At 41.4% G+C, this 236353-nt stretch overlaps 4 protein-coding genes and 1 pseudogene across 10 annotated transcripts; 2 read left to right on the top strand and 3 right to left on the bottom strand.

The window, feature by feature from the left end:
- Positions 1-11979: 11979 nt before the first annotated feature.
- LOC135321745 (probable protein BRICK1) lies at positions 11980-13051 on the bottom strand (annotated as a pseudogene).
- Positions 13052-29824: 16773 nt separating this feature from the next.
- PLEKHA8 (pleckstrin homology domain containing A8) lies at positions 29825-86939 on the bottom strand. 3 transcript variants are annotated; one of them, XM_031455120.2, is made up of 14 exons: positions 86804-86939; positions 65053-65169; positions 63857-64012; positions 62297-62421; positions 59377-59535; positions 58304-58344; positions 56669-56826; positions 54619-54778; positions 54126-54211; positions 50900-50958; positions 50375-50505; positions 49670-49740; positions 40960-41021; positions 29825-35694 (listed from the first exon to the last, which is right to left on the bottom strand). In XM_031455120.2, the coding sequence occupies exons 2-14, from the start codon at positions 65072-65074 to the stop codon at positions 35497-35499; spliced, it is 1428 nt and encodes a 475-aa protein (XP_031310980.1). In that variant the 5' UTR covers positions 65075-65169; positions 86804-86939; the 3' UTR covers positions 29825-35496. The 3 variants fall into 3 exon arrangements, with proteins under 3 accessions (XP_031310980.1, XP_010986337.1, XP_031310982.1); XM_010988035.3 differs by lacking the exon at positions 86804-86939 and adding an exon at positions 84922-85185; XM_031455122.2 differs by lacking the exon at positions 86804-86939 and adding an exon at positions 84922-85096 and having other exon boundaries at positions 35552-35690.
- A 123-nt stretch (positions 86940-87062) lies between these two features.
- FKBP14 (FKBP prolyl isomerase 14) lies at positions 87063-97510 on the top strand. Its single transcript, XM_010988034.3, has 4 exons — positions 87063-87500; positions 90260-90411; positions 92397-92524; positions 94448-97510. Exons 1-4 carry the CDS (start codon positions 87304-87306, stop codon positions 94604-94606), a joined length of 636 nt encoding a protein of 211 aa, XP_010986336.1. The 5' UTR covers positions 87063-87303; the 3' UTR covers positions 94607-97510.
- An 8783-nt stretch (positions 97511-106293) lies between these two features.
- On the top strand, positions 106294-159949 carry SCRN1 (secernin 1). 2 transcript variants are annotated; one of them, XM_031455118.2, is made up of 8 exons: positions 106294-106475; positions 127316-127475; positions 139671-139852; positions 143489-143691; positions 144587-144781; positions 146965-147130; positions 155183-155363; positions 157583-159949. In XM_031455118.2, exons 2-8 carry the CDS (start codon positions 127317-127319, stop codon positions 157739-157741), a joined length of 1245 nt encoding a protein of 414 aa, XP_031310978.1. In that variant the 5' UTR covers positions 106294-106475; position 127316; the 3' UTR covers positions 157742-159949. The 2 variants fall into 2 exon arrangements, with proteins under 2 accessions (XP_031310978.1, XP_031310979.1); XM_031455119.2 differs by lacking the exon at positions 106294-106475 and adding an exon at positions 106998-107016.
- A 2001-nt stretch (positions 159950-161950) lies between these two features.
- Positions 161951-232854, bottom strand: WIPF3 (WAS/WASL interacting protein family member 3). Of its 4 annotated transcripts, XR_010381637.1 has the most exons (11): positions 232635-232854; positions 212362-212511; positions 185165-185297; positions 182967-183098; positions 181207-181980; positions 178171-178320; positions 177061-177162; positions 176225-176283; positions 167096-167172; positions 165041-166738; positions 161951-164838 (listed from the first exon to the last, which is right to left on the bottom strand). XR_010381637.1 is itself a non-coding variant. In XM_064487481.1 (10 exons), exons 2-10 carry the CDS (start codon positions 212452-212454, stop codon positions 166687-166689), a joined length of 1572 nt encoding a protein of 523 aa, XP_064343551.1. In that variant the 5' UTR covers positions 212455-212511; positions 232635-232854; the 3' UTR covers positions 161951-166686. The 4 variants fall into 4 exon arrangements, 3 of the variants coding, with proteins under 3 accessions (XP_064343551.1, XP_031310977.2, XP_064343552.1); XM_064487481.1 differs by having other exon boundaries at positions 161951-166738; XM_031455117.2 differs by lacking the exon at positions 176225-176283 and having other exon boundaries at positions 161951-166738.
- Between the last annotated feature and the right edge of the window lie 3499 nt (positions 232855-236353).

Raw genomic sequence — 236353 nt, forward strand, 5'->3', positions numbered from 1 at the left:
GATTCTAGGATCACTTTCAAGATTCCTGTTGCTTTTATTCTAGTGTGAGTAAGGCTGACTTTAATATACAATTTTACCATTATTTACTCCCACATTGTAAGTCCATTCAGTTAGCCCTACCTTCTGGTAAATCTGCTTCATCCACACAGCCTTGTGTTCATGTGGTATAAGGAATTAGGCAGAAAGGGAAGTGTGGCTGGTTCCACATATACCCTTTGAGCCCACGGTAGCTGCACTGTATTCAGAGGCACTGCAGATTCCAAGTTTCAGGAGGTAATAATCAGTAGAGAAGTGTATAATTTGTCACAGCAGTGATAGGAGAGGCAAAAGGACCCCAGAATCTGGAGGAAAAAATACCCAAGAGGGTCAACATAAGAATGATGAGAGCCATCCCGTCTCCTTCCCATGAAACTCAGGAGAGGAAACACCTGGGCAGTGGGGTGGGGGGGATACATAGAGGGCAGTCCTGGGAATTAAGCCTATGCCAAAGTCTATGTTTCACTACAACTGGAGTTTGAAAAAAAATTAAATTGGGATAAAGAAGTTGTGGTATATTTATTTACACAATGGAATACTACTCAGCCATAAAAAAGAATAAAATAATGCCATTTGCAGCAACCTAGATGGATCTAAAGATTGTCATTCTAAGTGAAGTAGGCCCGAAAGAGAAATAAAAATACTATATGATATCACTCGTATGTGAAATCTAAAAAAAACAAAAAAAGAGGACACAATAAACTCATCTACAAAACAGAAACACTCGCAGACATAGTAAACAATCTTATGGTTACTGGGGAAAGGGGGTGGGAAGGGACAAATTTGGGAGTTTGAGATTTGCAAATGTTAGCCACTGTATATAAAAATAGACAAAAAACCAAATTTCTTCTGTATAGCACAGGGAACTATATTCAGTGTCTTGTAGTAACTTTTAGTGAAAAGGAGTGTGATGGTGAATATGTGTATGTATATGCTTCACTGGGACATTGTGCTGTACACTAGAAACTGACACATTGTAACTGACTGTACTGCAATAAAAAATATTAAATTGGATGATCAGCAAAAATTAAAAATCTACCTAAGTGGGTCATTGTGACCCAAATACTCCATAAAGCTCAGGAGAAGGATTTACTTCAGCATTCCTGCCCTCTGGCCAGAAAAATTCATTCTGGATTTTGTTTCTGAATCTATTCATCTTAGTTTCTACAAAATCATTTCTTTTTTGTTATCTCTCTAAAAGCTTTGCAGCTAGAATCTAGCTCTGGGTTACATAATTTGGCTACATTTGTCTTTAAATTATGTCTATCTGATCAAATTCACCTGGTAAACATTTTCCTTTTATATATGTCAAAGAAACAAATTATTTTATTTTATTTTAATTTCTTTTTTATTCATTTAAATACTTCAGTGTGTGTATATATATATATATACATATATATACACACACACAATGTATAAAAAGTCATAAAAAGGATGAAATTACGCCATTTGCAGCAACATGGGTGAACCTGGAGATTGTCATACTAAGTGACACAAGCCAGAAAGAGAAGGACAAATACCATATGATATCACTTATATGTGGAATCTAAAAAGAAATGACACAAATGAACTTATTTACAAAACAGAAACAGACTCACAGACATGGAAAACAAACTTATGGTTACCGGGGGGAAGAGGTGGGGAGGGATGAATTGGGAATCTGGGATTTGTAGACACTAACTACTACATATAAAATAGATAAACAACAAGGTCCTACAGTATAGCACAGGGAACTATGTTCAATACCTGGTAATGGCCTATAATGAAAAAGAATATGAAAAATTATACATATATATATATATATAAAACTATGCTGTACACCAGAAATTAACACAACATTGTAAATTGACTAGACTATACTTCAGTTAAAAACAAAATAAAACACCAACAAAAACTTCCTTTTCAGCAATATCTCTTTGCTGGTGCTGAAAGAGAAACAGACTTTATGGTGGCAAAATGGTTGTTTTAACACTTTTCTTTTCCCTTTCTGATCATGATTATAGTTCTGCCTTTATTTTATTTGTCTTCTGAGGCTCATTAAGATCAGAGTTATATTAGCTCATTCTCTTGCGAGGTGTCTCGAGCTTTACTCCAGAACTCCTACAAGGATGTAGATTTCCTCCTGGGAAAAGGCATGTATCCGAATTATCTGCTAAACCAGAAGCTGCTGTCCTTAAATTAGCCGACTGATCTCTTACTATATGTCCATTTAAAGTAGAATAGAAGATAGAGGATAGAATGAGCTGGATGAACTCTTGCCATCAGATTTCACCTGCAGTGTCTATAAATTTGGGTGAACTTCTTTCTTCTTAAAATCCTCCACATTTCTTAAGGTTTCTGATCTGCCAGGAAGTAACCTTCCTCTTTCCTGTAAGGCTGGGATCCCATAAGCAGACATCAGACAATTTTCCTAGGAGAGCTTTGTAAGCATTGACTCCATAAGCAAAGTCAACCTTAGCTCCCTATAAGTGGTTGGTCCTATCTAATGAAATAAGCATCATTCTCACCTATGACACTCCAGGTAGGATCCTGGTTGTACCATAAATTCATCCAATTGTATCCTACTAAGGAGAACAGATTCTTGCCAAACCTTTGCCAATAATAATATTGCCATGAAAAGTATGGAGACTCAATCAGAGTTTCTGAATTCTGTGAGGTCAGTGGGGATCAAATATAATTTTTAAATGTTCTGTTTCAGTTTAAGAAAGCAGAACCTGCTAAATTTTATAGGTTACAAATAGCTTAAGAAGAAAGAAAAGGGTTTATTTATACAACCAGAATATAGAACACTAAAATCAGCATGCCAAAAAAATAATCACAGTGAAATTTCCCTCATCAGTTCACTCAGTCTTATGTAATTAATTCTCGTTCCCTGGGCCTTGGGTTAGCAGTCCTCCTGACTAAAAACAGTCCTGAAGGTCTTGATTTAGTCCGCCAGTATGGTGTGAAAGTTATCAAAGAGATGCCAGCTCAGAAGCCTGTGTGCTAGAGGCCAAGTTATAAAGCACTGAGAGTTTGAAGTACCTGGTATAGTCCTTTTCTGTACTGAGAAAAGCCTCTGAGACCATCTTTCTTGGTTGAAGACAAAATTAGCCTATAGCTTATAGCAGAGCCTTCAGGCAGGCATCAGAGTAAAACAAAAACTGTCTGTAGATGGCAGAGACTTAAAATAGCTGTTTAACTTATAACTAGAAACCCTCACATGCGAAAGGTTGGATGAGAGGTGCCTAATAACGATGCAACCAACAAGGAAATTTGGTTGTTTGCAAAGCATGCTAAAAAAAGATAATAAAGTCACCTCCCCCAAAAAAGAAAAGTTGTCCCTAAGGATAATGATTAAGCTTATATCCAAAATAATATGATTTATTAAAATTGAGAAACATAATTTCATAGAGGAAAAATTTTGGGATATAAAATAATATACCAAGAATATACTAAGCCTAGCAAGTAAAGAGATTCAGGAGTCGGGCCAGACATCTGTATTTTTATAAAACTTCACAGGTAAGTTTGATGTGCATCCTCATTTGACAACCACTAGCCTACTAGACACCAGATTTAAATTAAAGAGACAAGACTCTGCCCAGGCCAAGGGAACATACTAAATAATTACTGAAATTATGATTGCGAACGCTAACTATACTGTTCGTCATCCAACATCATGAGGCAAAGTGTTGCCAGGCCTCTGATAAATACAGGAAAACACAACACAACTATTTCATAAGAGTTTTGATCAGTATTTTCCGTGAGGGTAAAAACAGATCTTGGACAGACAGGGCATTGACAAATCTCTAGGGACTTTCAAGAAAGCACACCATTTCTGAAATACTTACACCAACAATAGTTTATCTATACAAACTTAACCTAGGGACAGCCAGGCTTCTCTCCTGATTTGACAACTGTTCTCATGCAACTCCTACGATAGAAATACATTTTAAAAAACTTAGCACCGCTCCTTTTGTAAGGTGAAAGAACAGGCTTTGTGATTTCCGGGAGCCCTCTAGGGAATCTCAAGATTGTTTTAGGCATAAAAGATACCTTGGTTTTCTGTACACTTAAAAATGGCTGGTAAACTTTATGTTAAAGTGGTAAACTTTATGTTACATATATTTTACCACATTATAAAGATAAATTTTTTTTCTAAAATTATGATTAAAGAATGCTCCCCCTTCCTGATTTTATTTTACCTTTTCTAAATTTAAGATCTAATTTTTGGTAAGATGAAAATAAAAAACTTGTCAGAAGATATTTGGACACTTAAGATGGGATCATGGATGCCTTAGAAGCAATAACTGATTACCTATTTAATTGGAGTCACAATAAACCATTTAAAATAAACATAGAAGCTAACAGGATTTTAAAAAAACTTTTGCTGGCTGACCAGTGAAGAACCTTTGTTCTTTTTCTTCCTTAAATAATCAAGGATAAAGTCAACATAAAGCACAGGAAATTATTCTCATAAAACCCAGAATCTTTGCTATCCAGGGAGGTGTATCCAGGGAGCATGTAATGATAACCTTTTACGTTGTAGGCTAAGGCACTACTCAGTAAATCAAGGCAATAAGCTGACCAAAATTGGGCTAAGATTTTAACACATTACAGAGCTACTTTTCAGACTCAAGTATTATAAACTAAGTCAAATAAAATTCACTTTCCAAGTTTTGTCCTTCATTATCCTTTTTCCAATTCTGAAACAAACTGACATTTTACTTTAGAACAGACCTTAGGAGGTTTGCAAGGTCAAAACTAATTTTATAATAACACTAAGATGCTATTTATGTTAACATGCAATGCATTAATCATTGCTATTGTCAAATGAGTCAATATGCATTTTTAAAAGTTCTCAGTTTCCACTTTTAATACAGTAAATATTGACAGTTGTAACCCACATAAATAGAAGTCCTTTGGGGCCCTCAGTAAATCATGAGTGTAAAAGGGGTCCAGAAACTAGCAAACAAAGAAGTTGAAGAACTACTGCTCGAGGATAAATTTACTTATTTTCCCTGAAAAACAAAAGCACATACACAGTTGTATATCCATTTATGATAAAAACTCTCCAGAAAGTGAGTGTAAAGGGAACATACCTCGCACAATAAAGGCCATATACGATAAGCCCACAGCTAACATCATATTCAATGCTGAAAAGCTGAAAGTATTTCCTGTAAGATCAGGAAGCAGACAAAGATACCACTTCTGCCACTTTTATTCAACATAGTGTTGGAAGTCCTAGCCACAGCAATCAGACAAGAAAGAAATGAAAGAAATCCAAATTGGAAAGGAAGAAATAAAACTGCCACTGTTTGCGGATGACATGATAATGGAAAATCCTAAAGATGCCACCAAAAGAAACTATTAGAGCTCATCAATGACTTCAGTAAAGTTGCAGGATACAAATTAATATACAGAAATCTGTTGCATTTCTATACACTAACAACAAACTATCAGAAAGAGAAATTAAGGAAACAATCCATTTACAATTGCATCAAAAAGAATAAACCAACCTAAGAGGCTAAAAGACCTGTACTTGGAAAACTATAAGACTCTGGTGAAAGAAACTGAAGACAACACAAACAGATGGAAAGATATACCATACTACTTGGCCATAAAAATGAATGAAATTTTGCCATTTGTAGCATCATAAATGGACTAGGAGGGCATTATGCTTAGTGAAGTAAGTCAGACAGAGAAAGACAAATAATGAATGATATCACTTATATGTAGAATCTAAAAAGTAAAGCAAACTAGTGAATATAACAAAAAAAGAAACAGACTCACAGATATAGAGAGCAAATTAGTGGTTACCAGTGGGGACAGAGGAGCAGGGAGGGGCAAGATAAGGGGTAGGGGATTTAGAAGCACAAACTACTATATATGAAATAAATTAGCCACAAGGATGTGTTGCACAGCACAGGGAATGTAGCCAATATTTTATAATAACTATAAATGGAGTGTAACCTTTAAAAATTGCAAATCACTGCGTGGTACACCTGAAACTTACATAGTATTAGAAATCTACTATACCTCAAATTTTTAAAAAGCACACAGACAGTTGTATTTCTTTGTCACTACTCTTTCTAGTATAGCCTCAATAACTCATATTAATTAAATTTTAAACCACAATAATGAACTTCCATTAATGTCCCAAAGATGTATCCTCTCTGTAACATGTGAAAATAAGAAGCAAAGTAAATAAAATGAAGTCATGGTTAGTCGTCAACATTTTGGTATTCTAACTTACCTGGCTGTATGTACTAGAAAACAAAACTAGTTTAAGTAAAAAGGAAATACACCGGGTCAGGTAACTGAGAAGCTCAGGAGTTGAGTAACTTTGGCCTGGTTGACTCCAGCTGCTCAAATAGTCTCTGGGCACCTGTCTCACTCCATCTCTTGGTTCTGTTTTCCTCTGAGCTGCCTTTGTTCTTCAGCAGTCTGTCTCCTTGTGCTGAAAAGACAGCCCCTAGCAGCATTCAGCTCACATGATCCTTAGTGTCCCAGAGCTCAGAAAATGGAGATTTTTGTCTCCCTTTTTCTAAGTATCTGATTAGTCTCCCTAAAAAGTCCCTAAGTAGCTCTGCTTGCAGCAGAAGCCCATCTCTGAGTCAATAGCTGACCCCAGAGGTCTGGGGTACTCCAGACCTGCTCACTTCTGTGTTTGAGCTGGGGCCCCCTGATCATTTAGAATAGGGAGCAGGTGTTCTCTGCACCAAGCATGATGCTAATTGTTTTCATAAAAAGGCAGCCTTGTTTAGCAGAAAGAATACCAGTCTGACACTCAAAAGACCTCAGTTTTGGTTTTAGCTCTGCCATCTCCTAACTGTGTGACCTTGGGCAGGTGATTTTGCTTCCTTGGACACCAGTGTCTCAGCTATAAAATGAATGGATTGGATTAGATGATTGCAGATCAAAATGTCTATAACTGTGTTTTATTAATTCAGAAAGACTCAAGGTCTGTTTGGGGGCTGAAAACAAGACGGAGAAGTAGGTTCTAGCAGACCTAGTCAATGGTCTTCTGTTCATCACTAACAGAAGCTCATTCAAGTTAGTGTAGGCAAAAGAAACAAGTCAGGAGAACTCTGTATAAAAAGTCCAGAGTATCTCACAGAACCCAAGGACAGAAATGAACCTCATGAGGACTGAGAACCAGGAACTGGAAAACTACCAGGAACCGCTATCTTCCCTCTCTCTGTCTCTGTCTGTCTCTCTCTCTAATCCTCCCTTCCTGCCTCTCTGTCACTCTCTCTCTCTAGCCAGATCACTTTTTCCCTTTGTCCTTTATTTTGCGTATCAGTTCCATTCTTCTCTTTAAATGTCTACTTTCTCTGTTTCTCCTGATAAGTGGAAGAGGATGGTTTTACATGATGGCAGCTCTGCTCTTCAGTTTCCATAACACTCACTCCAGCTAAAAATCAGAGTCCATCATCCCTGAATCCCATGTCCAATCTAATTGCCTCATCTCAGGTCAGGTGTCCCTTTGTGGCCAGCAGAGCAGGTCATCATGTCATAAAAATGGCTGCCTCATGGAGAAGGAGATGTTCTCAATTAAAGGGAGGTATTGAACTGGGAAGACACTCCCAAAGTATTTATTTCAACAGTTAGGGTAATCTTCCTATACAGATACGTGCAAGCTACTATTATTAAGAAAGAAGAACTCAACAAGAAAAAACAAGTGTCAGAGAGGATGTGGAGAAAAAGGAACCTTTGTGCGTTGCCAGTAAGAATGTAAACTGGTGCGACCACTGTGGAAAACAGTATGGAATTTCCTTTAAATTTAAAAATAGAACTACCATATGATCCAGCAATTCCATTTCTGGTATTTATCTGAAAGAAATGAAAACACTAACTTGAAAAGGTGTATGAACCCCCATGTTCATAGTAGCATTATTTATGATAGCTAAGACATGGAAACAGTCAGTGTCCATTGATGGATGAATAGCAAAGCAAGTCACACACACACACACAGACACACACACACACACACACACACACAGAGTATTATTCAGCCATGAAAAAGAAGGAAATCTTGCCATTTGTGGCAACACGGATGGACCTTGAGGACATTATGCTAGCTGAAATAAGTCAGACAGAGAAAGACAAATTCCATATGATTTCACTTATATGCAGAATTAAAAAAAAAAACAAAAAACCTCTAGATAATAAAAACCACCTGAGGACAGATTGGTGGTTGCCAGACGTGGGTGGGGGATTGGGGAGTGGGTGAAATGGGTAAAAGTGTGATCAAAAGTACAAACTTCCAGGGATAAATTGGGAGTTCGAGATTTGCAGACACTAACTACCATATATAAAATAGATAAACAAGTTTATACTGTATAGCACAGGGAACTATATTCAATATCTTGTAGTAACTTATGGTGAAAAAGAATGTGAAAATGAATATATGTATGTATATGTGTAACTGAACTATCATGCTGTACACCAGAAGCTGACACAACATTGTAAACTGAATATACTTCAATTAAAAAACAGTAGTTGATGGCATTCAAAAAAATAAACAAATAAATAAATCACACACACACACACACACACACACACACACACACACACACAGTACAAACTTCCAGTTATAAAATAAATAAGTCCTGGGGATGTACAGCATGGTGGCTATGGTTAATAATACTATATTGTATATTTGAAAGTTACTGAGAGAATAGAACTTAAAAGTTCTCATTACACACAAAAAATCTGCAACTGTGTGTGAGGAAGGATGATAACTAGATTCGTGGTGGTCATTTTACAATGCTTGTATATACAAAAATCAAATAATTAGGTTGTATACTGAAAACTAATATAATGAATATGTCAACTATATCTCAATTTCTTAAAAAGGTAAAAAAATTTACAACTATAAGCTTTTAGATGGATGAACATAATTTTAAAAAACTTCTTGGAAGGGGATAGATTCATCACGTATAGAAAGCTGAATGAGAGTCATAATAACACCATTTAAAGAACACAATGGGAAAAAATCCACAGTGGGAAGTGTAACCAAACTGTAACACATAGTTTTAGGGTCCTGTATGATGTACATATATTTGGCAATGAGGATACTGATATATCAATATCTGGTGATAATGTCTTTTCTGAACGCAATTAGAAAACCAGATGGACAAATTTCCAACAACAGCTTCCAGGCTAGGATGGCCTGATTCCATCTCCTAGAAGAAGGGACATCTGATAGAATGCCCAGGCAGAATCACCAGGCATTTCGTTTTCATATTCTCATCTCTGATCATAGCTCCTACAGTTATTTGTATATAAATATATACATTACATATATAGAGAAATAAAGCTGGACAATTCATAGAAATGGAATCATACAATATGTGGTCTTTTGTGTCTGGCTCCTTTCACTTAGTACAACATTTCATCAGAACTTCATTACTTTTTATGACAATAATATTCCATTGTAGACAGACCACATTTTGTTTATCCATTCATCAGGCTGATGGACGTTTGAATTGTTTCCACTTTTTGGCTATCGTGAATAGTGCTGCTGTGAATATCTGTGTATGAGCTCTTGTTTGAACACCTGTTTTCAGTTCTTTTGGGTGTACACCCAGGAATGCAATTGCTGGGTCATATGATAATTCTATGTTTAACTTACTAAGAAACTGCCAAGCTCTTTTCCGCAGTGGCAGCCCCATTTTACATTCTCACCAGCAATGTATAAGGTTTCCAATTTCTCCACATCCTTGCCAACATTTATTTTCCAGTTTTTGACTAGAGATAACCTAGCAAGTATGAAGAGGGGTCTCAATGGGGTTTGGAGTTGCATTTCCCTAGTAACTAAGTTCTTAGGTTTTTGATTGCACAGAAAAGATTGTTTATTCTCAGAGGCATGGATTGTATCTTAGAGGTTTAATATTCTTATACAGTAGGTGATTAATCATTGCCTGCTGACAAATCTTTCATTCGGCAAACATTTACGAACAGATTTTGAGCTTTGTGTGAGCTCAGCACCAATGAAAAAGAGTTATATTTAGCTTCAGGAGGGCAGAAGATCAAAACACAGAGATACAATCAAAGACTCTATGACAACAGGCCCCTAAGCTGGCAAATTCACACCTCTACGTGGAGCAGCAATGGAAGATTTAGAGGCTCTCTGATCCACTGCACCAAGTGGTGGCTGAAGGTCAGTGGCAGTTAAAATTGGTATCAGCTGCCGTTTTCATCTCCCTTTTCATTTTTAATAAAACGTGTCTTGGCAGAACCCTCTTAAGGCAGATGGGTGCCCACTTCCCAGAGGTGTTTGGCGGATACATGTGAGCCAGATACTTCGCGATGAGAAGACTTCTGCTGTAATTGAAGAGTTAGGTGCTCTTATTAATGAGACTTTTAATTCTGAGCATTGACTCCATGTCAGATACTGTCCCAGGCAATTTATTAATAGCTGAGAATGTAATGCACAGCTTTCAGACATTATCTCAATCTTAATAAATAGCTCTTTCCTCTGCTGCAGCATTGGGTCTGTCTGGGTTCAGATCTGAGCTCTGCCCCTTACTAGCTATGAGATTTAACCTCTGTGAATATCAATTTTCTTATCTGTAAAGATGGAAATTAAAATGCCCACCTCTTAGGGCTGTTTTCAGGGTGAGCTAAAATAATCCGGCTAACTTGCTACAGTGTCTGGTACATGAAGGGGAGTTAATAATGTTGTTCTCTTTGCTTTCACTTACAAATGGGGATATCACAAATATTGTCCCTCCTACTCTGTGATGGGAGAAGTGAGGCACGAGCCTCACAGGGAATGAGTCATTATCTTGTCTTCCCGGCTCACGGCCACTTCTAGCTCCCTGAGAGCTGCTAGAGCCCTGAACTGGGATGATGGGCCCACAACAGCCATGTTTGTACCACAGGCCATGGCCTTTCAGGTCAGCACTGATTGAACTGAGGGAGGCAAACATGGGACTCAAGTGGGCCAATCAGATTCTTGTATAAGAATTTGGAATTGAGACCAAGAGACAGAAAGTTTGAATCTGTATGTGACTAGAACTGTGTCACATAATTTAGGATCTAAATACCACTATATTCTGGCATAGGGATGGGCAAAGTATAGAAAGCTGGTCCTCAGAGAGCGAAGAGGGAAGTAGACATGCAGAAAGCAGCAGCCATTTGAGCTGAGAAGAGATCTCAGTGGTTTTCCAGTTCTTGGGTCTCGTCTTTTCTGAGCCCAGCTCACATGTTTTTCCTTGGAGTCCATGAGACACTCACCTACAGGCTTAGAATCAATTCCTTTATATTGCTTCTCAAAGTTTGGTGGGCAAGATTTTCATAGGTCACCAAACTTCAATGGGCAAATGACTGAACTTCATTTCCGTGTAACAAAATTAAATTCGAGCTCTCATTCCACCTGATGGCAGAAAAGCAATCAAGTGAAGCTCCAGGTAAACTCAGTCATTTCAGTTTTTTTAGGCATTTCACTCAATTCAGGATATTCTCACACATTTCCTTCCCTCCATAGTGTCATATCCAGACTTCTTGGGCATCCTTCTTGCTGTCAGAGGAGGCATTTGGTCCATGCTCAGCCCTGGAGAGAGATGTAACTGAGGTGCGATGCATCAGCCATCTGATCCCGGGTCATCATGTCCTTGCAGCCCCTCTGCAGCCACCTGATTCTGCACAACAGCTCTCCACAGCTCTTCGGTCACTATCAGATAGCTTTGTGTCCCTTTTAGGAACTCACTAGCATCTAAATTTTTTATACTTTTTTTTTTTTAGAATAAAAAGGGATTTGACAAAATCTGGGCAACCCTAATCTGCAGGAAGTAGAGACGTCTAGTTATTCTTCTGATTTCTTTCTAATGTCTTATTTACAACATAAACTTTGTGCACTGATCTTTTTAGGGGAGAGCCTTTTGAAACCTGAAATTCCTTTGACTGTTGTAAATCAAAAGTGCTGCATTTTTTTTTTCAACACTGTATCTTTTATTGGAACATAACATGCCTACGTAGTAAGTACTTACTTAATGCCTGCTGAATGACCAGATGATTCCCAGGATGAATCAGTCAGCTCCAAGTCCAAACGCAGGGGCTCCAGCTGATACGCCACCTGGGCTTTGATCAAACAGCTACCTCTGAAAGTTTTCTGTTAGGATAAGAATCTCACACGTCAGATTTCAGTGGAATAGGTGAGCCCCAATCTCTGCTCCTCCCCCCACCACAATCACAGCAGTCAGATAAAGTTGAGGAATTTATTACGGAAATAAGAGAGGCAAAGACACCCCAAATGACAGAAAGAAAACTCTGAAAACATCCCTTTTCAAGCCAAAGTGGGGCCTGGACTTGACCTCCCCCACAGGACAAGAAACTGGTGTGTTAGCAATAACATTCTCTGGCAGCCGCCTTGCCGGGGTGTGAGGGTCTCAGCCAGGACTGCTCCCCACCCCCAGCCAAAGGTGGGGAGGAGACAAAGACTGTAGAATCAATGCAGAGGCAACAGAGAGCTGCAAGGAAAGGCTGAGAGAGGGAGAGAGAGGTGGAGAGGACCGTGACAGAGTCTCAGGCTTTTGGCTCCTAGCGCCTCAAATACGTTAACAAGTAGTTCTGCAAAATGCTTCTGAAAAGGTAGAAACGCCTAACGCTGTTGCCGAGAGTCCCCCTGGCCCCCTCCCAACATGCCACCTCACGCTCCTGGGTGTACAGGGCAGAGCCCAAAGGCCACATTTTTGAAAAAAAGAAAAACAAGAAGAAGACCTGTTGTTCTGTAAGGAGAGAGGAAGGAGCTGAAGGCTGCTGGGGCCTTTCCCATGTGGGCCATGTGTTCTGCAGAAGCAACTTCCCAGCAGCAGTGTGGCACGATTCGAGGGGAGGGCCTCACCTTTTGTCACCCAGGCTTCAACGTACTCCATTCTCCACTCAAGAGCTGTCAATTTCTCGTTTAGTGTTGCGGGTCTTGAATGGCAAGACATATCTCAATGCACTCCCGGTTCGCCCAGTCCTGGTGAATCTCCCGCTGCACCGGGTCCTCTTGTCCCGCCATGGCTGCTGCCTAAGGAAGAGCGACTGCCAAAAGTGCTGGATTTTAAAACTATTGTTTCTACTATAAATTTCAAGAGCCTAACTTGGAACTTACTTGAGTTTCAAGAACCTGATTTGGAGCTCAAATCCATTTGGCTGACACACTGCATAGAGGTGGCTTAACCAGCAAGGGCCAAAGCGTAACTTATAGGAAATGTACATTTCATCAGGCTGCATGAGTTTGAGCTGATTCCTTGATTACTGTAAGCAGAAAAAGGAAGTCTCCCAAGACTGCTTTCTGTCCTTCGATCCAGCCTGCCTCTTAGAATTTCCAGGATGATCTCCTCTGTAACATTCCATCTGCCTTCCATAATCCTTGTGTCAACTGTGGCGCGGATGCTTGTGGGCAGATGGAAAGGCTGTGCCAAAGTTAGGCCTGCATATGCAAGACCAAGTGAAACACAACACCCATTCTCTTAAAACCAGACTGCTTTTAGAAGGAGAGAAGGAGAATGCCATTCCATCATGCATGCCTGTCATTCCTCAACTTTGGTATCAAACCATCTTTATACCCTGGCCCATGGAGAAACTTGCTATTAAATTCTGTTCTCTCACAGTCCTTATGTAGCAACTGTGTTGGGGGAACCACTTCAGACATTCGAAGCTTCACTAAGTAAGCCATTCACAACAAGAAAGCTAGAATAGGGGAGCATCTCAGATAGTTTCAGCAAATTGGAGACCAGACAATATAATCAATGTGTTCAGAATCATCAATGAAATCAGCTCTATGGGAGAGAGTCAACATTTTTCCTGCCATAAACGTAAGGCATCCATTAGTTGCACAAAGTTAGGATTGTAGGGCTCTTAGAGCAGGTAGTCCCTTTGTTAATTCTAGGTCACAGGGTACAGAAAAGTAAATTTAATGAATTTTAATGACATGATAAAAATATAATATATCAAGTGAAAAAAGCAGTAAACAGATGTACACATATAGATCCAGTTTTACATACACACACACACACGCACATGTCTAGACATATATAAGAATAAAAGATGGAAACAATAAACAGTGATCACTTCTAGGCAGTGCTTACATTTTCCTTCTAACACTTTAATACGTGTCCCAAACTTTCTTATTATTCTTGTCAAGAGAAAATTAACAACATGCTTTTTTAAAGGGCGGAATGAGACCTCCAATTCTCAAACGATAAAATAAGGGGAAAAGATCATCTGAAAGCTCTCTTGCCACATTGCCTAGAAATGCTTTATAAAATATAGCAAAAATATTTTAAACCCCTGAGTGAACTGGTAAGAGAGGAGGGAAAGTCCAAAAGTGTCAGGAAGAAATAGGAAAGTGAATGGCAAGGATGTTGGGGGTGGGTCCTGTATTCCTAACGCAGTTTTTAAAGGACTGTAGTCTCACTGACAGAGCAGATGAGGAAAAACATCAATCCACTGAGGGACAAAAAGGTATTTATATGCTTCTGCCTAGGTGAGAAAAATGTCCATCTGAGAAACAAAATCTCCAGGTTTGTTTCTCCCTCAAATTTGGAGGTTTAAATTTACAGATAATCCAGGAACTGTGATGCTAAATGACCTCCAGGGTAATAAAATGACCAAAAAGTTGGTCCAGGTGTGGTGATCTCTCTATGGCAAAAGCAGAGCAGTTCTTGAGGGACACACTCCTAAGTCAGGCCACAGGGGATTCTCACAGAAAAACAGGCTTCTCCAAAGATGAGCTCACAAACAAGAATGATGAAATGCTGAAGAATAAAATCCACCATAAGAGTCAGCAGACACCATAAATAGCACCAAAAGATTCCCTAAAACTTTACATAACAGAATGACAATTTGAAAGAGAATGTAAAATAATCATGTCTGGAAGTATTAAAGGTCCAAAAGATGTACTTAAAACACCAAGAAAAGAGTAAGTCCAATGAAAGGCACTTTGCATGGTAGTTATGAGCACAGACTATGGAGATAAATTTCTGGGTTCAAATCCCAGCCCCATCACCTATTAGCTGGATGATACCACCCACTCGCTCGATTGCTTGATTACTATGAGGTGAAAACCCTGGTCTCCCAAGAATGCCTTCCATCCTTCAACCCCGTTTGCCCTCTTAGAATTTCCAGGATTATCTCCTCTATAACATTTCATCTGCCTTCACAATCCTTTTGTCAACTGGGGTGAATCACTTAATATTTCTGTGCCTCAGCTGCTTCCTCTGTAGAGTGGGAGTATTAATGGTACTTACATCAATGGAGTGTTGTGAGGATTAAACGTGTTAATATATACAAAGTGCTTAGAAGACTGCCTATCAAATTGTATCACTATATATGTGGGTAGAAATAGATACATAATTACATATTGTATCAATATATATCTATAATATATATTCCAAATGTGTATGTATATAGATGTACTAAATCCATGAATTGAAAAATAGGCTCAGATATGAGACACAAAAACTCAGCCATATGCTGGTTCACAATAGGTACACTTAAAATCTAATGATGCAGAAAAACTATAATGGAACAGCAAAAAAATTATACCAGGTAAATACATATTTTTAAAGAACTGACAGCACATTACTCAGTAGCCACAACAGAGACCAAAAGACAATAATTATGTTGCTATTAGACAAAAAAAAAAAAGACTTCAAAATTGGTTAACTTTTTAGATACTGGAAAAGGTCATTGCAAACTGAAAACATGAACAGTTCATCAGGAATATTCAACAGTTTGGATGTGCTATGCACCAAATAAAGATAGCACAACTGACAGAATGACGTGGTAAACTGGACAAATTCACGTTCAGGATGTGCCAGACAAAAACAGAATTTGAAAGATTTAAACAACACAATTTGCATGACTCAGTATGTACCAAAAAAGTCAAGGTTTTCTGACTACAATGTACTACAATTTGAAATTAGTTAACAACAAGCTACCCCTTCAAAAAACATGAAAAACACACTTCTAAATAGTTTATGTGTCAAGAGAGAAGCTTTAAGGGAAATAAGTACATATTTAGCACTAAAGGACAATGACAACAACACATAATAAAACATGTGGGATGCAGCTAAAGTAGAACTTGAGTCATTTATGGCCTTAATTACAAACACTAGAAAAGACGAAAGCCTGAAAGCAATAAAAGAAATGACAGCCCCCTAAAAGTAGAAGCTGGGAAATAACAAAAATCAAAACAGAAATGAATGAAACAGAGAAACAAAGAAACAGAGAAAAACCACAAAACCAAAAGTTATTTTTCAAAAGTTAAAATAAGATGACATGGAATAGCCAAAACTATCTTGAAAAATAATGAAGTTGGAGGACTTACTCTTTCCAATTTCAAAATTTACTCTGGAACTCAAGATAGCGTGGCATTAATAAACTGCTGTATTAATGGTCAGTAGATTTTTGACAAACATACCAAGAAAATTCAGTGGGGAAAGAATATTTTTTTTCCACAAATGTTGCTGAGACAGCTAGATACCCACAAGCAAAAGAATGAAATTGGACCCCTACCTTATATTATATATATATATATAAAAAAAAAAACAAACTCAAAATGAACCATAGATCTAAAAACATAAAATTCTTAGAAGAAAGCATAGGAGTAAATCTTCACGATCTTAGACAATGTCTTCTTAGATATAATACCAAAAGTACAAGAAACAAAATAAAAAATTGTAAAATCAGACTTCATCAAAACGACAGAATTCTGAGCTTCAAATGATGACACCAGAAAAGTGAAAAGACAACTCAGAGACTGCAAGAAAATATTTGAAAGTCATGTATCTGAAAAGGGACTTGTACCAAGAATATGTAAAGAATTCTTACAACTCAATAATATGATTAAAAATTGAGCAAAGGATTTGAATACACATTTCCCTAGTGAAGATACACAAATGGCCAATAAGTGCATGAAAAGATGCTCAACATCATTAGTCATTAGGGAAAGGCAAATCAAAATGGTGAGATACGACTTCATATCCACTAAGACAGCCACAGTAATAAAAATAATAATAAGTGTTGGTGAAGATATGGAGAGATTGGAACCCTCATACATAGCTGGTAGATTATAAAATATTGCAACCACTTTAGAAAACAGTTCAGCAGTTCCTCCAAATATTAAATGTGGAATTACCAGTATGACTGAGCAGTTCTGCTCCTAGATATATATCCAACAGAAATGAAAACATATGTTGTCCACACAAATACTGGCATGCAAATAGTCATAGTAGCATTATTCATAACAGTCAAAAAATGGAAACAACCCAAAATGCCCATCAGCTGGTGAATGGATAAACAAAATGTGGTGAATGGATAAACATCCATACAATAGAATACTTTTCAGCAATAAAGCAGAATGAAGTACTGGTATATGCTACAATATAGAAGAATCTCAGACATGCTAAGGAAAAGAAGCCAGTCATAAAAGACCACATATTGTACGATTCCATTTTTATGAAAGGTCCAGAATAGGAAATCCATAGAGACAGAAAGCAGATTACTCATTGCCCAGGGCTGCAGAAGGGAGGAATGGGGAACAACTGCTTATTGGACACAAGGTTCTTTTTAGGGTGATGAAAATATTTTAAAATTAGATTATGGTGAGAACTGCATAACTCTGTAAATATGATTTTAAAAAAACATTTAATTGTGCACCTTAAATGGGTGAATTTTATACTATGTAAATTTTACTCAATACAATTGTGTTTTGAAAAATTAAGTAAGATGAGATTAAATGCCATGTGGTATCCTGGATTGGATCCTGGAAAAGAAAAGGAACATAGTGAAAACACTGGTAAGATCTGAATGATCTTTGTACTAACATTAGGGATGATGGGTGATGACAATATAGGAATTCTGTATTATCTTCACAATGTTTCTATAAATCTGAAATCATCCCAAAACAAAAGTAAAAATTAACCATGGTGAACCTTTAGTGCACTTGATCTAGAGAGATGGGGTGGGGGGCACAAATAATTAGGAGCAACACATGGATTATAAACTATAAATAGCAGAGATATAATCATAATACTAAGAACAATTGTGTACCAGTGCTGTGAGGTAGGTTCCTTCATGCCACCACATGACATGTCTCTGGGCTCAGGGTAGATTCCACAGTGTGATGCAGTTTGAGATAACGAACATGTTCTTTTAGGGGAAACCTACAACACAAGGGTCAGCAAGAAGAGATAAGAAATGTGGTTCACTGTCCTCCCATCACTGCATGGAGAGTCACATCCCAACCTTGGTGATGAGCTTGTCAGTGGGAGGCAAACAGACTGCTTGGCAGAGTAATCTGGGTTCAAGCGCTTGATGTTTATAGCGGTTGCTGAGAAAGCCAGCTGCCCAGCACCTGGAGATCTGTGGTGGGGCTGGGAAGGCTGATTTAGGGTGCTCTTGGATCAGGTGGGGACAGGCCTCGCTGGCTTCCTGTCCAGTCTACCCAGAATAAGCTCTCAGGGTTACTTTTGCACAATTGTACTTGACATTCACAACCAGTAAATTGAAAATATACACAAAATCCATAGTTCCTTAGAAAAATATAACTTAATGAAACTACTCAAGAAGAAATATATTTTTGGTTAGATTTATAACTTGAACTAGAAGTTTTAAAATCCACTTTCCTCCCTTAAAAAAAAAAAAAAAAGGAAGAAGAAACAAAAAATAAAACAGCCCATTAAACCCAGGAGGCTTTACCAGTCAGACCCAAACTTCAAAGAACAGATCATTGTTTTCTTAACAAACTGTTCCAATGAGTATAAAATGAGGGAACACTGCCCACCTCATTCTATGAAGTAAAATAATTCTGATGGCAAAATCAGATAAGGATGGTATGAGAAAGTATTAATTAAAGGCTAATCTTATTTCTAAATATAGATGCAAAAATCCTAACTGAAATGTTAGTTACCCAAACCCAGAAATGCTTATTAAAAATATATCATTATCAGGGGGAGGATACAGCTCAAGTGGTAGAGCACATGCTTAGCAGACAAAAGGTCTTGGGTTCAATCCCCAGTACCTCCTCTAAAAGTAAACAAAGAAGTAAACCTAACTACCTCCCCCCAAAAAACAAACACACAAAATATACCAAGTTGGATTCAAAATTATAAAGTCTAGTAATGAGATTTATCATATTAACTGGCTAAAGGAGAAAACCACATGATCATCTCAATAAATGTAGAAAAACTTTTGATAATATTCAACCTTGTTTCATAACTAATATCTATAGCAAAGAGTAGAAAGCAACTTCCTTAGCCTGGTGAATGGTAGCTACCAAAATTATAGCAATTTTCAAAATCATATAGCAAAAGATATATACAATTGTAAAATGCTGAAAGTATTCCCTTTCAGACCAGGAACACAATAACAATTTGTTCTATTAACACTTCTATTCAACATTATTTACTTAAATTTTTCACTAATGTGATAACACAAGAAAAAGAAATACAAATTATAAAGATTGAAAAGGAAAAAATAAGAAATACAGAAGAATCTATGAACTACTAGAAATAAGGGTTTATCAAGGTTGTTGAAGACAAAACAAGTATGTAAAATCAGTAACAATGCTGTTCACCAGCAACAGAAATTATAAACTGTAATTTAAAAAAAACATACTTTCAATGGCAATGCTAAAATCTAAGGTACCTAGGAATAAATATAATGAAAGATGCACAGGACTTTTATCAATAAAATTATAAAACTCTATTGAAACATATAGTAGAATACCTAAATAGATGGAAATAAAAACCATGCTTACTGATGGGAAGATGCACTTTTGTAGCAACAGCAGTTTTTCCCCAAAGCAGTCTAATAAATTCAGTACAACTGTAATAAAAATTCCAACAAGATATTTTTCAGAACTTGGCAAGATGATCCTTAAATTCATACAGAAGATTAAAGGATGAAGAAGAGCCAGAACTCTTCTAAGAGGACACACGAGATGTGTGTGTGTGTTTGGGGGTGGAGGGGGGACCGATTCCAACAGATACCATCACTTTCTTTAAATAACAGTGTGGTATTGGTCTAGAGAGAGAAAATTAGGCAAATGGAACAGAACAGAGTCTAGTATTAAACTCACTTATCTATGACAGTGGTGGCATTTAAATTATGGGAAAAGGATAGCTCCAGAGATGCTGAGACAAGTGGCTATCCATAAGGAAAAGAAAACATTAACCCAGACCACATTCCATACACAAATAATTTCCAGATGGTTTAAAGACCAAAAGGTGAAAAATTATAAAATTATTGGGAAAAATATCAATGATGTTCTAGTACTATTTGAATATGGAATTATTTTCTAAACCATGCCCAATAAACACTAGTCGTAAAGGAAAAATGATACATTTGATTACATTAAAATAAAAAACTTATTTTATAACAAAAGGCACGAGATACAAACTGAAAAGACAAGCCATCAATCAAGAGAAGATATTTGCTCTTTATATAACCAATATAACTAGAACTGAAGGATAAACGACCCAAGAGAAAAGTGGTAACAGGTACAAATAAGCAAAACCCAGAGGAGGAATCTTTAATGAATGTTCAGTAAACATATGAAGCCATGCTCAACAACCTCATCTCTTTTTTTTTTTAGCCATTTGTATTTATTTCTTCATTTGTGAATTACCTACTCATGTCCTTTGTGACTGTTTCTGTTGTATTTTGTGTATTTTCTAACTGATTTGAGGTAATTCTTCATGTTTTGAACTTGCTGTTTTGACCTGGTTAATCTGATCTTGCTGTTTTAAATCTGTTGTTCCTGAGAACGTGTCTTCTGCATAACTTAAAAAATTTAAATATGATTTACATACACTTGTAATCTTATCTACTAGAGATGCACAGAGATAGTGTCCTATGTTTGTTCATAGAAACTTTCTTTCAACTTTTCACTTTTACATTCAGTTATATATGATCTATCTTGAATTCTTTTTGTGTGGTGTCAGGTATGGAATGAGGTTCATTTTCCTCCATATAGATAGGCAGTGGTCCCAGCACTTTTTGTTGAAAAGATCTTCCATTCACCATTGAACTTCTTTGACACTTAGATCAAAAATTAATTGACTATATAAGTGTCGGTTTATTTCTGAACTCTCTTGTTCCTTGAATCTTTATACCATACCATCTTGATTACTACAGTTTTATAGAAAGTCTTATAATTAGCTAATACAAGTCCTCCAACATTGTTAATTTTCAAGACTGTGCTAGGTCCTATACGTTTCCACATAAATTTTAGAATCAATTTCTACAAAAATTCTACTGGTTTATTTTTAACAGTTTTATCAAGATACAACTCATATACCATACAACTTGCCTATTTAAAGTGTACCAATCAAGAATAAAATTCAAGTATGCAATTCAAAGTGTACAATTCATATAATGATTTTTGGTATATTACTTCACTAATTTTAAAAAATCATAAGTACATGCAGCATAAATTTTGCCGTTGCAATAATTTTTCAGTAAGCATTAAGTGCATTCACAATTTAGTAGAAATATCACTAATATCTAGTTCTGGAGCACTTCATCATCCCGAACAGAAATTCTATAACCAGTGTTCAATAACCCCCCACTCCACCTCCTCCCACCCCCCTTGCTCATCTCTAATCTACCTTCTGTCTCTATGAATTTGCTTACTCTAGATATTTCACATGAGTGTAATTGTACAATATTTGTCCTTTTGTATTTGGCTTATTTCATTTTGTTTAATGTTTTCAAGATTCATCCATGTTATAAATGTATCAGAACATCATTCTTTTTTTTATGGCTGAATAATCCATTGTTTGTATAGACCACATTTTGTTTATCAATTCATATGCAGATAGACATTTGGGTTATTTCCACCTTTGGACTATTGTGAATAATGCTGCAATGAATACTGGCATACAAATATCTGTTCAAGTCTCTGCCTTTAATTCCTTTGGGTCTATGCCTAGGAGTGGAATTGCTGGGTCTTATGGTAATTCTATATTTAGCTTTTTTGAGAAACTGCCAAATTGTAAAATGCACCTGCACCATTTCACAATCCCACTAGCAATGTACAATTGTTTCCGTTTCTCCATATTCTTGCCAACACTTGTTATTTTCTATTTTTTGTTTTGTTTTTCATTATAGCCATTCTAGTAGGTATGGAGTGATAGCTCACTGATGCTTTTATTTGCATTTCTCTAATGACTAATGATGTTGGGCATCTTTTCATGTGCTCATTGGCCATTTATATATCTTCTTTGGAAAAATGTATTTTTCTCTTTTGCCCATTTTTTAACCAAGTTGTCTGTCTTTTTGTTATTGAGTTATGTGTTCTTTTTATATTCTGCACACAAGTCCCTTATCAGGTATATGATTTGCAAATATTTTCTTCCATTCTGTTTCTTGACAATGTCTTTGATGCACAAAAGTTTTTAATTTTGATGAAGTTCAATTTATCTATTTGTTACTGGTGTTGCTGCTCATGCTTTTGGTATCATATCTACATGCTCGCATTGTTATTGGAATTCTGTTGAATGTTTAGATCAATTTTGGAAGAAATAAACATTGTGATACTGTGATATATATAATAAGAAATATATTGCATTTCTTCTTTCTAGCTGTTTCCTGAGTTATATCCTTTTATAATAACTAAACTGGTACATGTAAGTGAGACAGTTCTCTAAGTTCTGTGAATTACTTTAGCAAATTAATTGAATGCAGGAAGAGGGTTGTTTTCAGTGAGAGGCACAGGTAACAACCTGGACTTGTGATGGGCATCTGAAGTGGAGGGACTGAGCCTTTAACCTTGAAATCTGAAGTTTCCTGTACATAGATAGTGTCAGAACTGAATTGAATTGAAGGACACCTAGCTGGTGACAATATCAGATCTTCTAACCCATAAATACGGTATAACTTTTAAAATTTATTTTAGGTCTCCTATATGTTGTTTCAGACACATTTTACAGTTTTCTATATAGAGGTTTTGTACATATTTTATGAAATTTATACCTGATTATTTTATTCTATTTTAAATGGCACTGTTTTTCAATTTTCATTTTCTAATTGTTTCTTGCTAGTGTGCAGAAGTACAACTTATTTCTCTATCTTGAGAAATTGCTCTTGTATGCTGCAAACATCTATATTCAGCTATTAGCTCTAGTTGTCTTTGTAGAGTTCTTAAGATTTTCTACATACATCATCTGCAAATAAAAAGTTTCCTTTCTTTCTTTTCAATCTGTATAACTTTTATTTCTTTTCTTGCCTTATTTCACTGGCTAGGCCCTCAACTTCAATAACAAATGGAAGTGGTGTGTTGAGAGCAAACATCCTTACCTTGTTCCTGATCTTTGCTGGGGGGGAAACATTCATTATCATATTGTTAGGTATAATGCCACCTAGTGTTATATGTTGAATTGTGTACTTCCAAAAGATATGTTTAAATCCTAATTTCTGGCAGCTGTGAATTTGACCTTATTTCGAAACAAGGTCTTTGTAGATATAATCAAGTTAAGATGAAGTTATACAGAATATACAGTGGGCCCTAAACCCAGTGACTGGTATTTTTATAAGGAGAGAGAGATTTGAAGACACAGGGAGAAGACAACCAAGTAAAGATGAAGGCAGATACTGGAGTTATGCTGCCACAAGTCAAGAAACACCAAGGACTGCTGGCAACCACCAGAAGCTAGGAAGAAGTAAAGAATGATTCTTCCCTAGAGGCTTCAGAGGGAGCACAGCCCTGCCAACACCTTGATTTTGGACTTGTAGCCTCCAGAACTGACAGAATAAATTTCTGTTGTTTTAAGCCAACTAGTTTGTGTTAAGTTGCTATTGCCCTAACAAACATACCTAGCTTTGTAGTAAAATATGTTCATGAATTTTTGGTTTTGCTATCTTGTTCTGTCTGCTTTTATGTGGAAATTCAGAGACTGAAAAATCTAACTGTTGCCATTTCCATCTTCCCAGAATCTTTCTTCACATCAATGGCTTTAAACTTGTTTTATGGTCCAGCACATGGTTTAACTTGGTGAAGGTTCCATGTGTGCCCGAAATGTCAAAGAGTTTGAGTTGGTGGATAGTGTTTGTCAGGACTTCGGTCATTTGCAACCAAAAGAGTGCGAACTGGCACAACGTTCTTTATGCCCCAGCTTCATTGCCACTCCCTCTAGGGAGCCTTTGAGCTACGCCCTCAACTAAAAGGACACACTCTCCCCACTGGGTTCCCAAAGCATTTTGTTTATACTTCTTGTAGAGCGTGTATTACATTCTGTTTTGTAACACAGTTACTCAGGAATATGTCTTATCTCTATGTCTAGTTTGAAGTTTCCTGAAGAGCGGGAATTCATTTCTGTGTCTGCAAGGCATCTACCATGGTGCCTTGCACATCATAGGTACTCATTTGTTTGCAGTGTTTTGTTTCTTGCCTGGTTGTGAAGACACTTCTGCCAACAGAACTCAGCCTTACCACTCAGGGACAATAAGGGACTACATTAGATAGATCTTGGTTTGGGTGTGTGATTAAACATCTTATTTTCTAAAACATAAGATATTTTAAATAATTCTCTTTTTAATAGGAATGTCCTCTCCTAACAGTCCTGAATATTTCACAGATTAAATTAAATAATTTCTAAAAAGAACTTAAAAGGAAAAGCCCTAAGTGTACTCTAAGTAATGACATTTATGGACAGTTTACGAGGTTCTTCCTAATAATGTAATTTCATTTGTGTCTACGGGCGGTTGGAGTGAGCTGAGAAGGAAGTAACTACCTGTCAGGAACAAGCACCTCTCTAACCATTCCACCAGCACAGCATAATTAGTACTCGCCATGTGCCAGGCACAGTGCTATCTGCTGTAAAGGTGTTCATTTCAGTCTTCATGACAACACCATCTCCGTCTTACACACAAGGAAATACAGACTCAAGGGGTTAAATGATTTGCCCAAGGTGATCCAGAGTGTAAATTTCAAGGGCAGAACCAGAATCCTGATCTGTCCATTCTAGTCCCACGCAGTTTCCACCCTCACACCCAGGAAGAGAAGGGTTCAGAAGATCTGCACAAAATGTGAGCACCCACTATGTGTTTAGGAGATTCGAACATGGGCCATGATGAAAATACTTGGAAGCTGGTGCCTGTCTAGATGATAAGGCAACATGCCAGGGGGTTTTCATATGCTGCCTCATTTAATTCCTGCAAGGATCTCGAGAGCAGGGAGCGTCATCTTTTGGTTTACAGAGGAGAAAGTGAAGCTCAGAGAAGTGAATCAGCTTGCACAGAGCCTTGGAGCCCCGCAGGCAGGGCGAGGCAGAGCTGGGATTTGACCCCAGGTGTCTGCGCTCTCCTACTTCACACACAGTGATGAGGATGTGGGCTCTGCAGTCCGCCTGTCTGGGCTCCCAGCTCAGTTCCACCTCTCACACTCAAGCTCCTCCATTTCTAAGCCTCAGTTTCCTCATACATAAATAACTTTCTCGGTTATTCTGAGGGTTAAATGAGACACTCTGTACGAAGTTCTTCACACAGTTCTGGGTAATACATAAAAGTTCATTATTAATATTGTAATTTAGGAAGGAGGTAAAGGCTAACAGGAAGCGAAGACGCAGCCTAGTGTCCTGTGCTGCTGCAGCACAATAGTGATGACCTAACTGGACCCTCGTTTCGGCACGTTGCTCATTTTTCTTCTATTAACCACAAAAGATCACGTCCACAGATTAGTGGAGGCGGAAGGCATGAGAGATAATCTGGCCAAAGGCAAATGTCTTGGACTCATCTGAAAATGTCTCAGGCTTCTTTTGGTTACAAGTTACAGAAACCTCATTCCAATGAGCTCTAAATAAAGGGGGAGGTATTGGTTTGCATGACTAGGAGAGCTGGGTGTGCACGGGCCCCAGACTTACGGGATCTAGCACTCCACTGCGTTTATCCAGTCTCCCCACCCACTGTCCTGTGTGTGGCCGTTTCTCACTTCTCTGCTGCCCTCTTCCCGCTGGTGCAGACCTCCACGCAGCGGAAGGAGGCGGGCTCCCGATGAGTCATTCTTCAGTCACCCCAGGCTGGTAACTTGAGAGAAAAGGGATTGTATTAGTCAGCTGGGGCTGCTGTTCCAAAGTACCGTAGTTTGGGTGGCTTAAATTTAACAGTCGTTTATTTCCCCTAGTTCTGGAGGTTGGAAGTCTGAGATCAGGCTTGTCTGGTTTCTTGGTCGGGGTCCTCTTCCTGGTTCTGTCATCCTCACAGGGGCTTTCTTGGTCACGCAGAGATTCCTGGTCTTCTTTTTATAACAGCATTGATATTATCATGCAGGCCCCACCCTGGTGACCTAATCTAACTCTAATCGCCTCCAAAAGACCCCATCTCCTAATACTATCCCACTGGGGGTTAGGGTTTCAACATATGAATTTTTTTTTGGGGGGGGGGGACACAAACATGCAGTTCACAACAGGGATACACGCTCTCCCAGTGTCCAGACAGTTGTCCTGGAGAAGTCCCAGGATGGGCCTAGACCAGATCACATGGATCACATGCCCACTGCTGTGGCCAGAGGGCTGGGCACTGTGATCAGCAGCCCAATCAGAACTCAAGAGTAGTGAAGGGGCTGTCACTCAAAGAAATGAGAATGTCCAGAACAAGGGGATAGGATATTAGGGCAGAAAAATGTATTGGATATCCTCTGGAGTGAGCAGGGTAGTGTTCTATAGAAAGTGTCAGGTCAAATGTGCTGTTAGCACTTCCTCTGGAATCTTCCAAATAGGATACAGCTCTGAAGCATCCCTCGAGAGCGCAGGCAAGGAAGAGGAAATGCTGCCGTCTCCGTGGAAACAGGATTAGGTGAAGGTCTCCTTTTTGAAGGAGGCAGGGAGGGGCCTGCCGGAGGGACAGCACTGAATCCTCTATGAGGTCAGGGACAAGCAGCCCCAATAATAAAAGGCTTATTCAGCCAGGAAAGCTCAAGGTATGATGGCCTTTAAAGTTTTACTTCCCCTTCAAACAGTAATAATAACAACTATAATCATTACCACCATCATTTTTGAAACTCTCATCTTGAGCTAGACACTGTGCTATACACGTTATTCACAATTTCTAACTGTAGCCTGATAACAGCCTTTGGGATAGTGATTATGACCACGGCAGGATACGGCGTCTCTCAGTTCTGCAATCTGGTGATCATCTTTTTTATACTAATCACATCAAGGATTTGGGATTTGATCAAACTGTGTCACAGAGAGAGGGTCCGGGGTTGCTCTCACACATGCCACAAGAGAATATAGGGCTTCCACGGGTTTCCACCAACCCCATGTTGAACGGTCCTTAAAACAAATGTTTACTGAAGACAGGTGACTACTGCATTCCCGCATCTGCCATGCCTGGCAGCTGAGTTTGATCAGCATAAGCTAATACTGAGCTACAGCTCTACGGCCCAGCAATTTCACTTGGGCAGAGAAAGGACTGACATTTCACTTCCAAGCTCACAGAAGCACAAAGAAAGAAACCTTTCAGCTCCTCTGATGGACTGCAGCCAATTTATGTGCAAAATTCCCAAGTTACTGAGTCTTTTTGGCTTCCTCTTGTAAGATGACTGTCAGCCACTCCAAATGGCTTCTTTTTCTGTTTTTTTCATGTTTCAGATGCACTGGGCAAGTCAGTAGGCATCATACTAGCATTCTGTTTTTCCCCCTTAGACCCAAAGAATATGACACTAATGAGTTGTAGAAGCTGGGATATTTAGGTGATTAATATGTGAGGAAAGGTATAGCGGCTTATGAGCGAAAAATCACCAGTGAGAAGAAAGGGAGTGTGGCGAGATTAAGTTAAAAATTTAAAGTACCTTGCTAGGATGTATAAAGCAAATATCACTATAAGGAACAGCATATACCAGAGGTCTAACCACACTATACAATGCTTTTTAACCTGTTTTTTTGGAGTAGGCTCCCTGCCTCCCAATTTTAAAATAAAAAGATAGCATAGTTATCAAACAGAAGTCAAGCAGTATAATAAAGTACAAAGAAAAAAGTAAAACTAAATCAATACCCACTTAAATTAACCATCATTAACTTCAGCTAAATATCATTTCTGACTTATTTTTACACAGAGAGAGATAAAAATAGAGGGGATTTTTATAAACATAGACGCCTATTTATTTTTATTTATCATATTTATTTCTGATCACATTAATTTTTTAAAAAAAGCATTCAGGCAGTTTGCTTGTATTTAAGATAAGAAACTAGAGTAAACTGAAGCAATTACTAAACTTTAATTATTTCTTTATCTCAACAGATATTTCTTTAAAAATTCATTCAAACTTATTTTTAAAAATTACCAAAAAACTTGGTTAGTCATTTTATATATATATATATATATATATATATATATGATTTTTTATTTTAGACAGTATCAACTCTTTGCTACGATAATAAGAGGAGACTGGCACTCTTACACCTCCCTTTCTCCACCCCCAACTTATCAGTTATATTCCTAAGGTTTACAGTATTTGCAATCTGTATCTGTAATTCCCAGTTTGATCTTGGTTCTTTATATAAATTCAGTGCTCACCACCAGTCCTTTCACTTGATGCATCTCTTCTATCAAATGGTTTCCTTAAGAAGGGCTCATGGGGGTTGTATTCCCTGAGTTCTTGCATGCTGAAGAATATTTGACATATTTGACAACTCGGCTGGCAATAATATACTTGTTACTATTTTTGCCACTCAGAACTTTGGAAACATTCCTCCACTGCCTCCTGGCGGTAAAGAAGTTTGAGACCCTTTGGTGACCTGCTTTTTCTTCCTCATCAGTGAAGAATTCTTTCATCATTCTTGAAGTTCATTCACTTCATCAGGGTATGTTTTGGTGTCAACTGCTTTCCGTAAGATTCCCTAGAACACAGTGTACTTTTTCAATCTGAAGTTTCATTCCTTCATTTCAGGAAAATGTTTCTGTATTCTATCTTTCAGCACTTTTTTAGTTCCTTTTTTTTTTTTTTTTGGTCACCAGTTATGCCTTTGTTAGAGTATCTTTGTCTTCCTACAGTTGTCCTCTCAAGAATTAAACTTTTTTTAATTCTTCATTCACTTGCAGTCATCTCAAGCCTTTTCTTCTATCATCAGTTCAGTTTTCAACCATGTTTCTTGCTCTTTCTGACTCATTTATTTGTTCTTAATAGTGTTATTCTGGCCAAGTTGTTTCCTTTAGCTCTGCAATCTGCCTTTTTTATTTTATTTTGTTTGGTTGTTTAATCAGCTTATATGTGAGCTCTTATTTTATTGAATTCATGTTCTTTGAAAACACAACATACCTGTAGGAACTTTTGTTTCTTAGGTTAGCTTTTCTTCCCTATTGGTTTCGTCTGTTCCCCACTTTGCTCCCTTTACTGGCTGTAGCATATTTATGTGGTTACCAGGTCATTTTATTTAAATTTGCTCATGCTTAAAGTGGGCAGCTCTGTTCAGACCATTTTATTTGCTTTGATATAGTATTGGTGTATTATCCTTGGCATATTTCTTATCTTATTTGACAACTATTTCTGTTTCTCTATGAACTTGTGTTCTATATACTTTCCTGATTGGATGACATTAAAAATATTTAATAATCAGCATGATACATCAGCTGTGGAATCATAGACAAGGGGCTTCCCCAATTCCCTTGTGCCTCAGTTTTCTCATCTGTAACTTAAGGACAGTAATAGTACTGGCCCTGTAGAGTGATTAGGAGGATTAAATGTGTCAATAGTTGTAAACAGCTTGGAATGATGCCCAGAAAATAGTATATGTTCCATAAATGATACTTACTATTGGCATATTCAATTAAACAGAAACCCAAACAAAAGTCTTTGAAAAACACTTGATAAAATTCTTTAAAAATAAGTTTATTATAACTAACGAATATAAAATCTGACAGATGTCTTCAAACATTTTTGCAAAAAAAGTAAATCCCTCCCTTATTTCCCCCTCCCCACAAGATACAGAGTAATAACTTGGACAGAGTTTTACATGAAACCTAAACATGAAATTTTCATTCATCAGTTGCTCCTCCAGGCGCCAACACATTATATTCTAAGTAAAAGTCCATCAGAATTAAGAAAGCAACAAACCACTTGCTTTCTGCTGTCATTATAAAGCTCATTCGTAATGTTGAAGGACAAAAACCATAACAGAAGACGGCACATGACAGATATTCAAAGTGCATGGATCTATGAAACCACAAACATTCAAGATAAGAATACTGGGGGTGGAATTAAATGTTGACTTAAAGAAGTAATCCAAGGAAATCTATGTACATTGTAGCCTTTGGCATCTGGTCTAACGTGTTTCTTCTTTAGAGACATCATTCTGTCCATCTATTAACCAGATTAAATCAACCATAACACATGTCTCATCTGACACAGATTGTCTACAGCCAATTTCACATGAGGTAGTTGGGCTGTTTACTGACATTCTAGTGAAACTGTCATGACACAGGGGACACATCAAACATGCCATGAGACTGGCTCATTAGCCTTCTGGGAAGCAACAGAATTACTCCTAGATCACCCTTCTTGTCACCACTGACTCCTTACATACCTATAACTAGACACACATGCACAGGAGTCTGTGTGGCTCTCTGTGCAGCTTTGCAGGGGATACCAACCATCCCAGGGTAGTTTCTGTTTATAAAGCACAGGGAGGAAATACTGACCACACTTTAAAATATATAAAATAGAAAGGATGGCGCTTAAAACAAGCAAGATCTCTTTCTTGTGTTCTCACATAACTTAGCTGGAAATGTGCTTCCTCTGAAAGAGAAGTGATTTAAAGAGTAACCAAAGAATCTTCAAACTTTTGCATTGCAGAGTAGTGGTTATGTTTTTTCCTTTTAATGAAAGGCTATGTAAAACAGTGGAGAAGAAAGATCGATGCATGCATCAACCGTACTGCCAACGACAGCTTCATCGTGCCCCGAGTGCCGCGATGCAGCAGTGCAACGAGAAATCATGCAGATGGCCTCTGTACACAGGCTACTGCCTATGCCGGATTGGGACTGAGGACATTTCTAGGAGGTCTAGAGGACCGGATGCTCGTGGAATTGCTGAAGGACCCTAACACCCTTGTAATAGATAAGCAGTCTTAAAATACTATTAGACAGCGGGTATTTTTATGTCATTATTATGAACCCCTGAGTAAGCAACTGCAGACCACAAAGGGCTGTGCCGAAGCAGGGTGTGTTTCTACTCTGTGCACGTCACAGGGACACAGGCTGCCTTACACCCTGAAGCCTGTGCACAGACTCCACCACATCACAAAGAGCGTTGAGTCAGGCCCTCCAAGACCAAGCACATTAGCTCAGTTAATAGATCGATGGCTTAAAATCTATTGTATTTATAAATTCTAAATTTAAAAGTTTTTCAAAGGTTGATAGTTCACCCTCAAAAGAGAAATGAAACATGAGGGCAGGGAAGATGAAGAGTTGTAAAACCTATGACTAAAATCAGAAGCAACTGATTTTAATTGATGATTCAGAAATGCACCATTATGTAACCAACTTCTTGAAGACATGGTCGTTTAGAAAAAAAGAACATACAAATTTTCTGTCAGAAACTTTCCAAAATCACATCATTTTGTATTGGTCATGACCCTCTGACTCTCCCTACTGACTTAAATGGTATTTCTTCATACAAATTGTTTTCACAATCAGATTAAGTTTCCTTAATACGCTACCTCTTGCTCCAGCTTTTACTTATTTTAAATTTAATAAAGAAAACTATATTTATTGGTCCCTAACATGTATTTTTCTTAATTAAAAAGTTTTTTGAATACAAAATTGAGAGCATTAACTTTTTGGATATATACATAAACGCAATTAATAATCAGAAAGAGAAGACTGCAAAACTTTCCAGCAGAACTCATCTAATAACAGATCACCTTTACTAGATGCCACACACCACGGCGGTCACCTGTTTTACAGCTGCAAATGCGAATAGGGGTTCTTTAAGAAGCTCCTGCAGCCTGGGAGGGGAACAGAACGCCCATAGACAGGGCACCTGACCCTGGCTAGGCCTGTACCAATGCTCCGTATATGTGCCCCAGGTGCTGCTGAGGAACGGAGCATAACAGCTAGAGGAGGGATGCTCTGGCACTCTGCTGGGCCACTGCTGGCCATCGAGAGGAGCAGAGGAGAGGAGAGAAAAGCAGCAGGGCTGAACTGTGGAGTTCAGATAGCCCTCTCCGTGGACTATGACATTTGGGGAGGATTTATGTGCAGAATGACATGCAAATAATGACGACAATGTGCCTTGCGCTACTACATACCCATTCTAATCAACACTATCTTTCAAAGTCAACTTCCTGGGGACTGATATGCTCAACATTCCGAGAGCCCCACTTCTAGAACTCCCTGTGGAGCGGGATCAAGAGGTGATGAGAAAAATCGCCTTTACCTCGTAGTCACAGGTTGGTTTCGTCCCCAAAAGGTATCCCTCTAACTTTTTTGCCAAGATTAGCTATAATGAATTACATTTACTTTCAAAAGACAAAAAATTGCCATCACTGAAAGGATTTTGTTTGGTGTGACAAATACCCACTGATCCCTTCTAAGTGTAAGGCCTTGGCTTCTGCAGTGGGGAGAAGTGCAGATATGATGAAATTCTGTGGACAGAAACACCTTGAAAGGGGTCGTCCAAATGTTACGTAGCTTGTACTGATATCTAGAAGACATGCTGCCTTTCCTTGACGAGCTCTCAAAAGGTTGCTATAGAAAAGGAATCCTAAAAATGTCTGAGCAATGAGAGCAAGGTGATTACTCTGCCAACAAATGTACTAGCGTTTTCCCACCTCCTCTCACTGTCAGGGGGAAAGAAAGCTTAGACGGCCCAGGAATCTTGGAGGATTATAGAGAGAAAGCCTTAACTATCCTTTCTCTTTGTCCTCTTCTTAGATAGTAACTACAAATTAGCACAGATGATGACTTTAACTAAGATGGAGAAGCAAATACTGTAGGTCCAGGAGGAAGCTCTGACTGTGCTGGGCTTCAGGTCAAGTTGTATTTATCATCTACTGTGAGGTTCAGTTTCCAGAGCTTTACACATCTTAGGCAAACTTAATATGCTCCAGTGAGGAAAATACCTACCAAAAATACTGCCCCCTTTCTGTAGGGCTGGAAACGTACTGAGTAGAAAGCGTAACTTATTCAAGTTATTCAAGCTACTCTGATCTGGGTTCCCAATGATCCCAGATAATCTGAAACCCTTCTTTCCCAGAAAACTGGGTCATGCACACCAAGACAGTACCTATGTAAACGTGAAACGGCCACGCTGAGCAGCTTGCTTTCAGTGTGTATTCAGAATCTCGGTGGGAAATCTGAGGTATTTTCAGTGTGCTCAGCCCTTCCCAAGAGACCACACAGGTGCACCGGAGGTGACGGAGAGCATGAGCATCTGCTCAGAACAGTCACACTTCACAACACTGACAACTCTCCTGGCGGCATCCCACCCACTGGCACAATGCCTAATGCGTCTTCATTTAAGGCAAAACAAAGGATGGCAGCCTTTTCTTCTTCCCTTTTAGGAGGCTGTGTCAGGGCAGGAGGTCTAAAGTACTCTCTAGTCCCGCCATCACACTCACACCAGCCAGAGGAGGAGAGCCGCACTCATTACTCATGCGAGTAGGGGAAGGCAGCACACACACCTCCGTAGCTGCCAACAGCCAGCGCTGAGACACAAAAGAATCAGCATCACTTTAGCACCCCTTTCTCCCCAGCCTTAAAACGTCTGAGGTTGCTTTTCTAAATGTAAGCATTTCCAGAAATCCTTATGGAGCAGAGTACCTACTTCGTTAATCTGAGCTACAGAAATGTCCATTTGTTTAAAGACAGACAAAAGACAAAGTCAACACCCCTCCCTACATTAACCTCTCATCTGAGGAGAGGGTTCTCTTTGCCCTTGGAACACCATCACGGTGCCCCTCAAAGGGACTCACCTTCTCCCCTGGTAACCCCTTCATGCTGGAACTTCCCTTTCCGCTGCTATAAGCCAGGACCCTCTGATGGGGAGGGCATCCCTGGCAGCTTGGCCTACTGAGAGGCTAGGGCCACAGGCCTGGCATCACACTCTTTAGGAGAACCCTACACAGGTTGTTTTACAAGGCTTAAATCCTACCTTTAAACCCTGACATGGTCCCAAAGCTTTTGAGACTGATAAGCAGCTGCACTTAGCTCGCTCTGCACTCACTGCTGGTGACTGAGCCGAGACTGATCGGGGAGCACGTTCAGAACGTGGTCCCTGAAGGCAACACCGAGGCTTGCGGGCTGGACACCGAGGCTGGTTCAATTAAGAAAGATGCTGAGTAAGCTTGCTCCACTTCTCACTCTCCCTTTGACTACTTTACATCAACTATTGCTTCTTCCTCTTTGAAAAAAAGAGCGTATCATTTAGTTCATGCCGAAGACTGGGAATTCTGTAAACTAGAATTCAGTCTTGTGGTTCTTCAACCCTGTGTACACAAGAATCACGTGGGAAGTTTACTCAAATTCAGGATTTATTATCCAGAGTCCCATTCCCACAATTCTAGTCCTTCAGGTTAAGATAAGACCTTGGAATTTGCTTTCTGAACAAGCGCTCCATGTGATTTTGATGCAGAGGTGGTCCAGATCACACGTGGAAGTCATCTGGTTCTTTTATTTAGCAGCTGTGTGACTGTGAGTAAGTTCCTCAATCTCTAAACCTTACTTTCGAAATTGGGTAATAATCCTTGAATGTCATGGTTTTGCTGTGATGTCCAACTGAGAGGATACAGGAGAAAGCATGCTGGCAAAAGGTGTGCACTAGATAGGGGTCACCTCAGATGATCAGTCCCACCCCTCCCGTACTGTCCTCCAGCAGGAGGACACCACTCATCTCTTCGGAGCAATGGTCTCCTGGCCCATAAACAGGGCACTGCTGTTTATGTCGTCCACCTCCCACATGGGCATGGTCACACCAATGCCCTGGACGTCCTGACGACACAGGCTCTACTGGCCCACAGAGCCACAGAGAAGAGGTTCTTTAAAGAATGTCTGCGAATAGCAAACTCTGCATTTCAACAGCTGTAACAAAGGGGCTTAGCTCCCTCTAAATTTTTAGGCTAGCTGTAAACTGACTGAAACACTGGCTATGAGTTACAGTCCTTGATAAAGAATTTGCTCATTTTCAACTCGGGTTTGGGTGGCCCATTAAAACCAAGAGCTAAAAACAAAACAAAACACAATACTAACAAATTCATTTGTCAAATCTGCTTGTACAACTTGCTGTTCGAGTCTATGAAACAGCTATGATTTGGTTTCCACGAGGCCCTTTGAACTAAAATAGATAGCACCTTGATTTTTAAACACATAAAACACATATGCACTTAAAAATTATATATAAAAGCACTAGGCTTTGCCTCCTCTCCATCCCCTCAAATCAGGGATTGGAGAGGGTGGAAGCTGCTGCTGGAAATTAAGTAGGGCAACAAAACACTTTAGCAAACTTTATTCCCTGAAGTTAGAGGCGGCGCTGTCCTCCAGACGTCATACCACCTCGTCAGACTCCAGTCCGTGGACCTCATATAAAGTGTCCAGTATTGCCAGCTGCTTTTCCATGGCAGGGAGGTAAAGGCTGAGGTCCCTCTGCATCCCAACACTGAAAGCTGCTTTCTGGTGGTCACCTTCCTTTATGGTTAACGCAGCCACAAAATCTTCATAGGATGGAGCTGCTCTCAGAGCTAACTGCAAAAGAATTGCCCGTGAGAATCTGCACCACATCTCTTGCAGACTTTACTCATGCACAAGAGCATGCGTGCACACACGCTCACACACATGCACAGAGCTGAGGAGAGCAAGAGAGAGAAAATAGGAGTATATCCTTTCAATTCGTGGACTCTAAAATTATGTTTCAAGCACCAAATCAAATAATATCAAGGCTAGAAGAAGCGAGTGTGTACCTGGGCCATCTTGAGGATGAATAATGCCATCACATCAGGGAATGCTGAGAAGAAGAGTTAGAGAAAAGCCCTCTTCTCATTCACAGTGATCTAGACTCCTCCCCTGAAGTGCTCAGAATTACCTGTATGCATGGTGCGACCATTGCCTTTGTTCGTACATGGCCGGCCTTGCAGGGCGCCTCACCCTATTTGTGTCTCATCTCCATATACTTTCTTTGCATATCTCCTATTTCCCCCCACATGGGTAATATTTCCTTTTTGTATTCTTGAATATTTTCTAAAAAGGAAGGGGACTAACATTTGTTGTTTGCTTGTGCACTGATGCTTTAACATATTTTATCCCAGTTAATCTCTGTAAGAACCCTGTATAATTTACATTCCTATTTTTCAGGTGGGTATCACACAGCTAATGAGTGCCAGGGCCAGGATCTGAACTTAGGATCATCTCGATGCTTTTTCAACCATACCACCAACCACTCTACTTTCCTGATAGAAGATTTCCTAAGCTCCTTAAGCTCCCCTCCCTTTGCAGGCCAACTGTTCTGTAAGCTTGCTAAAATCTGCCATCTGGCATCTCTTGGGTTGGATCTGCTGAGATCTGTGGAGACTTTTTGGAATCTTGAATTATCATTCTGCAGTTGCTTTCTTGAGCTTCCTTATATTGAAAGTCTTTGAGAATCAACCCTCCCCCTTTTTGCAATTGGAGAGTGGCATTACCATGCAGTGGTTAAAGCACAGGTGTGGGTGAGGAGACCTGGACTTGAATCTCAAATCTTTTGCATATTAGCTTGAAGAATTTAAGCAAGGTATTTAAAATCCTACAACCTCAGTTTCCTCGTCTGTAGAAGAGGACCGGTACCACTTTCCTTACTTGAGGGATTAATGGGACATGTGGGATATGTTTATTCTACTGGCACATAATAAATACTCAAATCGCAGTAGGGGTACAAGGGGGCAAGCAGAGAATGAAGGGAAAGCTACTGTCCAAAAATACAATGTGAGAACATCTCCCAGAACTGAAGGACATGAGTCTCCAGATTTAAAGACCTACCCAAGTGCTCAGCAGAATGAATCATAAAGACCGAAAGGAAAACATGGTGAAATTTTAGAATGTGGGATAAAGAACAGATCCTAAAAGCATCTAGAAGGAAGTGAGGAATAGTTTATACCACAGTGGAACAGGAAGTAGCATGACATTAGATTTTAAGTAACGCTGGGAGCTGGAGGACAACAGAGGAATGCCTTCAAAGTTCTGAGAGAAAATTACTATCTACCTAGAATTCTACACCAGCCAAAACAACACTCTAGGAAAAAAAGGGCAGAATAAAGGCATTTTCAGGCATGCAGGAACTCAAAAATTTAGCTCCCTTGCACCCTTCTTAGGAAGCTACTCATGTAAGGATACCATCAAAAAGAGGGGTTAGATCAAGAAACAGGAAGTCACAGGACCTGGGAAATGAAGACAGGATGAGGTGGGGGTTCAGTATAGGAAAACTTGTCAAGAAACATCCTAGGGTAATAGCAGTACAACAATTCAGACTGGAATAAGAGTTTAGGAAGCTCTGGAATGGAAGACTCCAAGAAAAAAATAACAAAACCTGATAACATTTGTGAGCTCAGAATGACGGTTATTTGAGAGATCTGATGGTGTGGGGAAAACCAGAAAACTCACATAAGAAAGAACAAAAAGTCACAGAATTTTGGGTCATTACCATAATGTTAACTTGTGATATAAAGGGAGTGTGGAGGCAGAAGAGCTGAGGTTGTGAGGTCTAAGAGAGCTAAATTCTGATCCATAACAGAAAGTCAACATTAATTAAATTTGATAAACTAATTAAAATTAGGAAGTCCACAAATAATAGTAAACAGTTTTAGAAGTACAGAGGTACTGGAATAGTCAAAGCAGTTTTAAGTAGCAGCCTTTTTCAGAGAGTCTGGGAAGTACAGAACAGAAGGTAGGGACTGCTATTTTTATTATAACCTTTTTGGACTTTGTGATTAAAAACAAAACAAAGCAAAACTCTATGTACATTTGTTTAAGTAAAATAAAATTTTTTTAAAGTTTCTCCAGAGTGGAGCCCAGGACTGTGTATTTTTCAAAGGTTCCTAGGGGACTGTGATGCAGTCGAGCCTATTTGGGAAACAATGACAGAACTCAATTGAAGAGGAAGCCCCAAAGAGGAAGAGCCTGGACTGGGCATCAGTTCCATAGATCATAACTGTTTGAAGATGAAAGTTCACACTACTTGGCTGGTAAATAAGTCAAATTCCTTGAGTGTAAAAGATGTTCCCCTGAGCAACCAAGATCAGTTAAATGAATTTGGCCCTGCTTATTGTAATTAGCACATTAGAAAACTCAGTAAGCTTTCCAAAGTAGGGATGACTTGGAGAACAATAGGAGAGAGGCTGAGAGGGTCTGTCTAGTTCCTCTACTGATAAGGCTGTTGCCAAATGCTGAACATAATCTATTTTCTTAAAAACTAGCAACTTTAAAAATTACTGACAATATCAAGAATCTTCAACTTGTTCTTACTCTATAACTTCGGGTGTGTTACTTCACCTCTTTGTGTTTCAGGTTTGTCTTTAAACAGGGAAAGTAAGAGAATGTGCCTCAGAGTTACGAGATTAATAACTTCACGTAAGTAAAGCACTTAAAACATCTAGTGACTGGTAAGTGCTCCAATTCTAAGTTGTGGTTGTAGTTCTTGGTATTAGACACAGCAATTCTACTTCTAGGAACCTATTTTGAGGAAATAAGAGTTTTAGTCAAAAATGCATACAAACAGATGTTGTTTTATCTGTAAAAACAAACTTAAAGCAGCTTAAACTTCCAACATAGAGGACTGGGCAAATAAATTATGGTACCTCGACACTAGGGAAATATTATGCAGTCCCTAAAAACAAGTGGGAAAGACTACAGCTAACAATGCTGTTGGACATATAGCAAAATTGTTGAGAGAGTAAGTTCTAAGAGTTTACTTCACAAGGAAAAATTTTTTTCCTTTTCTTTCTTTCTTTCTTTCTTTCTTTCTTTCTTTCTTTTCTTTTCTTTTCATTGTATCTATATGAGAAGATGGATGTTAGGCTAACCTATTGTAATCACTTCTCAGTATGTGTAAATCAAACTATCAATGATACTACCAGCTAAATGTCAAAAAATTTATATGCATAGACAGTAAATATACAAAATAAAAATAATTATACACATAATTTAAACATGTAGATATAAAAATAGACATCTATAAGTAGATATATATTTATATAAAAATATAAAATGAAATAGAACAATATTGAAAGGAATATATAAAAATATTTGAAAATAAGAGCTAGGAAGGTAAAACACAAAAATGTTAAAAAATGATTATCATAGAGTGGTGAAAATATGGACAATTTAAACTTCTCCCCTTCCTATTCTTATATGATTTCTAAAAGTTTTTTACAATGAATCTAAATTACTGTATATTGGGGAAAATGCTATAAGTTAAAAAGTTTTTTGATACTCATGTTTGTGACAAATTTTGTTATAGCTGCATCCTTGTTGGCAACATCTCTTGGATCATCACTATTTTAGGATCAAACTCAGCCTTCTAAACTGAAAAAAAAAAAAAAAACCCCAAACTACATTTACGTTTCTTATAAAGCGTACAACTCAATGATTTTATGCTGTGTCATCTAACCAAGGGAACTTGGGTGTCAGGCACCTGCAAGCAATCACAGTATTTACTCAGGGAGATCAATGAATGTAGCACATTCCTCTACTTAATTTCTCCCTGGCAGCTTCTCAGTTATTCTGTCTTCACTGTAGAGAGCTGTGATGTGGGCGATAAGCACCAGCCTTGGAGACAGCAACCTGGGCTCTGCCACTGCCTCACTCTGGGACTGGAACTAACAGTTCTGAACTTGTAAAATAGTGGGACTTAATCCTGAGGATTGCCAAAGATAATGAACACAGAATTACCTGGCACAGTGCCTGATACACAGTAAGTGTCCAACAGCCACATGGTAGCTATTACTGTTATTAAACATGCATTGAAGGTAAGCGTGAGCCGTTTGTGGCTGCAACTGGCCTGGCTCCTATTCCAGTGAACAGTAGGATGGAGCTAGTCATCTCTATGCTTTCAGAGGTTTCACTTTCACTAAAATTTGATTTCTTCCATGGTAAATTCTTCCCACTTCCTTTATCTGCCTCCTAATAAATCATGACCTAAACAGTTCTTACGTTAGGCAAATGATGTCTCCCATGCTTTAAATTAGTAAACGACATCATTCTGGAGGCTGTTTTGAATCCCTGACCTTCCCCAAAACACTCTCATTCTATGGCATTTCCTATTGTACCACTACATAAGACTCCGTCTTTTCATGGCTGCATCTAAGGCTGACCCCTCCCCAGACAGGAGGATCACAGAGTATTACTGCGGACATAAAGGGGACATCTATTCCTGCTACTTTACAAAGCAGGCTAAGTGATCTGTCTAGGGGGCTAGGATTCCCAAGTGTGTGTTCATCCTAGGTCACGCAGGGAAGGAAGCAGTGGTAGGTAACAGGGGCTAAAACATATGAATACAAACACCTCCACAAAGAAAATAACAGGGTGAGAAGAGATTCCCTAGCCCTAGCCACTGGCAACCCAGGTCAGTTAATATTTGAGAAAAAAATTCAATTTAGGAAAAAAATATCTACTAAAATCTGAGAATTAACAGGACTGACTACAGGCAGCAGAGGGAGCTATGGGCTTGAAACTGCCACCAGGTTCCCTTCAAAGGGTGAGCATCTGGCAGCTTCCTGCACTGACACTCTTCACTGCCCTATCAGACAGGCACCCACTTTCGAGACAAGTCTCCACAGGAACTGGGTAAGGTGACGCACACTCTGTCTCGCCTCACCTTTCAATGCCAACATTTCCACCCAACAAAAGACCTACAGACTTAAATGAAATAAGCAACTGTTTGTTCTTATTCTCAAAAACAAAGCAAACAGAAGCACCACACAATACAAAGCAAAACAACTAGCCATGACCATGAGAACATTAGGAGGCAGAAAGCTTACTTACCGCAAAAACCCCTCGAACTACCCAGCCATGGTGTTGCCGTAACGTTTTACCATATGCATTATCTTGAAGAGAAGAAAAACTCCATGAGGAACAATTTCATTAGAATTTGACATGCTATTTTTATCATGTCCTTTCTAATGTATGTAGTAGCACATTCCTCCTGGTATTAGAAACTGATGAAAAAACTTGAATTACAAGATCATGTATCCCACAGGTCCTGAGTAGGAAAATAGTCTGCACAGATTTTTAGAAGAAAAATTGGTATTTCCATTCTTACTCTGAGTCAGAATATCCAAACTTCAGCTTATTACCATAGTTGGAAAATTCAGTATAAATATGCCAAGTAAAGAGGGAAGAAAGGATATTAGAGAATAGAGACTAAATACAATTTAAAAAATACACCATAAAAATATAAAAACACAGTTCCTTGAAATGTTGTGTGACCCAGAGCCAGTCCCTTCGCCAGCCTCTTTAACCATCTGTTCCTGCTTTGTAAAATGATCTCTAAGGTTCTCTTCGAATCTAACATTCTATTGTGGGATGTCAAATGTTTGTCCCAGATGTCCCTATGACCCTGATATACAGTATTAAAGCTAGAAACCTTTAAAATCATTATGGAAAGAGTGGCTTGAAATTATTAAGCTAGTTATAAATTAACTGATGAGGCCGATTAATAAAAATCATTCATATCCTTGTCTTTAAAGATAAAAAACTATTACCTTTGCCCGAATGTGTTTTAAGAGATTTAAAAACTGCTATATAATTTTAATTACAAAAAAAAATCTCAAGAATAAGATGTCTGCATTTTATGCAAGGGATGTGTTCCCGAAGGCTTTGAATAATTCAATATATGCAAAATTCAAAACTGATTTTTCTATAGGAGTAAAGGCACTCTCAGGAGGCACAGCTCTACATCACCTCTACATCACAGCGCATTTTTATTTCAATCCTCCATTTTATTTTCTCAGCGTCATCTCCAGTGGTCTACAGAGTGCTCACATTCTTCAATTACAGCACAGAGTGTCATGGGGTTGTTTGACCTTCGTCATGTTTTACCACATCTAAATTTTATTCCAAGCTTATTTATTTTCATGTGCTAGCTTCAGCACTAGTATAAGCACCACCACCATTTAATCAATGACTGGGAGACACTATAGTAGAATATAAAAACATTTTAAATTATAACAAGATCAGATGTTAAAATAACAAAAAAGCAGGCACCGAAACCACAACCACAAGTTCCTATGTAGTAAAAAAAAAAAAAAAAAAAATGTAGTTCACAGAACACTGCCAAAGGACATCAGGTATCTGCATTTTACTGGGCAAAATGGTGCTGCCATGTGGTTTACAGTTCATACAAGCCCTCTAGCTATGAAATGATGAAATTCTTGTCCACTTCTATTTTTAAAATTTGGGTGAGGTTTTATTGATACTTTAGCATACCATACTATCAATTTTACATAATTTAAGTTTGCATAAAGTACAATTGTATTTTATATAAAAGAAGACTGTACATTTGAAATATAACAGATTTCCCTGGCTATCTAAAGTTTTAGAAACAGGTTGAAATGCCAGCATCCAGTGTGGTAAAGCTAAAGCAGAAATGATAAAAATCAGTAAATTCAAGTGGAGAAAGGACTCTTACAAACAGTCTAAAGGAGAACTCAAGATTAAATTTAACCTTTTTCTTAGGAGAACAGTCTGAATAGACTACGGCATTGTCAAAGATACAAGTCTTCAACGTAAGCCACACTTAAAACCTATCCAATTCTCTGAGGGGACAGATGGTATCAGGGACACTTCAGATGGTATAGAAGACCTCAGTGAAGAAACGGTTGCTAGCACACAGTGTATAGTGTAGACGGGCAGAAATACCAGGCACCGTGTCTGAGGTAAATCAGCAAGACAGTCAACCTTCCAGCCATCTAAGAAGCCATGTGAGCTGGCAAGATAGTGTACAGATCCACGGAAAGCATCCTGAGGTGACTTACAGAGGTGAGATAGTGGGAACACTTTCTTGTGATCCTAATCCAGGCAAGGTATTAAATGCTATTAAAAGTAAACAGATGAAATTCAGTGCCATTAAAACCTGCTGGTGGACATCCATGATGGAACAGCTGCTCCATTCACCCAGAATTTAGTGAGAGTCTACCACACACTCCATACTACGCAAGGCAGCAGGGATCTTTGGGTGATTTGAACTCAGTCCCCTGCCCTCAGGAAGTTCACTGGCTTATAAGAGAGCCAGCCTTTGACAAATCACTATTATGCAAATTGTCAACTGCTATAATAGAGATCTGTACCCAGTGCTACAGGAATGGAAAGAGAGAGATGAATCCAGCTTCGGAGTACAGGGAACAAAGATAATTCTCCAAAGGGGTCTCAAAGGCTGGGTAGGGCAGAGGAAAGGGTGGGGGCCAGGGCTTCAGACAGAGGAAGCTACATGGAGTTGTGAGAGATGGTGGCATGAAGGGGAAACAGGGCTGAAGATCACTGGGCCTGGAGCCAAATTGTGAGCACCTTTTGATGCCATGTCAAGGATCTGAACTTCCTACCTGAGGCACAGTGGTCATTTAAAAAAAAAAAATACTTACTGCTTTTTTTTTTTTTCCTTTCTGATTTCACAAATACTGCATGCTCATTGTTAAAAATATGGAAAATACAAAAAGGGAGGAACTAAAGAAACCTGTAATCATGCCTCCAGAGATAACCACAATGGAAATTCTGGAGGCATATTTCCTTAAGTCTTTTTTCCTATACAAACAGTATTATTTTCTTCTACTAACAGTCATGATCACCCTGATCTGGAACTGTGGTAAGGAAATAAAAAGAGAGACACATTTCTTTACGGTACGCAGCAAACATCGCTGACTGCTGTCCTGGTCTCTGAGCCTTCAGCTCAAGCTCACGTGGCAGACAAAGTACCTGTTATATACGGGCTCTGGATCAGGTGTGACTCCAACCTTACAGACTTTCTACTTTTCTTACACTTTGCCAGTGAAGTCAACCATTCAAAAAGGCCCAGAAACCTTCCTGCACGTCTCCTTCTATGGGACAGCAGAAAAACAAGGATGCTATGAGTCCAAATAGCATGGGCAGCCTGGTCTAAGGAAGAGTGTTTGTGCAGCAGCACAATCCAGGCCCTTCTAGGCGGCGGCTGTCTGTGCTGTGCCTGCACCTAGCCAAAGACGAGTCCCACCAGGCAAACGCGGGCCGAGCAGTCTAATGAGAGAAGAGGGAGTCCGAGAATTTAGTCTGGGTCCTGACCCAGACCTAGGAAGGCCACTGCTGCAATTTAAAACCAACAAATAAAATAAAACTCGTTAAAAAAAAACAAGAAAAGAAAAAGACCTGACAAAAGTCCTTAGCTAACTTCTAGGGCTGCAAATATCTCTGCCACGTGATGCTGCATTAAAATAAAATGAAGTCTAAGCCTGACCTATTTTGGTTACCTAGAGAAGATTAGATAATGAAATACATTAATCTTCACTGAAATACCCACTCATTATCATAATGCATGTTCTATAATCTGGAAGTATTTTTGGCCTCTGAAAGACATAAATGATACCCTTCTCCCAGTTCTTTGAGATGTGTCAGTTCCTTAGAAACAGAGTCAAAATTTCTGAGTAGGAAGTATTAATAGGCACCTTGCCTAATTCTCTTCCTTTTACAAATGAAAAAATAGAAAACCCAAAGAGATCATTACTTGCCCAGGTCACAAAGCTAAAAAAAATGAGAACTTGGGGCATTCTTGTCACATTAAACCATTCTGACAAAAACTAATGTTTATTCTTTGTGACAATATAAAATAATGAAAAATTTTAAATGTGCCTTTTTCTAGCCATTTTTTGAAAAAATTGGAATCTTATTCTATTTATGGAAACAACACACTGATTTCTTTACTAGTTACTTGGAAACTTTCTCAGGTATTTAGAGATTATGCCTAAACCTGTTACAGCATCTGAGCGAGAACACTTTCCATTACTATTAGTGGATAACTATTCTGTCCAGGAACAGAACATACAACAGTGTCTCTCTATTGTAAATCTAGAATCAGTAAGGATTTGTAAAGTTCCTTTGGGCTGTAAGACAGGACAAAGGAGAAACACAAATCGAAGTTTTAGGAGAGAGCTTGGGAAGTAGATAAGCAAAGCCAGAAAAGGTGGAATCAATCATTCACTGAGCCCAGGAAACCATGATCATCTCAGCTTTGCAAATGAACTAAACTAGGCAGTCCTTAGGCAAGAATCAGGAACCAAGGAAGGTCTGAAAATGACTAAGCAGTGAATAAATCTGAAAATACTCGGTGAAAAAGGAAGAATGTGTATAGTATGACACCATGTACGTGAGTTTAAAATATGCAATACAATATTAGGTACTGTTTATGGATATATATATATAGTAAAAGTATAAAAACACTCATTATATGATGATAAACTACATATTCAGGATGAAGATCTCAGGAAATAATGTGGTCACAAGGTGGTAGATGGTATTGTATTTGTATATTTGGTCAAATGGTAGATATCCGACATAATTTTAAAAACACTACTAGTAGGAAACTACCCTCAAATTCCTTATAGTGACTAAGCTTCAGGCAAAATGAATTGTATGGCAAAAGCCAACTCAATAACCAGTTGACAGAGACAAACAAGTACCCAGAAATATCCTTTGTTACCTTCAGGCACCATGGAGATGAAAACTTGTATTGTAAACCAATTCTGCCATTAGAGGCATATGCTGTGAATAGTCCTGGAGACGGCATGACTCGATTCATATTCCTCAGTATGTTCAGAATAATTAGTAAAGTTATGACTTGGTGTCAAATATCTGATTAAGAGTTCTGACTTTCTCTCTTACAGCTCTCCTTGACTGTGAAAGCCTTTCATATTAAATACGTAACTAAGTATCCTTTAAATTTTCTTCTATTCTGTGCTAGAGATCTTGGTTAGGTTAATGTGACCTGACATTTAAGGAATCTTTCTGAGGCGAGGGATGCGGCAATATGCTATCCCGCTGAGGGAATAGTGCAGAGCCCGTAACATTTAGGACAATGGTGCATGAAATGGCAGAGCAACTTTTCTTCCTTTTACTTACAAGGATGCTTTCTAAAGGCTCTTTTTGATGTGGCATCTGGGAATGGAGGGGTTCAGCTACAGGGTGGACCATTAAACATATTTGCCTTGTGTGCCCAACTCTTCCCTTAGAATGGTCTCTAGAGAATGTCAGAGGACTCTTGAGTTCACAGCAGCTTGTGGCATGAGACCACCCAAAATATTCCATTTTGACCATCATTATGGGGAATCCAAGTGATGACTCAAATCAAAAAGAGGCAGCATAAAGGCCAAGCCCAGATGCTGAAAACTCATTCTAGGTCACAGAACTGCAGCAATACCATGACTATTCATGCATCTTCCAGAGAGTTAATAGATGTCAGGGCTTCCATTGTGTCATTTAGGACTTTTCAGTATCATCTCCCATTTCCAAAGCCATTAAGATTATACAAGTTTTATGAGCATTTACATCAAAATCTTTCTTAAGCAGCATTTTCAAATTCAGGGGTGCCATCCAAGATTTATCCTTAATTTATTCCTACTAACTGTTTCGATGTTCTGAGATTAGAAAAATTTCCAGTCATTGGAGAACCAGCTAATGATCATGAAAAGGAGGCAAAATTAACTGATGCTATGGCTAACTAATTCCAGCCTTCAAATGCAGTCAAAATTCCCAGATAACGAAAATGTAGCCTAGTGACAGGTGAGTGTCAACATCTCAGCCCTAGATGAACGGGTCTCAAACGTTACATGGATTAAAGTCACTTGAATGATATGTGAACACATGTATCGCTGAGCCCCACCTTGGAGTTTCTGAGTCAGTAGATGTCAGGTGGGACTTGGTAGTCTGTATTTCTGTAAGTTTCCAGGTGATGAAGATGCTGGGTTCTTGGACCACTTTGAGAACCACTGACCTAGATTTGAGACCCTAAGGAAGATACTTACTCTCTCTAAACCTCAGTTTACTTGCTGTAAAAGGGGCTTATTCAGAAGATTAAGTGAAATGTTTATGGAGAACCTAGTGTCACCCCAACACTGGGTGCTCTATAAATGGTAGCTGTTATTACAATAACTCAAAATCAATTTTAGAATTTAAAAAATGTAAGCTAATTTGCCTATCTATGGCATATAAATTGCACATACCTTCTCTTTTACCTGTATACCCAAACTCCCTCATTTTAGACAAGATACCAGTCTTATAATGGCTGTGATTTCAAAATGAGAAAAAAGAAGCCATTTATCCAGAAGAAATATGCATCAAGGAGTCTGTGAGTTCTGAATAGTTAATGTGTAAACATTTCTCATAAAGCTCTCTTTGTCTGCACGGAGTTTACTGTGCCTATGTCTAGAGGGGAAGAGGGTGGTTAGGGGAACTTTCTCCACATTGAACAGCAGCAGGAAACTAGGGATCCCTACAAGCAAAGATGATCTAAATCATGAAATCCTCAGAAATAATCCTGAGCATCAGGATGACAATCTAAAATTTATAGTCCTCTTTTCCTTTCCACTGAAAGTAGTCCATAGGGGAAGACAGAGAAGGAAAAGCTGAAATTGGCTGTAATTATTTCAGTTTTGAAGCAGCATTTACCCTTCAAGTCTCCTCTCTCTTCACAAAGTCAACATCTCCAGGCCCAGTCTCCAAATCAAGTAAAAGGTAGGGGAGGAAAAGGGACAGCAGTAGGGATGGGGGCAAGGCAGAAAGGGAATATCCTTAACTTCCTCTCCACCTCCAAGGGCAAAGCTTTTCTTTTCACTTGCTTGTGTCCCTTCTACTCCACCCCAGCTCCAGCAGAGGGGTGATGAGATTAGCATTCCCCACTTCCCCTAACACAGATAGCCACAACAAAGCAGTAGCATCCTGTGACATGTGGAGTCTGCACACAGTGCTGAATTCCATATTTTCTGTGTTTCCTCCAGGTGGTGAAGTCTTCCTCCCAGTGTGAAATTTCCATACTAAGAAGTTAGTCTAGAGAGAAATTTCGGGCTTGGCAACTGAGTTTTGTAAACCTTCCATTTGTAGTTTGGGACAAATAAACCCCATTTTCTGGCAGGTTATCAACTTTGTATATCATGATGAAAATATAAACAATAATAGAAGCTAACCTCTATGAAGAGCTTATTATGTACCAATTTTCTAATCTTCTCACATGAATTAAACCTATTTAATCTTTACAACAATCTTACTAGGGAAATCAAATCATCATTCCCATTTTATAGATGAGGAAACTTAGGCACAGAAAGGTTAAGTAAATTGCCTAAGGGCACAACACAACAGTGTATTAAGTGGTGGAATCCAGAGAGCCCATGATCTTAATCACTCCATAGAGTAATAAAGTTTGATAGATACCCAAGAATCATGTTTCAGTACTGAAATCAGGACAGAGAGGGGAGAATATAACTGAGACTGTCCCAGAAATTCAGGGATGTATGAGAAATGCAGATAGCTCAGGGATATTGTGAGAGAAATGAGGACCTTTGAGGCAAGGACCCCAAAGTGACCCTGCTTCAGGTCCTTGGTGGTCTTAACATGTCTTTCAATCTTTCAGAATTTCTATTACCTAACCAATAGAAACAGGTTAATGTGAGGATTAAGTTTTCTAAATTTTTTATACGGTGTTACAGAAATATCAGCTTTTACTGTTTCTTGGCACATCAGTAAGTTTCTAGACAGGGAGACCTGGGAATATCACGAGGGGGCAAGATCTGTCAGGACTCATGATCCACAGGGAGGACTAATAAAAGGGAAAAGAACTTACCCCAACATGGACAAAATGCTGCAATGAATACTGGCTCCTTTTCCCCAACGAAGCATCTAATTCATTCATTTCAGTATTTGTAATCATGGCTGCTTAAAGCTTGACCCTGTGCTTCTCTACATCCTAATAAAGTTAATATGGAATTTCATTCCCATTGCCCACCCTGCCAAAGCCTCAATACCCATCCGGAAATGACTTCCTAGAGGCCAAGACTGAGAGTTCAGCCACTCTGTTAGGAGCACTGTGGAGATGCTTCCAAGTCGTCAATGTTTTCCAAAAGTGGTCTGATACATGCACTGATCCACCCACCTATCTACCCACCCATCCAATGTTTATTAAGCACCTATAATGCTCCAGTCACTGCATTAAGATGCTGAAGATATAGGACAATCTCCTTTGACCAAGGCCTTCATCCCAGTCTCAACTAGCACTACAAAAATGGGGCACTCAGGGCACTTGAAGAGTACAAGATGGTGACCAACCCTTCATCTCACTCCAGAGCAAATTCCCAGGGTTCCCCACACCCTCTCTTTTATGGTCTCCAAAACTAGCTTCTCTTTGGAAATTGATTATAGAAAACTACATAGTATCTCAAGATTATTTTAGGAAAAACTAGCTTCTTAAAATTATTAGGTTTTCCTATTAAGATTAAGAGATGGCTCTCTATTAATTTAGTTCTTCTTTAAGATACACTAATTTTTAATACATTAGATCTAGATTACCAGGTCACTACCTCACGGGTTATTTTTTAACAAAGCATGTAAGAAACAACTAATAAATAATAATGAAATTGAAAAGAAACAAAATCAAATCTTGAAAAACACACCCTATCTCCTCCTCCAGGGGTCTCCATTTCACATCTTATTCAATTAATCAATCAAAATGTGAAAAAACACTTACTCAGAGCTGTCTGGATGTCCTTTTCTCCATTTTTCACTTCTGTCAAAAATCCCTTCAAAAATTTGAGACCTCTAAAACAAAAAAGAGGAAGAAATATTCTTTTCAAAGTTCACTTATGTTGAATGGGTATAGAGAAATGGCAGGCGTCAGCTTCTTTTTCAGTAGTACCTTGGGCACAGCAATAAACAAGTGACATGGTAGTCCTTTCTGAGTTTCTCCCGTCATTCCCTTTAGCTTGCTCTAGACCCATCTAATGTGAAATACCTCAACAGTGGTTTTCAAAATGTGGTCCCAGGACAAGCCGCTTCATCATCACCTGGGAACTTGTTAGAAATGCAAATTCTGGGGCCCACTCCAGACTTACTGAATCAGAAACTCTGGGTTTGGGGTGGAGCAATGTGTGTTTTTTTAATAAGCCCTCCAGATAATTCTGATGCCACTAAAGTTTGTGATATACTGACTTAAAGACAAACCAATCAACTCTGTTGTCCTTTAAGAGTCCTATCTTACATTTCCTATTAACAATATTTATCACCATGAAGGGGAGGAGAAGCTGGTGTTCTATTTATCAGGCCTTTTAGAAAAGGCTGTACAGTTAGGTTATAGCCTTAACTCAGAAGTAGTCTCCTTTGCATAACAATTTTTTTGCCGGCAACATTTCAACTAAGCTGGATTTTGGCTGCTGCCCCAACTCTGCTGCCTTACCTCTTCAGCCACAAGAGGGCTTCTGTAGCTGAGTTCCTAACCTGGGCCACATCGGCCTCCACTTCATGCAGCACTATCTTCTGGAGGGTAGTAAACTCTTCCTTGTTGGTTATATACTTCTGATTTACCTTCTGCAGGAAAAGCAGGGAAACAATCTATGTTAAAAATGCTAAAGCAATCAAGCAAGGCAGTTTACTATGGAGACATAAGTGTGTCAAGCAGGCCTCTATTAGCTTCTTCCTTGTGTTTTCAAAGTAATGGGTGTTTAAAAATTATTTTTAATAATGTGTTTCTTTTATTTGAGAATTCTTATGAGGCTTATGCTAGAATTAAATAGTTAGTCTCAGGGTTTTAAACTACTGTTTTTAAAGTTTTTTTTAAAGTTTTTTCGTGAGAAACGTTCTCACAGCTGGCCTATACTTTTCATCCTGAGTATAAACTCAGCAATCATTTGTTTCTGAATGAAATTTCATGCAACTACTCCCTCCAAATACACAGTCTCTAGAGACAAGCTCAAATATTCACCTTAATATTTCCAACAAGATCCATTTTAACAGGAGCAAACACCGTAGGGCCAAGTTTGTCTAGAAGAAAAGATTGAAAATATCTTTGAGAAGGTAATTTTTTCAAGTGGAAAATATTCTTTATACTAACGACGGATTTAACAGATCCCCCTCCCCTCAACTTCCACTTTTTGCTTTTAAATCATTGTCTGAACATAACCTTCAAAGGCCTCTAGGACACTATCAACGACTTTTCCTATTGCACTGCTCTGAGGTGAGTAAGTATAATAAGGTCCGAAGGGCAGGGGAGGATAATCTTCTAAGTTTAGAACGCATGGTGTAATCCTTGGGCTGCACTGTCCAAAACGGTAGCCACTAGATGTGTGGCTATTGAGCAATCGCAATATACCTATTTCACACTGCAATTTACTGTAAGTGTAAATATATACCAGATTTCAATGACTTAGTACCCAAAAAAGAATGCAAAATATCTCATTAATGATTCTTTTATATTGATTCCATGTTGAGATGATATTTTGGATATATTAAGTTAGAGAAAATACATTATTAAAATTAGTTTTCTCTGTTTTGCTTTGCTATTGTAATGTGCCTGTTAGAAATTCTGAAATTATATATGTGGTTTGAATATTTTTGTTGGATAAGAGCAACTAAAAAAATTACACAAAGGGGTATAGCTAAAAAGTCGGAAAAGAAAATATAGTAAAATTCTAAAAAATACCTGACTTTTCCAAAAGAAAGGCAGAAACAAACGTAGGTAACTAAAAAGCTAAAAGAGGAAATAAAATAGAATACTGAAAAAAAAATTGTTTAATTGGCTAGAAATCAAGAAAGGAGTAAAAAGGAACAAAGAACAGATGAGACAAATAGGAAATAAATAGCAAGATGGTACAAGCACAGAGCCAGACAGCAGGCTTAAATTCATCTAAACACTATAATTTACTACATTAATACAGTACAGAAAAAAACATGATAATTTCAATAAACATGGAAGATACATTTTGTAAAATTAACTCATTCATGATAATAAAAAACAACTCAACATACAAAAGTCAACTGCTATTAATGAACAATTGGAAAATGAAATACTTTTTATGATAGCACAAAAAAAATCTAAAATTTATTCCTACCAAAAGATGTGTAAAACTGCTACACTAAAAACTATACAGAACAATGTTGTGAAGAAAAGAAGACCTAAGTAAATGGAGAGATAAAGCACATTTGCAGATTGTAAGACTCAATGTAGTTTAATATGTCAATTCCTTACTAATTGGTTTACATATTCAATGTAATCCTAATCAAAATCCCAACAGGCTTTTTAATAGAAATTGAAAAGCTAAAATTTATATGGACATGCAAAAGACCTAGAAATGCCAAAATATCTTGTAAAAAAAGAACAAAACTGAAAGACTTAACATATCTGATTTCCAGTCTTACTATAAAGGCACAGTAATTAAGATACTGTAGTACAAGCATAAGGAAAAAGAAACAAATCATTGGAACAGAAGAGAGTCCAGCAGACCCACATTTATACAGTCAATTGGTTTTCAAAAAGCTGCAGAAGTAATGCAAAAGGGAAAAGATATTTTTTCAGCAAATGGTTCCTGAACAACCAGACATAAGAAGAAGAAGAAAAAGGAGTCTCAACCCTTACCTGACATCACATACAAAAACTAATTCCAAGATGGATCATAAATGTAAGCATAAAATCAAAATTAAAGAGTGTAGACAATACAGTACACTATCTTTATGACCTTGGAGATAAACAAAGATTTCTTAGGACACTGAAAGCACTAACTGTAAAAGAAATAAAATTGATAAATTGGATTTCATGAAAATTAAAAACTCTGCTCTTCAAAAGAAATAAGCAAGCAATAGTCTGAGGGAAAACATTCATAATGAGTATCTACAAAGAAATGTTATCCAGAACATACAAAGAACTCTTACAGCTCAATAATAAAAAGAAAATTAACCAACTTTTAAAAATGGATTAAAGATTTGAACAGACTTCACAATGGAAGAGATAGCACTGGCCAATAATGAGATGAAAAAGTGCTCAATGTCATCAGTCATCAGGGAAATGCAAATTAAAGCCATAACAAGATAACACTAAACACTCACAAGAATGGCCAAAATCAAAAATACTGATACCACCAAGTGCTCGTGAAGATGTGAAGCAACAAGAATACTCATACACGGCTGCTGGAAGTGTACAATGGTGCAACCACTCCCTACAAAATTAAATATATAAACCCTATGAATCAGCAGTTTCACTCCCAGTTATTTACTCAAGAAAAATAACATACGTCCACAGTCACCAAAACGTTCAGAGCAATTCCACTTATAATAGCCCCAAACAAGAAACTACCCAAATGTTAATCTGTAGGAGAATGAATAAACAAACTGTGGTATACTCACTTAGCAGAATACTATTCACCAATAAAAAGGAATCAGCTACTGATACACGTAACAACAAAGATGAAAGCATTATACCGAGAGAAAAAGCCAGATGCAAAAGAGTACGTAACATGATTTTATTTAAATGAAATTTTAGAACAGGCAAAACTAATCTATGGTGACAGAAATCAGAATGGTTGCCTTGGGCTGGGTGATGGGTTGGGGACTGACCGGAACAGGGAACATTCTGGGGTGATGAAAATATTCTCTGTCTTGATAAAGGTGTGGATTACATAGGTATATGTATTTCTCAAAAGTACCTGAATCTTAACAGTTAAGTTCTATATAAATTATACCTTGTTTTAAAAAAAAGATACATAATTAAATGGATTATACAGCAAATTTCAACACATTAGCAATTCTTAGTACTATAAAAGTAAATGCAATTTAAACTTAAATAAATTTATAATTTTTTTAAATCAGAAAAGTTTTAGCTGGTAAAATTTTTTCATAGTACCAATGGATTTGAAGGTCTATTCCTCAACTACTTCTGACTTCCGCTTTTTAACTACTATTTCTAGAAAACAGAATTCCCTTTTTTAATTACACAACTCTGAGATTGATATTTAGTCATAATTAGAAATGAAATGAGAATATGCAGTAATACTTAAGGCCACACAGTTTTAACTGTATGTGGCTGGTGATATAAAGAGGTAGGTAAGAAGAATGGTCACCGCACTGTATATGTATTTCAGGATATTTCTATTACAAAATAACTGCAATGAAATAGATTCTAGAGGCTAATGAATTTAAGGCAGATCCAGCAATCTTACCTAATACTGGAACCACAGCATAACACGATGCTAAGAATGCTTCCGTGGGAATGCCACTGTCTTCTAGAAGTTCAATGTCACTAAAGCTAAACAATTTGGTGATACAGAAGAGGAAAGATCGAAAATGCAACATTAGAACACTCTGCAGTTCAGAGAGTCATGAAAACAGCTGCCCCTCTGTAGGTCAAATCATTTAACCTGATTTCGCAAATATGCCCCAGTGATTATTTTTCTATTATAATACGATCTAATAAAAATCATTTTCCAAAGATAATCCACCAAAGCAAGCTAAAATTTGTTGACAGAGTGTGCTTGCACAATCCAATTCCTTCTTATCCACTGCTTCAGACAAGGTCAACAGTGAAGCAAATACTTGGTATATCATATTCTCTGTTCTGTTAGAATACGCTGTCACCTGAAAGGAACACCAGGACGGATTTCCCAGAAGAAAATCTGTATCCAGCTGTCAGTAATTTCAGAGAGTATAGAATACCTGGTGTTCATGGTACTAAAGAAAGTTGGGATAACTTCTTGGCCTTCTTCCCAGTGGGATTCTGGACAGCTGCCTGAGGAGTTTGGTTCTGGCTCTGCCACGTCGCTGTCATGATTTCCCAGGTTCACCTCTCCATCTTCCTTTGTTATTTCCCCTTGGACTGCAAAGTACAAGATACCTATTACTAACGTTTTATTTTATTATAAAAAGTAATATATATATACATACATATATATGTGTGTGTATGTATATTGCTGAACATTTCTAACCCAGAAAAGTATACAGAAAGAAAACTTAGGGAAATACTATACACGTACATATACACATATAAACAAAATTGGGTTTAAATATATGCAGATTTTTATCCTGCTTGCTTTCACCGAACAGTACATCAGGAATATTTTCATTATCATTCAGTACTCTTCAAAACATGATTTAGAAAAAACCATGTAGGACTGTATCATGCTTATATGAAGGGCATTTGGTGGTTTCTAAAATTTTAGTATTATAAATACAGTTGCTCCTCATTATTAGTGTGTTCTGCATCTGTGGATTTGTCTTCTTGTAAAGTTTACTCATAATACTAAAATCAATGCTTGTGGAAATTTGTAGTCATTTGTGGACATGTGCAGAGTGCTGAAAAAAATCTGAGTTACCTGCCATGCACGTTCCCAGGTGAGGTCAAACAACGTGAGACTCTGCCTTCTTGTTTCAGCTCCCATGTACACAAATATGTTTGTTTAGTGCCATGTCTTTTGCATTTTTGTGCATTTTATAGTTGATTTTGCTGTCTAAAAGGACCCCCAAGTGTAGTGCCATCTGACATTCTCAAGCACAAGGCTGTGATATGCCTTATGAAGAAAATACATGTGTTATGTCAGCTTATATAAGATAAGCTTCATTCAGGCATGAGTTATAGTGCTGTTGGCCATGGATTCAAAGTTAATGAATCAATAATATATATTAAACAAGGTGTCTTTAAACAGAAACACACATAAAACAACATGATGTACTGATCAGTTGATGAAAATGTGAAGAAAGGCTTGCAGGAACCTAACTGTGTATTTCCCCTAGGAGCCATGATTCAGTCTTCGCTAATTCAGTATCTGCAGTGACTCTACAGAGCATAACTGCCATGAATAATGAAAATTAACTGTAATGTCATAAAGAACATCCCTTCCACAGACATTTGTCCTTAAATATCATTATTCCCTGAGGACAAATTCCTAGAATAAAATTACTGGGTCAAGTAATAGTATTGTTTTAATAGAAATTCTCCTGTCTTTATTATTTACTCACAGGATGACACTTTAGCGATGCATAGATTGCTTGCTGCAAATTAACAGCTATGAAAATACCTCTTCTTCCCCAACTCATCAGAGATGAGGAAACTTTTTAAAAAAATTTGTTTCCAAAATACTTATTACACACTTACAACACAATTAAAAGCTCTAATACAGTTGTCTTGGACTGATTTGAAGTTGGTTTTAGTGCTTAGAGCCAATGGAATTAGTAAATTCAAAAGGGCAGGATTTTCAACTACAGGCTATTACCTGAAATTTGGGGATCTGGCCTGATGAACACAGAGAAAGCCAGGTGAAAACCTAATGGTGGCTGGTGAATTATGACATCCTCAGGCCTCACCAGAAACCAAGAGGATGGAAAACTGAACTGCTATAACTTTACACACTCTTTAGTCTCACATCATAGTCTAAGTTCAAGGGACTTTGAGATTCAGAGTGGAAGGCCAGTGAAATACTCATACTGTCTACAAAGTCAGCACAGACAGCTACAACTCACTGAAGCCCATGAATATTACAGCTAAGAACAGTGGGAAAATTCCTCTTCATTCTGTCTTTTCAACACAGGGGTCAGATGGGATGACAGAATGTTGTCAAGTGACCTGTTTACCTAACCAACATCTGCCTCAGAAGCTACCTTGGTATTCCTGTCTTGAGGTCAATCCCACAAGTGTCACATCATGGACAATGAATCAAACCCCCTCAACCCTTTTATTCAACGGTTTGCTTCAGACTTTTTTAGCTTTTACCTGTTATATTATCATCTGTATTTTCTTCACTTGATATGCTGCAATCTGTCTCTGCAGGTTTCAAACATAAGGAGCTCTTGTTTTTCATTAGGATTTCTTCATCATCATTTATTTCCATATTTAAAGATCCATTTTCAAAACTGTTTAACTCCATTTGCCTAAAATTTTTCAGAAGTTTGAAAAAAGCCCAGAAGTCCAATTAATTGGTAATAAACAGACTGCATAGATAGATCTTATTCTGAGGGATGGGGGAAGGGCTCACAATAACCAACTTCTTCTAACATTGATAAAAAAGTAGAATTATAAATCAAGTCAAGTCTCTCAGCCCCTGCCTGTGCTGGGAGCAGGCCTGTCTCCAGGCTGAAGTTCAGAAACCAAAGAGCCATTCTGGCTCTTCGTCACCTTCAGCTGATACAAACTTCCTGCTCCCCACCAGCAACAGGAAACAGTCATTGACAGCTCTTTGGTTTTCAATCGGTTTTTCTATAGTTACCACATTTAACACTTTCCTCACATTCCCCAGCTTCTTCCTGGGAGGTTTTCTGTCCCCAGCTCTCTAATCACTGGCCACTTTCATTTGTTTGCCTAGCATTTAACTGTCTAGAAGCCACAAGCTGCGGTCAGGAGAGAGTACTCCCTGCAACCTATGTCTGACAGAAAAAACCCAGAGGACACAATACATGCTGAGCATCTGTTGCTCTTCAGGGTAACAGAAAAGGCTACTTAATACACAACTAGAATAGCTGATTCTGTTAAAGGAACAGTCATAACATCTTATTGTAAGTAACCAGACCCAGTCAAGTTAGAACAAAACCATTTTCTGCTAATAAGAATAAAGGAAAAAGGTCCAGGCTACATAGTGACTCTAGGAAAAGCATTTGTTTTCTAAAGAAATACTGTATTTCAACTTAGCAATTAAAAACGTAGGAGTATATTGATGAAATACCTCAAAAGAAAAAATAAATCTACAAAGGTGTTCCTAGTAGAAATATTTAGAACAGGAGAAAATTATTAACCAAATTGGGGAACAATTCTTGTACTAAAGAAGCAAACAACAGTACATCAGAAGATGAAATACTAAATAATAATTTGGAAGGACAAATACAGACTATGTCAAAATTCGGGAATGCTTATATGAAATAATAACTGAATAAAGACCCCAAATAATAGGAACACGACTGTGTAAATGTATTCTTTAAAAAATAGTTCAGATTTTGATATTAAGTTCTTTTTTTAACCTGTAAAGCTACCTAAAATATTTAATTTTTAAACAAAACAAAATAGCACTGTCTTTTCTGGATAAAAGCACACTTAAATTAATGCTCAGCTCCTCTGTTAGACAGGAGGTTCCAACACTCAGTACATCAGAGATTAAAAGTTACTAGATGTGATGTGTGAGATCCATATCCTGGGGAAATGCAAACATTTTCCCTAGTAGTCAGTGCAAAGGAAAGGTCTGCAATGCTTCAGGCTCACTCAAATGAGGAAAATCAGATACTGTTTCCTTTTGTTATCACCTCAAATCATGAGAAAAACCACCATATAATAAAAATATTCTTAAAAAAAACAAGAAATACCAATATCCTTAGTTTTATATTTTTAAAAAGATGGAAAAACAAACAATTGTTACTGTACCTTTCCAATGAATTATGAATTGGCACAATAGGATGTTTCATCTTTAAAAGAAGCAAAGAAATGAAAGTTCACATGTTAAACTTCCAACAGAGCATATTTAGAGTTTTATTATATATGAAAGTGGTAAATATGACCATAATATACTGTCCCACTCAACAGGAACAATTTTAGGTCCTCCCCAAAGAGGGAATCATTAATCCCAACCAGTCTGTCATAGTTTTTCAAAGAAGGCTACCCAAATTTCTAGGAAAAAGGAAGATGGTCTTTCAAAGGGCCTAATTATGATAGTCAAATCCTTGGTGGTTAGCTTTCTTGTAATTACAGTTACGCTTATTAAACATTAATAAATGCCAAACTATGACACAGCATTGTATCAAACACTGGAAATATAAAGGAAAACAGTATGGGGTTCCTGCCCCTAAGGTAATTTCAATATAGAGTAAAGCTAAAACAGGAGACTGCACGGAGTAGGAGCTCTTGGCCCCATTAAGGGATTCAGGGAAGGAGATTAAATTTTGAAGGATGAATAAGAGCTAACCACAGAAAGACAGGTGAGAAGGGCATTCTTGGCATTGGGAAATGGCACAAAGAAGTAGGGGGCTACAAGCATAACACGTTCAAGGCAGGTTATGACAGAGAGAGAAGTTGGTGATGTGGGAAGGGACTCAGAAGTTTCACTTTAACCTGTAGGCAATGAGGGAGCCACTGAAAGGTTTCAGAAAAGTGGTTCAATTTACACTGCATGAATAGATATGCAGTAGGCTGCCTGGAAGGGTCGGTCAGGCTGAAGGTGACTAGTGAGAAGGCCACCATCCACCTCAGCAAGACTCACTGGACACGAAGGCTGGAGAAGAGGCTAGCTACATCACAGACAAGTTGAGGTGGTAAAACTGCCAACAGTGACTGACTGCATATGAGGGACTGAGGGCAGATATAAAAGTGGACATAAAGGAAAGTCCACTACAAAAATGTTTTTATCAGTGGCCAAAGGGTGATGGAGAACACAGCTCAGTATATCACTTTCTTAACTCTTCATTATGCCCTGCTGCAGGCAAGCTGAGCTGGACTGTTACCTTGTTGGACTTGAGCATGGCCAGCTGAGGTGATCCTGGGGGAGTGCGATAGAGCAGCTCAGAAGTGAAGGCTGCATTTGCGATCTGCATGCATTCTTCCAAAGTCTTCAGAAAAGTATTGCAGGTTGATTTCAGCAGTGTTCCCACATCAATTCCCTCCTACGAAACAACCAGAGTGGAAGATTCTTTTACTGTACCCAAAAGGAAAAAAAGCACAATTGGAGAATGCCCTTAGAGATTTTTAATCCACCAGATAATAGTAATAATGTTCCCATTTATTTTGCTGGACAAATAATGTGTATCAGTTACAAAAGAAAAAGACTGAGCAAGTCCAACTTATCTATTAACCATACACAAGCCTTACCCCCAAGCTGCCCTTTATGCTCACCCACCACTCCAACTGAAGACAACAACTTCTTTCAACTCAACAATATTGTATGTCAGTACTACGTTAGGTGCTGACTGCAGCGCCCTTATGGAGTTTCCAGTTTATAAGGGGTGGCAGACAAGAAACAGAATCACACAGACTGAAGACCGTGGCGTCAATGGAAAAATGTCTCCCATTGCCTGAGTAAAAACGAGGTTCTAGAACAGAAGCATTAGAAACAACAAATCATATGTGGTTTGCTTTCAAAACCGGTTTTTTCACTTTCATTACAGATGAGTCTAAGTGGAACTGGAATTCTTTTGAATATCTAATCATTTTTTTTACCTCCAAACTACTATTTCACTTGTTCAGGGTGATTTTCCTCTGGATATACATATTAGTAAGTCATTCAGGAAACTGAGGCCGCCCCTGACAGAAGAATACGGAAAGCACATCTTAGTGGTATTAAAGTAACCAGATTGGGCCCAAGATGGAGTCACTCATGCTAGGCCTCATATCAGCAAACAGAAAATTTAGCTAAGTTTCCATCCTGGGTTCTCCCAGAAAAGGCAGGCCTAGGTCAACCAATCAGTGCTAGACTGCTCAGCACAAGTTACCTGACCCGGCTCCAAGACTTCCCTTTGCTCCACATAAGAAAAGTAACCCTGTTTACCCAAACAGCAAATGCACAGTATAATGTCCTTGTTCCTGTTCACTCTGGGCTATAAAAATGTCTAGCCTTGTAAAGCTCTTCACAGCTCCTTTCTATCTGCTAGATGGGATGCTGCCCAATTCATGAATTGCTGAATAAAGCCAATACGATCTTCAAATTTTACTCAGTTGCATTTTGTTCCTTAACAGTGGCCTCTATATTTTCCTCAATTTTTTATTTCTAACAAGCTAGGTGTTACTGGTCATGAACCACTATGATTCAGACACTATTTACAATGTGTTGTTTTTTCCTAAACCACCAAGAAATTCTCACACACTAGTTGGGTATCCCACAATTCTGACACAATCTACTCAGAAATAGCGTCAGTTCTTGCAGGTTAAGTGCTCAGTCCTACAAGACTGCTCCCCATCCCCACTTCAGTCACCAATGGCAAGTCCAGGTTGTCACTTATGCTACTGACTGACCTGCCATAGACTGAAGATTCCAACAACCCCCTCCTTGTGTACGGTCCAATAGTCACCTCATTAACATAACAAAAGACACTATTATCACTCTTATCACAGGAAATTCCATGAGTTTTTTTTTTTTTAGGATCTCTGTGCCAAAAACTAGATGAAGACCAAACATATATTTCTTATTATAAATCACAATATCACAAGCACAGTTTCATTAGCAAGTTCCCAAGGCACTTACTATAAACACTTCTTTGAATTAAAAATTGCTGTGTTCACTTTTTCCTTTCCCTGTAGACCAGGGCTTCTCTACCTTGGCACAACTGGCACTGGGGCTGGCTAATGATTGGAGCAGGAGATGCAGGGGGAGTGGCTCTCCTGTACATTGCAGGTATTAAGCAGCATCTAGTCTCTATACCCATTAGATACCAAGAGCACATCCTCAGTAGTGACAACCAAAAATGTCTCCTTCACTGCCAAATGTCTCCTGAGGGGCAGAACTGCTCTGGGTTGAGAATCACTGCTTGAGACTATAACATCCCAAGAGCAGGACTGAAATGCTCTTTAGTACTCCTCCCCCTCCCTCCCCCAGCACAGTGTCTTGTATACAACAGGCAGGTGCTGAGTGAATAAGCAAGCCTCCCAAAAAGTGAATGAAAATGAGTTAAACCACGTTTATTAAAAAACCTGAGGACGCATACCCTACTATGTAGCATAGTCCTATAGTACTTAAGAAAAGTAATTTAAAACCATTAATTATAGTCTGCAGGTTCTTCACTTTGCAGGCACTGTTTTTCAGATAACTTCCTTCCAAGCAGAGCAGATACCCCTCTTTGGTTAATGTCAGCCATTCAATACATAGCTTAACACCAGATAGATCTTTTAACAAATGTTTTAGAGTGAGTGAATAGCAACTTCAGTAATAAATAATAAAAAATTGCAATTCTTGCTGATGACAGAGATAAATAAAGTTGCATCCCTACCTTTACCTTTGAAAGCACTACTCTACACTAAAGCAGAATGATCATTATGAAATAAAACCCTGTTACAGTCTCATCAAAGGGGACAGATACGCATCACTGACAGATATGATGTTGGCATCTTGGGAGCCACATCAGTAGTATAGAAATGACTCTGTTAGACAGCTAAGATTTCTAAAAGTATCTTAAAAAGTGACACAAACTGGGGAGAAACACATCTTAATACATCAATACTAAAGTTAAAAGTTCCAAATGTTATCAATTAATCCTGAATTCTTCCCAGGAAGGAAGACTTCCATAGGCTGAAATGCCCGCATTTCTCCTCTGTTGAATCTTGTTACCTTTTTTCTTTGAAAAACAGTAAATTCCAAGGTAGGGATTGTGTAAGCATCACCTGTAAGCAACATCTGGGCTACTTTCCACGTGGCTAAGATGAATGGTATTTTACCTCAGAACTGGACACACCGGTTGTGGTCACTTCTTTTGTTTTATCCACTTGCTGAACAAGGAGATCACAGTACAGTCTTAGTTCCGACATTTTGGTTTTCAAGTTTTCAGTGTTTTCAGCAAACTCTAAATAACAAAATGATGAAGATGTCATGATCAGAATGAATAACTGACTTACTAGTCAGTATACTACACAGATAAGTGAAATGTAATTTATACCTAAAGTCAGATGCTTATAGCATGAGTTGCAGATATAAGTAAAGTTCTGGGAGCAAGAAAAAGGAGATTCAGGTCTTTTGACATAATCTACATTATTTCTTGAGTCAACATACTTAATGATCATCAGTACAGGAAAAAGGAGGCAATATACTTCTGATCCACTTCTATCAGAACTGGGAACAGAGTCAGGAGTTTACAGTCTGGGTCCCAGTTCTGCCTCACAATTTTCCTATCTGTAAAATGTGGTCACAGCTATATACTTATTAACACAGTGCTCAAAACTAGAACACTGTTTTGTAACAAGCAATTACCAGTAATAAGACAGCTTGTTATTTCAGAGGACTGGTCCAGCGTGCAGCCTGCAAAGCTAATGGCACCCTCTGCACATCTGCTGCTCCTTCATTAGCGCGGCATCCAGCCACCATGGCGCTGAGGGCTCAGCTACAATCATTACTGCCTCTGCTTTCTTTCTCCATGAAAAAGCTGCACATTATCACTGATCTGAGTCAAAGCTAGCAGTGTCTAGAATTTGCTCCTGATTTAGCATTTAAAAACAACCAATAAAGAAGCCATTTTACTGTGTCTACTTGAAGAATTAAGCACATCTGCCATACATGTCATGCGAAAGGTCCCCTGAAACACTTTTTTCCCACAGGCCTCTCTCTCCAACCAACCTCTTCAAATATACACCCGGGGGGAGATGGGAAGGCAGCACCCAGAGCTCAGGCAGTAGCCCTGACTTGTGACTCAGTCCAAATAGAAAGTTACGCCGTCGTTCTCAGGAGACTTACTGATGTGGAGTTAAAGAGCATTAAGCAGCAGCAACCTGACAATTAAGTATCCACCCCAACTCAGGAAAAGGAATGGGAAAGCGAGGTGTTACTGCAGAAAGTACCCGGATCCAAGGCTTCTCTGGCTCATCTACTCTTCACCAAAGGTCAACTTTGTGCCAGATGAGGTAATGGGCAGTTTCATATCATCAGTGATCCTCATGGTAATCCTTCTAAGATAGGTAATTACCTCTTTTTAAAATATAAGGAAACTGAAGATTAGAAAGGTTAAATGATCTATGCCAACGTCACAAAGCCAGTACCCTACAAAACGATGATTTGAACCCAATTGTACCTGGCTCCAAAGCCTGCACTCTTTCTACTAACACATGCTAAAAAAAGAAGAGTTAGGTACAGATTGTTTAAATTCCACTGAGACATATATAGCATTTGTGTGATACAAAAAGCTGGCTATGGCTAGGTGGTCAGAAACAAGATAGCAAATATGGGAACCCAGAGGTGCCGCTGGGTGATCCCCAAGGTTCCCACACCAGAAGACAATCAATACTTGCCTTTTTCTTTCTGGGTCCTACTGTCTGTCAGGCAAGCCTTGGCTGACCCCAGGGCTACCAGCCACCGCTGTCTCTCAGCCACACTCCTGGCCTTCAGGTAGAAATACTGTTCCCCAGGGATTATCAGGTCCATGCGTGTGTTATCTACAGAATGAACTGGGAGCAAGGCAGCCGGAGGTCAGAAACATAGAAGAGCCCTATCTGGGTAGCCTCCACTCCACCCAGATTCTTGAGTTGAACTAGGGCCAGTTGCTGAGGACTTCTTCCAAGAAAGAATGTCAGCCCTTACTACATCTCCTAGTTTATTTATCTCTTCCCAGAGGCCTCTGCTGATGAAGAGGGAAAACTCTGCAACTGGCTCCAAGGTCTCACCAAGACTGCCCTAAAAAAGAATCACCCAAATCTTAGGATCTTTTATTAAGAGAGAAAATCTCTCTTTTGGTGCGTGCGTGCGTGCGTGCGTGCGTGCGTGTGTGTGTGTGTGTGTGTGGTGTGTGTGGTGTGTGTAAAGCATGCTGCTCTGTGGCCCAAAAGGCTTGATGCAAACAAGTAAGGGTGCACTCTTTACCTCCCTGGGTTATTGGAAAGCAATCAAGAACACAGTATTTTTCCTTTTCTACTTTCCTTCACTAATCCTATTAAAAATGTGAGAATTCCCTCAGAGCCCTTCTGGAGAAGAAACAAGCAAGCCACACTCTCCTTCACCCCCAAACCCCATGCCCCATATTCTCTTCCAGTCACTTTCTGAGCCACATCTTCTCACTTTGTCTCAAGATTCCCAAAACCAAGAAATAAAGGCTATTTGTAGGTCTGGTAGGTGTTTGCCTGTTTTATTTTGAGTATGGTGGTGCTGGTGAGGTGTGTGTCCTGATTTAAACACAGAAGTGTTTCATGCCGCAATGAAAGGACAAGCTTTGCAAACAGCTCCTGGCCTCAGGTGAGCAGGCGCCTAAGGGATGAGCACTAAGTGTGTAGTTAAGCACACTTCTCTCATTTATTTTGACTATCTCTTAAACAACCTCCTTGTAAAAACTGGCTGCAGTTTTAGGTCTTACTGCAAGGCTTTCTTCTGGGACATAATATTGTACATCTTTGTACTAGGGGAGCAGCAGAGTAGGCAAGCAGAAGCCAGAACTTTTTTATTTCGGGGGAGAGACAAAAGAAAAATAAAACCTGCAACTCTCTCAGTTTCTCACCTTGAATTTCACAGACTGCCATCTGTATACTCCCTTTGCAACCTTTCCAGGCATCTTCAGGAGAATCATAGTAAGATAATATCCCCCCACAGAGAAGGAACCATCGAGGCTGCCAACCTGAAAACAGAAGCAAGAGCATGGTCTCAATGACAGCCCCCAGGACATAGAAACAGGACCTAACAAAGGATGCTGGACCCCAGCTCCAAGGAACCTACATTCCGCGAGAAATTCTAAGGGAAAGAAGTCAGTTAGAAAAGATCTGTATGTCTGATACCATTTTTGTTTAAAAGAAGTCTGGAAGGATCAGCAATAAATAGTGATAGGATTACCGATGAGTTTGTCAAGTCTCCTCAGCCAGATTTTTTTTTTTTTCTTTCTCTGAAATGCCATAGCCCTTTAAGGATACATTTCTCTCACTGGACTCTTCTTGGCGGAGACAGAGAAGGCAGAGCCCCAAGGGCTGCTCAGATACATACCTGATGGGCCCTTGGGAACTGATTCACAAAAACCAGATGCATAAGTCACCAACTGATGTCAAAATAGTACCAATTTATTACTTTATAATAGGAGATTAGTACACTTCCTGGAGCACTCACAGCCTAAGATCACAGCACAGGGAGACTACATTTGTAATCAGGAGGCTGAACGGTCAGCACTAAATGTAAGCTCAGGCACAGGAGTCAGGTGGCAGGCAAGATGTTTCCCTCATCATTTACTTCGTCAGTCTGCTTTTCTAGGAACCAAAATACTCAGGCCTGCCAAGTATCATGTCTCTCAATTCCTTAAGTAAAACTGGATAAACACTAATTCTCAATATTTATCCTCTAATAATTCATACTTGTCACTGAAGTATCCTGCCCTAAAAGCCTTCTCACCAAAGATCAGCAATGTTTTCTAAAACTACGGCTTATGTTCCTCTTGTTACATCTTATATTGGGTACTTCTTCCCAGGGAAGCACCTAGATCCTTTAATGGATGTCAAGAGCCCCACAGCCTTATCTCAACACCCATACAAGTCAATTGTTGGCTGGAAAACCTCTTAGGATGAACTTGTAAATTTTATTTCAGAAGGCAATGCTTCCTTACTTTGGCTTCAAATTCTATGGAAATACAAACCTGAAGGCCACTGTTCTTGGCACAAACATTACAATCCAGGAAACCACACTGAGCATCAGACTATGTCTTGCTGAGCAGACAATCAGCATTCCTGGAATTAGATATTATTGCTGATATTTTAGCCTTTGCATTATTTATAACTTAGGCCACCTCCCCTCACTGAAACAGAAGAATCAATTCTTAAAAACCTGAGAAATGGAAGAAGCCTTTGAAATCACCTAGTCCAACCAGGTCCTTTTACAGAAAACGAAACCAGTCCCTGATAGATTAAGTGACCTACCTAAGGTCACACAGGAAGTACACAGCAGAACAGGGAAGTAAACTATGTCCTTCTACACTATCCCTCCCAGCATAACAACCCCCAAACGCTGACTCTCCATTGTTAGAAGGCTCTGGTATAGAACAGTAGCATGTCTCACTTACAGCTCAACTCCTATGACTATGTTTGGTGCGAACACTCTCCAAATCCACCATGACTTTTGAGTAGAGGGACTTCCACTTGCCCTTAATTACCACATTTTATCAAATTTAGGATCCCATCTGTATTAGTCTGGGTTCTTCAGAGAAGCAGAACCAACACTATGTATGTATGTCTATATATAATCAGCTTATGCATTTATGGAGGCTGAGAAATTCTGAAGATCTGTAATCAGCAAGCTAGAGACTCAGGAAAACAAATTTGTAATTCCAGTCCAAAAGTCAGCAGGCGTGAGACCCAAGAAGAGCCGATGTTTCAGTCAGAGTCAGAAAGCAGGAAGAGACCAATGTCCTAGCTCAACAGGCAGGTAGGAGGCGTGCCCTCTTAGCCTTTTTGTTGTATTTAGGGCTTTGACTGATTGGATGAGACCCACTCACATTAAGGAAAGCAATCTACTTCACTCAGTCTACCAATTCAAATGTTAATCTCATCCAGAAACACCCAGACACACCCAGAATAATGTCTGGTCAAAAGGTCTGAGCACCTCATGGCCCAGGCAAATTGACATAGAAAATTAACCATCACACACCATCAATTTTAAGACAGACTATTATTTTATACAACACAAGAAAGAAAGAAAAAAACCTGCCCATAAAGCAATGACATGGCACTGATTCTAAGATACTTCCTGATTTCAGAGCTGTTGAAATGTCGGGGGAGAAAAAACAAACAGCCTAAAACTTGAAAAAAATGTCGTACTAAACTAGGCTTACCTTACAGGAATCTGAAAAATGTCAAACAACCCAAACACACACACCCAGCACAGCTGCAGCACACTTTAAAAGTAGCAGGTAAACTATAATAGTAACTGAAACACTTTTTCTGTGAGAGGTTCTGTATTCATCTAGGAGAAGTTATAATTACACTAGAAGAAGTTCAATTATTTTATTCTGCAGTTTGTAACTACAAAAATTACCACCAAGAAAAACTTTTCTTTAACACACACAGTTCCTAGAATTTCAGAAAGCAGGTTAAGAGCCTGCAAAAGTCTCATTCCCATTATCCAAGAATTAATGGCACAGCAGTGGGGAGTCCAGAGTAACATCAAGACACACTGCTCTTTTATGATGTTCAGTTCTGGGAAGCTCAGATGCAGCTCAGGAATGATGGATGAATTGCATGAGAAAAAAGGCATGGATAACAAAGAGGCCATTAATTTACTTCCTGTTTTAAATTAACCTGCTATTACCTTGGTTGGCGTGATGGTTAATTTTACCTATCAACTAGACTGGCCTAAGGGATGGCCAGATAGCTAGTAAGACATTATTTCTGGTGTGTCTGTGAAGGTGTTCCTGAGACATATTAGCATTTGGATCAGTAGACAGAGTAAAGACTGCCCTCACCAATGCAGATGGACATCATCCAATCCAACGAGGGCCTGAATAGAGCAGAAAGGCAGAGGAAGGGTGAATTTGCTCTCTGCTTGAGCTGACACATCCATCTTCTCCTACCTTGGGACACTGGCACTCCTCATTCTTGGGCTTTTGGATGCAGACCAGGACTCGCACCATCCACCACCCCTGATTCTCAGGCCTCTGAACTCAGACTGAATTGCATTATCAGCTCTCCTGGTTCCCTAGCTTGCAGAAAGCAGATTGTGGTACAGTCTCCATAACTGCATGAGCCAATCCTATCATAAATGTCCTTGTGTGTGTGTGTGTGTGTGTGTTCTTCTGGAGAACACTGACTAATACACTTGGAAATGATAAAATATTCAAGGTAACGAGAGCAGATGAAAACTATGGATCTGTTCCAGTCCCTGACCTGTGAGATTACCCCTAGACTACCTGCCTGTCCAACACCACTCCCTTTTTTTTGCCATACTCTACTAGAGATGGAATGTGGTGTCAGTCAAACTCCCTGCTTGGAAGATTAGACAAGAAACTTCAATGGGTAGGAAAAAGTTTTAGCTCATATAAGCTACTGCTGCCAGGGGTGGGGTAGGGGTGAACAGGATTTAAATGTCAATTTCACACACTTTGTATTATCCTGGATTATTTCACTACATAAGGTATAGTTGACATTTATTTTTGGCAACCCAGCATCCACTTCCCACATTTCCATTACTGAAAATCCCCTTTTCCAACTCCGTTCATGTAGTTTGGGTGGGGCTGACCAGCTCCAGGGTGGGCATGTGATTCAGGCGTAAAAGAAGCTTCACATCCCCTGCCCTCAATGATGTGTTCCAAGACAGACAAGTGACGCAACCAGAAATAATGCTGGGACTTTTGCTGGGACTGGGGAAGGGTGAAGAAATGCACACTGTCTCTCTCTTTATTTTGGCCTCAAAGATGTTTGCCTGGTGCCTCTGGCAGTCATTTTGCCATCACATGGATCTAAACATGATTCACAGGTAACAGGAAAGGGGGTAGGGAATGGCAGCAGATCTAGATGACAGTTTTTGAATACCTCAGTCAGACCATGTCGTAACTATAGATAAGATACCCTCTGGACTTTTTCTACTTCAAACCTGAGTTGGATTTTTCTGTAAATAAAAGACTTCTAAAATATCACATGATTAGCACTCTAAATGTAGAAAAAGTACTTGACAAAATCTAACACCCTTTCATAACAAAAACTCTTAAACTAGGAACAGAAGGGAACATCTTCAGCCTGATAAAGGCACCTATAAAACACCGATGGTTAACATCATACTTAATGACAAAAAACTGGATGTGTTTCCCCTGAGATCAGAAATGCTTGTTCTTACCACTCCTATTCAGCACTGTATTGGAGGTTCTAGCCAGGGCAATTAGGGTACAAAACGACCTAACAGGCATCCAGATTGGAAAGGAAGAAGCAAAACTACCTCTATTCACAGACATGCTCTTGTATATTTAAAAAAAAAAAAAAAAAAAGGAACCCACTAAAAAAACTATTAGACTAAATGAGTTTAGCAAAGCAGCAAGATAAAAGACCAATACACAAATATCAATTGTATTTCCACACAGTTGCAATGAACAATCTAAAAGTGAAATTTAAAAAACAATTTCATTTACAATATTAAAAAGAATAAAATAGGAAAAAACTTAACAAAAGAAGTATAAAAGTTATACTGTGAAAACTAGAAAACATTTCTCAAAGAAATTAAAGATCTGAAGATCATTTTTCTAAAACTGTTACCAGCTTAATTTTTTCTCACGTAGCGCAAATGTCTTTTTATACTTGACCAACTGTTTGCAAAATTCTCTTTTCAGTTCAAGTAATATTGAACAATATATATTTTTTCAATAAGCACAATTTTCTCAAAAAAAAATGCACCTATATTTGGGTCTGAAATGGCATAGCGCATGCTAATTTTGCACTATATTTTCTTCCTTTTCTACTTCACAACAGCCACCATTTTAAAATAAAAATTTCTAGAGATGCTCTTATTCTTTAAAAGATCCAAACCAAAAAAGTGACTACTTGTGAGTCATATCCATGTCTGACTAAAAATACTGTAGCTTCCCTTATTTTTCTCTTAGAATTCTCGTGACAAGAAGCTCATCCAAACACATCACTTAAAAAAAAAAAAAGTACTCCATTAAAAAGAAACGTAAGTTTTTTAATATTTTGAAATATTTTAAATATTTTTAAAAATTTACACATAGTGTAATTTCTTCTTTGGTTAACAGTTCTGTGTTTTGACAAATGCACAGTCTTTTAACAATGACCATAATAACCAAGATACAGAAAAACTGTATTATCCTGCCCCCAAAATTCTCTCAGGCTACCTCTTGGTAGTCATGCCCTCCCTCGCTGGCCAACCACTGTTATGTTTTCAGTTTAAGTTGAAAATATTTTCTAATTTTTGGGGGGACTTCTTTGACCCATGGATTATTCAGAAGTGTACTGTTTAATTTCCTAATGTGCATGTATTTTCTACATCTTTCTGTCATTGCTTTCTAGTTTACTTCTGGTAAAGATATAGAACATTCTTTTAAATTTGGCAGGGTTTCTACTATGCCCCAGAATATGGCCAATTTTACTGAATGTTTCATGTGCATTTGAAAAAAAAAGGTATTCTCCTGCTGTTTGGGGGTTCTTCCATAAATGTCAGTTAGGTCAAGTTGGTTGATAGTGTTCAGATCTTCTATATCTTTGGGTGATTTACTGTCTACTTGTTCTATAGATTACTCAGAGAAGGATGTTAAAGTTTCCAAGTATAATTGTGGATCCATTTCTCCTTTCAGTTCTATCAGTTTTTGCTTCGTACACTTTTGACAATTTGTTTTTAGTTCTATACACATTTAGGATTCCTATGTCTTTTTGATGAATTGACCCTTTTATAATTACACAATGTCTTCTTTATCCCTCGCAATTCTCTCTGTTCTGAAGTCTATTTTGCCTAATATTAATATAATCAATTCAGCTTTCTTTTGATTAGTGTTTGCATAGTATATCTTTTCCTATCTTTTTTGTTTTTTAACTTTTTAAAAAGACTTAAAATTTTTAGAGCAGTTTTAGGTTTAAAACAAAACTGAGAGGGAGGTAGAGATTTCCCATGTGCACCCTGCCTCCACATGTGCATAGCGTTCCCCATTATCAACATCACTCCCTAGAATGGTACATTTTTTACCATTTATATTGACATACAATAATTCACCTTAGTCCACAGTTTATTTTAGTGTTCACTCTTGGTGTTGTAAATTCTATGGGTCTGGACAAATGTATAATGATATATACCCATCTTATTCACTTCCCCAACAATCACTCTCCACTCCGCCCCAAGCAACCACTTATCTTATTATAGTCTCCATAATCTTGCCTTTTCCAGAATGTCATGTAATTGGAATCATTCAGTATGTAGCCTTTTCAGACTGACTTAGTAATATGCACTTAAGCTTCATCCAGGTCGTCTCATGGCTCAACAGCTCGTCTTCTAGGCTTTGAATAATATTCCATTTTCTGGATGTACCACAGTTTGTTTATTCATTTACCTTCTAAAAGACATCTTGGATTCCACGTTTCAACAATTATGAATAAAGCTGCTATACAGATTCCTGTGCAGGTTTTTGTATGTATATGTTTTTGTGTAGAACTAACTTTCTGATTCCTTTGGAATAAACACTAAGGAATATGGCTGCTGAATCTTTTGGTAGGTGTATGTTTAGTTTTGTAAGAAATCACCAAATTGTTTTCTAAAGCACTATTACCACTTTGCATTCCTATCAACAATGTACGAGAGTTCCCATTGCGCCACATCCCTGTCAACATTTGGTGTTGTCAGTGTTCTGGATTTTGTCCATTCTAATAGGTACATAGTGGTATCTCATTGTTGCTTTAATTTGCATTTCCCTTGTGACACATGATGTGGAGCAACTTTTCATATGCTTATTTGCCATCTGTACATCTTCTGTGGTGAGGTGTCTGTAAGGTCTTTCACCCATTTTTAGATTGGATTCTTTGTTTCCTTATTGCTGAGCTTTAAGAGTTTGGGGTATATTTTAGATAACAGTCCTTTTATCAGATCTGTCTTTTAAAATCATTTTCTCTCAGTCTGTGATTTGTCTTCTAATTCTCTTGATTTTGTTTTTGACATAGTAGAAGTCTTTAACTTTAATGAAGTTCAGCTTATCAATTATTTATTCCATGGACTGTGTCTTTGAGGTTGCATCTAAAAAGGCATCAAAATAACCAAGGTCATCTAGATTTTCTCCAACGCTATCTTCTAGTTTTATAGTTTCGCATTTTACATTTAGGTCTGTAATTCATTTTGAGTTAATTTTGGTGAAGGGTGTAAGGTCTGTGCCTACTTTTTTTTTTTTTTTTTTGCATATGGAAGTCCAATTGTTCCAGCACCATTTGTTGAAGACACTATCTTTGCTCCATCATACTGCTTTTGCTCCTTTGTCAAAGACCAGTTGACTGCATTCATGTGGGTCTACTTCTGGGCTCTGTATTCTGTTCCACTGATCTATTTATCTATTATTTTACCAATACCACACAATATTGACTACTTCATAGTAGTAAGCTTTATAGTTTAAGTCTTGAACCCAGGTAGCATCAGTCCTCCAACTTTGTTCTTCTCCTGCAATATTATGTTCGCTATTTTGGGTATTTTACTCCTCCAAATAAACTTTACAATCAGTTTGTTGACATTCACAAAATAAATTGCTGAGATTTTTGACTGACATTGCATTGAACTCATAGATCAAGTTGGGAAGAACTGACATCTTGACAGTACTGAGTCTTCCTATCCATGATTATGGAATTGCTCTCCACTTATTTAAAGCTTCTTTAATTTCATTCACCAGTTTTGTAGTTTTCAATCATATAGATCTTGTCCATCCTTTGTTAGATTTATACCTAAGTATTTCATTTTGGGGTGCTAATGGTATTGTGTTTTAAATTTCAAATTCCACTTGTTCATTCCACAGGAAAGCAACTGACTTTTGCACATTAATCTTGTATCCTGCAACCTTGCTACAATCACTTATTAGTACCAGTTTTTTTGTCAATTCTTACAGATCTTCTACATAGGCAATCATGTCATCTGTGAACAAAGACAGATGTCTTCCTTCCAAATCTGTATACTTTTAATTTCCTTTTCTTGCCTTATTGTATTAGAAAGGACTTCCACTATCAGGTTAAAAATGAGTGGTGAGAGGGGACATCCTTGCTCTGTACCTGATCTTAGTGGGGAAGTTTCCAGTTTCTCACCATTAAGTATGTTAGGTTTTTTGTAGACAGTCTTTACCAAGTTGAGAAAGTTCTCCTTTATTCCCAGTTTACTGAGTTTTTAATCATAAATAATTTGCCAAATGCCTTTTCTGCATTTATTGATACAATTGTGTGTTTTTTTCTTTTTTAGTCTGTTGATGTGATGAATTATATTAATTAATTTTTAAATGTTGAAACAGCTTCGTCCATCTAGGATAAATTCTAATTGATCATGGTGTATAATTTTAAAATATTTTTTGGATTCAATTTGCTAATATTTTGTTGAGAATTTTTACATCGATGTTCATATATCCTTTTAATCTTTCTTTATCTCTGTATTTAAAGTAGTCTTCACATAGACAGCATATAGTTTGGTCTTGTTTTATCATGACAATCTGTGTCTTTTAATTCACCTGTTTAGACCACTAACATTTAATAGATTATTGATATGGTTGGAATTAGGGCCAGTGTTTTATTTTTGATTGTTTCCTGTTTTATTTTCTTTTTCAGGGTGTGGGGAGTTACTTTGTTCCTCCCCTTCTGCCATCTTTTGGATTATATGATTCCATTTTAATTCATCTATTGGAGTTTTTGTTCTACCTGTCTGTATTTTTTAATTAGTTGCTCTAGGGCTTATGAAATATATATCTAACTTTCAGCCTATTTAGAATTAATACTTTACCATTTCAAGTAAAACATACAAGCCTAAAACCATAAGTCCTTTTAGTCTTCCCACTGTTATAGTTATCATATGCACTACATAAGCATATGAACAACCCCATTGACAATGTTACGGTTTTTGCTTCCAAAAGTCATACACATTTTAAAGAATTAAGAGGAGAAAAATGATCTGTTATGTTTACCCAGATATTTATCATCTCTGTTGCTTTTCCTTTAATCCTGATGTGCTAACTTTCCCCTGGTACCATTTCCCCTCAGCTTAAAGAACTGCCTTTAGCACTTACTATAATTTTCCTTCATCTAAGGATGCTTTTATTTTACTTAACCCTTGAAGACTATTTCATTGGATATAGAACTTTGTGTTGACAATTCCTTTCTTTCAGCACTCTGATGATGGTATTCCACTGTCTTCTAGTCCTGTGTTTTCTGAAAAGAAATCCTAGATATATTTAAATTGTTGTTTCCCTATACGTATTGTGTCTTTCTACTCTTGCTGCTTTTGAGGGGTTTTTTTTTAGTTTTCAGCAGTTTCATTATGATATGTGTGGATATACCTTTCTTTGAGTTTATACTGCTTAGTTTGCTGAGCTTCTTGGATCTGTAAACTTGTAGCTTTTACCTAATTTGGGAAATTTTTAGTTACTATTTCTTCAAACTCCTTTTCTTCACCAACTTCTTTCTTCTTTCCCCTTTTCCTTTCTCCAATGCCAGAATATTAGTCCTTTTGCTATTGTCCCACATGTCCTTGAGGGTTTATTCATTTTTTTCTGTTATTCAGACTAGATAATTTCCATTGATATATATTCAATTTCACTGATTGTTTCCAGTGTCATCTGCATTCTACTGAGCCCATATACTGAATGATTTTTTAAACTTTCAGATATTGTACTTTTTAGTTCTAAAATGTCCTTTTAGTCCTTTTTAATAGTTTATATTTCTCTGCCAAGAATCTCTACCTTTCTGCTTGTTTCAAGAGTGCTGATCTTTATCATGTTGATCACTCAAGTTCTGTCTTCTCTCTCCAGTCTGCCTATTATACTTCCCAGAGTCCTCAGGTAGTTCCTTTAGTACTCTGTTCTGAGTTATCAGTTGTAATCAGTAGGAGAGAGGCTACAGTGGGCTTATTCTATCTTGGCCCAATAACACTCTTAAACAGAACAACTAGTGGGATGCCTACTAAGTGAAATGTCAGCCTCAAGTTAGGCTGTATCACTCTGCCTATAAGCCTATCAGAGCTTCTTTAGAAATGTTGCCAATTAGGTGTTCTGGGAAACCAGAAGTTTACAATCTTACTGTTTAACAGAGAAAACACAGATAAAAATAAAACATCAATACTTTGTGAATTTTTAAAAATTCATAATGAAATGCTGTTTAGAAATGCATAAAACCTTAGAAGGAACTATAACTACTTAAATCCACTATAGAAAATTAAGTCAGAGTAAAGAAAAAAGTGAAAGAAAGGTGCTTTTTCATCAACCATAACAGGAAAAAACTAGTTACTATAATTAAGCAGGTATAGAACAGGAGAAGCAAAAGGGCTGAATAAGTTACTGCTTTTGGATTTAGTTTCCTTTTCTACAGAATTATAGCACATGTTTCATAGTCTTTAGCAATCTCCTTCAGCTTTCAAAACCTGTAAACCGAAAAAAAAAAAAAACAACCTGTAAACCTCTAACTTAATTCAAAGTAACAGGAAAACATTCTTTCTTAGAATCAAGACAAAGTAACTAATGTCAAGAAAACAAAGCAAGATTAAATTTCTTGATAGGATTGACAATCTTTCTGAAGTGGTGAGTAAAGACAATTTATCCACCATAAATTATTGTTGCTGTGTTCATAACCCACATAATCATATGATGATTATAACATATTATATTATGACTGGTATATAGATATGTTAATAGTGAAAAAAATCTAGCATTTTAAAATTGAAACAAAGTGGTTACTGACCCCTGACTTCCATGGCCTTAGTGTTGTCACTGTCCAGCCCTGGGTATTCAGCCATTCTTCACCTCATGAGAGCCCTACCCCATAACTAAGCTTCCCCTGGGAAGCTCCAGACAGGACAGCGAATAACAAAGCCTTGGATTTCTCTGCCAGGTTTGTCAGTAAGAATTCTGCTGCAGCTGGGGAGGCAGGAAGAAGAGGCACCTCTAATAATAACAGATAATAACCAAGCATTAGCTAAATTATAGGCTTCTTAATTTACCATTAATTAATTCACAAAGCATTTTTGAGCACTTCCAGTTTGCCAGGCTTAGTGATTTAGAGAAAAGAAGATCCCAGCCCTCAAAGAGTAACCATTACCGGGGAGTCAGGCATGCAGATGGTGAGGAGATTAACTGTAATTACAATATATGATATCAAATTCTCTTTAAAACCTTCTGTTAGTCACCTCTTCTGTGTGCTCTGGGCTACCAAACTAGTTATTTATTATATTTATTTGTTCTAAGGCAATGACCTCTTATATGTCCCACCATCACCTTACTCAAAAAAATAGTCAGGAAACTTTGGTTCAAGTTCATACTCCTAACATTCAGATGTGTTACCTTGGGCACATCACTTAAGTTCTTTGGGCATTATTTTCCAAATTACAAACAAAGAGAGATGGACTAAACTGAGTATCCAAGGTTTAATATGTCACCTTCCTTCAGACTGTACTGCCCCTCTTAATAAACCCAGCATACTTTTATCATCCTAGCGCCAACCCTGAGAGTCACTTCTGCCCCATTCCTCCAGGTCAATCCTATCCAATCACCTGCATTTCTACTTTTGGCCTCAATGTTTCATTGTGGCCACACTGGGGCATGAAGTCATGGAAAGGACACAAGAGTCAGGCAGACTTGGCTCAAGACTTATTTGCCATTTTATTCTAAGTTAATTATTTATCATATGAGCTCTGGTTTATTCATCTATGAAATGTGGAACAATGTGTCCCCTCCTCCCCTTCCCACATCATCTTGACCCTGTATTTCAGTTTCCCTCCTTCCCTTATCATGTTTCAGATGGCTGAAATCTTCCTCAAGTACTATTTCTACTGTCCTTTCCTCCTATTTATAAATCCCTAGGGACTCCCTACTATACCAATTCTAAATTCTCAGGCTTGGCTGGGTTTAATAACCTAATCCCACCCCAACAATACTGCAGCATATCCTTCTGCTCCCAAAAAAGAACTCTCCTCTTTAGCCCTGCTGGTTTCTTCCCTGAGGGTCCCTTCTGTTCCTTCCCCTTCCTCCTTCTGTCCACACCAATCCCACTCACCCTTTGGTCCCTCCCCCATTAAGTTTTCCCTGACCACTCCTGAAAAAGGATTCTCTGTATTTTTCTTGATAAGGGTATGCCTGCTCCTCAAGTTTTACACCTTCCTCACTTTCTTAGTTTCTTCTCTCTTAATTTCTGGCTGTGTTTACTGGTCTCAGAAGTTTAAAGGTTGGTCTCCATTCAAGTTGTATATATTGGCCAGCAGAGACAGAAAAGCAATAGGACATCTGTGATATGAACCTGGATGACCAAAGATTAACACTACAGCTGGCCAGGGGGACCCCAAATTTACCTTTAAAATTCCAGTAAAGACACCAGAGGGTGATAGGTAACATTTAACTTTACCTAGGGACCAGCTATATGCAATGTGGTCCCTCTAAGCCCTGTCAAGCCACAGCCTCAGAACAATCACATAAAAGCTTAAAGGTCAAAATCACAAATTCAGCTGGAAGGACATTTTCACAGTTGAGAAAGATTTCCACTAGATTATGATCTCCCTGAGAATAAGGGTCATCCTACCTAAAACAGTATGCCCAACACCCACACAGGGTCTGGTAACAAGTTCATACTCAGTGTTTCTTATCATTTATTCTTAGTGAATGAAAGATTGACTGATTGGGGACTATTAGACCCTGTTAAAAGTAGATTGTTGATAGATAGACAACAAGTTTATACTGTATAGCACAGGGAACTACAGTCAATGCCTTATAGTAACCTATAATGAAAAAGAATATGAAAACCAATATATGTACTTATATGTAGGACCGAACTATTATGTTCTACACCAGAAAGTGACACATTGTAAATTGACTATACTTCAATTTTAAAAAGTCAATTAAAAAAAAGTAGACTGTTGAAACCATTTCTCTGGTATCTAAAAATCAAAACAGCCATCCTTGTCTTGGACAATATAAGAACAATTCTATTTGAAGGACATGGAATAGATTCTCAAGTAAGTGACATTTTGCTTCCTTTGATGTGACAGGAATACTGAGTAACATCAGCCCTCTCTGGCTAACCTGTTAAGTGTTATCCATTTCCCCCTCTCTCCTGGTGCTCTCACACCCTCCAAGGCCAACTTCAAAATGGATCCAGGGAGAAAAATGCCCAAGCACCATGGTATTTTTTGGACTTACCTTCCCTATTGTCTCATTCATCTGTCTTCTGTCCAAAAACAGCTCCACTGCCAGTTTTTTTGGTCTGTCTCAAACCTATTCCTAATGGAATTTAACCAGCTTTTGTGCCTAATTCTAAGTAAGATGAAAGTAAAGCTAACAGGAAGTGGTAAGGATTAAACACTGAGAGTACTGTCCAAGAACAATGATCCTCAGGCTTCTTCAGTCCCCAGACCACTTCAATCGCATAAGACTCCACAAATCACTCCTAGTATCTCGAACGGTATCAAGTATCAGAATCAAGGGAAAAACTGGTACTGCTTTTGATGGAGTGCCAATGAGGCAATGGTTTCACTTCTTTTCTGTTCCTTAACAAATTATTAATTAATTTTTGCTGGAAGCAAAAATGCAGATCAGTGGTATACAGAATTACATGATCTGTAATCAGTCATCCAAAAAGATGACTGTCATATGACTGCAGAATCAATTCCAAAATTGTGATGGTTTATTTGAATCTTTTCCTTTATAATTTATACCCCTCCAACTTCCAAAAGGAAGATGTAAGGAATTCAGGATACATATACTCTCAGAAAACCATGAGGAACCACAATTTGCACATAGGTGATACAAACTGAATTTTTCTGGCATCATTAATCAAAACAGCTATCCAATTAACCTATGCTTAAGTGAATTATGTACCAGGCAGGTTCAAATATATTTCATCTTTATCACAAACCTATTATGGCTATTATTCTTGCTGTCACCTTAAAACTGAGGCTCAGGGAGATTAAATCAGAGCTAAAACTATAAAAAGTTTTAGGAAAAAAACACAGGAGTGAATCTTCATGGCCTGGGGTTAAACAATCGTTTAAGATATGACAGTAAAAGCACTAGCAATAAAAGAAAAAAAATTCATAAACTAGACATCAAAATTAAAAACTTCTGTGTTACAAATGATATTATCAAGAAAGTGAAAGGCAATCTACAGAATCAGAAAAATATTTGCAAATAATGTATCTGATAAGGAACTTGTATCTAGAATAAAGAACCCTAACAATTCCAGAATGAAAAAATAAATAACTCAAATAACAAATGGGCAAATGATGTGAAGACACATTTCTCCAAAGAAGATGTACAAATGGTTAAATAAGCACATGCAAAAGTTGATCAACATCATTAGTTATTAGGGAAATATAAATCAAACCACACTGAGATGCCACTTCACACTCACTAGGATGGATATAATAAAAGAGACAGACAACAACTAGTGTTGGTGAGGATGTGAAGAAATAGGAACATTCTTTCATCATTAACATGAATATAAAATGGTGTAGCCACTTTGGAAAAGATTGGCAGTTCCCCAAACTGTTAAAAGTTACCATATAACCCTGCAATTCCACTCCTTGGTTTATATTCAAGAGAAATGAAAACATGTCCACACAAAACTTGACACAAATGTTCAAAGCATCATTACTCATAAAGACCAAAAAATGAAGCAATCCAAATGTCCATCAATTGATGGACAGATAAACAAAATGATATATCCATACAATATTATTTGTTAATAAAAAATAATGAAGTACTAATACGTGCTACAACATTGATGAATCCAAAAAGCATGCTAGGTAAAAGAAGCCTGTCACAAAAGATCACATAATGTATGATTCCATTTATATGAAACCTCTGGAATAGGCAAATTTATATGGACAGAAGATTAGTGGATGCCAAAAGCAAGAGGGGATGGGGTGGAAATGGTGCTAATGGATACTGGGTTTCTTTCTGGAACAATGTGAATTTTTTTTAATTGAAGTATAGTCAGTTTACAATGTTGCATCAATTTCTGGTGTAGAGCGTAACGTTTCAGTCATACATATACATACATATATTTGTTTTCATATTCTTTTTCATTATAGGTTACCACAAGATACTGAATATAGTTCCTTGTGCTATATGTTAAAAACCTGTTGTTAATCTAGGATAATGCAAATATTTTAAAATTGGTGATGGTTGTACTCTGTAAATATATTAAAAACCACTGACAAGTCAACTTTAAATGGATGAAATTCATGATAGGTTAACTGATATCTCAAAAAAGATGTTAAAAGAACAATAACAAAAAAAGTTGACTAGTGGTTGTGAGACCATGGGATCCTATTCTGGATCACTCACACTCCAGATGTCCTCTTGCACTGTTTACACAGTACAAACATACACGGACAAGCGTCACCTTCTTTCACCTGGGGGTAAGCAAAATTATAGCATCTCCTCAGACAACCATCTGGTGAGCATGATGCAAGCTTCTGTTATTTTTGGAATGCAGTGCTGCAATGTGCTTATGCTCTAACCCACTGGTGGGGCCCAAGAAGCCTGCAGCTGGCCAGAGATCATGGCAGCAGCCCTCCTGTCTGCTGAGTGGGCAGGAAAGGGACCTAAAACTGCAAACTAGAAAGCTCACAATATAGCTCAGAAAACTTCCTCGTGACAAAACATATGCACAACACTGGGCAAAGTCTTACTCACTCCTGAACTTCTCCCCACCTCCCACTGCCAAATAAAGTCTGTTATTCTAGGTCAACATACTTTAAATATAGGTGCATTATGAATCAGCTAGATTTATATAATGATCAAGCAGGAAGGACCTTTACAAGTATTATGTAATGGAGTACTGGCACTGGAGGAGCCACTAACTAACTGTGCAACCTTGGGCCATTTCCTTCCTCCACCTTTTCTGTGTCTCAATGTTTTCATTTGGAAAATGAGAATAATAAAGGTTCCTAACATTGCTGCAAAGATTAAATGAGTTAATCCACAATATCTAAAATATCTAGAATAGTACCTGGAAAATTATAAATGTAAAGTGTTTTACTATTCTTAAAATTACTAACTGGTAAATCGCATCACTTTTATGGAGGAAGACACTGAAGCTCAGAATGATAGAGTGACTCTGTAGCTGGCAGTGACAGAGCTGCCACCAGACTTCAGGTCTCTTTGATTCCTCATCTAGTGTTCTACTGTAGAGTGTTAGCACATAACCAGGCAGATTTAATATCTTTTGACCAACTTTTAGGGCTTGAAAGATACAGATAATAAATTTTCAATGCCTAGTGTTTTGTCTCACACAGTACAGGTATTTATGAAATGTTTAATCCATTCTGGGTTTAATATTCTAATGTGAAGAGAGAGTGGGACACTAAATCCCAGAATAGCAAATGTTTTGCGGCTCAAAAGACAGGATGGCTCAGACTGTTGAAGAAAATACACAGAAGTTCTTTTTTATTTTTTCATCTGATGGAGCACAGGGTACCTGAGTGTGCCCAGTATATTAGGGAATACTAGGGAAGAGAGACTTTTCTTCCCTTTTTCTTTCTGTATTTTAGTAGTATTTTTGTACTACTAAAACAATTTAGATGCTGCTATTTTCAGTAACTGATGATGTTTCCAACTTTCAGTAATTGATACCTAACAGCTTAATTCAAGAGACAAGAGAAGCTCACAAAATAAATGTATCACTTGGCAAAATACAATAAATGTAGCCAAAGTGAGCTTTTAAACAATCACATCAATTCTCTTTCACTCACACACACACACATACACTCACTCAATCACTCCAGTGTTTAAACCAGCCTATGAGACCCTGCAATCTCAGGCCACCCCCACCCCTCCTGCAGTCTCATTGGAGCCTCATTCTTCTCGGCTCTCCTGCCATTTGTGTCTTCTTTCTTTTCCTTAAACTCTCCAGTCTTTATTCTGCTTTAGGGCCTTCATACTGATAATCCCTATGCCTAAAAAGTTCTTCCTTATAGCCTCCAAATGCCCTCTGCCTTGGCCTCACCACCTACCCAGCTTCTATTTATCCTTCAGGCTCTGTTTAAAACTTTTCCTCAAAGAAATCTTCTCCAATGACCATGACTAGCCTCTCCCTTCCTCTCCAGCCAAATCACACACACTTGAAACCTACTTCTAATCACTTACTCAATTAATGTCTGTCTCCCCTCACCAGACTGTAAGTTCAAGGAAGGCAGGAGTAGCGTCTGTCTTGTTTAACACTGCCTGCCCTGTGTCTAGCACAGTGCCCAGCACACAGTACGTGGTGAATGAAACTAACAGCCTCCAAGGAATCAAAGGATCAACTGATAAACTGATTTCCTAACTTCTTCACTTGAATTTGGACACAAGACATCCCATATCAAGCTGTGGACAAGACAGACATAAATAGGTTATGTACTCCCTTTGGAGAAGAATTCAGAGCGAACAAAAACTTGGACTGGGATGATATGTATTTTTAAATTACTATGTGCAAAACAATAAAAAAATGTTACTTTTAGAAACAAGTTTCAGAAGAAGAAGTAGTGATGTCTTCATCAGAGCTTGTCATTAACCCTTACACTATGCTCTTTGGGGGAGACTAACTTGCATAGGAGGGTGAAAGAAACAAGAATGCATTTGTTCCTCCTAGGCTATTACTGTTCCTTTCCAAAGTAAATTTATCTCCTAATGAAAGGGAATATGCTAGGGGGAAGAGTATAGCTCAGTGGTAGAGCGCATGCTTAGCATGCACAAGGTCCTGGGTTCAATCCCTAGTACCTCTGTTAAAAATAATAATAATAATAAAATAAATTCTAATATTGTTAAAAAAAATAATAATAATAAAATAAATTCTAATATTTTTAAAAATAAAATAAAATAAAGAAGCAGAATGTGCTGAACCATAATTCTAAGTATATCCAGTGGTATGATGGGCTTCTACGTACAGTGTTCCCATTAGGAGGCGGCTCATGGGCCAAGGGAACAATCAGCATGATGTAAGGGCAGTCATCTCTGGCAATGGCTCCAGTACCCCTTTTCTTTAGGGCTTCCATCCTGGCACCACTCACAGAATTAAACTCTCCTACCTGGGGCAGAAAAAAGTAGACTCTTTTCCAATAGAACAGATGGTACAGGCATCACATGACAAAGACTCCAAAGGATCCTTCTAGAGAAATTTTGCTTTATTGAAGGATACATTAAAAAGTCAGGGGGGAAAAAAGGTATTTCAAGACGGAGAAGTAGGTACAGTACCAAGAGACTGAACTTTATACATAAGGGAGGAGGAGAAGAGGGAAAAAAAGTAGAGGCAAACGAACAACGACAGAGAGGGAGAGAGATGTAGAAAAAGAAGGAAGAATGTTGAGGATGGAGAAAAAAAGTTAAAAAGCCTGTTTAATGGAAAGGGATGAAAGACCAAGACCAACGACCAAATTTCACTCAAGGGCACAAGGTCATACACCCCAGAACTTAGAGATATCTCAAAAGCAAACTGATCAAGCACCCTCCCTTTAGGTCAGCAGAGTGTTAGCCTCTGACGTTCACGGAAGTCCAGCCATGAGTTATCCACATCTAATACAACCTCTTGACATCAAAATGAAGGTCCTCAAAGCAAAGGCCAGGTCTTCTAAAACACCTCTCCTCACTCAGTTTCTACTAAGGATCACAAGAAAAAGAAACAGAACTCACTTCTAACCCACTATGCATAGGGAAGAGATTCTGGGTACACCCAACAGGTGCACTTTTAGCTGTGCAGCGTAACTTCATCAAAGCCAACTGATCCTCCCAGATACAAACGTCCTTAAAACACCCCAGAGAATCACACTACAATCTAGGGTCTCTAGGGTGGGAAAATATATCTCCGCCACTCTAAGAGATACTGGGAATATTTCAAGTACATTGCTATTAAAATTGTAAGTGCCTACCACATTTCCCATAATAAAAAGTTTCATTCCAAAAAAGTGCCTAGCACAGTTTCCAGCACACAGAAGGCTTTTATTTATATACTCATTTATGAAAATTTTCGTTCTGAATCATATTCACAGCTGAATAGTTATGACCTTCTCAAGATATGAAAAAACTACTTCCACAAATTGGAAAGGGGGCGGGGTACTATTTAAAGCCATTCTGCCCAGCAGAGCAAGAAAAGAGTTGCGAATACTTGCGTGCATTTTACAGTAATTTCTGAGTCTGTAAAACAAAAAGAAACGCTCAGTGAGAAAACCAAAAACCTTGTGAAATACTAAATACTTTAGAGCTTTGAAACTGCTGAGACGGAACTCTGATAACCTTGGTCTGCACACAAATGATTCTGCCGGTGACAAAGGGAAAGTGTTTGCACCGGAGCATTTGTCTGAAAATGGACCTTTCACCTCAGGAATTCCAGGTCATTGCTGGCATTCATTTGAAACCTTCCGAGACACGCTCTTTTGCCAGAATTCGAGAGATTCCCAAAGGCCCCCACTGCAGGAACCAGCGCCTCCCTCCCGCTGACACCGAGGGCATCGTACCTTTCAACTCACCCTAAACCTCAGGATTTCATAGCATCCCTCGAGGTGAAAGGGCAGCTACCGCCCCCACCCAGCACCAGCAGGGGGCTGCGTCTGTACAGCACGGGAGACACAGTACTGCAGTGGGGAAATATTCCAGGTCCGCGCAGGCCTCTGGTCTCAGGAGGGACCCTGACCCCGACCCTCAGGAGGCGCGTCCCGACGCCGCCCTCCCGCCGCTCAGACAAAGGACTGGAACGCTGGTGCGCCCCTCACTCACCACTCAGATAGTTGGTCCACTTGTACAGCACCCCCTCCATGGCGCCTGCGGTACCCTTGCCCCCGCCGCGCCGGGGCCGCTTCCCCTCGCCCGCCGGCCTCCTCACTGCCCCAGGCCCCAGGAGACGAGGAGCACCGGCAGCAGGGCCATCGCCCAGCGCTACCGAGCCGGCCACTCCCGGCGCCCGGGCCGGGTGCGGGGACGCGCCGCGGGCCTCACATCCTCGGCCCGGGGGCGGGGTCACTGCGGCGGCCTCCGCACGTGAGGACGCAGCCGGCCGGTGGCCCCGCTCGGTGGGGCCAGCACGCTGTCCTCAAGGAGGCCGAGGCACTGGGTGGGTCCGCGGGGCTGCTGAAGCCACTGAAGTGCTGCGAGTGAGGCAGCTGGTCGCTGGCGGCGCCACCACGCGTTACCTGAGTCCTGGAATCACCGGGCCCGGGGCCCCATCGCGCATGCCCAGTGCACCGCTTGCGCGCACGTTCCCAAAATCCACTCCGGAGTTTAGCTGCGACCGCGGCGGCGGCGGCGGCGGCGGCCGCGGGACTGACGTAGCGGGAGAGGCCTGCTGAGAAAATTAGCCCCGGGAGGCAGGCTTGGATCTAGGCAAAGGGTGGGAAGGGAGGAGGGAGGCCTCTGGGACAACAGTGGAACACAGTCGTGACTTAATGGAGCCGTAAATGGGTAATCTCCTCCCGATATTTGGGATTTACCCTAGCGCCTTGGGGTGCCCCATGGATTCTAGTCTTAAGGGTCCAATTCTTATTTCAAGGCTAATTGATCCCACACACTACAAGGCTATTGACGTACCAGCAATAGGGCGTACGGGGATGATGGGAATTTCTCGATAGAATACAGTGTGGGGCCCGCTTAAACAGACGTCTAAACTCAAAGGCCTCGGTGCAGGAAGCGTATTGTGTTGACACCACCTGGGAGCTTGTCGGAATTGCAAAATCTCGCCCCGAGCCCAGAAACTCCAGAATCGAAATCTGCATTTTAACAAGATCCCCCAAGGGATTCTATGCATATTAAAGTGTTAGAAAGTACTGTGCGAAGGATATTTGACTAGGGAAGACGTTAACTATAGATTAAGTGGTAAAAGCAGGTTACGAAACACAGTATACAATAGGATCCTGATTATTTGTGCATGTCACAAAAGCGTGCACCAAAATGTTAAGACGATTATGTGTGAATGGTGGCGTTATAGGCGATCTTTTTTCTTTCTTTGGTGTAAGGTTGCCAGATATAGCAAATAAAAATACAAGAACAATTAATTCGTTGCTTATCCGAAATTCAAATTTAATTCGGCTCTTGTATTTTAACTGGAAACTCTACTGCTTTCCAGGTTCTTCCAAATCAACGATGAACATGTATTGCTTTTGAAATTAGGCGAAAAAATGTTAAACCTAAAAATCTTAAACTAAGATGAGCCTGTGTAACTCATAACTATGATTACTATTTCTTCTTTAAAACGGAGTTCTGCAAGTCGTTATCCTTGACAGAGGCTATTATTGACCCCCGAAAGTATGGTCATCTAAGCGATAAATTATTAGCAGCCATAATATTATGCGGTGTTGTAGAATGCATCAGAAGACCTGTTTTGAAGGCAGAGATCAAATGCTTTGGGGGCCGGAACAACCTTAAACAGGACACTTAACGTCTCCTAGCCTAAATATACTTATCTTTTAAATGGGATAAAAGAACCTACCTTACCGGCAGTGTAGTGAGGTTCACACACTGGAAAGCACTTTGTGAAACCCAAAGAGCTGTTAAAGTCTTTACCGTTCATACCGTAAGCTAACTGCTAATAAGCAATTACTATTGGGAGGGCCTCTCACCCACGGTGAGAATAAACGAGTCTTTCTTGAAACCTCTGCTGTTTTACCTGGCCCCACGACCTCTCACCCAGGCAGGATTCTTTACAGCTGCGAACCTGTCGGAGAAGTTTCCGGTTAGCTCCGCGCCCCACCTTCTCCCAAAGTCCGAGATTGTGGAATTCTGTGAACCACCGGGCTCCAGAACCACTCCAGGTGGTTTGCCTCTGGGGTAACGCCCCTCTGGGCCGGAGATAAATTAACATTGTTGCAGCGTCATTGGCTGAAGAGGCGCCTGAGAGACAGCACCACAAGCCAATAGGAACCCGTCCTTTTCAGGCGGCCTAGCTGTAAGAGCCACTCAGGCCCGGGTTTGGGTTTAACTCTTTAGAGGTGAGTTCATAGTGCGTGGGACAGTTGTTGGTAGTGACTGTGCCACGTCTGCTAGGAAGTTGGGAGTCATGAAGTTGCCAGAGGCTGTTGTCCTTAAGTCTTCAACTACATTCTTAACTCTATGAGGTCCGGAGCTCTTTCTCTGTTTTTGTAGGAACTTCTTCCCTGCTCTGGCAACATGAGGTTTTTCTTTTGGAACGCAATCCTGACGCTGTTAGTCACTTCTTTGAGTGGGGCTCTGATTCCTGAACCAGAAGTGAAGATTGAAGTCCTCCAGAAACCGTTCATCTGCCATCGCAAGACCAAAGGAGGGGACTTGATGTTGGTCCATTATGAAGGCTACTTAGAAAAGGACGGCTCCTTATTTCACTCCACGTAAGTAATTATACCCTGCAGGTGAAATAGTAAAGAATGCACACACCTAGGCCAGCTCTTGGGCGAGAATAGCAGAATGTACCAGGTGTTACCTCTCCTTTAAAAAACTGAAATATCTAATTTCTTTCTTTGGGGAAAGGAAATTACTTAAAGCCAATCTTATACAACAAGGCCTTTGAAGGTCTTAATGGAAACATGTAGTCAGGATAAAGCAGTATTTTTTTATTTTTGTAAAAATTAGAACTAAAATCTTTGAACTACTGTGAAATATCTAGGTGTATAGTTAGGCAATAAGTAGAAGAGGCTTAACGGAATTCTCACTTCTCAAACTTTGTTCCTGAGAGAAAATAACTCGATTCCATTTTTACTTGGTGACATTTACTTAAACTTTTCATAGCAACTTCATGAACAGGACATACAAGCACTTCTTTGCTTGTTGTCGGATATGTTAATGCTATTCCTTTGATCTAACTTAACTTTTGTTCTGACAGATGACATTTTGATCAAGGCACAGGACCATGATTTGTTTCATTATTTGTTTCTTTCTGGAAACTCAAAGACTACATTGATGGGTATGGGTGTGGTCATGGAAGATTAATCCAATACCTACAGTGAAGGATTTTCAGGTGGTTACACTATCATTATTTCTGTTATATAAAGAAGGAAACTGCAACATGGAAATGTTTTCCAAGTGTAACGGTTTCCAGTTAGGCATTGGTTCTCTGATTCCATTCCAAAAGTATCTGTTGAACATTTCTTTATGTTAGGCCCTGTGCTTGATTCTAGCGAGATTTAAAAAAATCTGGCTTCTTTCCATCCACATCCATTCATTCATCTATCTATCAAATCCTTACTAAGTGGCCCTGGGGATGCAAAGGTAACTAAGAGAGGGTTCATGTGCTCCAGCAGGACACTGTCTACAGCAGGGAGGAAGACAAATAACTCAGGATGCAGAGTACAAAATGTTCAAAGTGCTCACAAAGCATAATGGACTCTGGAATTAATCAGGCTCTGAGAGATGGGGAAAGAGAACGCCTTCCCAGAGATCATAATTGAGGTGGGCCTTGAAAGATGGGTGGAGGTTCCCCAGTGGAGAATGAGGAATGGAGGACATCCTTGAAGCAGCAAAGCTTCATGGCCCATCCTAGACCTCGTTTTCTGACAGACTGCCTCTACTAGGCATTCAGATCTGGTCTGTCATGAGGTTCTGAAGTCAATGACACTCTTCTCTGAACTCGGCTAGCCCTTGCAAAAAGTTCCAAGATGATGGCTTGCCATAGAATTCTTAATAGCCCTATCTTTTTCTATCTTTTTATCAACAAGGTCCATGCCACTGTGGACATTAAACAGTACTATGATTTGCATTTGAAATTTTCAATTACATTTTTATTTTTAGTTTGATCTCTTTTAGACCCAGCCTGATCTCTTTCATGTCTCAGAACCAAAAGCCTATGTGGACTTCGGTGGTAACCATGGGACATGATTTAGCACTTTGCTACTAGTGGTTTAGTACCTGAAGAGGGGAATCTTGTCTTGCAGCCTCCATGTAAATGGCCAGGACCTGCTAACTCTGAGTATTGTAAAGAAGTATGATCAGTTTATAAAGCATGTTCATTGTTTTGAGAACCATATCCTATGTGGTAAATAGCCTAAACCCTTTAGCCATGACAAGAAATGTGCCCAAACTGTAGGCAGGGTGAGGTGGTAGATTATTTCTTCTTTATTTTTTTTCTAGCCTTCCCCTGTTTTCTCCAGTTGCCATTTTGCTACTTTGATCATGGGGGGTGGAAATTAAGGAAAAGAATTAACAGCCTTTACCTAGATTTAGTAACCATAGTACCTGTGAAGCCTGGTAGAGTGACTGCTAGTTCTCACGTATAAGATATCCTTGAATAGGATCCTTAGTACATTAAGAGGGCGCTAATGGGGGCTCAGACACTGCTCAGCCCTGAAGCCCCTCCAGGAACTCGGCAGGCTTGTTTTCCCAGGTTGGCCTCTCTTCAGCTCATGAGCCAGGATATCCTGACCATTCCCTTCTTCTCTAGTCCTTGAGGGGCCACTCCTCCAGGCTTCCCTGGGAGAGAACTGGACCAGGATCTGAGTGGGGATTTGGGGTTGAAAAGTAGCCTATTCCACCTATCAGAGCCATCAGCAGGCTGTACATCAGGGAAGGTTGTAGGCAGGACATAAGACACCACGTTCTTGACTCTCCCATTGTCCATATGGGTATGGACCCATGAGTGTTGGCAGTAAATTCTCCTTAGCCTCTCATCCTCCCTCCTAAATGCATCCATTTTCCATTATTTTGTCCCTCTTCTGTACCCTAGTGGCCTTCCTGGGACAGCATCACTTTGTGATTAAGACTTTGAATTTGGAGCCAAGTCAAATCCTGGCACATTTAACCTCACTTTCGTCATCTTTACAATGGGGTAATAATGGCACTTACTTCATATGATCAGTGTTAGACTTAAAAGAAGCAAAGCATTTAAAAGAATATCTGGTATACAGTAAATGTTCAGACAGCTGATTTTATTATTCTCTCTGCTGTCTCTACCTGGGTCAGCTATGTGAAATTTGCATCAAGAAAGACGGGCAGTGAGTTGAATTACTATAAAGTTGACCTGTGTATGCATGTGTGCTGTTTTTCATTAATTTCCAAACTAATAAAATTAATCACTCATGGGTGGAAAAATTACACCACAGCAATAAAAAAAAATAAAGTTACTGAAGAGTTCTAATGTGTTTTGTTTTTATTGTAGTCACAAACATAACAATGGTCAGCCTATTTGGTTTACCCTGGGCATCCTAGAGGCTCTCAAAGGTTGGGACCAGGGCTTGAAGGGAATGTGTGTAGGAGAGAAGAGAAAGCTTATCATTCCTCCTGCCCTGGGATATGGAAAAGAAGGAAAAGGTAACAACAATTTGACATTTTTACTATAGCACTAGAGTTCTTCTCTGGATTATGGACAGAAGTTAGTGTAACTGCTATGTATTTTTTTTCCTATAAGTAAATACTTGTATACCTTTAGAAAATGTAACTATGTCTTGATTATCATTTGAAATGGCCAATTAAAGCCATAATATGTAAAAAGTCAAATGAGCTAACAATGAAAAAATATTCTATAATCTCATCTCTATTATTAGTATTGCTCACCAATATTGTGGGATTTTTTTTATGGTGGTATTATATACAAAACAGTGTTTACCATTTTAACCATTTTTAAGTGTACAGTTCAGTGGCATTAAGTATATTTAAATTGTTGTGCAAGCATCACCACCATCTCCAGGACTTTTTTATCCTCACATACAAAGTGAATCACAAGGAAATAAATAAGAATATTAACAATGGATAGTGGTACAGGAAGTTGTTTCTCGTTCTCTCTTCCACATCCTCTACAGTGGGCACATACTACATAATGAAGAGGAAAAAATTTTAAGAAATCATCAGAACTGGACAGAGAACCACTGATGTAGTAGAAATAGAGACTTCACAGCATCCTTAGGTCTAAGTGTAACCATTTACAAGGTGGGAATTGGGATTCCTAGCCCCAGTTACCAGAGGAGAAAATAAGTGCCACAGGTTAAGCATTGCATGTGCTAAAATGCATCTTGCTATGTAAATATTATGCACTGAATAGGAGTTACTAACCAAATTCCATTCTTATTTTAATAATGATCCTTCTAGAGGAGAAAATCAAGTTATCTAGAAAATGTTCCTCTGATGTTTAAACATACTCTTTCACTTTCTTGTATCTTTATTGTCTCACTTTTAATATTTATGGATATAGTATGAGTCCATTTCTCTTTCTCCATGCTATATTCAACTTGATTTTACTTTATAACAAGTAGAGATCTGAATTTGACTCATTCCCTTCAAACAGAATGCCATGAGACTAATTCTGCTAATACGCATTTAAACACTAATTTTGTAGTTTTTTTAGTACCATGTTTGCATGCCTCCTTTTGGAAAGACACCAGTTTTATCGATGACCTCTAATGCATGCCCTTCTCTGTCTAGATCTGGAATGGTAAGCTTCGGCACACAGTGTAAGTTTTGTTCTTCTGGTGCTTACAAATGTTCTTTCATGGAAATACATGGGATGAAGGGGTGGGGAAGAAATATTTGTGTTTACCCAGACCTGTAGGCTAAATACAGTTGTAAGGAAACAAATTGAAAAAAAAAAAATTGTCCATATTTCCCAGAAGTTTTTGGTTTTGGTTTATTTTTGTTTTAGGTCCCTGGAGTTTTAACAAAGCTTTTTTCACTTTTAAAGATTTTTTATCTCCCTTCTCAGAAATTTGTTCTTAATTTCTCCCTTCCACCATGGAATTTCCTCAATGTGTGTTGAATTTGCATTTTACAAATAAGAAACCTGAGCCTTAAAGGGGCAGATGTAAGCCTCAATCTGACAGTGTGACACCAGAGCTCACTCAATTATATACTGCCTCCCAGTGATGGAAATGGTGGTCTTGTATGTATTTCCAGGCCAGGTCTTTCGGACTCAGTTAGTCAATCACTTGTACTATAATTAACTCTGAATTTTCTAGAGCCCATTAAGTCATTCCTGACATATAATATGCAATATCTTAATTATACTTGAAATTTAATACGCAGATCATTAGGCGTATCTGTGTGGATATGTATGTGTGTGTGTAAAATAATTTTAAATTGCAAAGTCAAAAACAGACTGCTTTTGATCTACTAGTTTGGATTATTCCTTCTTTATTTTATTTGTTTGAGTAAACTATAAGTCATTTCTATCATATGGGACAATCTTAGAAAGGCTCTTCTTTTAACTGGGTTAAAATAATACTTTGTCCAGTACCACAAGTTTTCTATCATCAAAACTTTGGGATCTTTTTAATACAACTTAACCCCCTCTCTCCTCATGTCAGGGAAAATTCCCCCAGAGAGTACGCTGATATTCAACATTGATCTCCTGGAGATTCGAAATGGACCGAGATCCCATGAATCATTCCAAGAAATGGATCTTAATGATGACTGGAAACTCTCTAAAGATGAGGTGACCTTTCCTTTTTCTTTCTTCTGTTCTTCTCTCTTTCCCTCTCTTTCCTTTTCTCCTTTCTTCCTTTTTTCCTCCCTTCTCTTTCTCTCATCCTTCCTCCCTCTTCTTTCCTTTTGTTTAGCTCACTTTTTAAGGAATATATTTTAAAATAAAATGTACATTTATGTAAAATATTATTTATAAGTTTTCGTAAATACTGATGCTCTGAAAATTGACTTTTTTCATAGGAAATCATTGTTTTGGAGAGAAATATATTGAGACTTAAAAAACACCATTCATTCTTTTGGTTTTTTTCTCATTAATGATTAGGGTTCACTGTTTCTTGGCCTCACCTTGAGTTTTTAATGATCTGTTTTGCTAAAACAATTCCCATTTTGGAGTTACTGCATAAGAAACATAGAGATCCTGAAAAATAGCTCATTTGGACAGTTTCTGTTTAAAACTTTAGACTGGCTGTTACATGAGTTTCCTAGTGATTTCCTAGCAATTAGCAGCAGCAAGCAAATCAGGTGCCCGGTTCTGCTCAGGTTAACACCTGGAGAAAGGAGATTCCAGTCTGGATTTTCCACAGCTGGAGACCTTTTCTAGCCCCCTCAGAGTTCTTCTCCCTGTAATTTATTTAGGCTTTTGCAGCCATTGCTACACATAGCTGTCTCAGTCTGGCTGCTGTGGGGAAAGAAGTGGAGGTAGATAACTATCCCTTGGTTTTTTGTCTACCTATACTCTCCATTTTGGCTTGGCTGGTTCAGAAATCAAGTTATTTCTTATGTTTTGATCAATTTCACTCTAATGATTAAGGCCAGGAAATGAGTGAATAAGCTATGTTGTTATAAACCACAGGGTCATGAGTCACAGCTACAAATTTGTAACACCTCGTAGTGTTATGTCATAGACGTTTTTCTATCCAAGATAAATTTGAATTCACTTTCATTTAAAAAAAAATCTTGACATACAACACATTCACATGATTCAAAAAATCAATTCAATATAAAAAGATATTTATTAAGAAGTCACTCTCCCACCCACGTCCTCTTCTACCACATGACCCTCCCTGCTTTGTACCAGTTTCATTTGTTTCAGTGTTTATGCAAATACAAGCAAATATGAAATATATACTCTGATTTCCCTTTTTCTTACATAAAAAGTAGCATACTATGTACATACTGTTTAGCAGCTTATTTTTTTCACACAGTATACACTTGGGATATATTCTACATTTAATCCATAGTTTCATTACCACCCCTTCCCTCTTTTTTTGTTAAACAACAGCATTAAATCCCCTTAATCTTAAAAATAAATATACACCATATGTTTGCATGTTTGTGGTAGGGGGCGGATAGAGGATTTGAAATTGCTGATCTAACAGAAGGAATATTAGGGATGTGATTAAAAATGAAAATACAGGTTGAATTGTTATTGTGGTGACTCTAGTGGGTAACTGGGAGCAGTCTTTTGCTTATATCTTTAAATATCTGTGTTAAAAATGGAAGTTTTTAGTCTTAAGTACTCATCAAGCTGGATTTTGCTTTAATTTCTAAGATTGGAGGGTCATGTGGTCATGTTAGAAAACAAGATCCGGATAATTCAGTCGATAGAAAAATAGCGGTCTTTCAAATGCTTGGCTTTATTTAGACTCAGATTAAGAGCACATAATATGCTTAATGTGCATTTTTCACATGATATAAGCCTTATCTTTGTCTCAGAAATATCCTATGTCTCTACTGTAGCAGTATAGCTATAGCTTTTGAGAGGAAAAATTCCCTACAATTCTTTTACTATCATTAGAAATATATCATAAGGTAGTTGTTTAGTAGTTGTTATATATAATTACATGCCCTACTCATCCGGTCTGTGATATTGATTGGCTCGATGTGAGCATCTTATGAATTAGAATTACTAATGTGATCCATTATTTTGTAGGTTAAAGTGTATTTAAAGAAGGAGTTTGAAAAGCATGGTGCGGTGGTAAATGAAAGTCATCATGATGTTTTGGTGGAGGATATTTTTGATAAAGAAGATGAAGACAAGGATGGATTTATATCTGCCAGAGAATTTACATATAAACATGATGAGTTATAGAGACATGTCTGCCCATTTTATATAGCATCCATCCTTAAAAGAGAGGACAACCATTTTTAAAGAAAGTCTTATTTGTTAACAATGTTCTGTTCAGGCTTTGTTTTTTATTTTTATATAATTTTCCAAATATTATTTGAAGAACTCCTTAGGGTTTCTCAGTACCCATTTCTTTCTGGTGAGTTATTGGGAAGAAAAAAAATGACTTGTCTTTGAATATAAGACTTCTGGACCATTTTCCACTTTCACATATGAAGCCTTATGTTTTACTTGCTTACTTGTAATTTTAAAATACTGCAACTGGGAGCATGCCCAACATAAGACTAGATTATAGCACAAATCAGCCCCCTCTATTTCTTCTTCCCTCTGTTTTCTCTGAGTTAGATACTGATATTTGAAAAGCCTTTTGCAATAGCCCAAGGCTTACTATTTTCATGTTATAATGAAACAGTGCTGTCTGTAACTGCCTCTGAGTCTCTGCTTGAGGAAGAGAGGAAAATGGTTGTTGAACTCGTTAAGAACTACTGCCTTACTGAGATGGACAATGCTGAAGTGAGTAACAAAGGTAATAATTTATAAATATGTATACATTGCAATATTCTGCCTAGGATTTAATCTACATAAGGTTGGGTTCCTAGGGACTAATAACCTATCATGGTTATTAGGACAGATTATTTATGTGTGTATGTCTTAATGATAATACGTGTCAAAATATTGTAGAGGAGGTAGAGAGTTGTGTGGAGTTGGTGTTTTTTAAGGCTGGCAGATTACCCTTCCTGGTTCTTTAATTAATAAAGTTTGTAACTAGTATATTATACAACAATTACATTGTTTCATAAGAGAAATTTAGTAAGCCAGTCAAAATTTTCCCATTTCTGCCTCATAAAAAAATGAGGCAGACCCACAGCAGCTACTGTTGAATAGAGGTCTATCCTGGCTCAAAGAGTTGATGATTTTATAATTTTATTTTAAATTGGAATTTTTCCTTACTACTTTTACAATGCGCCCAAATATCTGTTTGCTAAGAATAGTCTTTTATAAGCTTACAAAGTGATCTCAAGTGCCTCATTGTTGGATTCTCAATGCTCTGAAGCCTATGAAAAAGGAGAGTAGATCTTAATGTACCTATTTAAAAGTTGAGGAAATTGTCATTCAAAGAGATTGATGGTTGTGCCCAAGGTCAACAGTGAACCTGTAGAACCATATTTCAGTCCCCAAGTTCAATATCTTTCTACTGCCTTTTACCATTGAAAAAGTGAAATTTTTCTTTGAATTCATTGGACCTAATTCTCTCTGCAATTTGCTCTCCTAGCAGTCAACTCTTTTGTCTCTGGGTCCTTATCCTTTGAGATGGTTTACTGGCTGTTTCTGGTGTTTCTGAATTCTCCCCATGATCCAGAAATGGCTCTGGTTTCATTGAATAATCTTGGGCTGAGCACTGAATTGCCTCAAAAACCCTGTGCGGTAAGAGAGCCCAGGGGTGTGTCTTAGTCCTTTCATTCCTGTTTACCTCTAGGTGTTTTTTTTTTTTTTAAGACTTATGAAAAATTATTACATCCTATACAGACTACTTTCACCAATTATATATTGACATTTTTGTCATTAAAACAAACTTCTTGAGAAGAACATAAATAACACTTTTTTCAGATGACATCAGCTATATCTAGAAAACTTTTAAGTTGTCACTGCTGTTTTCCTCAACCTGGAAGAGTTACAAACCACAATACAGAAAGTTGTACTCTGTGCTACGGAGGGGAAAGCTTGTCATATGGTGATACTTCATATAAACATTACTCTTGCTATCTATGGTAGAGCAAAAAAAGTGAAAAGAATTTTGGTTATTCGGGTAGCATATTTCTTTATCTTGTGTGAATTGGCATCAGTTCCCATCTAAATATTTAGACACAGTATGAAAATGACAACATATAAATAGGTTATAGTTGTTTTAAAGTTATCTGCCTTTTTAGTTTAGCTGTATCTTTGCACCTTTTCATTCAGAGGAATAATCAGACATAAACTGTGACTTCACTTGTATATAATTTGCTAAAATGTGTCATATTTAAATTTATACAACTGTGTTGTGGTATTCTTTTCAAAATAAAGTTTATTTGGGAAATAATTGGTTTTGTGGAAAATTCTTCAAGCCCCAGTTTCCTCAGCAGCTTTATTGATTTTCTTAACTGTTAGTCTAGGTTTTACATCGAAACTAAGTGAGGAAGATAGACAGGTAGTGAGGGGAGAGGGGTATGGTGACATTTTGAATGTGTCTCTGGTTGTCTACTCTGTACATATTTGTAAGGAAAGCTGTGGTTTGTTAAAATTGTTTTGAAATAAGCATCAAACCTTGAGCATCAAGGACAATAGTTAATGGTGAATTTTTGGTGCTGGAGAAGGTGTATGTGATGTTTTGTTTTGTTTTGATGGTAGTTATTATTGTTTTGGTTTGGAATTTTATTGTGTGTCACAGGTGGACATTATGATGATTAATGCCTACTAAGTAAATTAGTGCTATACAGTACCTTATGTAATTAAATGAAATGCTGGGTTGCCATAAATATCACAAGAAACAATGATTTCTGATTCAGATGGGTGATCAGCCATTTGAATCTTTCCTTGTGAAAATGAATCTGTACTTCTCATCTTATTCATGACATAGGATATTGCTTACATCCATAATATACACATCAGCATGTGATATCTCCACTGAATTGAAGATATGGATCTCAGTGTTTGGAAATTGCAAGAGAATAAAAAGGAACTGGGTGGAATGTTATGGGATGAATATACCTCTCACCTTGTATTAAAAAAGCAAATCGTCAGTATAATAATAACTCTGGGAAAAAATAACAAGGGACGTATTTTCCAGAGATGCAGAGCACTTGGACATAAGAGGTTTTGTTTTATTTTGGTTTTGTTTCTTATCCACTTTAGTTTGAACTGAAATATAAAATGTCAAACATGAATATAAAATCATATGCCCATGAAAACATTAAAATTATAATAGTACTTCTATCTTTTAATATCTGTAGCATTCTTATTAGTAAGGTTTGCATATTCCCTTTACTACAATGAAAATCATACATTCTTACATATGGGTTCGGAGTCTTTATTTGAAGGTAAATCTTTTTCTCTTCTCAAAATATTATTATGCCTTTCCTTTCAGCTTTGCCTCTGCTACCTCCAGCAACCTGGTCCAGACTAATAGCAGAAAGAGGCCTTAGCAAACATTGGTTTCATAGCTCAGTCTTCAAACACAGTGAGAGGCATAGTTTGGTTCCTAAAGGCTGCAGAAATGTAGCAGTGATTCAAATTTAGTGTACACCAGAATCACATGGGCTCGGTGTTAAAAGTGCAGGCTCCTAACCCTCTCCCCAGAGATTCTGATGAATTCTTGGATTGGGCCCATGAATCTTCATTTTATCCCACTTGCTAGCTGATACCGATATAGGTGGTCTAAGAACCTTAATTTGAAAGACAATTAACTTCACTAATTCTCTGCCCTTGAATATACAGTCTCCTGTATTTTTCTCTTCTACAAATATTCTTTTTTGCATTCTGGAAAACATTGCGCATTGGGGCAACTCATTGTGCCTAAAAATGAATACACAGTTAAAGGATAAGTTGTGTGGAGACACTATTTCCCCCAGGGTTAGACATTTTTTCTGACTATGAATTTTTACAGCAGTAAGTTAGATGATCAGTAAGTATGTTTTGGTGAACATCTTGTCTACCAGAAAAAAAACCTTCAGACTTTCCCCAAATTACCCTTCTATATTATTTTTTCAGAATTATCTACAACCCACCCTTTTGGAAGAATATACAGTTGAGATTTAGAAAAAATAAAACTATTCTCTGAAAAATATATAGATGTGTATATGTGTAGTGTATATATAGACATACAGTGTAAACTGTATATTGTGTGTGTGCATATGTATATGTATGTGTGTGTAGAGTTCTATATCAAACACGGTCATTGAAATGCTCTCTGGAAACCACTGTGCAGTCAAATTTCTCTTTTGTCAATTTGGAGTCTGTCATTCTCTACTTTTTCTATGGTTCACTTATAATTTAGGTAAAATTTCCCAGTAGTTCTCCATGTAAAACCAACAATAATCTTTTTTTACCCTTTCAGCCTGAGGGTTTCCAAGGGATTAAGTGGCTCCTTTTGATATAAATAGATTATTTTTAAGGAAAGGATAAAAACAGTCGGAAGATTCCAGGAGATCTGCAACACGTAGCACACTCTGTGGATTCTTTTGTTTACCAGTTCTTTGTGTCCCTGGACTGCTGATAAAGCCTCTGGCATAAAATGGATGACTTTAGTGAGTATGAGTCAGCCAATAATTTACAAAGCCAGTCTAAGTGCCTGTGAGCTAGACTACCATCAATTTTATTTTATGATCTAAAAACAAATGACACGAGATGCTTGCTGAGGTCTTACTCTAAAAATCCAGAGTAAAGTGAATGCTGTCCCTTTTGTCTCTAATAGCAGGTAAATTATATTCCACGAGGGGATTTCTGGGAATTTACAAGTCATTTCATTAATTTAAAATTCCACACTGCAGTAGGGTAAAGATCATTTTCTCTTCAGTAAACAGTTGCAGCAAGAACAATTCCAGGCACAATGTAAATTTAGGTATTGAGGGATAGTTTTCATTATTATAAAGAATAAAGTAAGGGTAGGGAGACCCAATGGGGCTTAGTTCTCATTTCTTGTAGCATTTTCTCATTCATTTGTTGGACTCACTCTGCCGGAGTGCATTCTATGTTACTGTAACTCTGATTGTAATTTTCACCTCTGGGTGGGGGACTAGGACAGTATAACATTCAACCACATACTGTTGGTTCTTTGCCCTTATGATCGTATCTCCTGGAACCGTTGTGTAGCTATCTTGTACAGTATGCATTCTGTTCCAGATTTTTTAAAGTTGATTCTTAAGTTAACAGCTAAATTTATTAAATAAGTAATTATACTTGTGTAGAATAACCAAGAAGAGTAGTAAAAATTCAGATTTGCCCTAAAATAAGAGACAGCATTTTACTTGCAGGAAAACAGAGAAGAATTTAAAAAGGATCTTGCGATGAAGTCCTCATTTGAGTGGCCAAATTTCCTCCCAGCGTAATTGTTCTTTTCTGCTATCTTTCTACCACTGGTTCCTTGAGACTAATTACCTAAGTTTTTCCTTTCACTATTTTGCCTACATTTTATAGTATAAAATCTTTTAATAAATGTCATGCCACATACAGTATTAGTCAAGGTTTTCTTTTTGAATCATAGTCTTTAAAGACAATTAAGCAGCCTACTAAAGTTAATTAATTCTTACTCACATTAAGACTGAACAGTAAATCAATGGTGCTCCTAGGCTTTTTTTTTCCGAACATTTTACTACTATGGCAATAATTCTTTAAAACTATTAACTCTTTATCATTCACATATTTTCCCTGAACTGGGCAATATCTTACAGTTTTCTAATATTTCTTTCTTTTTTTTCAGCTGGGATATTTTATTTCATTTTTTTAACAAAATTAATTTGTAGTGCAATGACTTTTTTATGTTTCAATATTTTTAGTATATTCACAGTTATGCACCCATTACCACAATTTTAGAACATTTTCACCACCTCAAAAAGAAACCCCCATACCCATTAGCAGTCACTGCCCACTTCCCCCCACCCTCCCTAAGCTATCAGTCTACTTTCTCTAAGTATTTGCCTGTTCTGGAAATTTTCTAATAATTTTTAAAGCTCAATCCTTTTTTACATTCAGTGTAAAGCAAAATCAGTGATCTGAGAAATTCATATGACAGAGAAGTAATCTCTGCTTTTAATTTTTGTTTCAAAAAATGTAAGTGCTTTTTGAAATTCAAAGAGAACCAAATAAAGATTCCAGCTCTAAGGACTAGATCGTTCTATATATGCAAAAAATCAAATACTTTGCACAAGTAAGAGCTAGAACCAATGGTGTGAGGGATGTAATAAGAATAGTAAAAACCTAGGGCTTGGTTTAGGATTAAGGTAGAAAGTCTATGGAAAGGAGACTAAAGAATCATCAGGAATTTAAAAATTAAAATATCTCTATATACCTAGGTTATTTCCAGTTCTCTGAAAGTCAGTTAATTAGTCTAACAAGAAACAAAATTTAATCCCATTTTTTTTTTGTATTTTATAGAAAATAGAAGAGCATCCCAAACAATAATCTCTACAGTCAGAAATTTCATACATTCTCTCAATAGGTGAAATCATTGTTTAATCACTGGCAGCACGAAGGAAGTCATCCTTTAATTGAACCCAAAATTCCTACAGCAATTTAGACAGACCTTGTTTTGTTCTGTGCAGAACTGGAGAATAACTAACAGTAACTTCTGCTGAAGTCATGTATTATCTCAAGTGAGCAGTGGTGTTTAAATTGCCAATATAAGAGGCTCAACACTTACAATTTGAAATAAGCTTTCATCTCTTAAAAGGTGGCCTCAGGTGTCACTATAATATTAAAAACAAGCCCTATTTTAAAAACGTACATAGCAGGAGGTTAACCTTTTCCACACATGTAAACTAGAAAAACATCTCAGCAACAAAGGATTAGGTTGAAGCTCTTAAGTGCGATCATAGAATCCTCTAGTCTGCTCTTTGATGATCGCAAGAGCCTCAGCAATTTCCTTTTAAATTATCTGTACAGCTGGCTGAATCCATGGATTTCTAGAGGTGCCATGATGAATGTAAAGCATACATAATTTGTCTCTAAAACCAGGTCCAGAACATTCATGAACTGTTATCTTATTTAAAATTAAATAGGAGCCACTCATTGAAATGACACATTTGAATAATTGAACTTATAAACCCATCCCTAATTATAATGAATAGGATTTTATACCTTTTTGCTAAAATACAACTTATGGTTGTCTAAATTACATATCCAAAGAGCTCGACAGATCATTTAAATCCTAAAAATGATTTTAAAATAGATTTGAATACTTATAATCTCTCAATGTTGCCTATACTCAATACAGACAGTAATTCTGTAAATTGATTTCAGGGCACTCTAAAGGTTTGTTACTATGGTAACCGAATTCAGAAAACTAACCTCCTAAACATGGTTGTCATAGCATTAAGGCAGGTGGCTGACTAATCTTAACTAAGTGCTTTTCTTTCTCATTTTCCCATGCCTTTTCTGTCAGCTCCTTTCTTTGGTTCTCATAAGATTTCATACAAAGGAATTACACAGGCTTTCTTACCCATACATAAGTGTCTCGTTCACATAATACTGTCTGTCGTTCATCCCCAAGAGAGTTACCCAGTGACAGATCTTTTTCCTCCTGCTGTAAGTATACACTAAAAGAAGTATTAAGTGGAAAATACCTCTACATGCAACGTGTTAAAGGCATTTCTCAATTACACATGGACTTCAGCTCCTCAAAATCATTACATGGGGTTCTTTAGATAATCAATAATAGTGGTTAGAAGAAAAGGCAAAATTGTCATCAATGTATTTTTTTTGATGGTCTAGGTTTGGGTAACCCTCATTTATGACTGCCTTTTAAACCTGTTTATATTTCCCAATATGTTAATGTATTTATCTATATATAACTCTTATGTTACCCTGACAGCAACATACAATATATGCTTATCACCTCTATACTTAATTTCCCTGCTGGTCTCTGACTTTTTGAGAGGTGGGGTTATGATATGCCTTTTTAATCTTTGGAGCAATAGTGCAATTCCTGGTACAGGTCTTCAAAAAAGGTTTCTTGTTAAATCGCTGTGTTGAAGAAGTTCTGTAAGTAAATTATGCATTTGTAGTTCTTAAAATTAGGAGTCTAGTTGATTGTGCATCAGGACACTTGGTTTCTTAGGGGCATTAAGATTAGTGTTCCTAGTCTTCCACATCTGCCCATGATGGAAAAATTGCTATAGGACTTGCTAGCCTATCGTGAACAACTAGAAAACTGGGCAAAATATAAGAAACAAATGTTGTCAGACATTGGACAACAGGCAGATCAGGACTGTGATTCTCAAGAGAAAGGAAACAAATGAGGTAAGAGCTACAATGACTCGAGCTTTCTGCCTGGAGGCAATTCCTGCACTGTACGTGGTAAAAAGAAGGGAAAACAAAACAGAGCCTAGTTGTCTTGTGGGGTTGAGGAAACAAAGATCAGAATTCAGAGAGGTCAAAGCAGCTAGAATTTGTGGGGCTGAGCTGTGGAGAAGAAGAAACTCAACAGAAAAAAACTTCAGAGATTTGCACAGAGGTTTCCTTGAGTCACTGAGCGCGTACCAATCAGTGTCTGCATATGGTGTATGACCACAAGGTTGGGCAAAGAATAAGTCCTGAGGAAAGAACAACTACTGGGGAGCTGTGCACCAAAACATTCCCAGAGCTCACACAGAACTGGGAATTGTCCAAGTTCCTAGCAGCCAGGATCACCTTATTGATTACTTGGAACATTCATTAGAGCCCATAGGTGACTCATACCTCGGTAAAAGGGTGAAAGTAGCCACGGAGGTAAGGCTACCCTAGAGCTGTCCTAAACAGTTTATAAACAAGTCTCAAATGGTGAAGCTTATTCTTAAGAGTAAAGTCCAACAACCTTTAAAGAAATTTAACAAAAAACCCATCACTCAATAATATAAAATTCACAAAGTCTGACACTCAGTAAAAATGAGACAAAGAAGCAGGAGATAAATCAATCAGTAAAAGACTAAAAATCGACAGAAATGATGGGATTAGCATACAAGGACTTAAAATAGCCATTAAAATATAACTATGATCTGAGATTTAAAGGAAAACATGTATGAGAAATGGATGGTATAAAAAGAACCCAGTAGAACTTAAAGAGGTAAAGAATTAAATATCTGATAAAAAAAACTTTCAATAGTGTTAACCATAAGTAGATTAGATTAGAGACTACCGAAGATAAGAAAACTTGAAGAAATATCAAGAGAAGTTATTCAAAATGAAGCACAGAGAGAAAAAAGAGTGGAGGTGGGGGGGTGCGGTGGGGAAAGAATAGATCCTCAGTGATCTGTCAGATAATATCAAGTGGTCTAGTATATCTATAATTGGAGTCTCTGAATTTGAGAGAGGCAGTGAATAATAGGTAAAATATTTAAAGATATGATGGCCAACATTTTTCCTCATTTGATGAAAATTATAAATATACAGGTCCAAAACCAGTAAGCCTTGATGGGATAAACATAGGAAAAAAAAAAAAAAAAAAAAAAAAAAAACAGAACAAGGTACACTACAATCATATTGCCCAAAACATGTGTTAAAGAGAAAACTCTTAAAGCAGTCATAGGGGGAAAAAAGGACATATTATATACAGAGGGAGAAATGCAATCAAACACAGACTTTTCTTCAGAACTTTTGCAAGTCTTGTGACAGTGTCTTATGACAATAGAATGATACCTTTAAAGTTCTGAAAGAAAAGAAGCTCTCAATGAATAATCACGTACCCAACAAAAATGTTTCAAGAATGAAAGTGAAGTAATGACTTTTTCAGATAAAACATGAAAGAGCTCATTGCCATCTAACCTGCACCTACAAAAAATGACAGCAATAGCGGTAAAGATGGGGGGTGGAGCATACTGTTGAAAGTGTGTTGCATTATATCTGAAATCACATTATTTTAAGGTAGACAGTGATAAGTTTCAGATGCATATTGTATATCCTAGAGTAATCAAAAAATAAAACAATCAGTATGTCTAATAAACCAAACATGAATATAAAATGAAATATGAAAAAATACTCAATTCTTCAAGAAAAAGCAAGTAAAGGGCAAAAAAAACAAAAAAAAAAAAGATGAAGAACAGATAGAACAATCAGAAGTAGCAAGATGTTACATTAAAAACTCATCATATTGATAATTACATTAAATAAAAATGGTCTAAACCAGTTTCTCAAACTCAGGGCCAGATAATTCTTAGTTGTGGAGGACCGTACTTTGCACTGTAGGATGTTTAATAGCATCTCTGGCGTCTATGTACTAGATGCCAGTAGAGACTTCCCTCACCTCTGCCACTGTGACAACAAAAATGTCTCCGGACATTGCCAATGTCCCCAGGAGCAGAACTGCCCCCATTTAAGAGCCACTGATCTAAATACTCCAATTAAAAGGCTAAGAGTATCTGACTGAATGAAAAGCAAGATCCAATTATATTCTTTCTAAACAAAACCCGAGACAATCCACTATAATATAAAGACAAAGGTTAAAACTAAAAGGACAGTTTCCTTGCTTGGACTTAAGGCATAACCTGATCCCTTTGTGCTCCAAGGGTCTACAACCACTGCTCTATTCTGCAGTATCTGTAGTGATTCCCCCAGCCCTCTCCCACTATCCATTTGCTTGTGGCAAACCACAAGTACAGGCATAATTTTAAAAGACGTGAAAAAAAACTCTCCTTCTCTCCCCTGCATTCAGTCACCCAGTTCTGGTCCCTGGTGGCATCTACTATTACAGTTTCTTACAGTTTCTTCAGTATTCTTCCAAAGATAGCCTATGCATTTGCAAATGAATACAGGGATATTTTTTCCCCACAAATGATGACATATTTACACAATGTTCTGCACATGTCCCCCTCCCTTTAGAATAGGTTAGAAATCTTTCATATCAGTACATAGAAATAGATGTAACTCATTTTTAAAATAGCTGGATAATATTCCATTGTACTGATGTGCTGTAATTTATTTGAACCACTCTCTGTTGATAGACATAAGCTTCTAATCTTTGCTAGCACAAATAATGTAGCAATGAATGAATGTGTACTCATATCATTCCACACCTGTGTTGGTATATCTGTAGCATAAATTCTAGAAACAGAATCTTTAGGTCAAAAACTATGTATGTATTTGTTATTTGGGGAGGTATTGCCAAATTGTCCTCCGTGGAGGTTATAAAACTTTTTGATTTTTGCTAATCTGACAGGTGGAAAATGCTGCTTTGTATACGTACTTGATTTGCAGTTAGGAGAGCTTGAATATTTTTTCACGTGCCTGAGTCGTATTGCATTTCTTTTCCTGTGAACGATCTCTTCAAATCCCTTGAGATGGTCATTTCTTACTAATTTATAAAAGGTAGAGTTTGTGTTCAGGTAATAGATGGAGGGTCATGTCCTGACCAATGACCTTGACGCCAGCATCAACACATCTGTCACCTGTCTGTGGATTCATTAACCCAAGTATGGAATCTTAGCTCTGCTACTTGCTGTGTGACCTTGGGCGAGTTGCTTAACCTCTTTGGCTTTAGTGTCCAAGTGCAAGGCATAGGGTCTCGCTTACCCGCATGGCACAGAATCGCACCTTTAAACCCAGAGAGGGAGTCGGTCTGGACCTGTGAATCAACAAAAGTACGGACACGTTTCTCCGCGGGGATATCTTGCTTAGGCACCGAGGCCCGCACGTAGCAACCAAAATCGCGGAGTCCAGGAGAGGCGCCGGAGAAAGTAAGGCCTGGCTACTTAAAGCCGGAGTTCTCCCTTTCAAGAAAGCTGCCACCCGGCTAACCAAGAAATAAAACTCGCGCAGAAGGGAGCCGCTTTCCTCGTCGAGATTCGCCCTTTCCACCGCCCCTCCTACTCAGACGCGCCCTCCCAGACCAGGCGGAGCGCCCGGGTGCAGCGCGGCCCTGGGCTGGGGTGGGGGTGGGGGGAAGCTGGGGGTGGGCCCCGCGGTCACGTGAGCCCGGCCAGCTGTTGGCGGGGGGCGGCGGGCCCGAGCGCCGGGAGTCTGGGGAGGGGGAAGCGCCGACGGCCGCCTCCGCCACTGCAGCTGCAGCCCCCGATGTCGCCACAGTAATCGCCGCCGCGGCAGCACCCGCACCCTTGCCGGCCGCAGCATCAGCACCGCAGAGCCGAGCCCGGAGCCCGCCGCCCCGTAGGTGAGCCGTGGCAGGCACCCCTGGGAGCGGAGGGCATCTGCAACCGCTTCCCCAGGCGGGTTTCACCCTGATCCGCCATCGCCGTCTCCTGTGCTTGGTCGCCTCCCGCCGTCCCTCCAAACTCGTGGGTAGTGCTACCCGAGGCCGAATCCGGCGGAGGCTGGCTGGGGTCTCTAGGGGCAGGGAAGAGGGGGCCTCAGCCCCGGGCTGGGGGTGGGTCCGGCTACAGGCTGCGGGGGCGCAGGAGAGGGGCGCCCCACCCCGGGGCGCGGGCACTGCAGCCAGGTTGGAACCTGTCCCAGCTCTCCACACCCCAACCCATCCTTCTCCCCACCTCCTTTAACTCTCCTTACCCCCTAGACCGCTTTTCCTGTGTTTTCGTTTCCTAATATCCAAGTTGCTGCCCTGCTGGGGTGTGTGCCGGTGCGCCCCCCACCCCCCCCCCGCCACGTCCCCCGCCACCTCGCAGGCCGCTCCGGGGATTCGTGGCTCGCTCGAGCGCATTGCTGGTGGCCGAGAGGACCTGGCACCTTTCCCGGAGGTAACGCACCTGCCGCGCCGGCGGGCTCGCGCGAACATGGCTGCCTGGCGGGCCCACTGCCCTTGGCCTGGCTCTGCCCGCGTATCCACCGGGTCCCCGGTCGTCGAATCGTGTCCGGAGGACTACCCTCCTCTTAAGGGCTGTTGCTGTGGTCTTTGCAGGCCGCAGGACTTGACACGACCCCCCACCCCCACCCCTAAGCCACACCCGGGGCGGTTCTTGGGGGTGGGGGATGCCGGAGCATTTATTGGTAAAAGGCCCTGGTATTTCTGAGATGATTATCCACTTCAATTTGCCTTTACGTCCTCGGTTCGCTTGTCTGACGGGGCGCAGATTATCGGGCGACATCACTCTTGAGGTCTGAGACTAGTGTGATCTGCAAAGCAGGAGGGACGCTTGAACTTTAGAGAATTGACAAGAACTAGGATTTAGGGGATTAAAATGTCCATTAAAAATAAGTGCATACAAGGAAGCAGTCATTTGCTGTGACTCGAAACTGTCTTGGTAAGGTTCTCAAATAATACGGCCTTTCTGGATTTGCTGTTTAATTCTGGCTTGCAAGTGTCTTGAATTATGCTGATGCACAGCTTCCCGATGTGTGTGTGTGTGTGTGTGTGTGTGTGTGTGTGTGTGTGTGTGTGTGTGTGCGCGCGCGCGCGTGTGCGCTTGCGCGTGCGTGCGTGTGGGTGTGTGCCTACTGTGTTCCAAGCCTGACTAGAAGATGCATTAGTTGCAGAGGAAACCTGTGTTAATTCAAAATGGCAGCATGAAAAATCAGGCCAGGCGGAAGGAGCACAGACCACAGCTAATCAGCTGCCCCCTGACTTAAGCCTTAGTGAGGGGAATCTTCGGGAGGGAAGGCTCTCCTGGGTATAGCTGCCGCCAGCCCTAAGTGGTAGGGAGTGATTCTTGCAGCAGGCTCGATTTTAGGGTGCTGCAAGCTTCTGGGGAGTTTAAGTGGGAAGTTTGGGAAGCTGTAATTATCTTTTCTAACTTATCAAAAGCTGGTGCAAAGACCTGATTAAATCTCTCTGGGATTTTGATCTGATTTTCTCTGGCTTCACCAAAGTCTGTTTTTGTGGCTGGTGATACCTGTTTGGTAACTTCTGCGTTGTTTCGTACCTACAGGTGGCTGTCAAAGATGAATGTCTAGTATAAACATTATCTAAAACAGTTCATATAACCAATAGCAGTCCTTAGAGCAAGTTTCTTTGGAAGAACTGATTTAACATCATGAGCAAGCCCTGAGGCACTACAGAATGGTAAATTCTGACTCATTTTTTTAAAACAGCCCTCCACCCCATTCACTGCTGTGTTGCCAGCCATCTTCTCTCTGAGCAAGGAGGAGATGTATGAGGAGGCAAATGTTTCAGGGATAATGGGATAGAGGAAGATTAGTGCAAAGGTCAGGAATGGTGAGCTGGAAGCAGCCTGAGAAACCGTCAGCCTCCTCTTTACAGACCTGGAGGCTAAATCCAGCAGGGTAAAAGGACTGCACCCAAGGTCATATAGCTGGTTGGCAATTGGCAGTGAGGACAGAGATCCAGGTCTCATAACTCCCCGTTTTAGGGTTCCGCATGCCACCCTTCAAAGCCTGGGAGAAGAGGGCAAACCTGTCATTACTAGGATGGCGAACACTTTGTGAAACCAAACTTTAACATGAATTAAAAAATCTATAGGTATTTAAAGTAAGTGCCTACACCTTAGTTTCCTGACTTAAGACCTAACTTCTTAAGCTGTGTCCATGTCATGGCCCCTTTTTTCCAGGGACTAGACCGCTTCAGTATTTAAGCACCAAAAACATGATTTTATGGGGTTTTTGTGTGTGTGTGTGTGTGTGTGTGTTTTATATCGAAATCTTGGAGGTGAGAAGTGCATTCTTTGTTTAAAAAAATTGGTTGCTGCTGTTGCTTGTCTGGTTTTTAAAAGAAACCAAGGTGAGAGATATAAGAGCATTTGAATATATCTAACTTTAATAGTAAATAACAAACCTGTTTTAAAATAACTTTGAAGCAGCCCTGAAGGCAGAGGCTTTTTCTAGAACTTGAATTTGAATTCTTTGAGTCATATACCAGTGATCCTAGTTCTACTAAAGCAGAACTAGAAATTGTGCGTGGGCTAGAATTTGTGCAGAGGTGGTGAGGGAATGGAAAATATTTCTTCTGGGCATTCTGTACCTTCAATCCAGTGAAGTGCAGAAGGAGGAGGTAGGTGGGTGGCAGGGAACAGGGAGAATAACTTATGATGGTGAAGCAGATAGGAGCTAGGTCTACGGATAGCTAGCTGGGTATGCTGAAGTGAAGACAGACGCTGATGCCACACATGCCATTAAAAAAATAACTTTCATTAGAGCATGAATGCGAAGATTCATTCATTTAAATTCTCCTGATATGTCAAAGATATTTAAAATTGCAAGTTTTAAAAATACATAAACACATGCAATCTGTGTTTGTTGGAGAACAGTGAAAAATACTGATAAGCCAAAGTTATTTTTAGCAAATCACCCACAATCCCTTTATCCAGCAATAATCAGTCACTGTGAAAGTTTGGAAGCATTTTCTTTGGAGTGAGAGCCTAGGTCTGTGCTGTGCAATCCAGTGGCCCCTAGCCACTAGCCATATGTGGCTTTTGAGCACTTGAATTATGGCTTGTCTGAACTGTGATGTGTTGTGAGTGTAAAATACACACCAGATTTCAAAAATTTTTATGAAAAAAGAATTTAAAATGTTTCATTAATAATTTTATTTTTAAAATTTTAGTGGAGTATAGTTGATGTACAGTATTATATTAGTTTCAGGTGTACAACATAGTGATTCAATATTTGTATAGATTATGTTACATTTTAAGTTATTATAAAATAATGGCTGTGTTCCCTGTGTTGTACAGTATATCCTGGGGACTTATTTTTAATTATTTACTTATATATTTATTTGTGGGGGAGGCAATTAGGTTTATTTATTTATCTGTTTTAATGGAAGTAATGGGGATTGCTCATTTTTTATACATAGTAAGTTTGTCCCTCTTAATCCTCACACCCTATTGTGTCCCTCCCTCCTTCCCTCTCTCCATTGATAATCGCTTGTTTTCTGTATCTGTGAGTCTGTTTTGTTATATTCATTTGTTTGTTCTTTTTTAGATTCCACATAGAAGTGATAACATACAGTATTTGTCTTTCTTTGTCTGACTTTTATTTCATTAAGCATAAGACCGTCTGGGTTCATGCATGTTGTTGCAAATAGAGAATTTCAATAAACAGGTACTGTGCATTTATAGTTTTTATGTTGATTATGCAGGCAGATCTCGGAGAGATGGTAAGTTGGGTTTCAGGCCACCACAATAAAACAAATATTGAGGTAAGACAAGTTACACAAATTCTTTGGTTTCCCAGGGCATATAAAACTTATAGTTGTACTGTAGTCCATTAGTGTGCAATAGCCTTATGTCTAAAAAACAATGTTGATACCTTAATTTAAAAATACTTTATTGCTAAAAACTGCTAACCGTCATCTGAGCCTTCCACAAGTTGTAATCCTTTCTCTATAGTAACATCAAAGGTCATTGATCACAGATTATCGTAACAAATAGAACAATAATGAAAAACCTTGAAATATTGTGAGAATTACCAAAATGTGACACAGAAACACAAAGTGAGCAAATACTGTTGAGAAAATGGCACCAATAAGCTTGCTCCTTGCTGGGTTGCTACAAATCTTCAATTTATAAAAAACGCAATTATCTCTGAAACGCAATAAAGCAAAATGCAGTGAAATGAGGTATGCCTCTATGTTGGATTAATATTTGGGATATATTGGTTTTAAACAAAATATGTTACTAAAATAATTCCATCCATTTCCCTTTACTTTTTTAGATGTGGATCCTAGAAAACATACAATTATATATGCGATTTGCATCTATCTCCCATTATATTTCTGTTGGGCTGTGTTGGTCTAGGTCATTAACAGAAAGTGGAGGTGGGTTGCGGTGTGTGATACTGTTCATAGAACTGGATGTGGAAGGAGAGAGAAACTTGAACAGACCCTGGAGGGGAGGTACTGAGTGGAGAAGGACTAGAGGGAGCGAGTACTCAGGGACACGTTGTAGACGGAGAGGGAGAGTATGCCGGGGTACCACACATTGTGAAGCAGAAAAAGCAGAGTATAGGGTGATGTAGGATTTGGAGTCAGTGGAATTGGGGTTGGCAGGGGTTACAGTGGTGGGACAGTAACCAGGATGGTGAAAGGGCAGCGTGGACACAAATGGACAGCACACTGGAAAGTAACTTTCACATTCTGATACAGCTGGTTTCACAAACACATCAAACACATCGCAAGGAGATGAATGCAGCTCATACAAAGAGAGGTTCCAGTGCTGCAAGTCAGGGGACCTTGGTTCTAGTTCTTGGTTCTAATTCTGGTTCTAGGTCTGACTAGGGGTGTGACCATGAGCAAGTCACTCATCAAAGCATTTATCAGTCTCCTTTTTAAAGTGGGATGAACAGGAGCTGTTTGCTAACTTTGCTAGGTGGTTTCTGTGGGACGAGATAGAGCATATTAGAAAACACAAGGGACTGTTAGAATTTACATAACTTTATCACACCACGCACTGAGATAACTTTTACTTCAACCATAAGAGCAGCCTTCCTCTGGTACTACCACTATAAATGCTCTAAACATTTAAAATTATCAGTCTTAATATTTTGGAGGGATTAGGAGTGAGTTGGGGATCTGGATAGATTCCTTCCCTCCTTTTCCCATCCCAAACAGTCAATTATCCCAGCACTGTTTATTGTTTAATACACCTCTGCACCTCAGTTTCACATTCAGCCTTCATCGTATACTAATTTCCTCTTATTATACGGGTGTATTTCACAAGTTCCTACTCTCTTAGTCTATTTTTACATCAGTATCCACCTGTTTTAATTATTGAAACTTAATAATGTGGTTTAATACTGTGCAGGGCTAGACTTTCCTCATTGGTTTTCATTTCTGAAACTTCTTGGTTCATCCCATACATCCTTTCTAGATGAACTTCAGGATCATTTTTGTCAGGTTATATCCAAAATTGATTGCTGTCTAGTGACTCTGAATTAATTTAGGAAAGACTGACACCTCATCTCTATGGCATTGGATCTTCTCAGCAAAGAACAGGAATTTCTCCCTGCTCTTCAAATCTTCTCCTATGTCCCCTTAAAACTTTACAGTTTTCTTCATTGAGGATTTGTACATCTCTCTCTAGTAAACTTACCAGAAAACGGGCAGAACTCCTTTAAAGAAAACTACAGAATGCCAATGATGGACTTAGAAAAAAGCTCACACCGACAAAGAGATGCTCCCAGCTTCTGGTTGGGAAGATGGAGTCAGGGCAGCCTCATGGTGAAGGACATTTTGGAGTCTGGGGAGTCCAGTTTCCCACTCCACTACTTTCTTATTATATGACCCTGGGTAAGACTTAACCACTATTAACCTCAATTTTATCATCTTTAAAATGGAAATAATAATGCCTTTGTGATTATTGTGTAGATTAAATTATTTTATTATTCATGTATACTACATATTTATATATATATATATATTGCTTAGCATGTTATTAAGCATGTGGTGAATGCTTAATATTCTAACATAAAATGTAAGATTTTATGATTTTGATTATTTTAATTACTCCTGTCAGATGAATCTATGAAGCCAGTAGTGTAATTCCAGTCATAGGCCCAAAGGGACGCTAGAAACATTTTGCCAATTTTTTAAATAGTTTAATTCATCTTGGAAAACACATGAATGGAAGAGCCAAGAAATGTAGAAAAAGAGATATTGGGGGCTCTACTTGCTTTATCTGTGCGGGAGATGGGCCGCAGTCCTCTAGCACTTTGTCCCGGGTGGTAAGCATATCCTTTTCCATCATTCTCCATCGTTCTCCGTGTTTCTTATACCCTCACTCTCAGACCTGCCCCCAACCTCGGTCTTACATGGGACGTTCTTCTCAGCGACAGTCTGGGATGGTTACAAAGCTCTTGTCAGTGGAAGCCATGGCTAAGACCACTTGCTCCCATCTCCTCTGTGACAGGCGAGCTACCTGAGATGCAAGAAGGCAAGAAGTGATGTATGTGTCAGTCACATCCACCTGTCCTTTCTCCCCTGGAAGCTCCCAACCAGTCTGAGATGGTGATGAACTGAACTGGGTGGTTGACTGGAAGGGGAGGGAGCTGGGAGCCTTCCAGTCTGAGCCTCATCTGAAGCAGAGAGAAGGAGCTTGAGATGGTTAATGGTCCCTTCTTCTTCTCTCTTAATGCTTATATATTTAACCTAAATCTCCCAGGGCTTAAGGTGAGCCAGGTGTTCTTGAAAGGCCCCATAAGCATTTCACATCATTGTTTTACGTGGGGTTACTGCCCTCTTCTCTTGGTTGCGTACATGAGTGCCTCTTCTAGATGATAAAGACCTTGAGAAGATCTTTTCAGCTCCGTTTTCCGTTAGGTTGCACATAGTGCTTGTAGGTGGTTAGGGGCTCAAAGTACATACTGGTAATTCCTATGACTGTTTAAAAATCCTAGTTAAAATCATGTAGTGATCAAAGGCCCTTTTAATATCTTTTTCTCCTCTTAAAATAAAACCTCAGTGTATTTTAAAATTGCATTTAGCAGTGCCCTAGTGACCTGAAAGAATTAAATGAAATGTCTTAAAATCTCCTTTCTTAAGCACTAACGTAATCAGATTTTAAAAAATAATTAAAAATCCAATAAAGTAATCTGAGCTTGCTAAAAAGATATTTAAAATGATATAACTAGGTAAAATGTGAAGTTTCTGTCTCTATGGCCCACCCTCAGTCCCACTTTTAACTCTCAGTTAGATATTAATCCTTCCATGTCCTTTTATCCCTTTTCTTTTCCTTTCTTTCTTCCTTCTTTCCTTCCTTCCCTTCTCCCTCCCTCCCTCTCCGCCTTCCTTCCTTCTATCTGTAATATATACTTATTTTTGCATAAATGTGTACGTACACACACATATATGTGTATTTATGTATACACACTAATCTGTTCATGTGTATGTTCCTTTTTGATAATAAAATGGGATAAATTTCCTAATGGTGAAAACACAGCAAATAGCTTTAGCATTAATGGACATTTACAAAGTAGTTTTAAAGTCCATTTTGCTAGGCATAAAGTAACTCTGATTTCATACTAGCAAGATATCAATTTCTTCTGTAGGAAATGAATATTTAGCTGATTTTCAACAGTGATAGAGTGTAAACCACCATTTTAAGAGTGATTGGGAAGATTTCTTAAAATCCCAGTTTACAGAGTTAACAGGTACATATCAAATCACATTAATGGGGAAAGATCAGAAGAGACAATGCATTGTTTATATGGGAGAGGAAAACTGATGGTGGGAATAGGAAGGTCATAATTCAAAGCAACCTTGCCAAATTAGTGGACACAATGGCAGCAATGTCAGAAATGAGAGCAGAAGGAGATGAGAGAACCCTTAGATGTGTCTTGTTCAGTAGCTCCCAGATCTTTCCCATAGGGAGCGCTTTTGGCAGCTAACCACGAACACACCTGGCTGTTGCAAACACATTCTTCTTCCTTTATCTCCATAATCATTATATCCCCAGAACCCTTATCTTTAATTACTAGATAACCCTAATCTTTAAGAACGAACCTTTCTTAAACGTTTCTCTATTCCAGATACTCTGCGTGTATTATCTCATTTAACCCCCATAGCAACGCATGGTAGACATCATGGCCACATTTTACAGATGAAGAATTTAGCACGTGGAGTAACTGCACTGGGAATCTGTGTCTCTCTGACTCATTCTTAAAGAGCCATTATGTAACCACTTGGAGAGATTATCCTGACTGCACAGATCTAATGTATATTATTAGTGTGATGCAAGTCATTTTCTTTCTTTCTTTATATTACCGTAAAAGATGGAAACCTGTTTTCCCACCTGCCATCTTTCTTACAATGAACTTGATCGATCTGACTATATTTTTCTAATTTGGCTAGCTTGAATGAAAAATGAATCCTGCTTGTGCTGTTTATCTACTCTTTCCTGCATTTAAAATAAAAGTTGTGGTATCCATGAGAAATGGATGCCATTCAACTAATCCCTTCTCTTCCACTCACTCTAAAATTCTTAAAAGAGCTCTCGTAAAAGAGATACTCATGCAGCCTGAGTTTTCTTTTGAGTGGTACCATATTTTAAACGCACCAGAGCGATGGACAGATCACTGGGTGTGGTGGAGTTTTTGAAGGTGGTCCTTGAATCCACATGTCCCAACATTAAATACACACAGAATAAATAATGAGCCATAAGTATCTTCACCATTATTTTTCAGATTATAAGGATTCTGTTGCCAGTTAGTACATATCAATGCACTGAGAGTGTTGCTTAATTCGTAACATGTATTCATTACATATTTTTCCCAACCAGCTACGATCATGTGAGGTGTCTCTGAAAATTTTTTGACGTTTAGAAGTTGGGAAATATATTAGAATATTTTGCATGATAGAGAAATTCTGGAGTGATTTGAAGAATACTTTTGTAAAGTGACCAGTTACCCCTAATTTATCCTATGAATCAGTGTAGATTTTGGAGCGCAACATTCTATTCGTCTTTAGAAAACTCTGGGTTTCCTTAGTTATTAGGCTGTCACAGGAATCATTCATTAAGTTAAAATTTTGCTTAATTTGTATTTCTCATTGTCACCATATCTTGAAAATGAGGCAGAATCAGATGCGGCCAAAAGATAAAATGAATTCAGTTGCCATGGCTGAGCTGTGGGGTTCTCCTCCGCCCCTTGTTGCAAGGCCATATTTATTAGCTGCAATGAATTGGGGTAATAGATTATTTCAATTGCAACTCTTCCTTTACTTTTTTAAAACATTTTCATTACAAATTCTGTATTTTCATGTGGGAAATTTGAAAATGCCTCAATATAGATAGATTAATAAATGGTCTGTGATTCTACAGCCCAGGAATACTATTGATCTTAAAATTTTTTTCCGCATTTCCTTATGACCTTTTTGCATCATCTAGCTATATAATACACAGAATTTGAATGATACCATATATAGTTGTGTGATCTCTTTTCATTTCACCAGCTTGTTCCTGTGTATTTATATATTTCCCAGCTTTCCATATGTATAGGTAGCAAATTACATATCATAAATTTGTTGTTTTTTGATTTTTATGATCATCTAAGTGGCTGTATTTCGGGAGAGGGGGATGAGGCAGCAGTGGTCCATTAAATTATCAGGGACTATGGTGAAGTTAAATAGTCATTAATTACCTGGAATTTTGGTTTTACAAATTTGAAATAGACACTTTTTTCATTTCCTTTTGCTAATCTTAACCTAAATTGCAGTATCTGGGGGATGGAATAACAAATCAGGTTGTGATCATTTAAATCATTAAGAAAAAAGCATCCAAAGGATATTTCTTAGTGGGTCCTACTGATTTAGAAATCTTCAGCTACTTGAAGTGATATCTAGCTCTTCTTTTTTTCTGGCTTAAATTCTCACTTTCTATCCAAGGCAGAGGAGTCATGATTGTCCCCAAAGGATTTACCTTGTGTCTTTGTTAAATAAAAGAACATTTTTTTTAAAAAAAAAAAAGCATTCTTAAAGATTTGGGTGAGACTTTATTTCTTTAAAGTAGTGAAAAATGCAAAACGTTTAAATAACAATTAACAATCCAAATCTTCCTGATTATCATATATTCTGATTTCCTGTTTTTAAAGCCAGAGACCAAGAAAACACAGCCTCCTACATCTTCATTTGTCATAGTTCTCTCAAGTCAACCAGGGATGGGTTTCACCCACCTTCATCTTGAAGGCAGAGTATCGTTGCCAGTGCTCTTGCTGAATTCAGCAACATTCAATTAAAATTAAATGGTTTCCTTAAAAATAAAATTGAGAAGCAAGATGGCAGAAAGTTGATGGCCCTTGAAGCTGGTTGATGCCTTAAGGGGGTTTATTGTACTCTTCTCTCATATGTGTATGTTGAAAGTTTCTGTAGTTAAAAAAAAAAAAAAAAAAAAAAAAAAAACAGAAAAAAGCCAGACAGAAAAAATGAATGATACTTTTGAGAAGAAAAGAGGTTAAATAACCTGTAACAATGGATATTCCACACCAGCCTGAACTGACTGCATCAGAATCAGCGGGGCATTTGTTACAGATACCCTTCCTGTGATCTCAGCTTACACCCACTGAATCAGACTCCCTAAGGAAGAATGTCTGGGTATCTGCTCGTCAGACCATGTGGCTGTGTGGTCAGATGAGAAGCCCATGGATTGAACCACAGCTTGGGAGCACCTTGTCAGGGTCAGAGTTTCCTGCCCTTTTTCTCTCATTGAAGATGAAACATAGGTAACTCCTTCCCCTTCATTTGCTCAACAGACATTTATCGAGGTCTTATTATGTGCCAGCCTACGTGCCAGGTGCCAGGGAAATAAGGATTTACACATATGTCCTTGCCCTCATGGGGCTCTCAGCCTAATGAGCAGAGACAGGCCTTTTAAAACTTGAGGGAAAGAGATACAGCAAGGTAGAGGGGGCCAGGGGCTCGCCCCTTCCCCCAGTGCACCAATGTACCAATCCAAACCGAAATCCCTCCGCATCTTCCCTGCCCCAATAATCCTTCCTCAAGGGGGACTCTGAGCCCCCAAATAAGTTACTCATGAGTTGTAACTCCAAGAAAACTCCTGTATTAGATCAGTCCAGTGCTATTTCTAACCTTAAAAGAATTTTAAACATCTTGTATGCATTACCGTTTAAAAGTTATTTATTATAGAAACTTTCAGGCATATAGAAAAGAGAACAGTATAGTAAACCACTATATATCCATCACCCAGCTTTGGTCCTCTTTATTACATAGTGAATCTTGTCTCATCTGAATTTCCCACCCTTTCTCCTCACCCTGAGTTACTTTCATTATAGCATTTCACGTGAAAATATTTCAGTGTGTATCTCTAAAAATGTGGGCTCTTTTTTTTCAGACAAAACTACAGTATCATTATATCTAAGAAATTAACACTAATTCCTTTACTATCATTAAATATCCAATCTGTGTTCACATTTCCCCAGCTGTCTTACAAAATTTTTGTACAGTTGTTTTAAATCAGGATCCAAATAAGTTCCATTCATTGCAATTGGTTGATCTGTCTCTTAAGTAGCTTTGTCTCTTCATCTTTTTTTCCTTGCAGTTTTGGTTGAAGAAGTCAGATTTGTCCTATAGAGTTTCTCATTGTCTGGATTTTGCTGATTGCATCCCCAGGGTGTCATTTGTATTCTCTGTAAACTAATGGTCGGTCCAGTCTAGAGGCTCCACCATTCCCATCTGATCCTTTAAGCACATTTTACTTACACATTGGAATGTGTGTCTGATAAGCCAGGTGCAAACCATTGGTGAGAGGGTGAAGGACCATAGTAGGGATTGGTGCAAAAGTGGCAAACCCGTCACCAGTGAGTAGTAGGAGGGAGGAGATTTAACATTTATTGAGCATCCACTGTATACAGCCACAGGACTGAGTACTTTCCATACGCTCTAAGATAAACACAAGTGTTAGGTCTTGTATGGGGGATCAGTCCCGTTTTCACATGCAGAAGCTCTGGCTCAGAGAGAGTTCATAACCTGCCTGTTTCTCACAATTAGTGGGTGGAGTCAGGATATGAACAAGAGTCTGTTTGTCTCTAAAGTGTGTCATTCTCTTGCCCCTGTACACACTGGGGCTACAGGGCCAAGCAGGCATTGTACTCTGAGTACAATTGACCTGACATTGAAAAAAGAAAGGAAAAAAAAGCAATAGCCCAAGGGTGATGAGAGCCGGCACTTCCACGGGCCTCAGTGTCAGAGAGGGGAGGGGACTGTGGCAGCAGCCCTTACTCAGCTCCAGTCTTGCTGTCATGCAAGAATGTGGACCCAGCGCTGCCAGATCTTTTGAGTTTTCAAGAAATGCTAGCATCTGAATTTCTGTGGAAAATCTCTAGATTTAAAAATGTTAGCTGCCAATTCAGATTTTAAAAAAAACAAAACAAAACACTCTTTAGGCCAATTCTCTGGACCAAACCAAAAGAATGTGCAGCCTGCCGCCCCGTCCCACCCCATGCTGCTCAGAAGTATGTCAGCGCCTTTGAATACCTCGGAGTCAGCTGTCAGAGATAGGTGTTGCTTTTGAAATTAGAAAAAGGGAGTAGTAAGCAGCTCTTAAAAGACATCAAGTTACAATGGAGCCCATCTTCAAAAAGTGAAAGAGCCTTTAGACACTACGAGGAAAAAGCCAAGTTTCTGAAGTCTGAACAGATCAGACCTTGACGAAGGAACAGCCTTCATCACGTACCTTTTCTCATCCTCACGGCGATGCATCTTTGCTGGGTCCCAGATGGCATTCTGAGCACTTGAAGTTTCAGCTCATTTAAACCTCACTGCAATCCTGTCGTTATCCCTGTTACAGAAAGGTGACATGGGGCTGAGATTTGAACTGAGATTTGAGGTTGACTCCAAAGCCCACTTACTTACTTAATACCCTATATGGTCTTTCTTCCATTAGATAATTCCTCATTCAAGGGATGGAGTGTTAGAAAAATCCCTGGCTGTGGAGTTCTGAAACTTTGTGCTCTACTGTCTTGTGCTTTCAATGAAACGCTCAGTAGAATCTTTCTTTTTTTTTCAGGCAGAGCTTGATGAGTCTGAGCTAATTTACTCGCCTTTCATCAGCTGGCATTTACCGTCCAATTTTCAGTTAGGAAATTCCTTTCCCAGACACCTTATTTATTCTTCACTATCTCAACAGCAGATATAGGACAGAAAAAATGAATTTGTAAGTATCATTTGTCCTGGTTTCACTTCAGCAGGAATGTCAATAATTTAAAAAAAATGAACTTACCGATAAACTGATAGATTAAAACACATTCTTCTTTGCTTTTCTGGAAGTGGTTATTCATGGAGATTGGATTTAAACTTACCAAGTCTATTCAGTAAAGCTGGGAGCTTGGAGAGTAAGCACACTGGGATTTCATTTCTCTGTGTAAGTAAAGGCACTTTGTCATAGTTACTTGCAAGATAGTTAATAAGCCTATAGCTTCTATAGACAGTCATTTTCTTCCTCTCAGGCAACTGAGGACTTCCTTATTACTGGGTAAGGTGACTGTTGATGGCTACTGTGGCTTCATTGAGACAAAAGGGCAGGGCAGTTTAGCTGTCAGGCCAAGAAAACCCCTGCTTGGCTTGGAGCATTCACACCCTTCAATAACCACTCACTGAACTTGAGGACAAAGACCTTTTTTCCCATGCGGCTTCCTCCCTCCTTGTCCAGACATTCTATAAGCCGTCTCCTAGTGACAGGGGTACAGTGCCCCAGCCCCCCAAGCCTGTCCCCAGCCTCCTGTCACTGTCAGAGAGTGAATGTTGGTAGACTCAGCCCCTGCGCTGTGAGCCCCAGGGATTCGGGAGTTGTGATTCCCCAGAGGAAGTCATGAATCCAGAAAGGACTTTGATAAGGAGGAAAATGCTGGTTAGAAATTGGGCTTAGGGATACTTTACCACAGCTGTAGCACCGTATCTAAAACTGCCCGGTCCAGTAATGCAGCCTCTAGCCACATGTGGCTATTTAATTCTTTAAAAATGTTGGTTATGGTAAAATACACATAAGAAAAGATTCACCATCTTAACCATTTTTAAGTGTACAGCTTAGTTAAGAATACTCATATTGTTGTGCAACCAATCTCCAGAAATTTTTCATCCTGCAAAACTGTTACTCTATGCCCATTAAACCACTTTCCATCTTCCCCCCAGCTCCTGCCCCTCCCTGGTCCAGCCCCTGGTAACCACCATTCTACTTTCTGGTTGTGTGAATTTGATTACTCTAGGAACCTCATGTAAGTGAAAGTATACAGTATTGGTGTTTTTGTGCTGGCTTATTCTACTTAGCATAAAGTACAGATAAATGTACTCTAAAATATTCTTAACAAACGCTTCCTAGGAAATGCCTGTCAGTTTAATCTATGGGAGTTAAACTGGCATTTCATTAATTGGAACTGTTAGTTTATTGCTAACCTGGCAAGAATCCTAATTGGTATTTACCACAAAAAGCTTTATTCAGTAGACCTGCCCTGTAAGCCTGTTGCTTTTAAAGATTTTTGCTTGAAACCCACAGTAAGGGAGAAATGTTGTATCTCAGCCTGGTACGTACACACACTTGCATGTGTATATGTGTATTTAATTAAAATTAAAGTTTCTTGTACCAGCAGTTCCCCTTACTACATGAGATGCATATATTCTCTTTAAAAAAAATGCTGATCATGTCCATTAAATGGATTTCATGCCCCTCAAAAGGGCCACAACATGCGTTTGGAAAGCATTTCTTCAGACATTCCTGGGTTCAGTTTTAAGCCTGTAGTGTAACCCTGCACCCCCAGCCCCACCTCTGGATCCCCGTGGCTCAGAAAATGGCTTCAGGATTGTGTCTCAAAGCAAGCAAGTGAAAAAAAAAGCCATCAATCAGAGCTTTATTTCTGAGTAAGCACTCTTCACTGATTTTAATGCTGGTTTAAGTAGTGTGTACTTATGATAGACAATCCGTTGGTTATACTGTTTTCCAAAGCTGAATATAAATCATGAAAAAAATTTATGCAGTAAATCTCTGCATTAGCATGTGTGATTGGGAGTTAATTAAATTTTAGTTTATTTTTCTTCATGGAGGAGATTATGACATCTTACAATGCTGTACAAGATTAATAGAGGGAAAAGGAGATTGTAAAGTCAGTTTCTTATGTCATACATGAATAATTTAACAGTTTATAAAAATCCTGTAAAACAGAGATATCAAAATGTATGTTTTATACAGTATATAGATGAGTTAAATTGTCAGATTTTTTTTTTTAGTGTGAATGTCTGGTATGTTAGCTAGTATTTTGACAAATAATAGGAGCAAAATGAAGATTCCCTGAATCAGTTTCAAAAGAATTTCATCTAAGGGTCAGCAGAAAACTGACTTTCTGACGGGCCAGTTTTTCTTTTCCTGTTAAGGAGGCAACGGTAGGAGGCTTGCCCACTCTTTGTGTAAATAGTAGTAATGAAAATTTGTGTGCTCCTTGAGTAACCCTGAATTGGACAGGCTGTAAAGAAAAAAAAAAGGTAAAAGAAAGTAATAGAGAATAAATATTAACAGTGAATAAAAAATGTCCTAACTCTAACTCAAATAAGAATTTTCCAGTTTTGAAGTTTTAGATGTTGGGACATAGAAATAGAGCCAGACTTTTTGCTTTAAAATAAAATTCTTAAATCAGTAGTATCTCTTGTTTTTTTTTTTTTTTAATCTTTTTTCTTTGTGAATATATAAGTATACGTACTTGTAGGAAACTGAAAAAATGGAAAGAATTTAGTGGTCAGGCTACCACTTCTAGTCTTTTTCTATGCATATTTTTACATAGTTAAGATAATTTAAACCATTATCTCCCTAAATCATTTCTTCCCCAAACCATGTCTTCATGCAATGAAAAACTTTTCACAAACTTTTTTTTTTTTTTTTTTTGAGAGTTATGCTTTATTTGGCAGGAGAACTGAAGCTGGGATGACAGCCTCTCAGATCGCTCTGAGGGACTGCTCCGAAGAGGAAGGGGAGGAGCTAGGACATATATAGCAGCTTTATAACAAAGACCAGGTAGTTGGAACAATGAAAGATTACTTGTTATCTAAAAAAACCCAGGCATCTCAAATTAAAGAATTTAGTGCTTTTCTATGTATATATAGGAAGAAGCAAACATTTGGGCTCTTTGAACTCATTCCTTTGACAAGCATCTAACTATCTAGGGCCAGTATCCTCACAAACATTTTTAATGGTTTCATAGTATTCCACCATATAGATGTAGCATACATTTTTAGCCATTTCTCTAATAATGGATGGTTAAGTTTCAATCAGGTTTTCACCTGTGTAAATGCTACTACAATGCACACTTGTGTTTGTAAATCTTGCCCATATTCCCGGTCATTTCCTTAGAGTCGATAGGTAGAAACGAAACTGCCTGCCCAGCCCTTCATCTCCATCCACTGTGCTGTCTCCTCCCTGTCACAACCAGCTTCTTTGAAAAGCTGTCTGTGTGCCCTGGCTCTGTTTCCAACCTAAAACCTGGCTTGAAAACCTTCAGTGGCTTTAGTGTTTACTATGGGGTAGACACTAAAATCCCTGCCATGGTCTTCAAGACCCAACGTGGAACCAGCCTCAGCCGCACCGGCTTTTTGATTTAATGGCGCCTTCCTCTTTGTCCAGCCACAGGACCTTCAAACTTGCAAAGCCACCCTCTGGACAATCTCCCTCCCCTTTATGAAATAGGAGGTGGGACATCCACCTAGAGGAGGCGTTGGAGGTTTGAAGAGAAGTGAAGGTATCAAAAGGTCACTTAGGAGCTAAAGAGAGGAATTGACCGGACAAGTACACAAAGGATTTCCAGGTGGCAGTGAGGGCCGCTTTGATGGTGTATGCAGAGTTAGGAATGTGAGATTCACATCAAGGGAGACGAAATCGTCCTCCAGGGCTCTGATCACCTTTAGCTTCTGGAGAAAAGAACTTACTTAAACGCAGTTCCCCTGGGGAGTTCAGTGGCTGCTTCCTAATGTTTATTTTCTTCAGTCTTCTGGAAAGACTGTTCTGCCTCCTCTTTGCCTATTCAATTTATATGAGTGATGCCATGTTTTTTTTTTTATTAGAATAAGTGGAGGACCTCACAAATAAGTACTGCTGGGATCACTGGAAACCTCAACGTGAAAATCTTTATTTCTAGGTTCATTGGGAAGTCGTAACGCTGTTCTGTCCAATAGGATTTCTACTGCCCACGTGTAGCTATTTAAATTTAAACTAAACTTTGTAAGAAAGTTAAAAATTCAGTTCCTTAATCACACCAACTACACTTCAATAGCCACTTGAGGCTGGTGGCCACCAAATTAGACAGTGGAGATAGAACAGTTCCATCATTGTAGAAAGTTCCTTTAGACAGCCCTGATCTAGAGACTAGAAAAGGATCGAGTTCAGCCATCCCTGGGACTAGTCGATATGTAGAATGATGATCCAAGAAAAATAAATGGACAGTCAGCCTTGGCTAGTTTGCTACAGGTTGTGATAAGCAGTTTGCTGATTGATCTAGCATTAAAAAAAAAAATAGGCATTAAAATTCCGCTCCCTCCTGGCACTTCCAGTCATTCACAAAATTCAGCGGAAAAGCCAGCCTCCCTGGGCCTACATGTCCATGGTCTTCCACTGCCTATGTATTTGTCGTGGTCAAGTGACTCAGATGGCTTGCTGACCCAGCGATGTTCAGGCTGAAGAATAAGCGCTTGTCAAGCCCTGTGGGTGTTGTTTGTTTTCTGCAGATACATCTTGTAAATGCTAGACCAGTGGATTTTTAATGTTTTTAAGATTCAAAGCCCTGCTCATAGATGAGATACCAACACTTTTGACCTGGCCCAACAATGAAGGAGGAAGGGAAGTCATGTTGCACGTGAGAGTCATGCAAACACAGGGAAATGCATCCTGTTTCAGCTTATCTTCTTCTGGGTCTGTTTCACTTTTTTTGGATCCGCCAGCAATTCCTCCCACCTCCAAATTCTGGGAGCCCTCTTAAGAGGCATTTTATCTTATAATTATTGTAGATCTTTCTCACACATACAGGGTCCTGATTTATCTCTATGTTGCAGGTCTGAAGATAATGTGGTTTTTGTGAAAATGGAAAAGGTTAAGGGGAGTAAGGACTGGAGTCTCTTTCTTTATCTTCCTGCCTTTTAGGAGCTGGGGGGTATTTCCTGAGCTAGGAGGGAATTCTTTTCAGAGTTATGGACTCCCCTCCGCTTCTCCGTACCCTGAGGAGGGGCCTGCCGCAAGCCACGCAGGGAAGAACTCTGACAGCCCAGCCTGTGTGTGTACAGACTAACCTGAAATAGCTGGATGTAGGTGTAGCAATATGGTCTTTCACAAAGATGTTTCTAAACGCAGAAGTCTGCTGACTCTGCAACTTGATAACCACTCCAATTATGAGTGAGGTGAGCTGATTTTAATTGTCTAGCTCAAGAGGAATTTTAGACGCTGCTCTTTTTGAACAATCAAAACCCAAAGAAAGTATTTTATACTCATGTAACCTCCATAGTTTGCAAAATATGTTCTCAAGCATCATTTCATTTGAGACTCATGATAGATCTGTGGGCTGGGGAAAACATTAGGTTCAGAGAGGTAAAGCGACTTGCTCAAGGTCACACAGCTTGTGGGTGGCAGGCCTGAGTTTTAAATCCCAGTCGCTTTTCTGAGAATATTGCTTTACTTCTCACCTGTATTTTAGGTTCGTAAAATAAAACACATTTAAGTTAGGCAATTGATGGCACAAATACGATAGTTGGTTCAACGGATAATGTTTATTGAGTGTCTATAATACAAGAGGTTGGTGAAGGAGCTCCTGTAATTGGGTGGCGTGGGTTCTGCCCACAGGGAGCTTTATTTGGAACAGCTGAAGCAGTACATTTATAAGGCATATTATCCTAGGACAAACGAGATGCTTAAGTGCTTATGGCTGCTGAGAAAATGACGGAGTTCTTCATAGAAGGCTCTCTGAAAGAAAGAGATTTTGAATCAGATCCTGAAGGACAATGCACAAAGGCTCAGGGAAGGGCACTCTAGCCAGGTGCAGAGGCATGGTGATGGGAAAGAGCTGTAGAGAGTCAGCCGCAGCTTGGTGGAGTATTAGAAAGAAAGACTGAGCACTTGTTCATTATTTATTGAACATCTGTCCTGCAGAAGGTACTGTATAGCACTGGGTTTACAGAGGTGTGCAAAAGAGACATGGTCCCTGCCTTCATATTGCTTAGACTTTGCGAGGAAAGACTATTGATTGTTGGTAATAAAATAATTACACAAATATTTCGGACATTGATTGTATAGCACAACAATGTAAATTAGAGTGACATTTGAGTGGGTATGTGAAGGAGCAGAAATTAAGTAGGCGAATGGTTTTGATGTAGGGAGCAGGGAAAGGCATGCTCAGGAAATGGCACAGCATGTGCAGAGGCCCAGACAGTATTGGAGGAACTAGAAAAAGGCATGTGTGCTGGAGTTGAGAGAGTAGAAGGGCGAGTGGTATGAGATGAGGCTGGGGAGAGGGCACGAGCTTGATCAGCTTTTGGTCTTTATTCTAAGAGCTGTGGGAAAACTATAAAGAATTTTAATTGGGAATGACATGATCAAATTGGCCTTTAAAAAGGTCACTTTGGGTGCAATGTGAAGAATGTTTTGGAAGGGAAATAATAGCTGACCCCTTAGGAGCTAGAATCCTAAGGCGCCCCGATCCCAGGCTATGTACGGTGGTGGCCAGGTGCAGAGTGGTGGTAGTACAGATGGAAAGAAGTGGAGAGTTTCCATACAGATTCAGTAGATCGAATTTACAAGACTTGGTAATATGTTAGGTAATGGAGAAGCAAATGGTAAGGATAGTTCCTGAGTCCCAGATGCCCCAGTGGAATGGACGATGTGGCTGGCCGCAGAGATGTGGAACCTTGGAAAGGGACCCAGTTTGGGGGAAATGATGAAATCAGTTTTGTGTTTCAGGCAGGTTGGGTCTATGGGTCAGGAGCTCAAGAAGAGAACTGGGCTGGATTTATATGGGAAGGTCATTGGTACATAAATAACAGGGGAAGCTCTGGGTGTGGATGAGTTTTCCCAGGGAGAAAAGAGCATTAAAGGAGGAAGGAAAGACCAAGCAGTGAGGATGCTCACAGGAGCAGCTAGAGAGGTGGGAGGGAAGCCAAGATGCTTGAGTGTTATGTCATTGAGGTAAAGGAAAGATATGTAAAAGAGGGGGAGTCTCTTTCAATTTATTTCTAGGCACATTTCCCCATCACCACCCAAAATCTATCACACAGCAGCCGTGCATCTCCAGGCGGGAGGCACTTCTGTAGTGCACCGTTCCAAGGTATATTTATTTATTTTTCTGCTACTGTGACAGATTGCAGCGTGTGTGTGTTTTCTGCCCAGAACAATAACCTCCTTTCCTTTCTCCTACGTCATTGCACTTTTGGCTGTCACTGCGGTTTGTTGCAAATCTGAGCTCATTTAATCCCACAGAGTACTAAACATATCTGGTCTCGGTAGCTCTGTAATTCTACTCCAGGCGCCCCACCTTCATTTGCCAGCGGGGATCTCTTGATGAGCTAGCTGCTCACAGCTCAATACTGAAACTCTGTTAGCTGCGGAAATACGTTTAAAGGCCTCACTGGTGGAATGTTCCACGTCAGGCTTGTTCCCAACCTCTCTCTGCATTCTCTCTTTTCAGGATGGCTGTAGCTCCTCCAAGTTACTGTTTCGTGGCCTTCCCGCCACGTGCGAAGGACGGTCAGGTGGTATTTGGGAAGAATTCAGCTCGGCCCCGGGATGAAGTACAGGAGGTTGTGTATTTCTCAGCTGCTGATCACGACCCTGAGAGCAAGGTGGAGGTAAGTCACATGTTAGGGGCTCTCAATTAGCATGTATTCTCTTTCTCTGGCTTTGCCCGGCGCCTTAATGTCTTAAGGTGGAAGCCTGCTCACTCATCACAACTGTCATGTGGATTCTGTTAATTCCTGTTTCCATTTAGATTTGTTTGTACCCCCTAAAAACGGTCACGTGGAGAATTCTATATTCGTTGCTGTGCCCCATGTTTTATAATTAAGTAAAATATTTACACAGTGCTGAATTCAAGTCTACAAAATACTATATATTCAAAGAAGTCTAGCTTCTATCTTTGTATCATTTACTTCATTTCCTTTTCCTTCTATAGTTTTTTGGTTTATTCTTCCATTTACAAATAAATTACATATAAACTTAAACTCTATTGGGAAAGAAATGGTAGCCAGCATAAGAAAGAGTACACTGTAGAGTCAGAAATCTGAGAATCTCTTTAAACTCTGTGAAGTTAGTCAGTTGTGTGGCTTGGGGAAGTTATTTATTCTGTTAGTGAAAGTTGATTCCCTTGAAAGATAAGTAATCACACACTTCTTGTGTGTATTTTGTGAGGATTAAATAAAAGTATATGTGAAACTAAAAAATTACATGTATACGTAACAAACTACACACACACATATGCATGCACGTATTTACCCCCATCCCTTTCCTCCTTTCTTAGATGAATAGTAGCATGCTATATATACTTTTTTTTCCACTTTGCTTTTTTCAACTAAAACCATATCTTGTGGGCCACTCCATCTGGTCTATAAAGAGATTCTTTATTCCTCATTTAGAGCTGTGTAGTGTTCCATTCTATGGGTGTAATCAAACTTTAATCGGTCCCATATTGTTGGACATTTGGGTTGTTTTCCAGCCTTTTGCTGTAACAAATAGTGCTGAAGCAAACAACAGCCTTGTGCATCTGTCACAGGATCTCGTCTTGGTTATGTATTTTTATCATGTTAAAAGATATCCATCAATTCCTATTTTGAGGGCTTAAAAAAACTACTTAGTCAGTATTTCTTTGGGATAGGTGCCTAGAAATGGGATTTCTGAGTCACAGATATTTAGGTATGTAATTTTGTTAGATATTGTCAAATTTCCTTCCATGAGTTGGTGTACCATTTTGCATTCCCACCAGTAGTGTAAGACAATGCCTGTTTTTCCATATTCCCAGAGTGTGTGGTCAGACTTTCATGATGGCTATTTCTTGTTAATTTTACATTCTGCTCTTTTACTAAATTCTTTTAATAGTTGCATCAGCTTTTATTATTATTATTATTATTAACTTTAAAAATCGAGTTATAGTCGTTTTACAATGTTGTGTCAGCTTTTATTATTAATTCTCTTTGGGTTTCCAGGTATATTGTTGTAACACCTGCAAATAGAGATAGTTTGATTGTTCTTATATCTCTAATTATTTCCTTCTCTGTTTGGCTTATAGCTTGGATTCAGTGTTAACAGTGATGGAACTAGTGGGCATCTTTGCCTTTGTTCCTGACCTGAGGTGGGCAGCCTCTAGTGCTTCCACATTAAGTAAGATGTTGGCTTTATAACAGAGATTTATATAGTTTTGTAGTGTTAGAAAGTGTACATCAATTCATACATTGAGTGCTTTAAAAAAAAAAACCCTTGGGAATAGGTGTTACATTTTGTTACAGGTCTTTCCAGTGATTATGGAGGTAATCCCCTGATTTTTTCTTTCTGTTTAGTGATAAATTGAACCATCTTTTCATTCATGGAATAAACTTCTTGGTTAGGGTATATTTAGTTGTGTGTTTACATGGTAGTTGCTTCTTAAAGGATGAAGAATTTGGAGAAAAAAAATTGGGGCTGGTAAATTATAAGCTCCTGCCACTGACATAATCTCTACTCTTTGGTGTTCTATGCTTTATAAAATACACTGATTTTTCTGGTGATTTAGGTTGTGCTGAGTTTTAAATGGGTACTCATCAATGTGTGCTTCATTCTTTTACCTGAATCTTTAGATCTGTTTCAGTCCTTTAAAAGCATTAAGCAGCACAAAAGAGCAAGAGAACTCCTCAAGGGGCTGCTCGTGGTAGGTGGTACATTCAGAAGCACTGAGATGAACAGGCAGAGTTGAGCGTGACGTGGCATGAGCCTGTGGTGGGGCAGTGGCAGACTGTCTCCCACAGGACTTTTGCCAGTACCACTTGCCTCTCATGTTGCACTAACTTGGTCCAAACCCCTAAACTGCACTGGGACTTTGCTTTCATTCAGGCACGGAAGAGTAGCAGGCTGTCTGGTGACCATGCTAGGTTTTAAATAGGTATTCATTAATGTCTGAATGCCCATGTTGTTGGGATATGAATGTTTCTCTGTGTTCCTGGAACAGAGTGGACTTGGTATGGATGAAGTTTGCTTAGTTTGAGTTGTTACTGACTTTCCCTGTCTGCCTCCTCTAAATGTTTCTATCTTTCCCCCAGAGTGAAAGGAAATGGTTTTCATGTGGGCAGATTTCCCAAAGATGGCTGGACCAAATCCCATTCCACGCGTACTCTTTACAGTGTGACGGATGCTCCTCCAGCGAGTGGGGGGTTTATGCCCCCTACTCCTGCCATGAATCTTGGTGAGGGCTTGTGATGGCATCATGCAGTGAGGCATGGTGGAGGTGATGCTGTGTGACCTCCAGGACAGGTCCTAAAAGGATTCAGCTCCCACTTGTCTCCTTCTTTTGGAACTCAACCCTGAGAACCCAGGCACCATGCTAGGAGGAACCCCAACTGGTCCACGTACAGAGACCATGGGGGTGGGGCCCACATAGAAGGGAACTAAGGTCCCCCAGCCTACAGCCAGTGTCAGCTGCCAGACATGTGAGTCAATGACCTCTCAGTGATTCCAGACCTCAGACTGTGGGATAGAGACACACCATCCCTTCTGTGCCCTGTCCAAATTCCCAACGCATCAAATTGGTGAACATAATAAATGATTGTTTTACACCATTTACTAAGTTTTGGGGTCATTTTTTTAGTAGCCATAGTAATTACAGTATTGCACAAAGCCATTTGTAAATATGGCTAAAGTAAATATTTTAGAAAAAAATTGTTTTCTTTTTGGAAGATAGGTTAAATCATTATATATTTTACTCTCATGGTTACAGTCATTTTAGGAAATAGATTAGATTCTTTTTTTTTTTCCTTTTTTTATGGATTAGATTTTTTTCACTAGTTAACCTATGGTATAGTAATGCTCAAATACACTGTAGGCTAAATTATGTCCCCTTGCATAAATAAGTGAGTTTGATACACACCAGAATTAGTCCCTGAGGCAGCCCTGACCTTTTCTTCCGAGTTGCCTGTCTGTGCTCTGAGTTGGCTGTGCACATTTCTACGTCAATATTCTGCAGGCAAAATAACGTTCCAGGTCAAAAGCTGAATTCATGTTCCCCGTATCATTTGTTCCTCTTCTTCTAACAGCACTATTGTCTGGCTCATAGTTTAACCTGGAAACTAACAGGGAACGTTGGTCCCCGTTTCAACTAATCCACGGATGCACAGGGTCAGCGTCACTGGGTCTCACTGCGTCCTCTCCTGTGTCCCCATCTCCTCCCCTCTGCCCTTGGCTCATTCACACCCACCCCCATCTCTTCTGCTTTAATCTGCTTATTGGTGCCCAGGTCTCTTTCCCCTGGATTCTGCTCCCTACAGGGTCACTAGAATTTTCTTTCCAGATCACAGCTCTGTCGTTGCCCTGTTTTAAAATGTTTGGTGGTGGTTTTATAGGATGAAAGTCCAGGCTGATTTGTATGCCTTTCCGAACTCTTCCCGACTGGCACCCTGCTCACTTTGCTTTCTTTTCTTTTAAATTAATAGCCATTTTTTCTTAGAGAAGTTGTAGGTTTACAGAAAAATAAAAAGTACAGAGGAGTTCTTGTATAACCCCTCACCATCCCCAACCCCATGCCCCTGCCTCCCTGGTTTCCCTGAGTATTAACATCTTGCATCAGTGTGGGACGTTTGTTACAAATGATGAGCCAGTACTGATAACATCACCATTAACTAAAGTCCATGGTTTACATTACGGTTCACTCTTTGTGTTGGATATTCTATGAGTTTTGACAAATGTATAATGTCATGTATCCACCATTATTGTGTTTCACTGCCCTAAGACTCCTCCCTGCTCTACCTAGCCATCGCTTCTCTCCCCAGCCCCTGGCAACCACTGATCTTTCCACTGTCTCCATGGTTTTCCCTCTTCCAGAATGTTATATAGTTTGAGTCATATATTACATAGCCTTTTCAGATTGCCTTTCACTTAGTAATATACATTTAAGGTTCATTCATGTCTTTTCTAGGCTTGATGGAACATTTCTTTTTAGGTCTGAATAATATTCCATTGTCTATAGAGAGCAAACTTATGGTTCCCAGAGGGTAAAGAGGGTGGGAAGGGGTACATTGGGAATTTGAAATTTGCACCTCTTGGGGACTGATGGAAATGTTAGCTATCTTGAGTGAGGTGGTGGTTTCATTGGTGTACACATCTGTCAGAAATCATCAAAGTGTACATCTGAAATATGTGTGGTTTACTGTACAGGAATCATACATAATAAAGGTGTTAAAAATTCATATTAGCCCACAGAGGACATTATGGACCAGAGACTGTAATTTTGAAATATATATATAGTATTTAACACACTAAAAAAATATTCTGTTGTCTGGATTACCATAATTTATTTTTCCATTCACCTGCTGAAGGACATCGTAGTTGCATCCAAGTTTTGGTAATTTTGAATAAAGTTGCTATAAATATTTGCATGGAGGTTTTTGTGTGGACATAAATTTTCAACTCATTTGGGTAAAGCTACGTTTTAATGTAATTTTACATTTTGAATAGGTAATGTATTGATGTGGTTCAAAGATTTAATGGTATTAAATAGGTTTACAGTGAGCAATCTTAATCTCCCCTATCTTCTCTGATTCCCATCTTATGTAAATCATTCTGTTATTTTCTTGCACACCTTTTCAGTGCTTTTTGCAAATGCAAATCAATATGGATGTGTAGCCTTCCTTTCTTTTTTCATTAAAGTAGCACATTATATACACTATTCCGAAGCTTGATTTTCTTAAATCTATAATTTCAAACTTACAATTAATGTTTATAGTTTGCTTTGTTTGTTTAATAACATTTTTTCTAAAGAGTTTTCTATAGCTGTCCATAGAGTTTTTTTTTTAATGCAGCTGATTGTTGTGCATTGTGGAGATGTTCCATATCAGTCCTTCATTGGTGGATACCTGGACTGTTGGCTAGTCTAGAAAGTACAGCCATGAAGAACTTTGTACAGTCTTTTTGTTCACGTGTAGGTCTAGTCATTGGATACACTTCCAGACGCAGGATCACTGGGTTACAGGGTAAACGTTTTGTAATAATTGACCTCCATGAGGGTTGTACAATTTCCTGCTTACTTTTCTATTCTCATTCTTAGTTCTCCTCTCCTAGCTTACATGGTGGCTTCAGTTACACTGAGCTGCTTGTCATTGCTTGAACAAACAACACTCGTGCTCTTCCTATCCTTTTGCTGAGAATGTCCTTCCTCTCCCCTCTTGTCATCTACTTGATAGACTCCTATGCATCCTTCAAGGCCCCAGCACTAATAGCCCCCCTTCCCTCTAGCCTACCACCCTTCTATGAACATATAGCACTTTAAGTGTGTTCTGCTATTATAAATCAGTTGAAATTTACAATCACCTGAAACTAGAAGGTTGAGTTCTGGCTCAGGAGGCAGGGTCCTGGGTTCTAGTCCTGCCTTCCTCATTTACTGCACCTTGGACCTTTGAGCCTGAGACTCAGTTCCTCACTTGCCCAATGGAGATTATAGCACACACTATGTCTGCCTTACTGGGTTCTTGTAAAGTACATGTGAGCTAACATGTGAAAGCACTTTTTAAACACCAAACAGAACACTGTGCAAAAAGGTATTTTTTTCTTTTTTTTTAAAAAGAATTGACTAATGTTAAGAGATTCTGTGACTCCAGGTCTCAGTTCCCAAGCTCCTGTCTTTAGCATATGCTAAACCTGCTTTTCAAACTTACTCTTACCCCTTTAATTCCCATACAGTTACACCTGTCGCCATCCCCAGTTCTTGTCCCAAGTACAGAATAATGAGTTCTTTCCAACATTTGGGCCTGTGAGCCACAATAATTATCATGTAACTTTCATAAAAGCCCTCATTAGCATATAGAAAAACTTTGAAGAGTGAGAACTTTTCATAAAAACCTATTTATTCCTCAGCCATTTCATGACATTTTAAACATACGTAGTCTGCAGTTTCCCTAGGAATCTCATTTTTACATAAGCGTTGCTGTCCCTGGAACCCGTTTTCTTAGAACACCCATGTGCAGAAAGTCACCGTGATTACTCATCTGCTCACCCACCCACCCTTCCCGCTGGTCCATCCGTTTCCCTTCCAGTTCATCCCCTTACCTACGCTTCGTCCTTCTCCTTCCCTCAGTCTGTCCATCAGTCTGCCCGTCCATCTGTCCTCTGCTCTGTGTCAGGCTCACTTTGCCTGAGGTGGAGGAATAACAGATGAGGTCCTAGCGTGCAGAGCCCTCCGTTTCCAAAATTACACTGCATGTTTTTGTCCAGCTGCACAGCTGGCAGATTGGAGCATCTTATTTTTTGCTCGTTCACCTTTTTTCCTGTGGATTCTGGGTTTTTAACAACACCTCTTTGATTGCAGAGTGGGATGGATGGATAAATACGTATCTATTTGTGAAAGCCCCTCTCTCCTCCCCGAGGATGCTGTACCACCGTGCATCACAGAACTCATCCCCGTTACCTCAGGCCCTGCTTCTCCCTACGGGTGGGGGTGCTGAGGACATGGATGGATAATTTCCTGGATTATGATGTTCGGTGTGTGCATGCGGGCATTTGTGTGTGTGTGTGTGTGTGTGTGGTGTGTGTATGCGTGCTCATGGATGAGTATATTCTTAAATGGTTAAACCTTCTATTTAAGAAAATAGTGAATCCAACATTAGGCTATTTTCCTGGAAAAGCAGTGGATTTCAACCAAAGTTTACATTATTTATACTCGGTGCCCAAGAGAATAGCATACTTTGTGGTGACAGAATTCTTGATAGCCAAGTCAGACTTGATACGTAATGTTTTTTGAAAGGTTCTCTTATTATGTAATAAATCTTACATCCTTTTTTTCCTCCTTTCAAAGTTCACTGTTTCCTTTTTTTTGAAAGTTATTTTTACTTCCCACTATATGAAGTTCTGTATGAGATCAGTATCCTCAGTGAGGTTATGTAACTTTCGCAATTTGAGGTAGGTTGTTGGTGGCTCATTTCCCTTTCTTCCCCAGTGAAAATATTTGCAAGAAGAATGGAAAGTGACCAATTATGATAGCTGATGCTGTTGTTAGTAACGTTGTCCACATGGCGGCTGTATTTGTGTTGTGTGGGGTATGTGTGTACATGGTGGGGCAGCTGGGGGCTGGTGGTCTGAATGTTAATTCTGAAGGTTACCCCTTACAGCAGGAGAGCACAAGTCATTCTGGAATCAAAGAAATCTGAGCAGAGCTCAATGGCCACTAGGTAGACTGTGTGCTGTTCTTCCTGTCTGTTTTCCTGTTTTCTTCTCTTCAGCCCCAGGGGCAGGAGTCCCCAGCCTTCTGTAGAGTCAGAGCATCGCCCTTGCCCCATGGGAGAGTGGCTTGGTGGGGGGGGGGGGGGAGGCGGGGCTTCCTTCCATCCCTGTCTCCTTTCCCAAGCCTATTTCTGACCCCAGGCCTTTGCATTGTCCATCCTCAATGATCTTACAGCTTCAGGGAAATAAAAGGCAGCTCTTCTTAAATGTGGTGGACATCTTTTGTTTTTGTTAAGACTCAAGGAGCCCTAAGGGCACATTTTGAAAACCCAGTCAAGTAGCAGGCAAGTTGCTGGGATAAAAAGACTTAACAAACAAACAACCTCAGTGATAATTAGCAGTGCTGCTTTAGGGTCACAAATTTTCTAAAACTAGACATACTTCCCTAAAGCATCCCATTTTCCTGACCTTTGTTTCCCACCCTCAGAAGTCCAGCTGACTCATCAACTCACTTCACTGTGCTTTTCGCAAGTGGTGCCAGGGTTGCCTTCACCCTCCGAGTTACAGTAGGAGAGGCACAATGGCTGCGTTTCATTCAGTGAAACATCTATTGTGTGAGTGTCTCTATTCCCCTTTCACTGGGCGATCTCCAGAAACTGTGTGTGCTGGAATGTGCGAGGGGTGGGCGACTGCGTGAAGCTGATTTTGTTTTTTTCATTTTGAACCCAGTCACACAAAATAGCAAAGCATTTGCTCTGCAGAAGACTTGTCTTTTGTCTCTGTCTCCAAGGACTTGTCAGGGTTTATCTTTCCTTCCTCCAACCTGGCGTGTGTCCCCAGGAGCCACCTGAGAGTGGCAAGCCCAGCACGGGCAATACCTTGAAAACCTCATGCCTCACTGCATTCCCCCACCCTGGGCGTTCTTACAGTGGCCTTGGCACCCAGAAGTCACACTAGCTGAAAGATTTGTTTTCCTAAAGGCTGGGGGAGGGAGAGTGGCCGTGAGGCAGCGAGACCGATTACTCGTCTTTTTCTGCAGCTACGTGAACAGCTGAATCACCGAAGCTGAGGCCAGAACCATCCCTGTAAAGACTGATCTTTTGAGTGATGAACATTTTCTTTTCTTTTTTTTTCCTAATAGAAATTTGGCTAAGAATTTTGGCTTTAGAACTCCATTGTTTTCCCATGCCGAAAGATTTCAGAAGCTTTTTGCGTTCTCCCACCCCCACCCCGCAGAGAAACCTTCTCTACTACCTCAAATCCCACTTCTTCTCTTCCTCATTAATTGTATGACAATTGTGAGTGGTGGTGAATTTTCCTTAAGAAAATGACTGCCTGTGAATTTCGTGTTCTAGGTGGCTGACTTGACAAAGTTTAGCTCATTACATCTTGTGTAAGTGTTCCTTATTTGTGAAGTTTGCTCCCAAACTGGGGTTTTGAATAACTGATCTCTGTGAGACAAGTGTGTCCATCATCCCCACTCCCTCACAGAACTGGGTGTGACTAGTCAGGTTTCAGACACAGTGGACCGCGTGTGTGCCGCAGCCCAGGGGGCGCTTGTTAGGCTCAGACATCCGTGGTCCCTGACAGAGATGCCCCAAGGGGCATGGGTTGCAAACACACACACCCACCTCCTGCTCCCCTGCTCGGCAGCTGTGAGAGGACCAGGGGCATCGGCTTTCAGCCTGGTGCTGAGGAGGCGCTGATTTAGCCCATCTGGCTACACGGGGATCTCCTCCCTTCCCCTTTATTCTGACGTTGGCCTGAAAAGCGTCAGGTTGGCTGTATATATTTTGAACTCCCACGAAGACCATACGGTCTCTTGGATTCAGTTTTCAGCATTTTTATCAATCAGCACTTCCTGAGCTTTTGCAGTCCTGTGACTCGGTGCCATCACAGCTCCCCTGCGTGGCAGAGTGGGGGACCTCCCCGAACTGTGAACACACTTGACATCCCCATCTCTCTCTCAGGCTGGAACACCTTGATGTCAGGGCCACTGTTCAAGATCAACTCAAATGTCACTCACTTGATAAAGCCTCTGGCCACTTGGATGTGTTCCCTTTCCTTTGAACTTCTGTTATGCTCCCTCTGATCTTTGTTATTCATTCATTCAAAAAAAGGTTTATTGATGCCTTGTACGTACCGGGTTTGGGATATGTCAATGAACTAAACAACAGAGATACCGCCCTCCCTCCCTTCTGTGTCACTCATGGAGCTTACATTCTCGCTGGGGGAGAGGGCGTACATACCCAGCACAGACACTACACAAGTCAGTTATATAGCATTTTGGAAGGGGATGAGCGGAATGGCATGGGGAAAGGAAAAAGACAGCAGGGTCGGGTGGATCAGAAGTACAAGGCAGAGGACCTGGTACGATGCAGTGCCTAGTAAGTAGACAGGCCTCAGGGACACTCCCCGAAGCTGGCCGAGTGGTCCTAGTCATTTGCGTGTGTTCCTTCTTCTCCTTTACCAGCTGAAGGGACAGGGACTGGGCCTCCTCATTGATCTGTCTGCCAGCAGTACTTGGCATAAAACGCCTTGTGTGTGGTTGGTGCTCAGTCGACAGCTGGTGAAATGGGAGTGAATGTGGAAGAGTAAATTTGAAGCCAAATAAACTCCTTTCTTTTTCTTTTTTTTCCCAGTTCTAATGAGTGATTTATTTATTTATTTAGTAATTATTTTTTTAATTGAAGTACGGTGAATTACAGTGAGTCCATCACTGGTGCACAGCACAGTGTCCCAGTCATGCATATACATGCATATACTCATTTTCATATTTTAATAAACTCCTTTCTTATTTTTGCTTTTTCCTGCCTTTAAAAAAAGACTTTATGATAAATCAGTGTTTCAGAATCTGAGATTCCTTCCTCATTTACTCTTTTTTTTTCTTCAAGACAAATTTGTCACTGGACCTCAGTGGGTACAGGGGTTTTGGAAAGCATTGATCAATACCTGGTCTATTTTTGCATGAAATAGTACAATTCTAACATACAGAGTTCAATTACGTTTAGAAGAGCACAGAAGACCATAGTTTGTTTACTGCTTTGGTCAGCTTTTTGCTCTAAAATAATCATTTTTTTAAGTAAATAACTTTGGGGAACCAAATAAGGGAAACCATTTAAGAGTATATTTTATTCTTAGTGTGGCCATGAAAAATTCCAGAGTCTGTTGACAACCTCCATATTTAATTAGCTTTCAGTTTACAAATAGTTCTCAAGTGAAGTAACATTATCCCAGGGCACAGCAACACCTAACCTGGGTTGTGAAGATCCGGGTGTCACATGAACGAGAATGTGCATGCTACACGCATTTCAGCTCTTACCTAAGGTTTGTTTAGAGATTATGGAAAATCAATGCAGAATAACTTTCTGGGCTGCATTTGGTCAATATAACTGGGTCTTGAATCCAAAAAAAGATCTAAGGCTGCTGTTGATCCAGTGCTTTCAGCTGCCCAATTTAAAATGTAAATGGCTGCTGCGGCAGATAAAATTCTCCCTTGAGAGCTTTGAAGCTCTGTGTAAATTTAGAGTCCTGAGTTCTACACTGCATCCATCAGGCGAAGCGTGTGTCATAGGTGGCTAGAATGTCAGCATCAGGAGGCCCCTACAGATAACCTAGTTCAGTGGTTTTCCACCTGCCCCAGCTGAGTCCTCCTGGGAGCCCTGCATGGGGAGGGAAAAGGCTCTGAGTTACCCAACCCCAGTCGCATGCCTGTTCTTCAGTGCACCTTGACCGGCTTTATTGTCTTTAGGCTTTTTTGTAAGAGTTTGTATGGAGGAAGGGTTCTGAGGCTAAACATACTTCAAAAGAAATAGTTTGATCTTGAACGGCTTATTCATTTTCCAGGTAAAGATGCAGCTGCGTGGAGAAGGTAAGACACACTCGAAGTGGTGTGTACCGCCGTTGTCACAGCAGTTGGAAATAAGACTCTGTGGGACTGTTTCCTTATGTGTCCATCTCGTGGGGTTAGTGTGGGAATCTAATGGGACAGACCAGGATGCACAGTGGATAAGAGGGTGTACATTTAATGCATTAGCTAAATGTAAATTGTTACTATCATGTTCTCTTTTCTACCACCAGAGCAATCATGCAGCTCGTCAAACTGTTCCAGAGAGCCCTAGGGATCATTGCAGGAGGCTTAGGGAACCTCCCTTCTTTAGACAAAGCATCTTTCCTTTTATCTGCCTTCTAGGTTTAGGCATCCAGGTAGTTTCTTTTATAGTTAGGGCTCTATAACCTTTAAAAAGTTTGAAAGCCGCTAATCTAGAACGATTTTTGCAAATAAATAGCTATGCTTCTTTGAAATGCTGGTGGCCATCTGTGCCTATTGAAATGACTAGATTCAGATTATTTGGGGCAGAGATTGGCAGAATACCTAGTACCGGAAGATGGACCACTGCAGATGTAAGCATTATGCACAGACTGGCTTGAATCAAAGAGACTGAAAACTGAGAGAGTGACAAGACTGAAGCTCACTGTGGAAACCTTTGAGCTGCGTTGAGATGTGCCGTGTCTTTTAAGTCTGGGTGTTCCCAAGGCCTTTTATTTCTTGGCTGTGTTTGTAACCGATGAGGCGGTTCAGTGTAAATAACAGGGTAAAAACTAAGTGGTACCTGACAGGTGATGGCCCTTTCTTTCCTGTCTTCATTCTTTAGTGCACTTACATTTCAGTCGACCAAGTTCCCAGGACCCATGCCATTGTGATCAGCAGACCTGCCTGGCTTTGGGGGGCAGAAATGGGAGCCAATGAACACGGAGTGTGCATCGCCAACGAAGCCATCAATGCCAGAGAGCCAGCCAGTGAGACGGAAGCCTTACTGGGGATGGATCTGGTCAGGTACTGCATGGTGGTTCTTTGCAACAACTGCCCAGAACAGGTAGGGGAGGGGGAAGGGGCATATCTCCCTCCAAACCTCATACTTGGTCATGCAGTCCTTCCAGAGAAGCCTTGTGCCTTTTGGTATAAACTCAGAGGTAATGGGAAAAAGAATAAATCACAATGGAATATTATTCAGCAATAAAAAATCAGGTACTGATACATGCTCTAACATCACGAATCTTGAAAACGCTACAGTAAGTGAAAGCAGCCAGACAGAAGGTCACAGATTGTATGATTCCGTTTCTATGAAACATCCAGAATAGACAAATTCATAGAAGCAGAATGTAGATTGGCAGTTGCCCGGGGTCAGAGTCGGGGATGGGGAGTGATTCCTAATGGATATGGGGCTTCTCTTTGGTGTATTAAGAATGTTCTCTCCCAACAATCCAGGGAAGTAGACCTGATTACTTCTGTTTGGTAGACGAGGATACAGGGGCTCAGAGAGGTTAAGGGACTTGCCCAAGGCTGCAGAGCCTGGTGCACTGCAGCTGCTCACCTCAGGGAGGCTGCTCCTCTCTGTAACAGATGTCACGTTGCTTCCCTTCACCACGAGAGAGGAAGCTCTGGACACCAAGAGATGGAGATTAGTCAAAAGGTTTTACACCCTTCTCCCAAATCCATGCAGCCCTTAACATCCACTTGCTTCCCTCCTGCTTCCGTCCCTCTGGCTGGAGGCTGGGACTCTTTTCAATGTCCAAAAAGTCATAAACTGAGAAGGGCCTTGCAGACCCCTGGATTTGTGGGGAAGAAGGAAGGTTATTTGCATCTGCACCCCTGGGAAACCCCAGGCTCATCCCTAAAGGAAGAGGCGAAGTGACTATTTTTATGGCTTTCCCCTAGACAGTAATTATATATCCACAGTAATTCTAGTTATAACTTTTACCTTCATTGGGGTACAAGGGCACAGGGGTCTCCCTAATCAATGGAGGCACAGATGTTGAAAAGACAAGCAAGCAGAGGTCCTGAACATGGGGTCCCAGCAGGGGAAGTGCAGACGGTCCTCGTCTTCCTGGGTAAGCTGTGTTAACATTTCTGGAATGGACACAGTGAGCTTGACAAAACGGTGAGAGAGTCAGAGGCCCCAAATAGGAATTTTCTCAGGGAGCTCCCGTAAAAAATAAGGATCTGAATTTGGGAGCATGTAACTCCAAGACCCAGAACAATGTGGACCAAGTATATACCTTGGAAGGACTTGAATTGTGCTAAAGGTGGATGTCAGAGCGAGACCCTGACCTTGGCCTAGTTAATTTCATCCCTTTTCCTGCACCAGTCCAGCTGGTAATGAGGTGTAGCAGCCAAAGTGAAAGTAGGTGTGGAGGCCAGAAAGGCTCTGTTGCCATTTTGAACCACATGAACCTGCCGCATCTAGGAGGTGGAACTGTCGAGACAGGCTTTAAAATCGGCCTCTTGATGCTCTGACTTGGCCTGGATCACTGCAGCCCTGCTGCATCCGTACCTCTGAGCCTCAGGTGGAGAGGGTGTAACCCCCCCGTCATTCACAGCCCTGGTGCTGTGGAGCAGTGGTCCTGTTCTCATCCAATGGCAGGAGACCACGTGGGAGTGGAGAGGTGGGATGAAGGAGTGTCTTTTCCCCGTGGTCCTGGCACAAGGGGGAAAGTCAGAATCATGTCTGTGGATGATCACTGAGCCTGGGCACCCGCTCCCCCATCCCTGATGCTGTGCACAGCCAGCACCAAAGTCAGCGTGGGAGGGCAACTGGGGGCAGATGCAGGTGCTGGGAATCTCAGTGTGGGACGCCAACAGGCAGAACAGCAAGCAAGTGAGTGAGAAACTGCAAAAGAGAAGTCTCGGCCTCTAAAGTTGGTGCTGTTGCCCCAGGCTAGTATTCACAGGCTCCCAGCATGTGTTTGTTTGCAAGTTGGGGTCTGGCAAAGGCCCTGGGCACAGGGTTCTGCCTGGGATAGGTACGTGAGGCAGTGTGACCGGAGCCACCAGGGAGCTGTGGTAAGGAGGAAGGGGCCTTCCTGTGTGCCCAGCTCTGGGCCAGGAGAGGTACTCATAGCACAGCGTTTGCTCTGGATCCTCAAGGTGAGAGCTTGTTTCTGCTACTTCTCTTTGGAGAAGATGGCACCAACCTACAGAAGAGTCGACTTAATTCAATCTTCTAATGAATTCATCCTTTTCTCACTCCCCTAAGGTCTCAGGCTTCAGCCTCTCCAAGCATTGCCTTGTCACCAAGTCTTCCTAAATAAGCTTAAACTGAGAAATGCCAAATGAATGGACATATAATGATCTATGAAAAGACGCCTTTTGTAAGGATACATCCTTAGCGGGTAGTCGCATTGTCTTCTTTTCTCCCTGGCAGCACAGGGAGACGCCCTGCAGGAAGAATCAGGCTGGGTGAATTTCTATAATGATTGCCTCTCAAGTTGAGAACTTACCCGGAACTGGCCTGTGCTAACATCTTAGCGGGCTCCATAGCCACTGTCCTAAGACTCCGTGCTCCTGCCGCCAGAATTACAATTTGCATGAAGAGATGAATAAATAGATGTTTACTGAGTATATATTTTGTGCCCTCCTCCTTCAAATCAGCCTGAGAGGGGAGGTGTGCTGTTTTTCACCTTACAGATGAGACAATCAGGGTTCAGAAAGCTTCCATGACTAAGATCGTCCTGCTGGTGGGCAGCAGCACCAGAACTGGAAGTGAGGCCCCTTTGTCCCCGAGTCACTTGCTTCTCTGCCTCACTGTGCTGCCTCTGGAAACTTACTGACCACGTCCTTGGCCCTGGGCCCTTGCACTCTGTACGTTCATGCTCATGTTCATGATCTCATGAAACCCATCCTCATAGTACTCAGTGATGGAGGGACTTATTTTAGAGATGATATAAAACTGAAGTTCAAGTATATTATGTAACCTGCTGCCCAAGGCCACCCAGAGGGCAGTCTTCTGTGTCCTCTTTCAGGGGTTTATGAATTGGGAGGGCTGGGAGGAGATTGCTGCTTCACTTTGGACGAAATACGTCCTTTCGGATGGCTGAAGCCGTAAGCCACACCAGCCGAGGGGGGCTGAGTGGGAGGGAGAAATGTGTAGAAAAGGGATGGATCATATCCTAACCCACTGCCCACTCCTAATGAGATCGTGAGTGAACTGCGTGCTCAGAGGACAGTGGCTGGCTCTGGAAGACTTTTATTGGTAACCAGAATACCTGGTTGGAATAATAGAGGTCAAAGCTGGGCTGTGCAGAGGCTTCCTTTCTCCCAGAGGCAGCGGGGGAGAACAAGGGACCGAGGAGGGCCTCGCCAAGGGCTGGAGCTGAGCCGGCCAGCTCTCTGAAGTTGGCGAGCCTCCTTCCAAGACGGAGAAGCTGCTGGGCCCCGGACTCTTCTGTCTGTACGGAAGAGGGGTGTCCAGAGACAGAAATCATCTCCACGCTGTTGAAACGAATGTGTGAGAGATGTGTATTTATCCTGAGTTCAAGTGCTGTTAATTGTTTGTGTATCGGCCCAAGCATCTAATGTAGTCTCATACGTTGGCTTTCTTCAAAACCCGGCCTCGTCCCAGCCTTTGATCACTCCAGGAATAATTAGGTGGTGCAAAATGGCTGAGGTATACTTCTGGTTTCCTTGCTTCAGGCTTGGTTTAGAGAGAGGGACGACAGCTAAAGAAGCCTTAGATGTCATCGTCGCCTTGTTGGAAGAACACGGACAAGGTGGGAATTATTATGAAGATGCAAATTCCTGCCACAGCTTCCAAAGTGCATTTCTGATTGTGGATTGTGAGGAGGCCTGGGTGCTTGAGACCGTGGGGAAGTACTGGGCTGCAGAGAAAATGACAGGTGAGTTGGGGTGGCCGGCGGGGAGTTTCCAGGACAGGAGAGGCTGGGGCGGATGTTGCCTGGACTGACGGAAACCATGCTGCTCCTGCAGCCCCTCTGTGTGCTGCCTCTTCAGGCTCTCACATGCCTCTCATTGCTGGGCTTCTGCTGCTGGAGAGGAACGTGGGGTTTTCTGAGCCTGGAGCCAAGAGCTGTCAGCACTTGGGAAGTACACTTCTAATATTTCATACTGACTGCTGGCTTTTGGGCAGAATTGGGCAACCAGTTCTTAGTTATAATGATGACATCCCAGAAACTTCTCAAACTCACACGTGCGCGCGCACACGCACGCACACACACACACACACACACACACACACATTTGCAGGTATGTTCCATTATTTGAAAACAACTCAATTTCCATGTCACTGTTTTTCTAAATGTCGGGACTGAAAAAAATTTGAATGAAGAGGTATCGTATTTTTATTTTTGATAAAAACCATATATATATTTGCGCAGAGGGTGGCAGTGTAAACTGTTCCTTCAGCTGGAGCAAGACTAAACTGGAGAGGAGGGCGTGTCTATAGCTGTGACATCCGTAAGTCTTGTTAGTAGCACAGAGCCTCTTTCAAAGAACCTTTCACTTTTCTTGTAAGTGGTAACTGCTTGGGGTTTATTTGGCCAGATAAGTGACTGTTGCTCATTTAAAATGTGATGATGGCTGGTCAGGACTGGTCATACCTTCTGGGAGATCTTAAAAGAGGGCCAAGGATCGTCTGTTTCTCTCTTCAAAAATGGAATCTTCTTCCTCTAGTTAAGGGCAAGTTGCAGGGGAGAGATGTGCTGTAAATTTCCATTTCTTGATTAAGTCTTTATGCATCTATTTCTAAGTAACTGGGCTTTGCACTCTCTACAGAGGGAGTAAAGTGCATTTGCAATCAGCTTTCTCTCACAACTAAGATCGACGCAGAGCATCCTGAACTCAGGAGTTACGCGCAGAGTCAAGGTTGGTGGACCGGAGAGGACGAGTTCAATTTTTCTGAAGTTTTTTCTCCAGCTGATGACCATCTAGCCTGCTGTTCAGGCAAAGACAGCTTAGAAAAGCAAGAAGGTGAGTTAGTGTAGCCCTTACAATTCTCCCTCGCATATCCTTTGTCCTGCAGCAATTTCAGAGACCTTGTTTGAACTTAGGAGAGTGAGCAAGAGGAGGAATAGAGAATAGACCTTGTATATAGAGAGCGGCTTGTGCTAAAGCCCCTGACGTGCGGGCAGGACGGCAGTTTGCATTTATTTTTACATGATGCTTCCTCATCCAGGGACGTTTCCTGCTTCTGTTTCTCCTTTAAACGCTGATGTTGTCTTTGTGATACTTATTGCAGCCTTGCTTATACCTCAGCATTAGTGTATTTGCCTTAGCCTCTCCCTGTATTTTCCTCTCCCATTAGCCTGCTGGGTCTTGACGGCAGAGGTGTTGTCTTTTCCTCATCTTAGGATCACCTTGTGACACCTGTTATGGGTCTTTGTTCCATGAACATTTGTTGAGTGGAATTGTTGAATTGAATTCCCTTCGCAAGCCCTCTGCCTTCCACCCAGCATTGACTTAATCATAATCAATTTATGGGTAAATGTGGTGACTGGATAGCTTGTTTCTCTTGTGCCTGAGTGGAAAACCCCTCCACATAAGCCACAATGACCACATTTTACATTTGCTAGTGATACATGTGTTTGGTCATTTCAAATAGAGATTGGCAAGCTGTGACCTGTTCTCAGGGCCTGTTTTGTAAACGCAATTTGATCGGCACACAGCCACACTCATTTATTTAGCTGTTATATTATGGCTGCTTCCATGCTACATGGCAGAGTTGAGCAGTTTCAACAGGTAAGCTATGGCAGAGATTACATGGGCCGTAAGCCTAAAATAGTTCCTGTTTCTTTAAGAAAAAGTTTGCTGACCTTTTCCTGAAGAACACTTCAGAGCTTTTGCTGTAGAACTCAATTAAAATATTCTGGGTAGGAAGGTAGGAAAGTATCCATTTTAAAATGGAATTTTAAAACTAACTCTAAAAATTTTTAATAAAAGAAACCCTAGCTTGATAAAAATACAGAGTAACAGTTGTGAAGTAGTTCTGCCAAAATGTCAAGTCTAAATCTGGGGAAGCCTCTGGATCTAGCTGCTCATTTACTGGAACTACAGAGGAGGGAGGCACATACCAAATAACACCATCTGTAAAGTCCGTCTTGCAAAGTCCAGGCTGTGGGAAAGGCTTCAGGAGAAATGGCTCAACGAATAAAATGCAAAGGGGAAAAATAAGAGGCAGAGAGTAAAGGAGATTTAAGAGACATTGTCAACCTGTTGAATGCTGTTTTAAATCAATAAACTCATTTATGGGACAGTGAGGAAATTTGAACACTGGATAGTTGAAGAGCTTAGGGACTTACTGTCAGTATTTTTAGGTGTGACGTGTTATTAACAGAGATTTACAAAGAGGGTGTGAGTTGTGCTAGTGAAGTTTAAGGCACCTATTTCTTATGTGGTGCTTTGATTTGATTTTTGTGAGCACAGACTGAAAGAATAGTGTTCAATAAAATTATAATAGAGGGAGAAAATGTAGGACTGGAATCCTTTGTAGTCAAAGACTTGTTAATCCGCTTATCTGAAGTCAGAGACAATAGTTCTAATGGCTCTAAATATTCTAGATACTTCTCTGTGTATGTTCCCCACTGCAGAGAGGTCATTCTCCAAATACAACAATACTGACTAACCAGCAAGATCGTACCAGAGAGCTTGCCTGGTGGACTGCATAGATTGCACATACTTTTTTATGAATATCATTCTATTGCATGCTGTGCTAGTTGAGAAATTGCTAAGTGCCATAACAAAGAGACCCCCAAATAATGTGGGTTAAATTGATTTCTCTCCCATGTTATAGTCCAGATGTATATGGACAGTCAGGGGTCGGGGGTGGGTTGCTCTGCCTCAAATTTGTGACTTCCTCTTGTGGTCCACTTACTGGCATCTCCCAGCCAGCAGGAAGGGAGGGGAAAATGTGAAGGGCAAGCATTCCTCTTTACGGACGTTATGGGCAGGTTGCTCACATCATTTCTGCTCACCTCCCATTGGTCAGGAGCTATCACGTGGCCACACCCAGCTACAAGGGAAGCTGGGAAATACAGTTGTAGTTGGGCAGTTCTGTTCCCAGCTGTAATATCAGGGTTTCTATTACCCAAAAGGGAAGGGCTGACGGATTTTGGTTAGCAGCTTGCCTCCCCTCTCTCTCTTTTTTTTCTTTACAGAAAGCATCACTGTGCAGACTATGATTGACATCTTGCGGGACAAAGCCAGCGGGGTCTGTGTTGACTCCGAGTCTTTCCTGACCACGGCCAGCATAGTGTCTGTCCTGCCTCAGAACAGAAGCTCGCCATGCATTCACTACTTTACAGGGACCCCAGATCCTTCCAGGTTTGTCTGAGACACAGTCATGCAGGTGGCAAGTGTGTGCTTCCCTTGAAAGCTCTTCTAGTAATCACACACTGAGGTCCTGTACCTCCCCTGTATAGCTGAGTCGAATGTTTCAGTCATTTTCATGGTGGCCAGTGCAGCACAAAGAGCTTTGATTAAGGGACATTCTTGGCTTTAGTCACAAAGTGTTCATCACAGTCATGGACTCAGATTGGTTTAAATTCAACAAACATTTATTAGTATATATTGTGGGCCAGGCATTGTGCTGTATGTGAGGGATGTAAAGATAAATAAGACCCAGTGAGACAGAGAGATACAGGAGTGCCCAAGATGGATCAGAACGATTGATCAGAACAACCAGTTCCCATGAGTCAGAGGACAAAATGGTCCAAGGGCAATGCAGATTGAAGCAGCTTCAAGTGCACTAGCTTCTTCTTTAAAAACATTGTGTTTTAGAGAGTTGCTTTCTGCCCACATTCTTCAGCAGAGAGGTTTTGCCGCACAGCATTTAAGAACACAGCCTCTAGAATGAACTGCCAGGATTTTGAATTCCACCTCTGTCACTTCATAGCTGGTGAGTTCCTTAACCTCTCAAAGCTTCAGTGTCTGAACTATGGACAGAATACCAACCCCTACTTTTATGTGCTTTGGGGGAGGATTAAATGAGATAATGCAAGTAAATGCATAGTAGATCTACTTATTTTTCATTAAGACTGTCTCTGATCTAGCGGGCAGACAGCAGCTCTTCTCCTGGGTAACGTTCAGTCAGGCACATCGCAGATCACATTGTCAGCGGCGTAGACACAACCATCCAGTGGTTTCTAAATCTGTTCATTATCAGAATCACTTGGGGGGATTTTTGAAAAATACAAATGCCTTGACCCAAACCTATTGTATCGGAATCTTTAAGGTGGGCTTAGGAGTTTGTCAGGTAAGTTTGGTCCTCAGCCTGGAAAGCTCTAGAAGACTGCTCATTCCAGGAGGGCTCTAGTATTTTTCTAGTCTTCCACTGTCTGGGAACCGTCATCATTGTTTGAGTCAAACATTGTTGAGTGAGTGTCAAACCTTGCACTCCGCTACTAGGGAATCTGTAGCTGGTTGATTTCATTAGCTTTCCAGCCAAAAATATTTATCCTCCTCTTATTCAGGAATACAAGACAGTGCTGGTGCCCAGCTAGGGACCATGTCTTAGATGACTCAAGGGAGAAGCCAAGTACCTTTCCTGACTCTCTGGCCTCACTATTGCCAATATCAATACTAGCAGGACTATTATATTTGACATAAGCTATTCTTAGTTTTCATTCACTCATTTATTCATTCAACAAATGCTCATTAGGCACCTGTCATGTACCAAATATTATGCTTGTAGAGTACTAGAGACAAAGTGTGTACAAGATAAGAGGAGGCACGAAGGAGATAATGAAGGGGGAACTTCACAGAGCAGCATGAAACAGCATAGGATGGCACAGAGTTGCAGCTATGCATCTTCTTGTAATGTAAGTTTCCATTCCTCCTCCAGCTCCCCCCACCCCCACCCCAGTACACACATCCCAGTACACAAGCCCAGCGTGCTACTTCTCTTGATAAGCCTTAACCGCTCAGCACTAATCTAGACAACCTTTCAGGACATGCCTCTTGTTTGACTCCAGCTGCTTTCTCTTGATTTTATCCCCCTGTTCTTAGTTCCATGGCCCCCTAGCACCCACTTTTTGGCCCATCAGATTAGGGGCTTGTCCTTCCTCTCCCTGGTGTCTGCACTTTGTGGGCTCTGACCTCACCTGCTGGTGGCACAGCAGCCTCTTGTGAGCCCTCTCTGCTGGCCCACAGGGTGCACGTGGGCATTTAGAACCCATCTGGACAGCTCCGCCAAGGTATCTGGACATTGTTCTTTAGGAACAGAAGCCTTTGAAGGCATGGGTTGAACTGAAGAATGACCGCACCAACCCTCTTTGCTCCTGAAGTCTCAGACACCTGCTCTAATTGTGCTTAGAAGACAGGGCTTTGTGATGTCAGCATGTGAAGATGAAACAGTTCTGTTTCCTAGACTAAAGTACACGGCCTAACACAATTCTAAAAATGAGCTGGAAAATAGCCTTTTAATATCTCAAGTGGAAATTTCAAGTAACTTTAAAAGAAAATTATTCATGGTTAAATTAATTGAAAAGACCTTAAAGGATATTAAGGGCTTCCTGGAAGATGTTCATTTTTATTGCCTATGGTTAAACAAGCTACATTTCCTACTGTGACTACAGACCTATCATAGGTTTTTTTTTCCCTATTCAACATTTTAGTGTTTCTTTGTAATTGGGCATGTTCACATTTTGTATTTTGTCACCAGGAGGCATAATAACCTACTCCTGGGTTTTTAGGTAATAAAATTAGAGAAATTTTAGCCAGCTTCTGCTAATGCTGAAAACATTAAGGAGATGTTTGCAGGAAATAGTTTCAAAGCAGTGGACTTGCAAAAGATTATGATCAAAGAAGACTCTATTATTTATCCTCCCAATTAGTGCTGGAAACCAAAGGACACGAGCTTACTACTGTTCTCTCTGCTTCAGCACTTCGCCCCTTTGCTGACTGCATTAATTATAGATCCTTTTCTCGAAATAACTTGTTCTCGCGTTCCCTTTTTTCTTCCTCCGTCCCTCCCTTCTCTCCTCCCTCCCTCCTCATATGTGCCAGGTACTATGTAAGTTTGAGAGCTGGAAGCAGATGCAAAAGTCAGAGTTTGAGAGAGAGAGAGAGGGAGGTGCAAAAGACCTTTAATTAATGTTATTGAGAAGGCAAATTCCATCATATTAATGGTCTGTTGAGTCAGCTGGTGCCTCAGTCATCCATATTATAGTGACACTGATTGGCTGTAGTGCACTGGGTCTGACCTTTGCAAGCCATTTCCTCAGTGAGGGCCAGTACTTGTCAAAGCTACATTGATGTGAGGAATCGGGGAGGAAAGAGCAGAGAGGTAGCTTAGCATTTGGAGACGGACATTTCCGAGCGCTGCCGCGTGCCGGAGCCTGTGAGAGCTGATTACGTCACCTCTTCCCAATCCTGTGTTCAGCGACGTCTCGTCGGTAGCTTGAAATGGGCCACAATGTGTGTGTTTACACTGTCAAAATCGGCAAACACCATGAATTAGGGCTTATTGTTTTCAGAGATACGGTTGTCAAACCGGCACATCACTGAGAGAACCCCACATCTGAGAAAACACACAGATACTCAAGATGCTGGATGGATAAACCAAGAAGGGGAGAGAATTAAACATTCTTCCATTCTAAGTATTAGAAGGCTATTTCCTGACTCATTCTTTAATCGTATTAGGGTGTGTACTTAAGCCTGGGAAACAGAAAATAGGGAGGATGTTCTAGGAAAATAGGGTGTTCGATCCACTGTAGTGGCAAGGAGCTGGGGAGATGCAAGGGACGTGGGGGGGGTGTGCGTGTGCGTGTGTGCGCGCGCGCGCGTGTGTGTGCGTGCGTGTGGGCGCGTGTGCGTGCGTGCGTGTGTGTGCGCGCGCGTGTGTGTGCTCCTCTTCGCCCAGTGTTCTAAGCTTGAGAGGCTACCTTGCAGCAGCTGAGACTGTCTCATCTGGTTAATTCAAGTGTTAGTGACAAGTGGCACCTTTTTGTTACTGGCGATAACAGTAGGGGCCCTAGACACTGTAGTTGATGTAAATGCGGTTCGGGGCACAGCCTGCACGGGCAGACACGGAGCTGAGGGCCCCGTGTAAGATATCACCTCCTCCAGCTTCATTCCCAGTTCTCCCAGCACTATCTTTTTCCTCTCTCCCACCCTATGGATTTGACTTTTCTCAACTTCCCAGGGTATCCGGATCCAGCTCTAAGGGTGTCCCACGCTCCTAAAGCACTAGTTCTCTCTCCCTCTAAAAGGAAACACCCTTCCCGAATAGGTTCTGCTCTCAGCCAGATGTAGCTTTGGCGATATGATTAAAGTGACTCACTGAATCTGGGGTGACCCATGGATGAACCGCTCAGAGGGACACCTGCACTTGAGAGAAACTGGTTCTTCTGGGCTCTTTTCAGATTGGTTCAAAGTTGGGCAGGTGCATCTGAGCAGGAGCCTCTGTGCTGCTCCTCCTGTGCCAGCGGGTCTGCCGGGGACTCCAGGGCGTTGGAGAAGCCTGGCTCCTTTGCTCCAGGAGTTTCTGCATCTCCAATAATAACAGAGCCATGGTTGAAGTCAGAAGTGTGAGCTGGCCGTGGATACTAAAATTCCAAACCCCAAAGCACAAAAAGCATTTTTTTTTCTGCAGTAGCATCATGTGTATATGTATTTAAAAACCCACAGAAGGATTTACAGGTGAGAGGTAGCAGGGAGAAAGTGACATTACATTTAGAAGATCTGAATTTAGTTCTACATCCGGCACATGTTAGGAATGTGCTTTTGAACAAAGCACTTAGCTTCTGTGAGTCTCAGTCGCCTCATCTGTAAAATGGGACGGAAGTTTTTGCCCTGCCTTGTTCATTGCTGTATCCCCAGTACCTAGAATAGTATCTGGTACTCAGCATTATTCACAGATTGATTGAATGAATGAATGAATGAGTGAAATACCATGAAAGCACTTTGAAAATTATGATATACTATAAAATGTTAGAGACTTTCGTGATAATTTTGTTTTCCTTCCCAAGGAAGAAACAAATGAGAGGAAAACAGATTTTTTTTACACTGGCTTAGTCTGTCCATCACAAGGTTTAAGAAAGAGAAAAAGGACTGGTAAGGCAAAGGTGCCTCCAGCACGTTTCTTGGCTGTGACTCAAAGTGTCACCCAAGGTGAAATCCTGTAGACTCAGACAGACCTTGCAAGCCGGGCTGGCTTTGTGTCATCAGGCTGCGTGCCTTGGACCTTGGATTTGTCTCAAAGAGCACTGACAGGTGCAGTCACGTTGTTTCCTTCAGTGATGCTCATGGCTTCCTCTGTTTAATTGCCCTTCATGAGGATCCCTTTCGCATAGCTCAGCCACCTTTAAATCTCTTTGTTAACCAGCTGCTGGGCTGACTCTGCGGTTGGAAGCATTTCCCCTTTGGGGCCTATCATCCTGTATTCAGGTTACATGCGCCGTGGAGGGGGTGGGTGACCAGAGCCAGCTCTGGGTTAGGTGACTTCTCTGAAGGTCAGTCTGAGAGGCGGCTCTGAGGACAGAGCAGAATTAGCTTTCTAGAGCCCCCTCAGCTGCATCCCCTTGGCCATCCTTGGGGTGGGAGACTCCACGTGGGTGATGAAGTGGGCCCCGCCCTGGCTGGGTGTGCGGGGAGGGGGTCATGACCCAGATGGCAGTTCACTTTGCCACTAGCTGGGCATGTGACCTTGGTCAAGTCATTTCATCTCTCTGGGCCATTCATGAGCATCCATTCATTCGAGGGGCATTTGAGAAGCTACCATCTGAGGTTCAAGTGTGGGAAAATGTCAGAGTATCTTCTCTCCTATTTGGATTTTTAATGCGATTTTCTGTAAGGATTAGCAAGAAATCAGAACATTTGGAAACCCGAGTTATCCTCATTGCCCTTTTCTGGATATGCAGACACAAATTATCAAGACTGAATTATACATAATTCCTACATCCTCCATATAAGTATTATTGCAGTTTATTATTGGCAGTAATTTTTATTTATTCAACCTCAAAAAAAAATCTCCCTTACCACCTGACAAATGTACGCTTCATGTTTTCAGCAACTCCTTATAGACTTTGGAAAAAAAATTTCTTGGAAAGCTTTGGCTGTTTTAGAATATTGTGGGAACCTGATCATATTTATTATTTATTTATTTTTCAGGTTAAAATGGATAGATGAGAGGGATTAACATCTGGTCCCTCCTGTCTTAGAAACCCCATCAGACATGCTCACTGATGTTAAACTAACCTCCACATTCCAACGAGTGTGATAGAGTGGTCTGAGTTTTTGTTGTGCTGTTATCTGTGTATTGGGTGCAGAAGACCACGACTGCTTAGCATGAACTTCGTGGAGTCAGAGTCCCAAGTCCACAGGCCACATGACATAGAAATGGAAATAACACAACAGCTTTAGAAGCTGAAAGGGATGCTAGAGATTGTCTCAGTCAGGTGAGAGACAGAGAGGGAAGATGACGCGCCCCATGGTTGGTCAGAGGTGAGGAGGGCACATGCACCCCCATCCTGACTCAGCCCCGTTCCCTGTCCCCGCTGTCGTGAGGCAGACAGACCCGGAATAGTAGGTCAGCAGTCCCCTTGGGGCCCCTCAGGGCCACGGTTCTCCCCCACGAGGCCAGAATCAGAATGGTTGTGAGTCACCCAGTAAGTAAAGCACTGACATTCCTGAAATTAAATGACAGGTTTCTCGATGAAAACATCACTCCCACATGGGCTTTTGAGGGGTAGAGAAAAGGGGTGGGGCGCAGGGGCTTGTGCAGGGTAGCATCAGTCACGCAAGTGAACATCACCCGTGTCCTGAGGCCGGTGGAAAACAGGAGAACAGGAATTAGGTCCAGGCCACCTGCCTGAGCCTTGTGCATCCTGGCGGATGGGACCCGGCATGGGCCCAGCCTCCTGTGTGTGTTTGCGTCACCTGTGAGAACAGCACTTATCCTTAACCAGTGCTACCACTTCGCCAGCTTGGGGTGCAAAGGTCTCACTGCTTTCAGTATTCGGAGTAAATGAGGATGAGCCCGACCTTGCGTGCTGTGATCAGGGTCTTTTCTTTCTCACTTGAGCCCCCTTTCCTTGATAACCTCAGGGAACTGACCTCAGAGGTCACTCCTCATCACCACGTCTCTGGTCGTGCTCCTCGGACTTGGATGTCATGAATCCCCCGGGGACCTTGTTAACATGCAGCTTCTTTTCAGCAGGATGGGGGTGGGGCCCGAGGGTGATGCCAATGCCTCGAGTCCAAGGACATAGTTTGGGTACAGGGGTCATGGGTTCCCAGTTCTTTTCAGACAAAGGCAGACGTGAAAATGGTTGCAAGGCACACTGGCCAGGCTGCTCTGGGCGCCTTAGCCCAGGCACCTTGGGGCTGAGACAGTCAACATCCCAGCTCACTTCTAACCCACTGGAGGCACAGAATAAGCCAAGGTGCACCAGTTAAGAGGAGAGAAAAATAACCAAAATCCGACCCATACACACGGGATGTGGTTGTGTGTCTCATTCTGTCCAGTTGTTATTGCAGGTGCCCCCTGGGGTGTGATGGAAAGCAGGCCACCCTCAGGGCCCAGAGGTGCCTGTGATCTGCCCAGAGCACTTTGATCCAGCCGCGTTCTTTCTGGGTGCAGAGCGGGGCCAGTGAGGCTCTCTCCTGAGTGTTACATACATTCAGCTGTATTGGCCTGGGATCCCAGGATGCAGTTCCTTAGGCTGTTTAGAGGGGTGTGTACGTCTAGGGGGTATGCTGACATGTGCCCAGGTGTGCACAGGTACACGCACACACGCACACACTCACACACACAGCCCTGTTCCCTAAGACACCTCCTCGTGCCGAAAGAGCTGCATCTGAGGGTTCTTGCATTAGCCACCTCTATGCCCTCGCTCCCCTCTCACACGACCAGACTTCTGTTCTCTGTGGTGTGCCCTCTCTGGGGCCCCTGGGATTTTTTTTTTTTAAATCTGTCTCCTCCCTAAGTCTTTCAGAGATACCCTAAACATTTTCAAATAAGGGAGAACCTAAAAAAAAAGAGTGGGTCTCGGAGCCCACCTTTCCAGGAGGCCCCTTTCCACAGACCATGGTAGAGAAAGACCAGCTCAGCCTGATGGACCCTGGCACCCTTTCCTCAGAACACTGTGTGTCTATTTGCCTTACTGTATGTAGCTGAAAGGGGCTCTCAAATGGCCTTCCTGGAGCAAAGCCAGTCTGTTTTGTTGTCTCTCGCTGTAAATAGAATTTGCAGCTCATAAATGGCGATTCGTTTTACTGAAATAGTCACTGACATACGCAGTTGTGTCTCTCTTGGCATGCGCCCACCGCGCTCCGTGAGCTGGCCCGGGGAGTGCTGGCAGAACGAGGGCTCAGCCTCTGGTGTCCGCAAGCCCCGCTCTCAGTCCGGCTGAAGCACCTTTCCTTTCTCGCCAGGTCCATATTCAAGCCTTTCATCTTTGTCGAAGATGTAAAACTTGTCCCCAAAGCACAGTCTCCCTGTTTCGGGGACGATGACCCTGCCAAAAAGGAGCCTCGGTTCCAGGAGAAGCCAGACCGCCGGCACGAGCTGTACAAGGCCCACGAGTGGGCGCGCGCCGTCCTGGAGAGCGACGAGGTGAGCCTGGCGGTGCACCCCGAGGGGGCGAGGTCGCGGGGAAGGTGGCAGGGAGGCGGTTAACAAGGTCATCTCCCTCCTCTCCAGCAAGGCTGCTCCCAGAAGCCCAGGTCCCGAGGCCCTTCCCAGAACGCTGGTGTTAATGGTCCGCCAGCCTCTTGAGACCCAGAGAAACAAAGCCTCCGCTTTGGGCGCTTTTCTGGAACTCAGTGGGCTTGAATATTTCTCTTTCATTTGCTGTTTACCCAGGAATAACGGAAGTGTGCAGTTCTAGTCAGGGGAACTGCTTTTCTGCAGTCAAAAATTCTTTGCATGCTTTTGGAGGTAAAAAAGTTATACATGATGGCAACACTATTTAAAGATGCAATCGTAATCTTATTTTTTTTTTAGCGGAGGTACTGGGGATTGAACCCAGGACCTCGTGCGTGCTAAGCATGCTCTCTGTCATTGAGGTATATGCACCCCTTGTATGTTGTTTTTTTAAAAAAGTGATTCTTCAAAAGAGTTCTGGAGATGGATGGTGGCGATGGTTGCACAGCCATGTAAATATACTCATGCCACTGAAGCATACACTTAAAAATGGTTAAAATGATTAATTTCATGTTCTGTACGTATTTTTTTCACACACAAAAGTTTTTTAAAACAGTTCCTAGTTTTAAAATAGTTACTCTTCTAAGTGCAACCCTCCCTCGCCCACCCTTTGGTTAATAAAGTTACAAGACATCGGTTCAGACAAGAGCGGCGCTCCATATATGCCCACGGCAGCCAGTAGCGATGGGCTTTCATATAAAATCCAAGTCTCTATTTTGCTGAAGGAAGAAGGAAGGAACGTGGTTGTTAGACGCTCACCTGCTTCCCAAGCACGTATCTAATGGCTTGTAAAGGTCCAGTTTGTCCTGAAGAAAGGGACGTCTTTTAGGTAGACTGGTGCACGCATTTTGTGTGGACCAGGTGAGCTTATTACTTTCTTACATCCGCCGGCTGGACTCTCTTAAAAGGACACAGAGAAGGTAGGGTTGTCAGTAGATCCAAATGAATTCAGAACGTATCTCGGGGAGAGGGAGTCTCCCTATTTCCAGAACTTGCTCTCTGTGCCACAGAGGTGACCGTTTTGACATGTAAAAGTCACACAGTCACTTCATACCTGTCCTCCCTGCCACATGTTTCCCTGGATCTATGAATGCCGCCGCCACACTGCACAGACTTTTGTCCCGGGCTGTCCCCGCTGGTTCCTGACAGCGTGTGCTTTCTGGGTGGACGACACTAAGCCCGAATAGAGTGAAAACGTCACTCTGCGGTGCACGATTTTGTGGATGTTTGGCAACTGAAGGCAGAGGTAGAAAGGGCCGTGTGCTCTGAGGTGTCCTACGGAAAATCTCAAAGAGATGAGACTGACGAGTCTGGGTGGACTCTGAAATTTAGAAATGAGCGGCGGTTTGAGTTAAGGCAGCAGTAGGAAGAGGGGGATGGGTGGTGCCAGCAGCGCCTCCGTTCTGGGACTAGTTGGACAAATGAAAGCTTTTCACTGTCATCCTCTGTAAATGAGTGATTCCCACTTGGAAGAAGAGCTCTCACACCTCAGAAAAAAAACTCCTTCGGTGCTTGACATGCCATTTATTCACTGATCCACTTACTCCTTCCACCAGCATTTACTGGGAGTGCCTCCTCTGTCCCAGGTGTTGGAGGATAGAGACAAGCCCAGCTCTCACGCCCGAGAGATGGTGGTCTAATGGGGGCACAGGCAAGGAGACAGACCCTCACAAGACAGGACGAGAACAGCCATGGCAGAAGGAAAGGCCCGGGCTGTGGGAGCCCAGAGGAAGGGTGCTCAGAGAGGCCCGAAGATGGGCACAGGCTGACCGAGTGCTGAGGGTGAGCAGTGTGGCCCTGTGGTGATGAGAGTCTGGAGGGTCGGAGGACGGCAGCTAGCTGGGTCTGGCTGAGGAGAAAGGAGATGTCGGGGCAGGGCCAGAGGTGAGGCAAGCAAGAGCCTTGTATGACAAAGGGCCTTTCCCGAATGCCCCTCAGGAGCCCGGATTTTATCCTCAAGGCGGTGGGAGCTGTGTAAGTATTCCGAGCAGAGCCGTGACATCACCACACTGGCGTTTAGAACCATAGCTATGGCAGTCCTATAGGAGACAGATGGAATGGGGTGGATGGGCCCTTAGGCCCTTTCGGTGTCCATTGCAGTGACCCCCACTGTTTTTGTCCTCCCTCAGGAGCAAGGCCAGAAGCTGAGGAAGACGATGCTGGAACTGGAGAAGCAAGGCCTGGAAGCCATGGAAGAAATCCTGACCAGCTCCGAACCCCTGGACCCCACTGAAGTGGGGGATCTCTTCTATGACTGTGTTGACACGGAGATTAAGTTCTTTAAGTGAAGTAAGCGTTCCCCTTCCCCTTCTTATTTAAAACTTCCCACCTTACTAAATTACCAGCAAAACAAACCACTCTCCTGTCAGAGTGAAATGAGAACGTTCAGATGTGTTAAAGTCGCACTGTTAACTTGTGTTCTGCCCTGAATCTCGAAGCGCCCCCTTCTTCTGCAGTGTAACGTGTATCCCGCTTGCCTGTTGTTTGACTGTATGACTCATTGTGGATTTTAAGCTGCTATTATTGTATTTCAGTGACAATGGACACATTAGCCTTTTCACAGGAGGACTTAAGTCCATCAAACCTTGAAAGTCAGGCTCCACTGTGCCAGGTTTGCGGGAAAAGCAAAATCTTTTGAAGTCCTACTCCTCTCAGTAGAGGTTTCTTTCAGATTAACAAGAGGCATTTCTTGGTCTGGCCCAGGGCTCTTGTGTGTGTGCGGGAAGGAGGCTCCCTGGCCTCCCTCACTTTGAGTGCAGGCCTCCGAGGCAGATTGTCTCCAGCTGTGTCTTTCGAGAGATGGAACAAGTGGGAAGGGATTGGGGTTGCTCAGCTCCAGCCCCGGCTCCATCCCGGTTCCCGGGATCCGAAGGAACCTGGCCTCTGTGGGCAGTGCTGGTGTGCGGCAGCCCCACGCTGCTTCCTCGTGTGGGAGAGCTGGTCACCTGTGTCACGGGACCCTGCCTGCTTTACAGATCCAGAGGCAGCCGTGCTGGCACTGTCCCTAAATCACGCGTGCATCTCCAAGGAGGCACTAGCTGTCCCTGCACAATGGCTTCCCCGCCACACGGGTGCGGCTGTGTACCAGTGATGCTGGGGCTGGTGACTGCCATCTAGTTAGGATTCATTACATGGCCCTATGGCAGAGTTCCACCCCACAAAGCTGCGAGTTTCTTAGCTAATGAAGGAAAGAAAAGGAGAAGCTCTCAACTGTTTAGATTCCAGTTAAGTAGCTGGAATCTGAGCAGCCACTCCATTATCTCAGCAGAGACTTTAATTAAACTGATTTGTTTCCCACGTCGGGTGTGCACGGAGGATTTGACTTACCAGCAGAGCCCAGAAAGGCATGCAGGGAAGACCAGATGGGCTCAGCCTGGGGAAGACAGAGGGCAGGAAGGGGACAGATGGATGGGGAAGCATTTCTCCCCGGGGTGACTGTCCCTCCCCCGCCCTCCCTGCCCAGCCTGTGGAGGAAGCAGCTGGCTTTTGCTGGTCCCTCTCTTTATTCCTCATGCCCCAATTTCCTAGTATCTGAAGTGGGCAGGTGGCGGTGGTGTTGAGGCTTATCTCCAGCTATCGAAACTCTCAACGGCTCTGGACGTGGAAAGGGACAGAGATGATGAATAGAAGTGTGTGTTAACACACCAGCTACTGGGAGGACAGGGGTTTAGTTACTCTGGCCTCACCTGTACCATCTGGGCCTGCTCCTCTTCATCACTGGTAGGCATTTGCAAATGGAAATACTATGAGTGTCCGTGATCTTGGAAGTGACTTAGTGACTCCTCAGCTGCAGTGGATCGTCAGCCGTGAGAGCTGAAAGGGCCTTGGGCCCCATACACAGATGCAGACACGGGCGGGGAGCGGGGTCACAGGTTTTATTAGAACAGATCTTTTTTCCCACCAACTTGCCTGTAAAGGTGTCAGCATCAGAGCACCGTGAGTTTTTGCCCAGCAGTTCTGCACATTCTGTATGTAAAACCACTCACTACAGGCGGCGAGAGATGGGAGGACCATTGGAGCTGACAGTTACCGGCAGCAGCCACGCACTGGGCTTGCGCTTGCCGAGTACTGTTGGGCTTTGGCCTGGGCTCTCACTGTGGCTGAGTTTAGGGTCCCCTCTTAGGTGGTGTGGCCATCCTGAGAGCGTCTTTCTGCAGCTGCTGGGCAGGAAGGGTGAGGCTTGAGAATGACGTAGGTTCCTCATTCCCTTCGAAGCCTGCCTGCTGAGGGGTTATTTAAAACGAGATGATGCAGAAAGCCACTCTAAAATTTCACCATGTGGTCTCACCCCCACCTATTAACCTATTGTGGAAACGTTTCATCAGACCTGGCATGTCTGAGATACCCAAGGTGATTAGGGGTTTGAGCAGAAGGACTAGTGAAGTAGATTACATAGAGGCCTGCTTTCATTATTATGGGCCGAAGAAAGGTCATGGATAACCCAGCCAGCCTTACGCCATTACCCAGCCACCTTGCGGTGGGAAACATAATGGCTACTCCTGTTAGGGACGTTGATCGTACTCCAGCAACCTCAGAGATGGGCCAACTTCAGTTAGATGTCTTGGCTAACGCTATACACCACAATTGTGATGCCACCATCTTACCACTAGGGGGCGTGGCAGCCCTTCTGTGCCACAGCCTGGCAGATGTTAAATGGTCTATGTACAGTTAAAACCCCAGTAATAGCAGCGGACAGTCTTTGTGCATTGGGATGCGTGGGGAAAGACAAGAAGAGAAGGAGGAATCCACTGGTGTGGGTGCACTCACTTCTAGTGACTTACGCTAACGGCTTGCAGTATGTAGTTGGATTTTGAGCCTGCTGTTTTTTTAAACGCTCCTAACAGGCTCTGCTTTTGACAAATGCTTATCATTACATGGGTAATTTCTTGACCAGGGATTGCTTTTCTAAAGGCAGTATGGGGAAAGTGAATATTCAAGATGAACTATGAAAATAATGTGTAAAGGTCAGTATGTAAGTAGCTTCCTAAAAATTCCATTTGTGTATCCATTAAGACTTGGGGGAGGGGAAGGGGACCATGCATGCCTTGTGCAGAAAGAAGACATAGCCATAAAGGACAGAATCTCTCCCCTACCCCTGCGCCCCATAACCAAACAGAAGCTAGCTAGTCTTGTCTAGTAGATGGATGGGGTTTACCACAGATGAAGACAGCGCTCATCCTCTGAGGAGGGGCGGGGGCTCCAGTAAAAGTAAATTAGCAGAGCGGAAGTAGTACTCTCATTTTTGGAAGTGGTTTGGAATTTTAGGTAGAATAAGGGTATACTTGAAATTACGGTGATTTCTTTAGTGCCCAATAACATAAGACAGTGTTATTATTAGAATGAGTCTTTCTTACGAGCTGTCTAACCGAGCAGGTGTATGCCTATTAGATATTAACAGGGAAGTTTCTTCACTATTGGGTGAATTATTAGATGTAAAAAATAATGATCAACCAAGCAAGCTACTTTCCTCCCCGATGTCGTCCCACATGGGTACAGGTGTTACATAGCTCTGTCTGGCCCAGCAGGAAAGCCAAGTGGGACCTGCGTGTCAGTTATGAAACCACTAACTGCATCCTTGATTGAAGAGCAGTCGGAACATTGATGGGGAAGGTCTTCAGCTGAGCTCTGGGCTTTAGGGCTTTAGGGAGGAAGCGCAGGGAGGAGAGGGAGGGAGACCCACCGAGCTGGCCAGTCCCCTTTGGAGAGGGAAGAACGGCAGGTCACGTGCACATGCTGTCCCAGCTCTGCCTGTGTGTCTCTGTAGCCCTGGCATTTTGTTCCACATGGTCCGAAGTCCCAGCTCCTCTCCTCTGGTTTGTATCAAATGTGCTTTATCTGATAGTCCAAACATCCCGAGGTGTCCCATGCCGATTTCTCATGGGGATGAATAAATACGTACATGTTTGCAGTCATGTTGTGAGAGGTTAAATGTGCAAGCTGGAAAATGCTATGGGCAGGGAATAATAGAAGGGAAAACCTTTCTGTTTCCTGCAGTGGGAACTGACCACGTAGACTTAACAGACTTTTGTACAAATATCTACAAACCAGATAACTTCCCCATCCAGTGCTTGCCTTTGGAATTGTCTCTAAATACATCAAGCATACAATAAAAAAAAACAAAACAAAACAAAATTAATGTCCCATGGCCTCTTCTATCTTGTGTTTCATGAATAAATGGGCACTGGTCACAACATAGAAAATGTGTATAAAAGGGCATATATCTTCTGACTGGAATCTTTGGAAAAGCCAGTCAGTTCAGCATTTCCTCCATTTATCCATTCAGTGGATGAATTCACTCTTTAAAAACAAACACAAAACCACGGGATACCACCTCACACTCATCAGGATGGTCATTATTAAAAAAAAAAAACCTAGAAAATAAGTGTTGGTGAGGATGTGAAGAAATTGTAACCCTTGTGCACTGTTAGTGGGAATATAAAATGGTGCAGCTGATATGGAAATCAGTATAGAGATTCCTCAAAAAATTAAAAATAGAATTAGCATATATCCAGCAATTTTACTTCTGAGTATATACACAAAAGAATTGAAGGCAGAGTCTCCAAGAGATGTTTTCACACCCATGTTCATAGCAGCATTATTCACAATAGCCAAAAGGTAGAAGCAATCCAAGTATCCAACAATGAATGAATGGAAGAACAAAATGTAGTACACCCAAGCAATGGAATATTCTGCCCTAAAAAGGAAGGAAATTCTGACACATGCTACAACAGGGATGAACCTCAAGGACATTATGCTAAGGGAAACAAACCACTCTCAACAAGTCAAATATTACATGATTCCACTTTTACGGGGTACCGAGAGTAGTCGGTCTCATAGGGCTAGAAGGTAGAATGGTGATTGCCGTGGGCTGGGGTAGAGGGGAACGGGGAGTTACTGTTTAAGCGTTATAGAGTTTAAGTTTTGCAAGATGGTAAGAGAGTTCTGGAGACTGACCACACGACATTGTGAAGGTACTTGAAACAACTGACCTGTACACTTAAAAATGGTTAAGATGGTAGATTTTATGTTATGTGTATTTTACCAAATTAAAAGAATCACAGATTGGTTGGTGCCATGGATGTCCAGGCATCTTCATTTTAAGGCCACAGCAGCTCCACTAGAGGAAAGGATGCCACTTAAGAAAAAAGCCAGCTCTCCCCACTCTTGTGGGGAGAAAGGCCAGCTTGCTTCCATGATTTTGTCTCCACGTGACAGGCAAAATGCAACTGAATGTTTTGTTCATGAAAATTGGACTTCATCACTGGCAACAAGTGAGCTATGTCAAGGTCAGAGTAGATGATGGTCCGTTTACATGGCAAGGAACAGTTGAATGTTTAAACTTTATTCTCAGCTCTATTTTTCATAAACAAATGCCTACAAAGCCCCAGGGTGACAGTGTATTCATTCCTTTACTAGGGCTGCCATAACAGAGGACCACAAACTGGGAGGCTTAAACAACAGAAATTTATTATCCTGCCATTCTGGAGGGTAGAAGTCCCAGATCAAGGTGTTGGCAGGATTGGTTCCTTCTCAGCTCTGGGAGGGAGTCTCTGTCCCATGCCTCTCACCTGGCATCTGGTGGTTTGCTGGCAATCTTCAGCTTTTCTTGGCTTGTAAGAGCATCACCCTGATCTCTCTCTTCATCTCCATATAGCATCCTCCTTGTGTATGTGTCTGTGTCCAAATTTCCCCTTTTTATAAGGACACCAGTCATAATGGACTAGGGGTCCACCCTCCTTCAGTAGGACCGCATCTCAACTTACATTTGCAACAACTCTATTCCCAAATAAGATTACTAAAGTATGAGGTTAGGACTTCAGCGTATGCATTTTTGGAGGACACAGTTCAATCCATAACAGAACAGGTACGTGAAGGATGGATGCCACAACCTCCTGGAGCATGGTCTGAGAATTTGGAAGTTGCTTCTGGAGTCTACAGCCTCCCGTCAAGTTGCTCCCCTCACCTCTAGGCACCACCTCTGCCACACGAAACCCCTTCAGGGGTGCCTAAAACCATGGCCGCTTCACCAGCCTCTTCAGTCAATGGCTTTAAAGTTCATCATTTACTTTGCTGGTTATCTTGGGCCATTGCTTTTCTTCTCCACTCAGATGGGCCGTTTTGGTCATCAAAGAGTTTATCTATGCCTCCACTCACAAGACAGCGGATAAAACAAGTCTGTCCTTAACTAATTCAGATGCAAAGTGTGAAGCAGCTAACTTTGAAATTAGTTTCTAGATGAGATTTATTTCAAGAGCATCTATGAATTTTAATGACTGCTCTCTCCTTCTTCCCCAGCAGCAGAGCTAGTGATCTGAGCAGCTCAGCCAACATCTGAATGGAGTGCCTGGGGTGCAGCCAGCGAGAGCTGTGCGTGTGACTGCACATGTAATAAGCAAACTGCTCGTACCCTGGAGTGTGCGTGTGTGTGCATGTGCGTGTGCGTGTGCGCTGATGCCTGGGCCTGTTGTGACCCAAGGGTTAAGGGCTTGCCCAGGTACTAGGAGAACAGAGGTTCAGACTCATGTTTCCCCTTAAGCCAACTTACGTATCAGGTAAACCTTCTCTCCCCCGTACCACGTTCTAAAGAGGGCACCTGAGGACAAGATAATGCAAGTGGAGATGATACTGCTCCATGCAGGAGCTTTTCGAGGGGGCGCTGCTAAGTTGAGGGGCGGTACTAAGTGCACTTTGGGTTGAAAGTTGTTCCATTCTCACACAGGTTAGTGGAATTTCTAAGCACTACTCTGCCCATTTCCTACTAATACAACTGAATAAATACAGTGTTATCTACTTTTTACAAAATGCTTTTGAGGACATTTTCCCCTTGGTTTACCCAAATACCCATTAGTTTAGTTAGCTACAAAAGCTAGGAGAACATTGTGTGGTTTAGTTAGCAATTTCAGCTCTGAAAAGAAAGTCCCCGTTTCTAACACAGGATGTTGAAGTGAGTGTTGGGTCCTGTGTAAATGCCCTGCGTCAGCCCTTCTAATGCTAAAAATGGTCGGCTTCGACGGGGGCTGGTGACCACTGATGGGCTTCACGAAGGAAGTGACTGGAAGCACTTCCACCTATTAAAGTTTATTAGGTACAAAGAAATGAATCTGCAGAGGGGAACATCCATAAATATAAAACACACGGGAAACGCTGGGGGTCACAGACAACACTGCCAGCCAGAATATGCGAGATGGTAGGGGCGCTGTGACTCAATGTCTTTACGTCCGAGTTTGTGGTCCAGGGGCTATGCCTTTGTCCTGCCGGAGGCCGGCACCGCGGGAGTTTAAGGGTGGGAATTCAGTGATGGGTCTGGAGGAGACACTTGATGCCAGGTTCCTGAGACTTCTCCCTAATTTCGATTTTTGGTTTCTGCTTGTTCCTTCCCTCTGTCCTGGAACAGTTTTATTTTTAATCTCCATCCCAGAGGTGCAGAACACGAATGTGTAAACACCTCATCGGGGCAGGCAGTCTGCACTGAAGGTGGAACTGTCTTGGTCTAGGGCCTTCTTAATCATGATAATTAAAACCCTTGTAATTATGTTGTACAACTGGGAGGTGGGTGGGAGAAATTGTTATAATAAAAAGATTCTGACCTTTCAGGAACCTTGCAGAACCCATAAAATAAATCAGCTATGCCCACAGCTGACGGCCTGCAAAAGCTTCTTTTCCATTGATTTAGCTGTCACAACTTCGCATGATTTGTTCCCCAGAGAAGGGAACTTGACCTTGCTCAGTGGCTTTTGTCTGGAACGAGAAAGCACGACAGTGATGGAGGATACCCTCTGAGTCGTGGCTCCAGACAACAGCTAGGTGGGTGCGGTCACCCTTGCCAAAACACGCCTCACGGTGTACCCTTCTCGGATGGCTGGGTCCGGGCATGACCTCCTTGAGGTGTGAGTGAGTGAGTGGGTTATTTCAGAGGAAACATTTTTCACTGCTCTTCCCACATCTCCCTCCTTGATTTCCTTTAATCGGCAGCTATTTTGGGCCTAGACCAGGAATTAGTCTGTTTCCTTCTATTTTCTCTCCTTCCTCTGTCACAGCTTCCCCTCCAAGGATGGGGAGCATCTGGGGTCAGGCAGCAAGCAAAAACCCATTTCCATTCCCTTGCCAGCTGGAGGAAAAGGGTGAGAGAGGTGTGGTCACAGGTCACATAGTCAAGGCTGGCTGAACTCAGACCTCTCCCAGCCAGAGCTGCCAGCCCAGGGCCTGGGGGAGTCTCAGACCAGTTAGGTTCTCTTCAGCTCAGGAGGGAGCTAGGTTTTGCCTGATGGGTGGATCCAGGTTTCCCAAGGGTGGGGGTGGGGCACGATATTTGAGGCGGATATTTCACAATACATTTCAGACTACACTTTTTCGTGTCCTATTTTCCATGAAAACCCTGCACTCAGGGGAAGAAAAAAAAAAAAAGACCTCTGAGATAGAATTAGTAATTTACTCTAACAACGACTTATGCAGGTTTCTAACCTGCAGGGAAAATACCGAAATTTCATACAGCTCACCTCACCCTGGCTGCCAGGATGGGGATGGGGACTTGGAGGGACCAGAGGAAAGTCGCGGGGCACTGTAAACAGTAAGAACATTGGCTACTTGTAGGATCATTCGATACAAAAGGGGCCTTGGGGGCGGTGGCATGGGAGGGGCCGAGCCCACTCTCTCACCTGTTTTGCGTTTTATTTACATTAGGCAACAAAAGAATCCCTGTCCTACAGGACTGAAGCGAGGTGGCATCTTGTTCACTGGAGGCTGTGTGGCACTGTCTGGGCGTGGGGACACACTACTCTCCGTGAGCTGCATCATTTATAAGGCATTATCTGGTTTGATTTTGCAGTTTGTGTGATGAGAATATAAAATCATGCCAAGAAGAAGCCGTTGTGGGTACCATGAGTTTGGGAAACTAAGGGATCTTCTAAGAACGGTTCAGAGTCTAGCAAGGGCCAGCCCGCACGCTATTTACACTCATGGAATGGAAACCGGGAGGCGGGGTCAGGGCTTTTATCTGTACTGACAGATGAATGCCAAGATGCATTTTAAAAAATGGAGAAACGATGTGTTTTCTTCTTAAATTACTCAAATTAAAGTCGACTATAATACTGATTTAAAGCCTGTGCAAACCACATATTTACAATAAATAAATGCTCTAGTCAGAGCCTCTATGTCAGCTGAATTACAGCTTGAGTATGGTGAGGTCACACGTTCTCCTGGGGATGTCCACCCTGCCACCCGGACCGCAGGTGGCTTACAGGACATTGGCTTCATCTGTCATCTCACCGGAGTGTCTTGAGAGAGAACTGTAGAAACACAACGTTACCAGATGAGGTCAGGAGGCTGTACACAAATGACCCACCCCGGTCTGGGCCCCGAAGCTTTCCCTCATGCATGCAAGGCTGCCAGGGTAGGACTGAATGCAAGTTTTGAAAGAAAAAAAGGGCCTTTAAAGATGAGACCCTGTTGTGTGCAGTGAGAGATGCCGCCTCCGGCCAGGTTAGAAAACAGTGTCTGAGCTGTCTTGTGTGAACGTGAGCTACCCCAGATGGCCGTCCCTGAGGAACACCTGACACTGTCAAGGGGAAGGCGCACCCTCAGTATCTCTGGGTCCCTGAGGAGGATTCCCGGGTTTACACTCAGAGCCCCGAGGGATGTGTTACCTGAGCATTTCTGCCTTTGATGTCATCGGAGCTCTGCCCAGCCGCCTCGGCGTGGAGCCAGGGACCAGGTGTACGGCCTGAAAGACACAGGAACCATCTCACCGTCTGCTGGCCCAGGGGCCGGCTGTGTCTTCACGGAGAAACTCTGGCTACCTGGCTCGTAGGGCTTCAGCAAAGGAACCAAGGGTAACGTGAGCCCGTCAACCTGAAACCCTCAGGCTCCTGGCCCTAGACTGGGTGTTTCCACCCACTGCTTCTGTGTCACAGACCGTGGATACAGAGGTGTCCCATCCACTGTGTTAGGAGGAGAACAAGTGATTAAGGCCTGGCATCTCAATGCAGGTGAGAGCTTCAGAGCTCCGGACACACCGCCATCTCCAGACTCTCCCGTGTGAGTCAGAGAAGGAGTAAAAGATAAGTACCTGCTGACAGAGCTCAGGCTCTGATCCCTGAGGACTCAGCTCATTCTCCAAAACACATTGTGTCTAAATATTACACAAGTTACATATGAATATACTCTCATAATTAAGAATCAAAGAATACAGAACAGACAATAGGAGAAAAAAACCTAACATGCTTCCTCTCTGCCTGCCTGTCTCTCTAATCCCAATTCTCTATCCCAGAGTCACCTTTGCTAAAAGTTTGGTGTTTATCCCTCCAGGTTTATTTCACTTTTTGGCATTTACTTACATGGATGTGTATATGTGCAGATACATGATTTAATCGGTCTAGGCAAGTTTTAAATCCCATTCCCAGGTGTTCACGAACTTTCCCTGTGAGTCAGGTGGTCTGAATGGTGTCTCTGTGGTTCTTTCTCTGCTGCATTTGGCACAAGACTTTTCTGTTTGCTTTTGTCACAGACTAGGAGTTAAATAACCATGTCCCAAAGCCCTCCGAACAATTCAGGCTGCTGTGCTACTTACAGAGCAATGGGAAAAGCAGAAACATTCATCACAGATTATTTATGATACTGAAAAGCTGGTGATAACCTGTATTCAACAACAGTGATTACGAAATCCACGGTTTATTACCAAATGATGGAGCACCACGCAGCCAACTGAAGGTCTACAAAGGCTCAAATAACGTGGGATGATATTTGAAGTGCAGGAGAAAAAAATCAGGCTAGAAATTGTCTAAATAGCAAGACCTCATCTATTTAAAAAAATCCATTAAAAATGAAATTATATACTGGATGGGGGAGGGTATAGCTCAGTGGTAGAGCTGCTGTTTAACATGCACAAAGTCCTGGGTTCAATCCCCAATACTTCCATAAATAAATAAATAAATAAATAAATAAATAAATAAATAAATAAACAAACAAACAAACAAACAAACCTAATTACCCCCCAAATTTAAAAAAAATTAAAATAATGTAAATAATAAACTGAGTTGATTCCTTTGGGATTTACTGTTTTTAAAAATCTCATAAATCCTTTTCAAGCTTTCTGCAGTGAGTATATAAGTCATCTTAAGAATCTGTTACGGTAAGATATAGTTTTTTAAGTGACATATCACATAGAAGGGTCTCTACAACTTACAAAACATTAATCCAATGAGCACTGTAATGTTCATTAAAATACTTTTTAAATGAATGAGTGCATTTGTTCTAGGATAAAGATATTTTTGGGCAAATAACATAGGGATTGCTAGATTTTTAGCCAGATTTATAACCAAGTGAAAAATAAAGAGACACTGATATACAGCCCCTGACCTAATTCCATGTGGCAGTATGGCCTTGGAACTACTGTTCTTAGATTTACGAAACTCCAGTCTACTACAGAAAAGCCTGCTTCCAGGCCAGGATTTCTTAATTTGACTCTATTGACATCTGGGGCTACATAGTTCTTTGTTGCGGGGAGCTGCCTGTATTCTGTGGGCTGTTTGACAGCGTCCCTGGTCTCTCCCAACTACGTGCCAGTAGCACATGCCCCTGACCATTTGCATCAACAGCAGAAATGTCTCCAGATGGTGCCAGATGTCCCTGGTGGTGGTGGGAGGAAGGGGGCAAAATCCCCACCTTGGAGAACCACTGGGCAATCAGTGGTAAGCAGTGCCCACTATTTTTCATAAATATGACTGGAAATAACAGCAGAGCTACTGGAGAATCAACTTCATCAAAACAGAAAGGAAAACTTCGCCTCTTGTGAAAGAAATTTCACTGCTGTCACAGGGGGGTGGCCGGGAGTTGACAGGGTTACTTAGGGGACTTTCAATCCAAATATCCTTGAGGGGTTTTCCCTTATGAGATGCCACTACAATCTCTTAGAATTCAACAAGGACAGCCCTTCTGCTTGGGCTGTTTTCCCACAGGAGAGTATTTCATAGTCATTAAAACAAACTTTGCAAACTTTGGGTGCCCCAACCTGTGCTAAGAAGGACTTTCTCCACCTCTGCCCAGTCACATGTGGCTACTGCACACAGAGCAGCCCAAGGGACTGCTGCTGCCACCTCCTGGTGAACGGATGGGGCCGCGTCCTCGTTACCAACGTGGCTGTGCTGGCTACAGAGCAGCCCAGATGGGAGAGACTTCTCTAAACCCTGAGGCTTAAAGATGAAAGTCTGTGGGCTGAAGGAGCAGAGGGCTGAGGGCCATGCTGGCTGCCAACTTTATGTTTCACCATTTGTAAACCAAGCCAGCCTTGTACCTTTTCCCAGACACAGAGATATTTTTATGTCAAAAAAAAAAAAATCCATACTGTAGCCAACCAACAAGAGGCTAAATACCGCAGGGCCTGGAAAACGTCCAGAAAGGATTTACAAACTTGGCTGGGCATCAAAGCTGGGTCTCTCTGAGAGCCTCCCACAACTCCTGCCAGCCTCAGAGGGCAGTTCCTGGGGCTGGGATAGAAGGTGGGCTCCTAGGAGAAGCAGATTAACCCTCAGCTCAGGGCCAACTCGGTCTCTCTAAGGTGCAGTCCACGTGGCATTAGGCGGAGAGTAGCAGGTGTGGTGCAGGGGACGTCGGACGTTCCTGGATGGAGACATGGAACAGAGAACCTCACCTCGAGCCTGGCTTTGCCACCAGCTGTGCCCGAGGGCAGATCACTCTACCTCTGCCTCGGTTCCTTCAGCTCCACGCCAAGGAGCGGGGCTGCAAGCCCTCATCGGGCCTTCCCTGTCCTCACACGGGAAGCCTTACAGTCTCCAATTAAAGGAAATGCCAGGTTTCACCGGAAATGATCATTCGAGTATCTGCCAGATCTAAGCCTTCGAGATCGCCTGTCCAGCCTCTCTCCTTCCTCACTGTCACTGCTGTAGCTGATGCTGGTCTGAGGGACGCGTGGCCTCCCCCTCGACTACCCCCAGCTTGTGGAGAACGTACAGGGTCCCCTGTGTGCCCCAGGGCCTTGCTTCCCTCCACAGGGCTGGGCTAATCACAGTCTCTCTCCCAGTAATCTGGAATTTTGATACTAGTTTTAACGATCATTAAAAGTAATACATATCCATCATAGAACACTTGGACAAAATAGTGACACATCAGGAAAATAAAAATAAAATAAAAATCACCCAGCATTTCACCATCGAGTGTGTATTTCTAGCTTCTTCTCTCTTCTTTTTTTTATCCACTTCTCTGTCTCCAGATAAATTCACGAAATCATTTCTTTTTAAAGTTAAATGTAGGTTTTATTTAATGTACGTTCAGTATGCTGGTTTTTTGGGTTTGGTTTTGTTTTTACTTCTCCAGGTAGTGTAGCATTTTTCCCATGTCAGTAAATATTCAACAGCGCTCTTTTAATAGATACCTGATTTCCAGCCTGTGGTTCTGCCCTAATTTATTTAACCCTATTATTGAAGATTTGTGCTGTTTTCACGTTTCCTCTGTAAATGCTTTAGCAATTTGTGGATATTCTTATTTATTAATTCAACAAGTGTTTATTGAGTGTCTGTGTGCCTGGCCCCATGCTGGGAGCTGCAGATGGACCAGTGAGTAAAAATGCATGCAGTCCCTGCCCTCCAGGGACCTGCACTGCACTGAAGGAGACAGGTAAATAAACAGCGTGTCAGGAGGTGATATCTGCTTTGAAGAAAACGGGACGGCTGAAGAGAAGACAAGTGACAGGACAGGAAGGGCGGCTATTTTATCCGGAGCGATCACCGGGGAAGACCATAAGGAGGGGTGTGGTCAAGGGCAATGACCAGGCGTGGCTAAGATAAGCTCGCCAGCAGAGGTCCTTACTGCCCAACTGCCCTCTGCAAAGGCAGAAGCAGTCTGGCACTGGCACTGTTTTCTGATTCTCTCGGTCTTGGGACATCTAACTCTTTGATTTTATAACGTGAACCACCCAGTACTGTTAAAGTTACTGCAGTGCTTGGTGGAGAAGTTTCTCTGCTAATAGAAATAACGGTAGCTAGTTTTGCTATAAGGGTAAATGACTCTATTTTAAAAAAGGAGTTGGGCCACAATGAGATACCACTTCACATCCATCAAGATGGCTACAAACGAATCACCAAAACCAGAAAACACCAAAAGTTGACAACGATGTGGAGAAACTGGAACACCTGTGTGCTGTTGGAAGGAATGTAAAATGGAAAACAGTATAGCAGTTCCTCAAAAAATTAAAAAAGGAATTATCATATCATCCAGCAATTCCACTTCTGGGTATATACATAAAAGAATTGAAAGCAGGGTCTCAAAGAGTTACTGGTTCACTCCTATACATAGCAGCATTGTTCACAGCAGCCAAAAGATGGAAGCCACCCAAGTGTCTACTGATGGAAGAATAGATAAACAAAACATGGTAAAAAAAAAAAATTACAATGGAATATTATTTGGCCTTAGAAAGGCAGGAAATTTTGACATATGCTGTAGCATGAATGAACCTTGAGAACATCATTATGCTAAGTGAAATAAGTCAGTCTCAAAAAGTCAAATATTGCATGGTTCTACTTATATGAGGGACCAGGAGCAGTCAAACCCACAAAGCTACAGGGCCAGAAAGTAGAAAGGTGGTTGCCAGGGGCTGAGGGGAGGGGAGAATACGGAGTTGCTCAGTGGGTCCAGAGTTTCAGTTTTACAAGGTGAAAAGTTCTGGAAATTGGTTGCACGGCAATGTGAATGCATTTAACACTATTGGACTGTACACTTAAAAATCGTTAAGATGGTAAATTTCATGTTATGTACTTTTTAGCCACTATTAAAAGTAAAAAAAAAAAAAGAGTTGGGATGAAAACAGTCAAATTTCTAATCAGCCACCTTCCCACTAAGCTGACCATGATGAGGATGGTTTTGCTGGGAACACCAGACTGAAACATTATGTCTGGGTGTCTGTCTCTCCTCCTGTCTGTCCTTCACCAAATTGTGAATTTCTCAAGGGTGTGTCAGGGGGATCATTTATCTAAATCTCCAGCAGCTAAGGGCCTCAATAAATATCTGTCGATATGATGATGACTTCACCTTTCTACCATCATTATGTTAATAAATATTTGTGGGCATTTTCCCCCAAAGTTTCCTAGTGACAGAATTTTTTCACTTTCTTTTTATTGTGGTAAAATACATATAACATAAAATTTACCATTAATGACATTTAGTACTTTCACTTTGTTGTGCAACCATCACTACTATCTAGTTCCAAAACATTTTCATCACCCCAAAAGGAAACTGGTACCCATTAGCAGTCACTCCCCATTCTCCATACTCCCTGCCCTCGGCAACTGCTAAATCTACTTTCTATGTCTTTGAATTTGCCTATTTGGGATATTCCATATGAATGGAATCCTACAATATGTGGCTTTTATGTCTGGCTTCTTTCACTTAGCATGTTTTCAAGGTTCATCCATGTCGGAGCACGGACCACTACTTCACTCCTTTTTATTGCCCAGTAATATTCTATCGCAAAGCTACTCCACATTTTGTTCATCCATTCCCCAGTTGATGGGTATTCGGATTGTTTCTAGCTTTCAGCTATTGGGAATAGCGCTGCTATGAATATTTGTCTATAAGCTCTTGTTTGAACACCTGTTTTCATTTCTTTTGGGGATATACCCAGGAGTGGAATTGCTGGGTCAGATGGTGATTCTGTTTAACTTACTAATGTCTTTTAAAAACATTTAAAAATTGGACAAAATCATCTACCAAAGAACGAGTCTCTCACTTGCTAAGTGGAGACAGTGAAGATGGCACCGGGATGAGCTAAGCCTTAGGGTATCCGTGTGCTGTTTGTGCATCGGGAGAACAGAGAGAAAGCAAGCAGGCTGGAGGAGACAGAGCCCCAGAACCGCTACAAAAGAGCGTGAAAACACATCATCTGACAGAACCAACGCTATCTCCCCGACCATGAAGAACTCGAATCGTGGGTTACCAGGTCAACGAAGGAAATACAAGAGGAAAACTGTAAGAAGAAACGCAATCAGACAGGCATGGCCTGTATCATATATACTCACACTCATACAGTTAACAAGGTTCTCCGCCACGGCTCACAAGGGTGGCAGGAACCCGCTCGCTGAACTGTGCTAGGAGGCTCCTGAAGCATTTTGTGTCTGCCAATGCCACATCAATCGAAAATTGCATCTTCTTTTTGAAATGGCAAATGACCTTTCTAGTCTGTAGGATGTCAGTTCGTTAACAGCTCATTGATTTTTTTGGTTTTAACTGTTCCATCCTGATCATTATGGGATTACTTATTTTGGCGTGGACACTGATTTGAACATCTCTCTGAAAGAAGAGACACCCAGCACAGACTGCCACCTGTGCCCTCCGGGTGAGCTGTGGGGGACATAGCTTTTATTCTACTCTCAGGATGAGACTAGGCACCATGGGCTCAAAATGCAGCTGACTTTAGACTAGAATGTACTGAGTCTGAAGGTTGAAGGACTCCACAGCACAATACTGAGAAAGGCTGGATAACAATGATCTTTAAAATTCTGTTTTTTGGGGGTGGTTTAGGGCAGAGAGGTCAGCAAAATACAGCCAGCAGATCATATCCAGCCAGCACCTGCTTTCACAAATAAAGTTTTACTGGAAGACAGCCATGCCCATTTGCTTACATATTGTCTGTGGCTGTTTTCATGTCAAAGTAGCAGAGCTGAGTAGTCATGACAGAGGCCAAATGGCCCACAGAACATCAAAGGTGTCCTTTCTGGCCCCTTAAAGAAAACATTTGCTGACCTCTGGTTTAGGATAGGGCTCCAAACTAATGACCCACAAATCTAGTTCCATTCCTGACTGTACCCCTCAGCCTCAGACCTGTATACTCCTCGCTTGACCTGCCCCAGGTCACCTCCCCCTTGCAGCTCTCCACCCAACTCAACTTGGCCTGACTGATAATCTCGCCTCCTCCTGAAACCAGCTCCCTTCCCGCTTTTTCTTCTTGGAGCCACATCATCCATCCAGGCCCAGGCAGACACTCAGCGGTCCTTGGCCCCTCCATTTCCCCCATTCCTCCCAAGGTCTGCATCCCCAAACCCCGGCCACCCTCACCCGCATCCATCCTCCCTCCCATGGACTGTGATCAAGGCCACAGCTTTCCTGACTGTGGTCTCTACCTCCTCTGATCAAGCTACCGGTCATCTGACTCAACCGAGATCTCATCACATCCCTTCTCAGAGTTCACCGTGGCCGCGTGGAAGCAGCACTGGCTCTGGCCGAGAAATACCTGGATTTGAAATTCCTGGCTCTGCCTCTAACTTGCTGTGAGGCTTCAGGCAAGTCACTTGGCCTCTCTGGACCTCCTTTTCCCTATGTGTAAACTTCCTCCATTAAGGACTTATGGTAAGGTCTGCAGAGTGCCCGGAACCATGCCAGGCACATCTGCGGGGTCCACAATAGGGTCACTTACTGTGCTGGCAGTGGTTAGTATTTTACTGACCGTTCTTCTCTGCTTATAGGTTCAAGTTCCAACGTCTTCAAAGGGAGAAGACATCTTTCATGTTAGGAGGAAACACACCTCCTTGTCCTCTTCTTTTCGTGTATAGGCACCTCCCATAGGGTAACACACCGAGGCTCTCTCTGCCCTCTTTTTCCAGAAAGGTGAAGAGAAGGGACCAGCCATGTGCAGCCTGGCCCCTTCTAGGTCCTCTCTTTGAAATCTGACTGCCCATTTATGCAGGAATATCCTGTCCTGCCCTCCTGGGCATGCGGAAAGCTCTCTGAGGCCGGCTCTGTGGCTGCCAGGAGGCCAGCCGCAGACCCCTCATCTGTAAGTCCCCTTGCCTGGGGGAGGCACAAGCCTCATGCTAGGGTGCAGTATTAGGGAGTCGGCTGTTATCTAAGCTGTCCTCCAATAAACACACTTAGATCTTCATCCGTGTGACTCTTGTAAACATTCCACATGATGGGGAAAGAAATGTTATTTATTGACACTGCCCCTCAAGGCCTAACATCTCTGGCAGCCTGTGCCGTCCTATCCAGGCAGCCTGCGCCCTTACACACCACGTGGGACTTGCTCGTAGGTCCTAAATGCCCCAAACACTATCGTGCCTCTCTCCTGGGTGCATGCAGTGCTCAGCCTGGAATGTCTTTCCACCTATGTGGAAATGTTACCTCTCTCTATGCCTTCAGGTCCCTAGCCTCCACCTCCACCCTCACACCTGCCGTGGTGCCCTCTGCACTTTAAACAATCAGTCATTAGGACTCTCCATCGTGAAGAGATTAATTTCTCCCACTTCTATCTCAGGAATGTGCACGGTCACAGCTCGATGGTAGGGACCTTGTTTCTTATACCTCATAGTCTCTGGTGCCAGCATGGTGCCTGGAGCAAGGTGGACAGTTCACACCCATCTGCTGAGCTTGGACTGAGCAAGAACAGGAGCCAGACCCAGCACCTGTCTCCTCCACCACCATATCTTGTCATAGTTTATTCAAACCCCAGATGGGACAATTTCCCTCTGTCCATCTTTATTCTCCTCCCCTCTCCCTTTCTCTTCCAGCAGAGAAAGATCTGCCCAGGCTGACCCCGAGAGGACCTTGGACCTGAGCAGAGAGCAGACTGGCACTCCTTGGTCTGCCCTGCAGGAAGCTGAACCCTGGGGAAGGGACTTCGCCAAGGCACCACTGCAAGGAGAGGGTCAGAAAGCTGGGTTCCTGGTCTTGGGCTAACCCTGGACACTGACGATTTTCCATGCTGCTCCACAGATGTCTGCGGTTGGGGGCCTTACTCACGTTGTGGGGTGGCAAACACATTGGACCCTCACCCCATGTTGTAGGCTCTGCCTCCCTCTTACCAGCTTCTGCCAGTTGGATTGAATCAGCACTGGACAAGAATTACATTAATTAGTAGGCAGCGGTCAACACCTACCATGCTTTTCTTTGCTTCCTGAGTTCCTAGAGTATTTGACTCCTTGCCCTTTTGGCCACGAAGGGCAGGCCGCCAGTCTTCCTCGTCCACTCTCAGGGCTGGACAGGTCACCAAGTGAAGGCGTCTCTTGGAGCCTGGCCTCCCAATGAAATCAGAAGGAGGAAGGCGCTCCCTGGGCTGAGATTTTCAGCTTTGGATGGATATTGGAATCACCTGGCAGCTTTCAAAAACACTGACATCTAGGTCCCACCCTGGATATTCTGATTTAGTTGATGGAGGTGCAGCCTGGCCTTCGGAGTTTTAAAAGCTCTCTAGGTCACGCTAATGCGTAGCCAGGGTACGAACCGTTGACCTAAGGGCACTCTCTGTTTCACAGTCTGTCAGGGTTTTGAACTGGGGGTTTGGGTTCTTCCCCAACTATTAATGCAAAGTTCCTGGATCCATTTTGCTGTCGTCTTGGGTATTTAGCTCCCTAGTCAAAAGCCCCAGTGTTGGGGAGGGGCCAATGGTAAATTTAGGCGTCCACATCCCATGCCAAATAATTGAACCTGGTGTTCAGTAAGAAGCCTCTAAATGAACCCTTGGGGATTAGGACTAATAAATGTTCTGAAACTTCCAAAAGTATGAACAGCACTGCCTCCTTGTAGTAGTACACTGAAATCCTGGGGTCACCCCTTACACAGCCTGTGGCCAGTCAGGGAAAACCAGGAGTCTTATCAGGGCGGTACTCACTTCTGGGGATCTTGCTGGGGTAAATCTTCTGGCATGGTTTATACTCGTCCGGAGGAGGAAAGTCTTCCATAGAATGGAACGTGAATTTAGACTCAAAGTCATCTGCACACATGGGAAATGGCAAAATTACTCTGGTTACTATGATGACCCAAGTGTTGACAACTTCCAGAAGCACACAGATTTGCCCGCCCCGTGCAAGGTTTTAACGGCAGGGCTATCCCCCCTAAGACATCTGTTCACCTCTCAGATTGTATTGTTTAGCTGGGATATAGCGAATCAGGAAAAGTGAAATCAACAGACTCTCCCCATCCTCTACTCCAACTTACTTCAAGCTTCTACAGGGAGCAGAAGCACCACAGGCCTCTCCAGGGTCCAAAGTCAGAGGTGGGGAACCTGACAGCAACAAGGGACTGGCAAAGTCCCGTGGCCTGAAGCCCCTGCTGTGCTCCTGGGGAGGACTATGCTGGGGAGGGGTGGGCAGGACAGGAGTCCTCAGCCTGGCTGGTAGGAAGGAGAGAGAACAGCCTGCACCCAGCTGGGGACCTGGGCTTCCCAAAGCAAATGGGTTCTGCCCTGGGCGCCTGATGGCAAGAGGAGAGGGGTCTTGTGGCCCTTTCATGCGTGGAGGCCCTTCTTTGTGATCTAGGCTTTGTGTCTGACAGTAGCTCAGCCCACAAAGGGATCCAAAGATTTTTAGTCACATCTGACCCAGATGACTTTCTCTCCTATTGCAGGGTTTTTGTCCTAATTGTCCCCCTGCTGGCAGGCCTTCCATCCATCCTCTCACCTTGTCCAAATCAGTCTATCTTTCTGGCTGATGCCTGATTTCTCCAAGGAGACAGACAGTCAAACACGCACACAGGTCAAATGTTGGTTATCTTCTCTCTTTCTACTATCAATCAGAAGGTTGGAGAGTGGGTTTTCCCTCTTGAAAGCCTCAAGAAAAATCTTCTTTAACACAACCTGTAGGTTGTTCTGTGCTAGAGTGAGCCCCCTGATTTTAAGCACAGACTCTGAAATGACAGCACTGTGGGCTGGGCGACTCCCCCCAGGCCAGAGGAAACCACTCCTCACTGACAGCCAGCACGGCAGATGGTGGGCCCCGCTTACCCATGATATGCAGGCTTCCATTCCGCAGCTGACCTCCGGGCTGCTGGGTCGGGGTCCAGGCTGGGGCCTGCTGGCTCCTGCTTGAAAGCTCCGTGGTGGGTGACCTGGCAGGGGGTGCCGGGGGTGGGTTTAGCTTTCCCCCACTGGTCCCTGAAAGAAGAGGACGGCTTATTAGATATAGGATGGCAGATGCTCTAACTTCCTGCAAGAGGTGAGATACTGAGCTCTTTGGATGTAACACGATGGGTGATAAAAAGCCTCTCAAGCCACCCTGCCTGTGACTGACTCCCAGTTCTCCTGCTGGAATAATAACACAACTTCTTTGTGCCTCAGTTCTCTAATCTATAAAACGGGAATAATAATAATATACATACCTCTTAGGTTTGTTGAGGGGGTTAAAAGAGTTGATTAAAGTCCAGAGGCATGTGGTAAGGGTTCAGTAAATGTTAGCTGTTGTGATTGTATTCACGATGATGACAGCCCAAGACAGGGGAACCACTGCAGAGTCTAAGCAGGTGAGGCTCAGAGGGAGGCCAGATGAACAAGCTGTCTGGGGCTCTGAGCCTGGCCCCGTGTTTCTGTTCACACTGGTTCCCCTGCATTGCAGACCCTCGTTTCTCCTTCCAGTCAATCTATATCCTACCTGCCCACCAGGACCCAACTCAAATCCCACCTACTCATCAAACCTTTCCTGACAACCCCTGTGGGACCCTCACTCTCCTTTGCCAAGACTGTTCTTTATGGCTCATCTGGCAATTAATAACCCCACTGTCTTGGCACATCAACACAGGTTGCTCCGCTCTTGAAGGGATGACAACTGCACCATTATTATCTGTTCCAAGACGTTCACAATGACAACCTCCTCCTCTTCCCCACGCTTGGCCTGAAGCAGAAATTATCCTCATATTGCTCATGGAAAATTAAGTTTCATGTCCAAAGATACAGCGAGAGAGGCCAGACTTGCATCCATTCCTGGCCTCGGGTTTGCTGCTCTGGAGCTGGTGACGGCTCCCGGCTCAACAGCTGTTCTCCTCCATGGCTGGCTGCTGTCAGAGCACCTGCCCTGCAGCTCCCACCCTCTTCCCTCCCCCTCCCCAGTCCCCACCCTCCCCCTTGCTGGTCTTTCTTTCCTCTGTACTGGGGTCCACTAGGATTTACCTGCTCCCACAAGTGGACTAAATAAAGCGGCTATGGGGCTGCTGACCCCTGTTCTGGGTGAAAAGCTGCCCCTCCACATGGTTAGGGAGAAGGAAGGGAAATCATGCCGAGACCTAGCTACCTGCAAAGCACTTCAGGCACATTTTCTCATTTAATATGCATAACAATCCTATGCGAGATGTGTTATTATTGCTATTTCCATTTGTCAAACTAAAAAAAAAGCAAGGTTCAAGAGCATTAAAAAAATGGCATGAAGTTACACAGGCGTGGATGAGAAGGCTGGACTTGAACTCAGATCTCTCTGAATGTAAAGCATAGTTTGTTTTTTTTCCCACCATGCCTTAAATATTTAAGAATCACAAGTGTCAGATGGGGCTCCCCAGTACCAGTGCTGGATCTTATGATAAGTGATTAGTCAGCTGGAAAGAGAATGATTAAAACCTTATTTCCTGTAACCAAAAGCCTTAAAAATATTTTTGCTTTTTGTATCAGGAATTCCCTTTCAGGAACCCATCTTTAAAAAAAAAATCCAAAATGTGACTACAATTGCTATAAAAGTATTTATTTCCTGTGATATTATTTATAATAACAAAAAATGGAATCAACCTAAATCTCTAACACTAGTATATATTAATTATCTTATTAACATGCTCATAGGTATATTTTAATGATATGACAAATATCAGATTATATCGGAATTGTTTTTAATATTAAATAAAAACAACAGAAAATAGTACATAAAAAATAGTGTTAACCATGGATATATGTGGATATATTCAGGAAAAAAAGACAGGAAACACAGTTTCTGTTTCTGGGTGATGTTATTATGGGTGATTTCAATTTTTTCCTGTTTTTTCTACAATGAGCTTGTATCATTCTTAATTTAAAGATACACATTTAAGAAACTTCCTGCATCAAAAGATTTTCTGAAAAACCGAGGAATATGTGTGTGTATGTATAACTGTGGCTGTTTGTTGGAGGGTATGTGTGGGTGTTTTTGAGTGTGTTTGCATGTGTGGATGAGTATGTGTGTGTACATGGGTGTGTGTGGATGTGTAGTGTGTCCTTTAGAAGGACACAGAAGGTGATAGAAGCCTTACCACTTCATGGAAATCACAGCCATGGGGCATATATATTCAATCATAATCATCTCTGCTGGATACATGATTCTTTTCAATGTTTGGCTGAAAATATGGACCCTCAATTTTTTTGAGTCAGCTGGAAAACTTGCCAAAAATAAGGCTAAGGGCTAATCTAATCTACTGAGGCCACTCAAGATTCTGGCCAGAAGCCAGACTGTAATTAAGTCAGGCAAAAATCAAACAGGAGAGCTGGTTCTGGAAACAACTGCACCCTCAGCCACCTCCACCCTGGGAGTAGATTTGGAGTCTGAATGGTGATAGTAAAAACGAATGACCCTTCTCTAGATCTCACTGTTTCAACAAAGTAAAAACGAATGATCCTTCTCTAGATCTCACTGTTCCAACAAATGCATTTTCGGGGAACTATTGCTATTACCATTTCACAGACAAGAAGGAAGCACAGAGAGGCTACGTGGTTGCCCAGGGTCACACAGCTAGTAATGGTGATCAAGGCCAGAATCCCTGTAATGTGGTCTGTGTGATCTTCAACAAGTCTTCCAGGCTCACTCTCTTGATTTCCTGTCTCTAACATGAATACCTCCAGTATGAAGCCCATACAACAAGTTTTTATTGTGCTCCACAGGGGCACTGAACAGGTCTGTTCTAAGACAAAGTCCCAAGATTTAAAACATCCCCGGTTGTTCCCAAATGGCCCACAGAAGCACCTCCATAGTTGCTGCCAACAGTCAACTCATCCTCTGACACAGCACCCCAAAACCAGAACTGTAGTACTTACCGGCGCCTCTGCCTGGCCTTTTCTTCTGCAGGAACGTCTGAGATCCCGGAGGGGCAGGTGGCACCTGCACGCTGGGCTTCGGTGGCTGGGCCTGGAAGCTGGGGGATTTGGGGGGCAGCGGGGGTGGGGTTTCACTGCTGTTAGCGCCTGGCAAAGGGGGTGCAGGCAAAGAGGACCTGGGGATGCACGAGGCGTAAAGGGGGGGTGGGGGTGGCGGGGGCGGCGGGGCTGGAGGCTCCTGAACATCTTGGGCAGGGCTGGCAGCATCGGCTTGGAGTCCCGGATACCCACAAGGTGGGAGGAGAGGGAGCGGGGGTGGGATGGGCGGTAGATGCAAAGGCGCTAGCTGAGGTTTCACTGCCTTGTCACTGGGAACCAGGGCGGGGGGCGGCGGGGGTGGAGTTGGCGGAGTTGGCGGAGGTGGCGGAGGTGGAGGCGGAGGGGGAGGTGTGCAGGGCAAAGGGGGTGCAACCACCAGGGATGGAACCACTGAGGGGCTCCCTTTCGCTGGTGGGCCAGGTGGGGACACCAGCGGGGCTTTGATGGGGGAGGACGGGGGCAGGGGTGGGGGTAAGGGCGGGGGCGGTGGGGGCGGGGTGGGAGGAGGCGGGGCGGGCATGCTGGGGCGAGGGGGGACTGTCCTGGCAGCGCCATGAGCCTCCGAGGCATTGCCTAGCCTGGGAGATGCGGGGGCGTTGAGTGGGCTGCTGATAGCTTTGGTGGGAAGCCGGGGAGAAGGCGCTCGGGAACCAGGGCCCTGCCCTATCTTGCCACCTGGAAGCGAAACAAGTTCTGAGTTAGCTCAGCGGGTAGAAGTAGGAGAAACCCAAGGGAGTGGGTGGTGATGACGGTCGCTGTCCAGCATGGTGTCAGTGAACTGCATGGTAGACACTCTTCCCACATGTCCACTGCAGGCCTCAGGTGCAGCAGCTGTCACCCAAGACGGCCAGCTGGACCAGCCCCAAGTTTCCTGCCAGCATAAACGCGCTGTCCTCCTCTGAGACAAGACCAGCTCAAGTGATCAGATTGTCTGCTGTGTGGCACCAGCCTTCCTGTTCCATTCCACCTCTACCCTGTTCTGCCAAGGATTCCAGTCTCCCAGCCCTGGGCACAGGACTGTCCTCTCTGCTGGAACCCTGCCACCACAATGAAAACAAGCCTGAACAGTCTGCTAGATACTGAGAGACCAGATGGATCAGTCAGGCCAGCTGTCCCAGCGGAAGCACCAGAGATACAAGAAATGTAACATTAGCAAAGCCACCTACCCTATGGGTAGATGCTAGAGGGGGCCCAGCTGGGGCCACCCTAACCGCCAACCCATAGAGCTGTAAGCTAAATAAATGGTTTATTTAGAGTCCCTAACATGTAGGGTTTGTTACACAGCAATACTGAACTGATATGATGATGGAGAATCATGACCACTCACCATTGCCAGTGAGTCTGCAGTGATGTCACTAAGATCATCTACTGTGACTGACATGAGCCACCATCACACCACTGCTAGACACTCTACACTATGGTAACTCATTCTTCAATGATTACAGTAGGATGATTTAAACAGGACGAGGATTTCAAAGATCCCTTAAAAACAATTCTGTGTCTTGGAAACTTCCGGTGCTTAGGCTTCCAAATACAAGATCTCCTACTACCTGACTGTCACTCTAAACATGTCACCTTAATGGCAGGTGAGGATTGCCCCATTGGTTCCACAAGGTAAGGAGACAGGGGTCAGAAGGTAGCCAGCCTGAACCCTTCCTTACCTGCTGCATCCCTCTGGCCTGCTGGGCGTAACACCGGAAAGCCACCAGCAAACAGATCTCCCAGGGTTGGGGGTGTGCTCCCGCCTCGGGAGTTTGCAGGACCTCCTCCTTCTTTGTTGGTTCCTTTAGAATCTTTAAAGAGAAGAGGCAAGTATGTGAGTAGGGCTGAGCCTCCAACTCTCACCCTGGCCGTGGTCTAACACTGCCCATGGCTGTCTTCCCCTTCTCCCGCCTCCAGTGTTACCCTTCTCCTCGGTGTCTTTCTCAAGCACTTCTGCCTTGATGCCCAGAAGGAAAGTACTGATACATTGCTACAACATGGATGAGCTGTAAATTCATATCTAGGCCTGTCTGTCCCCCTCTTCAGGCCACCAAAGAACCATCAGTAGTGACCGCTCTGAAAAGGGATCAAAAGCAAGGCATCCCTGCACTGCCATTTAGTAGATGCCAAAGGGGGAACTGGCAGGACCCTTCAAGTTAGAAAACCCGAACACTGGAGGTATAGAGCTTGCCGTGTTTTCAGCTTGACTCTTGTGGGAGGACTAGACCAAGAAAATCCCCCGATTTGATGCAGGCAGTAATTTTAACCTCTTGTCCACGAAGCCTGGCCCGGAACTTGTAAGCAGGAAGCAAAGGTCTGCAGTGATTTCTGCTTTGGCGTTTTCCTTCTTTGTCTCCCCAGCTCCCACTCACCGAGCCCTGCGCTCTTCCCTGCCCCTTTTTTTTCCCTATGGAGGAGAGAGCTCGTGAGCCCTTGAGAAGAGATGTCACTAATTCTAGAAGTCACTCACTTCCAGATGTGTGTGATTACCAACTGCATAAAATGAGAAGACATTCAGCTTACAAGAATTCCTGGCAGAAAATTTTCATAGCCTGAAGCTAATATGCACAGAGAAATCATGGCGCAATGGCCCCTGGTGGATGAATGTGGCCAGATTATTCCAAGTATTAACAGTACACATTACCTCTTCACTGGAATGATAAGCAAGTGTGTGGTCCAATAAAATGGATTTATCTGTTAATTGGGCTTAACTAATTAGATAGTGGGTCTAGCCAGAAACTAATTTTTATTGTAATCAATATTGAAAATATTTCTTAAAATAATTTGTCTACCCTTACATATTAACGTATATAATTACAGATACTGGATACAATTAATTTTAGGACTATTTTTGAGAATTACCATTATGCATCATTGCAAAATATATGGAAACATAATACCTTACACTGAAAAATAGTTCTGCATATATTTTTTAAACCTTCAACAATCTTGACCCAAAAAAAGCAGGCAGGTATTATTATCCCCCCCATTTTGCAGATGAGCAAACTGAAGCTCAGGGAGGTTTCCTGATTTGTCTGGTAGCAGGATCAGAACTCAACATGGGTCATCTGACCCAAGCACAAGGCTCCTTTTGAACCATCATACTCTAGAAGACATAGAAGCCTATAGTCATATGATCCTGTGAGACTTTAATTATTCTCTCATTGAGTTTGAAGACTATGTTGACACAGGGCAAGTGATCTTTAAATGTTGCCACACAATGGATAAACACAATGTGGTACATTCATCCAATGAATTACTATTCAACAATAAAAAGAAGGAAAGTACTGATACATTGCTACAACATGGATGAGCTGTAAAAATATTATGTGAAGAGAAAGGAGCCAATCACAAAAGGCCACATATCGTATGATTCTATTTATATGAAATGTCCAGAATAGGCAAATCCATAGAGACAGAAAGTAGATTTAGTAGACTGGGGGACAGAGGGAGTAGGGAGGGAATACTGATGGGTATGGGGTTTCCTTTTGGGGCGATGGAAATATTCTGGAAATAGGCAGGTGATGGTTGCAATCACATTGTGAATGTATAAATGCCACTGAATTGGGCACTTTAAAATGATTAAAATGGTGAATTTTATATGTGTATTTTACCATAATTAAAAGTTATCTTATAAAGTTTCTTTTTAAGCATTTGAAAAGAGATGGTAGATATGCTAGAAGCCATCTGCAGCCCTGGAAGGGTAGCTCTGATTCTCTTGCCCACGTGGACTGTACGTTGAGCAGGTCTCAGATGGCCTGATGTGTGTCCTGGGTAACAACTGTGGCCCCTGCCCTAAACAAGCCTGGGGTGATTGGCTGAGCCTCAGGCAGCCTGCCTTTGGCTCTCAGCAGGCGTGGCCCAGAGGCTCACTTACTCTCGATCTGTGGGGCACTGCGGTCATTGATCTGCGTGACTTTTCGTAGGCGAGTTCCTTGCTGGATATCAGCCAACAGTGCACTCCGACCTTTCGGATCTGCCTTTCTCAAGCTGGAAGTATCTGTACTTATCTGTAAGGGATTAAGAGGGATTCGATCATAATCGCACATAACGTTCATAGATAAGCCATACGTCTTATCGGCAGTAAGTTTCTCCTCCTGTAGTTTACTGCCTTCCCTATTTGCCCTACCCTGCCCATCTCTCCAGCAGCTACCTATGGGTCTCGGGTCTCGAGGGGGACTTACCTCTTATCCTGTGTACATCCCTGTCCCTGGGAACCTAGAAAGGACTCTTTCCTGTGCTCTAACTCCCATAAGTCTTAAGGAGCCCTAATGCATAGCCCCTCTTCCTCCTTCTAGGTAAGCCCCACCCACTTACCTGGGCTTCTGCCTGTGTGTTCCTGACCCTTGCTCCCAGGTTCTGAATAATCACCCTGCCTGGTAACCCCAGGTCCTCTCCTGGACCAAATCCAGAAAGAAAGATGTCCAGGGGATTGCAATGAAGGTTTGGTGACTGCCTTCTACTCTGTGCCTGGGTGCATTCCATGAATCCTCACAAAACCTTGAGAGTTTCCAGTGAGTTTACCTTCATTTTACAGGTGACAAAACAGACTATGAAGTCTCTGTTGAAGGTCACAGGGCTAGGTTCAAATCCAGATCTGCTGAATTCCAAAGGCCGCCTGCTTTTTACTCTGCACCACGGCAGCGATCAAGGGCAGGGTCCTACGGTTAGGATAAGCGCTCTGTAGACTGCTGAAATGCTTCGTAATATATATATTCATGAGAATAACCTTTGTTCATCTCTGCAAGTAGCACTGAGGGCCAACTGTTTCACTTCCATTATAGCTTATGCTGACATGGCAGGGTCTCCAGGGGCTGCCAGAACCTGAGAGCACCAGAAAGAACATACACCGGCTGGTGGCAAATAAGGAAAGGGTGAGGTTGCACTGGGAGTCACAGCCAGGAGGATCCTCTGCAGTTAGGACGACCTGAGAGCTGGTTAAACATTTCTCAAAGCAAAGAATACTTTTTAAGCACCTGCTGTACAGGGAATACCATGTGTCTTTGGTTTTCAGCTTAAACATCACCATTTCAGAGGTCTTTTCTGACCCCCAGTCTGAATAAAGCCACCCAGGGTTCTCTCCCAGGGCACCATATTCCTTTTCTTCTGTAAGTTTTATCACTGTGTATAAACTTATATTTATCTTTCCTCCTGGAAAATTTCCAATTTTGGTTATGAGTTGAAGGTTCACCACCTCTGCAGGACTCCCTATCAGGAAAAAGGTCTTGTTTGTTTTGTTCACCAGTGTATCTCCGGAGAGTAAAACCTGGCCCCAGTTAGGCTCAAAAACTGGCTCAAAAACTAGGCTCAAGAACTGGATGAAAGAATGAGTGGATGAATGAGTGAATGAATGAACTAGATTCAGGATGCATAATACACTGGGCAGGCTGCAAGGAAGGTAGCAGACCTTAGATGGTCCTTGAAGCCCTTGCTATAGCTATTTTCTCCATACAGCTATTTGTCAGAAAATGACAAGTCAGCTTTGCCAACTAGACAGTTAGAGACTCTCCAGTGTCACAGACTCGAAACATAGGCAATTGTGGTTTTAGCTAAAATGTGCCGAGTCCGCATTTTCACCCTCCAGTTCTACCGCGCTGGTTGGCGATGTATCTTACACAGGCTTTGAAGGGCACAAGCTTCAAAGTCACTTTCTTGTTGCCTGGAAACATGCTTTCTGACCCTTTGAAAGGGGCTCATGGATGATGGTCAATAATAGAGCTATGAGCAAGGGCCTCAACCCTAACGATACACATTTTTTTTTAAAGAATGCATGTGTGAATTGCAGAGTACAGCAGGGTATTTCCCCACACATGATTTTAGAAATCTCTCTATATACATCATTAATACCAATAAATCATTTTAAACTGCAAAGTTTTCAGATTTTTAAATCTGACCAAGAGAGCATGAAAATTTCTGTAAACATCTGGTATTATAATCTCAGGCATGTATTATGGTCAAGCATTAGGGGGAGAAAGCACTTTAGAATTTTCTTCTTAGTTACAAGATAAACAATACAGTGAACTGCATTCTGTTTAAAGCAGCTGGAACAATGGTCAAACCCTATTTTAACAATCCCTGGGTAGAGGTGGGGGTGGGAGGTGGGAATCATCTCAGCTACTTCAGACTCGATTTTTAAATCTATTACCAAAATGCATCCCCTGCTCCCTGACCTGGCCCATCCCAAGCTTTTTAGGTGAGGGCTATGAGGAACGTTGCATGTCCTTGGAATAATGATTTTAATTTGAGTACCTACTTAGCACAAGCCTCAATACATTCTTGACAGTTCCACAAGGCAGACTTGTTGATAAACGTCTTTCAAATCAGTACGAGGATGTAGTGAGTCAGTCACATCATGCGTCAGTGATGCAGTTCAACTTGCTGGACTAAATCTAACGTTCCTTTTTTGACTTCTCTGCTTTTATTCCTGCGCTGCTGCCTGCCCTGATAATTTTCCACTAGAGGGCTCTCCTTCACCTGAGATTACATGGTATCTTTCAATCCTCTCCTGTGACGTAGAGGAGCTTCATGGCTAAGGTGACCACGGCTTAATGGGTTTTGTACAAGAGGACATCTAAGGACATCCTCATTCGCACACTGAAGACCATATTATACAGTGACAGTTGTTTCTACTCCATCTCCAGTATTTATTAACCATCTGTAATTCGCTTTCCTCAATCTCCAACCTTAAGAAGTCTTGTTAGTGTGGTTACAGGATACAGACACAGAAAAGAGAAGATTTTCAAAAATTCTCTGGGGGTCTTTTATTTTATGTAAATCCTGATTATTGGCAACTCTACCACAAATATAATCAAGAGAGAGAAAAGCCACTCCTGGACACTTTTCCCATAGCAAATATATCCACCAAACACACCTCCGTGTCCTCCTACACACAAAACAAGAAACTAAAACATCATTTCAAAGTTAGCTCTGTTCTTTCTTAACACTGTTACTGGGCATGACGGTTTGAGTTCCACACAAAGCTTTTGTTGACTCAGTTCTTCTAAAGTGAGCTTCAAGGGGAATAGCCCAGATCCAAAAAGATGTAAAGTAGTAGGATAGTAATGCAAATGAGCCCATCTCCCTGCCAGGTAAAGGCTGAAAAACTGAAATGAACCCGGGAGATTAGAAACAAGCCAAGGGTGGTGGGTGTCTGTCTTCTTGTCTTGATAAATTATAAAAGTATTTGCATATCCATGGGTCGTTCCAACAGATGAGTCGATCAGGCTTCAGTATAGTCTGGGGAGGGGGATGGCAGTCCAGCCCAAATGGAATGAAATGCACGTCCTCCTGCTGTTGGTTACCTTGCCACCTTGTGCCATTACGGGGTCTGTCTGATTGACACCAGTTTCTATGTATAACACTAATAAAAATCTAGTGGGCTGATCCAAATCTAGCAGGTTGTCTCAAGGATTATCTAAACCCTATCATTCCAGTACAGTTTCAGCCTTGCAGTCTCCTAAAGGTACCTTCTCCAATGTGGCTGTTAAACCTCAAAGTAGTACTCAGGGGGCCAGGTGCACAGCCTGCTCATCACCCCTGCCCTCAGCCTCCTCCCGCCACCTCCAAACTTGGGGGCCGACAGGTATCAGCAGCCAGGATGCTTGTATTTCACTACCAAAACCCTGAATCCCCAGGAAAGCCAGAGCTGGCACTGCCTTCCTCCCGCTGCTACCATCTCTATGTAGGACAGAGAGCCTGAGAGCCAAAAGAGATGTGAAATATTTTCAGAGGACACTGACTCTCTCCTGTCAGGGGTTCCCTGCACCCTAAATGGACACATGTCAGGCTGTCCCAGAATGAGGCATTTTGAGATCTAACGGTTTTATTTCTCATTTTCAGAAATCCAAATATGCAATTAAAACCCATGAACAAAAAGAATGGACCTTTTAATCTACTTTTTTAAAGCCTGGTATCTTCGACAACCGTATATGGACCCATGATTGTCACCTAGAGTACAAAGCTGCCTCACCCAGCGCCCCTGCTCCAATTAGGAGGTGAAGCAGAGTTAGGACCTTTTCATTGGGGGTGTGGGCTATAGGTGAGTCTGGTCCTATTCTCTGCATCCATGAGGAAGCCCACCCATCAGAGTCATCTCATCCACTGGTATCACTTTGGTTGCTGTGTGCTGGCAGCTATCTCCTTGCCCAAGGACCTGGAGGTCATCGTGGACCCTTCCCTCTTTCTCGTTCTCAACAGCCACTCAAGCACAAACTCCTGTTGCTTTTTCCTGAGTGATTACTCTGGAATCTGGCTCCTTTTCCCCATCTCTGTGATGCTGACTTAATATAGGCCACCAGCACTTCTGGATTCCCTCACCTGGTTTTCGTGCCTCCTGTCTTGCCCTCCTCCACACAGCCACCAGAGTGGTGTAGATAAAGGACGTGTCACTTGTCATGCTCCTCCCTGCCATAAAAATCTTTGCTGGCTCCCCCCCTGCCCTCAGGAGCAAGTTCAAATCCCTTCATGTTGCACAAGGCCCTTAGTGACCAGCCCAGACAGTCCACTTCTTAAGCATTCCATGCTGGAGCTCACTTCTGGACCTTAGCTGGAGCTGATCTCTCTTCCCCTTTTACACTTGTCTCTTGGCTATTTTCCAGGAAGCCTCCTGATTCTGGAAGGCCAGATAAAGAGCCCTTTTTTGTTCCTAGAATAACATGCTTACCCTTAGCAGAGCACCTGCCACCTAGATCAGGTCACTTTGCTCAAAACCTTCAATGGTTTTTTTTTCCATTTCCCTTGGGATAAAAAATTCAAAGTCATTCATATTACCTGCTGAGCTTGACTGCATTTCTGTATGCTACCCTGCGTTTACCTATAAAGACCAACATTTTTCTACCCACAGTGTTATAAAGTAGCGCTACCATAGGGCAAGCCCTCCCTTCCCAGGCACGTCAGGGTCTCTTAACCACCATGCTGTTTACTTCTTAGTACTGACCTGATCACCCAGGAAAACAGTGAAAGTTGAACACTCAGGAAATACATGGCAAGCCTGTGGCTGGGTGGGGGAGTGGTCTGACTGCCCTCTGGCCTGGGACCATGGCAGATGACACTTCACATGGTGTGTGACAGCCAGAGCAGGAAGGAGGGGGCAGGGAAGGGCATCAGAAGGAAAAGGAAGGGTGGGGAGAGAGGGGAGGGGGGAGGCTGGGGCCCGAGGAGCTAAGTGCCAGGCCTTTGCCAGGGCCAGAGAGGACAGCCAAGGCTGAATGATGGGCTCTGAGAACCGCCTGATTACTGCATTAAATGTGAGCCAGCAACCGTCTTAGCAGGAGGAGGGCTGAGAGCACCTAAAATGGAAACTGCTCAGAGTAACCTTATGCTGGGAGGCTGATAGCCTCAACTGTAAATAGCCTGTACCTGAAACTCCCTCTTCAGGTAACACAGAACCTTGCGTGGGTCAAACCTGCAGGTCCACCTCTTTCTTTCCGAGTGTCAGCCCCCTACTCTCCTTTCACACCTCCTGGCTGGCTTCAGGGAAAATGTAGTGTTTTTAGCATATGGCCACCCTTTGTTGACTTTGAAATAGGCAAAGATTATGAGCACAGCTCAAATATGAAAGGGGAAAAGGTAACAAAAATAACCAAAAGGAGGGAAATTCCAAACTTTCTAGAATGTTCAAGAGGTTTCCAAAGTATATCACCTATTACAGATGATAATGTAAATGAATCTAGACTTTCTTTTCTCACAGTCACTTTTTTGGGTCCTTTGCATGGCGAGTGCAACAGAAGCCTCTGGGTCCAGACTTGGACTGGACCCTAGAGAAACAATGACCCACATTTGAGCTCAAGGGCAGCACTGTTGGACCTGATGATATTCTCATCCATTCCAGAACCTGCTTCCAAATCTCTCTGGGTTGGGCCCCTGGGTCACCAGAACTTGTCCGCTCAGCATACATGCTCTATAATTCCATCATCACCCTTGGACCTGACTCTAGTTCTGATCCCCACTAATGAAGAGAGGCAGGCCCTTCCTTCCCTATTTAGCACCCAAGAAGTCCTTCTTTGGCCTCCACTCCCCGCCTGATATCTCGGTGGTCCATGCACCTGACATCCTTTGTTCTTCCCTGGCCACTTCTTTTGGTGGTGTTGGGCTGCCAAAAGTATATTCACAGGCTAGTTGTTAAGGAGGCAGTATGATACAGTGGAAAGAGCTGGGCTCAAGGGTCAGTTCTACAATTTACTATCTTGTTCTGGCTGACATAATCACTAAGGAAGCGTCTGGGTCCGGTTTACCAATGGTCAAGTAGTCTTGGTAGAGTGAGTCACACATGGAGGGGCTCATCAGCCTCCTATCAGTGGGGAGACAGCCCTTTTTCGCAGTTAAAAATGAGGGTTCCAGAGTCCCCTCACCTTGAATGGGATCCTGGACCCACCAATTATTAGTGGCATAACTTTGGCAAATTACCTTACGTCTACAGGCCTCAACTTTTACAGACTTTTTAGAGACAAAACAAGAAAAACTTAACTATTGTTACATGACAGAAGGCAAATGTTATTGTCCTTAACTATGAAGAACTTGATAGAACCAAGTAATATATAAAAATAATAACAAACTACAACTATGTGGTGTTTATTTTGAGACTGCAAGGCTGGTTCAATATAGAAAAATCAATTAATGAGGCCCACCATATTAACAATATAATGAAGAAAAATCACATGATCACATACATTGAAGCAGAAAAAAACACCCAACAAAATTCAACATCCATTCATGATAAAAACTTTCATCAAAGTAGGAATGAAAGGGAAATTCATCAACTCGAGAAAGGGCATCAACAAAAAAACTACAGCTAACATGACACTTCATGATGAAGTATTTTCCCTCTAAGAGCAGGAACAAAGCAAGGACACTCCCTCTCACCACTCTTATTCAGCATTATAAATGGAAGTCCTAGTGAGTACAATAAGGTAAGACAAAGAAATAAGTGGCATACAGGTTGGAAAGGAAGAAATAAAATTGTCTCTATTCATAGACAACATGATTTTCTATGTCGAAAATTTCAACACACACAAAAAAATGAGTGTAAGTGAGTTTAGCAAGGTTTTGGATACAAAGTCAACATACAAAAATTAACTACATTTCTATATACCAGTAATAAACAACTAGAAATTGGAATTTTTTAAAAAAACTTATGATAACTTAAAATAGCTCCAAGTACATAAATCAAACAAAATATGCACAGGGTACAGATTCTAAAAACCATAAAATGCTGATAAAAGAAAGAAGACCTAAATAAATGAAGAGATACACTGTATTTATGAATTGGAGGATTCTGCATAATAAAGATGTCAATTTTCCCCAAGATGATATATAAATTTAATGCAATGTCAAACAAAATCCCAATAAGATTTTTAAATAGACACAGATGTGCTGATTCTAAAATTTATGCGGAAAGGGAAAAGAACTAAAAAGCCAAAGCAATTTTGCCAAAGAAAAGTTAGAGGACTCACATTATCTGATTTTAAAACCGACTATATGCACAGTAGTTAAGATGGCATGGTCCTGGCAAAGGGATAGGTCCATAGATCAATGGAGTAGAACAGAGATTCAGACATAAATCCACACAAATGTGGTCAACTGATTTTTGACAAAGGTGCAAAGGAATTTAATAGAGAAGGGCTAGTCTTTTCAACAAATGACGTTGGAACAACTGGACATCTATATGCAAATAAACGAAACTAAACCCAAGCCTCATACCTTATAAATTAGTTCAAAATGCATCATAGATCTAAATGTGCATCTCACAACACCTGAGGAGTAAATGTTGTTCCTTCATTTTTCACCACATAAACCTAGTGACCCTTCCACGTCAGGAATCCCATTTGTATTTGTTTGACTTTCTTGATCTATAAATCCCAACATTTTAGCCTAAAGTTCTCTACAAAGACAGCTTTGAGTTCTGCTTTTTAGAGACAATACCTAAAATGAAAAAACAATCTTAAATAAATGAATGAGTGAATGAATGAATAACATAAAGTAGTATAAAATATTATCTAATGGATCAAAAGAAAGAAACAAGAGAAAGAAGGCAGAGAGGCAGGATTAAGACCGCATGGTTCTTCCACCCCTCTGCCTTTTTCCCTGTGTATTTTTTAAACCTCTTTTGTAAAGTTATATTTCGTTATTAGGAAAATACCTGTTACCTCTAGATGTATATGGACAAAAGGTCGAATATAAAGTAAATACAGGAAATTAGGTACTTTTATGCCACAATTTGTGAGAAAAGTACAAACTCTTCTCCTTGCTCATCTAAGACTGCTGCTCTCACTCATCCTACAGCCAAATTCGCCGAGCATCTCCCATGGGCAGGGGCAGAGCAAAGGGTAGCCAGACACTTCCACATGTTACACGCTGGGTAAGGTTCAGGAATGCGCCAGCAGAGCAGGAACACCTAGAATCTACTCAAGCTACTTTGGGCCTTGCTGGCATTAATGCAAAATACATAGGTCACCTCAGAATGAGTTGACTTTGCAGTCCCAGGCTTATGTTTCCAGCTAACCGCTGAATATCCCCACATAAGTGTCCCAAAAGCACCTTGAACTCAACACATCCAAAACAAACTCACTGTCTTCCCCATATCACCCCCCCAATACACACACACTCACACACACACAGCCCTGTAGTCCTCTTACTCCTCTTGTGATATGGATCTCAGCAATACGCTTTGAGTCAACCACCTCAAAACCAAAAACTCCCTGTATCACATGTTTGATGTTCCGTGATTTGTCAAATTTACTTGCTAGCAACTCCACTTCCAAAATGTGTCTCTAATTCCTATCGCCCTTTCTAGTCGCACCACCACTTTTCATGTCCAGGCTTCACTTCTCCCCACACCACTCAAACCACGGCTCCCTTCTAAGCCGTGGGAGCAGGTCAGCCTTCAGGTGCGCAGGCGGAGGTGGGAGGTCTGAGGGTCACAAATTTAAGTGCTCTCATAATACGCCTCTCACTTTCAAAATCTCCTCTCTCCAGTTAAACATTGATGAGGGATGTTGAGGTTAAGGGAGTATATATGTGTGGGTGGGGAGGGCTATGTGCAAACTCTCTGTATTTTCTGCTCAATTCTGCTGTGAACCTAAAGCTGCACTAAAAGAATAAAGTCTATTAAAAAATTTAAAAAAAAACAAATTTCATATTGTCTCTCCAATTTTCTTCTTCAGATCTAGATGAGACATCCACAGAATCGGGATAAAACTCATTTGGCATGGTGTTTAAGGCCTTCCAGAAACTGACCATGTTTCCACCTCCCACCCCACACAGCTTACCTGCTACTCACCAGGTGGAGTTCCCCATCCCCTGTATTGGTGTATCTCAAAGTCAATCCTCATGCAGTCCCTCTATACAATATGCCTCTTTCCTCTGACTCTACCAGTTAAAATCACACTCATCTTCCAAGACATAGCTATAAAGCCTCTTCCAGAGAAGCCTAAATTGATCTGAGGTACAATCAATTCTTTACATTTCAACTCATCCAATTATTATGTAGTAGCCATACATTTTAGAAGTTTATCCCAGGTATACAGATACCAGCTGAGGTTTCCTGAGCCCTTGAGAGCTAGAAGAGACTGGCCCAGAGCCCTTCTTGATGCCCCTGGGGAAGCCCAAAGCCTCCTAAAGACTTCTGCAATTTCAGGGGCATTTATGCCTCACGGGCACGCTGGCTTCTAGGTTCCTATTTTCTTTTCACTCATCCTATCTCTGCTCTACTCTTACGGTCTCAGAAACACAGCTTAAAGCCTTCTGTGATCCTTCCCTTTCTTCCCACTCCCCCCTCAAAATAAAAACCAAAAAACCCAAAACATCCACATAAAGCATTCATAAGACAGTAAACTTTACTGAACTGTGGGTGGAGAACAGGAGGGCTTCCTTTTCCAAGCAGCAGCAGCAGCAGCCTGGCACCGAGCACGGGGCATCCCTGGCCCTTACATGGCCTTTGATCATCCCAGCGCAGGCAGATTTCACCTGGCCCAGCATCCCCACTCACTCACCTCAAACCAGTGTTCTGGCTCCTTTCTCTCACTCCCTTCTTAACTATCTTTTCCCTCTGCTCAACCCCTTATGAACAAAGCAAATTCTTACCCTTGTTTCGTGTGGTACAGTTTAGTCATTCTTATTATTGCCTCATTCCTGCTCTCAAATTCCACCCCCACCCCACCCCTCCACAGTTTATCAAGATATATTCCCAAAGATGGGTCCCTCCTTAAGAATTCTGGTGCCAGTTGCCGAGATCATATGTTTCACATCTTGATGGGCATCTATCCTCCCCAAGTAAGTTCCCTGAAGCAGAAATTCTGTCTCAATCAACCTTCCCAATGCTCAGAACGATGCCTTATATATAATAAACACTCCAGAAAAATTCACTGAAATAAAATTAGTTATTTAATGTGAAAATATAGTGTGAATTTTGAAATAAAAACAAGTATTTCTGTCCTGCGAATCACAGAAGGAGCCTGCCAGAGCACCCACAGTGTGACTCATACAATACCCTCTTACTAATGACACTCCTTGTGTATTTTTAATGAAATGGGGCCATCTCAAACCCTCCCCTAAAAATACAGTAGCATCTGTTTCACTGAATGCCAGCAATTCTCAAGGAGAGCAGAAATAAATGGAAGGTCATGACAGCTGCAATGAATCAAGATGAAACGTAGGCTTTCATTGTTCTTAATGACCATCAAAATGTCTCTGTGACAATTATGACAGGGAAAGAATTTTGCTGAAATGGAACAGACCTATCATCTGAGGAAGTGAATCGTAACAGAATAAAGGGGGGGGCTATTTTTAGTTCACTTCACCCAACTGTATTTTTGTCTTCCATCTCCTAAAATTAGGCCTGCTGATTGAGGCTATATGTAATCGGAGTGGTGTAGACTGATGCAACCATTGCTTCCCCAAACTGAGGTACTGTCCTTCCTTTGGACGAATGATTGCTACCTGCTTGGCATCTCAGTGAAGTCAACCCCTCACCCCAAGGAAGGGGCTCTAGTCCTGCTCAGGGAAAGGTCATTTAAAGACCCCCAGGCTACCGGCAACAGTGAGGGTGGCTGTACTTCCAGACTGAAGTCTGTTCAGATGATGAAGCATTTGAAGCACCTTTGAGGACCAGAATATCGATGTAGCCAACAAACATTAACTGCCTTTGAAGTGCCAGATACTAGTTCAATTTTAAGAACCAGTAATACTTGTACTGGCAGGAAATATGACTACATTATATGAATATAAGACACTATAAAAATTAATACATAAACTATTTTGTTTAAATTACAGTGAAAAAATTCCACTAATCTTTGGTACTTATTCTGTTTGAATAACAAGGCTACCAAAGGGATGGTTTTAAAGAGAATGAATTTTTAACAAACAGAATTTGAATCTTGATGAAAAATCGGATGTTACTAGTGGGGAAGACTGTGCACCTACAGGGGCAGGAGGTACAAGGGAATTCCCTGTATATTCAGGGAACCCAAAACTACTTTTAAAAATTGTCTATTTAAAGACCTAAACAAGCAATTCTCCAAGGAAGAAATACAAATGATCAATAGGCACATGAAAACATGCTCAATATCACTAATTATCAGAGAAATGCAAATCAAAACCATGATGAGGTATCACCTCACACCAGTCAGAATGACCATCATTCAAAAGTCCACAAATTACAAATGCTGGAGAGGCTGTGGAGAAAAGGGAACCCTCCTACACTGCTGGTGGGAATGCAGTTTGGTGCAGCCACTGTGGAAAACAGTATGGAGATTCCTCAAAAGACTAGGAATAGACTTACCATATGACCTAGGAATCCCACCCCTACTTCAAAAAGACACCTGCACCCCAATGTTCACAGCATTATTTACAATAATAGCCAAGACATGGAAACAGCCTAAATGTCCATCAACAGATGACTGGATAAAGAAGATGTGGTATATTTATATAATGAAATACTATTCAGCCATAAAAAACGACAACATAATGCCATTTGCAGCAAGATGGATGTTCCTGGAGAATGTCATTCTAAGTGAAGTAAGCCAGAAAGAGAAAGAAAAATACCATATGAGATCACTCATATGTGGAATCTAAACAAACAAACAAAACATAAATACAAAACAGAAACAGACTCATAGACATAGAATACAGACTTGTAGTTGCCAAGGGGGTTGGGGGTGGGAAGGGACAGACTGGGATTTCAAAATGTAGAATAGATAAACAAGATTATACTGTATAGCACAGGGAAATATATACAAGATCTTGTGGTAGCTCACAGCGAAAAAAAAAATGTGACAATGAATATATGTATGTTCATGTATAACTGAAAAATTGTGCTCTACACTGGAATTTGACACAGCATTGTAAAATGACTATAATTCAATAAAAAAAAAAGTTAAAAAAATAAAATTAAGACTTGCAAAAAAAATCTATTTAAAAAAATCTATTTAAAACACACAGATAGATTCCAGTGTTTATATGGAAATATTTTAAAGAAAATCATAATATTAAAGCACTCTAGTTATCAAAGTCATGGGGTGGGGGCTTCAAGGAAGGGTGGACGTCTCAGAGAATACCAGTAGTGGTGTGCAGCTGGTCCCCAGGAGCTGGAGATCTGGAAGGTGTGTTTTATCACTGAATTGGTGGATGTTTGCACAACTTTTTGACTTGTTTTGTTAACTAATGATTAGACACTTGACAACAACAACAAAAATTGTAGAAGCCAAGTACTGTGGAAAGGGTTTAGGGAAAGTTTGCAGAAGCAGAATTTTAAACAATGGATGTGTCAACTTTGAAGCATAATGAAATGAAAATCAAGAAGAATAACCAAAAAAAAAAAAAAAAAAAAGAAAGAAAGAAAAAGAAAATCAAGAATAAATTCATTTTTGTGTATCTTTCTCAATTATTTGGGAAAAAACGATGTCACGATTCTGTTTGCAAAAGAAACAACTTGGTTTAGCTTCTGAGCTGCTAGGTTATAAGGGAGCAAAGCTTAATTACACAGAGCCAGGACAAGGGTGAGGCTAAGGGGACTCCTAGGGTGCAGACGGGGTGTATTAAGTACTTAGAATGAGTGCCTGGGCGCTCCCTGCTCTGTCTTCCACCCTGTTGAGGAAGGCGGCTATTTTAACCTGATCCCTAAATGACAAGGTCTGTTATCACTCAGTTCTGGTTAACCTACACTCTTTATTCCTTGCTGCAATGAATACATGTTATTTTGTATTCTTATCTTTTCCTGTGTTTTATCTGAAGGTAGAGACCAGTGGGCTTCACTGATCTGGGGATCTCACAGCCTCACACCATGATTTGCCAAACCACCCCCACCCTCCCGCCTCCCAGACATTAGAGTAACATGCCTATTGACTGGTAAATTTTAAGATATACTAGTGAAATGTGGCTAAAATTTTTAAAAGTATTCCTCGAACTTCTCATACTGCCCATGAGGTTCTTACACGACACGAATCCTACCGCATCCACCGACCATCAAAGGGTTTGAGCCCATTTTCTATTCAGAGCCAGTGAGGGTTACCCTGAGTCTAACCATCCCCTCCAGCCATAACTGAGCCCCATCGTTCCAGCAAGAACCAGGGACAGCAGGTCCCGAGGAGGGAGTCAACAGCTGCTGTGCAGCCTGCAAGCACAGCAGTTTGCTTTGTGATGGCTGGAAGACCATCCAGTACTGGATGCTAAAACGATCTAAGGTGGCCAGGATCAGACACGGCTCTCCATATAAGCTTCTAGAAATAGAAGCTATCTGCTCATTGATTCTGAAATGCACTACTCCTGCAGCACACTCAGCACTTTATGTCCTTAGAAGCAAGGGCCTCAAAGACCTTTAAACAAGGTCTTAGAGAAAGAAGGCCCTTGCTAATCAGAGATTCTGCATTTTCTAAATAGTAGACAAAATAAGGCAAAACAGAACAAGTGAAAACAAAACAGAAAAAAAGCCCCAAACCTTGGGGGAAAGGATTGTGCATATGCAGCAGGGAACAAAGATGCAGATTCTGTCTGGGGGTGGCTGACTCTGGAACTAGCTTTGCCCCCAGTGACCCTTCCCCGTGGTGTGGTGGAGGAGCTGAGAGGACAGAAGCGGGGTGTCACTGAGCTGATGGAGCTGGTGAGTGGTTTCGGTATTCGTTTGCTAGGGCTGCTGTAACAAAGAACCACAGCCTTGGAGGCTTAAACAATTTGTTTTCTCACAGTCCTGGAGGCTAGAAGTTCAAGATCAAAGTGTTGCTAGGGCTGGTTTCTTCTGAGGCCTCTCACTTTGGCTTGCAGACGACCATCTCCTCCCTGGGTCCTCACGTGGTCTTCCCTGTGTGTGTGTGTCTCCTAACCTCTTCTTATAAAGACATTGGTCATACTGGATTAGGGCTCACCCTAAAGACCTTATTTAACCTTAGTTTCCTCTGCAAAGGCCCTATCAGTCACATGTGAGCTTAGAGGGGCACACAATTCAGCCCACAACATGCTGGGTCTATGACTTGCTGTTGAGGCTGTGTAACCACCATCCACCTCCCACTGCTGGGTGCCTCTGACAGTTACCAAGAAGATCTGTGAACAAGCAACATGGCTTAGTTGCTTATTCTGCTTTTCGGTCCTTTGCCTGCCTCCATGGGTCTAAGTTCCTCATTTGTAAAACAGGACACCCAATTCGACCCTGACTCATTATAACAGTGTGTCAAGGTCAAACAGATGTTCAAATTAGCCCACTTGTTGTCACATAGTTTATCCACAATGAAAGATTAATACTGATAATTACTGGTAGATGTTAATACCGTGTGTCGGAACACCACAAGTCATATTCTAACTTCCAATTTCATCTCACTGAAGATTAAAGATGAGCCACAGCTGAAAATTCTTTTGAAGGCCTCAGAATAGAGTTCTATAAATATGGAGAAAATTCTGGGAGGAGCACATCTCTGGTGCAACCTTTCAAATTCTTTTTATGTTGATGTCACCACCAGTAGGTGGCCTGCCTGTGTAAGATGAGCTTTGCTGTCACCAGCAAACTGCAGGGAGGGTCTGCTCTCATTCATTGACCATGAATTTCTGGGGCAGCTCCCAAGGCCAGGTACCATACTCAGCTCTGCTCATGCCATGAAGGGCAAGGCTGGCATGATCTCCGTCCTTAGGGAGTTTATCAGTGGGCAGTGACGACAGACATTAAACAAATCATCTGAAGTGTAATGATGTTTAAACTTGGCAAGATGCTTCACAGACATGAATGCAGCAGTGAAAAGTGAGCTTTTGTTTTGCAATGACTTCATATGAATTCTAAAACCAGGAAATGTTAGTAAAAGGGAAAAGAGCATCTGTATGCACAATAACATCAACAACAGCCAACACGTCCATGGTTCTTATTCCCTGTTAAGCACTTTACATGTATTAATTCATTTAGTTTTCCCATCAACACATTGATGTGGGTAGTATTTTAACAGAGAACAAAACTGAGGCATAGAAAGTTTAAGTAATTTTGCCCAAGGTCACACAATTTCCAAGAAAGGCACACAGGAAGTCTGGCTCAGAAGTCTTAACCATCATGCTATGTCACCTCTAAAAGAAGGGCCACACCAGTCATGCAAAGGTCTCTGTGGAAATCGAAATGTGAGAAGCACTATCAGAGAAGGCCATTCAGGGATGCCCCAACCATCTCTGCCGTAACCACAGCCTCAGAGGCAAGGTGGTGCGAGGGACAGAATACAGGCCAAAGAGTCCAAAGACACCACCAGCTGAGTGACTCTGAGCAAGGACTTAACCTCTCTGGGCCTCAGTTTCTTCCTCTATAAATCAGAGATAAGTATGCCTTGCAGATGCTGGTGCCCTGCATCATTTCAATTAATTCCTTTACCTCCCCACAGGGTATTATTATTTCCATGTCACCGGTGAGGAAACAAGGTCTAAAAGGGTTTGCCCAGGTTCCAGTGGCCACTAAGCTTGGAGCCAGGTCCATCTGACACAAGCCTGCGGCCTCCCTTGCCAGCGCAGGTGTCCTCCCACTGCTCGGGGGTGGCACAGGGATGCCCACAGGGCACAGTGCTCTCAGGGCCCCCAGAATCACCATTATTATCGGTGGTGACTCTCTACTTTTCCCCATCCCCACCCTAGCCTTCTGCAGTGATTCTCAAGGTGGAGAGGGAATGTGACATGGTCCAAATCTCCATAGTGGCCTTTCAAGAAGTGAGCCAAGACAGGCCACATTTCGAATGAGTCTTACTCCCTTAGCAACTGGCTTCTTTAAAAAAAAAATCCTTTCTATTGGATACAACAATGCACTTTTGGTGTGCATTTTTTTTAAGCAATAGTTGTGAATTAATGGCAAAAAAAGCAACTCATTTACCAGCCCTAAATTGTGTTTACATGAAGGGCCCCTGAGCTACAGGAGTGGGTTGTGCTGGGCCCTTCTGCCCTGTGTGTGGGGCCTGAGGACTCCAGGGCACTGCATTCCCTTCCTGTCATAGATCTGAGCCTCAGCATTATCGAACTTTTTTTTCTTCCAGTCAAACCAATAATATCTTCCAGAAAACTTGATGGTCTGCAATGCCAAAAGTGTAAAAATCTGTAATTCATAGTTGTGAGGTTGAAAAAAGTCCCCAGGTGCCTATGATCTGACCTCTTGAGAATCACTGTTCAACCACTCGAACCCGTAAGGGTGTTTCTGTTGGTTTATTTGTTTTGTTTTTTAAGTATTAACACACTTTCCAAGCTATCTCCATGGCCAAAGGTTTTGCCTCAGAGTGGGTTTTAAAGGTCGTTTCCCCTCACTATCCTTTGGAATTCTTCAGCACATAACCACAAGAGGCATCTTAGCCAGAGAGGAGAGAATGCTGAAGGTGAAAATCCTTCCCTATCTGGGTGACCTTGGTGTTGAGAAGAGCTGCTGGCTGGGAAAGCTTTGCTTCAATAATTCCCACCTTGTTCTCTGCACTTTGTCTGAGGAGAAGGCACCAGCTAGTGCTGGGTGTCCTTGTACCAGGGCGGAGAACAGCACCTGCAAGTTGCACAACTATTGTTTGTTATCTGGTGTTCGCACTAGGTCTCAAGGTCTATTTAAATAAAAAGTAGCAAGGGAGACTGTGACCTCCAGCCTCGCAGCTTCTCTGACACTCCCGTTCAAAGTCACTGGTCGCAATTCTAAGTCTTGGGAGAAAGAAAAATTTCATAAAGCAACTCAATGATTAGAGATGACACCTCTGCTGGAAATGGTGCTAAAAATCTTAACCTTAACCCCTAGAAAACCAGGAGCTGGATTATGTGGGGAAAGGAGACAATGTAGATAATTTTAAGCAGATGTTCTGTGCCTACATAGGTCATTTTTTAAAAATTAAAAAGCATGTAATATTTGGTCTCAAACATCCATTTGAATTAGTAAAGCATGCTACATATTCCCTCTTTGGTCTTGCTAAATCACATCTATTTTAAGGTTGTTGATGTCCATTAAAATTTTTATTACAGAAATTAACAGATACAAAGTTGAAGAGTATAATGAGTTCCCGTAGCATTATCCAGCTTCAACAATTATCAACTCACAGCCAATCTTGTTCTATCTTTACGATGACCTGCTTTTCCCCTCCAAATCCCTGCTTATTAAAAAACCTGTATCTAACATTGCATAGTATCAAAGAAAAGAGCTCGTAAAATATAACAACAATATTACTAAATAAAATTAACTATAATTCTTTATATCAGCCAATATCCCGTCAGTGTTCAAATTCCCTTGGTCTAACAGGAGAGTTTTAAATGGAAGTTTGGGCCAGGCAGAGAAAGACCAAGACACAGCTTTTGAATCTCCGTATCCCGAGCACCCCTTAGCTGCCGCAAGGCCCCAAGAACATCCTTCTTTGCTTTCAATAGGGGCTCAAAGCCAGGAGATCTAGAATTCTTGCGCAAGCACCACGATTAAACCTTCCAGGGAAACGTGTGCCCTTCCCCTAGGCAGCCGCCTGGTCTGCTACTGCCAAAGCTGCTTGTAAAATGACAAACTAAACAGCAGCTGAGAAAACAGAGCCTCCTCTAAATGTTTAAAATATTTGAACCAGGCTGCCATTTCACTGGAGTGCATCTTAAAGGACACCCTCCCAGATCTCCACGCACCCCTCACTCACAACCGCCATCCCACTGCCGAGGGCTCACTCTAATCTGTGGTTGATTCCAGGTGCCTCCCGCTGGCACCCATGGACTCAGGCCACTCAACGCAGCATGAGCATGAAAGAGGAGAGAAAGCAAACCATTTGCCTCTTTAGGATCATGCTACAGGCGCAGGCGCTGGACAGTGGACTTGCAACCCCTGAAACCTAGAAGTGCTAACCTCAGCCCTCCTGTTTTGGGACTCTTTTCAGACTGCGGCCTGACTCCCCACTTTGAAAACCTCAGGCTCCCAACCTTGATACTGGCATCTGGTGTCTGACCTCCTGCCTACCTGCACTAACCTCAGGGGCCTTCGCCCTCAACTTATCAGTCCCAGATCTGGTTACCTGCCCAGTTGTTTCCTGGTTCCTGAAATAACAGAGCTGCCATTGACTAGGCAGGCATTCAGTGAACAGCAGCTTCAGTCGCTGTCTAACAAGCTCCCCACAACAACCCCACGATCTGGGCATTCAACACGTACACGCCGAATGCCTACTGTGCGCAGGCACTGCTCAAGTGTTTAGGATACACTGAACAAAAGAGACAAAACCCCTCCCTTCATGCAGCTCCCACTTTTAGGGGCAATGCCCTAGGAAGTGGCTGTTGTTGTTCCCATTTACAGGTGAGGAAACTGAGGCTCAGAGTTACTAGGTAATTTGCTTGACACCATAGAGCTGATAAACAGCACGGCAGGGAATCAGTTTCTGTAGGACTTTAAGCCCCACATGTATTGGTTTCTGGTTTTGATCACACCATGCTGCATCATTACATGATTCCTACTAAAACCAATGGCCTGCAACACTGAGTGCTGAACAGACGATGGAGGAACAGATATGCTTTTCACCTTGTATGTGGTACAGGTGGAATCCTGCTTTCACCAGCTTGAAAACACATTCACACTCCTCCACTGTGAACAGACCTTATTCAAATGGAAATCTGTTGCCGCCATGTACAAGACGGGAATACTGTGTTGCTTTCCCAAGTCTATTCTCTTAGAAACAATAATGAATTGGAATGGGGAGTGCTGTGCCAAAGGACATTAATGGCTTTAAAAATAACACCCAGGTGTTAAGTTGTGCTATCCCTAAATGTGTTACTTCTGATCTAACTGCATTCGCTTTATAAAATATTCTTAGTAAAATGTGAGTATGTGTTGTTCTGACAGGACACAGCATAGAATGTGTTCTGGCTTTCAAGGCTTAGGCAGGTGGAAGATGTAAAGTAGTGATTGGTTAGTTCACAGCGGGTTTGCTTTGTGAATTAAAATATCTTCACTATACTCACTGGTTCAGGGAGTCATACTAGGTACTGAGTGCCTACTATGTGCCCAGTACTGACCTCAGCACAGACTCCCAGTCTCAGAGTCACTCACTAATTGCTCGCTGGTCCCAAGATCCTTTCATCCCTTGCTCTGTTCAGGAGTCAACTCAAAGCACGAGCAAGACCCATCCAGGGCCCAATGCTCAAAGAAGCATGAAAATCAGGTGACTAATTTAGAAGACAAGAGGATTCTTTAAAGATGAAACTTCAAGGATCCCATATTCAGGAGATACATAATAAAGAAGCAATGCAAGGGACAAAGTTCTGGCCTGTGAGTAGTCAACTGTACTTTCAGCACTTCCACGACTGAGCCCAGTCTTCTCTGGAGTTAAGTTCTAAACTCTTCAGACGCAGAGCCGCAGAGCCGGGTAATTCTGTGAAGCCAAAGCTCAGTAAATTTGCATGATGGCTTGGTCAAGGTTAAGGACACAATCTCCGGTCACTGAGCTCAGAGGCATTTACACTCTCCGCTGTGTGCCCAGAATTGTTAATGGCAGAGACCTCATTTTCCCGAGCCCTTAAAGAGCCCAGCTGTAAGCTAAAGACAAGATAAAACTAAGTTCCTCTGCCTTGTACCTGCTTCTTTAATGCTGATTCTCTGCTGTTAAACCATGGGTTTTATAAAGAGAGTAGCCTGCAAAATGTTTTCCCTCTTAAAAAAGAAAAGAGGAGAAAAAAAGGAGAAAAAAAATCAATAAGCAAGTGAGGGGAAATGATGGAACCGGAAAGAAAAGAAAAAAAAAGAGCAATCTTAGGAGGAGGCTTGGGGATACAGGAAGAAATCTGGGAGCTCTGTCCTAGGTGTGAGAATGGGAAACCACTGACTTCCTGGCTCTTATATTCAAGGGGGAGGGTAAAATTCAAGGAATCCCTGAGAAGGCCTATATCAAAGGGCAGCTGGCTTAGTGGTTCAGAACAGGGACTCTGGCACCATTCTGCCTGCATGCAAACCATGGCTCTACCAGTTATTAGCTGTGTGATCCAGGGTAAGTCACTTCCTCTCCGGGCCTCCGTTAACTCACCCATAAGATGAGAATAACAACAGTACCTGCCTCAAAGCGTTACCGGGAGTATTAACTCAATCATGTGCAAAGCACTCAGAACAACACAAAGCATTCAGCAATCACTACATAAATGTTCGATGCTACAGTCATCAGTGCTGCTTATTCCACCCGTACACACATTTGGAAGCAGTAGAGCACAGAGCAGTAAGGCTCTCAGAGAGCCTGGGGAGGAATCCAGCCTCCACGACTTACTGGCTGTGTGACTGGGCATCTTAATAATGTCTCTGTGCCTCAGTGTCCTCATCTATAAAAGGGCACTATCAAGCCACCTCACTGGACTGCTGTTAATAGGAACTGAGATAATCCATGCTAAGTGCTTGGCGCAGTACCGGGTATTCAGTAGCTATTCAGTAGATGCCTGTTACTATTCCTGTGCCTTATTACTATATGTGAACAGTTGGTAAATGATCATTCATTCCTTTTTCTTTCTTAAAACCTTTCCTTGTAAGTATAAAAGTAATAAATGCTTCATGTAGATACTTGAGAAAATGCAGAATCATTCAGAAAAGAAAAACAGAAATCACACATCTGGCCCCTAGATATCCAGCCACGTTATACGTGGACTATTTCCCTGCCATCTTCGTCTGAGAGCACACGAGTGATCAATACACACAGTCCTGTTTTGTTTTATATGGTTGGGGCCACACTACCCATATGTAGCCTGCTTTTACCACTCATGTTGCCTGTCTTTTCATTAAATATCCTAGGAAACATGACTTTACTGGCTACCAACACCCCACTGCAGAGATGTGCTTGTGCTAGGAGGGGCCCAGGCCCCCCGCCCCTCACTTGCAGCTTTTTTGACCAGATCAGGACTGGATATCTGATGGCCAGCAACAACCTGGTGTTGGTGGGTTTCCCCCCTTTCATGGCAAGAAAGGAAAGAGCAGTTGGGGGTAGAGGTACCTGGCTCCAAAGACCCCTGGCTCTAAACCATGGTGGCCCTCCTCAGTACAACAGTGCATGTATGAAAAGAAATCCTAGCTTAGGGGCAGTGGCTCGCTGGCAGTTTTTCTAGGAATTGTTAGCTACCCTGTAAAAGATTTCAAAGGCAAAGAGCCAGCAGATCCGGGTACAAAATGAAGCTCAGGTTAGTAATCGCTGCTACCGAGATGGCAGGGGCTTTCAGGGCTGCCTTTGGCCTCACCGCCCATGGCAGCTTCCTGCCACATCCCTCAGCTCAGATGCTCAGATGCCGCGTGTGAGTGGCTTAGGGGCCCGGGCTCCTATGAAATTTGATAAAGGCCCTTAACAAGTGCTTGCAGGCTTTTCTTGCCAGGTCCCAGGCGTTCTTCGTGCACCATGGCTGCCCCCCGCCCACCATCGCAAGCGGCTCCTTTTTTTCCTGTCACCCCTTCCACCTCACAGCTGTGAAAAAGAAACACATTTAAATACCATCCTGAATGGCCCTTTGGAAGTATGAGTGGCAGGTCCTGCCACACCTCTCTCACAGACCAAGTAAACCTGCTGCAAAGACTGCCTCGTTTTTACCCTGAAGCTGCGCTACTGCTCGCGAGTGCAAACCGGCAAAGGAGAGAAGGAGAATCACGTTTTTAAAATTACTGGAAGACAAAGACGCACTTCTGCAAACTCAAGCAGAGACCAAATGTCCATTTAATACTATCCTAATAGCCTGGCCTAATGCAAAAAGCCTTCTCCTTGTCCCAGTGTCCACTGTCAGCCCTGGGTAAATGTCCCCAATCCTCATTAGCAACACTAATCAAAGCACCAGTGTCAGGAAAATCTGAATGACAGTATTTAAGAATTTTTAAGGCTCTCATTATTCCAAATGCACCAGTCAATATGCAAATTACCTCTTCCAGAATATAGAGTAATTCCCAATTCTGCTGAGCCCCTTCCACCTGGGGCCCCCCCGACCCTGCCTTTTTTTTTTTTTTTTTTAACCACAGCAAACACAAAACTCCAAAACAGGCTCTCATGGGACTTCAGATACCACTCCTTTTTCCAAATTTTTTTTCCCAGATTGACATTTTTTTATACCACATGAGCTCCTGCATCCTAGAGGAGGTGGGAAAAACTCCCAATGGAAGGCGCAGCCGGTATTTCCTGACGCTGGAAAGTCTAGCTTGTCCATGAATCATGCAATCCTTACACTACAAGGAGAAAAATTATCTCACTGAGTTTCCTGAATGCAAACAAAGGCTCTGGCAAAGAGTAACGAGGGAACAGAACCCTGAAGGGCCACAATGTGCTTCTCACTGTAACCTCCCTCCAGCGCTTTGTTAAACATTACCTGTCGAACAGGCGGGTGGGGGAGTACATGGCACCATGGCGTCTTTCTACTTAAGGGTTTTGCTTTTCATGAAAAATAAATCATTATCAAGCCAGTTTCCTTTTTGTTTTTAGATAATAAGACACAGGCCTTCCTTAGGAGAGCTGTTTCCTCCTTGGGATGTTTAAGCTTTGAACAGCAACATTAAAAAAATAATGCTTATAAAAGTTAATAAATCTCCTGCTGTGGCCATGACCCTCGTGCCAGGCTTTGCCTGGGCAACCCAACTCCAAAGAATTTATCAGCTGGTCAGAGACACATACACTCTCTTCCTCTTTTGTAGACAGTGTTATACAACTGTGGCAACACCCACCCCCCCAACTCACCATCACCACCAACAACAAAAAAACCAGAAATCACAGGACCTCAAGGAGTTTATTTTCACATCTTGAACACTACTGAGGGGCCAAAGTAGATTTGAAAACAAAAGTTTAGTAAAATTCTGCTCATTTCAGAAATCAAAACTATTGTATTTTCTTTAGATTTTTTTTTAAGTTACATTCTGTAACCAAAGCAACAATAATTATAAGTGGACCAATGTACTATGCTGGCCATTTCAATAATTGTTATTGGCTATCAGAGGGATGAGCCAAAGGAGTAAAGCTCAAAAGACAGGGAAATAGAGAGCAAGAAAAGAAGGGAAACCAGATGATGAGAGCTGTCTGGCTTTTAGTTAGAGCCTGCTCCAAAACTTCAGCAAGCCCCATCAGCCCATCTCTTGGTTCCAAGATGCATGTTAGGGAAGAGGAGGAGATGAGGATGGGAGGGGCAGGAAGGGGAAAGGTGAGGGATTGGGAGGGGAAAATCAAAAAACTTATAGCCTTGGTCTCAACCCCAGGTCTTCCAGAGCTAAGGAGAAGCCTGATAGGACCTGTTTCATTACAGACATACCACACAAAACGCCCCCTCCTTGCAAAGGTGACAGAATAAAATCTGCCATGCTGGTCCATAAGCATAGGTGTTCAAAGTCCTGAACACTGCTAATGAAGAGTTTAAATTCATTTCCCAACCCTGTTTACACAGATATTCATTCATGACTGCATCCATCCATTCATTTAATGAGTGCAATGCCTATTGTAAGCTAAACGCTAGGGACAGAAAAGACCACAAAACAGAAAATGTGGACCCCCTTCAAATAAAAACAAACTTAAAAACTGATAACTGCTATGAAGGAGGGGATTAAACGTATGTTATAAATGCTAGTGTGGGGTGTGAGGAAATGATGCCTCGAGGAAGTGATATCTGAGCTGAGCCAAAAGAGCTTTCCAGGCAGAAGGAGCAGCCATGCTAAAGCCCTAAAGTAGGAGACATGGGGAGGGGGGCACAGGGTGAGGTCTGAGAGGCAGGCAGGGGCTGGGTCATGCAGGTGGAGTGGGCTATAGTTAAGAGGGGGATGGGAAGTCCTTGAAAAGTGATGCAGGGGAGGGACATGATCGGATGCCAGTGGACCAAGATCACTGGCTGCTGATGACAACAGGAAGGCTGACTGAAGCCAACTACCTTGTAGGATACGTGTTGGCAAACTTTTTCTGCTAAAGGGCCAGACAGTGTTTTAGGCATTGTGGGCCAAGAGGCAAAATCATGGATGCTCTGTGAGCACCGTACAACAAAAAAGAAAACAAATTTCTGCACAATTATTGATAAAATTAAAAATACAACAATAATAGAGTATAATTTTAAAAACACAGTTAACCAGTGAGAAGAATGGAGTTCTTCTCGGGGGAATAACAAGTTGTTTAATTGGTGTTCTGCCACTGTATTATAAAAGCAGCCATAGACACTATGTAAATAAATAAGCATGGCTGTGGTCCAGTAAAACTTTATTTATGGGCTGAAATTTGAATTTCATGTATTTTTCATGTGTCACAAAATATAATTTTTCTTTTGATTTTTTTCAACCATTTGAGAATATAAAAACCATTCCGAGCTCAAGGGCTCTAGTTTGCCAACCTCTGTTGTAGAAGTTCCCACATTCTGGATGTGTCTAATTGCTTGCTCAGAGAACACTCATTTTTGACAGGTTACTGCAGAGTGATGCTATGTATTTCTGGTTGCATCACAGAAAAGGTTTGTGATAAAGGTCATTCCCTGACAAGTTTGATCTATGTTAAAAGTACATTTCCCCCTTTTTAATTAGAAGTAATCTGTGGGTGATACTTGAGATCCTGTGAACATCCTGTTACCCTAGAACCTTTCACTACGTGGTTTCAGTTTTCATGGATGATCCTTGCCTGAGTCAATCATTACACTGGAAGTTACAAAATAATTTTGATGTGATTATTCAGTGGCTGCCTAGTACACTGTTTGGTGGATTACATAATAATTTTTTATTGAATTTTCTGGTTTTAAATATTTAGATTCTTTCTTTTCTTTTTTGGTTGCTATTACAAGTAATGCTTTCATTAACACCCTATGGCTAATTATTTTTTGTACATCAATGATAAGTTCCTTAAAAGAAATTACTTGAAGTGAAACTAGGTCATCAAGTATAATCACTTATTAAGGGGTTTTGATCCACATTAAGAAATTGTGTTTTAGGGAATTATACCAATTTTTGCTCCTATTAAGAGTTATACACAAGTTTATACTGTTTAGCACAGGAACCTATATTCAATATTTTGTAGTAACTTATAGTGAAAAAGAGTATGAAAAGGAATATATACATGTATTTGTATAACTGAAACATGATGCTATACACCAGAATTGACACAACATTGTAAACTAATTATACTTCAATAATAAACAAACAAACCAACCTAATCTCCCACCAAAAAAATAAAAGAATGTTAAGTGCCTGATTCCTAACACTCCAGCTAACATTTAAAAAGTACCATTACCAAACTGATAGATGAAAATGGTTTCTCATTATTTTAATTTATGTTTATTCAATGGTAGTAAGGCTGAAACATTTGTATTTCTTCCACCTGGTCTTATCCTGGGCCCATTTTTCTATCCATCCTTTCCATACTGACCCACAAGAGCTCTCTATACTCTAAGGATGTTAATTCTTTGCCTATCATATGCATTGTAACTATTTTTCCGAGAGTGTAGAAAAAATGTGTTTTGAAAAATACTGAAATTTACATGGTTATTTTCCTCCTAAATCGATCTGTTCCTCCCCGAGATAGCAAAAAAACGAAGAAAAAATTTAGGAATGGGGGAGGGAATGCAAAAAATTAATGAAACGTAGAATTATTTTTATTTATTATGAACTTAACATCTTAAAAGAAAAAGAATTCCCTAATGAAATTTAAAATTTTGTTATCAGCCTTCAAAATTCTCTTCTGATCTTTGCTATTTATTATATATATAGTTGATTTCATGATGCACAAAATGTGCATTGTAGTTAATCCATGATTCCATATCGACTTTCCATAGCCAGCACAGTTATAAATGTAATTTTTTATTAACACTATGGCATAATTCAATTTTTGATTAACAGCATGACATAATACAGTTTAGTTCTCATAATCCATTTAAGATAAAATTTTTCACTAGAATAAATAGTTTTGCTGTGCATAACCTTGTATAAATTTCTTTTTTGGTTCCTTTAGGGTTAAATTCTTAAGTCAGTCTCAAAAATTAAACTACTCAATTACCAGGGGAAAAAGTGATACATTCAGGCTTATTGTTTTTTGTCCGAGAACACTCCAGAAAGATTCATTCAATATTTGTTGAGTCTTAGGTATTTGTGTGTCATTAGCAACGTTTAAAAGGGCTTATTCCCCCAAATTCCCAACCATATGGGTTTTGATAGGTTTATTTATTACGGCTATGTTTACAGGTATAACATGGTATTTGAAATTACTTTAAGTTGTGCTTTTTCAGTGCCAGCAAGCCTTCATAAGACCCATATGATAGTTTCATGAAACTATCACTTATAACTGTTCATCTCCTTCATGCCTTCTTTGTGTCAAATTCAGCAGTAGAACGCCAGCATTTATTCCTATTATTTCTATACATTGGTTAGAGAGCTTTCAGATGTAACTCATGTTATGGGCTTTCTTTCCATGCTCTTCAGGGCAAGGGCCAAGTTTCAGGTAGGTCTACGCCCCGGCACTACAGGTACGGTTAGTGTGCAATGCTGACGTCATAAGGGGTGACCTTTGATCTATGACCTCAGGCATACTCTGGCTCTCACCATAGCTCATGATTGTGCAGTGCGGCCGCAGGCCCACCCTGGAGCCGTGGAGCCAGCTACCTAAGATGCCACCTGCTCTACGGGAGCTGGTTCTGAACATTTAAAACCTGCTCAAGCGTATTCAAGTGAACCAGACTGAAAAAAACAGGTCTTACCGGGGGTGCAGATGGCGGGGGAGGGGGAGGAGCTCCCAGCGGTGGGGGAGGTGGAGGCAGAGGAGGAGGTGGTGGTGGCGGTGGCACTGGCATATGTCACAGCGCTGCTGTCTCTTTCTTACGAACGGTCCCAAGAGAATGGTTTCTGCTCTGAAAGGAAAAAAGGATAGTTTTAAACTTGGCTGTCTTTATTTATGGACGGGTAATACATGTCATGCAGAAGTACGCATATTGTAGACAGTTTCATTCTTTCACTCATTCATTCCATTCTTTCTTTCAATAAATACTGCCCACTGTGAGGCAGGTATTGTGTCAAGTGCCGGAGACAGAAAGAAGCAGCCAGATTTTAGGAAGAATTAGGTGATAAAACTGATAAAGTTTAGCTATTTATGTCTCAATATAAATAGAACATATTAATATATAAATAGCAACACCTCATTCCATAATAAGTATTTCAAATAACGGATTCTACCTCTTTAGCATTAAACTTTCATCATTTTGAATGCAATTTTAAAATATTCTGAACACACCCCCATTTTCCTAAGCAGAGCAAATGGAACGAAATTTAACCTTTTCTGAACGTTGGCAGAATCAACGTTACTCATCTTGCCTGCAGCAAGGCTCACATGGGCATTACCTATTTTCCTGCTTCCCACTCTGCTGTTATTCTTACTTTTCTTGCTGCTCTTCTGTTGTTTCTATACCGTCATCTGGGTGGGGGCATGACACTTCTTCTCTGCAAATACTTTACATCTGGTATTTGCTACCAAGAGGGGTTTTGGGCATGATTCTGCAAATACGGTTGTTTCAGTTAATATTGTAGGATGTCTGATCTCCAGATAAATATGCTATTCCTCTGCAGAGTGTGTGTGTGCATGTGTGCATATGTTTGTATATGTATTTGTGTCTTAAAATCTATATGAAGACACACTGCAAAGACTTAGAACTCATACTAAAGAAAATCCCCAACTGTTTACAAAAATGAGGAAAACCTATATGAGAATCTAAAAACAATTTAAGCAGACATAGAAGTAAACCTCAGACTTAGGTAAGGTTGGGCAATTTTGTGTTCCTTCTGTCCTACTCAGTGGAAGGCCAGAACAGACCTCTGTTTCTTCAGTGTTGAAATCCTGTTGCATTTGTATTATTCCATGTTAATATTCTTATCTCCTTGAGGCAAAAAGCAATTATGCAACATGGTAGTTTATTCTTAACACAGTCCACTGGACTATAAATGACATTCAGAAACATTAAATAGTTTTGCCAAAGTCACACACAGCTGGTAACTGGTAGACCTGGGGTTGGAACCCAGGCTTATCAGCCTCTAACATCCAGCCTTTTTTTCGATGTGATTTTTCATTATTATGGTAAAATACTCATAACATCATTTTTAAAATCATTTTAGCAATTTTAAAGTATACAATTCAGTGGCATTAAGTACAGTTATCACCACTATCCATTCCCAGAGTTTTTTCATCAATCCAAACAGAAACGAATTAAATAATTTCCTATTCCTCCTGCCCCCGGTCCCTGGTAATCTCTGTTCTACTTCCTGTTACTGTGAATTTGCTTACTCTAGGTGTCTTAAATAAGTGGAACCAGACCATATTTGTCCTTTCGTATCTGGCTTATTACTCTTTTTTAATATATATATTTTTATTGAAGTATAGTCAGTTTACAATGTTGTGTCAATGGCTTATTACTCTAAACATAATGTCTTCAAAGTTTATTCATGTTGTAGCATATACAGAATTTCATCCCTTATTATTCAATTGTATGTAGATACCCCATTTTGTTTATCCATTCATTTGTTGATGGACATTTTGGTTGTTTCTACCTTTTGGGTGTGGTGACTAATGCTACCATGAACACTGGTGTACGAATTTCTCTTCAAGACCCTGCTTTCAATTTGTTTGAATATATACCTAGGATTGGAGTTGCTGGATCACATAGTACTGGCCTATTTTCGGCAGGTTTAAGAATCCCCTAAAGTGGTATAAAAATTTTGAATGGTATAAAATATATGCATAAATTCAGCTTTTGGGGGGAAAAGCCCATGGTAGTTTTCATATGAGTTCCAAAGAGAGGCATGAGTTGATCATTACAGAAGACCATAATCTTCTTACAGTGTTACTTCCCTGAAAGAAGGGGCTTGATAATTACTATGTCACTGCCTCTTTCCCTTGATAGCAGAATGATTAGAAAAAAATAGTCATCAGAGTCAAAAGCACAAAACTATAGTAAAATTGGGCAGAGATCCTGGAGGAGAGTAAAACTTCTTCCAGGTAGCATGAGTATTATTTTATTACACAGTCTAATACATGTAATAACATAGGGTCAGACAAAGCTAGCATTCTACTGGCTGAACACTAAAGCAAGTTGGATGTGAGCCCACAAATTAGATGGAACAAATATAAATGATCAGTTATTTGTATTTTAACACTTTCTGTCATAGAAGACATCGAGTATATTCTTTATATACTCCTTAATTCAGTGGCAAAAATAATTTTAGTCAAAAATTTACAGTAGGGAATAAAGGGGTGGCTGAAGTATTAATAGAACAAGAGAAAATATAGAAGTCTCATTATATAAGGATTTTATCTTTTAACGAAGACAGATGAGAGGAGACAGACTTGCTTGGTGAAGAACTGTAATGGGATCAGAAGAGTAACTTACAAAAATGTATATGTCGCTTACCTAAGGGTTTTGTCATAGGAAAAACAACTGCAGGAAATCATTTTAAGGAGAACTGCATTAGAGTGATTCATGTAACCCCTCAGCACATGTTAGATTACATTTTCCAGCCTCCTCTGCTACTAGGTGTGACCATATGACTAAGCCCTGGCCAGCAGAATGTAGGCAGAAGTGACGTGCTCTACACCTCTAGGCAGGTCCATAAAGACTTTCTGTCCATAACTTTTCTCTCTTCCTCTATCCATTGGGTGGAAGCAAAGGTTCTTAGTGTGGGCAGAGTCACAAGATGTAATGATTCTGGATCCCTGACTCCTCTTTTTAAGGGACCTGCCAAATACCTGATTACACGTTACATACATGAGAAAAAAACTTCCGTGTTCAGGCACGGAGAGTTTGGAGTTAATCTGTTATAGCTACTAATATTTAACCTACCTAATACAGGAACTAAATAGAATACAGTTGATTCTCATTATCCATGGTGGTATGTTCTTTATAGTTGCCAAGAACACTGAGTTAGCAAATACCCAAACCATTGCTCCTAGGAGAATTACAGGGTGAGGATCCTGTAAACCTCTGGTCACAAGACTTTTGTCAGGTGATTAACATATAACTTTGTTTTATTTGTGTGTCTGCTTAAAGATACCTTATTTACTATAGATTATTGATTCATTAATATTAAACTCACAGCCAATGGCACTGTAACTCACATCTGAACAAAGCTGACCTAACACATGTGTTTTCTCCATAAAGCACATCCTGTGCTCAAGAACACTACACAGCACATCAGCACTACACCTGGGGGGTGGGGCGGGAACCAATGAAGTGAAATCACCAAGAAGCACAAAAATTTGAAAATCATCACACTAAGTAGAATATGGAAAGGTCACTTGTTTACAGAGAGAGAGCTGGAACAACGAGGCAGAGTGCTGCCTTCCTTGTTCAACCTCAGCTGGGAACATGCGTGGCACAAGGCTTAAGCCTTTCCCCACTCTGTACGTGACCATGAATGACCATGAAAGCGCCTGTGACTACTGACTTCAGGGTTACAGACACAGTTTAGGGAGTATATGATTAGCAAACTGTGGAATCCATGAATAATGAGGATTGACTGTATAATTTTTAAACCCCCTATATGTACTCAGCACTGCATTAGGTACCTACAATACACTGTTTTACTTAATCCTCTTAACAACTGTATGGTAGACACTGACATTTTCATAGGATAGATAACCAAATTTTGTCTCAAAGAGGTTATATAATTTCTACTAAATTTCAGAAAAAGTACCAGAGCTGCATAAAAAAAAGCCATGGCCTTTCTGATCTAAAACCTCTCTTTGTTTTACTAACTTGGTATAATTCAGATCTTATTATGTCTCTGCTTTCATTTTGCAAAGATTTTAAAGAATTTCTGAGACCCTCAAATGAAAAGGACCTCGTACAGTTAAGTATAATTCTTCCATGTACTTCTCCCTAACCTAAGCATCCTCGTTCTCCATCTGGTTTTATCCTTATACATCTGAGAGTGATCGGGCGCCACTGGGCTTCTGTCTTGTTGAAATCACAGGAATGATTTTTCAAACTCTAAGATTAAAGGATATTTTTATATTCAGTACTTGATGGCTGTGAAGGCTTTTTCCTGACAGATATAATAATTAAGCAATTATCTAGTGAAGTATTTGTTAAAATCTGACAGTTAAGAATGCAGAGCTCCAGGAAGTCACAGGCTGTACCCATGAGCTCTTTGATGCTTTGTGCTCTCCCGACACATTTAAAAATGTTATTTTGCTCTGTAATGTATTAAAAAACGCTTAGGATAAAAAAAAGCCAGATTCTTAAAGGCTTTTATATTTTCTTTCAACTCATGAAATAACTCTGTAAAATAGCATCAAGATGTATGTAAGATACTCAAGCACCATTAGAGGGTGGTGAGGGGAACGAACTAACACCATTTCCGCGTGAGACTCTGAATACAGGGGACAGTGCTAGTCTTGGAGTCAGACCAGGGTTCTACTTCTGCTTTTGTTTTTTCCCAGCTCCGCTGCCTTGGTCAAGTTACTTAACCTAAGTGGGTCTCATTTCCTTTATCTTTAAAATAGCTACAATGCTTAATTCTTAGTTTGTTATCAGGATTAAAACAAAGACTAGATGAAGAACATAATACAGGTCCTGACACAACGCAGACGCTTAACTGAAGCTGTATTTATCATCATCACACCACCACCTCCACCACTGCCACAAATAACTATAATAAAAGGTGCAGTAGCATAAACGCCCCAAGAGAGGTGTGGAGTGCATCGCCAATTCATACACGAGGAAGGGGGACAATATATAAATATTTGGTAGAAACTATTGCACTTTTCAACAGGTAAAAAGGTTGCTATGAGAGTCGTTTCTAGTTAGAAGAAGCAGCACATGAGCAGAGAGAACAGAAGTAGGAGAGTGCAAGCCGCTGGGAGGCTCTGCATGCATGGACGAGAAGAGGAAAAGGCTGGAACCACAGAGGGGCTTACAGGACATGACGCTATTCTGCAAGTGTCTCCTTCCTTGGGTCGGGGTGGACATCTGTCCTGCTGTGGCTGTCCACTATCTTTCTAACACTTTGCCTATGCCTGAGGACTCTCTCCCATTATGAGTCCTGCCTCCCTCAGCCAGAAGCCAGGAGTGCTTTGTCCAGCATCACTTCCAGGCAGGGAGCTGACTTGTGACCATCAACTCAGAGGTGAGGAAACAGCGGGAGGATAAGGTGTGGAGGGGCCGGGGCCAACAGGAGAGAAGACCTGGGTCTGGCGCACGAGGGCCCCCTCAGCTCTGGCTAACTGATACTCAGTGGGAATGTAAGTCCAGTATTGGCCAGATCTTCCCATTTCCCCCCACAAAATAACCATAATCCAGATTTTCATGTGCAATCCAGTTTTGAAATGTAGATAACCAAATCAAAAAGCATTTTTAAAAACTGGTGGGCCAACAGAACATGTATGCAGGTCACACAGGATGCACCGACTGCCTGAGTACAACCGCCTTCCCAGGAGCCGGTGGGGCAGGGGTGGGGCAGGGGTACTGATGCCCTCTTGGTGCAGATGATGACTTCCCCTCCTACCCCTCTGCTCCCCTTCCTTCCCCACCTGGTTCGTCTGTCTGTTCTCATTCAGAGAGAGATGTAGGCTAGGCTTGCCTATCTTTTTATATTGCAGTGTTAAATATGTATATATACCAACTGAGCTTTGTGAGTTATTTCAGGGAGAAATAACTCACTGTCAACAATTTTACACACTAGTTGCTCTTGTCTCAAATGCTTCTTTTCCCCAAGAGTTGTTTGTCAGATTACAGCTGTTCACAAATAGAAAATGTGCCTATTTAAAAAATAAAAGCAAGAAGGATTATTGCTACTATTTGACAAAAGCATCTTTTGCTGCTTCTAAAAATACATTTGAATAGGAATCTGAAAATCAGGTTCTCTGGGCACTCATTACTTTTTATGTTTTGACACTGTCCCACTGAGTCCCTTGCTGTCAAGTCAGGGAAAGAGATGAGAGATTTCTCACCTCTGAATTAATGCAGGTGGAGGAAACCCATGAGGCGGTCCATTTCTCACGTCACGGTATCAGCAGGGTCCTGCCACTTTACCAGTCAGTCATTTACTTATCAAAGGTGCCCATGGCCAGGAAATCACAACACCAAAGCCCATGAGCATATCAGGCACACATAAAAAGGTTCTCAAAACACATGTGGTAAGGTTGCCAAAGCTGTAAGTAAAATAATAAAGGAATTTTTTTTGAAAAGCTTCTCTCCAAGTGATGGTGACAATGATTTAAAAGTGGTCACTTTCTGTTGTCACTTCCTCATTGTTTCAGAGCAGAGTCTCTAGGCAGAGTCCTCTCCCGGGACTTCCTACCTGAAGGTCCTATGCCCCACCCACCAGTTCTCTCAGTGAAGACCGTCCTCTTACTGGCCAGATGGAAGTTGCTGCTCTCACTCTTCTCAATGGTACAAAATTCCCTGAATATTTAGCCTTTTGGGGGAAGTTGGCCTAAGGAAGCAAGGAAGCAAGGGACAGGATAGGGGATTAAAAAAATAAAAACAACACAGGATAAAAAAATCCTTGAACATTTGTGTTCTAGATTACAGTAAAATGAGTTAGCCCTGATACAGCCCTTGCTATGTGTCAGGCTCTAGTCTTAGAGCTTTCACATATGAACCCATTTAAGCCCCACAATATCCCAATCAGATAGATATTATTATTATCAACATTCTTCAGATGAGGAAACTGAGGCCCAGAGAGGTTAAGAAACTTGCCCAAACTCACACAGTGAATTACCAGAGGAGCTGGCATTCAAATACAGAGCGTCTGGCTCCAGAGTCCAGGCTGTTAAGCACCGTGCTAACTTAAGTCACTTGTAAACATGACTTTTATAGTATTTGTCACATCCACATACCACCTGAACTTACTTTTAGTTAAACTGTTTATTTTGCAAAAGAAAGTTTGTCACCATAAATGGAAAACCAGTATCATTTGCCATAAATAGATGGTAATAATAAAGATCAACTTAATAATTATTAAAATAAAAATGTTCATCCATGTACCATCTAAACTCATTTCAGGTCTGCCTAGTGACACCTAAACCCCAGTGCTTTGGGGGAGAGTGATCTAGAGCAATGCTTCCCAAACTTTAACGGAGGATCAATCACCTGGGGAGGTCCTGTTAAAATGTAGGTTCTGATTCTGTAGGTTGAGGGTGGGACCTGAGATTCTGCATTTCTAACAAGCTCCCAGGTGAGGCCAACACTGCTGGTCTGGGGAACCACACCTTGAGTAGCTCTAGAATGTGGACGCTTGTCAGAAAGGCACAGTACCCACCCCAGACCTACTGAATCAGAATCTTTGGGAGTATCCCGTCAACAAGTGATTTTTGTTCCCGCTAAAGTTTGAAAAGCCTTATTCTAGGACAAGCAGGATGATGAAACGCTCTGCCCCATATAGGTGGAAGTTGTGCCCTCTCCTGAGAAGTCTCTTCTTCTGCAGACCCATTTGCTTTTGGTAGGCTGGGTCCATGACAATGGCAAGCTGTACTTAGGACTGGAATTGACATACACAAGGGAAAGAGAAACCGAGTTGAGTGCCCATTCACCTCTCACACAGGTGACATGACGGGTTTCCCACACTGGAGAAATCCCAGCCAGGACAACAACTCTTGAGGCTGAATCTGCTCAGGCCTGACAGGATATGATAGCTATCTGCTGAAATGCTTAAAGGATTACTGCAGATTGTCCATGTGTGTTCTAAAATGAACATACACTTGAAGCACAATCTAATAGGAAAGCTACTAGGCCACACCTACAATGAGCTCAAAAATTGGTTTTCTTTTATAAGACTCTTATTGAAACACAAATTTGTTCCCAGATCATTGAATTCATTATAAGATTTGAACAGTATTTGGTGAAAGGAAAAATGGAGATACTGATAATAATTATCACTGACTCAGATGTTTAAATTATGGCTAAATGCCGTAAAAATCGTGTGTGTGTGGTTCCAAGGGTAAAAGAAAAAAAACATTGATTTCCTGTCTTTTTTTTCTTGCTGCCTTTGAATTAGCTAAAAGAAGAACAAGGGTTATTAAAAATACATGATATTAATCACACATTTATAAGTGAGCCTCATTTTATATAATAGCTACGCTTCTGAAAAATGGCATCTCTAATTTTGGAAAAACCGAGGTATGCTTTAAGGATCCAAAAGTAGTTTATTATTCAATGGAAACTCATAATCAATGTTATAAAATAATGAGTCATTTAGATGGTAGACTTTACAAAAAGGGTGTTTTTTACTTTCTAAAAAGTAAATCTACTTTTCATTCAGGACTGTGACCACTCCTAAAAACGCTGCCCTGAGAATCTCTGAGGAAATAATGTGCGACTGGAGGGGGCACAGGGAACCAGTCTGCAAGACACAGCCTTTCTTTTCAAATTGTACTTCTGAGACTTTAGTTTAAGTGTCTTCACCTTATTCCTACTGCTCCAGCTCGGGCCAGAGCTGGACTGAACAGATTCTGGTGCCTCCAGCCCCCGTCCAGTTTGAACTTCTGCTGGAACCTCAAACAACCTGTGGCAAGGAGGCTTCCTCAGCTCTGTCACCAGGCAGGTTCCATCCCATGGCAGCAAGCACAGGTCACTGACAGCCAAGTCTCATAAACTGACGGGAGGTCTCACCTCTCAGACCACAGGGCACTACCGCCTCGATTTACACACACTCCTTTCTTAAAGGCTCTCTAATACAGAGTCAAGTTCTCCATCTCATCCTCCACTCTGTTCTAAGCATCCTGCCCTCTACCCACCCCACACCCACGACACTGTCTTACAGCACTTCTCTTTATATCTCTATGCCTTGATCCATGCGATGCAGGCTGCTTGTGATGGCCTTCGCCACCTGGAAAATTCCTACGAATTCTTGAATACACACTCAGGTGCCAACTTCTCTGCACAGATTTTCTTCTCCCTCTGCCAGAGCTAACTCTTGCTATAGTGCTTTGTTTGCAATTTTGTTATAACGCTAGGGACTCTGACAATTCTCTTTCACACGTCTGTGCATCTTCCTTCACTGGACCACGGGCTCCTCGAAGGTGCAAAGATAGGAAGTATGTCTTAGGTATCTTGGTATTGCCGAGGCCAAAGGTAATGCCAAATACTTTGCTTTGGTAGTGCTATGGGGAATAAATAGAAAACATATATATTAGGGGCCATGCCAACTGCTCAAGCAAAAGGTGAGGACACACCTGGGCAGCAGCACAGTATGTAAATTGTGTGTCTACAGATTAAATAATTATCTTAATGATCTTTAAGGGAAAATACTACAAACTAAAATAGAAAGGGAAGAAAATGCAGGAGAAATTCCTGTCCAATTGCAGACCTTATTAGTGTGGGAATAAAATGTATTATGGATGTGGGGTTCTCAAAGCTTACAGTGCTCACCAGAAAAGCTGCACCTGGTGTGTTAGAAATGCTATAATCAAAGAGGAATAGTTTGACAGTTGGGAGAACTTGTCTCTAGCTCTGGCTCTACTGCCCATCTATTTCTCCATCTAGAAAAAGGGAAAGAGTGCTCCTTCCTTCCTGATTGGCATGAATGTGAGGACCAAATGAGTATTGCTTTCAGGCAAGTTCTAAAGAAATCAAAATTAGTACATGATCCTCTCTAAAAAGTGAAGTTCTTTCAAATATAATTTTCTTAATTAAGGATATGGTGGAAATGGAAATGCTTGTCCTTAAGGGCAGCAGAGATGAGGCTTTAGTCTCAAATTAGAAAACACTTTCCAAAATAAAGCTGAGTTCAGGGAAGTCTTCTGGTTTTCAGATGGTGGAATGAAAATATCTCTGTTCCTTCCTTTTCTTGGAAACCATTTCAAAATAGTAAGGAAAGGGAAACTCAGAAATATAAACTTATCTTGGGAAGGTGGGGACGGTAAAAACTAGACTTCTGTAACCGTGAATTTCAATGAATGAGACAGGGCTGTCGGATGTCCAGGGTGATCAAAAACAGGATACAGGTAAGGCGTTGTAGAGAGCAGGTCTGTGGCTGCAGACCTCAGACAAAGCCCACACGCTGTCATTCTCCAAAGCAGGAAGCACTGGCGCTTTGGTGAGGAAGCTCCATCAGCACTTGTTTAGAATAATAGAAAAGGGTGTGTAGGATGGCACAAGAGTGACCCTGAACCCTCGACCCACCACGGAGCAGGGCAGGTGGCAAATCAAGCCATTCCAGCAGGTGCACTGCTAGAAATGAGGTGGGGCAAAGGAGAGAGTAAATCATGAGCAGCCTAAAGCCACTCACTTTCTCTCTCTCCCTCTGTAATAAGGAGCACTTCTCTGAGCCAAAGAGAACTCTCCCTGGTCTAGAACCTCAAAGAAATCTCCTGCAAATAGTTGATCCAAGAAGAATGCAACTCATTCTAAAATGAATACTAAAAAGGGGAACCAGTAAAGAGAACCAGTACAAGATCTATACAAAAAACTAGGGGAAAAAAAGTGGGGGAAGAAATAGGAAAAAGGAGAGATGATAGATGAAGAACACTGATCAGAAAAAAATACTGCCATGAAGCAGATGAAAACTGTGACAAGGTATAAAATTATTAGCTGGAAGAACTTTATGAAACAATTATCCCTCTCAAATAAGGACCCAAAGAAGAAAAATGAGGACTCTGAGAAGTGGCGAGGCAGTGGAAGATGAAACAGAATGTGGCAGAAGTGAGAGAGAGAAATGGAGTCCACACCACAAGGAGCTCAAAGAAAACAGGTATTGTTGAAAACACATCAAGGACCATGAAGAACTGAGAAAAATGAGCAAAATAAATGGAAACAGATGAAGAATTTAAAAGGATTAGAGAGAAAGAAAATGATAGATGTGGAAGACAGACAAAAAATAATTGGTTTCTCTTAATAAAAGACATAAATAAATGGAAGAGAATATATATTCAAAAATAGAATCACAAATATATAATATTAGAAAAATTTTCAAAAATAAAGTTTAATTCTAGATTCAAAGGCACATGATATCTGAAGAAAAATGATACAGTTTCAGAGTCAGATATGCCACAGTATCCCAGAGAAATAAGGTATGACCCCCAAAACTTATACCCAGCCAAACTGTCATTGTGGTCAAAAAGCCTGTGTGACAGATGTCTTTAAACATGTGAGAATAATGTTTCCTGAATTATCCTTGTATTGAAGATACTACTATAGGAAAAAGCTTTAGCCAACTGAGAGTTGAAGAGAGAAATTAGGGCAAAAAGAAAGACAGTGAATATTGATTTAACCACAGAACCAAGGCTTAAGCACCTATGGAATTATGGTAACAGAAATGAATATAACTATTATTAATCACGGCAAAATAGAAAGATATAACTAACAAACTTGGTAAGTAAAAGGGAAGATGAAGTGGGAGATTATGTATATTAATTTCCTTAGCTTGGAGTCAAAGTATACATACAACACTGTATTAGTTTTAGGCATACAATGTAATGATTTCATATATGTACATAGTGCAAAATGATTGCCTGTTTGCTATGACTTAAATACTTAAATTTCTTAGCACTTTATAGTTTACCTGTATTAACAGTTTGTATTACTACAGCAATTCTTTGTTTAGCAGAAAAAAAATCAATAACCCAATAGAAAAATTGACAATGGGTAAGCAATTCACAGATAAGGAAATACAAATAACATTTAAACACATTTGAAGATGCTCAGCCTTATCCTTAATTAAACAATGTAGGTCAGAACCACAACAAGACATCATTTTTCACCAAGATTGATGAAGATCAGAGGTTTGGTAAATGTGTCATGGAGAGGGTGCAAGGAATCAGATCATAATTATTGGCAGAAATATAAATTAGTACAACCTTCTGTAAAGGGCAATGAGTAAACATATCAAATATTTTAAATATACTTTCTAATTCCAGGAATTTACCTTACTGATACACTTACAAGAAATAATGTGTACAGTGACAATCACTGCAGTATTGGTTTTAATAGCAAAGGCTGGAAATAACATAAATCCATTGACTGGGAACTCGTTATTAAATTACAGTTCATATCTTATAATGGCATACTAGGTAGCCATTAAAAACATATGGCAGCCCTATAGGAACCAATATGGAATGATCTTCAGGTTATATTAAGTAAAAAAAAGCAAGCATCAGAAAATGTATATAGAATGAGCATGCCTTTATTTGTATTATATGTGTATACCAACAAATACAGGTATATGTAAATGTGCATATGTATGTATGGAATATCTCTGGAAGAATGGATAACAACTAGTTAGTCTGAGATTGGGGTGTGAGACTTACTTTACACTATATATCTTTTTTACATTTCTTAAAGTATGTATTTTGGGCATTATTACCCATTTGTAAAACTAATTTAAAAAATAAAAGTCCTGGATTGCTTTCTTTACTTGGGACAATTGGGAAGAAGTATTCTTAAAAATGCTTTGCCCCATCTGAATTAGGAGACCCCTCTACATCTAAAAGGTAAATACAAGTGAATAAAGAATGAATAAATGAATAAAGAAAAATATTAATGTGTCCTGACGATTTGGGCTAAGTTAGCTGGATCCACAAAGAACATTCCTGCCAGCTGACCTGAGGCTTCGCTGGGCTGGCTGTGCATGCAGACTTCCATGACAGCTGAGACTACCCCTACCGCCATCCACAAGTGTCAAGCATGACTGATCAAGTGGGCTCAGAAAACAACCAAGAGAAGAGTGAAAAAATTCTCCTCAAACCAACCCATAACCTCTAAGGTTTAATTCTTCTATTGATACATGGTTGATACACAATGAGGAACAGTTTTAAGACGTGACTGTCCATTAGGCATGAATCGTTTGTAAGTTAGTTCCATAAAACCTTATATGTGAATTTATAGTAGCAGTGTTCATTACAGCCGAAATGTAGAAACAATCCAAATCTCCATCAACTTACGAGTGGATAAACAAATTGCAGTATGGCCAAGCCATGACATATTACTTGGCAATAAAAAGGAATGAAGGACCGATAATGCGCTATTGCATGTATAAACCCCCAAAAGTGCTAAGTGAAGAAGCTAGTCACAAAAGGCCACATACTGTGTGATTCTATTTATATGAAATTCTAGAATAGGTAAATCCATAGAAATAAAAAGTAGATTAGTGGTTGGCAGAGCTGAGGAGAAGGGGGGTGGGAAGTGACTGCTAATGGGTTTCTTTTCGGGGTGATGAAAACGTTCTGGAATTAGATGATGATGATAGTTGTGTAACTCTGTGAATATTCTAATAACCACTGAATTGCATACTTTAAAAGAGTGACTTTTGAAATGTGAATTATATCCCAATAAGGTTGTTATTTAAAAAAAAAACTGGTGTGGAGCATGATTAATATCAAGCAAAACAGAATCCAGGGCAAAACATATTAACAGAAATATAAGTGTTCTGGAAAACACTTAACAAATAAATGAAAAGGTAATTAATTGGTTCCATGGCTTATGGACCATGAAAAGCATAAGAACCCTCCGGGGCAGGTCTTCTATGATTGAAGGGAGTGGGCACATATGGAGTGTATGGCAACTGGTCCCTGCAAGCATGGTGCTCAGGGAGGCAGGCTGTTAAGGAGTTTGAGCTTCATTCTGTAAGCTTTTAAAGAAAGGAGAGATGTTAGACACTGGTGTTTTAAAAACAGCACCCTGGGGGTCACATGTGGAAAATGAAATATAGGGAGAAACAGCAGCAAATAGGTAGACCGATCTGGGGATCCACGCGAGTGAGGATGGGTGTTCATCTGAATTAGAATAACAGCAATGGGATAGAGCCAAGGAGGATAATAGTTTGGACATCTGGGAACAGGGAGAAGGAAAGGCCAAGGAAAACTGGGAATGGGGAGAAGGAAGAGCCCAGGATAACCTCAAGGCTCCTTGCCAAGACCATCTAGCATTAATTAAAGAAGGCAGGAGAAAGTGCGTGGGTGTTGGGGGTGGTGAATGGGCGGGAAGAAGTGAGTATAATTTGAAATATATGAGGTCCTTTTGGCAAATGGAAATTTAGATCTGAAGTTTAGAAAAGAAGCAGGGCTGGTGATAGTGATTTAGGAATCTACATATGGCAGTTGGGTGCGTTTTATTCTCTAATGTTAATTGTATGAAAAACTAGAAAAGCAAAACATTTTAAATTACTGAGTCACCTTCTGTAATCTCTAATTAAGTCAAGGACATGGCTAATAATGGAAGTTAAGTCAGGTGGCTGATACGTCTAGTTGCCTACTAATAACCATTTCCTCTTCTTCCTCATAGCAAAACCCCTAATGAGAGACAGGGGTGACAGGTGCAATTTACCCAGCTAAAAATATTTGATTTCCCACTCTTCACATTTTAGAGCAACACTGTGACATTATTCTGGCCAATGAGAGGTAGGCAGAAGTAGTTGGGGAAGGCGTCACTTTCTATATAAAAAAAAGCAAAACCTCCCTGATAGAAAGCCCCTCACTCTTTAGCTATTTACACCTTCCTTTTCTTTCTGCCTGTACTAAAGAAGCCTAGAGATACAGCAGCCATCTTGTGACCATGAGGCAACTAGATGTAGGGTGATGTCCTACTGGATGAGGACATCAAAGCAGGAAGATAGAAAGAGACTGATTCTCTGATAGCTCTGTTTGAGTTTCTGCATCAGCCCTGGACTACCCTTTTTGGGAGTCTAGTTCCACAAGACAAACTTGTATCTGTTTAAGCCAGATTCTGATGTGTGTGCTGTTTTTGTTTCATTTGTTTTGGCAGCTGAATGCAATCCTAGCAGATACAAATCATATTTGGACTAATATATATACAGTGAGACTAAAAAGACATGACCATTATTTCACTTAGTGAAAAAAAGTTTAAAAATCAAACATCATTTATTCTTACTACCAAAAAGTACTGAAAGTATTAGGAGGCTTAAAAGATAGTACAGAGCACTGGATATTTCTTTTTCCAAACAGTGAATGATAAAATTTGCACCTAAAGGGAGATTATGGGACTACCAGTATCAAGAAAATTCATGAACACATCCACTAATGAATATATGTGCATGATGACACTTTTTGGACTTTTCTGGATTAAATAAACTGACTAGCTCACTTAAGTAGCTTCAGTCAGAACGAATGTTCTTAAAGATGGGATTGTTCACCTGACTCACAAGAATTATAATCTTTGGAACAAAGAATCTTTCTACTCTCACTACTGGCACTCAGTAAACATAGCTAAGGACATAGCATAACCCCAAACCACAGTGTTCTGGCCTTTCACAGAGAGCTTTTATTGGGCTGAGCTCTGGGAGTATGTCTCTGGAACTGCAGTCAATAACATTCTAGGAAACACTTATTATTACCTTCTACCACCAAACTTCCATTGTATTCATGGCAGGGACTGACTAAGCTGAAGACTTAGATCTCTATTGCAACAGTGACTGCTCTGAAGATTCGCCAGGAGAAAGCTATCCCAGGTTTCAGGACCAGAAAAAGCTGTGTAATGGATCCCTTTTTATCTCCTGGTCACTGTGAATCAGGTAATTATTTGTGTCTTCCTCTTTGTTTTGGCCACTGGGAAGCTCTGACAAATTTTTAATCTCATCTCTGGAAACTACACCAAACCTTATAGTAAACTCATCTCTAGAAATTACCTGCACCTTACGATGTAGTCTTGTCCCCTAAGTTACCTCCGCTTTTATCTTGCTTTCTAATCTGTTTGCTCTCTTTACCCCACTTTTATTATCCATTAATTTTATGTTTACTCCCTATTTTTGTAAACTCCTCGAATGCTTTATGAAACCAGGAACATTTAAGGCAAATAATTTTTAAAAGCATCAGATAATAATAATAATAAAAATAATAACAGCTAGTTTATTGAACATTGCTATGAACCAGGCACTGTCTTAGGCACTGAACTTTTTTAAAGTTATTTACCCTAAATATGAGATAAGTAGTATTATTATACCCATTTTACAGATGAGAAAACTAAAGCACAGAAGGGTGAAGTAATTTGTCCAAGGTTGTACAACAAATAAATGATGATGCAAGATGCAAACAACCCAAGCATTCTGAATTACAAAAATTTTACAAAAGAAGAAATAATAATGTTAAATTTCTAAAGAAGCAGAGGTCTTTTGATCTTACAGGCTAAGATTAGCATCCTTCAGCTTTAAAGGAGATATCCATTGTACATCTCATATGCACAATCAAGCCTGATGATCCATATTAACAGGGGGGAATGAGACAGTAGAAATCAAAAGGATAGTTAATCCAAATTGGCTTTCGATCTTGGAATATGAAGGTATTCATTCACTCAGTCACTCATTCATTCAGTACTCATCATGTGCCACACATGGTGCAGGAGCTGGGAAAAGAGATGAAGCACACATAGCACCTGCCCTCCAGGAGTTCACGTGCAATAAGGGAGAGTCAGACAAGTAAAAGGCGGATCCTCGAGGTTATGAGTGGGCTGACGGCAGACCAGAGAGGGGTGTGGCACGATCATTCTGAGAACAGTTTTGCCCTTGGCCTCTGTGTCCATCTGATAATGGGAGTAAGAAGAATCAACTCCCTTATAGGGCTGTTGTGTTGATTTTATATGCAGAAAGCTCTTAGCTGAGCCGGACACAACTAAGCACTGAGTACGAGGTAGCCTTAGCTTTTAAGGAACAGTGGGTGGAAGCCTGGGCTCCTTGCATTCACATGGACACAAGTACTAGGAGCTCAAGAACTGAGGCTCCCCACTGCCTCCTCCTAGCCACCCCTAGGAGCCAACAGGCTCACAGTCCAGAGACAGGCCTGGCACTTCCTTTCTGGATGCCACCATCTCAAATTCAGTGTCATGCTGGAATACACTGCCCACACAGGATCTTGAATATTCCTTCAAGATGCACTTGAAAATCTTTCACAGTGTCTGGCCCACATCATGCCCACCTGGCATCTTTGCCACATTGGCTCTCCTTCACTTTATCTATTTGGCACTTCAATAGGGCAGCTGACTACACGATTCCTCTGCTGCATAACAGGTCAGGTTCCTGCTTGGGCAGGTCTAAGGAAAGACCTGACTAGAATTACAAAGGAAGTTTCAAGCGCACTTATGGGCTGAAGCCAGTGAGAAAACATATGTGCTGCACCTGCTTGGCATCAGCTGGGAACCGTCCGTCTCTTCAGTTTTGTGCAGTAGCTAAATAAGAAGTAATTAATCACTTTCTCACCAACCTTAACTCATATTTAATACTTCCGTCTCGAAGTCTGTTTTGTCATGCTCTCAGCAAAGTCAGTCAAACGTTACGATTCCTTTCTAAATATTCCAGCAGCCAGATGGCAGGAACACTAAGTGTGACATGGCAAAACTCACCTAAAGATAACTTCATGATGCATAATCACGCTTGATGGCAGATTCATCCAGACACCTCTTTAGCTGCCCCACTTAATCCAGGTTCTCCAAACCAAAACTTTCTAATTCCAAGAATAAGACATTCAACTCTGCAATACGATATTGGCTGGTAAAACAAACATGTTTCTACTCCTGTAGGTTCTGAATTTTAGGCAGAAGTATAAAAATCACTAGAAGAACACACTTCAGAACATATTTCTCAAGATTTATCTTTCGAAACCTGTATCCTAAAGTTTCAAGTATTTCTGTGCCAAATGCAAGGGTATTTATAACATGTTTGCTGGAAAACAAATTTCCATCCTTCTGTTGAGTTATTTCTGTAGTTTTAACCTAAGCGTTAATAAACATATTCATAAATTCTATAATGTTGGAAAATTGACCATTCCTCACTGGTGAAAATTCTACATGTTCTCCTCTAGAGTGGATTACATTTTGGTTTCTCAGATCTTTTCTAAGTAATATTATTTATTCTTGGTGTGTGTGTTTGAGTGACTGCAAAATCACAACCCGTACTATATGATTTCTGAACAATAAATCTCCTAAAAACAGTGTTGCCAGGCTGAGCCAGCTGGCTTTCTCCTGTTCCTAAAACTGTATGTTCTTAGACACACACACACTTCCTCCATCCCTTCTGCTGCTGGCTAACTTCAGTCTGTGACACAATCTCATACTCAACAATTACATTAACAACACAGACTCCTGGAAAGCCACCAAGAGGGGGCACGGCAGGAGCTAGCCTTCAAGTCTCTGTCACCTTGATGGCTCTGCCCTGATTCAGGTGGCTGAAAATTGTGTTTATGGTTGCATGTATAGAATTTGAAGTCTGTGTACCCAGGTTTTTAACCCCACTCCCCTAACACATTTAACCTCTGTGACCTTTCATTTTCTCATCTATAAAAAAGGCACAAAAACAGTATCACCCTTAAAGAATTGTGAGTCATCTGAGTTGATACACGTAAGGCATTTGGTAAGGCCCTCAGCAGCATGTATTTCATTTCCCGTATTGCTGAACTTTCTTTGCTCCCTGTTCTTTCTTTTTCTGATTTGCTTTGTATGGTTTTTAAATGCATCTTTAAAAATGCATTGGCTGGAAAACTGCACTAATCTGGGTGCTACCACAGTAAGTGGATCTATAGCATTAAAATTTTATTTACATTTTTACTGAGATAAAACTTACATAAGTCAAGTGCACAAATATCAAGGGAATTACCTCATAAATATCTATATGTGTACACCTGTGTTACCATTCCTTAGGTCGAGGTAGGGGAGCACTTCTAGCACCTCAGAAGCCTCCCTCCCTGTCCAGGTCATTACAAGGCCCAAAGGCAACCCCTCCTCTAACTTTCACCCCCATGATTAGCTTTGCTTTAAAAAAAAAAAAAATCAGGGAAGGCTGGAATCCCAGAGGTAACTACTGTTTCGACCACAGAAAATGTACTTCAAATTCTCCCTCTGAAGGGATAAAAGACTCTGGAAAGGAGGAGAGGGACAGGAACTTTCTAAATCACACAGGTTATACAGAACAAAGCCCTCATTTTGCAGCCAGTGATCTGAGGCTCAGAGAGGCAAAGTGATAGCCCAACTTCCTGCCTCGGAGTAACTTTCCTTCCCAATAGAGCTCTCACAAAACATCCCGCCAGGGATGCTGCCAGCCTGTCCCAGCCCAGTGCGCCAGAACGCCCCCAGCCCCAGCACCTCCCATCCCCCCGGCAGAACTTCTTTTCAGGGAGCAGTGCACACTCGGTCCCCACGCCGCCCCCCCCCGCTCCTGCCGCAGGCACACCCACGCGGCTGGCAAGCTACGCTCAGAAGGCACTGTTCCTGCAAGCCAGTGCCTGCCTGCCCACGGGGACACGGCTGGGCTCCCTGTCTGCCAGTCCCTATTCCGAGATCCGGGGTGTCCTCCAGCAGTGCTCTCCCGACCCCTAGCCGCCTCTGATGTGTACTGGGGGAGAGGGGTATGGGCCCTGCCACCTTCTCCCCGGTACCTCTAAAGAACTTTAAAGTCCGTTTGTGGCCAGATCTAAATTGCTGGATCGCAAACTACTGACTTCAGGGACTTGGAGATGAGCACTCAGAAGGGGGTTCCGAGACCTGCACTCTGGCCCCAGTTCAGTCACACTAGCTGTGTGACCTTGGGCAAGTCATTTCACATCTCTGGGCTTGGCTTCCTCATCGGGGGCTTCTGTATCTCCCAAGCCACCTTCAGTTCTGCAATTTCCTAGATGCTCTTCACTTCGCGCCTGCTCCCACGACAGACCCCCTCCTCAGCAAGACCCCAGCCTTTTGTTCTGGGGGTGAAGCGGGAAAGAGAAGGAAGGAGAGCTTGGCGAAGACCAGGTCGGGGCGGCCTTGGGGCCAGGCGCCGCTCCCGGGAGAGTGGGCTCGGGGGAAGTCACCAGACAACCCCGCGGTGACCTCGTTCCCTCCACCGTCCCGTTACCGCCGGGCCCTGGAGGCTCAGCGGGCGGCGGGCGGCGGGCGGCGGGCTCTAGGACATCGCAGCGCCGGGGGCAAGGGTCCCCGGACACGCACGCGCGCGCGCGCAGGACCCCTGCCCCCACCTGGGTTCACTCCGCGCCGGGACGGGCCCGAGCACCCGCCGCCACAGCCCGTACCCACTCCCTCAGGCACCGAGCCGGGCACGCGCGCAGAGCCGCTACCTGCCGCTGGCCGTGCCGGGGACAGGACAGGACTCGAGCTCCGGCCGACGTCCTCGTTGCCGCCGCCGCCTCCAGCCTCCGGGCTGCGTCTCGCAGCGCCTGTGTTCCTGGCGGCGCCGCTGCGGCCGCGCTGCGCTGGGTGCGCGCCGCTCACTCCCCGGTCGCCAGCTCTGGGGCTGCCGGGACGCGGAGGCGGGGCCGTCGCCCCCACCTGCTCCGCCGGCTCCTGCCCGGGAGCCGCCGCCGCCACCCCGCGCGCACGGACGCGGCCCGGGCGGGCGGGGTCACTCTGGAACCCGGGAGGCGGGTCCCAGTCTGGAGGCGCGCCTCTCCTGGACGGAGTCCGAAGTCTGAGCTGAGGAGAGAGTGGGGGCCTAAGACTGGAATTCCCCAGATAGGCGGAGTTGTGGCGCGGGCGACGCACGGCCCAGCACCGCCACGCTGGGACACTCCACTCCTTCATCTCAATCTATACCAAAATATTTTGAACCCCTCCTATACTCCTGGCGGCGTCATAAGCGGTGAGGACAAAGGAGAACCAGGTCGCCTCTTTCCCTCATGGAGTCTGCGGTCTAGAAAGGGACTAATGGGCAACTACAATGCAGAACCAAGAGAGAGTGGTCACAGAGGGGGGCTTCTCGAGGAGCTGATGGCCAAAGGAACTGAAGGGCGAGCATGAATTAACCGGTTGGAGTGACCTGGGGTGGTAGATTGTCCCAGGTGAAGCCGAAGGGGAGAGGGATCGGACAATGTTTGAAAATTGAAATGTCTGAGGAGCCAAAAGAACTTGGTATGGCCAGTAAATCCTTGTCACACTTCACGTTCAGACCCCTTGGAAGATGCAGAAAGTTTGTGTCTGAGGCTGTATATATTCCTCTAGGTGCATGATTGGTTGGTGAGGATTTTGGATCTCCCACATCCTGGGCATTCCAGCTAGTGGAGTTGCTAAGAGGATACTCCTGGACCGTTCACTGCAATGTGTCTGAGCATCTATGAGCCAGGCACTCTACAGGGCCCTTAGAATGCGCTGCTGAAGGAGGCAGGATCTCCAGCGCTAAAGGAGCTACTAGTCTGGAGTGGAGGAGAGACCTGTGCTCAGCGCTGTGCCAACGCTTGGATAAGGTGCCTGGGAACACAGGTGAGGGAGCAGTTAATGCCAGCAGGGGGAGGATCTCACACATGGATGGCATCTTGTCTCCAGGTTCAGATTCTGTGGCAGCTGCTGTCAAAAGTATTTTCCCCAAGCAGTCCTTAGCTGGCTTCTTAATTACTAGTGTTTACAGCCTGACAATGTGTGGGCTTATGTTTATAGCAAGGATAAATAATTCACTCCTGATGCCTTTCATTCCTATGTTGTCAAGAATATGGGCTTCCATTTGATTTAGGCGAGGAAGGTGTAGACAGTGGAAGCCAATGAGATATTTGCTTCCCACCTGTTTGTCCTGTGCAACTCCTGCCTTTCCTCCTCTAGAACCGTAATGAATGGTCATGGGAATGAAAAACTGTGAAAAACTGTGCTCAACCTAAAATTCATAAACCATTTTGCATAGGTGATCACTACCAAAAAAAAAAAATCCAAAACATTACCAGACACTTTCCTTCTTGGGATCCATAATACTTGTTCTCATTAAATATATACTTATTAATATTCTAATATAAATAGAAGAAAAGATAAAATAGCAGAGAAGACATTTCCATGGGCCCAGAGAGTTCCAACCAGGTCTTATGCTGAGTGTCCCAAGCAGGAGGTAGTTGAATGGAAAGGCTATTATCCTAAGGGGTAGATATATGCTAGCTTGGATAAAATAATTTGTGAAAAAAAATGCTTACTGATTGGAAAGGATGGGGAAATGTTGAGTGACAGAAATATTTGGAAAGTGGGAATATTTGGGGCTGCAGGTGCCCAATGTCTCATATCTGTGTGAAATAACTGTGTCTTTGGTGTCTTGTTTCTGTGGACATTAGAGAAGGATTCATTCCCACCTAGCTCCACCAAGATGTACATAAGTATAGAACAACACTAGCTATTCCAGGCAGATAATACAGACATACCTTGGCGATATTGTGGGTTCAGTTCCAGACCACTGCATAAAACTCCTAATATTTGTATTAGGTTTTTTTTGCAGGGGGTGGTAATTAAGTTTATTTATGTATTTACTTTTAGAGCAGGTACCAGGGATTGAACCAAGGACATCCTGCGTGCTAAGCATGCACTCTACAACTTGAGCTATACCCTCCCCACCAGACCACTGCATAAAATGAGTCACATGAATTTTTTGGTTTCCCAGCATGTGTGAATGGCATATTTCACTGTACTGTACTCTATTAAGTGTGCAATGGCATTATGTCTAAAAAACAATGTATGAACCTTAATTTAAAAAAAAAAAACTACTGCAAAAAAATGCTAACCATCATCTTACAATGCAGAGTTGCCACAAACCTTCAATTTGTAAAAAACACAGTATCTTCGAAGTACAGTGACATGAGATATGCCTGTTGTTTGTTCAGTTGCAGACACTGTGAGTCACCTTCCCAATAGCCAAGCCATTCTCCCTTTCTTTCCTATTAACAGAACTGAGGGTTATGATTGGTCCAAGACTACCATGACAGTGTCATTCCTGATTTCACAGTCTTTCTTGCAGCTAAGGAAGTCATTGACCCAGTTCTGGCCAATGAGTTGAAAGAAGGAGTTGGCTGAGGGTCTTTAGAGATATCTTTTGCTGGTTCTTACCTTCCATTTCCCATGTTCTTTATGCCTTGAATGCAAATGAGATGACCAGTGATGCTGCAAGCAGATTGCAACCAAGAGACAATGAACATGAGGCCAAAAAGTCAATATAATCAGGATGACAGAGTGGGAAATAGAGTCAGTGTGGTACTGATGGGCATTCGAACTGAAGCCAGCAACAGCCCACTTCTGAATTCTTTGTTATGTGAGAAAAATAGCCCCTGCTTGTTTAAGCCACTGAGACTAGGTGTTCCCTTCCTGGTGGCCAAATGTATTCCTGACTGATACAGTGGCCTGGTAAAGAGCAAATATCCCTTCTCTCACTGCTCACCAAATGCCTGCAAATGCTCACCTTTCATACCTTCTACTTGTAAACTTATATTTATATCTGTCATGAATTATTGAGCTCTTCAGGAGAAAGGCACTATGGAAACCTTAAATGTTTTACACACGTATCCACATCAATTCCACCAGTATTTATAGAGCAGCTTTTAGATGGTGATAATAAACTGGTTCTGGGGGTGCTAAAATGAATTCGCAGCCCTGCCTCCAGGGAACTAATAGCTTAGAAGAGGACACAGGCTTGTAAATAAGTATTACAGCTCAATGTCAGAGAGGAGTTTGTCTTGGATAGAGAGATAATACAGGAGAAGAAATGATGAAAACTGCCTGATGGGGGAAAGAAGGGAGACTGTAACACCTGAGCTTGCCTTCCATGGGTGAACTGGAGTTTCCCATCAGAAACTGGGGAAGGGAGGCCATTTCAACGAAGAGAAAGTCTGAAAGAGCATGGTGGACCAGAAACTTCATCATGGTCTTCCTACCAAACATGACCCATTCTCGGTGTTGCCCATCTCCCCATCCATCCCATTGGACTACCTAGCCACTCCTCAGCTCTCTTTCCCTCATGGCGTCTCCTCTCGGTGGATTTTGCCTTTTGGTTCCATCTGGTTTTACCCTTTTGCACCAATGCCACCTGATACCAGAGCCC

The sequence above is a fragment of the Camelus dromedarius genome, chromosome 7 (assembly GCF_036321535.1).
Source record: "Camelus dromedarius isolate mCamDro1 chromosome 7, mCamDro1.pat, whole genome shotgun sequence".
NCBI lineage: Eukaryota > Metazoa > Chordata > Mammalia > Artiodactyla > Camelidae > Camelus > Camelus dromedarius.

Bases quoted from the DNA above. Each gene is read 5' to 3' on its own strand.
- PLEKHA8 (XM_010988035.3), bottom strand. From the start codon at position 84,961: ATGGAGGGGGTGCTGTACAAGTGGACCAACTATCTGAGTG. The intron at 64,013-65,052 runs GTGAGAAACTGA...CCTTGCTCCCAG, and splicing joins GGCAGTCTGTGAAATTCAAG to TTCATTCTGTAGATAACACA. The intron at 50,959-54,125 runs GTAAGATTGCTG...CTTTTCTTCTAG, and splicing joins TGCTGTGGTTCCAGTATTAG to ACAAACTTGGCCCTACGGTG.
- FKBP14 (XM_010988034.3), top strand. From the start codon at position 87,304: ATGAGGTTTTTCTTTTGGAACGCAATCCTGACGCTGTTAGTCACTTCT. The intron at 87,501-90,259 runs GTAAGTAATTAT...TTTTTATTGTAG, and splicing joins GGCTCCTTATTTCACTCCAC to TCACAAACATAACAATGGTC. The intron at 92,525-94,447 runs GTGACCTTTCCT...ATTATTTTGTAG, and splicing joins GGAAACTCTCTAAAGATGAG to GTTAAAGTGTATTTAAAGAA.
- SCRN1 (XM_031455118.2), top strand. From the start codon at position 127,317: ATGGCTGTAGCTCCTCCAAGTTACTGTTTCGTGGCCTTCCCGCCACGT. The intron at 143,692-144,586 runs GTGAGTTGGGGT...CACTCTCTACAG, and splicing joins GGCTGCAGAGAAAATGACAG to AGGGAGTAAAGTGCATTTGC. The intron at 155,364-157,582 runs GTGAGCCTGGCG...GTCCTCCCTCAG, and splicing joins CCGTCCTGGAGAGCGACGAG to GAGCAAGGCCAGAAGCTGAG.
- WIPF3 (XM_064487481.1), bottom strand. From the start codon at position 212,454: ATGCCAGTGCCACCGCCACCACCACCTCCTCCTCTGCCTCCACCTCCC. The intron at 185,298-212,361 runs GTAAGACCTGTT...AATCCCTTACAG, and splicing joins CCCCGCCATCTGCACCCCCG to ATAAGTACAGATACTTCCAG. The intron at 177,163-178,170 runs GTAAGCGGGGCC...CCATGTGTGCAG, and splicing joins TGGAAGCCTGCATATCATGG to ATGACTTTGAGTCTAAATTC.